At 53.0% G+C, this 274,991-nt stretch overlaps 2 protein-coding genes across 3 annotated transcripts; one reads left to right on the plus strand and one right to left on the minus strand.

Moving 5' to 3' along the window:
• Positions 1-46,284: 46,284 nt before the first annotated feature.
• On the plus strand, positions 46,285-59,349 carry CHGA (chromogranin A). 2 transcript variants are annotated; one of them, XM_081228574.1, is made up of 8 exons: positions 46,285-46,747; positions 47,565-47,611; positions 49,899-49,992; positions 50,844-50,912; positions 53,352-53,450; positions 54,995-55,429; positions 56,167-56,639; positions 58,881-59,349. In XM_081228574.1, exons 1-8 carry the CDS (start codon positions 46,453-46,455, stop codon positions 58,962-58,964), a joined length of 1,596 nt encoding a protein of 531 aa, XP_081084700.1. In that variant the 5' UTR covers positions 46,285-46,452; the 3' UTR covers positions 58,965-59,349. The 2 variants fall into 2 exon arrangements, with proteins under 2 accessions (XP_081084700.1, XP_081084701.1); XM_081228575.1 differs by having other exon boundaries at positions 54,995-55,423.
• Positions 59,350-62,935: 3,586 nt separating this feature from the next.
• On the minus strand, positions 62,936-228,663 carry ITPK1 (inositol-tetrakisphosphate 1-kinase). Its single transcript, XM_081228151.1, has 10 exons — positions 228,481-228,663; positions 188,107-188,131; positions 132,420-132,545; positions 109,584-109,701; positions 84,405-84,503; positions 84,044-84,084; positions 80,154-80,319; positions 74,290-74,357; positions 69,540-69,702; positions 62,936-65,186 (listed from the first exon to the last, which is right to left on the minus strand). Exons 1-10 carry the CDS (start codon positions 228,573-228,575, stop codon positions 64,828-64,830), a joined length of 1,260 nt encoding a protein of 419 aa, XP_081084277.1. The 5' UTR covers positions 228,576-228,663; the 3' UTR covers positions 62,936-64,827.
• Between the last annotated feature and the right edge of the window lie 46,328 nt (positions 228,664-274,991).

Consider the following 274,991-nt stretch of genomic DNA (forward strand, 5'->3'; position numbering starts at 1 on the left):
TTTATATTTATATTAGCATAAAATTGAAAACAACCCCAGTGTCTAGAAATGGAAACATAGTAAAGAACTATGGCATCCCCAGTCATAGAAAAATACTGAAGACATTTAAAAAATGCACAAGAAAAATTGCTTACAGAGAATTTATGAACACGGAGAAAGCAAAGTTATAATTAATGAGAAAAGAGGAATCAAAGTGTTATGTACTGGGCTTCCCTGGTGGCGCAGTGGTTGAGAGTCTGCCTGCCGATGCAGACTCGGGTGGACACGGGTTCGTGCCCTGGTATGGGAAGATCCCACATGCCGCGGAGCGGCTGGGCCCGTGAGCCATGGCCGCTGAGCCTGCGCGTCCGGAGCCTGTGCTCCGCAACGGGAGAGGCCACAACAGTGAGAGGCCCGCGTACCGCAAAAAAACAAAACAAAACAAACAAAAAAAAAGTTATGTACCATGCTACATCAAACCAAAAAAGATCTTTGTACACACACACACGTACACACACACACACACACACACACACGGAGGAAATGACAGCAAAGTGCTCACAGCATAATCTTCAGGCATAAGACTACAGGGGTTTGTTTTTCTTCCTTTCCTCTTAGTTTCTCTCAGTTTCCAAAAGTTAGCATACAGTTTTTTATCATGAAAAATACCCCACTTGTGGATAAACAAACTATGGTGCCTCCAGACAGTGGAATATCATTCAGCTCTACCCATTATGCCCTCAAATGACAGGGAGGATTCTGAAAGGTGTATGCTGAGTGAAAGAACCCAGTCTGAAAAGGCCACACTTTTTTAGTTGTATGATTCCAACTACAGGACATTCTGGAAAAGGCAAAAAAAAAGATGGAGACAGTAAGACGATGAGCCGTTGCCAGAGGTTAGGAGGGAAGAGGAGAATGAATAGGTGGGATGTTCAGGGCAGTGAAACTACTCTGTATGACCCCGTGATGGAGGCTACACGTCAATGCATTTGTCCAAACCCACAGAATGTGCAGCACCTGTGAGCTCTAGGGGAGTTGCTGTTTAACGGGCACAGAGTTTCTGTTTGAGAGACGGATAGCGGTGATGGTTGCAGAAGAGGGTGAAAACACTTTATGTCACTGAGCTGTACACTTGAAAATGGTTAGAATAGTAAATTCTGTGTTATGTGTATTTTACTACGACTAAAAAAAAATCGTGAACCCTGTAAGCTCTAGACTTTAGGAATAATAATTCACTGATTGTGACAAACGTGCCACATGAATGCAAGGGGTTTGTAGGGGAAACTGAAGCAGGGGGAGGCAGGGGCTCTACGGGAACTCTGCACTTTCTGCTAAATTTTTCTGTAAACTTAAAATTGCTCTAAAAAAATAAAGTCTTCTCATTAAAAAACAAATCCTCACTTTGCTTTTCATTAAAATCACAGCCTGGACTGTGTCAACAGCTATCTTGCAGGCTGTATGTCTTCCTGGTGGATCTGGACGGGCTCTTGTGCCTGGAGAGAAGGATCAGCTATGAATCACTCCTTGGATTGGAGAGGTGACCAGTCTCAGCCTGGCCTTGAGAGCAGCCATTTGTCATCCTGGTGGGACACTGTTCTCTCCAGGGACGCTCATGGGACGGGGGACACTTGTGAGTGTCGCCTCCCCTGGGGAGGTCAGTTCTCAGGCAGTGTCAGAGCAGGGGTGGGGGGGTGAGGGTGAGGGGATGTTCCCAGCCAACAGGTGCAGGGGTGGAGAGAGAGAGACCATGAAGCCACCCTTCCCCCTGCACTGGGGTTCCAATTCCAGCCTCCAGACCTCAGTCACCTCATCTGCAAATGGGACAATAACCTTCCTTTGCTCCCCACTCCTGCCAAATCTCCTGGATCTCTGGGGCACCAAGAGGGGTACAGCCCTGTGCTGGATGCTACATACAGCCTTGCCCCAATCCACAGGGGAGAAGGCAGAGGCCATGGAGAGGGCCAGTGATCTGCTTCAGGGCACAGCCTCCATCCGCTTTGGTGGGACTGGGCTTTGGGCATACTCTGTACTCTGACAATTGCCTGGAGTGATTTCTGGGGGCTTAAGGTAAACTTGAACTTTTTTCCAGAAAGATCCTGTACCCAAGGGCCCTGAGGCAAAGGCTGCTCTTTTCCTGCTTTGTATTTGTTGTTTTTAAATAATTTACCATTGTTTTTAAGTAATTGCATTTGTTGTAAATAATTTACCAGAAAAAGAATCAGTGTTCTGTGTGGAACATTTAGACCATGGAGATAGAAAGAAGAAAATTAAGATTACCTCTATTCACACCACCCAGAAATACGGCTCTGGACATTGTGAAGGACACCCTTTTGGTCCCTTTTCCCAGGGCTCTTTACTCATTCATTATACAAACTCTTATTACCACTTCCTGGTTGTCAGGCACTGTCCTAGGCTCTGGGAACACAGTATGACAAATAAGATTTGGTTTCTGACCTCAAGGAGATTTAAATGGAGACACACATGCGTGCAACATGCACACACGCGCACACACACACACTCTCTCTCTCTCACTGGGTTTGGCTTCCATACTCAACATAATGATCATCAGGAACAAGACGTCTTGGGACCATTTTTCCCCACTTAATGTACTTTGAACACTTTCCCAAGTGATTAAACATGGTTTCACAGAACCATCTAAATGGCTACATAGTGTTCCATTCTGTGGATGTGCCATCATTTATTTAACCAGTCTATTGTTGAACATTCAATGCTTCAGTGAAGAGCTTTTATAGCTGCATCTTTGTGCACAGCAATGGTTCTTTCTTTAGGCTAACTACCTAGAAGAGGAACTGCTGGGTCAAGTCATGTTGCTATTTATTGCCTAACTCTCCTCCAGAACAGGGAACTGGCTTTCTCTCCCTTTGGCAAGACAAGAGTTCTCATGTCCTCCTGCCAGCACTGAGCATTGTCAAGCGTTCTAAGCTTTTGTTTTTCACTTTTTGATATAATTTCAGATTTACAGAAAGATTGTAAGAATAGTGCAAAGAACTTCCCCCTTACCCAGGTTTACCAAGTGCTAACATTTCCCCCATTTGTGCGTCTTCTCCCTTTTTTCTGAACAATTTGAGACTGCGTTGCAGGTATCATGACTCTTTACCCCAAGTATTTCACTGTGTTTCCTAACAACCTCTTACATAACCACTGGACAATGATAAAAAGAATCAGTAATTTAGCCTTGATACAATAATACTATTTTCTAATCCATAGTCCATATTCAAAATTTACCAATTATTCTAATAATGCCCCTCCTGTCCAGGATCCAAATGCAGGATTGATTATACAAGGGGTTTAGTTGTCACTTCTCTATGGTCACCTATAACCTGGAACATTATACATTTTTAATACCTTTGCCAACATGACAGGTCCAAATAGTATCCTGTTGTAATGTTCATGTCCTTGATTTCTGGTGAATTGTTCATTTGTCTATCTCCTTTTATGCACTGCCTACTGGTGTCTCTGTGTCCCCTCGGAGGGGAGGATGTCCTCTTTCTCTCATGTATTTATACCAGTACGTTAGGAATCAGACGTGGTTCCTGGAAAAAGGGCTGACCAGTCATCGCCCCCCCACAACCCGGATCCTCCCGGTGTCCTGTCTCCAGATCGGCCTTTGGCCAGGGTTTTGAAAGAGTGCAGTTGTCTGATCGGAGCAAGGACACCCCATCCTTCCTTCTAAACTCTGGGGAGGATGAATGTGATTCCTGTTGGGTTTGACGTTTCCTGTGGGATCTGACCCTCTGCCAAGTTGGGCTCTGTTTCCGAGAGGCCACCTGCTGAGTGTCAGCGGCCCCCAAGGTCGCTACTAATCGATGGTTCCTGGCAACCAAGGCCGGTCTGTGTCCTGGGAGGAGGGATTGTGCGCAATGGAAAGCCCCCCAGGGCGCACCGCAGGGCTGCACCTGGGCCAGCACGGGCCTGGACCTGCCTAAGATGGACAAGCGCTTAACCCATCTGAGCCCTTCGTCTTCCAGGAAGACGGAAAATGCCAAGGTTCACAGATTCTGAGACACCAGCCGGGATACAACGGTCAATGCCGGCACCACTCCGCATTATCTTATCACTTGTAAGTGTTATTTTGTATATAGATTTTATTAAATCAGTTATCACTCTTTTGTGCAGTCATAAAAAGCAAACTAGAAAAAAAAGAAATGTCAGTAGTCACAATCTGACTCTTCTGAATCACATCTTTTTCCTTCTCTCATGTCTTAATTTTTTTCTAATAAGGGAAAATTTAAATACACAAAAGTTTGTGGAAATAGGGTAATGAATTCCCAGGTAATTGTCATCATCTCTGGTCTTATCCCCACCCCCGTCCTGGATTAGTATACAGTAGACTTCAAGACATCATATAATTTCCCCTGTGAACAGTTCAGGTTTTGTCTGCAACACATAAGGTCCTTTTATTTTCAACATCATCCTAATATCACATCACACCTAAAAAATAACATGGGTTTCCCTGGTGGCGCAGTGGTTAAGAATCCGCCTGCTGATGCAGGGAACACGGGTTCGAGCCCTGATCTGGGAAGATCCCACATGCTGCGGAGCAACTAAGCCCATGTGCCACAACTACTGAGCCACTGAGCCTGTGCTCTAGAGCCCATGAGCCACCACTACTGAGCCCATGTGCCACAACTACTGAGTCTGTGCTCTAGAGCCCGTGCTCCATAACAAGAGAAGCCACCACAATGAGAAGCCTGCACACCACAACCAAGAGTTGCCGCTGCTGGCCACAACTAGAGAAAGCCCACGTGCAGCAACGAAGACCCAACGCAGAAAGAGAGAAAGAGAAAGGAAGAAAGAAAGGAAGAAAGAAAGAAAAAGGTAGACGTTTAAAGAAAGAAATCATGTTTTTTTAAAAAATTTATTTTATTTATTTATTTTTGGCTGTGTTGGGTCTCTGTTGCTGTGCGTGGGCTTTTTCTAGTTGCGGTGAGCGGGGGCTACTCTTCGTTACGGTGTATGGGCTTCTCTTTGCTGTGGCTTCTCTTGTTGTGGAGCACGGGATCTAGGCGTGCAGGCTTCAGTAGCTGTAGCACACGGGCTCAGTAGTTGTGGCTCACGGGCTTTAGAGCACAGGCTCAGTAATTGTGGCACACAGGCTTAGTTGCTCTGTGGCTTGTGGGATCTTCCCGGACCAGGGCTCGAACCCGTGTTCCCTGCATTGGCAGGCAGATTCTTAACCACTGCGCCACCAGGGAAGACCCTATAATGTGATTTCTTACTACCATGAAAATATCAAGTCCATGTTAAATGTTCTCATTTTTCTAGAGTCGGTTTGTAATGGCCTTCGTGTAAGTCTATTTTGTTGATACGCCTCTTAAGTCTCTCTGTTATCCCTCCCTCATCTTTCTCCCCTTACAATTTGTTTGTGGAAGAAACTGGGTCATTTATTCGGCAGAGATTTTCCATTTTGGATTTTTCTGATTGCATTTTACAGTGTCGTTTAGCATTCCTCTGTCCCCTGTATTTCCTGCAAACTGGCAGTTAGAGGGTTTTTTAGACAATCAAGAGGAGAAAGTATCCCAGGTGCCTCTCTTGGTCAATGTGAATTTCCCTTAAAGGGGGTTTGGAAAAGCGTTAGAAATTATGGAGATATTGGGACGGGGGGGATTGGGACCCGCTGGGTAAGCAGTTTGGGGTGGGACACGTCCCCCTCTGTGTCTCATCTCAGCCAAGGAGCTGAGCGTTGCCTCACTGCCCCTCCCTGGTGCTGAATTTCTGGAATCATTTGGGTAAGAAGGCCTCCGGGGTGCATCACTGATTGGCAGCAATGAGCTTGGCCCCAGTTTCTCCAGCCTGAGAACTGAAGGCAGCTGGTTCACCTGGTACCAGGCGACCTCAGCTTCCTGTGCAGGCACCGTCAGACCCTTGAACGTGGTGCCCAGGAGTTGGGGCTGGGAAGCCGGCCTGTTTGCAGACGTCCCAGTGGTGTCTGAACCACGTTCCTCCTGGTCACATTTACTGGAACATTTATTTCCAAGGTCCCCTGAGTGCTGCTCTTTCCTTAAATAACCCAGAGAGGGCACCAGTGGGTCTCCTCGTGCACAAGTCCCAGTTCCTAGAAACAGTTCCAAAGGTTTCTTCCCTTCCGTTTTCTTTTCTTTTTTTTTTCCTTTTCTTCCTTCCTTCTCTCCCCCTACCTCCTTCCTACTCTCTCTGTTTTTTTTCCCTCCTCTTTTTTTAAAATTAATTGTTATTGGACTATAGTTGATTTACCATGTTGTGTTAGTTTCTGCTGTACAGCAAAGTGGATCAGTTATACACGTATACACATTCTTTTTTAGATTCTATTCCCATAGAAGCCATTAGAGTATTGAGTACAGTTCCCTGTGCTATACGGTAGGTCCTTATCAGTTATCTATCTTATATACAGCAGTGTGTACGTCAATCCCAACCTCCCAATTTATCCCTCCCCCCACCTTTTCCCCTCTTTAATGACCAACTCAGCCATTTTTCAGTGCATTAAGGGGAGCTGCTACTTAACAAAACCTGCAGCAGGTGGGGGATTGCGTGGAGCTGAGTTGCATGAAGCAGGGCTGGCTCCGTGGAATTGGGCTTAGTACCCACAAAACACAGATGAGGGGTCGGGAGGTCCGGGTTCAAGTCCTGCTTCTGCCGTCAGCTGTGGAAGACCTCCCTCCCCTCCTCCTCTAATGGTCCTACATCCTGACCCTGCCACTTAGCTGCTGTGTGAACTTGGGCAAGTTGCCTGACCTCTCTGAGCTTTCCTCACAAGTAATATAAGGCAGGTAGTGGATCCCTACGTCACGGGATTAAATAAGGTGACGGTCTGAACACAGAGCCTGGTGCACAGTAAGCGCTCCATAGCATTATTACTTATAAAGACAAGGTCGGGCTCAGGAACTGCTTTCCCTCTCAGGTCTGAGAAATGCTAGTCTATTAATGATTACAACCTGTGAGGCTACATGGTTGGGGGATGTCGTTTCATTGTGGGTTGAAGTTTTACTTTCCCCCATAAAGTGGCCTCCTCCTCCCCAGGTGATGCAGACCCAACTGGCCCCTGCGAGGTGGCTCTGATCTTCTGCTAGGGCAGGATTATCCCGGGGCCTGCTCCCCACGTGGCTCCATGGGCCACACTGGGTCCCTGGATGGTCCTTTCAGCAGTGGAGGGAGGCAGTGAGCAGACTAAGTGATGGCCTCTAAGTCGAGGCCCAACCCCAAGTGTCTGATGGAAACAGGGTCTGGTTTCCAGGCAGGCTCGGAGTGCCTGGATGTAGGAGTCCCTGTGGGCTCCTGTGGGTGGGGCCCTAGGCCACGAGTTTCGGGGAACAGCAGTGACAGAAAACAGGCCTGAGTGCCCGGCCCTAACTTGAGTAAACCAAGAGGAACCGGTCTGTGTGGCAGGGCCTGTGCTTCCCTCGGCGTCACGCCAATGGCTTCTGATGTTTCCATCAGCGTAGGAAGAATGGGGCTCAGGTGGCCTTTGTCACACCTCCAGAGGAACATTTTGCCTCAGTCTCCCTTGGGGCTGGGACCTTCTGAGTCCACCCCATAGGCCAGGTTTGAGGCAGCTTGGAAGAAAAGGTCTCATCTCTTGCTTCTGGAGTCTTCCCTTGAACCCAGAGCAGGATCCGGGCTTCTCAGGAGCTGCTGGTATATCAGGGCTGGGCTTGGAGACCTCCCCCTGCCTGAGGGGAGTGACTGGGGAAGGCAGTTGGTGGGCAGGGAGGATGCTCATCTTCATGCAATGGGAATATCTTCTCCATCAGGAAAAGATGATGATGGGGGAGACATAATGGTGGAAGAAATAATGGGCTGAGAATTTGCCATCATAGATGATAGCTATAAATCCTTAAGTTGAAGAAGTACAAGGAGTCTTGAGCAGCATTAAAATAAATGACTCCACAAATGGACACACTACAGATAAACTTCAGGACCCTAAAGTAGAAGAAAAGACCTTAGAAGCTCAGGGAGAAAAGACAAACTGCTTACAAAGGGACAACAGACTGCTAGCCACAGCAATGGAATCTAGAAGATAATGGCATGCTATTTTAATAATAGTTTGAAGTGCTGGGGGAAATATAAGCATCAATTTAAGAATGAGGGAGATACAGAGACTGAGGGAGTTATCACTACCATGTGTTGAAGGCTCCTAAAGAAAGAATAAAACCCAGTCCCAGAGGACGAACGCATTATAAGAAGGAATCTTGATCAAATCAGTTCAGAAACACAGATACATTTAAACAAATATTCACTGCAGGAAACAACAGTCATAAAAATGACTAATTTGAGGAAGCTAAACAATAGAAATACTTATCAATAAAGACATGTAAGACAACATGTAGGGCAGAATTGGAGGAAAATACTTGAAGTTTTTTTATTATTTGGGATAAAAGAGAGATCCTGACAAACCTTAGACTTTATTATATCAAGCGGGTTAAAAATGTAAGAGTAACCTCTAAAGGAAGGAAAATAGAATGTATGACTTCATACCACTAGAAGAGCGAAAATTTCATCAATCCAATGAAAGACACCAAAGAAGGAAAAAAGATGAAATAGACAGGTAAATAGAAAACTGGAAATAAAGGGTTATATATAAGTCTAAACCATCACTATTTGCAATAAATGTAAATGAACAAAATTGCCATTTAAAAGGTAAGGATTTTCAGACTGTGTTTCAGAGAAATCCACTGCCTGCTGGTAATAAGAACTCAGACTCTTCTTAATTTCACAGACTCAGACCCCAACTCCAAGATATTTGTCATTTATTATGAGCACTTTTTTCTTTTCCAACATTTAAAATGCTTTTGTCATCTTCCAACAACCAGATATGATTATACCATTTATACAGATGAGGAATCAAGGCTGTGATAAATTTCATAACATCCCAGGTTCCTCAGCTAGTGTGTTGTAGGATTTCAACCCAGGTCAAGAGGACTCCAAGTTTAATGCCCTTTAAAGCCCTAAATCTGCACTTCCTTCTTCTTCCCCTGTTCAAGTGTCTCCCTTGGCTCCCTTATAGCTACAGATCATCCATTAGAGTCACTTGATCTGTTTGACTGATCTGTTTACTCCCATGCAGTGGTACAACATTGTCTTAATTCTTGTCCTTTTATATTTTCATACTAGGTAAGGCTCATTTCTCTTTCAACTTTTTTAAACTGTATTTTTACATTCATTTTCCTATGTTAACTTTAAAATAATTATGCCAAAATTTAAAGACACAGAACTTTACTGGTATTTCATTCAATTTGTTCCATATTCACCTTTTCTTGTATTTCCCTCATTCATCAATCTTAAATGACATTTATTCTCCAGAGGTTCTGCAATAATTTTCTAAGGAGGTCCCACCCTCACAGATATTCACTGAACTTGGGTTTTCTAAGTAGTTAAATTATACCTTCTTCAGATAATGTTACTGTGTTTATTCCTTTCTGGGAGTTATAACCCTTATTCCTGTTTTCTGCCTTTTTGCATTGGTTAGAACCTCCAAAGGACTATCAAATAATATTGGTGACTGTGGCAGACCTTGTGAATTGTCTAGCCCAACCTCCATTCTCTCTTTCCTATTTAATTACAGAATCCTGATTTTTAGCTGGGTACATTGCTACTCAGCATTCTTTGCAGCTACATGGGGCTACGTGTCTAAATTCTGATCAATGAGATATAAGTGTTAGTGTTATGTGAGACTTCTTCAAAGTTCCTGTCCTCTGCTTCCTTCTACCTCCTGCTGGCTGGAAAAGTTGATATGATGGCTGGGACTTTAGCTGCCATCTTGGATCACTTGTTAGACAGAATATTGACCCTCAAAGATGTCCATGTCCTAATCCTTAGAACTTATGAATTTGTTAGTTACTTGGCAAAAAGAACTTTTGCTTGTGTGATTAATTTAAAGATCTTGAGATGGGAAGATTATCCTGGTTTATCAAGATGGACTCAATCGTAATCACCAGGGTGCTTATAAAGAAAAGAGGAAGGTCACTTCCCTGGTGGTCCAGTGGTTAAGACTCTACGCTTCCACTGCAGGGGGCTCCAGTTCGATCACTGGTCAGGGAACTGAGATCCCACATCCTGTGTGGCATGGCCAAAAAAGAAAAAAAAGAAAAAGAAAAGAGGAAGGCAGGAGAGTCAGAGGAGAGAAAGCAATGTGAAAAAGGCAAGTTGGAACGATGCAGCCACAATCAAAATGCCTCTAGAAACTGGAAAAGTCAAGGAAATGGATTCTCCCCTAAAGCCTCCAGAGGGAACACAGCTCTGCCGACACATCGATTTGTGCCCAGTGAGACTCTTTAGGACTTCTGACCTCCAGAACCACAAGATCATAAATTTGTGTTGATTTAAGCCTCTGAGTTTGTGGCAATTTGTTAAAGCAGCAATAAGAGACTCATATAGACCTAAGGGTGGAAGGCAAGCACTAGGATAGTGGGGAAATATAGCAGAAATTTTGTTCCACAATGACAAGGGAGTTGCCCTGGATTTCCTACCTCCAGTTTTCTTTTGCCTGACAGAAAATTTTTTTTCTTGTATAAGACATTATTTTTCAGATCTTTGTTAATTCATAAGATTAATATTTGATACAGGGATAGAGACCACCTCATTTTAATCTTGATTTTAATGAGAATTAGTCTAGGCTTCCATCATAAAATGTGATACAAACACATAAGTTGAGATACTTATTCTTTATTGTGTTGACAATCTCCTTATACTTTTAATTTTTAGTTTCTAAAATAGAGATGAATTTTTACTGAATGCTTTTGGAGAATCTACTGGATAATTGTATGCTTTTTCTTGTATGAATTTAATACTTATACACTTTATTTGTAGCTTTCCATTCTTGAAATAAATCCTACTTGGTTATGTCATAGTATTCTTTTAATATATAATTGAATCCTAACTACTGAGAAACGTAGACATTTATTCCAGACATCAATGTGATCAACTCGAAATCTGTTATTAAGAGGGGAGGAAAAATGAATATAGTTTTCTCTGTATTCATGACCAGTCTATAGGGTTTGCTCTGTCTACTTCAGATATCATCTAGGGTTATGTTAGCTTTGTAAAATAAATTGGGTAGCTCTCTCTATTTTTCTATGTCTCCAACAAGTGTAAATATTCCTTGGGATTATTTGTTCCTTGAAAGTTTGAAAGAATTCATCCATAAAAACATCTGAGTTGAAAGCATTTTTTAAAAATAATAACTTTTGCCCAGTTTCTTTCATGGCCATTACTCCACTCAAATTTCCTATTTCTTTTCTTTTTTTTTTTTTTTTTTTTTTTTTGTGGTACGCGGGCCTCTCACTGTTGTGGCCTTTCCCATTGCGGAGCACAAGCTCCGGACACGCAGGCTCAGCGGCCATGGCTCACGGGCCCAGCTGCTCCGCGGCATGTGGGATCTTCCCGGACCAAGGCACAAACCCGTGTCCCCTGCATCGGCAGGTGGACTCTCAACCACTGCGCCACCAGGGAAGCCCAAATTTTCTATTTCTTGAGTGGAAAATGTTGGGCTTGGAGTCCTGAATTTGGGTACGGGCTTTACCACTTACTGGCTGTCTCTGTTCATTCATTCATTCATTCATTCCATTATTGCCTTTTAACACTAATGCCAAGAGCTGTGCTGAGCACTGGAGATAACAGTGGTAGACAAAATAGTTAGGGTCTCTGCCCTCAAGGCCCTCAAGGTCTTCAGGGGGAGAGAGGCCACAAATAGGCAAAGAAAAAAGAAAAGAAAATGCAAGTGGTTATAAGAAAGAAAGAAAGAAAGAAGGAAGGAAGGAAGGAAGGAAAGAAGGAAGGAAGAAAGAAAGAAAGAAAGGGAGAGAGAGAGGGAGGCAGGGAGGAAGGGAGGAAAAAAAGGGGCTGAGACTATGAATAAGGGGAAAGCCTCTGAGTGGATGGGTGGTTGAAGATGACGTCTTGGGCAGACACTGTGCCCAGATGCCCTCAGATCCCATCAGCTTGCTCTGTGGCCCATCCCCCTGCATCAGCTCTGCTTCTCAGGGCTCACACCTGCTTCCTTTAGGGAACTGCTCTTGGGATATTGGAGTGGGAATTGCCTGAGGTTTAGGTTCCTCCCCCCGGGGACCGGTAGCCACAACTGACCAATGCAGGAGTACAAAGCCCAGGCAGGCCCCTTGCCTGGAGTCAAGGAAAACTCCAAGCAATAATTTACTCTCCAGGGCTCCCCGTGGGGTCATGCCTGAGATCACACACTTGCTCAGTGTCTCCCCTTTGCCTGTCCTGCATCCCAGCTCCCTTCAGTCTCCCTTCCCCACTCCAGCATTGCTTAATCACTCACTCATGCCTCCCCGTCTCAGGGTTTGCTTTATGTGAACCTGACCTATGACAACCTCTGTGAGGAGATGATCCTAAAGCTGAGACGCAAAGTATGAAAAGTAGCCAGTTAGGGGAAGAGCCAGAGAGGGTCAGGGCGAGAGAAGCTGGATTTGGTGGAAAAGAGAATAACATGTTCAAAGGCCCTGAGGTAGGAAGAGGCTCGCTAAATTTGAGGCTTGAAAGTGAGTGTTTTGTTTGGGAAATGGTGAGTAGGTGGGAGGGAAGACAGGGCAGCATCCTGCACCAACGTCCTTAGATTTTATCCTTCAGATAGTGGGGGTCAAGGAAATATTCTGAGCCAGGGAGAGGCAGGATGAGGGCTATGTGTTACGCTGTGAAACTGGGAGCTGAGTAATGCAGCAGAAACGTAGAGGACATCAAGACTGGGGACAGAGAGATCATAGGGGCGGGTGGGGGGTGGCAATGATTTTGGCACAAAGTTATGTGGGCCTGAACTTGGTGGCTGGGGGCGGGGGGAGGGGAGCAAATTGTGGAGAGAGATTAGGAGATAAAATGGAAGAAACTCAGTAGGCTGAGTAGTATAATGGAAAAAATTTCAATTACAAAAGTAATACGTGAAGATATAGTTATAAGAAATGATTCCAATAAATAGGAAGCGAAGGCTTGGGAATAAAGCATTCTTGGATTTGAACTCCAGTGAGAAAGTTCACCTCTCTGGGAGGCAGTTTCAGCATCTGGGAGATGAAGGTGTGTCTAGGCCCCAAGGATTGTTGGGAGGAATAGATGAGAAACATAGAATTCCCCCTCTCTCATCCCTTCAAAATGAAAGGGCTGAACCAGAAAGACATTCCCAGAGCTGTCTTTCAGCTCTGACATTCTGTAGTTTTTAACATCCTACAAACCAGGAGCTGAGGGTACAAAAGCCCTGTGTTTGAAGAAGTGTGCTTCCCAAGTAAGCAGAGCACGACTGCAGTCAAAGGCGTTAAGTGTCTTCTGAACGGGCTTCAGTGTGATTAAATTCACCACTTAACCAAATTGCTTTCTATTGCCTTGATGGATGCAATTGCAAGGAGGTGAAGGGGCTTAATGTACAAAGCTCGGCTTGCCTGCCTGACTAATGAATTAACTGTTCCCTCCCCCTGCAGCCTCCTGCCTGCTGGCACCCAGCTTGCTTGCCTGCCCCTAGCCGTTCCCCTGGGCAGAGGTCTCTGGTGTCATAGATCACCACGAGGATGGCCAGCATGGTGTCCTCACTGTGTGAAGTCCTGGCCCTGGCATTCCCCCCCATTAGCATTTTCTCCCCAGAGCTGACAATGGTCGCAGTAGTCTTTCAGAACAGACAGCATGGTAGGGTAAGAAGACTACTTACTCAAAGTTAGGCTCTGGGACCAGCTCCCCTACTTACTAGTGTGGGACCTCCAGCAAGCTACCTAATCACAGAGAGAGCTCCAGGTCCTAAGCACTTACATGCAACAAGAGCCTTGCTGGGTGCTTTCCCACACTATCCCTTTACACTTCCCCTTCCTCAAGGCTATCAGCAGCTCCAAGGGTGGATGTTCTGTTGATCTCTGTAACCCCAGCTCCAAGTCCAGGGTCTGGTGTACAGAAGAGTCTCAGGAAATGATCTGTGTAAAGTGATGAATATAAGAAAGAATGAATAATGGGGGAAATGATTGGATGAATGAAGGGATGGAGGATAAATGAGTGGAAAGATGGATGGATTGACAGATGGAAAGACGAAAGGATAGATGGATAGAGAGTGAAAAGATGGGTGGATAATTGATAGAAGGATGCATGATGGTTGGTTGGAAGGATGGATGGATGGAAGGAAGAATAAAAAGATAGATGGATGGAAGGAAGAATGAAAGGATGGATGAATGGATGGAAGAATTAAAGGGTGGGTGGAAGGATGGCAGGGTTGAAAGATGGATGGGTGCCTGCAGACTGTTCCTCAGAGGGAGGTACCAGTCTGAGAGGTCAGCCCCCAATTTTGCTGTCCAAGCCATTCAACATGTGCCTAGAAGTGACCAGGAGTCTTGAACTTAAGTATCTCTCATCCCCACCTATAAAATAATGGGTTAGACTAGCTGATCTCTAAGGTCTTCATTTTAGTTCCTGCCCTTGGGAACTTAATTCTTAAGAGAAGAGGGAAAATGATAATATTCAACATTTACAGCTTGAAAGAACATTCACTCACAAACATCGTTTCGTGATGATGCCTCAAACAACCTGTGAGAACAGCAGGGCGGCTACATTATAATATTATCTTCCCCATTTGACAGACGGAGACACTGAGGTTCAGAAGAGTGGCACCTGGTACTTAGAACACATACTCCGAAGTCAGACAGCCTAGATTCAAATCTAGGACCGGAGTGACCAGGACTGACTTAATTAACCTCTCTGTGCTTCTGCTACTTCATCCAAAAAATAATGGGGAGGGCATGGCAAGGATTAATAAAATCATTCATTCATTTATACACACTTATAAGGACACACGTGCTGTGTCCTGTTCTAGGCACTGAAGATGCAGCAGGGAACAAAAGTTCCCGACCTCTACCCTTATGGAGCTAATATGCTAACGGAAGGAGAAAACAACAAACAAACACGTGAGTAAGTTATAAAGTGGGGCAGCTGCTGTAAGTGCTGTGGAGAAGAGTGGTGCAGGGAAGCGGGGGCGAGTGCTGTCAGTGGGGCCGGGGCTGCCCTTTTAAGTTGGGTGACCAGGGAAGGCCTCACTAAGAAGGTGACATTTGGGTGCTTCCCTGGTGGCGCAGTGGTTGAGAATCTGCCTGCTAATGCAGGGGACACGGGTTCGAGCCCTGGTCTGGGAGGATCTCACATGCCGCGGAGCAACTAAGCCCGTGCGCCTCAACTACTGAGCCTGCGCGTCTGGAGCCTGTGCTCAGCAACAAGAGAGGCTGCGATAGTGAGAGGCCCGCGCACCGCGATGAAGAGTGGCCCCCGCTTGCCACAACTAGAGAAAGCCCTCGCACAGAAACGAAAACCCAACACAGCAAAAATAAAATAAATAATCAATAATAAGAAGAAAAGAATAAGGTCTTTGAATGCAGAGAATGTGCTTTAAAAAAAAAAAAAAGAAGAAGGTGACATTTGGGTGCAGACATAGGAGGCGAAGGAATGAGCCAGGTGGTACCTGGGAGCCCTGCATTCCAGGCAGAAGGAGCCGTACACGCAAATCCTGTGATCAGGAGTGGACCTGGCATGTTTGAGGAGTAGCATGGAGGCAACAAGGGAGGACTAGTTGGGATGAGGTCAGAGAAGTAAGCGGGGAAGGCACACAGATCCCACAGAGCCTTGAGGCCATTGTGGAGACCTCAACCCTCAGAAGCCACTGGGATTTTCTGCACAGAGAAGTGACATGATCTGAAGTAAGTTTTCAATGGATCACTCTGGCTGCTGGGTCAAGAGTAGACAGAAGGGGATTAAGGGCGATAGTGGGAGGAATTGTTAGAGGGCAAGGGCTGGGAGGGGGGCTTGAGTCAGAGGGGTAGCTGTGGAGGAGGTGAGAAGTGGCTGGAGGGATGCTGAACACGTGTTGAAGGCAGAGCCAGCAGGGTACTGACAAGCTGGGTGTGGGTGTAAAAGGAGTCACGGGGATGGACCTAGAGAAGATTCTGCTTAGTGAAATAAGTCAGAGAGACAAATGCTATATGATATCACATATGTGGAATCTAAAAAATAATACAAATGAGTGTATATGCAAAACAGAAACAGACTCATAGATATGGTGGTTACCAAAGGGGAGGGGGACAAATTAGGGGTATGGGATTAAGAGATACAAACTCCTATGCATAAAATAGATAAGCAACAAGGAAATACGTATAGCGGAGAGAATTATAGCCATTATCCTGTAATAATCCATAATGGAGTATAATCTGCAAAAACACTGAAACGTTGCTGTTTCAGCTGTACAACTGTACAGCTGAAACTAACACAATATTGAAAATCAGCTATACTTCAATTAAAAAAAAAGATCTTTGGCCTGAGCACCTGGAAGGAGGTCATTGCCATTTCTTCAGATGGGGAGGTTGCAAATGGATCACATGTGGTCAGGGCATTTGCCTCGAAAACAATGAGGTCATCAAGGGAGTTATACTAGATGGAGAGAGTCCAAGGCCTAAGGTTGGGGGGGATAGAGGAGTCAGCAGTGGAGACTGGGAAGGAGAAGTCAGTGGAGTAAGAGGAAAACCAGGAGAGTAAGGTCCCTGGAAGCCAAGAGAAGAACGTGTTTAAAAGAAAGAAGGGGTGGGGCTTCCCTGGTGACGCAGTGGTTGAGAGTCCGCCTGCCGATGCAGGGGACACGGGTTCGTGCCCCGGTCCGGGAAGATGCCACATGCCGCGGAACGGCTGGGCCCGTGAGCCATGGCCGCTGAGCCTGCGCGTCCAGAGCCTGTGCTCCGTAATGGGAGAGGCCGCAACGGTGAGAGGCCCGCGTACCGCAAAAAAAATAAATAAATAAAAAGAAAGAAGCAGTGTCGAATGTTGTGAAAGGTCAATAAGCTGATGACTGAGAACTGACCACTAGATTTAGCAACGTGGAGGTCATCGGCGACTGTGTCCAACAATAGAGCAGTGAAAGCCTGCTTGAGTCGGTATATGAGAGCATGAGAGGTGAAGAAACGGAGGATGGTGTGGTGGACAAGTCTAAAGGAACTTTGATATAAAAGGAAGGAGGGGTGTGGGATTGAGGGAGGTTTTTGTTCTGTTCTTAAGAGGGAGAAATTACATGTTCATATATTGAAAGGAACAATCCTTCATCCATCATCCACTCCCATCCACCCACCCACCCAGTCATCCATCCATCCATCCATCCATCCACCCATCCATCCATCCATCCACTCATCCATCCACTCATCCATCCATCCACCTTCCACCCACCCATCCATCCCACCAGCACTTCCTGAGTGCCTCCATGTGCTGGCCCTGAGCTGGGAGCTGGGATGCATAAGCCATCTGCCCTCAAGAGCTCACAAGCTGAGAACGGGGGACACAGTCAAAATTGGTAACTGTGGAGTGTAACAAATGCTGTGATCAGGAATATAAAAAAGATTATGGGAGGGCCTCCCTGGTGGCGCAGTGGTTGAGAGTCCGCCTGCCGATGCAGGGGATACGGGTTCGTGCCCCGGTCTGGGAGGATCCCATATGCCGCGGAGCGGCTGGGCCCGTGAGCCATGGCCGCTGGGCCTGCGCATCCGGAGCCTGTGCTCCGCAACGGGAGAGGCCACAACAGTGAGAGGCCCGCATACCGCAAAAAGAAAAAAAAAAAAAGAAAAAAAAAAAAAAAGATTATGGGAGCAAAAAAGTATGGAATGCCTGGAGTATTTAGAAGGCTTCACAGTGGAGATTGATCTTTGGGCTGGATCTTAAAGGAAACATAGGAGTTTGTCATGTAGACAAAGGAAGGGTAGCTTTGTAGACACACAGAGAGAGAGGAACCCCGTGCAAGGAAGTGGGGAGGGCTTGGGTTGGAGCCAGGTTTGAAGGGCTTTGCATCTTCTTTGCAGACACAAGGGAGCCCATGAAAGATCTTGGGCAAGGGAGTGACATGTTGAAGCATAGCTTTTAGGAACGGGGGGCAGCCTGGAGGGTGGGCTCGTGTGTGGACAGGACGGCAAGGTCCGTGTCCAGGAGGGGTCAAAGGCACGGGTGTGAATGAGACCACCAAGAAGGGCGTAGAGTGCAAAGCTAAGAGGGCCCCAAGGCGATGCCAGCCTGGAGAGAGGATGAGGGAGAGGAGTGGTTAAAGGAGGCTGGGCCCTCTGCTGCCCTCGACCCTGGTCCAGCTGGTCTTAGTTTGATGTCCACACCCTGCCTGTCCCTCCCTCTCAGTGAATTGCTTCTATCTCCCCACTTCCTGGAACCCAGGAAGTATCTGGCTCACCCTCCATCACTGCAGGGACACCCCCGCCCCCAGCATCCAACTTCAGCCTGGACCATCTCCCCCCACCCCCAAACCCCACCAGGAGACCAGAAAGGGGAACTGACTACCGCCGAGGGTCTCAGTGCCCTGGGGGGAGTGTGGGTCTCCTTTCCCCTCCTGCTTCCCTGCTCCGCCCCGGCCTCACCCTTGCTGACCAAGGATTCTCTACCTCCTTGGGCCTTCGAGGGCCCCTGGGCCCCAGAGTCGGAATTCTCCATTTGCAAAAAGAAATGACATTCATCATTTTTGTTTTTCAGATTGAAAAAGGAACAAATGCTTGTTTTATTTTTTAAATCAGATAATCCAGGAAGATAGAAAGGAAATTTAAATTATTTACGATCCTATTTCCCAGAGAAAATCACTGTTACCATTTTGCTGGGTATCCTACCAGAATGTTTTCTTTGATAGGCCCAAGTGGGTGTCCACACACACCTTTTTGTTAAACAATAACAGCAGCGCACTATACACTGTTCTGTGACCTGCTTGTAATTTTTCACTTACGTGGTGAGACCAGTTGGCACACCTAGATCTCCAACATTGTTTTTTCTTAGCTGAAGAATACTCTGTGGTGAGAAAGGGCCTTGACTGAATCCCATCCCTCTGCATTTAGGGTCACCTCCTCCAAAACACGTTTCCGGTATAAACAGTCCACTGTGTACATCTTTGTCCATAAAGCTTTGAGCAAGAAAACAGGGCTGTTCAAACTTGGGGGTTAATATGGCCCCTCCTACTCACATCATGGAGGAAATTGATTTTTATTTTCAAAGCCTGTGGCGATTAAATGAACAATGGTTGCCAGGCAACCCGTGAGTGGGGCCTCAGAGTGGAGGCCAGAGCAAACAGCAGCCTCCACCCCGCCCGGGGACTCAGAGCATCTCAGGCTCGCTTCTAGGTAATAAGCCCCCTCCCACCCTGTCCGGAGCCCCCAGCCCCAGCCATGGCCCCCATCCCATCCTTTCCCCTCCCAAACCGACTGCAGTGGGTCACCAAACATTTGCTGAAAACAACCCCTGTGTGGGGCGGTGTTGGGTGAGGCTGCTGGGATGCACGTAATACCCCATGTCCTGGTCAGAGGTAAACCTCACGCACTCTTGAGAGGCTTAGGAATTTGGGGGTGTCATCCTACAGAGCCTACAGTGTACATCAGGCATTTTCAAGGTATTTCTTTTTTCTTCTTCTGCCTCGGATTACCCGGTGGGTAGGACCCACTCCCATCAGTAATAAGGTATCCAAAGGGCAGGGGTGGGGTGGGAATATCAGTCTCTGAGGAACCAAGTGGAGTCTGAAAAAGGCCCCTCTGCCACGCACACAGCTGGGGGATCTGGTGTAGCTTCCCAGGGCAGGGGGCACGCCTTTGACCAGGAGGAGCCATTGAAGGATTCTGTGTTGGGGGTGGGGATCAGAAAATAATCAATAATGCTGTACTTCTCCCTCCATGAAGTAGGATGGTTGGTGGGTCTGGAGGCCCAGCCTCCATCACGAAGAGGGCCCGCAGGGCCCGCCTGGGCTCTGGGAGTGGCGTGGAAAAGAGCAGAGAGAGCCAGGAGGCCACAGGATCGGCACCCAGGGAAGGGGCTGGGGTGCCAAGGGAGGAGGGAAGGACCCCCCCCTGCAGCCCCAGGGGACAGTGTGGGAGAGGGAAGGAAGCGGGTCAGCAGACGGGAGTTCCAGTCCTGTCCCTCTTACTGCGTCCCTCCCTGCTGGGTAGGAATCCCTGCCGTTCCTCACCCAGGCAGAAGCTTAACAGCCATAGGTACAGGGAGGCACCTTCAGTGTCAGTGTGTGGTAGGACTTTACCCACGTTTTCTTCTTCAGCACTAGCGTTGGGCATCTTATTTCCTCCATTTCACAGATGCAGAGATTGAGGATCAGAGCATTCGCTTGTCTTGGCCAAGAGAGAAGAGCCAGTATCACAACCTGTCTGGTCCACAGCTCCCTCCTACACCACTTTCTTTAAATATGATTTTTTTAAAACAGCTCTTGTTCCTGCACATTTGCTGTTAGAAGTCGCTTTGTGCTAGAAAGAGTAGCTTTGGCCCATGTCCCGTCACATGTGACTCCAGCCCTGCCCCTCTGGTCCAACACCTGTCGTGGCTCATGACACCCATGACAGAGAAGAAAACCAAAGGATCCACCACAGTTATAACCATACCCTCAGGTGGGCCATCACTGTGCCTTCTGTGCTCAAGGGGAAGGGAGTAGCAGATGAGCCCACGGCCATGGTGTTACGTGGGGCCTGAGGCTGTTCTCAGGGTCCTCCTGGCCATGGTTCTGTGGCGGGGGGTGGGGGGAGCCACCTACAGCGGTGAGAGAGATGGTGCTACTTTCCTTCTGGATGCGATTCACTCATGCAGGGTTTCTCTCCGGAATGGCAGGGGTGCTTAGGGAGGTGCCCTAGTCGCAGCCACTAGGTGGCCCAGTTCTGCACCCCAGCAAAGTGGCCCCCAATAATCCTCACCTGCGTGTGTAGACCTGAATAGGGCTGACCTACGTGAACCACAGGACATTGCAGAAGGGACAGTGAATGGCTTCTGAGGCCAGGTCATAATGGGAAGCCAGCTGTGTGTCATGAGCACACTCAAGCAGTCCTATGAGAAGCCCATGGAGTGAGGAATGGAGGCCTCCTACCAACAGCCAGCACCAATTTTCCATGCGTGTGAAGGAGCCACCTTGGAAGCAGATCCTTCAACTCCCGTAAGACTGCTGCCCTGGTTGCCATCTTGTCTGCAACTTCACAAGACCCTGAGCCAGAACCATTCTGGGATTCCTAACCCTCAGACACTGTGGGACAATAAATGTTTATTGTTATTTTAAGCCAGCTACATGTTGAGGTGATTAGTTACACAGTAATAGATGACTAATACTAACAGAATACCTTAGGGAAACTGGTGAAGCCTGAGGACTGTGTCTGGGGGATTCTGGAAAAATCTTTATTTATTTATTTGTTAAAGATTATTTATTTGTTTGTTTTTAATTTTTTGGCCGTGCCAGGTGGAATGTGGGATCCTAATTCCCTGACCAGGAATCGTACCTGCACCCCTTGCACTGGAAGCGTGGAGTCTCAACCACTGGACCACAAAGGAAGTCCCTGGAAAAATCTTTGAAACAAAGTTTTCACAGCAGGATTCAAGAATGGCACCCAAGAGACATTAGCCATGTAGGGTGTATTAGTGAGTATTAATGAGATGTATTAGTAAGAATTGTTTCTGTTACAAAAGACAGAAACTTAACTCATGAGCTTAAGCAAATTAAAAAAATGTAAGGGAGGACTTATCCTATCATTAGACTGTGTAACTTGGAAGGAGGGGTGGAGTTAGCTGTAGGCATGGTGGGACTTGGGTTTACATAATTCCAGGCTCCCAAAAGTGCAAGGGCCTGAGTTGGGAGTGGACTAAGGAGAGGGCTGAGGGTCAGCAGGACTGGACTCTCCAGCATCCTCTGGGCTCTGAATAGGATGGAACGCTGGTGTCAGAGGCTCATCTCCAAGGTCAGGAGAGCAGAGGGTTCCAACATACCTGTGGGCCGTTCCCCACCTGTTCCTTATATCTCAGTGTCCTCAAGCTTCCGCTCTCCACCCTCCCAGGCCTCACTCCACCCTCCCAGGCCTCACTCCACCCTCCCAGACCTCACTCCACCCCTCCCCCTTCAGCATCAATACCTCCTGGGTCCGGTACCTCTGGACATTGCCACCTGGCCCAGGGCCACTGGCCCTTACCCTCGCCACGGCCAAGACTGCCCTCCGTTACCCCAGGCCTTCTGGATTGCAGCAACAGGCTGCGCCATCCACCTGCCCACCTGAGTCTGAATCTTCACTTCCTCCCCACTCCTCCCTCTCCCCCATCCCCACCCCCACTGCCCTCTAACAAGCCCCCAGATCCGTCCACAACTGTCTGTCCCACCACCTCCATCCTGCTCCAAGCCATCACCACTTCTCCCCCGGATTACAGTAACCGTCTCCCAACTGGTCTCCCTGCTGCCTGTCTTACCTCCCCGCCTCCCCCCTCTCCCCGCCACCCACCACTCTGCCGCCTCTTACTTCTACCTCGGCATCACTTGGCCAAGGCTGTGCACTCCACCTGAAGTTTCATTTCCCAGTCTCATCTGCCAACTGAACTCCCCTTTATCCTTTAGATCTCCGCTCTGGTGTCCCCTCCTCCAAGAAGTCCTCCTGGATGCCCCAGAGCTCATCATTCCCTCCTCGGTGCTGTTGTTGAACCTACCACACTCTGGTTTGTAGAGTGGTTATAAATATGGTGGCCTGAGTCTGAAATGGGATGTTAGCGTTGCCACTCACCAGCTGTAAGACAGCCTGGGCAGGAACAGAGTGGGGCCAGCAGCCAGGGGACGTTCTGGCAAAATAGGAAAAAGAAGGAGTTCCCCACTTTAGGCAACAGAGAGGGAGAGAAGTGCAGGCTGGCCCAGAGTGGAGGGCTGGGGCAGGGATCGGACACTCGTGTGGCACCTGCCTGTGCCTCTCTACATCACCTCGCTTAATCTTTGTTAACAAGAGGTGAGTATTATTGTGCACGTTTTTACACATTTAGAAAGTGAAGCTCAGGGAGTTTGTGACTTGCTCAGTGTCACGTAGCTATGAAGGACAGAGACAGAATCTGAACTCCAGGTCTGTTGGACTCCAAAGCCTTTCAGCTCTGACACAGAGTCTGTGTAGACCCGGTTGGAGGGTCCTGGGCTTCTCAAGAGGGGAGCAAAATGAGAGCTTAGTCAGCCTGGCCCATGGTGGAATATCCCCTCCATTATGTTGGGTGATAGACTTCTAGTAATACACTCCAAGATGGCCTTGGCTTTGAGGTTTCCTCTTCCCAGTTGTTGAATCAGTACAATCCTGCTTACCTCTAGGTCAAAAGAGGACACCTTCCCTCATCCAGAGCCTACTCTCCATATCATACCTTGAAATCATCTTGTAATTGCAACGTAAGTCCCAATTTATCCCACCACCCCCCCTCCACTTGCGCTGGTGCAACATGAGGATGGCCATGGCCAACAGCTCACAGCTCCTGGTGTTGGGTGAAGGGTGTGAAATGGGATGGGGGTACTCTTCCCTTTCTGGGGATGATTTCGTTTTGTTTCTCTGCTCAGCTCATCTCAGCAGCCAGCCACCTTCAGCCTCCCCAGCTAATTAATCCTTCACTTTCCATCAGCTCTGATTAGATTTTTCTGAGCTGCCAGTCTGAGCAACAGGAAGTCTGGCTTGGACTCCACCTAGGAGGGGAAGTGTCTGACTCAAGGAGGTGGAAGAGGTGCAGAGCTATTGGCAGTGGGGCAGGCAGAGAGAAATCGATGGGCTCTCTGGAACTTTCATCCCTTGGAAGCCACACAGGACAAGTTTAATCATTCAATAAATATTTAGTGAGCACCTACCATGTACCACCTCTGTTCTCAACATGGCAGTCAACAAGACAGATGAGGTCACCACCTGTCCTCATGGAGCTGATGTTCTAGATAAACAAATAGAGGGCTTCCCTGGTGGCACAGTGGTTGAGAGTCCGCCTGCCGATGCAGGTGACACAGGTTCGTGCCCCGGTCCAGGAATGTCCCACATGCCGTGGAGCGGCTAGGCCCGTGAGCCATGGCCGCTGAGCCTGCGCATCCGGAGCCTGTGCTCCGCAACAGGAGAGGCCACACAGTGAGAGGCCTGCGTACCGTGAAAAAAAAAAAAAAAAAAAAAAATAGAAAACATTATTTGCTGTGATAAGTGCAATGATGGAAAATCATGTCTGATCCATCTCTTTGTTAGAGTCTCACGGAGTCTTGAAGCCAGCTCTCATCCCCACTCTGAATTTCTCCTGCAGGCAAAAGCCCCCACCCTTCCCTCTTCCACTCCTCACGTGGCACATTTTTTATTATGGCCTGTCACCTGCTTAGCACAGTGCTGGCCTGGCTCTCAACTGTTTGCTATTATTCTTTTACAGAAAAAGAAGCTGAGCCACATAGTGAGAGAGCGATGGAGCTGAGATTAGAGGCCATGTTCTTCACCCTGCCTGTGGAGAGGGGATGAAACTGACAGCTAAAGGGGAGGCTCTGTGTTTCACTGACCCATCAGGAGCCACGTGGGGATCTGGTGGCTCACACACCCTGGGCACAAAGGCCATGTCCACAGAAAGTGTCCTCTTTGTACCGTTCTCACTGGAGATCTGAGGATGGCTGGGAGTCAGGAATGTGGGCCCTGGAATTTTACATTTGGACAGAGTTGGGTGGGGTTAGATTAATTAAGGTGTCTGCAGGTAAAATGCCCTCATCCTGAAGTCACAGATTATCCAGCCTGCACTTATCAAACTGCTATCAATGGATCCTCTCTAATGTGAAAACCTCCAAAAGCAAAACAGACACCAGAGGAGCTGCTTTGTTTGAAGCAGGAAGACAGAGCATGGCCAGTGTCCACCAGCCCCAACCCATGACACGTCTGTGCAGCCAGGGCCTCTGCAGAGTACAGTTTCAGAACCACTGAGCTCGTCCAACCTCTTCTTTGGAGAAATGGGTGACCCGAGGCCAGATGGGGGATTAGGGACAGAACCTTTAAGGAGCTCACTTGAGATTGGCCAAGTGGAATATAATGGAAATGGCCACCCTTTTGGCCACACTGCCCTGCTTTCAAACATAGGGAGGTGAGTAGAGGCCTCTATCAGGGACAAGAGTTACCTGGACTGAGAAGAAATGCCTGGACTCCAGGCTTCCAGCCCAGTTCTGGGCTTGGTTTGTGTATCAGTCAGGATGACTGCAGGTTATGGTGCAGTAATGAGCATCCCCCCAAATCTCTGCTTGAAACAACAAAAGTTTCTCTCTCTCTCTCTCTCTCTCTCTCTCTCTCACACACACACACACACACACACACACACATTCACTGCCAGTCTGGGCAACTCCAGGGTCACCGTCCCCTGTGAGCTGACCCAGCAACCAAGCTAACCAAACTGCTTTAATCTTCTGGCACTTACTTCTCAACACTCAGCTTCAGGGTTGGCCAGAGCGGGGAAGGGAACAGGGAGTATCTGGCCCCATACTGCTTTCATCCAGAAGTAAAACACATCACTTCTGCTCACATTTCCCTGGCCAAAGAAAGTCACATGGTCACACAATTCAAGAAGGGGGGGCTGGGATCATCGGAAGATGACAGTGCATGTCCAGAAATGGTTGGAAAGCCCTAAACCTGCCAACCACTGTTTCCAAATCAGCAAAATAGGCAAAGTAATATCTACCATATGCCTTCACTCATTCAAACATTTATGTATTCAACACACTAATTTTTACTGGGGAAGGTGCTGGCGAAACAGTGATGTAGGGTTGGAACTCGGGTCTCCTGGTTTCTAAGCCAGGGCTTCACCCTCCTCCTACTCATGCTGTCTGCCAGCCTGGCTCACATTTTGGTCTTAGTTTGGCTTCTCCCTAAGGCAGACAAGGATTTGTCTCCCTGAGACAAGGATTTGGGGGCAGGGAGTTTACTTGGGAGGCGAGCCTGGGAGGCTACAGTGAGGGAACGAGAAAGAGAGAGACAGGGCAGGAGGGATGCCAACCACGTGCGCATGAGTGAGCTGGTCACTGACATGGGCAACTGGGGCTCCATCCCACCAGGGATCCTCTAAGGTACTGTGTAAAACACACCTCAGAACCGTCCTGAGTGAGGGGAGCCTTGGGCTTAGAGACCCACTGACCACCACCGCCCCGCTGACTGAGGGAGGGCTGTTCCTGCGGAAGTGAATCCCCCAGTTCACTGGGGAGTGCTGCTGCTGAGGTCCAATGGGGGCTGTGGGATGAGGTGCAGGGCACCAATAGCATCCACTATAGATGCTGACGGAAAAGCCATGTCCATCACGAAGCCATATGGAAACCCAACACAAACAGCCCTGCATTGGCCAAACAATGTGGGCGAGCATGTCTCATGGGCCAGCTGCTGAGATATTTTCTTCTAACCTCCTTTCCCCATTTGGAAGGAGGTAACTCCTCCACATGACAACAACGAGGGGAAACAGCAGCACTGTGGTGCCAACTGACTCGGGCGCGGGGACAGGATGGCGGGCAGCCACAGGTGCCCCAGGGAAAGGTTTCATGCCGGCCTGGACACAGCCTGTCCAGAGGTCAGAAAAATGTGAATGGGACACAGCAAGGACACAGAAACAGGTCTATCAGGGCACCTCCTGCGGTCAGCATGTCCGGGAGTTGGAAGACACCACCCCTGTGTTTGGAGCCTCCAGCCTCTTCGAGAACCTTCCACGGTAAGAGGCAGCACGGTGCAGATGGAAGAGTTCCAGCCTTGGAAGCAGTTGCTCTGGGTTCAAGTCTTGACACCGCCACTAACTGTACACCCACCAAGGCTGATAGATCAGAAGATTGTGTGTGAAGCACACAGTTGAGAGCAGCAGTGGGAGGGGTCACTGATCCTCACGGCCAGAGCAGGGCTCAGTCCCCACTGTACAGAAGAGGCAACTGAAATCAGAAAGCTCCAGATCTTGTCCTTCAGAGCATCAGAGCAGGCCCCCCTGAGTCCCTCTGAATCCAAAGCTCCTCTGATCCCACGTTTCTGGAATGAACCCAAAGTCAGCTCTCCAGGTGGGGACACCACAGGAAGACCCTCTGCACTGGCGATATGACCCCAGGACGAGGTGAGGCAGGAGGGATGATCACATGACTTGGCCATGTTCCTGGAAAAGTGCAGGAGACTCATAGGGTCTCAGAAGGAGCCAGGGAGTGAGTTGGGGCCACAAAGGGCACGAGGAATCTTGTTCTTGGGCTGGTCTTGATTTTTCCATCAAGGTGGGCTTTAGGGCCCTTTTGGAGTCAATGATCTTATTGTCAACAAGTTCTGACATGTCAGTGAGGGAGAGTCAGGGGAGGTTCCAAGTGGAGCTGACATGTGGGGTTGGACGGGTCGGGGGGAGGGAAGGCATCCTTGTCCCCTGGGCTCTCACAAATCTAGAACAAGTGAATAGAGTCCAGGCTTATTTCAGCAGCGAGGACCCACCAGCTCTTTCCTCTCACTTCCACCACATCTGGATGAGAAGTAGGATTTCCTGGCACCCCATCCTGCTCACATCCTGTGACCAACTCAGCATCTACCTTCCATACGATGTGTAGGAGGGAAGGGGTGTGGTGGGTGATGGGACAAGGTTGGAGGGGAAAGGAGTCGCATGTCCACCCTGAATGTTTCTCAGAGACCTCCTCCCATCCTGGGGCTGCTGGGCGGTCCCACAGTCCCATGTACCTTGATCCTGAGTATTTAGTCCAGCTAGGCCTATGCCTTGGAGCCAACCTGTGAGCCCTGGGCCAAGGGGCCCATGCTTGTTCTCATGGAACCTTATATAAAGCACACAAGGATGTGAACGATTGATGCTGGAGCCTGGGACCAGGGAGAGCAAGAGGTGACCTGCCCTGGGGGAGGGTCTTACCTCTCAGATCAGGTCATATTTGGATCACCCAGAGATCCAGTGATGACTGATAGCTGTCCAATACCATCTTTAGTGCACAAAATCCTCATCCTTCCTCTGTCTCCGTTTCCTCATCCTATACGGGGAACAATAACAGAAGCTTCCTCACCAGGCTGTTGTGGGGTGAATGAATGAATAATGTGACGTGCTTAGAACAGTGCCTAGCACATAATAAATTCTCAGTGAATGTTAGCTATGTTTTGGTGGTTGTTGTTATGATGATGATGATTCATACATTCATTCAAGTCCAGAGCCTTATAGGTAAGGGTTTGTGTTGGCTGAATGATTGAAATAAATGCAAGTGGATAAAATATTGGCAGCAAATGACATCAAAGATTGAAATAGACACTTGATTTGCATTTGATTTGGTCTGATTAGTTATCATGATGTGGTATCCTGGGAAACTGCTGAATAGGGAGGCTCAGAATAGACAGTTTTCCTCTGTACTGAGTACACCAAGGTACACATGGGGCTTCTGCACTTTGCAACCCACAAAGTGGGCAGGTTCCCTACCCATTTTGCTCATCTCTCTCCTTACCAGACAGTAAACTCTTCCAAGGCAAGGACCATGACTTACGGGCACTCCACAACCAAGTGTCAACATGGCTGCGGGGACAGAGCATGTGCTTACAAATTTGTATTGAATGAATGAATGAATGAATGAATATTGTCTGATGACTCAGAAAATGACAGGACTAAACCTTCGAAAAAGGACCTCAGAGCCTTGGCCTGTGAGGGGCTGGGGAATCAGGGGTTAATTATTACCCCTTGAATTGGATTAGATTAGATGTTCACCATTCACTGAAATCAGATTAGGCTGTGTCCAGTTCCAAAGTGGTGAAGAGGTTGGACTTTGGGGTCCATCAGATCTGGGAGGAAATATTGTCTCAGCCATGCCCCAGCTTTGTAAACTTAGTCAAGTTATTTCATTTCTCTGGGCCTCAGTTTCAGCATCTATAAACTAGACTTGATGATATTTGCTTCTCAGGGATGCTGTGCAAACAAAATTGTCCAAGGTGTGTAAAGCCATTTGCCCCCCAGGGAGGGAGCCATACCTTTTTTTCCCCCTTTAAAATTGTTTTATTCAATACAAATTATGTCAGTAGTGTAAACTGTTAAAAGAAACAAGTTTTGAGTGAATTGGTCAATTTGCCAAATTGGCTATTGGGCAAAATGATTCTTAGCAAGTTGATTTTTGGCAAAGTAGACCTAGTGTTACCTTGCCCCCATCACCACCTCTGCCAGGGGTGGAGGCAATGAAACTTCATTATAGATGCTATGAAGTGGGGATGATACCAGCCCTGTCCTCTCTCAAGGGATTTGGAACCACTATGGTGGTGTAAGTGATGGAAGAGTTCTTTGTAAACTGTAGAGTGAGGTGCACATGTGAGGATCATGAGCACGCCTGGAGTAGCAGAGAGAACTTGAACCTGGAGCCCAGCTGGAGTAAACCTCTCAGCCGGGGGGATAGGACTCAGAAAAGACCCAGAAACCCAGTGACGAGCTTCCTCCACAAGGCCGTGGACTCAGGAGTCAGACTGCCTGGGTTCAAGGCCCGCCTCTGCCTCTCTCCACTGTGTGTGACCCTGGGCAGTGACTTAATTTCACAAGGCCTGAATGCCCTTGCTGGTGAGGTAGCGTTACAGTAAGTACTTTGTGGGGCTGGGGGTTGGGACGAGGCTGTGAAGTGCTCAGTCCAGCTCCTGGGACACAGTAGCACCCAGTAAATGCGTTTGCTGCCGGTTCTCCACAGCCTCACCTCCCACCCACTCTCCAGGGGCAGCAAGACCTCCTGCCTCAGCTGGTCCAGTCTTGGGTTTGCACAGGATGAGGAGAAAATAAACCAGAAGGACAGCCAGGGAAGAGGAAGCAGAGTGACCCAGCTTACAGGGGAGGTCATTATCGTAGGAGGCAGGGACCATCGTGACCCCCATTTCACAGGTGGGGTCACTGAGGCGCTGCTGGCACCAGGCTTCACATCCAGGCCTGTTCGTGCTCAAGGCCGGTGCTCATTCAGCTCAACCAGGATCCCTCCGTGGTGCTGACTCCAGACACCGGGTGGGTCCCCGGGGCTGGAGGAGAACACACGGACAGAAACCAAGTGGGTGCTTGGCCCAGCCCAGCGCCCCATCCCCACCCCGACTCCTACTCCTTCCCCATTCCTTCCACCCCCTAACTATGACCTCGTGCCCTGGGGTGCTCTCCTGGGCTGGTGTCCCTGTCCACCTCTCCAGGATGCTGGGACAGGGACGGGAATCACCAGCTTGGCCTGTGTCCTTCTCTGCCATGGATAACAAGTAATTGCTTTTGTCCCTTATCTCACTCTCACTCTTTATTACTTCCCTGGGGAGATGTTATAACCACGGCCTCTGCAAATTAGGTCCTGGCAAGCACGGACCGAGGGGCCACTGTCGGGGAGGAGTGAGCTGTGGAGGGGAGATTATATCTTCAGGCGGCAGGGACACACTGTCCCTTGGCTCAGGACGTGCCGACAGGCCACGGATGACGCCTGGGAGTATAGCCAGTGCCCTGCCGAAGAAGTGCTGGATCCAGAGGTAGAAGTGTGAATCTTGTCGTGGGCTCTGCCCTAGGCTTGCTGTATGACCTCAGGCCCAGCACTTAACCTCTCTGGGTTCTAGGTTTTTCTTGGGTCAGATGGGGACAATAACTCTTCCCCCCATGATAATCAAGCCAGCTTGGAACTGGGAGACATCAATTCCATGTATTCTCAGCGTGTTCTAGATTCTTGTGGTAGCTTCTTTCTTTAAAATAGCTTTACTGACATACATTTGCACATATTTAAAATGTACAATTTGGTAAGTTTTGACATATGTGTACCCCTGGAATGCCATCACCACAATCAAGATAGTGAACACAGGGCTTCCCTGGTGGCGCAGTGCTTAAGAATCCGCCTGCCAACGCAGGGGACGCGGGTTCCAGCCCTGGTCTGGGAAGATCCCACATGCCGCGGAGCAACTAAGCCCGTGCGCCACAACTACTGAGCCTGTGCTCTAGAACCCGTGCCCTACAACAAGAGAAGCCACCGCAATGAGAAGCCCGTGCACCGCAATGAAGAGTAGCTCCCTCTCTCCACAACTAGAGAAAGCCCGCACGCAGCAGCGAAGACCCAATGCAGCCAAAAATAAATAAATAAAATTAATTAATTTTTTTAAAAAAAGATAGTGAACACATCCATCCCCTCCCCACATTTCCTCTCAGCCCTTTGTGACCCCTCCTTCCCCTCCCCACGTCCACATTCCAGCCAACCCACCAGCTCATCTGCCTCCTGTCACTATAGATTCATTTGCACCTCCTAGAATTTTATACAAACGGAATTATACACTATGTATTTTTTTTGTCTGGCTTCTATTTTGAGATCCATCCATATTGTGTATTTCAACAGTACATTTCTCTTTATTGCTAAGTCATCACCCATTAACGGATATGCTACAACATTTTTATTCATTTATCTGTTGATAGATATTTGAGTTGTTTGCAGTTTGGGGTGATTACAAATAAAGCTGCTATGAATATTCATGTACAAGTATTGAATGCTTTCATTTCTCTTGGGTAAATACCTAGGAGTGGAATGGCTAGTCATATGGTATAGGTGTTTGTTTAATTTTTCAAGAAATGAAAACTTGTTTTCCAAAATAGTTGTACCATTTTACATTCCCACCAACAGTGTATGAGTTCAAGTTCCTCCACATCTTCACAAACACTTGACACAATCAGTCTTTTTAATTTTAGATGTTCCAATAGGCGTGTGGCAGTATCTCATTGCCGTGCTTCTTCCAGAGAAGCACGTGGGTGTCCACACCCCCTGCCCAAGGCCAGGTTGTCTTTCTTAATTAGGAGTTGAGGCAGGGTGTGGGGACCCCTGGAGTTCTCTGTGTGCATCTTTCATTCTTCCCTTCTGCTACTGGAGAGGCCGCTGGGGACACAAGGTGACCTCCCAGGTACCTTTCCTGCCTTGGAATTCTGGGACAAATGTACTTGAGACCAAGCTCTCACCTTTGGTCAAAATTCTCTGGCCTCTCAATATCATTGTCCTCTGTCCACTTGGGCCTTGAATATTTATTGGCATTCAATGCCTTGGGAATAAGATCTCTCTCCCTGGGAGATCCTGGGATCCCAGGATGAGGTGGTAGAGTAGCCTGAACCACCTGGCCTGGAGCTGGGAGCCAAGAGGACTGGGTCTGGGGTGGGACCCATGGCTTCTTCAGAGCACCATCATCAGGGAAATGACGGGAGCTCAAGGGCTCAGAGGCCCTCCAAGCTGGGAGGCTCCCTGGTTCTGAGGCCAACCCAAACCTTCTGTCCAGGCACAGCTCTTCTCCAGAAGAGCTGGCACGCACGGAACAAGATTCGTTGTTTACATTTAGGACCAAATGCTTCTCACCACGTGTCTTCCACCAGAGAAAGCTGAGATATGGTTGAAGTCACTTGGAAGTAAGAGTGGAAGAATGGGCGTTTCAAATGTCCCTCTAAGATGCAGTGGGTACCACAGGCTGAGCCCTTCCATGATTCTTATCAATCGGAAGTGAGGCCACCCACAAAAAAACTGTCTTGCGTTTCATGTGGGAAATGTCCTAGATTTTTGTGTTTATCTTAAAGAGCTTGGGAGGAAGGATGCATGGAGATGTGGGAGACATGGCCAGTGACTCAGGAGGCATGATTTCAGCAAAGAAAGGGGCCGCTCAGAAAATCAAGTCCAAAGCCCTCGCTCCATCATTTCAACCATTTCTAAAGGAAAAAATTGAGGTCCAGAAAGGTGAACAGACCTGCCCCAGGTCATCCAGTCATTATGACGTAGAGCTGGGACAATGTCTCTAAAATGAGGCGAGACATGGGGCTGCACTAGTTCCCATGAAGTCAGGAGGGTCCTTAACCACAGAAATACCATTGTGAGGAGGCACACGACTCCCCTAGAACCCAGTTTCTCAGAGGTGGAAAACGTCTAACCCTTCTGAAATAAGATGCCATGAAATAAGACAACTACATCAACTGAGAAACAAAACCACAATTCTAATTATTCTATAATTATCTAAAAATTTCAAAAGTTTGAACAAGCTTGGGGAAAAAAAAAACGATCTTAAAAACTATGGCCCCTGGGACCTGTCAGACAAAAATCATTAACGAGTGTCCTGGGTTCCCTGGAGGAAAGTGACGGTTCAGAAGCACAGACAGTGGCCCACGAAGCCGCCCTTAATCTTGTTTCATCTGTGCCTCTAAGAGAGCACTGCCTTCCCCTACAGCCACAGAGTAAGTCAGAGAGTTTGTGGAGCATCATTTGAACTCAATTGCCTCTACCTGAAGAGCCAGGGTGAGTGTGTTCACAGGGTGACATAACATCTGTAACGTTCTGAAAGCACCCAGGTCCCCAGACATCTCCCCGACCAGCATCCCACCTTGTGAGAAATTCCACCATCGTACTTGTATTGGGGTTAAGCTATTTTCATCTCCATGGAAAAACACAGGTCATGTTCCTATGATTGTAGGGTTGAGGATGATGTGAAGCAATGTCCTTCTCCTCCAAAGGCTTGAAATCTAGTTGAGCAGATAGAATATTTACATATGAGGTTAATGCCCAGGCTAATACAGTAGCTGATGATGGTCAAATAGTAAGGGCTAAAAGATCTCTGAGGCTAGTGAGATCTGAGTGGTTGGGGCTGGTCAGAAACCCTTTCTGGAGTGGAAGGTGTCGAGAGGAGTTGATGTGAGCCTTAAAGTTTGAGGAAAACAGGCAAGAGGAGAAGGCGTTCTTGGCAGGGGAGCACATGAAAAAGGTACGGGGGCAGGAGTGTGTGTGACAGTACGTATGACACAGGGGAGGTGGGGAGGGGTGAGGACAGTAATTAGTATGGTATGGCTGATGGGGGAGGGGAGGGGAATAATAAGAGAGGAGGCCAAAGGAATACGAGGGGACCATGCTGAGGGGGCGAACTCCTCCCTTTGCTGGAAGGCGAGCCTGTGGCACACCCTCGTACTCCAGCTCCTCTTACCCTTGGGTAATACTTCCTCACCTCCCTGTGCTTGGTGCCTCATCACCCCACTTCCGTGGGTCCCCCATACTGTAGAGTAAACGCCTGACAGACCCGAGACTGTGGCACCTGCTCTTGGGGGCGCGGGTGGGAGAGCAGAGCTTTGACCTCAGCAAAGAAGCGCGGAAGCACAGTCCAGTCTGAGAAGGAAGAGGGGCGTCCTGGGGCAGGTGGACAAGGCTGAGGACTCCAGGGTGGCACCGGGACTGAGGTGTCGGTAGGAGGGACCCCACCCAGTCCAGGCCTTTCTGCCGGCTCCTGCAGGGCGGGGACACAGGGGGAGAAGGGGAACCCACATTGCTCGTGGTCTCTGCGCCCGGGGGCTGGGAGAGGAGGGGAGGGAACAGCCTGTTCTTCGGGGGAGAAGGCTGCCCAGCTAACTGGCTGTGAAAGCATTGGGCAGGAGAGAAGATGCTCGAGTGGCCTGCAGGCCCCTGCCGGCTAGGAGCTCCCCGTGCATCCATCCAGGCCGGCGCTACCCAGCTGGGCTGCCTGCGGAGGGGCAGGGCCTGACACCGGAGGTATTGCTCCACCTGCCCATGTGTGGAGAGCAGAATCAGCACCACTCGGGGCTCCAGCACCCCACCCCTAACACCCCTTTTTTGGGCCCCCACTTTGCAGGGCACTAGATGCAGCTGTGAGGGGCTTGAACATCAGAGATACTCAGTCACCTGAAGGAAAACCACATACTAAAGTTACTACAATGACAGGTGCAGTGACGTGGCACTCACTGTGGGCAGGCCCTGTGTCAAAGCATCCAGCTGTACAGCAACTCCTTTCTTTTTTAAATTAATTTATTTATTTGTGGGACTGTGTTGTGTCTTCGTTGCTGTGCATGGGCTTTCTCTAGTTGTGGCGAGCAGGGGCTACTTTTTGTTGCGGTGCGCAGGCTTCTCCTTGCGGTGGCTTCTCTTGTTGTGGAGCACGGGCTCTAGGAGCGCGGGCTCAGTAGTTGTGGCTCACGGGCTCTAGAGCACAGGCTCAGTAGTTGTGGCTTGCAGGCTCAGTAGTTGTGGCTCATGGGCTCTAGAGCACAGGCTCAGTAGTTGTGGCTCACGGGCTCTAGAGCGCAGACTCAGTAGCTGTGGCGCACGGGCTTAGTTGCTCCACGGCCTGTGGGATCTTCCCGGACCAGGGCTTGAACCTGTGTCCCCTGCATTGGCAGGCCGATTCTTAACCACTACGCCACCAGGGAAGCAGCTCCAGGAGGTAAGTAGTATCATCAACAGCCCCCATTTTACAGATGAGAAAACGGAGGCACTCCCAGACATTGAGCTGCCCAGCCCTGCTGATGCTGAAGAGTGAAGGACGTGGCTCGTTAGTCAGTCCAATACAAAATGGACCACACGAACCAAGTGCTCCACCAGGGGACAGAGCCTGAGGGAGAGAGGGCAGGGAGAGAGCTACGACAGCCACCTGGGACACCCAGGAACCGTGCTGGAGCTTTCCCTCCTGTTATCAGCTCCCGAGACGCCCCAGACATAGTTGGCACTGACAGATGTTGGCAATGGAATTCTCTCGGTTCAATTCATAGAAATCACGCAAGAAATTATTTTGGCCATTTTGTAGAATAGGAACAGAGGCTCAGGAAGGTTCAGTGACTTTTGCAAAGTGACACAGTAGTACCAGGAAGAACCAGGATTCAAACCCAGACCAGACTCCAAAGTGCAGCCCTTTTCACCATCCTAAGTGGCTTCTGCCAGCTGGTCAGGGGCTCTGGGGTCCAGGATCACCCTGAAATCACCTGAAGACTCTTCCCTGGGAGGCTCTGGAGGCCAGCCTTTTGGGGCCTGTAGAACTAAGAGGTTGGGCTTTGAGGTCCCGTCTCCCTCGGAGTCCTGGCCGCGGGGCCCCATCCCAGGAGCCCCCTGCGTTGCTTTGACCCTGTTGGGAGGGCAGGGGTGCCTCCCGCCTCTCTCCCTACCGCAGTGCCTCGGCCGAGCAGTCAGGCCAGCTCCTCTACTGTCCTCTGCCCTGAGCCTGCCTCTCACCCATCCTCTCTCCCCCAGACCCCTGGTTTCCCGCGTCTGGTCTCCTCGGCATGACTCTGGGTTTGCACGCCACAGAGCAGTTCTTCCACAGCATTGTCTCTATGGAACCTCTGCAGATCCACCTCCCAGGTGATCTCCCCCTTGGATCCAGAAGTTTCTGACCCAGAGGTGTCTCCCTAGAAAAGACATCCTGCTTGGGAGTGAAGTGCCGCTGTGGCCCCTGTGGGAACCTGGCTGCAGGAAGGAGGAAGAGAGGTGGGTTACGGGGAAGACCTCTCGTGTCGCAGTTTGGCCCAGGCCGGGGCCTTCTTTCCAGTCTGCTGTGCCTCGAGCCCCCGTGAGCTCGCCTCTGCGTCCAGGGCTTGGCGCCCATGGCAACCTCCCCCTACCTCTCCCACCACCCTCCTGGGCTGGGGCCCACGGAGGCCCTCGTCCACCCACTGAGGCCTGTAAACCGCTTTATTAGATTAAAGCAAACATCTGCGAAAGAAGAAAAGCAAAACCTTAATTGGAGGCCCCTGGGGACGTTTGCAGAGACAGATGGGAGAGGATCTAATGAAATCACCTCGTACAACCTCTGTGCAGAGCTCGCAGATAAAACACCATTGCCCAGCAACGGAGCTTTGCTACCTGGAGGCCCGATAAGGGGCTTAGAGGAGCTGTGTGTTTGGAAAACGTGATTTCGCAGGCAGGGCCAAGGGTATGTTGACTCTGCCCAATGCCCTGGTCTCCCCCAACACATGAGCAGCTGCCACTTTCTCTGGGGTCCAGGCAGAAAGCTGCTCCGAAGGACCCCCCCACTGGCAGGGACTCCCCACGTGGAGGTGTCCTGAGCTCTACAGCCAGAGGAGCAGCAGTTCACTCCCTGGGATCTGGTGCTCCCCCAAGGGGACATTTCAGGGCACCTGGGGCAGTGGTGGCAACGGCTTCCTCTTCTCTCCCTGACTCCTGGTTCAGAAGCGTCTCTGCAGGCCCTCTGGAGTGAAGTGGGGTGCTCGGGCTGCTGGGAGCTAGCCAGGCCTGGTGGGCACATCTACACAACACCTTGGGGCCTCTGGGCTCCTCCCACCTTCTGCTGCCCGTCTCCTCCCAGTGATTCCTGTTTTCTTCAAAGTAAAAGCCAAAGTCCTCACCAAGGCCCACGAGGCCCTACCTGATCTGGCCCAATATTGTCTCATCCCCGACTAATCTCTGCCTCACTCACTCCCTTCCAGCCACCTTGGCCTTTTTAATCTGCCTCAAATCTGCCAGGTGTGGTCCTGTCCCACGGCCTTTGCACTGACTGTTCATTCTGCCTGGAATGTTCTCCCAGATGCCCACATGGCTCTCTCCCTTGACCCTTCTCAATGGGGTCCTACCCTGACCACCTGTTGGATGAGGCCACAGCTTCCCACCCAGCTGTTCTCAGGCCCCCGACTCTGTTCTGCTCCTTCTTTTTTCCCAACATCACCACCTTCTGACCTACTGTATAATGTGCTTATTTATTAGGTTTTATTGGGTTTTTTTAACCATTTTTAAAATTGAAGTATAGTTAATTTACAGTGTGTTAGTTTCAGGTGTACAGCAAAGTGATTCAACGATCTATCTACCTATCTGTCATCTATTTTTCAGATTCTTTTCCATTATAGGTTATTATAAGATATTGAATAGAGATCCCTGTGCTATACAGTAGTTCCTTGTTGTTTATCTATTTTACACATAGTAGCGTGTATAATCTCTCTCTCTCCCTGTCCTCACTACCTGCTTTGGTAACCATAAATTTGTTTTCTATGTCTGTGAGTCTATTTCTGTTTTGTAAATAAGTTCATTTGTATCATTTTCTTAGATTCCACATATAAGTGATACCATATGATATTTGTCTTTCTCTGTCTTATGTTTTATTGTTTATTGCCTGTCTCCTCAGCCTCCAAGAAGGCAGGGGTCTTGCTTCTTTTCTTCACCAGCATACTCCAAGCCTTGAGAACAAAGCCTGGAACACAGTAGGTGCTCAATAAATGTTTGTTGAATGAAGGTCTCCCCTTCCCTGTCCCCTAACAGCTTTGGTAGAACTGGGGAGAAAGAGGCTGGGTCCAGAGAGGCCAGAGTGCACCTCCCGAGGTAACTGTGCACCCCTGGGGAAGGCCCCGCATAGCCCCACCACTTGCAACCTCGGGGGGAGGGGAAGGCGGTCTTGTCCAGGAAGGAAAACCCAAGGCTGGGCCCCAGGAGCACTTGGCTCCCATGACAGCCCTGTGTGACTTGGGACAAGGCACTGCCCATCTCTGAGTCTCAATTTACTGTCAGCTGATATTAACATTTACCTTCTTTATCTAAAAGCAGTGAACTTCCACATTACAGCTTTCCACACGACAGCCTGAGGTTGACTCCTGCCTCTGCCGCTCACCAGGCTGTGGCGTTAGGCAGGTCTGGGACCTCTCTGCACCTCCACCTCCTGATATTAATGAGGATAACGACAGGGTTTCATCACAGGTGTGTGAAGCAGTCACCATGTGCTCAAGGGTCAGGAGCTGCGTTCAGATCTCATTCACACTCAGCACAATTATGTGCCTTGCATCGTCACAGCCATGTTTCAGGTGGGGACACTGAGGCAGAGAGTAGGAAACGAACCAGGGTCACTTGGCGGCTCGCTGGTAGCTCCTGGGTAGACTCTGCATCTGGCTCCAGGGCTCTCTCCACCCCCTCATTCCAGCGCTGTAGCTCGCCTGATGCAATGTCCGCTCCCCAACCCAGAGGATTCTGGCCTTGGCCCTTCCTCACCCTCGGGACCTCACCTTGGTCAGAGGCCTGGAAGTGGTCTAGAGCTGACAAGATACTTCCTGGGTAGGACAGGAGTCTAAAGAGCCACCCTCCAAATTAATGCGAAGAACAATCAAGCTCCAGAGTCAGGGATGGAGGGAAATTGATCAGGGTCCAGAAGGGCTGGAGTCTTAGGGGCACTGAGCTTCACGTGGCTCAGGATGGAGGACCATCAAAGGATGGAGAGATGGATGCTGTCAGACGACCCACACCCCAGACAGAGCACAGGGGAGCGGGGGAAGGGGCACTCAGCATCCTGGCATGGGTTCTGCAAGTCAAGGGTCAAGGATTCGAGGAATCGTGGTGGAGGGGTGGGAAGGAAGCGGGGGTGGAGGGTAGGGGGCGAGTACGGGAAAGGAAATCAATAAAGAGTGTGCTAGCAATAGTGTGTGCGGGCAAGCCCGACCCCAGGGTGAGGAACCAGCTGAATTCCTCAGGGAGCCAATGAGAAGCTGTACAACAAAACCCCTCCTTGGAATAGCGCCCAGGGGTGAGGAAGGTGGGGTGCTTCTAAATGAACCTCTGACACTTGTCTTCCATTGGCTTCCCCCCAAATATTTACCTTCCCATATTTTGACACCCCTGGGAGCCTAAAATCCTTTTCCTTTCTCTTGTCACTTCTCTACAAATTTATTTGTTAAGATGCTATATAAGCCCAAGTTCTAACCATCCCTTTGAGTTACTCATCACCGAGATTTCTCCTGTGTGAGGTGCACCACATGCATTAACAAACTATTTTTCTCTTGTTGAAAAAACAAATAAATGAACATCTGAGGGCAAGTCCCTGAGCTTTCAGCTTCCGGTGAATGCGAGCAGAGCAGACTTCTGGGTTTCTGTGAAAACCCTTTGGGCACCAAGGGGTAGATCCTGGCAGTGGGCAGTGGCCCAGGACCCTGAGAGGCCCAAGAGACATGGGCAGGGCTTGGATTGCGTCTGCTAGAGTTAGGTTCACTGGCTTGAGGGGAGCAACTGGGGCTGCAGCCAGCCCTGAGCCTGCCGCTCCCCATGGGCACAGACAGGCTGCCTCTGGGGTCTCCCTTGGTGGTGTATTCTGGGGGACTGCACTTCTGTGAGAACCACTTCTGAAGTCCTGGGAGACCAGCTCTGGTGGGGGCTGTGGTGCCCCTCCCCAGTGGGCGCCCCCAGCAGGACTCCCACTCCCCAGCTTAGAGCCCGGAGCGCTCCCAGGGATGCTAGCTGGGGGGCAGCGTCTGCCCCACAGAGAGACTAGACTAGCTGATTCTGTCCCCCTGCCCTCACTCCTCAGACTAGAAGGCAGCCACTTTCATGCAGCCAATATCCTCACACAGCAGTGGCCATAGAGAGTGCTTTCAAATTTTTTATCGTGGTAAAATACACAGAACATAAAATTTACCATTTTAGCCATTTTTAGGTGTACAGCTCAGTGGCATTAAGTACCTTCACATTGTTGCACAACCATCACCATCTATCCCCATAATTTTTTATCTTCTCCAACAGAAATGCTGTTCCCATAATGCAAACCCCCCATCCCCCCTCCCCAGCCCTGCTCCTGGCAACCTCCATTCTATTTTCTGTCTCTGAATTTGACTGAAGAGTGAGTCCTTAAAAAGCATTTCAGTGTCGTTCTCACTGCCCAAATCTGCTTTCTGTTCTCTCCTCCTCCCCACCAACCCCAGGTTGGCCCTTGGACTCTGGAGTTAGGGGGTAGCATTTTGGCTGCCAGTCCCATACCTCTTTCATCCATTTCTTCACTCTTTTCATTCACTGAAGCAGTGGAACAATTGAGGGCCAGGAGAACCAGTTCTGGCTCTTACAACTTGCTGTGTGATCTTAGGTAAGTGCCTTTCCATCTCTGAACCTCAGGAACGGGACTAGAATCTTGGCAGTACCAGTGTCACTCACTGAGTTTCTTACAGACCTGGAAACTGATCGTTTTAAGGCATTAATTCAGACAACTGCCCATTAACCAGGAGATTTCTATGCCCGTGATCAAACCCTGAAGCGCTGACAACCTTCATAAAGCCTGCACGGTTTGAATGAATTTGAATGGTGTTGTCTGTGATACGGAAATAAATAGTGCCTGGCATTGAGTAGTCCTTTTCCTTTGACATAGTGACAAGGGGTCTATAAACACTCCCACCATCAGCACCCGATTCACCTGGACACCCTCCACCCCAGTGTTGCTGTTTGTTGTCAGAACTGTTCACTGTCCTTACTGGCTATTTCCTTGTTTCAGTTGGGGTTCAGGTGCAGAAAGCAGGATAGTAAACGACTTACAGAATCACTGGGAGGACTGAAGAAGTTGACTGTAGTGTGTTTCCAGAAACAGCTCACAAAGCCACACCCCAGAACTGAGCTGCCACGGGAGCTGCCCATGCCAGGATCAGGAAACTTCTTGCCAAGTCAGAACGCTGCCACCACAGCCGCTGACCCCAGAGCCACCCACCTCTGCCATGTCCACAGGAGCAACATATTGGCTCTGCACCCTGTCTCTCTCCACACAGTTCCTGAGAAAGTACCTCTGATTGGTGGAACCTAAATCAGATCCAAGTCTTCAGCTGCAAGGGATTCTGGGAAATGTAGTTTTTAGTTTTCCTACTTCTGCCCACCTGGAGAGGGTTGGAATGGAGGTTGAACAATCTAATCCACAGTGTCCTCCATATACTCACAAGGTAAAGAGCTCCTGACTTTGCTTTGCCCCCTGCCTCCTGCTCTCAGTGAGCTATGCTATAGCTCCCACCACCTACTCAGCTCAATGCTTCATCTAACATACAAAACCAAGGCAGTATATATACTTAGCTATAATCATAACACATTCTATGCGTGGATCAAAATTTGGCAGTAGATCTGGGAAACTGTCAGGGGGAGCCAGGAGCAGTGGGTAGACTGAGAAATACTGGTTCTCTAGTACTCTAACATGATCCTAAGGCCCACCTTCAGAGCAGACTGTCCTTCTCTCTGATTCCTCTTACTGCATAATTGATGGAGAGTTAACCACATCGTGGCTTTCGGTTTTTGCATTTCAGCAGGAGTGATTCACAGAAAGAACATTTGTCTGGGGGGAAAAAAAACAACAACCAAACAACCAAAAAAAAACAACAACAACAACAACAAGGACCTGACCATGGGCACCAGATGAGAGGTATTTGCTTTAAGCAGAAGTGGCTCCAGAATGTCAAGACAAGAGGAGCTTAGGGGCAGCGACCTGATTAGAAATGGGGGTTAGAGAACTTGTTCAAAACTTTATATATAAAGCCAGGACATGGTTTTTAATGGAGATTGCCTGTATAGACTTGGAGCAATAAATAGAGCCTCTCACCATGTTTCATCCACCTAAAGCTGGAAAAACATCAATTGTCTTTCTCAGAGATGAGAAACCTTAGAAAGCCTGAAGGCAGTAGTTTTGGATGGGGGTTGATGATGAAGATCAGTTAAACATAAGGCTGGTAGAGGGCATAAGGCATGGGAAATGGAGGGGGGTGACACAGACAGATGACTGGTCCCCACACTCCACTGTTTCCTAGCTGTGTGACCTTGGAAGAGTTCCTCCATCTCTCTGAGCTTTGGCTTCTGCATATGAGAAACAGAGACGTTGATATCTTAGGCACAGGTTTATTGTAAAGACGAAATAAAATAACACGTATAAAGCCCTGTAGCAGATGTCAGTGTTCCACCTATGTCCCCTTGCACCACCTCGGAGGTTACCTGTAGACAGTTCCCATACATGCCAACAGCTTCCAGTGTTTCTCTGTCTGAGGGTATTCTCTGGCAGTGGGGGTTTGCTTGGCCCTTTCACAGAGCAGACAGGAAGTGCCGGGAAATCAACGTCTTCAGGTGAGACCCTCAATGAGGGAAAGGAATCGACAGGTAAGTATCCCAGCGTCCTCGCCCCAGTGGAAAAATCCCGAGGTGTGTCCTACACAGTTTCTCAGTAAGTCCCAGCTAGACTGTCTCCACTGCCCTCAGTGGTAACTTGCTTATCAATACACATTTCATTGGTTCTTTACTTTTCCTTATCTCACTTTCCTACTCCCTTGCTCATGGAATAACTTCCAAATGAAGCACTCCCAAATCCCTGCTTAGGATCTGCTTTTGGGGAAACCCAATCAAAGACAAGCATCTGGGGCTTCCCTGGTGGCGCAGTGGTTAAGAATCCGCCTGCCAATCCAGGGGACACGGGTTTGAGCCCTGGTCCAGGAAGATCCCACCGCGGAGCAACTAAGCCCGTGCGCCACAACTACTGAGCCTGCGCTCTAGAGCCTGCGAGCCACAACTACTGAAGTCCGTGCGCCTAGAACCCGTGCTCTGCAACGAGGGACGCCACCGCAATGAGAAGCCCGCGCACCACAACAAAGAGTAGCCCCCGCTCGCCGCAACTAGAGAAAGCCCGTGCACAGCAACGAAGACCCAATGCAGCTAAAAATAAATAAATAAAATAAATAAATTTATTAAAAACAAAGACAAGCATCTAACTCAATGCCTGGCTCCTTAAAAGGGACCCATCAACAGCACCATACAGTGTTCCTCATCAGAACCATAACACAGAAATTATTTGAGTGGCTATTTTTTCAGTTCTCCCAAGAATGGTGCATAATTCATACCATTCTAGATGCATGCAAGAGACACGAATTCATGATGAATGCCTTAGGGTATTGGGCTTCATTCTCTTGTAAAACTGCATCCGTAAACAAGTATAATAATTGTGTCTACCTCATAGGGCTGTATTGTAACTCTTAGAACAGTGCCTGGTTCCTAGCAAGTTTTCCATGAGGGTTAGTTGTTGGCATCACCCCCATGGATTGTGTGGTACAGAATGCACAACATCCTCCAGTATCCCGTCTTCCTTTAGTAATCAGAACCTCCCCGTGGCTGCCCAGTCTCCCTTACAACTAGGTGTGTCCACGTGCCTAAGTCCTAGCCAGTGGGCTGTGAGAAGTGTTGCAGGCAAGGTCTGCATCAGAACCTTACAGAGAAGCTGCTTGGTCTCCATCTACCCTTTGCCCCCTTTGAGATGGTTGAGAAATGGTGGCAACCAGAATAGCTGCCTTGATATCAAAGGTGGAAAATGTTTGTTGAGGCTGACAGAGCCACCCCATGAATCCAAACTGTTCCCTCTGGGACTGTTGTGGAAGAGACAATAAGACCCCATCTTATTTCACTGTATTTTAGGGTCTTTCGTTCCAGTGGCTTATCCTTACCTAACCAATCCAGCCCAAAGCCAAAGATGGGATCAATGGATGTGAGTTTTCCCCTTCTTTCAATTTTCCATTGTGCCGACCATGTGCCCAGCACTATGCCAGAAACTGAAGTCGAAAGATGAGCAGGATGCTCATCAAATCCCAAGGAGCTCAAAGTGTAACGAGATAGAAGGATCTAGAGGCAAAAAATGCCGACCACGTGTGATAAACACCACACAAATGTGGAGGCAGAGAGGAGGGAGCAATTACCTCAGGTCCTAAAAAGGATGGAAGCATTTGCCAGGCTATAGGGGAGGGAGTGGGATGGTAAGGAGAGGCGTTCCAGGGGGCGGTAACAGCATGTGAGAAATCATGAGATGGGGGGAAACATGGACCCTTGAGCAAAACAAGCTCTAGGTCCAACTTTACCATTCACTGGCCATGTGGCATCTGGGAAGCTCATGTTAACATCCTGGGTCTCAGTTTCCAAATCTGCAAAGTAGAATAAAAACAATCCTGCTCTAACTTAGGCTGAGGATTACCATAAGGGCTCAGGGATGGAACATTCTGAAGAGCTATACAACATGGTGTAAGTGCTGGTTACTGGCATCATCACTTGTAAAGCCTAGTTTGGGAGACTTTTGCTGGTTGGTTAAGCTCAGCTTCATGGGGCAAACAGGATCAGGCTTCTGGAGAACTAGTGCTCCTGGGAAGGTGGCAGGCGCTCTGAAACTTCCCAGGAGAAAAATCCACTCAGCTTGGAAAGTGGTTCAACTTTCTCCACGGCAGTTGTGCAAGGCACATCAAGTGTCTTAAAATGTCCATTTTCTTCAACTGAGGAGTTCACCTACTGTTATATGAAATGACATGAAAGAATTGCAAATGCTACAGAGGTTTGTGTACGAGGTTGTGTGTTGCAAACCTTTGCACCATGTTCAGGATGACCCACATCAGAAGGGAGCTTACGTTTTCAGTGTTTGGCTGAAGTTTTTTACTGGGAACTGTACTTTACCAAGGGAGCCACCTCCACAAAGACCATAGAACATACCCTTTAAAATGACCAGTACTTCTTGGGCTTCCCTGGTGGCACAGTGGTTGAGAGTCCGCCTGCCGGTGCAGGGGATGTGGGTTCGTGCCCCGGTTCGGGAAGATCCCACATGCCGCGGAGCGGCTGGGCCCATGAGCCATGGCTGCTGAGCCTGCGTGTCCGGAGCCTGTGCTCCGCAACGGGAGAGACCACAACAGTGAGAGGCCCGTGTACCGCAAAAAAAAAAAAAAAAAAAAAGATCAGTACTTCTCTCTGGGTTGTGTGAGTACACGTGATGTTCTGTATTTCTGTGCATTTCCAAGTTTTTGAGACAGACTCCATGTTGCTGTTCAGCTCTATTCCCCAGGCCGTTTTCCCTCTACCTCCTTACTATTCCTTGAACACTCCAGGCACGTTCCTCCCTCTGGGCATTTGCACTTGCCGTCCCTCTGCCCCTGGACACATGCAACCCCCTCCCCCAGCAACTTCAGGTGACTTGCTAAAATGTCACTTCCTTGGTGAGGTCTCCTTAGATCCACCCTCTTTAAAATATAACCCAACCCCTTCCCCCAGCACACCCATCCCCCATCCCTGCTTCATTTTTGTCCATAGCACTTGTCCCCACCTGACATACCGTGCATACCTACAGCAGCTAAGTGCTGTCCTAAGCACATGGTAGGTGATTAACAAACAGTGGTTAAACGAATGAATACCTGCATGAACAGGACCCTTTTAGTCTCTTCTGAACTTCTGCCAGCTTTTCCTTTAGGGGCGGGAGGTGGGAAGTAGCAGCAGCAGATGGGAGGGGACGGTTACAGGAAGAAGGAGGGGCTCTTGGACGATGCCAGCTGATGCCAAACTGTTGCCCAGATACCCGCTTCACTATGACAGTGGGGTCAGGTGGCAAAGGGTGAGAGCAGTAATGTGGCCGGAGCATAAGGGCCTCAGGGCAGAGAGAAACAAACCCGGAAACCAGCCTTACACACAAACCATCCAGGTTTTGAGAACACTCAAGAGGAGGTGACAACCGTTCTCAAACGCACAAATGGGTTATCAGCCGCAAGAAGGTGATGCTAAGGGGCTGAACGAGGTCTAATGAGTACAAGTTACAAGGACCTCTATTTCGGTTTGATATCAAGAACTGTCCCCTACCCCTCCCTCCCCACCCCCCATGAGTGCCGTCCAACAATGGCCAAGGCCCAGGATTCACTCATCTGTGGGTTGAACTTTCAATCAGTACATTCAACAGTTATCAGTTAAGGGCATTTCCTCTGTCAGGTGCCCTGCTCAGGACTGTGAAAGCAACGAAGACTAAACGTTATTCAGATAAATAAATGGATATTAGAAATCGTGAAAGCACAAAACTGGGCTGCCAGAGAGAGATGCCTGATTCAGACAAGGAGTCAGGGACCTCTAGACGGCCTCCTAGATATTTGAGGGAGCCCTGAATGGTGAGTATGCCTCCAGCCAGTGGGATCGAGGAAGCAAGACCCCCTCAAGAGGGGCCCTCAGGAGCAAGGAGTGGTGCGCTAGAATTGACAGGGACCTCAGCGCACTTCGGCGGCCCACGAGGTCCAGAGACTGGAGGTGACTTGCCCACGGACACACAGCAAGTCGGTGGAGCCGTCGAGGGGTGGACGATCCGCTGAGTCCCCCGTGCCGCCTCCTGGAAGCCAGATATCCGCCTCGCTGCCTCACCCAAGAGCTGTGTGAGGCGGTGGCCATCGGCAACAGCCGTGAGGCTGGGGGTGGAGTGAACTGCGACCAGACCCCCGGAGGGATGGGAAAAGGGGGTAGGGGCGGGTCCGATGACGTCATTTCCGGGGTCCGGGGGTGTATATAAGTGGGGCGCGAGGGTGCCACTGCTGCAGTGCCCGAGCCCAGAGGGGAAAGGCGGTGGGCAGATCGACAGGCGGACGCACACAGAGACCTTGCGACCCCCATCCCCGCGCCTGTGTCGCCGAGGCCGCCCGGAGCGACCAGTCCAGCCACCCCTCGCCCCAGTGCGCGCCGCGCCCGGCCCCAGACCGCCAGCTGCTCGGCGCCCCGGGTTCGCCATGCGCTCCGCCGCGGTCCTGGCGCTTCTGCTCTGCGCCGGGCAAGGTGAGCGAGCGCGGGGCCTTGGGGGAGAGGGTCCCGGGCGCCCCTGCCTGCTCTTGCCCTGCCTGCCCTGAGGTCCGGGCACCGCTCAGCGCCGCGCGCTCCTCCATGCCTTCCCTCCGGCGCGGCGAGTTTTCAGCGCCACGGACAGCGCCTCGCCTCCCATCCGACCCCGCAAAGGGGCCCGGGAGCTAATCCCTAAGGCCTGACTCTTTGACTCGGACTCTCGACCCCGCGGGGCAGGGTCCCCTGACGTCCCCCACCCCACCCCACCCCGTGTCTGGGCTGCTTCAGGTCCGGCGCCGGCTCTGCGTCGTGGCTGGCCAAGGTCATCGGGGGAGGTGGGAGGACCGCTGCGGGCTCCCCACTCGCCTGCCTCCCCCTGCATCCTCCCTCTGCGCCCGTCTGTCTGCCCTTGGCTTCTACCTCTCCCATCCCCTGCCACAGTCCTCCTGTTCCATCCCTTCCGCTCCCCTCACCCTCTTTTCTGTTACCTCCGGGGTCTCTCTGCCTCTCCCTCATCCTCCCCCACCCCGATCCCACTCAGCCATTGGCCTGTTTGCACATTTCTTGCTTTCAGCTCACACACCCCGTCCAGAGCACGAGCTTTCCCAAGGGGAAGGGTTAGGGTTCTCAGTGCAGCCTCTGGGAGCCACCTCCGGGGGGTCAGCAGCTGGGGAAGGGAAATAAAATCAGCTCAGCGTCTCAATTGGGCGGAGGTGGTCTTAAGAGGGGCCGCGGCTGATGGAACCAGCCTGGAAGGACCGCGTTCCCCCCTCGGGGCAGAGGAGTGACCCCAGCTCTCTCTGTTTCTTCCTAGTCATTGCCCTCCCTGTGAACAGCCCTATGAATAAAGGGGACACTGAGGTAAGAAGGGGTGCGGGGATGCCCCGGCATGGGGGGCAGGAGCATAAAGCCAAGAGCCAGCACTGCGGCTGCTGAGCCTGGGGACAGCTTCGCCAGAAGAAGACATCAAAGTCTGCTAGATTTCCCTGCTCTCCTCCTGTGGGGCCTTCCCCGGCCTCCTCTGAGTTGGGTGTGCAGCCCGATGGGGCCTGTGTCTTACACGCGGGGCCCAGGTGCCAGGCCCCCTGTCTTGAACACTCCGAATCTCACAGGCCCACCACGGGCTGGCGGGGGTGACTTCTCTGAGGCTGTGGCTGTCCACCGACCTGCGGGAACAGTCTTCGTCTGCCTGGCTCTGGCCTCCCGCTTTGCTCTTCCCCAGAGCCCTGCCAGCAACACACCCGCCCCGTCCCCCAGTCACTAAAGCCCTGGCTGGCTCTCCCAAAGGGCCACAGTGAAAACACTCTTGATCATGGCTCCTGCACCCAGGGTCCCAGCCACTTGGGGCTGCTGGTGGAGGTCACCCAGGAAAGGGCCTTCGAAGACACTAGTGGGGGCTTCTGTGGCCACCAAAAGACACTCTGTGTTGGGTGTATACTCGAAATTCATTCATGTCTGAGTTGGGGCTGTTTTTCCAGTCTCTGATGTTCACAGATACCTCCACTTGGGAGTCAGAGAAATGTCTACTCCCTGCCTTTTCAGGAGCTGATTTCTTCTATTGCAGAGAGGCTGTAGTTGAAACCCAAAACATCAGAGATTTCAACCTCAGTTTGCTCATTTATATTTCCTATTCATTAGTTACAGACAGGCCTACATTTAAACCTATACCACTCATTGTAGCTGTGTGATGTTGGGCAGATTCCTTAACTTTTCTGAGCTTCCCCTTTTCCTGTCTATAATAATATTTCCTTTGAGGGGAGTTGTAAGGAATTGGAATCATGTGAAGTACCTGGCACGTAGTTGGTCCTCAGTAAATAAGCATTTTTATTCCTAGAGCTTCCTTTCATGACCTCCCCATCACTCTTGGAACTCATACCCAATTCCTCTCTCCCAGAATCTGTCCTCATGGACTGGTGGTTATCTGATTCCCCCAGTGCAAGACTTTTGGTTGCAGGGAGATATAGGGTGCAGGCTATAAGCTCCTCCCTGCCAGGTCCCTTATAGGAGACACTTTGTATTCAGCAGCCTGGGGTCAGAGACACCGGAGCAGCTGGTGAAGACCTGCATGTTTTAACCTAGGATGCCATGACTACCGTAGAGCCTGCTTGCCGGTTTGCCCTCCTGGATCTTTGGATGGGCTGCCTTGGCATCCCGTAGACACAGCCTTCCACTCCCCACCAGTGTTGCCTGTTGCGTGTCTGATACCTCCTGCTCCTCTGCCTAACTCTAGGCAGCTGAAGCAGGTCGGGAGTCGGGAATCCCTCTCTGGGTGTGTGTGGCACTTCATGCGTTACAGAGTATTTTCCCATCTGTGCCTCATCACCCTGGGAGGGGAGTTGGGAAGGTCTTCTCACTCCCATTTTACAAATGAGGAAGTTGAGGCTCAGAGAGGTCAAGTCGCTTGCCCAAGATCACACAGCTAGGATATCACACTACAGCTGGCACCATCTTCAGATAGCATTCTCTTATTGGCTGCCTGATTATCCGTAGCACCTTGCTGGGCACTAGATAAGACTTTCAGAGATACGGCTGCTGTCGGCCTGGGATGGACACCCAGATGTAGCAGATAGATGTGTGCCCACATCCAGCCAGGGGATTCACCTGGTGGGTGACTATGGAGCCAGACTGTGAGGCTGTCACTCCCTGCATGTGACAACACCATGGATATCTAGAGAGAGTTTTCCAAGTCTTGTTTCCAGACAGGGTAGAGCCAGGAAAGGTCTTTGTTCTCCACTGGGTGGTCCAGAAAGGCTTCCTGGAGATAGCTTGGGCATCTGCAAGACTAAAGTACTTTTGCAAGACACACCTCTAATGCCCAGGAGCAGCTTCCCCATCTTCAGAGAAACCCTTGGGATGAGAGGGTACAGGGTACCCACCCTCACCTTAGAGGGGCTCCTGCCGGCCTGGTGATTGGAGTGCCTGGCACTTGGTAAGCACTGTGTAAGGTTTTTTGGTTTTGTTTTTAATTATTACTATTGCTGTTACTATGTAGCTAAGAAAGCAGAGCTGTGCCCCTGAGCTAGGCGTCCATGGACTCCTAAAGACACAAGAGAATGTCCTTATGTCCTCCGTAGAAATTTACCCTGGAACTTCAGGGAACTGAGCCCCATGCCCAAACCAGCCCCAACCTGCCCCACTCTCTTCCCAGGTGATGAAGTGCATCGTGGAGGTCATTTCTGACACGCTCTCCAAGCCCAGCCCCATGCCTGTCAGCCAGGAGTGTTTCGAGATACTCCGAGGAGGTATGGGCCAGGCTTGGGGTGAGGGACTGGTGCCTGCTGGGCTGGGGGGCAAGGACATGGGTGTGTGGTTTTTGATGGAATTCAGTGATTTAACTCAGTAGTCACTGACCAAGTGCCTGCCTTAGCCAGGCCTGTGCTGGGTGGTATAGAGAGATGAAGGGCTTACAGCCGCTGTGAGCCCAGAGCTTACAGCCTAGCAGAAGGGACAGATATGAACACAATTAACCAGAATTCTGGGCAGAAGGAAACCAGGGTTGGAACAGCAAGCCACCAGAATGTGAGCTCCCTGTGGACAAAGACTTTGTGTGCTATATTCCCAGGGCCGAGAACCACCACTGGTACCTGGTAGATACCCTCTCGATGTATGATGAATAAAAGAACACTGTGGGTGGGTGGGCATGAGAAGGACAAAGCTTTCCAAGCAGGCAGTCAGTGTTGGATAGATCCCACATTAGCACTGGGGCTGGGCTTTAAGATAAAAGTTGAGAATCAGTAAGTAGAAAAATGAAAAAAGAGTACCCCAGGTGGTGTGGACAACACGGGCAAAGGCATGGAGATGAGAAAACATGTTGTGTTTAGAGACACCCCTGCATCACCTCAGGGGCTGCCATCTCTTGGCGAAGGTCTGGGGGCAGGGACTGTGGCTGACCTTTCTGATATAATAACAGGTGGAGAGATACCTTGGAAAGGAGGTCATTTCAGAAGTGTTATCTCAAGACCCAGTCTTGCAGCTACCACCCAGGTGTTGAGTTTCCAGAATAAATTTCTTGTGCTCAGCTGAAAATATTGATGGCAATCTCTTTCTGGGCTGTTCTCTGGAAACCACCCGTAACGACTCTTTTTCATTGCAGATGAACGGATCCTCTCAATCCTGCGACATCAGAATTTGCTGAAAGAGCTCCAAGACCTCGCTCTCCAAGGTATTTTCCAACTGCTGCACGCGAATCTGAGTAAATTCCAGTAACTGAGGGTCAGAAAATCATGGTGGAAGGTGGAGCAAGGTCTTGTTTCTGATACTCAGTTATTGCCTTTCAATTATAGGGTGGCAAGGTGGGGTCTATACTTAATGTAATTAAAGCGATCAAGGCCCAGAGAGGTTGAGTGACTTGTCCAAGGTCACACAGTAAGTTAAGGACATCCCAAGACCAGATGCAGCTCTTCTAATACCCCATGGTCTCTGGAGTTCAGCTCTTTTAGAGGGGACACTTTCAAGACTAGGTTGCAGAGAGGATCCCTTTTCTCTGTTAACGGAAAAGAAAATTGGTCTCCAGGAGAGAGGAGGGGCCCCTTTGCCCTTGTGAGCTTCTGCTCAAGGGGGAGATGGGAGAAGCAGGGTCTTGCTTGCCCCAAAACACAGACCAGACTTTCAGGGTGCTTTCAGAGCGAGACATGGCTTTCTCCAAGAGGTTAGGAAAATCTACTGATGCTCTTGGGAATGGAGTGATTTTGTGAGGTAGTGAGCTCCTTGTCACTGAGGATGTTCAAGCAGAGCCTGGATAGGATGCTGGGAAGGAGGGTTAGGCTGACGTCATCCCACAGAGTTAGCTGCTCTGCCCAGCCCCAGACTCCATCTTGGGTTCACGTGAGGCACAGAGGCCTCCCTGGCAAATTGGAAACAATGGGTTCTGGCCCTGCATCTGCCCCAGGCTGACTCCCTGCGGGAAGTGGCTTTTATTTGGGGCAGGGCCGTAGGCACCCTTTGCCTCTCCCTGAGAATGGCCCTCAAGCATGAATCTTGCGTCTCTCTCCAAAGAAAGTGAGGGCCCATCTTTAGGGCTGGGCTTGTGTCTTGGATGGGGTAGGGTGGAGGGCATGAAGGCTGCTGGGGCTCAGGGAAGGCCCCCACTCTGAGGCTTCTGGGGCAGGCTGGGCCAGGTGTGAGAACGGATAGGGATTTGGGGAGGTGGCACGTGAAAATAACCACAGCAGGAGGGCTCCCTGAGATCCTCCCCAAGTTAGCGCGCCATTCTTTCTCTCATTCGCTCGTCCTCCTGGAAGACAAACATCCACCGCATATCGTTGCTAGGAGTGCAGTATGATAATTTTTAAATTAAATATTGAATGACTGACTTACTGCATTTAAATAATTAAATATAATGTCAATGGAGGCTACTATAGGGGATGTGTCCTGAAACGTCTGTTTACACACATATGTGTGTGTGTATCTAATATAAACAGTGTCCAATATACAGGTACATTATTATTTTCTACTAAAAGAGTATGGGATAGGGCTTCCCTGGTGGTGCAGTGGTTGAGAGTCCGCCTGCCGATGCAGGGGACGTGCGTTTGTGTCCCAGTCCGGGAAGATCCCACATGCCGCAGAGCGGCTGGGCCCGTGAGCCATGGCTGCTGAGCCTGCGCGTCCGGAGCCTGTGCTCCACAACGGGAGAGGTCACAGCAGTGAGAGGCCCGCGTACCGCAAAAAAAAAAAAAAAAAAAAAAAAAAAGAGATGGGATAGATCTATATGTCTGTCTGTCCATCCATCCATCCATCCATCCAATCCATCTATCCATCCATCCACTCATCCACCCACTCCCTCTTCTGTACTCTCATGTCTTCTGCACACCTCCATCCTAGCATTTACCATGCAGCAACCCTGTTTTATAGATGAGCAACCAGGTCCTGGATTGCCCAAGTCACCCAAGGTCACACAGCAAGGAATTAACCAGGAAGTGTGAACCCCAGTCGGCCGGGGGCCAGATCTGGACGTATCCCCGGCCCACAGCCCCCATGTCAGCCTGCTCTGGCCACCCCAGAAATTCTCATCATGGGAAAAATCACCACCAGCTGCAGAGTTGGCCCGGCCCGGGCCACCATCAAGAAGCAGGGATGGGTGGAGACAGAGTAGAGACAGCATAGCCTGGGGCCGATGCAGGGAGAAGGGTCTCTGGTGCTGACCCTGGGCTTGGATGCAGACAAGAGCTCAGCCTGGGCTTATGGGGTCCAGGGGGAACAGGGGTTGCCTGAATCAAGAGCCCCCATGAGGGGACAAGCAGTCACTATCACCTCTTGCTGCAGGGTCCCCTAGCTACCAGCCAGGTCCTGAGGGCCCTCCACTCTCTGCTTCTGCCCCTGGGACCATCTGCTCCATCTGTGCCTTAATTGCTCCATGAGCCAGCAGGCAGGGCTTGTTCTTATTTTCTAGGTGAGAAATGGAGTCTGGAGAGGTGATGGGGCCTGGAGGGGGCAGCCAGCCCTTACCACCCCCCACCAGCTCCTGCCCGCTCAAGTCTCTCACTGGGCAAGCCCAGAACATGATGTGCCCACTTTACAGATGAGGAAACAGAGGCCTTCCCTCTCATAGACAAACATGCGGAGCTCAGACCAAATGGGACTTTTTTCTCCATTTTTCATACAGGAGCCAAGGAGAGGGCACGTCAACAGAAGAAACACAGCAGTTATGAGGATGAACTCTCAGAGGTTCTTGAGAAGCAGAATGACCAGGCCGAGCTGAAGGGTCAGTGCCGACCAGTCTGGCCAGGGACCAGGGGAGGGAGGATGAACATAACAGAGGTTATGATAGATCGAGGGTTCCTGGGAGTCAGAAGCCCCTCCTTTAGGCCCTGTAAGGTAGCTCATATTTCCTTCTCTTTACAAATGGGGAAACTGAGTCCCAGGGAGGTTGAAGTACCCTCCCAAGGCATAATTGGAGATGTGACTCTGGGTCCGTCTCACTCCAAAGCCCTTGATCGGTCCCATCTGCCCACTGCAGGGACTGACACTCTCGGGCAGGAAGTCTCTGGCCTGGCAGATAGGCAGCTTCGACTCTTCCCAGTGGCCACCGCATCAGGGTCCCCACCCCCAGCGCCTGCCCTCCTGGGAATTAGTGGTGCCTTAGCATAGCCTAGTGGCAGCAGGATCCCAGAGGGGTAGGTTTGAAACACTAAATGAACCTGGATCATCTTTCTTGAAACCAGAGAGCTTTTAGGGGTCACGGATCATGGCTTAGGTCAAGGGGATGCTCTGTTACTCACCTTTCTGCCTAGAAACAGCCACACACTTGCCCCTGCAGCCCTGCTCTTTGCATGTGGAAGGTGAGTGAATAGGGCCAGTTCCTAAGAGCGGGGATCTCAGTGGTCTTCCGTCGGCGCTGAGAGGGGAAGCCTGCTGGTGTGGCCGAGGTGCCCTCGCATTGGCCAGGGCCGTCACCCTAGTGGCTGCTTGGGGCACAGCAGGGACTCCCACATTTTGGCTCCATGGAAATGAGTGTCTGGTTGACTCTAGATGTCTGCCATGGGCTGTAGGAGGGGAATAGTGTAGCATTAATGGGGGTGGCAGCCACATGTCAGTGCAAAGAGCACCCGGTACTTGGCATTTGGAAGCTTGGGTTCGAGGCTCAGCACTGCTGACTGTGAGCACAGACAGGCCACCTTACCTTTCTGAGGATCGGTTTGAGTTTCTGTCAAATGGGCATGGGAGGGCTTCCACCTGGAGTCCTGGAGTCAAATGATGGAATGTACTTGGTAGTGTCTTGTTCAACAGTGATCATTCTAGCAGTGGCAGGGATTTTTACTAGTTAGAAGCCTGCCTTCAAAGCAGCTACAAGAAAATACCTTTTAGTGAAACCTGACAAACATTGAGGAATTGAGCACTTTCACAGGATGCTCAAGACAGTACCTGTACAGAGGGGAGAATGAAGTTGCAGTAATGGTGCCTCTTACACAGAGAGGTTAAGGAACTTGCCCAAGATCACACAGCAGTTCAACTGCTGTCTTAATTTTAAATTCAAGGCTCTGTCTTCTGGGGTCATTTCAAGGTCTTTTTAGAAAAAAAAAATCACATCTTGCTTCGAGAGGTAGAATTACAGAGAAAAACATAATCCAGTTGTGCTCAGGTCAAACCCAGACATGGAGAGGGCAACCCTAATTCTCTCATGGGTGTCTTGGGCTGGGCTTACTGGAAGCCAAGAGACACAGTGACTAAGGTATGAAATTGGGCTCTGGGGAGATCCCATGTGCAGCCTGGTCCTCAGGGCCTGACTTTGCTCTGTTGTTTCTGTAGAGGGGACAGAAGAGGTGTCCTCCAAGGATGCTACGGAAAAGAGAGATTCTAAAGAGGCGGAGAGGAATGGTGAAGATGCGGATGGAGCCAGGCCTCAGGCCGCCCCGGAGCTCGGGCAGGGGTCCAAGGTTGAGGAGGACAGCCAGGCCCTAGGGGAGGAGGAGGCCTCCTCCAATACCCACCCCCTAGCCAGCCTCCCCACCCAGAAACACCCAGGCCCACAGGCCGAGGAGGACAGCGAGGGCCCCTCCCAGGGTCCAGTGGGCAGAGAGAAGGGCCTGAGTGCCGAGCAAGGGCAGCAGGCAAAGAGAGAAGAGGAGGAGGAGGAGGAGGCAGAGGCTGGAGAGGAGGCTGTCCCGGAGGAAGAAAGCGCCCCCACCGCAGCATTTAACCCCGACCCGAGCCTCGGCTACAAGGAGATGCAGAGGGGTGAGAGTATGTATGATGTCTGAGACATCAACAAATGTGTCGGGGAGAGGGGGAGGGGACGGAGGGGGGGGCCTCACCCATAATCTCATTCCACCTTCACAACAACCCTGAAAGGTAGGTATTATCTCCATTTGCCTGATGGGAAACCAAGGCTCAGAGAGGTTAAGTAATTTGCCCATGGTCACACAGCTAATTTGTGTAAAAGCTGAGATTCCAACCCAGGCTCGTCTGACTCCAAAACCCTGCATCTCCCACTGTTCCACATAGCCCCTCCCCAGCACCCCACCCCAACCCCCGGAGGGGAGAGGGACTTTGCAGCGTGGGTGGGTGGGCTTTGGGAACAGAGGGACAGCATGACAGGTGGGAACAGCCTGGTCTGGGGACACTGTTAGCTTCACCCAGGGTTTAGGAAAGCCCCTGGCTCCTCGTGAGGCCCTGGTCAGGGTCTTTCCTCCCGCCCCAGCTGGGTGACCCCCGGGTCAGGGCTTCTGGGGTGAGAGGGCCGAAGGAACAGGCAGGCTCTGGCCGACCCACCCCTCGGAGCTTTAGTGGGTCTCGTAAAGCATGGTGTCAAGATGGTTTTTCCCTCCCAATGGAATCCGTTGTGAGGGGCTGAGCTGGACCCCGCCTACGGGGTCTGTGGTCCCAACTGTGGCCACAGAGAGGCCCCGGGGAGTGGCAGGGACCGGGGAAAGTGGCGGTGCCTCCCTCATTCCCCTGCTCTTGTCCACCGCCTGCTCCAGGTTGGCCCGAGGCTCTGGCTGTGGATGGAGCCGGGAAGACTGGGGCTGAGGAGGCTCCGTCCCCCAAGGGGAAGGGGGAGCAGGAGTACTGCCTGCAGGAGGAGGCGACGGCAGGGGCCCCGCAAGGCCTCTTCCGGGGCGGGAAGAGCGGGGAGCCGGAGCAGGAGGGGGAGGGGCGGCTCTCCAAGGAGTGGGAGGATGCCAAGCGGCGGAGCACGATGGACCAGCTGGCCCAGGAGCTGACCGCCGAGAAGCGGCTGCAGGGGGAGGCAGCGGAGGAGGACCCGGACCGGGCCATGAAGCTCTCCTTCCGGGCCCGGGGCTACGACTTCAGCGGTCCTGGGCTGCAGCTGCCACGAGGCTGGAGGCCATCCTCCCGGGAGGACAGCGTCGAGGCGGGCCTGCCCCTCCCGGTGCGTGGCTACCCGGAGGAGAAGAAAGAGGAGGAGGGCAGCGCCAACCGCAGACCAGAGGTTGGTATGGGGGGCGGAGCCGGCCCTGGGCCAGGCCCCGGGAGCATGGGCCCAGCTGGGGGTCAGCTGCAACCAGACATGTGGCCCCTGCACCACTGAGGGGACACTGTCCCCCTTGGAGTCTGGGACTGGAGGGGCACTCAGACAGGGGGCTCTTGGGAAGCTGGGAAGGGACAGGGGAAAGGGTGTGTCAGGCAGGGGGACAAGTGAACCCCACCTCATGGAGGGGGGCACCCAGGAAAGCTGGCGGACAGGAGACAGGTCAGCGCGCAGAAGCCGGAGAGCTGGTGAGTCAAGCCCGTTCCCAGAGGTGCTGGGCGGGGATTTTGTCCTGAAGGCAGTAGGGAGCCGCTGCAGGCTTGGGAGCAGGACAAGGGAGTGACTGACTGGCGGAGCTTGGAGCTTTGGATGGAGAGAGCTTGGAAACTAAAAAGACCTGGCAGGGACTGGCCTGGGGAGGGCTACTTGCTGCCTAGGGGATCCAGGCTCAGGGCAGCATCGGCCTTGAGAGCTGGGAGGGCACGGCAGGAGGGGACCCTGAGGCATCCTGGGAAGGCCCTACTGTTGGTCCAGCCATGTCCTCTCCTGGCCCCGTGCAGCCCGACCACACCCTCCTCCCAGGTTCAGGCGCTGCCTCCCACCCCGATGGCGAAGGCAGCAGGGGCGGGGCCAGCTGGACCTCAGGGCCTGGTGGTGATGGGTGGGGAAGGCATGGACCTGTGCCAGGAGACCTGGGTCCTGCCTCCTAGCTGGGTGACCTTGGGCCAGTCACTCCCCTCCTCTGAGCCTCATCGGTTCCCCCATTTGTGAGATGGGGTAAGAAGTCCTTTCCGCTCACCTCATTATCATGATCAGAATGCATGCGAGCTTTGAAAACCTGGCCATGCCCAGGGCTACTTGGGAAGCTCAGTGGGGTGCAGGGACATGGTCCCATAGGAGGGGATGGGATGGGACTTTGGGGCAGGCTGGCGACACCACCTTGGGGCTGGAGGAGGCCTTGGGGGGTCTTCAGGCCTCAGTGCCCAGGTGGGAATCGGGGCCTTATGGGGGGCAGGACATGTTCAAGGCTCTGGTCCCAGTGATCTTCTCTGCCCACCCAGAAGAGGATGTGGTCCCTTCCTTGGGTCCCCCATTCTCTGGGCCTGGGACCAGGGTCCCAGCAGCCTGAGAGGAAGAAGCCTCCTTCTTGGGAGCTGGCGCTAAGGTCACCTGCCTATGTCTCCAAGGACTGAGGGGACGGGGCTCCAGGAAGCAGCAGCCTGCCCCCCCACCCCTCCCCAAGGCTGGGCACCTTTTGATCGTTGCCTTCCCCACCCACAGAAGCTGGACAGAGCCAGGTGCCCTGGGGCACCCTCCAGCTTCCCTTCTCCACAGGCAGAGGGAGCCTTGGACAGTAGGGCGGAGAAACGGGGACCCCTGAGTCCTGTGGACAGGATGGAGCAGGGCCCCGTCCACTCAGCCCAAAGATCTTAGAAAGGGCCCCAGAATCACAGAACTCCTGCCCGGGGGCTATTCCAAGATGGGGGCCTCTGGGGTCCGTTTCCATGGCAACCATCATCCGTCTGTTCTGACTGGGCCCCAGGTGGATGCCCTCTGCTTGGCATCAGGCAGGGACCCCAGGAAGACCACCCCTCTCAGGTCAAAGCTGGGCCGTGGCCTTCCCTGACCCCTGCTCTGAGTCTGAGGGCATGCTCTTGTGGGTGTCAGTCCCAGAGGGTCCCCTGCTGCCCTGGACCACCCTGGCAGCTGGAGCTTGGGGACCCAGTGACTGGGACTGAGGGTGCAAGCCCAGCCCTAGGCAGCTCTCACGTCCTGAAACCCAGGCCACAGACTGCTGACCCCTCAGGTAGGAAGGCCCGTGGCGGACAGGAAACCCAGGCACGGCCTCACCCAGGAAGCCATTGTCACAGTCTAGGCCTTGGGGTCGGGGCACTGGAAGGCGCTGTGAAGGGCACCGGAGGCTTCGTTTTCCATGTGCCTGCCCAGAGCCATTCAGGAGGCGGTGGGCCTGAGTGAGTCCACCAGGGCACATTTCTGTGTTCAGTGCTCCTCAGAGCAGCCCCGCAGGGTGGCATCACTGTCCCCATGGAACAGCTGAGGCCCTTGAGACTCAGAAAGGCAAAGCCACCTGCCCAAGGCCACACAGCTAACCCGGGCACAACCAGTCTGTCTGCACACCCCATGCTGCTGGCACAGGCTCCCTGGGCCAGTCCCCATGGGACTCTTCACATTCTCTCCTAGGACCAGGAGCTGGAGAGCCTGTCGGCCATCGAGGCGGAGCTGGAGAAGGTGGCCCACGAGCTGCAGGGGCTGCGGCGGGGCTGAGGCGCCGGCTGGCCCCACCAGCCAGGGCCCTGAGGCACCCTGTGGTCCTGGCTCTGTTGTCCCCTTTGCAGGTCTTGGCCAGATGGCCCGGGCACTGCTTCCGGTAGGGAGGCCGCCCCCAGCCTGCCCAAGCCCAAGCCACCCTGTTGCCCCTATGCTCCTTTCCTCCTGCTCTTGACCCCGGCCCCAGCGCAGCCCCCGCAGGGCAGACCCCTGACTTTAAACAGTTTTCCTCTCTCTGAACACGGGCAGCTTTCTCGAAGTTCCCCTTCCACCATTAGAGCCATTGGGCACAACTGCAATAACTTCTGACTTTTTGGTGAAAGCTGAGAACTCCTGACTCTAACATACTCTGTACAAAATTTATCTAAGGATAAATAAATCTGCTCTGGGCTCTCTCCTGTTTCTTTGAACCTTCCCCCGCCTTGACTCCAAGTGGGGTAGGATGGACTGGATTTCAGGCAAAAGGACAAGGGGAGGTTCACTTCCCCTGGGGTGACTCTGGGCCACTTTCCAGCCAGGGGATCGTGGGCAAGTGACATTGCTGCTTGAAGCATCAGTTTCCTCATCTGTAAAATGGTGCTGACACCTGCCCCAAAGCATGTGTGGGATTAAATAACAGTCTTCCCCTATCTCCCAGCCACACATGAACTGGGCCATGCAGGGGCGGGGCCAGTTTGGGAAACAGCCTCTGTTCTCTCTCTGCTGGGTGGCAGCCCTGACAAGCCCCGGTTTAGTGCCTGTCACCAAGGCCACAGGCCCCAGCCAGCTTTGGACTTCCTGACCTGGGCCTCTGAGCTGCAGGCCCCCCTCGGCATAAATCTGTCATCCCCTCTGACCTGATACGTGCACAGGACTCTGGGGCGTCTGAAGTTGTTGAACTTAATGGTTCACTATAGCATGGCAGTCTTAGTCGGTTTTGAGAACGAGGAAACTGAGGCTCACAGGGTGAGATGACTCATAGAAGTCACAGGCAGGAGTGATGCCCCAAACAGTTAACCACGGGGGCTGCAGGATTATGCAACCAGAACAGACAGGCTGGTGTGCTGGACCGGTGTGGACCAGCTGAATATCAGGGCCGATCATTCAGTCATTCAACAAACACCCGTGAGCAGCTGCTATGGGCCCGGCAGGTCTGGGCACACAGAAATGGCCCGGACAAGCCCTGACTTCAAGAAACACACTGCCCAGAGAACGTGGGCCTGGACTCCCCAGCCTAGCTGTAGAGCTTGGACAAGCATTCCTGGTGCTCTTGGAGCCTCATCTATAAAATGGGGACAATACTTAGGACCTCCTCACCAGATCATGGTGAGGATTCGAGGGTCTAGACAGCCTGGGCCAGCAAACCATTACAATGGCGATACAAGTCGCTTGAGGGGTCTTGGCAAGTCTGGGCCTCTCCTGAGTCTGGCGAGGGGGCCGCTGCTGCTGCTCATCCCCTGAAGCACAGAGGGACACCCTCCAAAAAGCTGGCACCATAAGGTGTCATTCACATGTTCCAAAGGGACAGGTTTACACCCCGTCCCCAGCAATTACCGAAATAACAAACACAGCACGGACTGTATCCCACTAGTCAGCTATCAGGACACCCGCCACCAAGACCGCTTAGCAAATAAAGAGAACATGGGACACCTTGTCGCTGAGATACCCCATCGCAGAGACGGGCCACCTGTGTTGTCATAAACACACGGGGCAGAGGTGCTACCAAGTCAAAAGAGCCAGGGGTTCTTGGTTTTTACAGAGGCCGTGCTTTTACAGATAGTACATACAGATTCATATAAACAGTATATACACGTATGCACACAAATTAAGTACAAGCCAGCTTGGGGTTCTGGCAAACGTGGCTCGTGAACAGGATTGAAACAAACATTTGTCACAAAGCACAGGTGTCAGCGCCGAAACTGGAACTGCCAACGTCTTGGTGGAATCATTGTGGGAGCAGCTTTTCGAAAGAGGAAGCAAGCTTCAAAGAAGCGGGATCCACACCCAGCCCCGGAAGCCGAGGTTGGTCTGGCTGTGGGAAAGGGACAGTCCCTCCAAGTCGCCAGGTCATGGGCAACTCTGGAAGTAGAGGGGAAATGCAACCATTTCTGGAAAAGGCCCCAGGTGGTCTGGGTGGGGCCTGGTGGTCGGAACCAGAAGGAAAAGGGCCCGGGTGCTTCCATGCCAGCAGTCGGCTCTCCAGTAAACAGCATGTGGGTGGAGGGCCATTCCAAGATCACACTGGCGAGGCTGTGCAGAGAAGCAGAGGCACAGAGCCTTGCTCACGGAGGGTAGGACCGACAGGAGAACCGCCTGTCTGGAGGCCTCGGCCGCAGCATCTCACGCTCAGGCTCTGGCACGGGCGGGGCGGTGTGTGCGGCATCAGGGCATGGCCAGGCTCACCGAGGAGTCCAGAACCTTCGTCAAGGGTGGATGCACTCCTCTACCTTGTGGTAAGCCACGTGCAGGGGCCGTGCTCCTTCAGGACAGCCAGCACGCTGCTCAAGGTCTCTGGAGCTCAGGGGCCCTTGAGCCATGGCCCAGGAAGGGAGCCGAGCTGTCGGGGATCCCGCTGGGTGAAGGGTCAGTTTCTAGGGGGAAGAGGGGAGGGCAAATGCAAACCCCAGGGACACCAGTGAAGCCATTCAATGGTTCTGTGTGGCCAGCGGCCTGCGAGTCCCTGAGCTGAGGACCAGTCTTCCAGCAAGGACAGGGCGCCGCAGTGTCCCTCGGTCCTAGAGGGGCCGCAGGGCAGACAACAGCTGCTCTTCCCAGTTGGCTTAAAGGACGGCTTCCCGCCAGGGTCCTTCAACCTTCCATACAGCGCCCTTGGCAGTCCTCTGGGTGAAGAGGAATCCTTTCTCAAGGCTGTTTTCTCCCTCACTGATGGCAGTAACTCAGACAATGCCCCATATAAACTCCCCGGGGACTCCAGCTGCGTCCGTCTCCCGCAGGTGATGCTGCAGGATCTCTGGTCCAGCCCGACCCACCCCGCGCTGCAAACCCATGCTGCCAGGGACAACCCCCCCGCCCCCAGGCTCTCGTGGGGAGGAGACATCCAGCTCCTAGACTCAGCTGGGGCTTAGTGCTTGTGGAAACACATCATGACGTAACCCGCAAGCAGAACCCGGCCCGCAGCCTCTGCTCCAGGCTGCCCAGGGCAGAGACCTTGCAAGTGACCCTCGGAACCTACCCAAGGCCTCAGGCAAAACGTGGCCCCGCCCCTTGCTCCTGGAGCCCTTCGGCAGCCCCAGCCGCTGACCACCACCCAGATGCCGCAGGGCACGGCCCCCAACAGGCCCACCAACCGGCAAAACAGCTTGGGGAGGAGAGTCCCAACTGCCCCCGGGATGCCAGCAGGGCCGGCTCCAGGCACCACACGTGTACACCACAGCAGGCCCTCCCCAGGGGCCCTCGAAGGTGCTGAGAGTGACCAGGGGCAGCAGCGCCAAGCCCTGGGGAAGGAGAGACCGCAAAGGCTGAGGGCCTTGAGGGGGTCTGTCTTCCCCTGATGCGGAAGCCCCAGGGCCAGGGACACGGAGACCTAAGAGGAGACCGACTCCATGGCCGGTGTCCTAGGACCCGGTCAGCGTGCACCAGGTGACACTGAGGGTGGGGGTCGCTCGGTGAGGCCTCATTGCTGCTCACAACCCCTTCCCCGTCTACGCTCCCCGACACGGCTCCCTCCGCCCCTGCAGAGACGGCCGCTGTCTGCTGGGCCCGGGGAGAGGCCCGCACATGCCCTTGCGTCCCTTCCCCACCACCGCGCAGCTCCTGGGCCTTTATGAAGCCTAACCCTGCCCCTCGGTTTCCCCACCCTGCTGGCCACCCGCATCGAGGCTGGTGGAAAGCGCCACATCACTGCAAAACAGTTACTTGATATCTGGGCCCTGGGCGCTAACGTGCGAGACCTGGAGGGGAGGCATCGATTAAACAGGACACGACGTGGCCAGGGGCCCCGCCTGGCACCAGGTCACCCTGCACTCCCGACCTGTCCTGATTCGGATCGGGACTGGAATTTTACTCAAAAAGGTAAAGCTGTTTGATTAAAAGACTGGAGGAGGGCATAAGCTTTTAGCAACATTTTGTAAACACGTGTGAAATGCAGTTTGATTTCAGTAGTTTATTTTGGAGACAAAGCAGTGCAAGAGGCCGGCCACGCTTTCCTGCTCCCCCGGCGCTTGGGGTTAGGCTAGGAAAGGCGACGTACAGACATTATAATCAGGGTTCAACACTCAAGTCGTGTAAACACGGTGGTTGGAGGGCCCATGGTTTCCAGGACAGTTGGGCGGTTCTGACGGCAGCCGCCCCCGACCCCAGCCCTTCCTTTCCCAAAGTGGGCGAGCGCCACGTCCCTGCTGACCAGGCCTGAAGGTGTCTGAGCGCCCAGCTCAGCGGCCACACTCAGGCCATTCTCCCTGGACCATGCAGGATGGCCCAGAGACCTGTTCCTCTTCCTCAAGAGGGACTGATAGCTGAAGACACGAGGCCATGCTCAGGGGGTCCTATGCATCCCGCCGGATGGTCACACGGCCCGAGGACTGACAAAGCCCCTCACTGACCCCTTCTCTGCAAAGGGGGCTGCCGGCCTGCCTGGACCTCGGCATTGGACTGGTCTGCTCCCACCAGGGGCTGGGGTGACTCTAATAGGAGAAGCGGGTAACGTGCTTTCTCACCTCTGGGGCCGCAAGCCCCCTCGCACCTGGCTGGCTTAGTGCTTGGGGCTGGCAGTGAGCACGAAAGGGGTGGATCAGGCCTTCTGGGCAGGTGTGGAGCAACGTGCAGCCTCCTCCTGCCTGGGGGGAGAGCCCCAAATCGCCTCGATGCCAAGGAGACGCTCATCTGGGTTGACGTCACGGAGACACAGGCTGCACTGTAGGGGCTAGGGCGTCAAGCCTGCCCTTGAGTCCCCTGGTCATGACTGCCCGGCGACTCTTGGAATGATTGGCCCAAAGTCACAGCACAAATCCTTGGCACGAGCAGGATCAGCCCAGAGGCTCCCAACCAGGCAGGCTCCTCCCGGGTCCAGGGAGCAGCGGCGCTCGGTCAGGGAAGGAGGCCCGGTTGCAGGGCTGCGTGGGACACGTGCTGACGGGCCTAGTGGACTCCAGGGAGCTGGACGTGGAGAGAGGCAGCCGACCCAGGGCTGTGGGCTTCCCAGGGAAGCCTCCTCCTCCTCCTCTGCTTTCGTGAGCAGGCAGCAGGTGGACCACAGCCCAGACTCCCTGCGTGGAATCCCCAAGGAAATGGTAGCTGGGGCCTCCTGCTTCCCGTGGCTCCTGCTTTCGGGAGGGGGGCAGCTGCACACCGGATGGGGCTTTAAGCCAGCGGTAAGAGAAACGGGGCCGGGCCGGGCGTGGCGGCTTGGAGAGAAGAGAGACGGGCAACCGTTTGCTGGCTCTGCTCAGCCGCCGACAGCCTGACCAGGGATGGCCTCCTCCAGGGTCCCCAAGGCCTGGGCCACAGCAGCCATCGAGAAGAACAGACGTGGACATGCTCGGGCACCCACACACGCACGGCGACCATGCACACGCACGCACACCCACACACACGCACGCATGCACACCCCACCTCACATTCAGACCTAGTGTTGAAAACACAAGCGTGTGTAAACTCAGTGGAGAGATCTGCACAGCAGGAATCAGGCGGCATTGTCCCTCTTCCGCGAGGCTGGACCACTTGGGGTTCTCTTCCGTCCCCACCCCCACCCCTCATGTAGATCATGACTTCAGAGAATCAGGTTAAAAATTAAAAAAAAAAAAAAAAGGAGAAGGAGAATCAGATCCTTGGGAATTCTTAGTAGTAGCGTCACCGCCGGGAGCTGCTCGCCCAGCGTGTGTTCTGCAGCCCGCGCCGCCCCTCAGGGTCCCGGGCCCCGTGGCTACTGGGAGGAGGCCTTGGTGGCCAGCGAGGCCACGCAGTGCTGCTGGAAGCTGGGCGACACGGCGGCGGTGCAGCCGAGTCTCTGGTGCGGCAGCTTGGAGGTGCTGCCCGCGCCCACGCCGCCCACGTCGGCCTCGGCCGTCCAGGGCGGCTCCTGGCCCATCATGCTGCTGCAGCAGCCGGGGCTGGCGCTGCACGTCCGCTCGGCCGCCAGGCCGCCCGCCTGCTCCGCCAGGAGCCTGCTGTGCCTCAGCGGGGCCACGTCCCCCGTGCCTGCCGCGGCTGCGCTCTGGCCCTGCAGCACGGTGGTGATGTGGTTCAGGAGGTCCGTGAAGAACTCGCTCACGCCCTCGTAGCCTGGGGGTGGGAGAGAGACGGCACGCTGAGCCAGGTGGGTGCGGGGGGCGCGAAAGGGCTCCCGGACCCACGAGGGCTGGTCGAGTGCACACAGCCTGGACTCCAAGACCGGTGCGTGCGGCCCCGAGGGGCCAGTCCTTGAATTCGGCTGCCCCCGGAGGGTGAGAAGCCGCTGAGAAAGCGCCCAGTCCCTGCTGAGCACAGCTTCGGCACCTCATCTAATCACCTCCCTCCCCACGTGGTCTGATGCCATCATGGGGGAGGTGGAGTGGCCAGAGGTGGCACGACAGAAGGCCCGCTCCTCCAGCTCTGAATCAGAAACACCCCTCCCCCCTCCACGTGGCCCAGCTCCAGCTTCCCTGTGTGTAAACTGAGGACGGGGGAAGGGGGGCTCCTGCGGGAGGGCTGGAACGTAGGTGAGGCCTGATCAACAGCAGCTGCTCCTGGAACTGAGTCCATTTCCCTCTCACCCCCGAAGTATCAATACCTGCAAGGAGGCCCGCCATGCTGCATCCTCCGTGCAGCAAAGCCAAGGGATAAAGACTGCGCACCCCCCAACAAGGCCACCACGCTAACACCGCTTCCCTAACGAGCGGGCCCAGATCTCCTGAACAGAAACTGCCGGTACCCACCTGGGGCCTGCGTTTCCCATCACAGATGCAATTGCGAATGTCAGCAAACAGTCCTCGGAGCCACCCATCGAGCAAATTTCGGATCTAGCTCGAGGATTTTGCTGACTTCTGAAAGCTGCTTCGAAAGAAATTCGACACGGGGTGGGTGCCCCCGCCCCCGCCTGCCTGAACCAATTTGCAGCGATGAGAACCGGGCACACAGCTGCAAGAACAGTGATCGGGACAGGAAGCAGGTCCCCCAAAAGGGACAGTGTGCCTGCATCGGGAGGGGGCCCAGGTACCACCCCCTGCCCCGGGATGTGACCTCATCGCTGACACCAGGCCTGGTGCTGAGAGGTACCGACCCCTTGCACGTCCTCTGGGATGGTCTTCACAGCCGTTGGCACGAGCTGCAGGAGAATGAAGGTTCGGACTTGGGCAGGTGCGTTAGCTCGTACAGAAAAGGCTGCCCAGGGGCCAGGTAGATGGGGCTGCCTCACTGTCCACGCTCTTATGTGTCCAGCAAACAGTGCTGTGGTTTTGAGGGAGCCCGAGGCTGAGAGGGGCAAGCAGAGGTGCCCAGGGTAAAAACAAAACTGGGTGTATACTGGCACGCGCAGCACTTGCCCTGCTCAACACTCCCTCACTTGATCATCACAACCCTCTGTCCCCATTTTCCAGATGAGGAAATGGAGGCAACAGAGTTAAGGAACCAGCCCCAAACACCAAAAGAGCCACCAGCAGGTGGACACGTGTTCACTGTGAGGGTGGGTATGGTGACAATGTCCACGGCTAGAGTTCATCCAGGCTCACCAAGTGCTGGCCCCCGGCTACATGCTTCACATTCCTTGCTTGTGGCATCCTTATAGCCCCCGGGGAGTGGGACCTGAGGGTTATCTCCATTTTACAGATGAGGACACGAAGCTCTAAGCAGCAGCACTGGGATCTGAACCAGGCCCTTGGGTGCCACCCGTGCCTTGGATACATGTGGTGCTGGGTGCCCCGCTCTAGGACTGGGGGCTTCCTCGGCCCTGGGGCTGGGGGTGGAGGGCAGGGCAGTCACGGGCCATCGGCAGACGTGCTGCTGGGTTTCCAGGGCAGAGACGCAAGCAGGGGAGAAGAGCTGAGATCCGCTGACAGGCCACCAAGGAACATAAGCTGTTCCCTCAGCAACAGCTCTGCCGTCCCCAGACGAGGCCTGGGGCAGCCTGGGGAGGGTGGACTGAGGCGTGAAGGAGCACTGCAGGGCAGGCACTGTGCACACGCCATCTCCTCTGCTGGGGGGGGAGAAGTGCTCCCACTGTGCACAGGCGAACACTGAGGCTGCCCCATCAGGAGGTTCGCCTCAGCAGAGGGTGAGGGCAGCCAGAATCTGAACCCACGACTCAAGCTAAGAAGCAGGCAGCCTCAGGTCAGAGGCTCGGGGCCCAGGCCCAGCCCCACTACCTGGTAGCCATGTGACCTTGGACGTGTCACCCAGCCCCCTGGCTCCATGTGCCCGGCAGTACATGGAGATCCTGATGGTCCCTTGCACGCTGTTGTGGTTGTGAGGATGAAATGGAACCCTGGGGGTAAAGGTCCCCAGGCAGGCTGGGCACCACTGGCGGCCACTGCTGTCAGCACTGCCCAGAGCCCAGCACAAAGGCTGTCTGCCGGGGCTGCTACCGGACACCCACGACCCGAGGCACAGGGTGAGGGGGCCCAGAACCATGAGCACTCCAGATCCAGGCCCGTAAATCAAGCAGGGAGAGAGCGGGGCCCCAGGCGGTCTGTCTCCTGGACACCGCCTCCTCTGGGGCCCCAAGCCCCACGCGCTCCCGGGGCCTAACTCAGCACCGGGCTCCCTCACGGTCTCCTCGGGGCTCAGCTCCATCACTCAGGCTTGGCCCACCGGGGGCCTCCTCTTGGCTTCCCCCGTCCACGCCGGCTCACAGTGGCCGTCCCTTCTCTGAACACCCGGGACGCCCTCAGAATGTCCGGCCCGAGTCGCGCAGGTGCTGGCTGGGCGGGGCCAACTCAGGACCCAGCACAAATCCGCAGCTCAGTTGCAGAGTTCCTCCCCCCCCGCAATCCTTCTAGAACCTCCACCCCACCAGCCGGGCACTGCCCTGCCCGGTCCCCCCAACCCACTGACTCAGCCACCTTTTGGCTGTAGTTCCCTCCACGTCCTCCCTGATTTAGATCCTCTGATTTATTATAATTGTTCCCCCGATGCAGCCCCAGTTTCCCTGGGCTCTCTCATTCCGTCACCCTCATTCATCAAAAACCCACCTCTCCGTCCAGGCCGCACCCACGGTGACTACAGAAAACTAGGCCATTGTCCCAAAGGGTCTCAATTTCTATTCACGAACACAGACCTCAGATGGCCGCGCCACCTTGCTCAGAGTGAAAGGCCACACGGTGGGCTCCCCTCTGACCTCTGACTTCCCTGCTGCACGAGGCCTCGGGCCACAGGCCCCCCCTCCGCAGGCCCTGCCCGGGATCCTTAGGGGTGGCTCCCTCCCTTCTTGCCAGGCCCTGCTCCCACTCACGCTTCACAGCAGAGCCCCTGGCACCCCCGTCCCCCGAGGGCAGGGCCCCCGCCACCCCGCGCTGTCTGCAGCAGCTGGGGAATGCAGTGGGCCTTCGACAAACTGCATAACAGAGACAGGAGGGGCCTCCCTCGAAACCTGGGTTTCCTTGGCTGTGAACCGTGGTGCCGGCCGGGCCTGGCCTGCATGTTCTCAGTGCAGGGGACACGCGTCAAGCACCCAGCCTGGTGCCCCATGGTGCTCCCCAAGCACGGGGGCTTCCTGCTCCCTGCGGACGCCCACTGCACGGTGCCCTCCTGCTAGCAGGGCTCTCACGTGAGATGCTAGCCTCCCCGAGGGTGGGAATCGCTTCCTCTCTTCATATCCACTGAGCACTGACGATGGCTCTACCTCTGGGACAGGTGCTTAATAAAGGCAAGAGCCACGGCCTTGAGACAGAGACGCCCACCGAGAGGGTAAGCGCCCAGGCTCCTCTGGGCCAGAGGGAGCGAAGCAGCACTCTGTCCCTGACCTGCCGCGAGATGGGGAGTCGCTTGGCCTCAGCACGTGTCTCTGTGACGTAGCTCAGCCCAGGGCCACCACCACCATCACTGCTGAAGCTAACGGTCCCCTTGAGGGCTCTTGGGTGATGTCTCCCGCTGAGCCCCTCCCTGAGTTGGGATCTGAGGGGTGCAGGGCAGAGCCTGGCAGGGCAGCAGGCCCAGCAGTGCTTCCCGCCTCAGGGCTGCCGCAGACAGCATGGAGCAGACGCCCCAGCCGCGGGGCGCTGGCCGGATCCGAGCGTGCCGCCAGCATGGTGGCTCGGGGTGGGGGGAGGAGCACGGCCTGGCCACTACCCTGCAGTGTGACCTGGGACAACTTCTCCCTCCCTCCCTGCGTGTAAACTGGGCTTTAAATGCCCTCCAGTGTCCTTTCAGCCCTTTAAACCTACAAGGGCCCAAGAGGTCAGCTGAGATTTGGCCCAGAAAGGCCACTGCTGGTGGCACCGGGCCAGGAGAGGCAGGTGAAAGAACACGCGTTTAGCTGCAGGCCCACTATGCGCCCTGTAAGCCCACTGGCAGGTGGGGCTGAGGCTGAGCGGGGGCTGCTCTGACCCCGGGCCCCAGACAGTGAGGGAGGGAGCTGGTCAGCCCGACTCTCCGGCCCCCGCCACCCGCCCAAGGCCGCCAGTGTACAGACCGGTGCAGGCGGCGCCTGGCCCCACGGCTCACCTGGGAAGGCGTTGACGTCGATGACGGCGTGCTGCCCCGTCTGGTTGTTGATGATGATGTCGATCCCGAAGAGCGACACGCCCAGCGCCTGCCGCAGGGCCCGGGACAGCTCCCGGATGACCTCGTCACTCGGTTGCTCGAAGACACCCTCGATCTTGTCCAGCTGCCAACACACACACACACACACACACACACACACACACACGAGTCAGGCCTCAGGTGGGGAGGCTCCACGCCTCGCCACACAGAGAGACCCCCCAGGGAGATGGCACAGGCCGGGCCTTACCCGCAGGCAAGAGGCAGGAACCCACCAGAGTCGGCACGAGGATGGCCATTTCCAAGTCCTGCCACGGGCTGGGCAGCTGCTAGGTATACAGCGTACGTGACCTCTAGTCCTCATAACCAGCAGGGAGAGCATTTTATACACAGGGGAGCTGAAGCTCAGAGAGGGTCAGGGGCCGCTCCAGGGCCACACAGCTCAGGGCTGGATTTGGACCCAGGCATTTAAGCCTGTAAAACCCAAGCCTCTCAGCAAGGAGGAAGGGGATGGAGAGTCTGTTGTGAACCCAGGAAGACTGTGTGGCTCAGGGGGCCTGTGAGCTGGACCTTGAAGATGGGGAGGATTGAGGGGGGTGTGGGGAAGGGACCCAGGTGAGAGCACAGTGGAAGCAAAGGTGCAGGGGCGAGAACCCACAGGAGAGAGCTGGGGGCAGCTGGAACGGTTAGGGCAGAGGTGGGCAGCGGGGGGAATTTCTGTCAGCATCACCGCACTGGCCCACCATTGCCGGAGCCTCAAGGCTGTGAGATGATAGGTTCCGTGGACCGGCCTTCATTTACTGGCCGGAAGTGGGCAGGGGTGGGTGGCGGTCACAGGGCTCCTGGGTGGGGCTTACATTCTCCCCTTCCAGATGAGTCGCTAACTCTGGTGTGGCCACACTGACTCGTGCTCAGCGGGCTTTTCCCCAAAGAGTCTACTCTGGTGCTGCCGCTCAACTCCTGGGTCCAAGTTCAGCTTTTAGCGAAGCTTCCACAGGGCTCGTGGGGCTGTCCCCTGGACACCCGCTGACACCGCTCACTTTCTGCTCTAATCACAGCTGGCCTGGGACAGGCACACAGGTCCTCACGGGCTCAAGCGTGGCCCCTGGCCCGGGCCTCCAAGGAAGTAGAACACCGCCCTGGGAAGGACTGAAGTCCGACGGATCCGGATTTGAATCCTGACCGTGACTTCCTAGCTCTGCGGTCTTAGAGGAAAGTACTTGGCCTCTGTGTACCTCAGCCTGCTCATCTGCAAAACAGGGCCAACGAGGCCTCCATCTCAGACAGCTGGGAGGAATCACAAGGTCACTGATGTGATGGGGACAGCACACGCCTGGCTGGAGGAGCCGCTCCACTTGCATTTCAGGGCATGGATGGCAGCGTGTCGGCCAGAATAGGGCTCACGTGTGGTGCTCAGGAGATACCAGAGTCCTATGGACTGTGGGTTCGGGGCCAAAGGGGAAGCACATGAGCTCACCCATCAGAAATAAAAAAGAAGCTGGGTCCAAAAGCTAAATGGAGAATTACCATGTTGACCCAGCAATTCCACCCCAGGTGTGTAACTTGTATGCCACTGTTCATAGCTGCATTATTCACAATAGGCAAAAGGTAGAAACGACCCAAATGTCCATCAACAGATGACTGGATAAACAAAATGGGTTACCCGCACAATGGAATATTGTTCTCACAATGCTACCACATGGATGAACCTTGAAAATATCAGGCTATGTGAGAAAAGCCAGACACAATAGGTCACATGCTATATGGTTCCATTAATATGAAAGGTCCAGAACAGGTAAATCCATAGAGACGAAAAAGCAGATTAGTGGTTGCCAGGGGCTGGGAGGAGGGGGAATGAGTGACACTTAATGGGTACAGGCTTCTCTTCTGGGTGATGCAAACGCTCTGGAACTAGACAGAGATGGCAGCTGCACGGCTGTGAAGGTACTTAACGCCACCGAACGGTTCACGTTAAAACGACTCATGTTAACAAGAAGTGAGGCTGGGTCAGGTGGGCTGGGGACAGGGCCCTGGGTGCCCAGGACACATGGTGCTCACCCCCAGCTCAGGAAGCCGCATGGCTGATGGGGAACTCCCAGACACGTGCAGGGCAGGGACCCCACAACTGGGCACCGTCGTGAGCTACTGTGAAAGCCACATCCACCGGCTCTGCATAGCAGGCGGCGACCCCCAACAGCACCCTCGGCGTCTCGTCCAGGGGAGACGCTTTCTAAGCGTCTGCATTAGCTTCGCCGTGACAGGCACCTGCCTGAGTGAGCCCAGGTCAGCAGCCTGGCCACTGGTCCTGCGGCCCGGGTCCCTCACCAAGTCAGAGCCCTGGGAGGACGCCTGGCATTGCCCAGTCCCCGCTGTGTGCCCTCAGCCATAACGAGCCCTGCCGCGTCTTGTTTTCTCGTCCCAGGAAACGGGTTAATAAAAACACCCCCGCCGCCATGGGACTGTGGTGAGGATCCATGAAGCTCACCCGTAAGGCCTGTGGCTCAGGCCTGGCAGCAAGGGGACCAGTGGCTGCTGCTTTGTTACAAAGCCTCGTGACCCTGCTGTTTATAAAAGCACCTTCTCAGCTCAGCTAAGGAATCTCAGAAGTCCTTCTGGAGCCCTCTGATTGTCTGAAACAAAGAGGCGATGGAGGTGGTAACAGGTGCTCAGGTGGACCCCCGGGTCCCCCGTCACCAGTCACAGCTGACACTGACTGAGCACCTACTGCACACCCAGCACCGCCATGGTGCTTTTCATCTAGGGACTCCCTGAACACCACCATCACCCTACAGGGTGGGACGGGGAACTCGAGGCTCAGAGAGGCAATGTGACTTGCCCGAGGCCACACAGCTGGAAGGTTGTGGAGCTTCGGTCTGACCCCAGGCAGTCTTGTCAGTGCCACACTCTTAACCAATACCCTGTACCCGTGTCTGGGGGTGCTGCTAGTTGGGTGTGGGAGCTGCGTCCACCCTTGGGAGCATCCGGCCAGGGAGGGAGGAGGGGCTTCAAGGCCAGGGCAGGGCTCCCGGCACCTGCACAAGGCCGAGATGGGGACTGGAGGGACCCCAGCGAGCAGGAGGATGCTAAGGGGCTTGTTTGGACACCCAGGTCTGGGAATGGACTTGTCTGTGCACGTGGGCCGGACATCCCGAGTGGAAAAGGGACGGCTGACTGCATTTCCCTTTTCTCTTTTCCACGTTGCCAGCCCTGGGGGAATCCCCACACAGCAGTCGTGAGCTGAGGGGAAGGGGGAGTTGGCAACGGGGCCTAAAGGTGGAGAGATGGCCCCGCAGTGTCTGCAGGCTGATCTTTCCCACGTGGCAGATGGAGACGCAGGCTGAACGGTAGGTGGGTGATTAGCCAGAAGGTGACTTTGCTTCTGGCCCTCACAGTGACCCTCTGGCATCAGTTAACAGCCCAGTGGTGACTAGAGCTCCTCTGTGCCAGGGGAGTGGCAGGGACAGCCTCTTGGCAAGTCCGCGGAATGCCAACCCCCTCCAAGAGTCACAGGCCGAATAAGGTCTGAGAGCCTCGCAGGGAAGAGGCCCTGCGGAGCTGGGCCAGCCTGAAGTTTCTGCAGCTTTTATGAGACCAGAACGTTTTCTTGCACAGAACACCTATTTATGTCTTATAGTGTGCACAGCCAGGCGCTGAGGGGTTCTGTTTAAAATCTGGTTGTTCTCCAAGCACCCTTGACCACAAAACTTGTTCCCGGGGAACGTCTATTAACACCTTGAGGGACGCTGGTGTTCCTTCCAGGTCCCTTCCACGCCTGTGCTCTGTCGAACCCTCAGCACACAGCTGGCTCCTCAAAGGAACCAGAAACAAACAAGAAAAGCACAGGCAGCCTCGGTCGGGGGACCGGAGGCCCTAACCTGGAACGAGGGGGCGTGAGGCCTAGAGGTGGGGGTCTGCGGTGGAGGGGACACTGGCAAACCCTCCGAGCGTGGCCAGGAGGGGAGCGGGGAGCCGGCAGAGGGCTCATTCCAGCGGCAGTGGCGGCAGAGACCCCTGGCTCTCAGGACGCACAGAGGAACAGCAGACGGCGGCCCAGCGCTGACTTCTAACTGCTCAGCAATTGCCAGGAAGATAAGAAACCCTACATTCCCAGCTTCGGCATCAGACTAATCTGGGGTCAAATCTCATCTCTGTCCCTGAGTGAGGAGCCCTGTGAATCTGGCTGAGCACAGCCCTCCCGCCTCAGGAAAGTGGGGATGTCTGTCCACCCCTGCAAGGCTGTTTTGGGCCGCAGGGCATCGGGGGTGGAGCCTGACACGCAGAGACGTTCGCTGAACAGCAACCCCGGGCCCATTACCCACTGTGACCTACCCCAGCGGCCCCAGGTGTACACGGCAGGCTCTTAAACGCTCACTGGACTCACGTGGGCAAGGAAAGCAAGAGGAAAACTGAGGTGGCGTTCTGCTCCCGTTTCTTAAATCAGGCAAAAGGCAGATTAGAAAGCAGGACTTCAAAGTCCTCACGGTTGGGGGGATTTCCTCATGTAGGAGGAGAGTTAGAAAATCACCCACTTGGAGTAGCCTAGCGACGAGCGGGCGTGACTGCCATGACCACTGTCACGAAGGCCCGAAGCAAGCAAGGAAGAGGGTCTCTGGAACTTCCCTGGGTCCCTGGCCTGGGAGGGAAGGTCCTGCCACCCTGCCCCGCTGGAGAGCCCAAAGCACCCCACACCCAGGGCCCGGCGGGAGGGACATACCGCGGTCAGGACCGATGACGATTCTGGCTTGGACACGTTGTGGCTGTTGAAGAAGATGGACTCACGGTCTGAAAAAAGCAAAGACAGGAAGAAGCCGGAGTTAGAAGCTCGAGGCAGGGACGGTGATTCCAGCACCCGACACCAGGGGACAGCATCACCCCAGCCATAGGCCACAGTGGCCTTCAGGCTCAGTGACCAGCGGCAGCCACCTGGGCCTCTCTACCCACTCCAAGAAGACATGATGCCAGGGAGGGACGCACGCCCAGGCAGGGCTCCTGTTTCCATTTTTCTTCCCGTATAAAAATGAACGGCTTGATGAGCGCACCTCTGCCTCTGCTAGCGTCTTACAGAACCGTACCTGATTTTCCCCAATACCCGAGGCGCCCCCCTCCCCAAAGTGTGTCTAGAGTGTCTTACGGACATGGCACCAGAAAGGGGGCTAAGTGAGTGGGAAATGCTGCATATGTGAATAGCAAAGGCCCAGAGTAAAGAGGTCAACTGATGCCATTTAATCCAGCATTCCCCTCCCGGTTCTGCCCACGGAATGCCTTTGCAGGGTAGCAGCTGAGAAATGGCTAGGCTGCCACTTGGCACGTGAGTGTTTAAAATACAAAGGGTTTTGCTGTTTCCCCACTATTTAAGGAAAAAATAGGAAATCAGAGCAGGGGCTTCTGTAGGACCCATCCAAGAAAGCATACAGAATAATGTCTGTTTGGCTTTGGAAGTTAGCACAGCCCCATGAAATACCCTCCACACCTCCCACCCCCTCCCTCCCTGGTCCCATGGGGGCACCCGAGAGGTAGATCAATCCCAAGGTTACTGAGAGTGATAAGCAGTTGGTTTGTTCATTCACCCCCTGGAGAGTAAAGGCAGGTCAGTCGGTCAGAAACATGTTCTCCAGCAGCTGGAAGTGTGGCACACAAATGCACGAATCACAAAACCATGAGCCTCAGGGTTGAGATCTGGTAAAGGCCATCATCCCACTATGATCCCCCCACCCCAAGAATGGCACGGACCACGAGCCCCGACGTGGCCCCAGCAGCCTCTGCTTTAGTCTTTCCTGGTAGGGCGTTATGGCTCCCGTCCCCCAGGACACATTGCTCATCCCTGGGACCCAGGCCCCTAAGCGCAGGCCAGGAAAGGCCCTGGCTGAGCACCGCTGTGTGCCAGGGGCCAGACCGAGGAGGCACCTGCTCTGGCTGCCAAGGCCTGCCCCCCGCCACCTCCAGGATTACAGCGCCGCAACAATCATGCATGAGGAAGTGATTCGGGCGGAGGCTGAGCAGGCAGGCGCTGAGATGTACCTGGCATCTTTCCCGCTAGCGGGTCATGCAGGCCCCTTGCTGCCCTGGTGTGCCCGACAGTCCTCCTACCGCTCCGACCAGAGCCAGTCCAGACGGGGGGCATGAGAGACGGTCCTGGGGAGGAGCCTGGGGAAAATAAACACCCTGCAGGACTGGTGCCAAGCAGCCCCACCGACCTCGACGCCTGGGCGCCGACAGCCAAGAAGAGTGAGCCTTCAGAGGGTGGCAAGCCCCACGGGCCAGAGCCCGGAGCAGGGCTCGAGCAGCTGGGATGGGCGTTCTGGCCTTCTGTAGGCACTGCCCACCTTCTCAGCCTGCAGCCCAGCCTGGCCCAGTCCTACTGAGCTCAGGGCACCTCCCACCCACTCTGTGGGACCCAAGGGCAATCGCCAGGATGGCAGAGCAGGCCTGGGGAGAGAAAGGCCACCCAGAGCAGGTGGACACAGCCAAGTTCAGGGAGGCTGGGAAGCCTGCAAGAGCCACAGGGAACACCATGGGTGCTGAGCTCTGCCAGGAAGGGAAGGAAGTGGGTGCTCGGAGGGGTGTACCCAGCGTCCATTGAACAGGACAGACCATGTCACCCAACAGCTTCTCGTGGCAAGATCAAAAGTGTGGACCATTTCAAAGGAGACTCATTTCTCCTCCTGGCTAACGCCGACCTGGGAGCCCTGGCCAGAGGACTGTTTAACAGGGAGGGGAGAGCTGCCCTTTACTCAGATCCTCCCCATGTGCGGCCTGAGCAGGGGCCGGACACAGTGGGAGCGGCTTCCGGCCATCTGATGAACCAGGAGACTGTGGAAGCCGAGACGGGTCAGAAAGGGTCAGAGCATCCCTTGGTGCCAGTTTCCTTGGGCAGCTTCAGGATACCGAGTTCCCTAAAGATAAGCCTGGCTGGACCCTTGCACCTTGATCACAGGTGCACCCTGGATTGGGGGGCCCATCCCCTCTCTGCTCCTGGACTAGTCCCGAGTCACACGGAGCCCCGTGAAGAACCACCAAGAACGCCCACAGGAGAGGGGAGGCAATAAGAGTTATATGGGTATTTTTGTCCCCAATTTACAGACAAGAAAAAGAGGTTCAAGAGAAGCAGAGTCAGTGACAAGTTTAGCACCCAAATGTCCCAGAGGGTCTGAGGTGCAGCTGTGAGCTGTGGCCACACCTTCTTCAGCTTCATTTGCTTAATCTTCACATCTCTGGCGGGGGAAGCATGTCATGGCGCTGCAGACGGTGGCCCAGGCCTCCTCCCAGATCCCATGCAAGCATCAGCTCTGCAGAGGGGCCAGCCCTGGCTGCCCTGCCCGAGTGGCTCCCCTCACCCAGCAGTGTCCCTGGACCCACTGTTTCCTCTGGGGTCCCTCATCTGTGCTGCCACAATTCGTCCTTTCATTACTTCTTCCCTGGTGTGTAGTTTCTCCCGCTAGAAGATGAGCACACGAGGGCAGGACACTTGGATGATTATCTAGTTCCCTGCTGGATCCCAGGGCTGAGCGCCTGGCAGGTTCAAGGAAACAGGGCATTTGTTACACCTGAGGGCCTCTCGATGCAAGATCACCAAATCTGGCCCGCCGCCTGTGTTTGTAAATAAAGGTTTATTGGAACGCAGCCACGCCCATTCGCTTACATGTTGTCTACAGAGGCTCTAAGGCAACAACAGCAGCATTAAATAATTATGACAGAGCTGGAAACACTTACTCTGGACTTTTGCAGAAAAAGCCTGCTGACCCTTGCTCTATGTGGCAATCGGTGTCGTTCCTCTATATACATACCCTAAGGGAAAAAAGGCCCACGTGCAGAGTATAACAAAGGCGTTGTGCCCACAGAGGAAAAGAAACAGAAATAAACCCACTGCACAGAAAGGGGAGCAGAGAAACATGCCCACTGCGACTCTGGAACTAGTGGAGAGAGGGGAGCAGTCTCCCCAAGACCGTGGACCAAGGGCAGAGAACATGTGTTCCTGGGGCTGGTGCAGGCCAACCTCAACCCTCTCTGTAAAAACGTGTCTTCAGTTCCAGCAGAGGCAACTGCCAAGAGGCCTGTGGCTGTAAGACACACCTGACTTCAGAGATGCTAACAGGTGAAAACCAAAAGTACATCTGAGAATCAAAAGAACACAGTAGTCGTGGAGGGAAAGCCGGTGTCCTCACCGCCACTGCAGGTCAAAAGAATCCCACTCAAGGAGCCTCCATCTCCCTGCATGGACAGGGGAGGCTGGGGAGCCCGCCACGCAGGGCCATGGGAACCAGAAAGCTGGGAGGGGGCTGGAAAGAAGCCAGAGCCCTAAAGCCCCCTGCTCAACTGGTCCAGCTTAAAGAGCCGCCGTCACACTGTGCTTCTCATCCAGAAAGAGAACACACGTGTGAAAAGAACAACGAGCTGGTGTGATGCCCTGAAGACAGTGGACACAGCATCAGTTTGGGGGATGGAGGGACGGACACAGTGAAAATCACTCAGCTCGCCTGGGCATAATGAACACTTCTCCGCTAGCTCTGTGTTTCTCCACTGATTTACTCGGCCCCAGCCTGCATATTATGGTAAACGGGCAACCTGGAATGGCCATGAGAAGACACAGATGCGGAGCCCTTGTCCTCAGACACAGGACACAGAGCTGACGCCCAGCCACTAGTGGTTCCCAGATGGAAACTGGCCCAGGCCTTTGCAACCAGGAGAAAAAGGGAAGGAAAAGAGGGACACTTTTCATGTGGAAAGGGAGGAAACCAGGTGGTGTATTTCTTTTAGAGATGGAGTGATTTTGGGTAAAATAAATAAAAAGGTATACCTACTCTTCCCTTAATACATTTTGCGTAGACTTAAAGAACATATTTTTAAAAATCAGGAAACAATATAAACAGGTTTAAAAAAATATCAGCCTCATCCTGCCCACAATCGGTAAGAACGCCTCTTGCCAGTACACAGTCACATACAAAAAGGCCCCTCCTGACATCGGTCCCCCACCCCCCGATCATTCCATCAGCCCAGTAGGTAGAGGGAAGGACAAGTGTGAGGACCGGGATGCCCTGAAAGCCCTGCCAGCACTCAGGTGGGCAGTGGAAAGAGACACACATTTCCGAAGTGTCTGCTCTCTGGGTTGTGTTAATGGGAAGAACGGCTGAGAGAGGACGCGAACAGCTGGACTTCATTCAAGAGGCGTGGCCTGAGGCTTCCCTGGTGGCGCAGTGGTTAAGAATCCGCCTGCCAATGCAAGGGACACGGGTTCCAGCCCTGGTCCAGGAAGATCCCACATGCCGCGGAACAACTAAGCCCGTGTGCCACAACTAGTGAGCCTGCGCTCTAGAGCCCACGAGCCACAACTACTGAGCCCATGTGCCACAGCTACTGAAGCCCGTGCTCCACTACAAGAGAAGCCCGCGCACCGCGACAAAGAGTAGCCCCCGCTTGCCGCAACTAGAGAAAGCCCGCGCACAGCAACGAAGACCCAATACAGCCATAAATAAATAAATAAACTTATTTAAAAAAAAAAGTGGAGTGGCTTGAAGCCATGAGGAGCGGATGGTGACAGGCAGTCCCAGCAGAGGGATATTAGGAAGACACATCTGTTTGCTCAGAGGGAAATAACGCAGCCTGGGCATTTCATCTGGTGATGGCAGGTTTCCCGTCCAGAGAGAAACACACAGTGAGTGAGAGCAAAGCACACCAGGGCAACCAGACACCCTCCGAGGGGTCCTCTTGGAAAACCATGCTTATTCCAGAGATACTGCCACTGTTCCAAAGGTTTCCGGAACTTGCCTTAGAGATGCCTCCAGAACCACTAGAACAGTCCTTTAAGCAGCCCCAATACCAGCAAATCTTTATCTTAGGGTCAGTTTTTGAAACGGCCAAGGGTCACCTGGAGCTGGTGAGCAGCTGAAGAAAAGCTGAGCACGTGGAGCCCCTCAGCCTCCCTAGAGGACCCCCTCAGATGCCCCAATGCTGGCAGAACCCTGCAAATGCCACCACTGTGTGACATCTGAGGGACACGGAGGACCATCATCCACTGATCCAAAACACGCTCACCGATGCATTCCTCAGCCCTGTGGGGGACCTGGCAGGCTGACTGTGCCCACTCCTGACCTGCCCAGGGTCCCACAGCTGGGAAGTCCTGTGCCCTATGTGCTAACTCCGAAGAGAGCATGCGTCCACCTCAGCAGCTGCAGAAGCAACAGGTAACTCAGTGTTTCCCAGCTGGAAAAAGGAGATGTGATAAAGCAGCCAGCGCTCTGGTCCTCAAAATATGAGGGGCCCCTCCCTCCCTCTCCCTCCCTGGCTTCGCTGAAGGGACCATCATCCATTCCAGCGTGTTCCCTGTGGGCCTCATCATCGCATGCGGCCCTGGGAGGCGGCCTGGGTGCAGAAAGCTTTCAGGTTCTTCCTGGAATTTATGGTAGTTGAGACAGACGGAGCCCCTACAATGACCTGGCGTGCCCCAAGACCTCTTTACCTCCTGGACACAACTCTTCCAAGCTTCAGATCACCTCTCCCCACTCCAGAAACTGGCAGCTGGTGCTGTGCTCCAGCCATGCCCCTAAGCTCAGGGCATCCAGAGATGGCGCGAGGCTCAGTTACCTGATGTGCCCGCGGAGAAGTTCTTCAGTGAGGGCCTCTGGACCACGGTATAGGACTCGCCGACCACAAACACCTTGTACAGGACGGCGTTGTGGTTGATGAAATTCTGGACCACGCAGGGCGGCTGGATGGCGCTCAGACCCTCCTGGTTGAACACGATGGCCATCTGGGGAGACAGGGGGCCAAGGGCTTGGTCAGAGTCCACTACCTCCTCAGCCTCAGGCATGGGGTGTGTCACCTGCCCAGAGCACTGCCACCAAGGCCCACCCCTGGTCCTGTAGCACAAGGGCTCCCCAAGAAGAGTCTCAAGCCAGGGTGAGTGGAGTGGGACTTGAGAAGAACACCTGGGGATCAATCCACTCCTGCTATGGGGGTTTGGAAATCCTGTACCATCAGGCCCGCCATGTAAGGCTGAGCTGGCTGTGCACTGCACAATTCCACTACTCACACTGCACCCAGGGAATGGGACCCCTGGGTTGTGTACTACTTAACCCTTATGACCTCCTAGAGGTTCCTCCACAAAGTCTTTGGTCGGGTGGGGGGGGCGGGGGGGGCAGGTGGCACAGCCAGGAAGCGGAAGACAATGGATCAGGGTTTGGGAGGCCTTGGGTCCAAGCCTGCATAATGACAAGCACTGCCTTTTGAGCACTCATGACACACCTGGCCCTGTCCTAACCACTTTGCATGAATCACCTGGTGTTTCCCTCACAATGTACCTCCGAGGTGGGCACTGACACCACGCCCCTTGTACAGATGAGGAAACTGAGGCCCTGAGGCACTTAGTGGCTGCTGGAAAGTGACAGAGCCTAGAATGGGCTGGGGTCCAACAGCCCCCAGCCTTGCCGTCTTACACACTGAGTGAGCCACACGAGCACTTGAGGAATGGCAACATGCCGCTCCCCGTCCCTGAATCCCCTGGGGACAAAGGCCTCCAACAGGAGGGTCTGGCAGGGGACTGAGGTCGAGATGGGAAGAGGGGCGGCTGGAGAAAGCCTGCCCGCCTTGGCTGAGGCAGGGCCCCCTGCAGCCAGCTGCCAGCGCCGGGGCCACGGCTAGTGCTTCGTTCAAGTCCACGGGGCCCCAGGAAGGAGCCACCAGATGCCCAGAGCTGCTGGGAGGGGTAACGGTGCTGGCCAGCTGCCAGCACACTGGCTGTTGCCTGTCACACCACCACGATGTGCCTGGTGCTCAGCTGGGTGGGGCAGGAGTCGAGATCCAGGCCACACGGGGAAACGAAAAGTGTGTGTGTGTGTGTGTGTGTGTGCGCGCGCACGTGCGCCGCAGTGAATTATCTCCTTAGTCATCTGATGAAAGGAAGAGAGCCGTACACGGGTTCAAGACCCAGCCCCGGCACTTGCTGCATAAGCCCTGTTTAAGCTCCATTTTCCTCACCTGTAAAATAGCATCAGTAACCACCATGGTGGGGCTTCCCTGGCGGTCCAGTGGTTAAGACTCCGCACTTCCACTGCAGGGGGCACGGGTTCGATCCCTGGTCAGGGAACTAAGATCCCGCGTGTCGCGCAGTGTGGCCAAAAAAATTAAAAATAAATAAATAAATAAAATAACCACCATGGGGTCGCTTTGGGGTCCTCCGAGCTTTTGGCTCAGTGGGGTTTTTTTTGTTTTGTTTTGTTTTTTTTAAGGAGGGGACGTGGCATTCCACTGTAGAGCAAACTTGTGTGCTTATACCAGCTTAAAGCCAAGACAAGAGCCCAAACCATCGTGTGAACATAAGATGAAAACAAACTAGTCCCGATTTCAGTTCAGCGAGGGACCAGAGAATCAGAGGTAGGGCTCGGGTGGACGGGGGTACAGGTGGGGACCCCGGTCAGAAGGCCCCCTTTCCTGTGTGAAGCTCATCACGTGCACAGAGGTGTCCTCCATCCTTGCTGCGCTCAGCATCCCCGGGCACCCCTGAGGTGGGTGACGAGCCTCGGCGTCCCACCCCCAGGCTCACGCCACAGAGGGCGCCCCACCAGAGGGGGCGTCCCTCTGATGCTAACAGCCTCCCAGGAGGCAGACGGCCCGCGGCACACAAGCCCCCTGGGAATCTGCAACATCCCAGATCCCAATCTTAGGGCTCTGTCCCGGACCCCCACCCAGCAGAGGAGCCCCTCCTGGAAACAGCGCACGGCGGGCTGGGGGAGGCCCAGGGGTGGGGCAGTGCGGGGGGGACGTGGCACACACCTTGGAGCCAGACTTGGATAACTGGACTGAGGGGTGAAATAGCCTCCCCTGAAGGCGCCTGAGCCCATGGAGTCAAGACTCCCCTGGAGGAGGGCGGCCACCTCGATCCGGAACCCCCGCCCCATCAGCAATGACCCAGCGGGCTCCAGGGCAACTGGTTTCACGACAGCATATCAAACACACCCTGGGCCAGGCCCCATGGCAGCACACGCAGCAACGCCCTTATCTTTCACAACAGCCACCATACCCCCAGTTACAAGTGAGGGACGGAAACTCAGAGAGGCTGGGTAATCTGCCCGAAGTCACACAGCCGGTGGTGCTCAGAACCAGACCTGGTCCCAGGTTGGTGTGATTCCGAAGTTCTTACGTCAACAGCAGAAGTGGTTCCTTCCTGGCAGGCTGACCTATTCTGCATTAGGCTGGTCTAATCACACTAATGACTGCAGTCGCCTTTCTGTCCTGAAAACCCCGAGGCACTGACCAACAGAGGAACCGTTTGGTGGTGAAAAGGGCCAGGTGGAAGGTTGGGGAGCCGGTGCTGGTGCCAGCGAGGGGAGTGTGGGTTCCAGGGATACGATTCTGGCTGCTTTGAAGCCTTCCTGCTCCCTCCCGGGGCCCGGCCCAGGCGCACACCCCTGGCCCAGAGCCCAGGCAGGCCTGGAGAGGGAAGGCTCCACGAGGGCTCCTGACCTTAGGAGACAGCTGACCTTTGCTACAGGCCAGGATTTCCTGCCCTCACGTTCCCCCCCACAAGCAAAGGGACCTCTTGGCCTTGCAGCCCCATCACGGCATGTACCACACCATAGGGACACATCTGTTTACAGACATTTCCCCAAAAATACATGCCAGGGATAAAGACACTGCACACATCTTCTCCAGGGCGCACTGCCGGGGCTGTCCACGTTTAGTCACAGGTCTTGGGGGAGCGTTTCTGACGGCGGGGCTGCCCGGGACAGACTCTCCTACAGGGCCTTCTGGGTGGGTCAAATGTCTACAGCCCAGGGTGTCCTCCCATGCACCTAATGAGGGGGCCCCCAGGCTGGGCTGTGCCCCTGAAGACAATGGCCCAGGCATGGTTCTTAAGGATGGCAACAGACCCAGCAGAGCCCCTGCCTGGCCATTAGCTCCCAAAAGTCTTCCTCCGCTGTCTCCCAACCACACCCCGCTGGTGCCCTCCACCTCCGGGACTCTGTGCTCCCCACCAGCGCAGGACTCACATCTTACGCATCCTTCCCGGGGCACCCAAGGCTGGGAATGACTATTGGGTGGACACAGGACTGAATGAGAGGGCGGGGCAATCACGTACACGGCAGGTAGGGTGCTCCTTTCTCCTCTCACCCCCTTCCCCAATTCAGCAGGCCTGGCAGATCCCTGTGGGCGGTGATGGCATGTTTTCAGTGGGGCCCAGGCCAGTGCCCGGCACGGAGCAGGAAGTGACCGGCACCGACGGGCCAAAGGACTGGTCAGATGGAGGCCTGGCTCGCACGGGCACAAAGTGGGCAGGCACAGCCATCGTGGCCTCGGGGACAGGACAGGCACAGGGTGTGGGTGGAGAGAGCGTACAAAGCCACGACCTCAGGAGCAGCAGCAGGCTTGGCGGGCTCCCAGAGAGACACCGCGAGCCGAAAGGATCGGGGGCAGGGGGACGGCCAGGGTGGGGAGGCGGCGGGCAGGGCAGTCAAGTCGTCACATCCTCCACTCACCTCGTGAGAGCTGGTGCCATGAGCCACTCTGGTTTTGCAAACTGTGGGTGGGGAGAGAAAAACAGAGGGGTGAGCGAGGTTATTCACCCACAAAGCCCAGCCCTTCAGGTACAGGGAGAAACTCTCAACAACTCCCGCAGCCCCTCAGGGGAGGGGCAGGTGGGAGCTGGAGGGCGGCGCGGACTCGACCAGGGCCAGCACCTGCCCACGGGTGAGCTGGACGGACGCTGCCAGGCCAGGCCCTCACCACCCAGGAACCCAGGGACCCGGGGCCATGCCCTGCCCAGCGGCCGAGGCCTGACTGCACCCTCGGGAAGTTTAAGGCCCACCCGGCCCCCACGCGGCACGCCCAGGTACACACTGAACGGGAAGGCCAGGCCATTCTCCTCCAGGAGCCGCATGGTGTCGTCTCCGCCCAGGCTTGTGAGCTCCATGAAGGGTGGTGAGCAGATCCTGTCATCTGGGGGTGGAGGAGAAGCCCAAGTCAGCACCGCCCTCTCCCCAGGGGCCCCCTCAGAGCCCCTGCCCACCCCATCTGATGGGCCGCAGTCACCCACATGCCCCGGGAATGAGAGCATAGACTTTCATTACATTTTCTAAGAGCGTTTCTGTAATGACGGAACCAATACATGATAACGGCAAAGGCTGAAGATCAACTAAAAGTGAAAACCAGACAGTCACAGATACGACTGCGATTACCTCCTAGCCCGCACTTGGGCATGTGACACACACACACAGCTCCACAACGAGGTACTGTTTTGTAATGCAAATTTTCACTCAATCAACTATGACCACTGTTCTGGGGCAATGAAGACTTCCCCCTCCAAAGGGTAGTCTGGGATGAAGTGAGAGAGAGGCATGGACATATATACACGACCAAATGTAAAATAGAGAGCTAGTGGGAAGCAGCCACATAGCACAGGGAGATCAGCTCAGTGCCTTGTGACCACCTAGAGGGGTGGGGTAGGGAGGGTGGGAGGGAGACGCAAGAGGGAGGTGATATGGGGATATATGTATATGTACAGTTGATTCGCTTTGTTACACAGCAGAAACTAACACACCCTTGTAAAGCAATTATACTCCAGTAAGGATGTTAAAAAAAAAAAAAAGACTTCCCCCTCCATAGGCAGTATCAGCTTAAGGATAAGCACAGGAATGACACCAGCCCTTCAGCTCTTATCCCAGGTCTAGCACTGCCAAGGGCTTTATGTATATCGCCTCTGAAGTCTGCAAATAATCCCGTGGGGAGGACGCTGAGGGGGGTGGGTGGGGGGATTAAAGAGCGGCTCGCGGTCACACAGGGACCCCTGGCACGCAGCCTCTCACCACCTAACAGAGGCGGCTCCTGACCCCTCTGTCACCCCGACGGGCCACACGCGAGCACAGGCACCGCCCTCCTGCCGCCACCACACTCCAGCTCCGGCTGCTGCTTTCCTGAGTCCCCGCTCCTGGAGGGGTGCTCACTCGCCCTATGGGTTCCAGGCGTGTTTGGTTTCCTGAGAAGCTCTGGGAGCTGGGTGTGTTCTGCTCGTCAGTACGCCCCTGGTGCCAGACACCGAGTGAGGGCAAAACAGATGATTCGTGGGAAAACCAAGTGTATTCTGAATCTCTCTACTGATTGTTAAATTGCATGGCTGGTCTGTTATTACTACTCAGTCTACCTCCATCCCCGCTCAGGGCGCCAGTTCCCAGGAGGTAAGACCACCCTGTATTTCTGGGCACAGGAGCTGGGAAAGGCTGAGCATTAGTGGGATGGGGGTGACAGCCCCATCCCCGCCACAAACTTGGAAACCAAACCGAAAGCAAACAGTAAAGCAGCTTGTCTCCAACAGCTTCTAGCTACTTGGCTGGCTAGGAGGTCAGTACATTAAAACATTGAAACCAAGGTAAGATCCAGCTTCACCTATCTCATAAAAGCCAGTGCCAAGAATTACACAGGGAACATTAAAAGTGTTTTAATTTCCCTCCCCGCCCCCCGCCAGCAAAGTTCAAACTCCAAACAGGCGCAGAGTCATGGCAGGTTCTCGGGGACCCAGGGAGGGTGGAGGAGCCCTGGCGGACGGCGAGGCAGGCCCTGTGCACGGAGCACTCATATTCCTCAGGGACAGATGCTGAAACACAGGCCCCAAGAGGCAGTCTTTGCCCAAGGTCACTTGACAGCCACATACAGAGCCAGGACAAGGAGCCAGGCTCACATGGCAGGCCAGGAGAAGAGAAGCCAGGGACATCAGAGCAGGGAGGTGGGGCTGGCGGGGGGAGGGTGTTCTGGCTCTCAGCTGTAAGCCATTATCTAAACAGGCCCCATTTCTGCACCCCCTGCCCAGAGTCAGAGCTGGGTGGAAACACTGGTGAGGGGCTGGCAGGCTGTGGAAGGAGGAAGCGCTCTGCGCAAAGGCTCCCTGCTGCAGCCCCTCCAGCCCAGCCCTAACAGGGCGTGACACCCCAGGCCAAACAAACTGGAGTGTGCAACAGCAGGCCGGCCTGCATCAGTTGCCCACCTGGCCTGGCAGGGGCTCCACCCTGGACCCAGCCCTCCCATGGGAAGACTCGGAGATCCCTGGAGTCAAACAGACCACCTCCGGTCAGAGCTTCCGGAGTTTTCGGAGCAGGTGAATCTGCCTGGCTTTTAGATCCGCCTTCAGTGCCCTTCCCACCCCAGCCCAAAGCTTTCAAGTAACGTCACGGCTAACGGCCAGCAGTCAATAAACCCCACTTGTTATGTGCCAGACACGACACCACACGGTCTGCAAAGCCATCACCTACCCTCACAAGAACCCCACAAAGAGGTGCTGTAACCCCCAGTTTACAGATAAAGAAAATGGGGCACAGAGAGGTGAAGCTCCTTGTCCAGCGTTACACAGTGAGTAAGGGGTGCAGCTGGGGGCTCATCCCCGGGCAGCTGGTTCCCAAGTCCATGCTACTGACCACGGCCTCCCTAGTAGAAAAAGTGCCCGCTCCATATCGACAGGATAAAGGATGAAACCCACACGATCCTATCAATAGGTGCAGAAAGGGCTTTCCTGGTGGCGCAGTGGTTGAGAATCTGCGTGCCAATGCAGGGGACACAGGTTCGAGCCCTGGTCTGGGAAGATCCCACATGCCGCAGAGCAACTAGGCCCGTGAGCCACAAATACTGAGCCTGCGCGTTTGGAGCCTGTGCTCCGTAACAAGAGAGGCCGCAATAGTGAGAGGCCCGCGCACCGTGATGAAGAGTGGCCCCTGCTTGCCACAACTAGAGAAAGCCCTCGCACAGAAGCGAAGACCCAACACAGCCAAAAATAAATAAATAAATATTTAAAACAAAAACAAAAAACAGTTATTCCTTAAAAAAAAAAAGGTGCAGAAAAAGCATTTGAGCTAAAACTATAAAACGTTTAGAAGAAAGAACACACAGGTATAAATCCTTATGACCTTCGATTAGACATGGTTTCTTAGACACCAAAAGCACAAGCAACCAAAGTAAAAATAGACACACATTTGATGTCATCAAAATTTAAAACTTGTGTGCTTCAAAGGACACTATCAAGAAAGTGAAAAGACAACTCACAGAATGGGGGGAAATATTTGCAAATCATATATCTGATAAGGGTCTAGTATCCAAAATAAATGAGGAACTATTAACAACCAAACAATTAAAAGACCAATAACCCAATTTAAAAAATGGGCAAAGGATCTGAAATGGGCAGTTCTCAAAAGAGGACATACGAATGGCCAATGAGCATGGGAAAGGATGCTCAACATCATTAGCCATCAGAGGAATGAAGATCAAAACCACACCTATTAGGCTGGCTACATCCAAAAAGGCAGACAATAACAAGAGTCCTGACATTGCTGATGGGAATGTAAAATGGCCCAGCTGCTTTGAGAAACAGTCTGACAGTTCTTCAAACAGTTAAACATAGTTCCAGTGCGACCCAGCAGACCCAGTGTGATCCTAGCTATACAACCAAGAGGATGGAAACATATGTCCACAAAAAACCTGTCCAGGAATGTTCATAACAGCGTTTTTCATCACAGCCAAAGAGTGACAACAACCGAATGTCAATCAACTGATGAGTGGGTCAACAAACGTGACATATCCAGGCGATGGAATAGATCCAGCCATAAAAAGCACTGATTCATGCTACAACATAGCTAAACCCTGAAAACAGTCTGCTAAGTGAAGGAAGCCAGTTAGAAAAGCCACAGAATACATGACTTCATTTAGCCCAAATGTCCAGAACAGGCCAATCCATAGAGACAGAAAGGAGACTGGTGGTTGCCAGGGCCTGGGGGGCAGGTGGAATGGGAAGTGACTACAAATGGGAACATTCCTTTTTGAGGTGATGAAATGTTCTGGGATTAGATAATTGTGATGGCTGTACAACTCTGTGAATATATTCAAACCTACTGAACTGTATCTACACTTTAGAAAGGTGGATTTTGGGCTTCCCTGGTGGCGCAGTGGTTGAGAGTCTGCCTGCCGATGCAGGGGATGCAGGTTTGTGCCCCGGTCCGGGAAGATCCCACATGCCACGGAGCGGCTGGGCCCATGAGCCGTGGTCACTGGGCCTGCGCGTCCGGAGCCTGTGCTCTGCAACGGGAGAGGCCACAAGAGTGAGAGGCCCGCGTATCGCCAAAAAAAAAAAAAAAAGTGGATTTTATGGTATGTGGCTTATACCAATTGAAAAAGAAAAAATAAGGAAAAAACCCCAGCGGTAGCAGCTGCCATCCAGTGAGCACTCGCTCCCTGCGGGAAACTGGGCTAAATAAATGCTTCGGGTACAGTGTCTCCTTCGATCCTCCAGAAAACCTGCAGAGACCCATCCCCCAGCCCCGCCCCTGCCAAGGCCAGGGTGAATCAGAGAAGGATGAGGAGAAAGCTCTCCCGGAGATATCTGGGGTCCAGATGAAATGCAGAGACGAGACACTTCCAACGAACAGGCCGCATCCAGCGTTAGGCCAGACATCCACATCTTTCCAAAATCTCAGGCTCTGGGGTCTGAGGCGGTAGCCTGGGTGATGGCAGGACCCAGCAGAGGTGGCCAAGGACCGAGTGTGACAAGAAAGAGGGGCCCAGGCACAGCGTCATGCTCTTCCTCCTTTATCCTAACTTGGAGCTTGTTGACCACACCCTGAGCAACAGGCACTACCAGCTGCAAACCCGGCGCACCCTCTCCAGAGTGGGCCCGGGACCGAGACCTCCCTGATCACGCGGCCTGAAAGGCCCACAGACCAAGCTCAGTCTGTGGGGGTCCGCCTTGGGGGAAGGCAGTCCTGTGCCCGCAGGGCAGAGGCTGGAAAGGAACCTGTGTCCCTCACTGGGCTGCAGGCTGCCCCACACCAGGGGCGTGTCCCAATGTTGGACTTGGGTATAGCAGACCACGATGACTCTACTGCTTGACCCAATTTCTGGCTGCTTGTAGCCAAAATCATCCTGCCACGCCTGCGAAATTACAGTAAATTAGAAACTACTACTGTTTCTATTTTGGTTTCAACAATCGGTCACCAACAAAACAATGTGTTGTATCGCTGGAGCTAGAGACCCAGCAATGAAGGAACACAGGCAACGCTGCCTCGTGGAGCTGACATTCCAGGTGCAGGGATCGGAGTGTAAGCCCGATGGATGAGTAAAATGGACAGCTAGATGGTGCTGGCAGGTGACACGGGGAGCGCGAGGGGGCTGCCAGTGGAGGTGGAGGTGTGATCGGGATGTGCCTCGCTGAGCAAAGGCACAGGAAGGCGAGAGATCAGCCTGGGCATCTGGGGGCAACGTGCTCCTGGCAGATGGGACAGCCAGGTCAAAGGCCCTGCTTGAGGACACGCTGCCGTGTGGTCATACAAACGGACCCAGCCTTTGAGATGAAGACGGTGACATCAGTCTAGCTCGTGGACACAGAGGTCACCTGAGTGGGAACGTTGAAGAAGCAGACGGGCCCTGCAGCGGTGGAGCCAGCGCCTTGGTGGCAGCAGACACGCTGGCCCCGCCCCATGTGAGGGACAGGGACAGCGACAGCGACAGAGCTCCCTCCAGCTCCGCCCTGGGAAAACCACAACAGTGCCAACAGCTCTTCTCCCCCAGAGAGAATAAGACGCTTTCTCTCAGTCAGCACTGGGCGCTATTTCTGGTTCCCCGAAAAAGGCGACTGCCGCTTATTTATCTGTCGTCTTTATTTCTGGATGGGAGTTGGAATGAGGCTTTTTTTTAGTCAGATGGTGGGCTGTGTGCTGTTAAGAGCTGAAACATTAGCCCCTGGGAACCTGAAACACCCGCTCTTCCCTCTGTGCTACCCTCATCAGAGAACGTGAAGCCAGAGGTCCTCGGAGATGGCAAGTCCTATCATGTCCAGGGAGGGGAAGAGAATAGTTCAAGACCACACACAAGTCACAGGCAGGCCCGGGGTGAGAATCCAGGTGTCTGAGTCACATCACTGCCCTGTCCACTCTGGCAGGTGGCAACGCTCCCATGCAACTGGTGGCAGGTGATACAGAGCTAGCAAGAGGACAAAAGACAAGGACAGGGCTTCCCTGGTGGCGCAGTGGTTGAGAGTCTGCCTGCCGATGCAGGGGACACGGGTTCGTGCCCCGGTCCGGGAAGATCCCACGTGCCGCGGAGCGGCTCGGCCCGTGAGCCATGGCCGCTGAGCCTGCGCGTCCGGAGCCTGTGCTCCGCAATGGGAGAGGCCCACGTACCGCAAAAAAAAAAAAAAAAAGACAATGACAAACAGGTGCTACAAGAGGACAACTAGGGAAAGGGAGAGGGGGAGACAGCACCTTGAAGGCGCAGCTTTGAAGCCTGACTGAACCTGGGGTAAAGTAGCTATAACCGTTGGCAAATGACTGAACAATGCTGGGCCTTGCGCTTTTCATCTGTAAAATGGGAGCGATGCCTCCCTAGAGGGTTGTTGGGAGGCCTTGGCACCTAACAGGCACATAGCAGTGGCTGCTATTTCTATTACTACACTGGGCAAGGCCACCTGGGCTGCCCACAGGAGAGTGCGTAGGTTCTGAATCGTGGCCACCGGTCTATGTCCAGCTACCGGGGATGTTGGGCCCCGGGCCTCACCCTCCTTGGCTCCCTGGCTGTGCCCAGCATGGTGCCCGCAGAGCAGGCCCTCTGCACACAGATGCGAAGGAAGCCTTGGTGGGGCCCCGGCGATGCAGGGCCTGGGGACAGCTGTGACAAGACTCTGCTTCAGTTTTTTTCTCCCAGACGGGTATAACTTCTTCACCCAGATGATACCCAGTGGAAACAAAACCTAGGGGCAGGGACAGTCCCCAAGGACATGCAGAGTGGGAATCCTTTGCAGGGCGGGGCCCCAGAGAATGACACCCACGAGTGAGGGCTGTGCTGAGGCGAGAGGAGCTGCAGACAGACCAGAGAAGCGGCTCCGAGGGCCTGGAGCCCGCTGCGCGCTCCTAGGCAGCGGGGAGGACTCACCTGGGACGTGCCAGGGGGAGGAGTTACTACATTCGAGGGCTCTGTCTCCCCCTCTGGAACATTGGTTCCATGAGGGCAGGGGCTGGTGGGTTTATTCACTGCTGTGGGCCCAGTGCCTAGAACACTGAGGTACACAGTAGGTGCTCAATAAGTGCTTGTTGTGTGAAGGGACTGATCGTTGACAGCGCCCTACGCACAAGGCCGGCTCCTCGGGCATCTATAGGCCACATCTGGACAGACGCAGAGCCTCTGGTCAGTGTGCCTGGGCGCCAATGTCCCACAGTCCAGGCCGCCTGCCTGCTACCTGGGCCCTCGGGCCACCGTTGCGTCCTCACACTCCGCTCCCTCGAGGTCTGCCCACCCAGGTTTGTTCCATCTGAAAAGACGACAGCTGTCACAGCTGTCCCCTCTCAGCCTGGCCACTGGCTTCTCTGGAGGACTTCCCCTGCAGAAGCATCTTGTTTATCTACTTTGCTATGACTGTGACTGGACTTCCCTTTTTAATTGTTTTTACTGAATGCTGTTGCCACCAGTATTTTCCCGTGGTTTTGCATTTCCTGGTCACCCGACTGGCGACATTTCCCCTCAGGTCAGACATTCATGTTTGTGCCAATCTTCCTCCGCCGTGGACTGAACACCTCTCATGCATGATAAGGCTCTGGGCTTGTGATGAGTCATCTCCACAGGCCGCGTTCCCAGGAGGGGGTCCGCGCTCCACTGGCATTAACGTTTCTGTTTCTTGCCACGGGGTCATGCTGCTTCCCAAAGGGACGGCGGCAGTTTCCTGGGGCACCAGCAATGCAGGGTCTTGACCGTGCCTTCCCAGCCCCAGGCAGTCCCTTTTTCAGAAATCTGGGCAGTACTTTCATGAGGGAGGACGACGGGTGACATAGTGAATGGTCCCACCCCCGCACACCCGGTCACTCAGGGTCGAGCAGGCCCCGCGGCAGAGGGAGGGAGGCCCGGAGACACCGGCTGGCGTGGGGGGCTGGGGGCGAGGCCCGTGTATGACTCAGTGAGTGAAAGCCCTGGACGGGGGCCCAGAGACGTGCATGCAAGTTCCGGCAGCTCCCCTGGGCCCAGGCGAGCCACGTGGCCTTTCAGGTCTTGGGCTCCTATCAGTAGACCGGGGGTCATAATTAATCACTCCTGTATACTTGCTGGAGTTGAAAGGATGAGGAAAAAGTGCTGCGAAATGCCAGCTAAAGAAGCCAGCTCCCCCTTGGCGGGGATGGGGGTACAGGGAGTGCGGTGGGCAAGGGCCTGGAATTGCCATCTGTTCACACCCCCACCCCCAAACGACATGAGAGGGGAGCCTCTGGGCTCACAGGTACCTCCGGGAGCCGGGTGATGGCGAAGGGCCCCTCATCCGGCTCCCAGTAGGTGCACCCCAAGCCCTGCATGCTGAAGGCAGCGCCGAGGGAGCGTGTGACTCAGCTACGAGCCAGCAGACCGGCCCCCGGGAGAGCAGGGCTTCGCTAGGGATCGCGTGCAGACTTCTAACTGCATCCTGGAGAGACCAGGGACGGCTCCCTGGGGGGAGGCGACATCCCGGTGGGCCTCGGTGAAGGCCAGAAACTTCAGTCCACACAAACCCTCCCTCCTCAGTCAGAGAGCTGCTGCCTGGACTTGGGGCTCCACCTTTCAGGCAGAATGGGGGCTCCGTGAAGGCAGGGGCCTTGTCTACCGCGTTCATGGCTGCATCCCCAACAAACAAGTGCACGAGTCAATGAACGAAGTGCTGGCCTGGGCTCCCACCTCTCCTGGCCGGAGGGAGGTGGCCCTTATCAAAAGGCAGGTTCGGGCTTCCCTGGTGGCGCAGTGTTTGAGAGTCCGTCTGCTGATGCAGGGGACACGGGTTCGTGCCCCGGTCCGGGAAGATCCCACATGCCGCGGAGCGGCTGGGCCCGTGAGCCATGGCCGCTGAGCCTGCACATCCGGAGCCTGTGCTCCGCACGGGAGAGGCCACAGCAGTGAGAGGCCTGCGTACCGCAAAAAAAAAAAAAAAAAAGACAGTTTCCCTCACATCTCAGCCCAGGACCCCCCAGCTCGGGGCACCAAATGCTGCCTCTCAGAGCTGGGCTCGGCCCTGCTTCCCTGGGCCACTCCCCATTCCCCGGGGCCTGTGTTGTACGGCAGGAAAGAGCCTTATTCAGGAGGGGACAGTGAGGAAACCCACTGTGTCACTGACAGCAGGCACGCGAGCAGGCAGGCGTGGGCAGGGTCCGGGCTCTCACTCAATCTTCTGAGAGCTGAGAAAACTGACACCCTGATTTCACAGGCCCTGGAGCCTCTGCACATGCTCTTCCCTCAGCCCTGCAAGCCCCTTCTTCCAGCTCCTGCCTGGCCTGGGAAGCTCCTGCTCGTGCTCCAAGCCCTGGGTCAGGCCACCTCCCTCACTCCTCTGAGCACCCTCTTCTCCCACACCTCGGAGGAGGCCTCTCCTGTGGGCTCACCAGGGCCCGGTGTGCCTGGGTTTGAATCCTGGCTCCAGCTCACATCAGCTGTGCCACGCTGGTCAAGTAACTTTACTTCGGCCTCAGCTGCCTCGCGGGAAAGAGGGCAACAAAAATAGTACCGGGCTTCCCTGGTGGCACAGTGGTTGAGAGTCCGCCTGCCGATGCAGGGGACACGGGTTCGTGCCCCGGTCCGGGAAGATCCCACATGCTGTGGAGCGGCTGGGCCCGTGAGCCATGGCCGTTGAGCCTGCGCGTCCGGAGTCTGTGCTCCGCAACGGGAGAGGCCACAACAGTGAGAGGCCCACATACCGCAAAAAAAAAAAAAAAAAAAAAAATAGTACCGACTTCACAGGGTTGTCTCCCACTGCCCCACGTTTACAAAATGTATTTTAAAATTATGTAACAGTTCCCTCCAGGAAGGGCGGCTGCGCCCCAGCGTCTGGGTAGCTGTAGTGGCCCCAGCCTGCCCAGCACGACCCATCCCAGGTTCAACCCTTGGATGATCTGCTGGGACAGACAGAACAAGTGCGGTGGCCCAGGGATCGGGCTTCCTCCCAGCGGCTGGCGTTTGTTAACCAAGGAACCCCCTTCTTGGTACCCTCACCCCAGAACCATCTTCTCCCCACTGTGGCTGCAATACCCACAAACCACTGGATTCCTGGCATCCTGCCCACCTCACCTACCATCCAGCCCAAACTACACATAGCGGCTGGATCCTGGATCATCTTCCTAAAGCTCCGACCTATATATTGAAGCAGCTCTCAGCTCAATAATTGTCTAAGGCTGACGTGAGTGAACAGCCTTTCCAGGCTCCTGCAACATGATTCTGTTTGCCTTCCCATTATGGGCTGCACTGTGTCCCCCCAAATTCATATGCTGAAGGTCCAACCCTCAGGACCTCAGAATGTGGTTATTATTTGGAGATAGGGCCTTTAAAGAGGGGATTAAGTTAAAACGAGGTCACATGGGGGCCCTAATCCAACTGACTCATGTCCTTAAGAAGAGGAGACAGGAGACAGAGGGAAGACCATGACAAGACACAGGGAGAAGACAGCCACCTACAAGCCAAGGAGAGAGGAAACCAGCCCTGCCAGCACCTTGATCTTGGACTTCCAGTCTCCAGAAATGTGAGAAAATTAACTTCTGTGATTTAAGCCACCCAGTCTGTGGCGCTTTGTTGTAGCAGCCCTGGCAATCTAACTCACTTCCCAGCTCCTCTCAGACACAGAACCAAGATCATTCCCAGCCAAAACCCAGCTCCACGCACAGTGGTCTCCTCATCACTCTCCACACACGCCTCTGGGATGCCCCTCCTCCCACCAGTCGGCAACAACCCGCTCAGCCGGTGTCACTCAGTTTCCCCTAAGCCCCTGGGAACAAGCTGTCTCATAACAATGACACCACCCCAGCATCTTCTGGCAGTCTCACCTGTTCCACTACCATCTCTCTCCTGCATCGCTACCTTGTTTGCTTGCTCATCTCTGGTCCCCTAGTAAATTTCCACACATTTGGGTTCTGACTGTGCAACCGGGCGGTACGTTCCTTGGGGTCAGGACCTGGCCTGACCCCTAGCCCAGTGCTGCTCAGAGACGGCAGCCGTCAGTGAAAACTCTCTGACAAGTGTACATGTGTGAGATGAACTGAATAAGTGTGAGCTGTGAGCCCGGAAACAAAAGGAGAAAGGGGGGCAATGGAGGAACACAACTGACCAGCACAGGGAAAGAAAGGAGGTGGCCTGCAACGCCTCAACTGGCCACCACGCAGCGCTGTTGGTCTGGCACAGCCCTAGTGACTGTGGCCGTGGGGCTTGAGTGCTGGCCTGGCCCGCCAACCTACAGACTCCAGTGTTCATGACTCGTCTGGTGCCTGACTGTCCAAAGTCACCTGCCCCCTGCTGTCATCCTGTTAGGGGCAGGAGCCACGTGTTCTCGAATCCTAGACAGGGAAAGACGTCTGTGCATCCCGGGCGAGCCGAGTCTTAGCCTGACAGCCCCTCTGAAAACAACCGAGTGGCTTTCTGGCTCGTGGTGATGGTAGCCACCCAGTAATGCAGAACAGACAAGTGGGGGAGGGAAAGCAGCCGCAGGCCCGGATCAGGAGGCAGCGGCCAGGAAGGGCCCGGATGGCTGGCCCACGGACGAGAAGAGATGGAAGTGGGAAGTGGTCTCTGAAGTGGAGCCGGGCCTGGGTGTGAGGAGGGCGCTTCGCGTCCTTACCTTGACTCTCCTGCCCCACCCCTGGTCCACAGTATAATGTCCCATCCGCCAGCCTGGCCACGGAAGGGCTCCCCAAGGCAGTGCTCCACCCTCGCCTCCCAGCTCTCCTCAAGAGGAATCTTCCTGGGATGCCCCCAAGCCGCCCTGCCCCACCTCGATAAGTCAGAACCTCTGCTGATTCCCCCCAGCGACACTCAGGAACTGTCCCCTGCTCTGACCCCGCACGTCCCCTAGCACCTACTTCTAGTTCACTCTGCATTCCCTTTATTGAAGGGCACTCATCTCTCCCTATAGCCCGAGCCGCCCTTGAGGCACAGAGGCTGGATCTGTGGGGGGATTTGTGTCGGGCTTCAAAAGGGTGGAAATGATTGGACAACGGTGACATCATCCTGTCTCTTAAGACCCATTCACAGCCCCAAATGACATGAAGTTGAAATAATATGTTTTAAGTCATTAAAGTTCCAGCCCTTGAAGCCGCATGCCCTGGAGATGTGGGGACTGGGGAGCCTGACTCATGGGAACCACCTGGAAATCTGCCAGGGCTTTGGGTTGATCCCGGGAGAGGCCGATCCTCATCCTCGTAGCCCCTCGTAGGCCACGGGTGTACGTAGTGGTGGGCTGGGTGCCTGGGTTCCGATCCCAGGTCCACTGTCTCAACCTGGGCGGGCCGCCTCTCTGTGCCTCTATTTCCACATCTGCAAGATGGGGGTAACACCGGCTCCTACACCCTAGGCTCCTTGTGAGGATGTGAGGACTAGATGAGTCACCGTGAGTGGCCGTGCAGGGGGAAGCACCACGTAAGGCTTGGCTGCCTTCAGCTGGCAGTGGGTCTGCTCCTCCTGGCGCACTGAGGCCCCGTCAACAACCTGGGCATCCATTCTGAACCCACGATGGGGTGGAGGGCTCCCCAGGAGCTAGGACTGTCTCAGGAGTACCAGGCTTAGGACACAGGTGGCCCTTGAGGTACCCCATCTGGGAAAAGGGAGGAGAGAAGGCCCTGCCCGCTGCTCAGGCACCAAGGGGCTCAGACGGGGTCGGAGGCTGAGCGAGGTCGAAAGTGAAGGGTGTACGGGAGCTGGGTGCTGAGGGAACCTGGGGCGAGCCTTCCCCAGGCACGACTGGGCACTCACTCACTGCTCACCGTCCAGTTCACCCACGGCGTCTGAGGGGAAGAAGGGCCTGACACCTCAGAAGGTCACATGAGGACAGTGGATGTGAGGAGAGGCCAGGGCTCCATCCACCCAGGCCCACGGCCACACAGACCAGGCGGTGAACCTGGAGGCCTCAGGGCCCAGGAGCCAGGCTGGATGGTGCTCCTCCCCAGGGCCCCCTGAGGGGAGGCAGAGAGAAGTGGCACTTCCTGAGGGCCGACAGGCTCGTGCTGTGTCCCTGCCGCTCACATGGTGAGGGAGGGCTCAGCAGGTGGGCCGTGCAGAGGCCCAGCCTGGTGCTGCCGGAGGCACAGGGAGGGCCGGACAGCCTTTGCTGGCTTGAAGATGGAGGGGCCCATGAGAAGGAATATGGGGGCTGTAAGAGCAGAGGGTGGCCCCTTGCTGACAGCCAGCAGGGAAACTGGGACCTCAGTCCTACAGCCACAAGGAAGTGATTCCTGCCAATAAGCATGAGCCTGGGAGCGGGTTCTTCCTCGGGGACTTTGGATGAGAACTCAGCCCAGCTGACACCTTGATTCCCATCTGAGACACCCTGAGACCAGAAACCAGCCACGCCAGGTAGACTTCTGACCTACTGAACTGTGACATAACAAAGGGGGGATGTTGAAAGCCACTCAGTTTGTAGTTACCTGTTATGGAGCAACAGGAAACTAATAGGCTTGGTTATTTTGAGTTTTCAAAGGGGAACCTTGACTGTGTTATTTGGAGACACTGGGTAGGGGGATGGGGGCATTTCAGCAGTGGCTGAAGCCCCTACCCTGCTCCCTGGAGGCTTCTGAGGGGCTCTCCCCTAAGGCCCTGCTGCAGCTGCTACCTCCCTGCTACCAGCCTGATCCTCAGCTCCCCAGCTACAGGCGTGCTGTTGGGGAAAATACTGGAAGGTGGGGAACCAGCCTGAAATTGGGGGAGGGGGTGGCTTCTGGGCAGGAACAGAGGGGAACAAAGGCCACAGGTCTGACAGTCCCCAGTCTGACATGGCCCTGGTCAGCTCGACCAGTTTCCATCCCGTCTGACTCAGCTAAGGACCTGTTTCTTCTCGAGGGAACAGAGTGCTATCTGCACCCAGTGTGCTCGAGGCCAGGAGTGTGGAAGTTAGACACTGGCCCCGGTGGAGACAGGGACATTCCTGAGTCCCACTCCAGCTTATGGAAACGGCTGCTGGAAACGCGGATTAACTCTGTGGCAGCTGTTTGCACTGATTTATGGCCCCTTTCGGACCCAAAGGCTCACTGCCCCACTCGGCTCCAACTCCCAAAACGCAGCAGCCTTTGCTGTTTCCAAGACGTTTTAAAAAATAATATTTGAAGTGCTCTCTCTGGCCATACATATTCTAAAAGCAGAATAGAAAACGTTAGCTTGGTCCAGTGCAAAGATGAAGCTTCCAGCAACGAAACAGTCCATATTTTTAAACAATAAGACAATCTCCTTAACCCCCAAAGGGGGTCTAACCAATCAATAAGAAAAAGACCAACAACCCAAGAGAAAAATGGGCAACTAACATGAAAAAATTCATACACAAGAAATGCAAAGGGGCAACAGACACAAGAAGAAATGAGTAATCTTGTCAATCCTGGAAGAAATGCAATTGAAGGTAAGACAGTTATCATTTCTCCAGCAGCCACGCATTGTAAGGAGTAAAGGTTGTTCAAACCTTTTGAAGAACAATCCAGCAATATCTGCAAAGTGAGAAACGTTTATAATGGTCTTCGGGAAATTCCACTTCTAGGGATTAATTTTACAGACCTATGCAAAGACCTGTGTTTACTGCAGCTCAGTTAAAAGAAAAAATCCAAATCAAACTGGAATGACTTTATGAGCCCAGTATAATTGAGTAAATTATGGGTTTTTTTCATTCACATGCTGAAATTTTATGTTATCATCAAAAAGGGCATATCAGACCTAGTCTTCCTCATCTTCGTGGGCTGACAAGGAAAGAAGCCAAGACACATGTTCAGTGGAGAAAAAGCAAGTTATAGGAGAACACAAGTAGTAGGACACTGTTTCTTTTCTTTCTTTTTTTTTTTAAGCACACATGTATTTGTACATGTATGAGAAGAGCCTGGAAGGATGGATTCCATACTTAAGAGCGGTTGCCTCTGGGAAGAGAGGTGCGGGCCAAACAGATTTGAGCCACTGGCAATCAGGGCCCTGCCTGCTGACAGAGGGACTTCAGGACCAGATCTGAGCAGGGCTGGGGGTGAGCAGCCCTCAGGAGGCATCCAGTCCAGCAATTCCTGAGGTGTGCTGGGTGGACCAGGCCTCTTACCATAAGCGCAACAAAAACGAGAAGCGGGGGGCTTCCCTGGTGGCACAGTGGTTGAGAGTCTGCCTGCCGATGCAGGGGACACGGGTTCGTGCCCCGGTCCGGGAAGATCCCACATGCCGCCGAGCGGCTGGGCCCGTAAGCCATGGCCGCTGAGCCTGCGCGTCCGGAGCCTGTGCTCCGCAACGGGAGAGGCCACAACAGTGAGAGGCCCGCTTACCAGAAAAAAAAAAAAAAAAAACGAGAGGGGGGACCCATAACTAATTAAGTGGAAAAGGCTAAATATTGCTGTATTTCATCGATTCTAGGGCGTGGGTTTTGTTTCCTTTTGTTTTCTTCATTTTCCATCTCTGAAGTTGAGACGTGGCTCATCATTTATGGTGTGTCACAATTTAATTAGCTTCTTTTTCGCTATTTGTAAATATAAGCTATCAGCGCAACTTCCACCAGTGGTAAAATTCAGTTTGCCTGCCTCTGAGAGACTGAAGATTCATATTAGCACATAAAGGCTCTGAAAAGTCCTGCAGCAAAGAAACGTGTCTACTCCCGATTTCTCCACCATATCTGACAACCCCCAACTTTTCCTTTTCCTTCTTAATTCTCATCTTTGCCTTTCCCTTTGTTTACAAATGAGATCATGCTGGGGCTCCATGGATGCCCCTCCCCACCATGGATGTCTGAGAAGGCAGAGAAGTCCCTGTCACTTTCCAGTGCAACTGGGGTGAAGGGAGGCACACTCACTCTTTAAAACTCTGTATAGGGACTTCCCTGGTGGCGCAGTGGTTAAGAATCTGCCTGCCAATGCAGGGGACATGGGTTCAAGCCCTAGTCTGGGAAGATCCCACATGCCACGGAGCAACTAAGCCCGTGCGCCACAACTACTGAGCCTGCGCTCTAGAGCCTGAGAGCCACAACTACTGAGCCCGCGTGCCACAACTACTGAAGCCCGCGCGCCTAGAGCCCGTGCTCCACAACAAGAGAGGCCACTGCAATGAGAAGCCTGCGCACTGCAACGAAGAGTAGCCCCCGCTTGCCGCAACTAGAGAAAGCCCGTGTGCAGCAACAAAGACCCAACACAGCCAAAAATAAATAAATTAATTAATTAATTAAAAAAAAAACTCTGTATAAAGACCATTTGGCAAAAACCGCAATAGCAACAATTGTCATCAAGAACCATCAATGGATGCTTTAAAAAAAAAAAAGTGGGTAAAAGTCTGACAAGATACAGGATGACTGCAAAGTGTCTCCTTATGAGATAACTGCCAACACAAACAGAAAAACAGAAATTTGCAGAGGAGAACCATGGCAGACACAACTCTGACCAAATAATCTATTAGCCAGAGGGAAGACACATTGATGCCATGTCCTCCTGATCGGAGGGGGGGACAGTATTGCTGGTGTGGCACTCCTGACCCAAATGCAGGATCTCCACCTACTCGGGGAAAACATCAGATACATCCAAATTGAGGGACACGCAGCAAAATAAACAGTCAAGCCTCCTCCAAAGTGTCAAGGTCATTAAAGACAAACAACCTGTGGCCCCGCTCTAGGTGGACGGAGTCCACAGATGGAAAACCAGACTGGATCCTGAGCCAGGAACAGGGTAGCAGTGGGACAGCTGTGAAATTGTTTAATAACTGTATTGCTACTGATGTGAATTTCCTGGCTTAGAGAACTATAAACTGTCACACAAGATGTTGACACTGGACACAGCTGTGCAAAGGTATACAGACGGGCACTTTGTGTAGCATTTTTTGCACCTTTTTTGGGTAAGTTTAAAATTACTTAAAAATAGAAATTATACTAAAAAAATTGTATATAGTCAGCCCTCTGTATCCATGGAGTTCAACCAACCACGAATAGAAAATATTCAGGAAAAAAAATTCCATTAAATTCCAAAAAGCAAAACTTGCATTTGCCATGTGCCAGCAAATATTTACACAGCATTTTATTGTATTTACAACTATTTACATAGAATTTGCATTGCATTGGGTATTAGAAGTAATCTAGAGATGATTTAAAGTATATAGGATGGGACTTCCCTGGTGGCGCAGTGGTTAAGAATCTGCCTGCCAATGCAGGGGACGCAGGTTCTAGCCCTGGTCTGGGAAGATCCCACATGCCGTGGAGCAACTAAGCCCGTGCGCCACAACTACTGAGCCTGCGCTCTAGAGCCCGCGAGCCACAACTACTGAGCCTGCGCTCTAGAGTACCCATGCCAAACTACTGAAACCCGCGCGCCTAGAGCCTGTGCTGTGCAACAAGAGAAGCCACCGCAATGAGAAGCCCGCGCACCGCAACGAAGAATAGCCCCCGCTCGCTGCAACTAGAGAAAGCCCATGTGCAGCAACAAAGACCCAACACAGCCATAAATAAATACATACATAAATACATACATACATACATACATTTATAAAATGCTATAAAAAAATAAAGTATACAGGAGGATGTGCGTAGATTCTGTGCAAACACTACACCGTCTTATGTAAGGGACTCCAGCATCCTCTGAGTTTGGTATCTGTGGGGGGTCCTGGAACCAATCCCTCACAGATATGAGGAATGCTAATGTGAACTTTACAATAAATCCATAAAACTGATATAATTAAAAATAAACACACATGGTGCATTTCAAACATGGGTGTGGGTGCTCAGGAAGGATGGATGGAGAGGGCAGTGCTGTCCAAGGGGCCTGGTCACAGGGCCACAGAGGTCACGATCAAGGACGCCAGCATGGATTTGGTGCTAAAAAGAATCTCAGGAACCCAGGACTCATAGGGCCACAACACACCGCGTGTGGTCTGAAACACCACAACCCAGTGTCACCCAGGAGAATTACCATCTATTGAGTATTTATGCCTTAAATGCATAACCACGTTTAATCCTTACAACAACCCTGTGAGGAAGGGGCTGCTATCATTATTCCCATTTTACAGATAGGAAAGCTGAGGCTGGTGCAGTTAAATAACTTGCCTAAATGCACACAGCCAGGCCATCTGAGTCCAGATTCACCACAGCACTGCTTCTGAAAAGGCTACTGCAGAGGCGTGCGTCCCCTGGACTGAGCTGGAGGCACAGAGTGGCCCATGGTCAGTCCTCCTACCTCTCTGGGCCTCTCTCCTCATCTTTAAGATACGGAGAACAGTTTGGGGGCATCAAGAGCTCAAGATCTCTTTCAGGGGCTTCCCTGGTGGCGCAGTGGTTGAGAGTCCACCTGCCGATGCAGGGGATGTGGGTTCGTGCCCTGGTTCGGGAAGATCCCACATGCCGCGGAGTGGCTGGGCCCGTGAGCCATGGCCACTGAGCCTGCGCGTCCGGAGTCTGTGCTCCGCAACGGGAGAGGCCACAACAGTGAGAGGCCCGCGTAACGCCAAAAAAAAAAAAAAAATCTCTTTCGGCTGGAAAGACACTAGGTGGGTCTTACATTCACACTGAAGTGTAAATGACTGGTGTCTAGTACCTTCTGATCAACCTTGACCAACAGGTGTGTTTGAGCATCCGTCTGCCCTACCATGTCCCGGGGAAGAGATGTTGAGATTTCTCACCTGGACACTGGGAGACTGAGTGTGAAGGGGGAAGAAGGCTCTGGGGATCTTGAGTCTGCAGGGGTCAGTCATCTCAACAAGGGGAAAGGGAGCCAGAGGTCCCAAAGACAGCATCTGGCTCACCTACTGGCCCAGGGCAGCCTCGCATAGGCAGGGGCTGCAGGGACAGGCCTGGAGGAGCCATCAGGGCCTGGGGAAGGCGGGGAGGGAGCCATCAGGGCCGGGGTTGGTGCGGGGGGTCACTCGGGAGTGCCTCCTGAGAGGGCGGGTCTTTGGGTCAGGAGGAAACAGGGGTTTCCAGTAGGGTCTGTGTAAGGCGCCGGACAGGCCCGAGCATCTCCGTGTGCCAGCAGATGAGCAGGAAGCCTGGCATCTCGTCCAGAGCCTCTCTTTTCTCAACTGAAAAAGGGGATCATTACAGCCCCCTCGGGAGGCTTAGCAACAAGGGGAGGAGAAGCCACCCACCCAGGGCCAGGCCGGCCTTACTTGCTCTCCTAACAACTCCCTGGGTGAGGGTGTTTACCTCCTCCGGGCAGGTGACAGATGGGAGACTCGCCAGGGCTCAGGACTGACTCGGGCCCCGGGGCAGGGCCAGGTTCAGGACTAGCTGCCTCCTAACGCTGACACGGGGCCCACCTCGGCCTGGCCGACAGGCGGTGCTCCACTACCACCCTGCTCTGCAGACCCCGCACCTCTATCCGGACGCGGGGTCTCTGCCTGCATGGCTGGAAGTGGCTGACGTGGGAACGAGGACAATGTTTCTCCCAAATGCCCCAAAGTCCTGGAGTGGAATCAGGCCCGAGCACCCACGCAAAGGCCCCCGCCTCCCTGTCAGCCCATGGGGCCCGAGCCTCTTCTGTGGCCACCCGCTCCGGCAGTGTGTCCAGGCCTGGCCTGGCGCTGGTCCTCCCTCACACCAGACCCCTCGGCCCCGTGACGTGGGCAGGCTGACACCCGGGGAGCCCCGGGCAAGTAGGTGCCACAGGGGCCAACTCCTCACAGGCCCACCCAACAGGTGTGCGAAGCATCGTCCTGGTGGGTTAATCCAAAACTCCAGCCTCCTGCACAAAATCGGGGCTGGAAGCTAATCCTGACTCGGGAGTAACAGTCCTCGGGGGGCTACACCCCTCTCCTCTTTGTCCTCCGAGACTCCAGGCCCTGCTACTAACTACCAGCTTCTGCCACGTGCCTCCCACCCAAACCCCGGGCGCCCTGTGGGACCAAGGAGAGGAGCTGAGAGCACCTGGGCGCCCAACTCTGGGCCACACCTGCTGCAGTGGACAGGGCCACACCTTCCCCACACCTCCGCCCGAGGTGATGACAACCGCGCATCGCAGATGAGCAAACGACTCTGAGAGGGCCGGTGACTGCCCAGGCCGCACCAGTGGGGCTGAGATTGCAGCCCAGGCTTGTCAGTGCCGAAGCCTGTTGTCTTCCATTACAACGTATCGCTGTTTTCAAAAGGGACAGGACTTTTGTTTCCTCAGTAACCACACGGGGCAGAGACTCCATGACTGAAGCAGGGATCTTGTCTGGACAATGCCATTGCCTGGACACCAGAGGGCACCCGGGGGCAGTGCCAGCTGGCGGTGCAAGAGCAGCAGGGCCAGAGCCCACACTGCATCCATCGTGGCCTCGACCCCTCCTCGTCAGGCCGGGAGCCGGATTCGGGAACCACTGGCTAAGAATCCACCCAGATGGCATGGGTTCAAACCCCAGCTCTGCCCCTAGTAGCTCTGCGGCCTTAACCAACTAGATTCAATGGATATCAGTATCCTCACCGCTACGGGGTGGTAACAGTAGTGCTTTTCTCACAGGGTCATCGTGAGGATTAAACCAGCTAATACAGTGCTTGGCATGCAGCTAGTGCTGTTGGGGTGCCACCTGAGCGCTGACAAAGCGGCCCTAGAGGAACGGTGACCTGCAGGCGCCACAACCCTGGCGACACAGGCGGACCTGGAGCCCAGGCCTTGACTCCAAGGCCCCTCCCGCTCTCTCCTCTCCCACCCACGGCCCTCCGCAGCTCACCAAGGGCGGACAGCCGGCCCCCACCTCTGAGTGAGACCCCCCGACTCAACCACGCCCCCCACCCCGAGGCGGCTGCTCTGAGAGGATCGTGTCTCCCAGGCTCTACGGAATGTCATTTTCTCTTTGCTTGGTGTCTAGATTACTCCATTTCAATCCAGCCTCCAAACAGCCTGCAAGATGAGCCCTGATTAAATTCCCATAAAACCACAGGCAGAGACGCTCGATCTGCGGTGTGCACCCCCCGTCCCCAAGGAGGCCCGGCCTCCAGACGGCCATCTGTCACCCCCAGAGTGCATGTGTGGGAGCTGCCGGGGCAGCCACACCTCATCAGCAGCCGTCTCGGAAGGGCCTCGGAGCCCTTTGCCCTGTGGCCTGAGACCCTCCACCACCTGCTGCTCCCAGGGCCAAGGACACAAACCCACAATCTCCAATCACAGCCCAGCTTTCTCGCCCATTGCTCCGGCCAGTTCAGGAGCCAGCTAGAGCCTTGCCCAGGATCACCTGGCCTAGGGCGGCAGAGCCAGGCCTTGGTCTCGGGGCTTCCACCTCAAAACCCCAGCCCTATGCGGCAAAGCAGGTGCCCACGAGAGAAGAGGCCTGCAGATGCGTGTCCAGCAATCTTGGCTGGCGACGCAGCCTCCCACTCCCCGCAAGCCGGCAGCAGGCAGTGGTCAACTTCTGGGAGGCTCCTGTACTTGGTTTGAATTGGATCCAGGTTCAGTGCCATTTCTGCCTCTGGCTAAAGGGTGTGGGTGCAGCCCCGCCCAGAAGCAATCACCTGTTAGGGAAACCTGTGGCCCAGGCACTCTGGGGCGGATCACTCCGTCAGCCTACTGACCTCATGTTGTGTAAGCTTTTATGTGGAAGGAACGTGCTGCTAGCAGAGGCCACCCACCCTGGCCAGCTGGAAGGGGAAAGGTCATTCCAAGAGCCATTCACCCATGGATGCCGCAGGCAGGAACCCACTCCCCGGAGGGGAAGGCGGACAGCTACTTGTGCCCCAAACTCATCCCCCCCATTCTGCCATGGTGACGGGGCTCCCAAATGTTGGCTGGCCACATGGTTGCCCAGAATAAAGACCACTTTCCCCGATTCCCTTGCAGCTCAGTTTGTAACTCGGTTCTGACCACTGAGGTATGAAAGAGCATCACTGTAGCTTCCAGAATTTTTCCTTAAAAGATACCCAGGGCTGTTTCCCTTTGCTTCCTTTTTCTTAGTCCCCTTTCTATCCTAATGTCTAGACTGTAGATGTGGTGGTTGGAGTTTCAGCACCACCTTGGACCAGGAGGGCCACGCCAGAAGAACAACGAGCTGGGGGAAGCCTAGGTCCCCGCCATCTCTCGCCAGCACTGGCCAGCCTTCCTCTGGGCTTTCACGTGAGAGAGAAATGAAGTCCATCTCATTTAATCCACCCTCCAGGTCTCTGCTACGGCAGCAACTTTGTCAGGGGGTTTCAGACTGACAACGTCTGCAGCCCGAAGGACCCTGCCTCCCCTCCAGGCTCTGAATTAGGAAAAGACAAGCTCTGGGAGCGTGGAACTGAGATGGCACCAACCACACAGAGCCGCCCAGGTCCTCAGACAGGTGAGGCTGGGAGCTCCGGGCAGCAGGCCTCACCTATCCCCCACAGCTGATGCTCTGTGCGGCGATGGATGGCCCGAGCGTGGACCCTCGGTTCAAGGGCTCTGCCTGTTAGCCCTGGGAGACCCTCCCCATGTGTCACAGCCCACCAGCCCACCCCCAGTGCAGAGCAGGGAGCCCTGGCACCTCCCTGCAGCAGCCTCACCCACTGCCCTGTCTTCTGTGCAGCCACCAAGGCTCTCTGAGGACAGGGAGAGCCACGTTGGCACAGGGGTGGCGACGACTCCAGGAGTTTCTGCCAAGCCCCTTCTCCCAACCCAAAAGCGGTGTCACCTGGACTGCTGTACCCGAGGAACTGAAAGGGTAATTAAGGCCCTTTACAGCAGGTCTAACAGGGCTGCGAGCCTCCAGGAATCGCAGGAGTGCGGCAGGGGAGCGCCAGGGATGCGCTTCCCAGAGCAGGTTCTCTGCATCCGCGCCAGGAGCAGCCTCGCCTCTGGGAGGGTGGGAGGTGGGAGCCAGCAGTGCTTCCGCACGTACCGCCCCGGGTGGGCAGGAAAGGGCTCCAGGAAGTCCCAGCCTCTGCCTGCCCTCCTGGAAGAATACCAGCCCGGCTCGGCGTGCACGATAAGGAAAACCCAGGGTGCAGCGGTCACGGCCCACCCACACAATTCCTGCTGGCCCAGGACCAAGCCGGTCTTGAGAGTTTGGTCAACAAGTTCTCACTGGGCCCCCTAGCAGGCAGCCCCTGAGCTGACCTCAGCTGGGCTGGAGCTGAGTGGGGTCTGTCTGTGTCCCCGCCTGGGGGCCAGTCACCAGCCCCTCACACCTGTGGCTGGGTGGGAGGTCACCCTCACAACAGTAACGACCATCAAAACCTACCTCTTCCCAACTGCCCAAGGTGTTCGAAGTCCCCGCTCTGACCGATGGTCTGCAAGTCCACACAAGCACCCCACTTCAGCTCCCTCCCTGCTTCGCTCACACCCCCGCCCTGTCTGGGAGGCTTTCTCCCCCTCAGTACTCACCCCCCAGGGACAACCCTGCTGCCTGTGCGCCCTGCAGTCCAGCCCGCTGAACACGCATGCTCACACTCTAGGCCTGGGCTCACCCTTGACCCCAGCCCTGATTCTCTACCCATGAAAATGGAGACAGACTCCAAGATCCAATCCAGATGCCTCAGCGCTTTCCAGTGTAAAGCGCCGAGCGGGAACAGTGGCTCCCATTCCTGGGTGACCCCATACCATCATCTCCTGTCCCTTCACAAATGGCTGGCATCTAACACACACACTTCCTGGGAAAAGGTGGATTTCCTTTCCAGAACCAACGTTAGCCAAAACATCACTATAGACCTTCCTTCTCATCTGGGGGTTCTGGTTCAACCCAGGGAAGGAATGCAAAGGGAACGGAAGTTGACGCGGTCACTGACCACTCCAGACCCAAGGATGGGAGGATGCTAGCATGTTGAAAAACCCTGCGTGCTTTGGGGCCCCCCAGGATGTCATGTCCATGTTTCTCCTGGTGACGGCCAGGCACCCAGGGCAAAATGCCTCAAGACCTCTTCCAGGACAGCCAGGTCCACCAGCCAGCTCTTGCACAGAGCAGGTTCCTTAGAGAACCCAGCACTCACCAATTCTCCTGACCAGGGTCCATGACTGCATCCACGCCAGGTGCTTGCTAGATCCAGGGCCCTCTGACTATGGACATGAAAGTCAAGCTTAGGGATTAGGAGCTGGGGAGCCTGAGTCAGAGAGACGTGGCTAGATTCTAGCTCTGCAGCTTACAGGCTTGTGTCATGCTGGCACACACCTATTAACCTCCCAGAGCCTCCTCTGCAAAACAGGGAGGATGGATGATCTGGCCCACCTTTAGAAGCACCAGAAGGGAGAGTGTAAGAAGAAGGCTTAGCCCAGTGCTGGGCACACAGCACGTACCCAATAAATCCTGCTCTTATTATTCCCATGCTGGTCCTGTGAGCCAAAGCACCCACTGGTCCAACCATCACATGAACAACTCCTGGGGCCAAGTCACCATCCAGGTCAGGGTTCAAGGCAGCCCCTTTAGGTCACACACATGTGGCCTGGATGGCAGGAAAAAGGGCTGCCTCTCCTGCCTCTAAGATGGATTCTCACGCAGCCCCAAGGCCCAGCCAAAGCACTTTCTCTTAAAGTTAAACAAGAACTCTCAGCAGGGAACGCCTGGACGGGGGTGGGGGGGTGAGGGGGGGACTAGGAGGTTACTGTTAATGTGAATCTTTCCAAAAAGCCCTTCTCACATAAACAAACACCTTGGAAAGGCAGTCTGACTTCTCTGGAGCTGCCCTGCCCTGGGACGTGGGGAGGATGAGTCCTCAGGGGCAGGGGCCCGCAGCTGGCAGGAGACGCTCCCGCAGCTGAGACGGAGGCTCCCGCCTGCGAGAACAGAGCGTACCCCGCAAGGTCCAGCCACCACGTTACATATCTCCATGTCTTTGATGAAAGGCCCTTCAATTTCTCTGTTTGTCTCTTTTGCCCGGTTACGTAACTCCACCCGCCCACCCGCCGCTGAGCTATTCTACACACACTTCTGCTCTCTAACCACTGTGTTATCTGGATACTTCATCACCACTCGTGGGTTTAAGACAACAAAACTTGACGTGTTTGGAGCCAGTCTCCCAAAGAGAGCACCCTAGGGCTTTTACTTCCGAACCCTGCTGGTCACAGAGCGGGATGGAAAGGCCCTCCCCAGAACGTACAGCTGCTTCCTGTGTCAAAGCGTTTAAAAAGACCGGACCCCCGTCCCTCCTCCCACCCCACGCAACGACCACCTTGTGTCCACGAGGTGGGCCGACTGCCACCGATGCTGAGCCACTCACGCCCGTACCTTTCATGTAGGCCTCGATCTTCCGGATGAGCTCGTAGGACTTGGACCGGTCAAGCAGGGTTCGGATGGCGGGAAGGGGGTCCAGGACAATGGTCTCAGGGTGGGCATCAATGTATTCCTGAGAAGAAAGAACACTCCTTCCGGTTAGAGAGGGAAGACTGACGCTGAAACGAGGGGGACACGCCAGATTTCAGCCCGCGTGCCACCCCCACATCCATCTCTCTGCTCTCCATCCCCCCACCAGCCCTGACTTCTGGTTGAGGCAACACCTGGTCTCAGGAAACTGCCTCTACCCGCTCAGCCCCACTGGGATCACATGACTTTGGTCAGACCAATCAGCATGTTCCACCTCCTGGGGCCGCTGGCTCAGGAGAGGACATGTGACCCGCGTCCATTCAATCAGAGGCAGGCTCAGCGCTGTTGTTGGAAATGCTGGGACAGGAGCACTCTCCCTCCCTGAGGACAAGAGGAAGCTGGGAGACCGGGCAGCTGGGAGCAGTCATCCTGGGATCTGACGGAGAGAGAGCGGATGGAGCCCAAACTCAAAATGGAGCCCAAAGTGAGAAAACAGGGCCGAGAAAAGGAGAACAACTCGGTTCTGGTCAGCTTGTTCAACTCCTGGGTAAAGCCTCACCTGAAACCCGGTCTGCTCCACGGGTGGATTATGCTCAGCGAGTGGCCAGCACCCTGCACTGATAAGGGCTCTGAGGCAGGGCTGGGGAGAGTGGGATGCCAGGACGCAGTAGGTCTGTGGGAAGGTGAGGAGACACTCGCCATGGGGCAGCCGCCCGGCCCGCAGGTGCTCACTCCAGTTAAGTGCTTATTAATACCCATTAGCCTCATGGTAGACCATGGAAATGCAAGCAGAACTATGATAAGGTTAGTCTTTAAGGAAGTTACAGTCTTCTTGGGGACATAACATTAAGGCACATGAGGAACAAGAAACCATTATCCGCAATGTAATTCAACAGAAGACAGAGCAAGATGTGTCCAGGAAAAGAACTCAGGGATCTTGGGCCGCCGTGAGACACCTCTGTGACTCCAAGAGCTCCAAGTCACAACAGGGGGCTAGAGCAGCTTGTCAGGAAGACAAAGTAAATGAGGCCATCCCTCTGGCTCTAAAACTCCATGATTCTATGGACACAAATGGGGGATGCTGGAGTAACAGGAGAGGGGCTCAGAGACAAGGCTGGGTGTAAGGAAGGCCATTCACTAGCTGTTGTTGTTACTGCGGGTTGAACTGTGCACACCCACCCCCGGATCTGTTCAAAGTCCTAACCCCCGTCCCTGTGACTTGGCCTTATTTGGAAATGTCTTTACAGATGGAATCGAGTTAACATGCGGTTATTCAGGATTAGGATGGACCCTCATCCATTGACTGGTATCTTCAAGATGAGGAAAATCTGGACACAGAGACACACAGGGAGAAGGCTGTGGGAAGGTGAAGACAGTGACCGAGCTCAGCTACAAGGCAAGGATGGCCAAGGACCAACGGCCACCAGCAGATTCCCCCTCAGTCTCCAAGGAACCAATCCTGCAGACACCTTGATTTTAGACTTCCAGCCTCCTTAACTGTGAGAGAATGAATGTCTGTTGTTTTAGGCCACTTAGTTTGTGGTACTTTGTTACGGGAGCCCCAGGGAATAAATACACCAGCTTAATTCACCCCTCCCCGCCCATTCCACAAGAGCTGTCAGTGAGGTCAGCAGAGGCCAGGAGGAAAAGCCATAATGCTTCTCTCCTAGTAAACCTCATCAGAAAAAAGAACGCTCCATTTGGGACTTTTTTTTCCCCTGGTGAACCTATTTTGGTTCCTAGTAATCATTTTTAAGAGCTCTCAACACAAAAGCCAGAGATTCCTATCTACCTCTCTGAAATCTGTTCCCGCCTTGTGTTTCATACCAAAGCAGTAGCTGGTCATGAGCTCACTGGTGTCTTTTTCTCTGGATCTTTAAGAGAAGTCTCCGTCCCTGAGGGGTGGCCAGTGCACGCATCTGGGGAGGCCTTCTTCCCGTCCTTCACACCTGTGAGCCACAGGGCCTACACCCCCTCGCCGCAGAAGGTCCTCTCCCAGCACGTGCATCTGCAGACCCAAGTGCAGAACAGAAGCTGCCTTCGCGGCTTCCTCCTCCTCCTGAGAGCCTGGCCCGCTGCCCTGCTCATACAGAACAAGCAGGCAGCTGATGCAGGAGGGCCCACGTCTGGCACCCCCAGGGGACGTGGGAACGAGGTGAGAGATGTCTGTAAGGAAAGTCTATCCAAGGATATAACTTGGAAAGGTTCTCTCTCCTACAGCCTCACTTCAGGGTACCGAACCTCTCTGCTGCGGGCTCCCCAGAGGCAACTCTCCCCATCGGCGCTGTTCCTTTACTGGAGCTTGTTCCTCTGAACCAGATCTACGCTGCCACAAGAGCATGTCATTCGTGAGACACAAGATCGACATGTACGACCAAACTCATGTTCATGTCCTCATGTTAAAAGGTCATCCACTCAACAAACTTCACAGCATCCAAAGAGCTCAGGGCATCGTGCAGGGTGCAAGCAACACTGGATGAATGACAGCCTTCTAGGTTCTCCCCTACCGGGTCCGGCCAATGAATTCACGTTCTGGGCTATGAATTGAACGTACTGCAATGCCCTCACCACCCCTGCCAGGAGGCAGTGCAGTACAGAGGGAAGAACACGGGACCGCGAGTCAAGAAACCCAGTCTCAGGGCTTCCCTGGTGGCGCCGTGGTTGAGAGTCCGCCTGCCGATGCAGGGGACGCGGGTTCGTGCCCCGGTCCGGGAAGATCCCACATGCCGCGGAGCGGCTGGCCCGTGAGCCATGGCCGCTGGGCCTGCACGTCCGGAGCCTGTGCTCCACAACGGGAGAGGCCACAGCAGTGAGAGGCCCGCGAACCGCAAAAAAAAAAAAAAAGAAACCCAGTCTCCCAATGTGATCACCTTCCGCTGCCACCTTGGGCGAGCCATTTGGTTTCTCTCGTCTCGGTTTCCTTGTCTGTGAGTTGCGATTATAAGTTGGAGAAACCAAGGAGTCATGTTTAGGAGGCACACTTCAAGGCCACACACGGGGCTGTTCTAGAACAGGACGGGCAGCCACTGGTAGAGGCATTACAGGTAATGGCAGGGACACACACAAGCTCACTGCTTTCCTTCAAAAGGAAGGCGACATCAGAGACGTTGCTTCGATGGGCTGGCCCAATTCTCCCCCAGCCACCGAGGTTCAGTAAACCATGACCCGCCCTCAAATGTCCCCACCACAGTACCGAGAAGAATGTCCACATGGTTGCCAGATAGCACAAAGCTGGTTCTGGTTCCACTTTTGTGCATTAGGGCAGCGGCCTTTACAGAGAGAACTCAGACTCATTAAGACGTGAATTGAAGCCAAAGTAGCTAGAAGAAACCAAAGGAGGGAAGATGTGACAAGCAGGCACCAACAAGCTTTTGACCCGGGATGAAAGCATCAGAATTAACAGAAGAATTATTCCTAAACATGATCTCTTTTGGGACAAGGACAGAGAGGACAAAGAAAGAGTTTTTCCAATCACCCCATTATCCACAAGCGGATTTTCTTCCAAGCCTTTCAGCTTATCTATTGTATCGCAGGCTTCATGCATTTTTCACAGGTCTCTTAGAATTACCAAACAAATTGCTGGAAGGGCGAGCGCCCTGTTACCATTTTATCACCACTCGAGGAAGAAAGGCCCAAATCGTCTCCATGGCAAATGGTAAACACATGTTCTGTTAGACAGCCTGCCTCGAAACACCTAGAAAGGGATCCTGGAAGTTAACAAGGAAGAGTCTGGCTTTAAGCAGCTAAAGCAAGGGAAACGCAGAGATATATAGCTCGGGGTCAGCAGGGCCAGGAAGAAGTCTAGAGAATACTGACAAAGGGGCACAGATGGGCCCCCCAAGGCCCATGGGGTGATGATGCCAAGAGGGGTACCGGGCCCTCTGCTGGGCTGGGGAGGATGGGCAGGGGTCAAGTTTTCCCCACTGAGAATCTGAGCCGAATGAGAGATGAACCGAGATAAACCTGAGAGATACCATTTCCTCTGCAGTTCCATGTGTGGCCAGGAAAGGAGCAGGAGTGGGACACAAGGATTTGCTCTCAGCTAATAGAAAATGCAGGTGGGAGTCCCAAGTTCAAATCCTGCCTCTGCCACCTTATGTCTGTGAAGGAGAAACTGGAATTAATCTCTGACATTCCATTTCCTGTGTGTAAACGTACATTTTGAATAAAACCTATCTCAGGGAGCTGCCCTGGACAACAAGGAGATGACAGTGACAGACATGAAAAGAGTTGGTAGGGGGAGTTCCCTGGTGGTCTAATGGTTAGGACTCAGCTCTTTCAATGCCGTGGCCCAGGTTCAATCCCTGGTTGGGGAACTGAGATCCTGAAAACTGCACGGTGCAGCCAAAATAAATTTGTATTTATTTATTTGTTTATTTATTATTATTAATTTTTTGCAGTACGCGGGCCTCTCACTGCTGCGGCCTCTCCCCTTGCGGAGCACAGGCTCCGGACGTGCAGGCTCAGTGGCCATGGCTCACGGGCCCAGCCGCTCCGCGGTATGTGGGATCTTCCCGGACCGGGGCACGAACCTGGTGTCCCCTGCATCGGCAGGCGGGCTCTCAACCACTGCGCCACCACGGAAGCCCCAAAATAAATTTTTAAAAAAGAAAGAAAGAAGAAAAGAGTTGGTAGATACAAAAACAAAAAGGATTCTCATGGTTCTGCAGCACATGGGCTCTTAGGGCCCAACCTGACCTAAGATCTCTGAGCCTGTTGTACCCTGCCCTGCCTGGCAGACAGGGGGGCAGGCCACCTCTGCACTTGGGGTGAGCAACCAGAGCATGACACGATCCCCGGCCCAGGGCAGCCCTCTGCAGACAGCTCAGGTCCTGACAGAGCCCAGCTGCAGTTGGCCAGCCCGCTCCTCATAGGGAGGCAGGAAAGGCACCCAGTATCCACCCCCTGGGTCCTCAGGAGGTAATAGGGCTCTGGCCCACTCCCCCAAAACACTGCAGGTCTCTTTCTAGGAAGTGGTGGCATAGGGAACTATATTCAATACCCTGTGAGAGACCATAATGGAAAAGAACACTAAAGAATGCATATATACGTGCAACTGAATCACTTTGCTGTACAGCAGAGATCAACACAACATTGTGTATCAACTTATACTTCAATAAAAAAAAAAGTGGTGACTCATTTTTCAAAGATGTGTACTAAAACAATTTACAGATTAAATAGGACGTCTAGGGCTTCCCTGGTGGCGCAGTGGTTGAGAGTCTGCCTGCCGATGTAGGGGACACGGGTTTGAGCCCTGGTCTGGGAGGATCCCACATACTGTGGAGCAACTGGGCCCGTGAGCCACAACTACTGAGCCTGCGCGTCTGGAGCCTGTGCTCCGCAACAAGAGAGGCCCGCACACCGCGATGAAGAGTGGCCCCCACTTGCCACAACTAGAGAAAGCCCTCACACAGAAACGAAGACCCAACACAGCCAAAAATAAATAAATAAACAAATGTGGGTTTAAAAAAAAAACGATGTCTAGCATCTGCTTCACAATAAGCAGGCACAGGGAAAGAAGTAGGTGAGGCACAGGTGAAAGCACAGCGGCCACAAGCTGCTGACTCGTGAAGCTGGGTGATGTACAGGGGAGTGCATCGCAGCATCCTCTCAAGCATTTTTAAATTTTCCGAAACAAAAAGTTTGGGGGGAAATGGAGGGAGTGGGGAAAGTAACGAGGTCCTCCCTTTCTTCAACTCCCTGCACCCACAACTGTGCCAGAAATGAATCTGAACAGCAACACTATCTTTCAGGAGGAGCAGGAGGCTGCCACCCAGATGGGAAACACAATGAGAGCTACTCATGGTAAAGATGATAATAAATAATCATAGTTGATAATAATTTAGAATAACAGCAGCTACCATTTACCCAGGACTGGCTATATGCACGCCACTGGGTAAAGTGGTTTGCAAGTACTATTTCTTTTAACATAAAAATCCTAGGAGGTAAGAGTTAAAACTATAAATCTCTTAGGAAAAGCACACTGGTGTCAGTCTTTGTGACCTTGGATTAGACAATGGTTTCTCAGGTATGATACCAAAAGTACAAGCAGGAAAAAATAGATAAACCGGGCATCATCAACAGCAGGAGCTTATGTGGGTCCAGGAGGCCACCTGCCTTGGACCTGTTGCTCTGGAGTGAGGGAGTGCCCAGGCACGGCCTCACCTCATCATGCTTGGGACCCAGCAGCTGGAAGGCTGCCTGCTGGGCTGTGTGCCCCTGAGAGCCCAGCCGGGCACAGCCTAGCCTCTAACCCCGACGGCAGGACTGGGAATTCAGGTTTGATGGACGGCTCTGGAAGTCTACATACACCTCGGGGGAAAGGCGAGCTAGGATGGAGGAAGGGCCACCACACAGCCCCGTCTCCTCTCTGGGCCTCAGCTTCCTCTTCTGTCAAGTGAAGGCCAATGCTGGGAAGAGGTCTCACGCACAGGAAGGAGCTGGAGGCCGCCAGACCCGCGTAAATTCCCGCTCTCCCCACTTGCTGTGTACGGCCTCTGTAAGCCTCAGTCCTCATCTGTCCACAACTCAGTAGGGCAAGTCTAGAATAGGAAACAGAGGACCGAAGCCTGGGGCCAGCGGTGGGAGGAGAATGGAGAGGCTGGGAGCTGCCTGGACCTCCCAAGAACGAGCAGAGTCTCTTACTGGGTCTCTGTGTGGCCAGCTGTTTGAAAGCTGGCTTCGTGGGTTCACATCCAGCAGGCGCTTATACAAGCCCCACAGCGGGAGCGAGCCTGATGCCCTGTTCATGGGGTCCTGTCAATCTCCGGCGAAGGCAGGGCAGGGAACAGCACGGCGAATGCTAGCTAACAAGGAGCACGTGCAGGGCTGGGTGAGCTAAGCACCGGCTCCCGGCCAGGCATTCTGCACGTTAACCTGCAGTCTGGAGGGAGAATTTCACCAAAATCCTGCTGGCCAGGACCAGTGGCGGGGGGTGGGGACCAGGTTAGAAGCCATTCATGGAATAGGGAATTGAAAGCCCCCAGTTGGTTGGAGAAAGTCCATCTCTTGGTTTGGTAACTGGCTTCCTTCCCTCCAGTGGCCCTGTTCCACACCCCGGGAAGAGAATGTCACGGGGCAGGACAGGAGCTCTGCACTGGGAGTAGGAAGGGAGCCCACTGCCCAAGGCTGAGGAAGGAGAGGAAACGGGCAGGGCAGAGCCAGGCAGGACTGTGCTGGGCCGGGCTCAGGGCAGCGGCACTGCTCTACTGCTTCATCGGGTGCTCGGTACACGGCGTATCTGTGTGCAGCAAAAATTCATCAAGCTATTCACAATATGCACACTTTTCTCTGTGTATATTATACTTCAATTTAAAAAAAAAAAAAAAAAAAAAAGGTGGGCACGGAGAGAAAGCAAGCACCGGACTGAACAGCAAGGCCCTGGGCTGCAGTCCCTGCTCTGCAGTGTGGCCTGCCTTGTGCTTACCTGGTCCGGGACTCCAGCCTCCTATGTGGAGCGGATCAAAAGTGGAAAACGGGGGCTTCCCTGGTGGCGCAGTGGTTGAGAGTCCGCCTGCCGATGCAGGGGACGCGGGTTTGTGCCCCGGTCCGGGAGGATCCCACATGCCGCAGAGCAGCTGGGCCCGTGGGCCATGGCCGCTGGGCCTGCGCATCCGGTCCGCAACGGGAGAGGCCACAACAGTGAGAGGCCCGCGTACCGCAAAAAAAAAAAGTGGAAAACTGGGCCCAGTTCCACCATGACCACCTCCACGGCCCTGGGAGCCATCACCACCGATTACGGCAGCAATCACTTGGGAATTACAACCAGCTTTTGTGCTAAATACCCCAATGGGACTTCAGAATCCTGATCATCACTTGGTTCTAGAAGTAGAGAAGCATCAGCACTCAAGACGAACCCCACACACCACGCACAGAAGAAACTCTCCAAGAAGATTCCCAGAAGCCCACGAATCAGGGTGTTTCGGTTAACACTCAGCCACCAAACGCGTGCTGAGCAAGAACTCAAATGACTTCCTTGTAGCTGTTAAAAATTACTCATGAGGGCTTTTACAGGGAAGGGGGTGACCTTGGGCTTACTCAGCATAATCTCACTCCTTCTGGCTCTTCCTGAGAGCATGACCGGCACCCAAACAGTTCAGCTGATGGCACAAAGGCTGGCCTTTTAACGAGCTCCTTCCACACCAAGTGGTAAGTGAAAGCCAGGAAGCTTCTAGTTCCTCAAGTCTTGACACCATGATGGAGGTCCTGGCAAGATGCTAGGATGCGTTACTATTATTGATAATTACAACAGTGATAATGATAGCAGCTAACTTTTCCTAAACGCTCACCAAGTGCAGGACAATGGCCTACACCTTGCAGCAACTGACATTTTATTCCTCACAACAACCCTATATAGTAAGTCTTATTAGCAGCCCCATTTGATAAACAGAGAAACTCAGGCTCAGAGAACCTCAGTACCTTGCCCAGGCTCCCCCAGCTAGGAGGTAGCCAAGATGGGACCTGAACCCACACCATTTGGGTCCAGAGCCCTCTAGTTTCTAGTCAGTGAACAGGCATAGCAAACCTGGGTAAAGGAAAGCATCTCAGTTCTAGCTATAGCCAGGATCACTCAGGTTCATTCTTTAAAAAAAATTTTTTTTTAAATTTTCCATTATCTATTTATTTACATAAAACAAAAAAGACTGGGTACGTGGGCACACAGTTACCATGTGGTGATGTTGAACCTTTCCTTAAGCACCAAGTCATGGAGGTTTAGTGGAATGAAAACTATACTGGGAATCAGAAGCCTTAGAATCTTAGAATCTTGGTGTCACTAAATAATTTTGTGACGTCAAAAAAAATTACATTTTCTCAGATCTAAAAACCTAAAAACCTTCTTTTAAAACTTATGTTAAAAGGAAAAAAAGTAAGCCTTTCTCATGTTCTGCCAGGCCAAGACTTTAGCCTAGAGGCCTTTAGCCTGGTGGTTCAGCCCGTGAGGCCAGGCACACTGCGTCTGGTGGCAGGACAAGGAAAAGCAAAAAAAAGGAAAGGCTGCAGGCCCATCTGCTTCTCCCATCACCCCAGGGTCTGCATCCTGCTTCACTCCTCACTCAAAGGCCCCCAGGGACCACCACACTGGGCCAGAGTCTGCATCTGTCCCCAACCCTGGATCAAGACAAACTAACACAACTGAAGACAGACACCTCTTAGGAGAGCAAACAAATGGCACGGCCGGACGCCGGAGTCCACAGCGGCCTCTGGGAGGAGGATCCGCATGGCACCAAGGGAAGGACGCATGCCCGACGCACAGAAGGGCCGCTGTGGACACTGCTGGGTGAAGGGATGGGCCCCGTGGAGGGAGGATTAACACTGCAGCAGTGTCGCCAGCAATCCCACCTTCAGAGGCACAGTATATGCTTCTGCAGAGAGCGAGACCAGTCGCTGGGAGGGCAGCTGCAGGTGAGGATGAGGTCATGAGCCGGGCTGAGCAGAGTTTTCTGAGAGGACAACTAACAAATCCTCTGGGCAGACCACCGAAGCCTGTAATCAACTGAGGCCAGGACCCAATGTCTCTGAGTCAAAGCCTTCCTGGCACCACTCAGGATACCTGCCTGTTCATTAGAGCTTACAGAAAACCACACACCATGGATAGTCCTGAGGAATCCAAACTAGGCCCCAGTGCCTTGATGTAACAGTGTGCCAGGCAGCCACGGCCCTAGCTAAACCCTGGCACACGTGGCTGTGCAAGAATCATAGGCTGAGGGTCTAAAGAGGCAGCCGGATCTGGCACAGGGCTGCGCCTGGAGATTCCTGCAGCTAAACCTTGAGAGTAGGTTCCCAGGAGCCAAGAGGAGGTTGTGGCACCATCCAGTACATACTAGGGGCAGGACTGCGGAGTCCAGCCACACAGGGAGCCATCGGCAGCCTACTGAGCTGTTCAGTGTGCAACCTGTGTAACTGTCCCTGACAGCCAGCCAGCCAAGGCTTCTGCCTTCCAATCACTGGCAGACCACCCCTTTCAGGCCAGCTGCGGCACCAGGGCAGTCCAGACCCCAGCACCAGGACCCTGAGGCACTGTGAAAGTTAAGGCAAAGGCAGAGTCTAGAAATGTGGGTTCGAGTCCTGGAATCACCATTAACTTTATGTGTGCTTCTGAAGGTCACAAGTTATTTGTATCTCAGTTTTCTCGTCTATAAACAAGAGAGTCAGAATAATGTATTTTTAACGTCCTTTCTGACTTTTAAGTTCTAGGATTCTTTGATTCTGTGACATGATAAACAAAGAAAGCAAGCTCTTTGGGCCTGATGGAGCCAGGCTGCTACCTGGGAGCCCAGGGCCTGCTGCCCTCGAGCAGGCGCACAGCACTGTGGCTGCACAGGACAACGTTGGCAGGGTGGCAGGACACAGCCAAGGGAAGAAGGCCAGCAGGACGGGTGCACGAGTGACAGATAATGGCTCCATGTCGGGGACAGACGCCCACTCACTAGCTCAACCAAGCCCATACACACCCGGAGACTGTCCTTTGCAGTCACCAGATGACTCTCCAGCCCACATAGACTCAGCCTGGCATGTTAGACGGCTTGTCCTCACCTACTACCGCTTCTCTAACTCTCCTCAAATGGCTCCCAGCGAGAGCTGGGCTTCCCCACCCAGCAGATGCCTTGGTCTTAATCAACCCTCGTTTGTATTCCAGAGAGATCTCAGGTGTCTGTGTGCCCAGCCTGAGGCCTCCCAGACAGCATGAGACCAGGGAGGGTGAGAGCCCCTGATGGGTGTGTATGTGTGTTTGGGAGGGAGGAGGTCACCTCTTCAACCTCAGAGTGGCCACATCCCACCCACCCTCCCTGGGGGCTCGTAAGTGGACAGAGATGCGGGGGTGACTGATGATAACAGAGTAGGGCAGGGTTGCCATATGGGGGAGTGGGTGGGAGAGCGGTGAAGAGGAGGGGAGAGAGGGTTTCTGGAAGCCAATGACGTTGAGCCACAAAGGGTCACAGGCATGGGACACACGAAAAGACATTCCGAAAGCAGAGGCATGGGGTGAGGGGCCTGCGTGGCTAGGTGGACGTAGGTGAAGACAGGCGGGAGAGGCAGCTGGAGACAGACCAGCCAAGGGGCTTGGACTTGATCCTAAAGCAATAGGGTCCTGAGGCGGGGAGTGACGAGCCAGCTCTGAGTTTGGCGGTGACCTGTCTAGAGGTATGGGCTAAGGCCAAGGGGCTGAGCTCGGAAGGGACGAGGCCTGGGCAGCGTGTCAGGCACAGTGCTGGCCTTGGGGGCACGTGCGCCGGGCTTCGCAGTCCAGGAAGGACTGAGATGCTGCCTGACCTTCGGCACGATACTGCCTCTGATCTGGCAGCGCTGCTGAAAGGAAAATGACGATGCAATCTGCCCCTCAGCCTAGTTTGCTCTTCAGACCCGTTATTTAAACCCACGAGCTCAGGCGCGGGTGGTCAGGCCCTTGCCCCATAGGGAGTACAGAGGAGAAAGGCAGGGTGTGCGCGAGCACCAGACAGGAGCAAGGTGGCCCAGACCCTGCCCCTCCCAGGGCCCTGAGTGCCCCACGGAAGAAAACAACAGGATGAGGAGGTGACTGCTAGGGTCCCGGCACTCTCCGATTCTCTGCAACTTGGCCAATTTCAACTGATTAGAAACACCTCCCAAAGTGGTGGGACATGGGCCAGCACTTGCTTGGAGGGAGTGTTATTGGCCCAACTCCTATGGAGAGAAAGTGGGCAACAGCCAAAATTAAGACTACATAAATTCAGCATTTCTATTCCTAGAGATTTATCCCACATAATTCCATACATGTGCACACAAAGATATATGTACAAAGATATTTAATCGCTGCAGCATGTTTCCGAAACATGATCAGAAATGTCCTAAGTGTCTATCAGTAGAGAAATGGTTAAGAAAAGGATTTAAGGCCATTTAATGGAATACTATGCAGCCATTAAAAAGAGTAAGACAGCCTGAAGGGAGGACTGATATGAAATCATTTCCAAGAAAGATCACACAGAATAATGGCTTTGTGTGAGGACGGGAAGACCGTCTTTGCTCATGTACACGGAACTCCCCTAAAAAGGCTCCAGGCTGCTGCAACCATGGCTGCCCCCAAGACGGGGATGCGCTGGCTGGGCAGCAGGGGTGGGAAAAGACTCCTTGAATTTGCTGCATGTGCACGTGTTACCTATGTCAGATGGCAGAGAGCCAGATGGAGGGGACATAGGCAAGGCCATGCCTACGGAATCCACCAGAACCACAGTGCATGAATAGGCTGGTAAAACTCACTGTCCCAGGGGCAGAAGGTGGGAGAAACACTGGAGTGTTTGGGAAGCTTCCCGGGAGCAGAACGCCGGCAATAACCCCCCACTGTCCCTGCTGGTGAACAAAAGTCACAGAACCAGGGGTTCAGAAAAGACAAGAAGAGGTTGGAGCACCCAGGCGCCAGGCTCTAGCATGAACTGGATGTGACCTGCGCCACTGACGGAGCAGAGGGCAACCCCTTCCAGATGGGGGGTGGGGGGAGGGAAGCAAAGCACCTGTGGAGGCGGGGCTGGGCCCCAGCATCCTGGGTGTGTGACTTGCACACCTGCCCCAGTGTGCCCGCCAGTGGCATCCAGGTCACAGGCACCCCCATCCCATCCCCAGGCCGGTGGATGCCACCCACGACTGTCCATCCGCCTGAGTCATCTTCCCAGACGACCTGCGGTGACACGTGCCTCGCTCAGCCATCTGGGAGAGAAAACCGGGGTCCCCGTGGGGAGACACACTGTTGTTGACAGAGCTCAGAGAAAGTCCATGAAGAAAAGCAATCCCATCAAAGTGTAACCCCGAACGCTGAGGAAGAGGGGGCGGGGAGGAAACAGAACACTTTACCATCTGAGACAACAAACACCTTCTCCCCCGCTTCCAGGCCCCCGACTAGAACAATACCGCCCTTTCTGTCCCCAGACCTCAGCACCTAACTTACGTGTTCTCCACCTCCCGTCAGCGGGAGGCTGGCAAGCTGCCCGGCCAGGCTGCACACCTGACAAATGTCACATGCCCTGTCACAGTGCCAGGGCACTACTCAGGTCCTCAGGCAAACAGAGAGAGACCTCGGCCACACACCACCTCCGGGACTGGGGAGGGATCTGCAGGGCTGGGTGCCAGCCAGGAGAAGGCATCTGCTCACGGGCTGACACTAAACCAGGACAGGCTGGCCTTTCCACTCAGGGGTCACTGTCGGGACCGGAGGGGGTCCCAGTGGTTATGTGACCAGGTGTCAGAGCCGACAGCTGAGCGAAGTGAGAAGCGGACGGGGATGCCTGGTCCCAGCAGCTCGGCTCCGCCCCAGCTCAGCAGCGGCCCCTCACTCCTTAAGCACCTGTCTTAACGCTGAGCGCCTTCTCCACACACCTGTCCAGGTGAGCCTGGGGAGCGGCCCCTGCCTTCAGGCCGCTTCCCAGGACCCCGGCCACAGGCCGGCTCTGCCTGCCCAGCCGGGGCCGCAGCCCTCCAGCCGGAGTCGGACTCCCAGTTCCCAGAGCAAGCGCAGGTCTCCCCGAGGCCTGCAGGTGCCCGCTCCTGCTCTGCTGGGTGAGCAAGGTTACAGCCAGGACTCGGGGCACTGCAGCGCTGTTGGTGGGGAGAGAGGATCGTCTGGAGCCACAGCAGAGCTCGCAGTGTGCCGCTGAACTCTGGGACCCGGGGCCACTTGGGCCAGGGGAGGCCTGGGTGCCTCTCCCCTGCACGAGGCCACCCCGCCTTCCCAGCCTCTGGCTGCAGGAGAACAGAGAACAGAGACAGCTACCGCTGCCGGCCGTGACCCTGGCAATGACCCCTAGTGCTGCGACAACTGTCCCACTTCCTGCTCCACATCTCAGCCCTCTTCTAAGCGGCAGCCAGTGCACCCTCGGTCCGCGCATTCTCCCGCCGCTGCTGCACTCAGCTGCACCAGCCCATTCCAGGTCCGCAGGCCTCTGCGCCCGTCTTGCCAAGGGGCCTGGCAGACGTAGCCCCCTCGCCTGCTCCACGCCCTCCCCTTGCTCACTAGGCCTTTTAGGCCTCGGCTCAAGTGTCACCTCCTCAGAGAGGTGATAAGACCCTCCCTGTTATCACACGTCTTGATTTTTCTTCTTCCTAGAACTTACCATAAATGGAGACAATGGTGCTTTTCCTCCATTTACTTGTGTTTTCTTAGCATCAACCCTGCCTCCCCTATAGCAACACACACACTCATACACTCACACTCACACCCTCACTCACACACACACACTCACACACACTCACACATCTGTGGGAAAAGGGGCTGCATCCACCTGATCTGTCTTACTTTTTGTATCTGCGATGTCTTTTAGGATTCCTGGCACACAGCAAGTGCTCAATTAAGACTTATGGAATGAATGACACAGTGGTTATTTGATGCATGATCTCATGGATCAATGGAGAGACTGAGAGATACCGGCCAGGTCAGGGGCTGGAAGCCAGGGAGTCTGTGAGGCCTGAGGCAGGGGGCACGGACCCCAGCCAGCGTGGGAGGGGCTCACAGAAGGTCCTCGTGGCTCACTCTGTCTGTCTCCAGAGGATGGAGGTCAGCGGAGGCCCAGCCTGAGGCCCACCAGAGCAGCTTTACTCTTGGCTGGTGAGAGACTTTGTGATTTATTTACACGAGGTCAAAAGAAACCACATGGGCCTTTATTGTGGGCACACAGACCACATGGGTGGCACAGAAGCAAGTCAGGAAGTCATGGTCCCAAAGAGGCCAGGAGGAGAGTGGAAGAGACCTTCCTGCCGTAGATGTTCCTGAAATAAAGAACCCACAGGACTACAGACCTCTTGGTGGGAGTTCCCAATCTCCAAAACCCAGATACTGGTACTCGAGGAGCCTAACACGTCCACAGGGCCGAACTAAGGAACCCTGAAATGATGTGTATGCACAAGTTTTCCCTATGACTTTGGGAAAATGTATTATTAGCAAATATTAGTATTTCTAAAACCCAGAAGACCTCCAACCCTGAGCTGTGAAATGGTGACTGTCCACGCACACACAGAAGGACCACGGCCAGTGCACTGGGTGAGCTCAGGCTTCCGAGTGGCCGTCCCTCCCACCGCCCCACCCAGTGCTGTACAAAGTCCATCTCTGCTCTGGGCAGGTAACAGGCAGGGTCATAAAGTTGTGCGTCTTCCTGGGGGGCTGGCCTCCCCCGCCACAGGGAAAGGCCCTGCAGACACTCAATGGCCCTAAATGGCCCCAAGCTCCCTGGGGCAGAATGAGAGATTCACAGCCACTGCCCGCTGCCCTGGCCTGGACGCACAATGGGCAGATTGTGCCGCCACTTCCGCCATGGGAGGAGGGGCCTCGTGACCCAGGGCAGCAGTCATGGGGAGGCTGACCTCACAGCCTCCCCAGGACAGGATCTGTCCTTGGGCCAGGGCCACCAGGTCTGCCCAGCTGTGCCTCCCCTGGCCTCTGCCAGCCAACATTTTATCATCGTGTGGCACCAACGATATCAGAGCAATGCTAGACAGTGACCGGGAATCACTGGCTCTCAGCCCTCCAGGGGTCCGTCCGCTGCCGGCCAAAGCCCCTCTGAAGCATATCTGAAAAGAGCACAAGCCGCCTTCTTACTGATTGGCTGTAGGCAAGTGATTTAACTTCCTTGGGCCTCAGTTTTGTCACCTAAAAAAATGGGGAAGTAATTCCATTTTTTCCATGGATTGATATATAAGTACCAAATGAGACAGATACAAGATGTGGAGTGCCCAAGACAGAGAGGGCCACTTGGGATGTGCTTGGGAAACGGTGGCCTCTCCTGTGGCTCCACGGTGACGGCCTGAATCATTCCCTGGTGCTCAGGGCTCTGACCCCCGTCCAGGAGGCCCATATGCCACCAGGCACTGCCCCCCAGACAGAAACTCACTTAACTTTTGATAGGTTTAGACGTCATCTTCTTAATCAGATTAGAAAGCCTCCAACAACAAAAACTGTTGTTTCTTCTACTTCCCCTCTGTGCCTACAGCACACAGTACAGAGCCCCGTGCTGGCAGCTGCTCAATAAACATCTGAGGTCGACAGGGTTTGAGTCAACACAGCTGTGAAATCATTTCGGAGCCAGAGGGGTCTCGGAGTAAAACGGAGCTGTGGTCTTGGAGGTGATCACCGCTGTTCACGGCAATGGCCTTTTGGATTGGGTACCACTGCTCTCAACGCCACCGTCTTCTGCTGGCATCCTGGCATGTGCCTGGCATGGCAGGCGGGGAAACCGAGGCCCAGGTGGGTGAGCTTGTGAGGGGTGGAGCCAGGCACAATATCCAAAGTCCCCCTGCAGGCCACCCGGCCCTGCCTCTAAGGACAGTCCATATTTCCATCCCCCTGTCACAGAGCACAACTGTCACTTGGGGACACTTTCATAATCACTGTCTCACTGACTTCTCTAAGCACTCTCAAGTTGGCTGCAACCGACAGTCACAGATAAGGCTGCTAGACTATCATCACGGTATGATAACAGCCGACACAACTGAGTGGTCACTAAGTGCTCCAGCTGGGCAGGGTGTTTCACACGTGGTCTCACACGCCAGGCTCTAACAGTAAGAGTGGTGGACGCTTACACGCACTTGGGGCCGAGGGCATCATGCATGTTAACTTGTTGAAGCGTCTTTTTTATTTTTTAGAAGAAAAGGGCCCTGTGTATTGCTGTTCCCCGTGTTCGGCTCCCCGGCCTGCAGGCGGCTCCTACTTCCCTGATCCCTGCCTGGAGGACCCGTGTGGCCGCTGAAATGTTAGGTGTCCCCAGCTTGTGTCACTTTGGGGCGGAAACTAAGAGCCAGGACGAGCTTCACTGAGGTCTCTTCCCTCGGCCACCAGGACCCGTCAGCAGCTGCCCGTCATCCGGGTCCCAGACGTGCAGCAGAGCTCAGCTAGCCTGCGGAGGGTGTGCGGTACAGAGTAGAAGGAGGCCTGGGCCGGGTCCCGGGAGCTGCTCGTTACTGCGGCGCGGCCGAGCCAATCCCCACAGGATGGAGAGGGAGGGGTCTTGAAAGTCACCCCCTCCGATGTCCTCCAGCATCTCAGGAGGGCACTGGAGCCTGCAGCTACACCACCAGGGAGCGGCGGGCCACATGCGGGCCCGCTTCCTGCCCCGGGGCCGGGCCCCAGCAGCTTCTCAACTCACGCCTCGAGGATCATCAGGGCTCTGAGGGCTGGACACGTGTTAACATACTCAGTCCCCCCCACAGTCCCGGGAGGTGTGGACGACGGCTGTCCACTTTTTATAGATGAGGGAACTGAGCACATGCCAAAGGCCAGCCAGCAAGCAGTGGGGAGGCCAGCTCTGAATCCAGGCAAGGGCTCCAGTTATCAGCGCTCCTAACCACCCTGCTGTGGGCGCCCAGCAGTCTGGAGGAGGAAAAAGGTAAATCTGAGGGCTCTAGACATTTGCACACAGAGTATAAGGAGGGTTCCAAGGAAGATGTACAAGTGTTCAACAGACACGCAGAAAGATGCCTGACATCATTAGCTGCCAGGGAAATTTTAAACCAATTCAAAACTACAAGATACCATTGCACGCCCACTAGGATGGCTAAAATCAAAGTCAGATAAGTGTTGGCAAGGATGCAGAGAGACTGGAACCGTTATATGCGGTGGGGATCTAAAATGGTACAGCCACCAGGGAAAATAGGCTGGCGGTTCCTCAACCGACCACCTGCCCCAGCAATTCCACTCCTGGGTGTATACCCTAGAGAAATGAAAACACATGTACGCATAAAAACATGCACGTGAATGTTTCCGACAGTGTTCTTCATAACAGGCAAAAGATGGAAACCACCGAATGTCCACCAGCTGATGACTGGACAGACACGATGTGGTCTAGCCATACACTGGAATATTATTCAGCCGTGAAAAGGAAAGCAGCACAGATTCACGGTACAACATGGATGAACCTTAAAAACATTATGCTGTGGGAAAGAAACCAGTCACAGAAGATGGTATTGTCTTTTTTTTTTTGGCCTCTACACGTGGCCTGTGGGATCTTAGTGCCCCACCCAAGGATTGAACCCGCACCCTCGGCAGTGCAAGCGTGGAGTCCTAACCACTAGACCACCAGGGAATTCCGAAAGATGGTGTATTATATGATTCCATGCATATTAAAGTCCAGAACAGGGAAATCTATAGAGACAGAAAGCGGTGGTTGTCTACAGCTGGGGTGGGCGGGGGGTGACAGTTAAAGGGCACAGCGTTTCTTTTTGAGGTGATGAAAATGTTCTAAAACCGACTGTAGTGATGGTTGTACACATCTGTGGATACATTAAAAAACACGGATGGTACACTTTGAAAGAGTGAATTGTATGGTATGTGCATCTCAATAAACTTGTTTTTTAAAAGGATAAGGGGTAGGGGGTAGGGAGCTGGGCTACTGAAATGCTACTTCCTTTCAGGTAATGATGACGAAGAACCAACGTGCAAAGTATGCGTTCTCTGCCGACATCCCCGCGGCGAGGGGAGAGCACCCTCCCAGATCCACTTCATACAACCAAACAGCTGACGGGGGACCCGAGAGGTGAGGGGGGCGGGGCATCGTCCTGCACGGGCCCAGGAGGGCCGAGCTGGACCGCTCAGAGGCTGGCCTGTCACGGCTGAGCAAGGAACGCTCAGGACCACAGGGGCCCTGGAGAGAGGACGGGGCACTGCTGAGCCTCCAATGGCATGAGTCCCTCTCCACCTCAGAAAACTGCCAGGTTCCAATGATCACAGTGTCCCCACTGCTCGGAGTTCATCCTGCGCTGGCAATTCCCCCTCCTAAGCAGGGCCTCTCGTTCCAGTTAAATCTGATCTTATCGCTCCCACCCTGAGCCTTCAGGATAAAGTCCAAGCCCCACAGCCTGGTGTGAAAAGCAGTCTCTCCACTCTTATGGTCCTGCAGGTCCCCACATCCGAAGGGAGGTCCACATGCACCCAAAAGGTGGCGCTGTCTGCCTCGTGAGCCCTCCCTGCCTCCTCCCAGCTACCCACTGGAGCCACTTTCTCCCTCCCCTAACCCACCTGGGCGCCCTGCACCAGCCCCGCACCCACGATGCTCTTCCACTTCACAGACACGTAGACATGTCTCCTACGTACCAGGCACTGTGTGCGGCAAAGGGGATACCCGGGGAGCTTGAAGCAGACGTGATCCCTGCCCCTGCGGAGCTAACCCCCAAATGGAGAGACTGGCAGAAGCAAGCAGTAGAGAATGACAAACTTCCAAACGGAGGGAAGGAAAGGTGCAAAGTTTTAAGGGCCCGGGACAGGGGATGTGTCCTAAGTCAGGTTATCAGAGAGACATCCCTGAGGAAGGGACACCTGAGCTGAGAGCTGGGGGTGAGGACAAATTCCAATTAAGGGAACGTCCTGTGCAAAGGCACTGAGGTGGAAAAGAGCTCAGAGCTTGAGCAGCTGCTGCAGGAGGGCCAGCAAGGCAAGGAAGGGGCGGGTGGGACAAGATGAGGCTGGGGAGGTGGGGAGGGAGGCCGCGGCCAGACTGCAGGCCTCACGGGCCATGTCAGAGGCTACAGTCTTCACTATCATCGCAATGAAAAGGTGTGAAAGAGTTTTTAGTCAGGATGAGCGGGGATCAGGTCTGCGTGTCTCCTAGTCCATCACTCTGGGGTCTGCGAGTGCGGTTCCTGGCTTCCCGAGGCCTTCTCTCCGGGCTGGGAGCTCCTGTGGACGGTGCTCAGCAAGCAGTGTGCCACTGCAGAGGAAGCTGTCCCTGTGGTCACACAGGGGGGCCAGGGGCCATTTGGGGGACACTTAACATCCTTCCAGCTAATGAAGATGGGGAGAAGAGGTGACTGTTTAGACTCAAACCTCCTCCTTCCGAGCTCATTCAGGGAAACCCCAGGAAGATCCACCTAGATGGCACCACCTAACTCAGGAATACAGTCACCGTAACACTTCTAGCAATTCTGGGGCAGCAGCAAAAGGGCCCCCCCTCAGCCCCTGGGCCACACCTGACAGCTGGCTCTGGATGCCACAGTGAGAAGGTTCTCGTCGCTCCCCTGCAGAAGCAGCCCTAGAGGCCAGGAGACCCTCCCGCCACCCCAGGGGACCTCTGTCCAGGTCTGTTCCCTGATAACTGAATCTCGGGCAGAGTCTCGGTGGCACCAGGCTGTCGGCTCCACGAGAACCTTGGCTCAGAAAAACAACTGAATCACCCTGATGATTCTCCAAGCCAAGCCCTCTTGAGGCCAATATTCCTTTTTCTGTGGGGGGAGGTGGCAGCTCGGGAGTTGATTTCTATGGCAACCAGCTTTAGTGATCTGCATAAGCTCCAGACACACAACCCCCAACCTGTCCACAAGGGCAGCCAGAAAAAAAGCATAACCTCTCAGCTCTGAGAATTCCTGTCCATCCCTGGGTCCTGGAGGTTTAATGGAAGCATCCCATGGGCGGAATGCTCTAAGGCTGTCAGAAACATCTCAGAAACTCATCTATCTTGACCCACACAGCCCCAAGCCACTTCCCCAGGGACCCAAGTATTGCCTTTGGTGAAGGCCCTTCGAGCTGAGCCCCTTCTGGGGCCAACCACCTTTCCCCGTTTTCTTACAACAAAATGCAGAAAGGCCAGCTTTGCAAACCCAAGCCCGAGGCCCTGCTTCCCGGCCTCTGAAATCTGAACGTCCCTCTGCGTCTCCTGACCCTGGGCCCCACCCCGCACCTAAGCCCGTGCCTCCCTGCTCATGTCCCGAGAATAAATATTAAAACAGGAATCTGAAAACAACGGCACGGTCAAGGTCAAGTGTCAGTCTATGGCCTGGCTCTGAACCTGAATCTCGTCTCTCGCACAGGGTGGGAAGACCAGGTCAGCGCCGACAGCCTGGGGCCCCGTGGCGGGAGGATGGCCTGCGTGCTGCTGAGCAGGCCTCACCTGGCACCTCTCAGTCCCTCTCTCCACCGGCCCCTGCCCTCCTCCTCTCTTCTCGGGGCCTGTGCAAAGTGCAGCCTGTCATCCTTCTCCCCAAAGGATCGTGCTCTTCGCAAAAGAGGAAACGTCCCGGCCTTAGCAGATATCCGCTTCATGCTCAAGCACAGACGGCAGTGAAAATTTATCCCGGAGATACTGAGGCTGGAAGGTTATCCTGAGGTCACCTCAGGCATCTGAGGGCCGGCTGCTGTGTGTGCCCTGGGTGGGACAACTCCTGGGACCCAGCCAAGACTTCCCTGGGAAACGCAGCCGGTGGCTGAAACCCTTGAAGCTGCACGTCCCCACATCCCGCCTGACACGTTCTCCAACCTTCTCTGCACAAGAACAGGAACACAGGGGACCAAGTTCCCCTTTAGTGCTCAGCCACCACCTGTCCTGCGCCGTGGGCTGTGGGTGTGCTTGCGGGGAGCAGGGGATGGGAGGCCCCCAGGGTTGGTTGTTCCCTAACTCCCAGTCCTTTATCTAAGAAAGTAATGACACAGGCAGTAGTGGGAGCAGCTGTAAGAACTCAGCAAACATTAGACACTTCTGCATACTCAGACATTTACTTCTCACAGCAACCTGCCCACCTTAAGAAGCAGGACCTCGCAGCAACCCCATTTTACAGAAGAGGAAACTAAGGCTCGAGGGGGTCATGTGATCACACTGGTATCGACCACCAACTAAGCACTGGCTGGGGCTTGAGCACCGGGTGAAGCACTTCATACGCATCGTGTTGTTTACTCTTCCCAGCACGGTATGAGGTTTTCCTGGTACTAACGCCATTTTACAAATAAGAAAACTGAGGCTTGGCAAGCTCACAGAGGAGCCCAAACACGCCTTTCCCCACGGCCCCCCAGCCCCATGGAAGCGGAAGAGACTTCAGGCTGCTGGCCAGGCAAAGGCCCTGCAGGGCACCACGTGTGGACAGCACACCTCCCCACTTGCGTGGGGGAGTGGGACGGGACACCAGCAGGGCCACAAACGGGCCACCAGGGCTCATGGGAAGCGGGAATCTGCCAGAGTCGGTCAAGAAGGGGGCGAGAGCCACAGGGAAGTGAGGGAGGCCGAGGCCACCGACCCTGGACACACGGGGGAAAGAAATGCTATCAGCAGGAGGGCTACTATGTGTCGATGAGAGTCCCCTTTGTCCTGATAAAGAAACACAGGACGTCAACCCTCCAGTTATCACACACTGCAAAGTGCTGGCCCGAGCATCCCTCCCACAGGGAGGCCCTCTCTCTCGGCTGCATTTTCACTGATAACGTGACCTTGTTTTTCATGACCCCTGAGCCGCTTTCCTGAGGAATGAATCACGCTCTTGTCCACAACACAGAAAACACAGGCCAAGTCAGCGGCGGCAATGGCAGCAACCCCCAAGGTGGCGGGCGCGTTACCGTGGGGTCAGGACCCAGGCTACTGGGGAAACGGGGAAGGGAGAAGGGAAAAGCCAAGAAGACTTGGTCCCAGCTCAGAGATGGGTACACAGGGTCAAAGCCGTGAGCTCGGAGAGGGGCTCTCCACCAAGGCAGGACTCAGGGGCCAAGGGCAGCCGCTCCAGTTCAAAGGCCCTTGGGGGTCCCTTTCTCCAGGGGTGGCAAGAGGGTTCCGCCCCTGTGCCAACTCAACACCTGTGGCTGCGGCTGTGTGTCGCTGAGGACGCAAAGGCACATGCGGACTCTGCAGTGCTCAGATCGGTAAATCAGGTCTCTAAGCGTAGAGGGCAGAGGGGGTTCCAACCGTGCCCTGGTTCAATCAGGGAAGTGCCCGGCCACAAGCCCATGTCTTCTTGGCAGTGGCAGAGCCGTGTGTACACAGTACACGGCAAGACAGCTCCACGGCTTTAGAAACGCACAGAACCACTCCCGGCCTTCCGCCTCACCCCTCCACGCACCTGGAACCTGTGCACCAGCTCCAGGGACTGGCTGTCGTTCTGGTCGGCTTCGAGGATGACATCGGTCAGTTTGTGGATGATGACGTCCAGGGGGCCCTGCTCCTCGATTGGCCGGCTAAGGTTCAGCTACAAGCGGGAGACACAGAGAAAAAGAACAACTTCAGCTCCTGAGCCCGCTGCCCCGTCTATCCCGTCTCCTCTGCATGTCCCTGCGGCACGGAGAGGGGGCAGGAGGAGGGCTGGCACTCGTGGGACAGGACGGGACGAATGGGATGAACTCGCTGAGGGCCTGGAGCCCTTCTGGGGCAGACCCTGTGTTTACACTTCTGGCCCTGAGCCCCAAGCGGCCCGGGGACACAGAAAATACACACGTGGGATCAGGGTGACGAAGTTTCTGTGGATCAAGGGAGAGTCACTGTGAAAGCATTTACCGGCCACACTGCAGCTGCCCTACCACCCAGGTCTTTCAGGTGGGGACACCAGGGTTCAGGGAGGTCAAGTCCAACGACTGAAGTCACACGGCCAGACCTGGACTGAGATCCAAGCGGACACTCTCTCCACAAAACTACACACAGTCTCGGCAAAGCTGTGATCTGCGCGAATCTAAGAGCTGCTGCTTTGAGAGACCAGAAGCTGGCACTTCACACTGAGATCAGGGCCTATGATGACAAAGTGAGGGGGCACTGGGCTGCCTGGGATCCCTGAGGCCCGGCTCCATTGGGGGGGGCGTGTTTATTTTTTCAAGAGCGTGGGGTTAGGAAGATCGGGCCCCGGGGGAGCCAGAGCTGCTGGCTGACAGACAGTTGGCATCACCTGACCCCCAAGACAGGAGCACCTGCCAACAGCCGGGGCCGCCTGACACCGAGCTTCCTGACTGGCCAGATGTCTGCCGCCCGGCACGCGGCCGCCACCAGCTGCATGGCCCGCTCCCTTGGAGGTGACGGCGCCAGCCCGGCACCTGGCTGACCCCCTGGGTGGCCTCAGCAGAGCCCGGAGATGGCCACCAGCCCCATCCCTGCCCTCAGCCCCACCCCCAGGGGGGCCTCCCTCCGGGATTCCTGGCTATTTGTTTCTAAGTCATTCATAAAGAGATCACGGTGACAGCTCTAGGCAGACACTGTGCTAAAAACGTACGTCCGTTCGTTTCTTTTCATTTTCAAACCACACAGTGAGAAGGAATCCCACAAACACTGACTTCTGAGACCCGCCTGGGACCTCGCGGTGAGAGGGCAAAGCCAGAGCTGAAGCCGGGCCTGTCAATCAGCGCCTGTCCCATGCCCCATGCCTGCTCTGGGCCACGGGAGGCTGTCCTCTACAGCCACAACCACCCGGCTGCCTTGTCCTCTGGCTGCTGGCCGAGCCCGGCCATTTGGAGGCACCAGCAGAAGATGGGAGGGGGGAGGGGAGGGGAGTCTGGGTGTTTGCTCCCGCCGTCCCCACTGCACAGGGCAGCCCCTCTCCCAAGACCACCACTGTCTCTAAGCTCTTCCTTCCCCTGGTCCCCTGAGGCCTGGGGTGGTGACAGCCCGCCATTCTTGGGGTGCCTCACCACCTCCCGCTGGCTCCTTGGACCCTGCCCACACCTTGCCATCCTCCCTTATTTAGAGTCTTTTTCCGTTAAGGCTTCGGAATGTGCCAGCTCTTTTTGGCTGATATCCTTAACTCCTCTTTTTTATTGTCTGCCAGGAAAGATGTTAAGGGATTTTACCTATTTGAAAAAAAAAAAAAATTCCATGGACTTCACCAAAAGAAAACACTGAAGAACACTGATCCTCCCCCATGGTGACTAGCCTGTGTACAAAGCAGCCAAAATGAGACCAGCTGAGAAGCTGCCCATCTTCTGGGACTCGTGGATGGGGAAGGGAAACGGCGTTTGTCCTCACAGCACACCCAGGAGCTGGGGGTGATGGTCCCCCTTCACAGACCAGGACACCAAGTGCCCAGGAGGAAAAATGACCGGGCAAGGCCTCGCGGGTGGGAGGTGGCCCGGCTGGGGCCTGGACACACAGTGACACCAATGGGCTCAGCCCGCAGCCTAGCTGCTAGGTGTCCTGGGGCCTGTGCAAAAGCCTAGCAGCGTCCCTGGGCCTCAGTTTCCCCTTGGATAAAAAACAGGAAACTCCAAGGACCTTTCTGGTTCTGTCCGCAGATTCATTATTACATTCCCATCCAACTCCACTTCCCAGAATAAAACAGAATTGGAAGGCAGGCAGAGCAGCCAGTGGGAAGTGGGAACACGGGCAAAGAACAGCTCATTCTCAGAGGTGCCACAGACACAAGCCCATTTGTGTTGTAACCGCGGCTCCACTGTGACAGGCACCAAAACAAGAGGCCAATATTTTCAGACCAAGACAGCCACGGATGGAAGAGAACTGGGTCACATGGTGATGCTGGGCAGGGCGCCCCGGGCCTCAGAAACGCCATCCCAGAGAGAACATTTCCCATGCAGCAAGAGGGCAGTCAGCCCCTGAGAGGAACCTGGGGTCCCAGTGCGACTGGAGAAGGAGGTGGGCAGGAAATGCCCTCAGCTCATGCTCGCCTGGCATCACCCAAGGCCTGTAGGCCTGACAACCGTGGGCTGTTTGGAAAATAAGCTCCCCGCATTCCCGGCCGCCCCAATGAAGGTAAACAGTCGAGTTTTGGAAGCCGGCCACCTTCCTTTGTGTATTTTCCAAGCATTTTTGTGCCAGTGAAACCCTTTCACGAGAACAGCAATCAGGACACACGTCAGGTCTGGATGGTCTCCGCTCAGCATCGCTGCAGCATCCTTGCTGGGGCCCAAGCAGAGCTGGGCTAGAGTGGCTCTAGAAGGCCCTCCAGGGCTTCCCTGGTGGCGCAGTGGTTGAGAGTCTGCCTGCCGATGCAGGGGACACGGGTTCGTGCCCCGGTCTGGGAAGATCCCACATGCAGTGGAGCGGCTGGGCCCGTGAGCCATGGCCGCTGAGCCTGTGCGTCCGGAGCCTGTGCTCCGCAACGGGAGAGGCCGCAGCAGTGAGGGGCCCGCGTACCGCATAAATAAATAAATAAATAAATAAAAGGCCCTCCAGCACCGCCTTTCCTCAAGGGACCAGACAAGCCTTGGTCATCCTGAGGGGGTCTACCCCAAGGAGCCGGCAGTCTCTCCCCACTGGCTGGGAATGGGGAGAACGCCCTCTGGGGCTGCATCCTCAGGAGTGGTCCTCAGCAGACTGTGGGCGCACGTGGGAGAGAACCCAGGACCCTGCAGAGGAGGAGACCCTCAGAGGGGGGAGGACACAGGAGGGACCCTCAGGAGGGAGAGGCAGTGCCACAGAGGAGGGGACACTGCAGAGAAGGGGGACCGCAGAAGACAGGACTCTCAGGAGGGGGATACTGCAGAAGATGGGACCATCAGAGAGGCAGGGTGTCAGAGACGAGGGACCCTCAGATGGAGGATGCTGCACAGAAGGGAACCCTGGGACCAGGGGAGGCAACTCAGAGGCTTCGTTTCCCAGATGCAGTGGGGATGGGGGCTGGGGTGGAAGTGAACTCAGTTCAGTTGTGTCATTTTGTTTTTCTGACCACACTCTGTTCGCAGAAAAGGGAACTTTCCCAGGGACCTGTTCTCTTCCTCAGAAAGGGTTCCTCTCAGCCAGTCACAAGGTGTCCCGATGAAAGGGACGGCTGCCGTGGCCAGAGGTCTGCAGGCGCCACATTTCTAATTCACGCCATCCTGTGAGGCCAACGCTGGATGCTGTTCTGTGAGCACTCAGAACTCGGAGAAAACAAGGGCCCCCTGTTTCCTCAGCAAAGAAGGCAGTGAGGCAGACTAGGGTGGAGGGAGGGCTGGGAGGAGATGGGACAAAGGCCCGCGGACACTGGTGGCCCAACAGTCACCTCTGACCTCCGAAACAAGCAACCCCATCATGCCCAGGCCCGGACCCAAGGTGAGCTGGGCTCCGCCTACCCCTGCCTTCCCCACGACCTGGTCGAGGAACACAGGATGGGATAATGGGCACAGCAGACGCCTGGAAACCCCTCCCGGCTCAGATGCTTCTGGGCTGGAGCAGGTCACTTAACTGCTCTGTGCCTTGGTTTCCCTATTCATAAAATGAGGATGTCGTAACTACACCTCCCAGGGCTGGATGAGAACATTCCATTTAGAGATGTGGCACACGAGCCCTCCAGACAAGTTCCTGCTTCTGCTTGGTCACTTGTTAATTCGACCGGTATTTTCTGGACCCCACCTGTGCACCGGGCACAGACAACGACCCCTGCCCCCTCAACTCAGGGCCTCAGGCGGCCGGAGGAGCATCTCTGTTCACTTTGGATGCAGCCCCAGCTGCCCCAGTCCTTGCACAGGGCAGGGCTGTGCTCCTCTGCCAGAGCGAGCCCTCTGCCTGGGATGTCCCCCACCCCGCATCCCCCTGTCCACGTGTGAGCTCTTACTCATCGTCCAAGTCCCAGCTCAAAAGTTCAACCCTTTTCCAGACCTCTGAACTCACCCCTCCCCAAACAGGAAGAATTAATGGCCCCCTCGTCTCACCCGTGTCCCCAGGACCCTCTTGCACATCCCTCCAGGACTGCACTGTAACTTCCAAGTATAAAGGCATTTCTTTAACCCTCTGTCTCCTCCACGAGACCGTGAGATCCCCAAAGACCAGGGCTGGGGCTTGGCGTCCCCAGGACCTAGAACCGGGGCTCCAGACAAGAGCTCGGTAAACGTCTGCTAAATGCGCTGGCAGCTTTAAAGAACAGAATGAACAACGCAGACCAAGGAGGAGGGACCTTCCGTAGAGCAGGGGGACTCTTTTCTGCTAAGAGGGTTGAAATAGCCTCCCAGAGGAGGAGGTGTCCAGATCAAGCCATGGAGGGGAGAAGGAAGAACGGGACCTCCGGAGACGGGTGGCGGCAGGGAGCTGTAATCCAGGTAGAGGGGGCAGCTACAAAGATGCAGGACTCGCCTGCATTAAATCCTCTCCCGTATCTGTCAATTCCAAATGCCTCCGGTGCCCTAAGCTACCACCTCAGCAGAAAGAGCTTTTCCTACAGCACTGGCCCCTGAATGGCACCTTGGGTGGGGGGGGGAGGGTGAGGGGTGGCCCATAACCGCCCCTTTCTCAGGCCTGATCTGCAGGCTGGAAGCCGAGGACCCAGCGGAAGACCCCAATGCCTAGGGGACCCGAATTCGGCTGTGGTATGAACAACGAATACAGCATTAAGCTGCTAAGAATTTGGGGTGGCCGGTTTGGGCGGTTAGTCTACCCTCATAGAGTCCCCAGAGGGGAGAGTGTGGATGGGGGAAGGGTGGGGGGTGCCGAGATGAGATCAGAGGCAGAGGGTTTCAGCTCTCCGGAGGGTTCTCTGGGCTGTGCTTCCAGCTCTCCCTTCGCTCCCAAACTCCTGCACGTGCTTCCTTGGCATGATCAATAACCAGCTAGATACAAAAGAAGCAGGTCCATGGGTGAGGCTGGGGATTCGGGAAAACTGGCTCCACACCTGCTCCCGATGCAACATGCAAGGTGTTCTACCCAGAGGCCTGGGCTGCTAAAAAAAAGTCTATACTTCTCTGAACACCCAGACAGGCTGTTAACTGACCTCTCAACTGCAAAGGCTGCAAGGGAAGCCAGTGAGGACGTCAGGCAGGTGTGGTTACCATTTCACAATCACACTCGGCAGCCGGGTCTTGTGAGGAGTGGCTGTGAAGCTGTGAGGCCTGGCACATTATTTAAGCTCGGTGTCGCTCTCACGGGTCCCCAGCTCAGGCTATTGTGAGAACTGAACAAGTTCACGTGTGTAAGTTACTTAGGACGGAGCCCAACACAGTGTGCAAGAGCCGTGCACCGGTGCCAGGACTACGAGGCTTCTGGCCTGAAAACTCAGGTTCCGAGGAGGGTGACCACACAGGCCTGTCCTCAGATGGGGTTTCCTGGATGATAGGAGAGTGTCTTTTATTCTGATGGGGCAACACTTGGTGGGCTGGATAGGGGCAGGTCACCAGAAAGATCAAGGCATGATTAGATCAAGCCATGACTGCAACTTTCAGCCCCACTCCCTGTCCTTTGGCTGGGGTGGCTGGAAAATGAGATCGTGACAAATCATGCCTTTGTGATGACGCTTTCATAGAAAATTCCACAGGTACAGGGTTCAGGGAGCGTCCTGGATGGTGAGCACGTGGAGGCGCTGGGCGACTGGGTCGCTCAGAAGGCACGGGAGCCTCTTCCCACGCACCTTGCCTGACGCACCTCTTCCATCTGGATGTTCAACCATATCCTTTCCCATAACCCTTTTGTAATAAGCTGGCAAATAGTAAGTCCACTGTTTTCCTGAATTCTGGAAGCCACTCCAGCAAATGAATCAAACTAGAGGAGGGGGTCATGGGAACCTGTGAGGGGTCAGGAGCACAGGTAACAACCTAAACTTGCAATCGGCATCTGATAAGTCCGCAAGGATTCATCTAGTGGGACTGAGGCCTTACCCTGTGGCATCTGACACTCATCTCCAGGTGGTCAGGGTCGAAACTGAGTTAAACCGTGGGACACCCAGCTGGTGTCGCAGGATTGCGTGGTGTGGGAAAAGCCCCCCGACACCTGCTATCAGGCGTGGTGAGTGTGTAAAATTGTGACAGTAAAGGAGAAGGGCAGGAGGTATGCTTTTCCTATTCAGTTGTGTACTCAAAAAGGTCAGCGAGGGCTTCCCTGGTGGCGCAGTGGTTGGGAGTCCGCCTGCCGATGCAGGGGACGCAGGTTCGTGCCCCAGTCCGGGAAGATCCCACATGCCGCAGAGCGGCTGGGCCCGTGAGCCATGGCCGCTGGGCCTGCGCGTCCAGAGCCTGTGCTCCGGAACGGGAGAGGCCACAGCAGTGAGAGGCCTGCGTACCGCAAAAAAAAAAAAAAAGATCAACTATTCCATTTCCCTATTCTTAGTCTTCACCTTACTACTGACCAGTGGAAATTTCCCCCACGTACTGTTAACAAGAGCTCAGGTGCAGACGAGAATTTGAATTCTGCAAAGCTAGGTCACTTGTCCTATAGCTCATATCAGACTCCTCAACACTTTCACGCTGCCACATTAAAATGGACCATCAATGTTAATGACGATAAGTAACACAGAGTCCTGACTTGGGCCACAGACTAGCTAATGAGCACTGACCGCAGGAGGTGCAGATGAGGACACTGGGTCACGGACAGGTTAAGTAGCCTGCCCAAGGTCATCCCATGACAGCTGCATGGGATGAGCTGGTCTCTCTCCTGCCAAAGCCAGACAATCAGCCACTAAGCCAAAGGGTGCCCCGGGCACCTGGGGCTTTCCTTCCATCCCTTTTCTGCCCCTCAATTCACCCCTGCGGAGGGCGTGTTTTCAGCTGTGACTTCCAATGCAAGTCGCTAGATGAAAAGTTTTTGACTCAGCCAAGGTCCAGACTCAATGGCCCAGATGAACGGCAAGTGGGCAGGAGGCTGATTTATTCCTCTGGACTCTCCACAGGTCTGAGGGGCGGGGACGGAACTGCCATATGCAACATGGAAAGGCCTCGCCGGGCAGAAGCAGTGCTCTCCTGAGAGAAAAGTCAGGCCTGGTGCCTCGGGGACGGACTGCAGAAGGGTGCCTGGCCTCGGAGGATGCAGCCCCAGTCCCGTGTTTCTTGGCAGCGTTGGTTCCAAAAGATGACAGGGGACAGAGCCCGAAGGCCCTTCCCGCCAAGAGCGACTCTCCCTCCCAAAGGAGCTCCAAGAGGCCCTCAGAGAGACCTCAAGAGCTGGGGGTCACGAGGGACTGGCCACCAAGACCTGCAGGCTGGGCCAAGCACGACGTTGGTCACCCCGGCAGCCTCTGCCCCAAACACTCCCGGACCCAATGCCCCAATCTCTGAGCAACTGGTCTCCAATGACTAGCATAACAAACAACAATCTGGTTAAGGCAGACGCGTGGGTAACCCTTCTCCCCCAGAAGAGGAAGGGCCAACTCCTTCAACGGCCTAAGGATGAAGGTCCCTTGCGTGCAGCTCCAAAGTTCTGGGAATCTGCAAGCCAACTTTATCTCAAAGAGCCGGAGAAGTCATTGCCTCTAGCATTTAAGACAGTGCTGGCAAAGCCTCAGTGCCGGGCTGAGCCCTCAGCAGGCCCTCCGGCAGGCACGGTGCCGAGGAGCAGTGTCAGCTCCCCCTTCCTGGAGACTTCTCTGCTCCCGGGCCCTCCAAAGCCTCATCAGTCACAGTGCTTGCTGGATCCGCTTCCTCCGAGACCAACCAGTAACTGCCCTTGGGGTTCAGATCGGACTTTTCTGGGCCCCAGGCATGATATTTACACCACTGGTGAGTTTCAGAAAAAGAGTTCTCCTTGGCCTGTGTGCCCTCGCTGAGGTCCAGGACTGTGTCCTGTTCCTCCCTGTGACCCCTGCATAGCCTGGCACAGTGCCCGGCTGCGCCAGAGACCAGCTAACATGTACTGAAGTGCTTCCCTGAGGCTAGAGACTCAGACCATCCACCCATCAACCTACCCATCCATTCACACAATGTTTATTGAGCACTTATACAGCCACCCCTCCAAGTAAATGTTATCCCCGTTGTGCACTGATAAAATGAAGACAGAAGGACAAGGTAACTTGCCCGAGGGCACTGCCGGTGGGGGGCAGGCCCGAGGGATTTCCGACCCCAGTCTCTTACCTGCTCCTTTCCCCACAGCCATCACCCTCATTCTGTTTTCAGCACGCTGTCCCAGCTCCCAGGGGCCAGGACCCCCAAGGTCCCCTAGCTTAGTATGCCTACACTGTGCTCAGGGAGCGGGGCTCCACAGGGCCCATTGGAACCCCCAATCAAAGTCTTCTGCAGAAGTCCAAGTGGCCCCAGGAACAAGCTGCGGACACCCTGAGCCTGGCAGGGTGAGAAAGTCGAGGGTGCCTTGGGGCCACGGAGCAAACAAGGATACATGCCCAGGGGACAAGCAGGGTGACGTGGACGCCCCAGTTCCAGCACTAGGTCGTGCACCCTGCAGAGAGGAGGCCTGGCCTCCACAGGGAGCTCGAGAGGCCCAAGGCCTTACAGTAGCTGCGTTCTCAGCCAAGCTAGCAGGCCATGAACTTCCGGGGGCTAGAAAGGCCGGGCTCCAACCACAGCACACAAGAGCAAAGGAGGAGCCGCCCCTCGGTCACCCGCGTGGCTTCCTGGGCTTGAGCCTTGCCCTCCCAAGCAGACCATGAGCGTCTTGAGGTCCCCTGCCTCTGGGTGCCTGTCTACAACCAAGTATAATGCAGGATCGGAGAGGCACCAGACACTGACCCTCAAGGACCCAAGAGGGTGGATGAGGAAAAGAGGCAAAGGGACAACAGTCCTCCTGTCCACCTCATCTGACCACCCCAAAGCTAAAAGCCTGGGCTGAGACGGGGTGAGGCTCTCCATCTGAGCTCTCCGCCAGCTCAATTCAAATGCCACCATCCCTCTTCCAGAGCCCCCCCGACCCCAACCCTGAACTGGCTCTCACCTTTCTCTCTGCACTTCCTACCGAGGATTTCAGATCAAGCACTGACTGACCTGGATGCCAACTTCCCTCCCTTGAAGTTTACCTTCAAGATGGTAAACTTGAAGTTGGTACCCAACGCATGCTGCATCCTCCACCCGAGCGACACGTGAGGCCAACGAGGTGATGGAGGTGTGAGAGAACGGCACTCCGCGGGCCACAGGGGTGAGGGTCCGCAGGCAGCAGAACGTGACTGCAGGATGTGCAAAAGCACATGGGGTGAGACGTGTCTCCTTTGACAAACTCTCAAAACATCAAGAACGCAATAACAGCAATCCTTGCTTCTGCTCTTTAAGATTTAAATAAAAGAGAAACCGCTACTGCTTCACGAATCAGACACAAAAGACTGTTCTTCAATCTGGCCTTGTTTTCTCGGAATCTCAGTGTGGGGGGATGATGAGAGTACCTGCTTTGTAGGGCCGCTCTTTCAGCCGTTCGCTCAGCCTTTCACCCACCCGTGCATCCAGCCATGCATTCGTTCACTCACTCAGCAGTTCCTGTGAGTGAACCCTTTGTGCCTGGCTTTGCTTGAGTGCTGAAGATACAATAGTGGACAGGACGGCCAAGGTCCCTGTCTCAGGACCTCATACTCTAGTGGAGGAAGATGAACAATAAACAAATAAATAAAATAATTTCAGGTGGCCATCAAGCATCACAACATGAATAAAATCAGTGTAGAGAGCATACTGGGGCGGTGGTGGGGTGGAACAGACTCATCAGAGAAGGCCTGTTAGGAGTTGAATTCTGTCCCCCCACAAAAAGGTTAGATTGAAGTCCTAACCATCAGTACCGTAGAAGGTGACCTTATTTAGGAACTGGCGCATTGCAGATGTAATTCGTTAAGCTGAGGTCATACTGGAGTAGGGTGGGCCCCTAACTCCATATGACTGGTGGCCTATATTATAAAAAGGAGAAATTTGGGTGCTGACACACATCAGGGAGAATGTCACGTGAAGATGAAGGTGGAGATCAGGGTGATGCATCTACAAGCCAAGGACACCAAAGATCACCAGTAACACCAGAAGTTAGGAGAGAGGCCTGGCACAGGTCCTCACTCACAGCCTCAGAAGGAACCCACCAGCTGACACCCTGATCTCGACTTCCAGCCTCTGGAGCTGTGAGACAATACATTTGTAGTTTAAGCCGCACAATCTTGAATTCGTTACAGGGCAGCCCAGGGAACTAACGCGAGGCCTCCCCAAGGACCCATCGTCTCAGCTGAGACCTGAACAAGGAGAAGGACCCAGGAATGATGGAGGAGGAACGGGGAAAGCCGGGTGGGGCCCCGAGCACAGGCTGCACTGCGGGGGGGGGGGTCCTCAGGGGGAGGGGGACAAGGGCACGAGGCAGGTTGTATAGAGCTGCCAAGGACGGGACTGGGAGTTGGGAAGGTGTCCCCAGTGGGAGGGGAAGCCCCCGGAGGGCGCTGGGCAGGGAGTTACCTCTCAGTTCTCTCTGAAGAGACCACTCTGGAAGTTAACACCTGTGAGGTGTCGGCAACCAGCCTCGAAGACACTGGAAGCACTTAACAGGCACAGTTGTCAATTTTATGGCCTCACAGAACAGAGGGCTTAAGAAGGAACTTCAAAAACCAGGATACTCTGAAGAGGGCAGGTCAAGAGCCTGCACTGACCGGCCGAGTAACGGGGGGCCATCACTTTCCTTGTCTGTAATACGAGGGCCCCGGGGCTGGTACCCAGAGCTGGTGGGATGAGAATAGCTGACCACCCCCAGCTGGGATTCCCAAACCATGCCCCCTTGCTCCCTGCCCAGCCCTGGCTGCCAGCCCAGGGTGGTTTTTTTTCCTGCTGACAACGGAAAACACATCTCAATGTTGCCTTTATCTCCACGATCTTTGCAGAACGGCAACTGGCAGCTCGGTCACAAGCGGCTAAGAATTCTCCAGGCCAAAAATACTCTTTGTGCCTCCTCTTTAACAATGAGAAAGGAAAACTTTGAGTCAAACTTCTACAAAGCCTGCAAAGATTATTTTTCAAGCCCCAAAGCAGTATCCTTTCTATAGTCATTTATTTCCAGTCCAAAGAGAGCATCCCTTGAGGCAGTTTCCAAATGGGTATTTGATATAATGTTAATGAAAGCATTTAAAAAAAATTAAACACATCCCATGGAAAAGAGAAGTTCAGTGTTCTCCAAATCGCTTGAAAAGGTGCTGGGTGGTATCCAGTCAAACTGGCATCTTTAGCGCAGGGCTCAAGTATTTTAAAACGCTTGTGTGCCCTGGCCACTGACAGAGGGAGAAAGTTGGCGCTAGAACCCTTCCCGAACTCACTTGGGAGAATTCTAGAGAATGCCAGGTCACAGAAATGTAGAAACTTCACCAAACCACCACGGAAAATCCTATAGACAATGTATCTGCCCACCCCTGCCCTGCAATGGGAGGAAGGCCCCAAGGATCACCACACACCACACAGGAGGGGGCAGCTTGGTGCACTTCCGATCAGCAACTTCCCGGAGTGGCACGTGGTGACCCTGACAGGTTGCTAAGACTTGTGACGCGGAGACTGCAATGCACTCGATGGCTCTGAGCAGCTGTCTTTAAGCTCAGGTCAACGGGTGACAGTGGTGACAGGGCAGCTCACGCACCCTGCGAGGCCAGCCCTTCTGGCCGGGGGCGGGCCTGCATCCGGGCCTTCCGCAAAGGGCCTGGCAGTTCCATCTCACTGCGGCAACAGCTGCTCAGAGGCGCTTAGGAGGCCTCGACAAGGAGACGCCCGGAAGAGACTCAGAGTGAAAGCAGAGAGCTGAGAAAGCCCGCGAGTGCAGCAAAGGCTCCACTTCCTAAAGCAGGCGGAGGAATGAAATCGGTCGCAGGTTTTTCCCAGGGTCTACAAATTAAATCAGCAAGTCCATTCTCTAGTCTGCATCTTTACTCCTGTCCTGCCCCTAGGTCCTTCATAACCATTTTTTTTTTAAGATTCCATATATATGTGTTAGCATACAGTATTTGTTTTTCTCTTTCTGACTTACTTCACTCTGTATGACAGTCTCTAGGTCCATCCACCTCACTACAAATAACTTAATTTCATTTCTTTTTATGGCTGAGTAATATTCCATTGTACACATGTGCCACCTCTTCTTTATCCATTCATCCGATGATGGACAATTAGGTTGTTTCCATCTCCTGGCTATTGTAAATAGAGCTGCAATGAACACTGTGGTACATGACTTTTTGAATTATGGTTTTCTCAGGGTATATACCCAGTAGTGGGATTGCTGGGTCGTATGGTAGTTTTATTTTTAGTTTTGTAAGGAACCTCCATACTGTTCTCCATAGTGGCTGTATCAATTTACATTCCCACCAATAGTGCAAGAGGGTTCCCTTTTCTCCACACCCTCTCCAGCATTTATTGTTTGTAGATTTTTTGATGATGGCCATTCTGACTGGTGTGAAGTGATACCTCACTGTAGTTTTGAGGACACGGGGAGGGGGAAGGGGAAGCTGGGACGAAGTGAGAGAGTGGCATGGATTTATACACACTATCAAATGTAAAATAGATAGCTAGTGGGAAGCAGCCGCATAGCACAGGGAGATCAGCTCAGCGCTTTGTGACCACGTAGAGGGGTGGGATAGAGCGGGTGGGAGGGAGACGCAAGAGGGAGGAGATATGGGGATGTATGTATATGCATAGCTGATTCCCTTTGTTATAAACCAGAAACTAACACACCATTGTAAAGCAATTATGCTCCAATAAAGATGTTAAAAAAAATTAAATCAGGGCTTTCCTGGTGGCACAGTGATTGAGAGTCCGCCTGCCAATGCGGGGGACACGGGTTCGTGCCCCAGTCCGGGAAGATCCCACATGCTGTGGAGCGGCTAGGCCCGTGAGCCATGGCTGCTGAGCCTGTGCGTCTGGAGCCTGTGCTCTGCCACGGGAAAGGCCACAACAGTGAGAGGCCTGTGCACCACAAAAAAAAAAAAAAAAAAAAAAAAAAAAAAAAAATTAAATCAGCAAATGCAAAAGTGTTGTCATAGATTCTGCTCAGAGGCCTGTGACTAAGTGGAATTTGGTATTAACTGCAGTCCTACAGGTGAGAGGAAGACCCGAGGGTCACCCAAACTAAGCCTGGGGGGTGGGGGGACCAGGTTCAGGAAGGTCCTGGAGGGCGTGACATCAAGTTTAAACTAACTGCACTAGCACAGCTGCACCTCAGAGGAACTCGAAGAAACAGCCACTGTATCAACGCACAGGGTTGCCAAGCCTAGCGCGTAGTTAGCTTTTCTCATCTTAGCAGGAGCCTTTATCAATGTTGCACATAGGGGACAGTCTTCCCATCAAACATCCCCCAGCACCTCCTCTGGGCCTGGACCCTTGCTAGGCACAGGCATAAGGACCAGGGCCGAAGGCAGAGAGAAAACCAACCAGGAATCAGTACACAGTGACCACAGGGGTGGCCCGAGCAGGAGTGGAGGACCGTGCAAGGGGTGAGGACAGCCAGGGTCGGGGGTGAGGGGTGTAACCGAAAGAGTGTGAGCTTCGTCAGGGAAGACGCCACACTGGAACTGATCCTGAGCAGCGGGCGATGGGGCCAGCGCGTGTGAAGGGGCTCAGGTCAGAGAAGAGGTGGGAGTCTGGGGACAGAGGAGAAGCCAGAAAGAGGGTCACACAGATCCCTCGGGGTCTCAGGAGCCAGGGAGGGTTTGTAATGGGAGAGAATGGCCGTGTGTGCGTGTGTAGCAGGATAAGACCAGGGCACAGGGGGGCTCCTGGGCAGCACGGGGGCGAAGAGAAAGGTGTGGAACCAGGGCAGGAATGGGGGTAGGGAGGGAAGAAGCAGAAGTATACAGGGACCGAGTGGCTGGGGACCGAGGATGGGGTGGGGTGTGCACACAGGACAGATGCCTGTCAAGCGGTAGGGGTACGGGGTGCTGGCCACAGCCTTTCTCCAAAGCCAGGAGTGGAAGAAAAGAGTGGGCTCTCACAGCTACTGAAGCCCGCGCGCCTAGAGCCCGTGCTCCGCAACAAGAGAAGCCATCGCAGTGAGAAGCCCGCGCACCGCAACGAAGAGTAGCCCCCGCTCGCCGCAACTAGAGAAAGCCCTCGCACAGCAACAAAGACCCAACACAGCCATAAATAAACAAATAAATTAAAAAAAAAAACACAACAGGGCTTCCCTGGTGGCGCAGTGGTTGAGTCCGCCTGCTGATGCAGGGGACACGGGTTCGTGCCCCGGTCCGGGAGGATCCCACATGCTGCGGAGCGGTTGGGCCCGTGAGCCATGGCCGCTGAGCCTGCGCGTTCAGAGCCTGTGCTGTGCAACAGGAGAGGCCACAACAGTGAGAGGCACGCATACCGCAAAAAAAAAAAAAAAAAAAACAACCCAGCAGCCAAAAAAAAAGAGTGAGCTCTGACACCGCCGTCCCAGACCCCCAAAGTGTGAGCCCCCAAAAGCGATCTAATGTTTTCCCCATAGGTCCCTCCTAACCTCTGATCCAACACCCTAGTCACGGGGCCCTCCCTCAGCATCCTGCCCCAGCCAGTCCCTCAGAGGCTGGCTGATTTAGGAGGGAGATCCCGCAGCACCCAGCAGTTCCTATGGCAACCACCCCTTCCTGTCTCTGCAGGAGGGGGAGGCTCTGGAAAACCCAAAGGTAAAGCAGCGGGATTTGCTGGAAGGCAAGGAGACCCTTGAGTTCCTTGATCCTGACCCAGAAAACTCTCCTTCTCTCTGGGGAGCCTACAAGTGTCCTCAGAAGGTGACTCCAGTCCCTCTGCCCGGTTATGCCTATACTCATTTATTTGTGTGCATTTCCAGAACCTTCTGCCAGGAATGGACATGGGAGGTGGGCTCTGCCATAGCACTGACCGTCCGGGGTTGAGATGATCTGTCTGCTCTGCTTCCCCTCCTCAGAGGGCGGGGCGTGTCCTAGTCACCCGTGTGAGGTGGGGACTCAGCAAATGTCCCTGCTGGCTGAATGGATGCACGCCGACACGCCCAGCAAGGTCAAGTCAGAAACTGAGATGAGAGCCGCGGCAGTGAACTCACCGGGTGGAGAGGACAAGTCACAGCTGCAGCAGAGCAGGCTGCACAGCTCCAGCACACGGGGCAGCGGGCCCTTACCGCTGGGCCCAGGCTTCGGTGGGCCCCTGCGCCTGGACGTCCCCACCCTCCTGCAAACCCCTCACCTCTCAGGCCTGGCAGCTCCTCCGCAGGCCTTTCCCTCCCCGCCCCACCCCAGGCAGCACTGAGGGGCTGGTTCTCTGGGCACCCGTGGCCTACATGCCGGCCTGCTGGTGAGCACACGCCTCTCTCCCCTGGAATCTCCCAGGACAATGCACTGCTCACCCCTGTGCACCGTCCCTTGTCTCATCCCCTCGCTGATCCCGGGGACCTGGTCAGGCTACTTCACAGTCATTCATTCAACACACAGGAACCAAGCTGTCCCTGTGTATGCACCTGACCCCAGGCCAGGGTGGCAGGGAAGCTCTCGGGGGCAGACGCAGGCACTGTGGGAAAGTGAGGCATAAGAGAACAGCAGCTCTTCCAGAATGACAAAGAGTGCGGCAGGGACACACGTGAAGGTGCAGTTATTCAAGCAGGCGGTCAGGAAGTCCACTCAGAGGAGGTGGCCGGTGGGCTGAGCCGTGAAGGTATGTCTGGGGGCGCACATCTGCACCCATCTACCAGGGAGTCCCAAATCACCAGTGCAGACCAAAGCGCCAGGGAAATCCTGCATCTGGAATCCAGGGAGAATGGGAGGTCAGCAGATGGCCAAAGAGGCAGCGTTGCCTCGGACACAGGGCTTGGAGAGCAGGGTTGCTGGAAGGGGCAGCAGAAACCGGCATGGCTGATCCTGACACCAGGAATGGGAAGCAGCGGTCCACCAGGCACCACCGAGGCCGTCCAGGACAGCAATAACCATAGGCTGAGCAGTGACTAGTGTCCTGCAGCGCCGCGCCCGTCTAACCCTCCTTGGTACTAGAAGACGGCAAAGCCAGGGTTCAACCAAACTTGAGTCAGCCTGGGACCTGAAGGCCGGGACCCTGAGCGTGGCCCGGCCAGGGGTCCATAACGTTCTGGGGCCCGTGGAGTTGAACCGTGGGCCTGGATGTCCCAGACAAAACTTGGTGGGAAGAAGTGTGTGGTGCCAGGTGGCTACCCGCTTCCCAGACTTGACCTGAGCACTTTGATCACTAGTTCATGGTCCTCTAATTCCCAAAGAGCATCCTAAGAGAGGATGGAAGCAGGTGGGAGGGCGTGTTCGCCAAGGCCACCCCTTCCCCAAGCCTCAATTACGAAATCAGTGAAATCTGCCCCCTTGCCGAGGAGCTCACCATCGGCAGCCTGGGGGGCCCCAGAGAGCAGACGAGGACACGAGACAGACACTGTCCCCTCCTGCTGGCAGCCCTGCCCCAGGATGCCTGCAGGGTGCGAGGACTGCAATGTCCGAAGGGCATATGGTCAAGGTCACAATGAGAAAAACTGCAAACATCTCGTGGAGGTTTAAGATAGACTCAAAGACAGGGAGAGGACACACAGAGATGGGACTTAGGCTCCTCTTATAAGCAGCTGATTACACATTCTTCTGACGTCACCAATGGTTAATAAACACAGCTTTCTCCAAGACGCTGCCAGGGGCACACAGCCCATCTGACCCTCCAGACTTGTTCCGTTGGCTGGTGGCCCCTCCCCACTGCTCCCCCCACAGGTCCCAAATCAGCAGCGCAGGTCCCTGGGGCCGAGGGCTCCCCTGTCCGGCGCCATATTTTCTCCCCCCTGCCCCCACCCTCCAAGCTCAGACCCATCGCCTGGGAACACTGACCCTATTCTCTCTGCTCTGGGATCATGACCCAGAACACGAGCTGCCTTCCCTCCCACTCATCTCAGTACCAGGGGGCAGGGAGGGGATGGCCCTCAGAGCCGGGAAATGCTAAGAAAAATCTCCCTGAAGCAGAGCCAGGAGGGGCTGGAAGAGATGGACAGCTACCAAAGCAAGGCTACCTCGAAGGAAGAAAAAGGCTGTACCTGCCAGGGGTGCAGCCCAGACCACAGTGGGGATCGCTGGGGAGCTGGGAAAACCCCAGAACAGAGCCTCTGGCTAGTGAAAACCCCGATATTCTCCCCACCCTCATCCACTCAACAATGCTCCTTTTTTCTTGGTCAGTGACCCCACTTGTCAGGGCTGTTCTTGCACAAGGCTGGCCCCGAGGGCTGTCCCCTGCTCTCTGGGTGGCCCCCTGCTCTGGGGCAGAGCCTGGCTGAGTCAGTCCCAATCCCTGGGGGCCACAAAGCAACCCCCCAACCACAGCACACCTCCCTGCCAAGCCGCTGGCCCCAGGACAAAGCCACCTCCATGTCCCTCACATGGTCAGCAGGGCAAGAAAGATAGGAAAAGAGATGGACGGCACTTCTTCACCCAGGAGGTCAGACCCACCTGCTTGCAAGGGCGGGGAGGGGGCATTTGCCTTTATTTCAGACAGGCCCGGGGGTCAAACTCACACTGACTCTTAACAAAACTTCAAAACTTAGCAAGGATTCTTTAAGGTATTTCAAGAAGCATGAAGGTTGGGTCTCACTGTTGGAATGAAATGGCAACCACAGATGAAGGCCCAGCTCAGGCTTTGATCTAACTCCAGGATGGAGCAGCCTGACCTTTGCAGCCACCTGCAGGCTAGGTCCCTTCACACAGAGGAGCCAGCCCGGGGCTCAAGAACAGCAGCTAGAAATGGCAGGGCTGGAACACAAACACAGCTTCCAGAAGGGTGCGGTCTGAAAGCCCAAGACAGTAATGCCACTTGGCGCCCCACGAAGCCCAAATGGGACTCGGGCCCCTCTGCTTGCCAGGAGCTCAGATTCTAGAGTGTTCCACAGAGGAGACAAAGAAAATCAGGCTGACTGGAAAGATATCAGATGTGGCTATGAAGTAATGCGACTTCCTGATCAAATTAATAGTTGCTCCTTGTAAGAGATGTTTAAATTCCAAGTTACTTATTCACACCAGATAATTCTTCCTTGATTTCACAGGTAACCTTGGTATACATCCCTCCACTTTTTAGATATATTTTCCCCAAATCGGAGTCATACTACATGACTACGGATCCTACTTTTTAAGTAAGTGTGCTATAATGGACATTTTCCTATGGCATTGCATGTTCTTCTAAATCACTGCCATTTAAAGACCAATAAAGCATTATTTATTTCACCAACGCCCTACCATTTAACATTTGGTTGTTTCTAATTGTACAATAACGTAAGAAAAAGAATTAAATTGTATCCCATATACTCTTTTTTTAAAAGGGAAAAGAGGAGTGGGATATATATGGTGAAACCTGTAAAACCACTTTTCAGAAGACAAAGAGGTAAGCTCCAAGCAACTACCCAAAGCAATGCGTTTAGTGGAAAACCTCACTTCTTGATCCTGCCAGAAAATAAGATGCTCGACAACTACTCCTAATACCTGTGCCCTGTTTCTTGCTCAATTCTTCTCTGAACTGAGCCCCCAAAGATGTTTCCCAAGTTCTGCAGTAAGTCCCCTGTGCTATTGCCACTGACTGCCCCCCTCGGCTGCTAGGGCATCCTCCTGCACCCAGTTCCCGAGGGGGCCCAGCCACGACAAAAGCCCACCCAGGACTCCCCTTATGCTACCAAACGAAGCCCAAGCCCGGAGTTCCTGAGTGCCTGGGGTCCGGCTCCAATCTGCCCTCCCCAGGCTCCTGTCGGCCAAGCAAGACTCCTGCTCACTGCTTCCCAGGAACACCCTGCATCTCCACCTCCTTGCTTGGAATAGGATTTCCTCAATTAATCGGCCCATCAACTTCTCTAAGAATCCTCCTTCGCTCTGTGTCTACTTCTTTATAAACCTAAGACCCACAGCCCCTGCCTGGGTGGCCACTCAACCCCCCTGTGCTTCAGCTACCACTGAAGGGGGGAAAGGAGGCACCAGCCCCGGAAAGGGTCACTTGAAGTGGCTCCTGACACCTGGTGGCCTCTCAGGATCAGCATGACCTGCCCACTGGGCACCTCCAGCAGGCCGGTAGTGCCTGGGCCGGTGCATGGCCTCCATACCACTGGATGGGCTGACCCCAGCCCCTGGCTGGCACTGTTGCCGTCCACCAAGCCGAGGTGGGAGGGAAAGGGGCGTTTTCACTTCTCCTCCAGGACCTTCTCTGCCCTCAGCAACTCCTGCAGAGGGGGCCCTGCTCTGCAGACCCACTGCCTCTGCATCCAGCTCCCCAGACCCCCAAAGGACCATTCTCTTCTGGATGGGGTGACACCACACACTGGGGTCCCCCCACCTCCAACACAGGCTACCCAAGGAACGCCCAGCGCATCTTCCATGGTTTCAGGAAACGTTTTGTTCCTTTTGGGTAAAACTGCCTTTATTTTAAAACCTACCTGTTCACACATCTGGCAGGCTCTTCAATCTTACCATTCCCCTGGGAGGAGAGAACGGTCAGGTGATTCCACACCCATTTTACAGACCAGAGAACTGAGCACTCTGAGGGTCTGTGTGAGGGCAGATGTCAAGCCTGGGGCCCATCCTTGGGGCTTCACGAACCAAGGTTTGCTTCCTGCTAGAACAGGGCCTGGGCCCAGGGTCCTGGGCATGGCCCTAAGGTACAAGGACAGAGCAGGGGGAGGGGAAGAGACAGGTCTCCGCCCAGCATGCCACCCCCACCTGCACCAGCTCCCACCAAGGAAAGAGTGGGGTCCAAGCCCCTGGTCAGAGCACACAGGGTCCCCTGTCACACTGCCCCTGCCCGTTCCCCACCCCCGACCATGAACACGGTATGGGTCAAAGGCCAGCGCTGGGTCAGCTCTCGGGGGCCCGTTCCTCCCCCTCCTCTAGCTGGTGAGCTCCCAGCCTTCCCCAAAGGGGATGTTCACACACTCCCTCCTCAGGGGGCCACCCTGAGGCCCGGGCAGGCCGTGGCTCTGTGGCCACTCTGGCGTGCTGCCCTTGTCCCCCGCCAAGCCTGCCTCCCCCCACCCCCGGCGCGGGGGGCACATGGGGTTGTGGAAACAGCCCAGCTTGCGAGGCAGAGGGAGCCGGTGCCAGGTCCTGGCCCACCTGCTGGATGGCCTTGGGGCGGAGCGAGGCACTTAACCTCACCTGCTAGAAAGGAAGGAGGGTACCTGCTTCACAAGGTGTCGAGTGGCTGGAAGGAGAAAGGACGTGAGCCGCACCGAGCGCAGCGCAGCCGCTCCGCGTGTACTTCTCCTCCCCGTCAACACAGAGTCGGGGCAGCAGGCGTCGGCTGATCCTGCACAGCTGCCATGGACTAACCCTGGGCAGGAGTCTGAGGGGCACAGTGTTCTGTGCCTGCCCTGGCCTTTCTTACCACTGCCGATGGCCGGCCTGAGGTCAGGGTTATCTGCTTACCCACGGTCCTGGCTTCCAGCACGACTCACTCCCTCACGAGGCACTGTCCTCGACCCTTTACTCCTCAGAGACCTCAGCAGGTGAACAGTACTGTCACTTACATCTCACTGATGAGGAAAGAGATTCTAAGAGGCCGTGAGGCCAGGGCCAGGCTGTACTGGCAAGTGGCAGAGCTGGGCTTTGAATGAGGCAGGCTGACCAGAAGGAAGGGAGGAAGGGGAAGGGGAGGGGGAGGGGGAGGGGGAGAGGAGAGGGAGGGAGAGGGGGAGAGGAGAGGGAGAGGGAGGGGGAGAGGGAGAGGGGAGGGAGAGGGAGAAGGAAGGGAGAGGGAGAGGGAAGGGAGAGGGAGAGGGAGAGGGGAGGGAGAGGGAGAGGGAAGGGAGAGGGAGAGAGGAGGGGGAGGGGGAGAGGGAGAGGGAAGGGAGAGGGAGAGGGAGAGGGAAGGGAGAGGGAGAGGGAGAGGGAGAGGGAGAGGAAAGGGAGAGGGAGAGGGAGAGAGGAGAGGGAGAGGAGAGGGAGAGGGAGAGAGGAGAGGGAGAGGGAGAGGGAGAGGGAGGGGAGGGGAGGGGGAGGGGGAGAGGGAGAGGGAAGGGAGAGGGAAGGGAGAGGGAGAGGGAGAGGGAAGGGAGAGGAAGAGGGAAGGGAGAGGGAGAGGGAGAGGGAGAGGGATAGAGGAGAGGGAGAGAGGAAGGAACCCCCTGCATAACTGAATTCTATGTTCCCTCCTCATGGTCACACTTGTCCAAACCTCACCCACAACCTCCTCCCTGCAGGCCTTTTATCCCACAAAGTGCCCTCTGAATGCCCCCTCCTCCAAGAAGTCTTCCTTGACCCTCCCCACAGGTAAGCATGGCAATCCTTCTCCCCCTCCCTGCTCTCAGCATGTGTTACTCTGAGTCCCAGAGACCTGAGCGCAGAACTGTCCCAGGGCTGCCATGAACAGGGCCCCACTAAAAAGGCCAGCATGCAGCCCAGAGTCGGCAGAAAGCCAGGAGAGCCACGCCCGGAAACCGGACCCCAGCAAGGGAGGCTGCACCCTGAAGCGCAAGCAAAGTGGGCCCTGCAGCCGTGAGAAGAGGACGCACTGCGCGGCCCAAACCCAGGCACGTGCCCTCCCCGTCCGGCGGGCACCTGCCTCCGCGGCCATGAATGCTCCCCGTCCCTGCTTCCTGGACAGCAGGGCCAGGAGGTGGTCTGGCATGTGCCCACACCCAGCACGTGTCCACGTCCAAGGGCAGGATGGCCTGGCCTCCGCGATCCATGGGAAGACATGTAAATTGAGAAGTTCAGATGCTGGAAACCCCCGAAACACAGCAAAGCCCTACTATGGCCGACCCTCTCTGACCATGAGCTCCAGTAGCAAGGACCCCACCTCACCCGGCCTGTGGCCCCCACGGTGTCTAATACTGCACACCATCTACAAAAGGACAACAGCGGGGGTGGCGTACCGCGCACCTGCCATGGGCGGGCACCTTCACGCCCATCTCAACCCTCAGGACGCCCCCCCGCAGTGGGGGCAGCTCAAGTCATTTAAGTTAAGGACATTAAACGTCTAGAGTACAAATAGCACAAATGTCCCAGGTCTCAGCGGAACAGAGCCAGGACTGAAACACAGATCTAACACATGGGAAACGTGGTTTTCCTAATGCTGCCCTGATATTCTAATAAACGTCCACTGAGTGAGTGACAGCCACAAATGAACAGAAAGTATAGCTAAGAGCGAAACAGTCCCTCTCGCCTCAGCCAGGTACCTTCAATGCCAGTCCCTGGGTGGGCCTTGATGCTGGAGGTTTTGGAAAACGCTTGTGACTTTTTCAGGTCACCAACCCCCTGCAACATGTAAAAGGATTTGGCAAAAGGATTTGTTTGAGGCTGCGATCTCCCTGTTTTGAGGTTGTTGATCAAATACCCTTTCCACGGACGTGGCTGGAACTGGGCCAGGTAGAGCTGGGCCCTAACAGGGCTCTGAAGAAAAGTCCCTTTTCTGTCTGCCTTGTCTTCATTTCAGGGGGAACTGGGGCTGGTGGGGTGACCCAGGTCCTGGCTTCAGGATGTTGGGGGGCTCAGGAACACAGGGAGATGCTAGTGGGCAGAGAAAGGGAAAGGAGCCTCAGACAAGGAGAAGAAAATTAAAGTTTCAGCCCTATCCCTAAAACCTTGCTCACCCAGCTACTCCCAGGATAAGAAAGCCAGGCTGCCCATCGAGGCCCACAGTTTGAGAAAAGTCTTAAAAACAGCTTGGTATTGGCACAAAGTACTGACCCAGGTCAGCCACCTGGGCCACGGGTGGCTTCAGGGCACACACAGCTGTAAAGCTGGGGCTCAGAGAGGTAAAATGACTTGCCCAAGATCACACAGCTAAGAGAGGCCAGGATTCAAATCCACCCCAGTGTGTGCAGAGAGGCGAGAGGCAAGGGGAGAGGTAAGGAAGGGTTCCCTGGGGGAGGCAGGTAACAGACAGGCCAGGGGGGCTTCTGAAGGCAGGAATACCAGCGGGAAAGCACAAGTGGGGACAGAGGTGACAAAAGCCCACATGCTCTCTGGGGTCACTGCACGAAACATTTAACACATGCGTGGGTCAACCCACTGACCGTTCTTCCCTTTGGGGCTGTTACCAACAGGAAACCTGCGACCCTGTCAAGCAGGGGCAATGCCATCTTGAGTCCACACCAACAGGCAGTTCCACCTGCCCAGCCCTACCCGCCTGGAAGAGCAAAGTACACAATACACCGGTGGGGACTGTGCACCCCGGCCTGGGCGGGCCCCAGCTGGGCTGGGAGGAGGCTGGTTCTTATCTGTAGCCTGATTAAAGCCTGACTGGATTTCCAAGATCTTTAAGCCCTCAGGCCAGGAGCGCTATAATCAGGTGCCCCTTCCTGGAGTGTATCAGGGTTCTGGGGACCACGCTCAAACCACAATCTCTCCATGACCTGTCAGGGGCAGGCCTGGCACCTGCCCAGCATCCTGCAGGGAGTCGCCCACGGCCATTCCCACACCACACCCCCGACCCCTGACAGCCCAACCACACCTTCCTGCAGCTCTGGTCTCGACTGCGGTCCCTGCCACAGCTGCTGCCTGAGAGACCAGCATGCAGACCCCATCCCCACCCTGGGTTCTGAGCCCACGGAGAACCTTCTCCCCTCCCCCCAAGCTGTCTGCTCCCATCATTCTGGAATCTGGCTTGTAAAAGCCCAGCCTCTCGTCGCTCTCCCCTTTGGCCCCATCACCCAGGAAGGCCAGAGCCAGCAGCCGCAGGGGAATTCCGTGGGGACAAGCCTATGAGCAAATGGAGGAGCACAGAAGAAAGGCCCAACAGAAGAAATGTAAACAACGAGGCAGCCGGTGCAGGATAACGGGGAGCAGCGGGGACTGCGGGCAAGTGGCAACGAATTCAAAGAGAAAAATGTAAATGTCCTGTGTGGGCCCAGTGTGTCACTTGCAGGCCAGGTACTGTCCAAGTCCCCAGGTCCACCCCCTCTACACAGATGGGGAGGCTGAGGCCCAGCCGCAAGGCGGGGGGAAGGTCAGGCAGTAATTACTGAGAGTCCAGGCAGGATAACACTGAGCTTGAAGCCTAGGCCAGTGCTCATTAACCACCTTCCCCCACCTGCTGAGCTATGGCCCTGGCGAGTGATGCTGCACGAGGCTGGCAGCAGGTGGAAACTCTGGGACGTGGATAACCCACAGGGCCTCCAGATAAAGGACGGAAAGCTGCCCACATAGGGCCTGGGGTTCATTATATGCGATAACAGATCAATGCTGACCATCCCCCAACTCCATGGGGATCTCAGATTCTGGAGGAGGAAAAGCGGGGGTGTGGGGTCGGTGCGGGGGGGTGGGGGGGGACCAGCACTGGGGGGTGGGAAGAGGGGCGTTGTCTCACACCAGCTGGAAGGGCCGCCTCAGGTACCCAGGCTGGTTAGGAAGGAAGGAGGAAGAAAATCCACACTGTGCCAACTGGGTCCAGCCCCGGGGACCCCAGCCAGGCTCCAGGGCCAGAACCAGTCCAGCTATGGAGTCAGAGAGGTGGGGGGAAGGCACATTTAAGGGCCCCATCCCTGTAAGTTGTCCCCTAAAGAACCCTGACTTCACAGCCCAAGCCACATGGCCTTTCAGCCTGAGATGAAAGTCTGTGTCTGAAGTTCCAGGTCTGATGACGATGACTCACCAGGCACCGGGTCCTCACCACTGCAGGCACAGCGTTTAGAGATCAGATCAAATCTTCAAGCCTCACCTCTCAGACATAAGCAGATGGGCCAGGTATGTCTCTGGGCAAACCCGCAGGCTCCTCTGGCAGCCTTTGAATTCAACTCCTCTAATGCGTGTGTGTGTGGGGGGGCTGGGGGGCGGATTTCAGTGCAGCCTTTGAATCCAACTCTTTTAATGACCCCAAAGAGCCCTGCTGCAGAGCACAAGGCCTGAAGTATGCTGTGCAGCCTCGTAACAAAGGCTCTTCAACAAATCACCAGGATGGGGGCAAAGGTTAGAGGAAGGGAGATGGTGTGTCTTCTTGAAAGGTATTACAGCACTCAAGAGCCAGTTAGAGACCCTGGTTACAGGCAAATCAGGGAACTGATTAACAAGAACCAGTCATTAAAATTAAGTTATGTTTTCACTACTTTTCACTGAACTCTCTAATTCAGACTTTTCACTGTTTCGGAGCTCATTTCTGAGTCCAGTCTCTAGCCTGGGAGAAACGCAGTCCACCCTGGGCCAGAACTGCCAGGGCATCCTTCCTGAACTGCTCTCCTCCCCCATTCAGAAACCTTCCATGGCTCCCCAGTGCCCCTACGCGAAGACCCACACTGCCCCCGCCTTCCTTCCCCACGCCCAGCTCACTGCCTCCCAAAGCGGCTCCCTATTCTGGCCCCTCCTGGTCCTTGAACCTGGCCCCATGCCCTGTGGCCTGCACATCCCCAGCTTCCCTGCCACTCCCTCCCCGACCAGGCTCTTTCCTGCCTGTGTGTGGTCTGAGCACAACTCAAATCTTAACTCTCAGGCCATCTTGATCTCGCCTCCCAGGCCCGAGACCTTTTTGTGGGCTGTGCTCAGGGTCCCAGACACGCACAAACTTGCTTACAGGAAGTCACTTACAGGAAAGTCACAACCACTGAGCAAGCCTCGGGCTAGTTCCTTTCCTATTTTGTAGAGGAGGAATTATGCTAACCCAGGACCCTCCGCCTGGCCCGAATTTCCTCCCCCACGTGTCCCCCACCGGGTGCTCTTGATAAAAGGAAACCATGAACCATGTCCGTCATAAAAGAGATAAGATCTGCCTACAGGAAGCGGTGCAACGGCTGGACACGACTTAGTGCCCAGAGGCTCCCGGGTGCTCTGAAGCTTCAGGCCCCGCGGGGAAGGGCCAGGTAGGGGGGGACGGCCCAAAAGACTAGGGGAAAAGAGCACAAAACAAAATACGTCCAAGTGAGGGTCACCAGGAAAGCAAGGGGCAGAATCAGGGAATCAGCACTTTTCCATTTCTCCGTGGACGGAACACTCCAACCACCTTCTCCTGCGCCACGACACTGCCTCTCACGGCAGCTGAGAAACTCTCCAGCAAACAAAAACGGCCAACGGATCGTTCGTTATCATCAAAGCTCGACTGCTGAGGAACCTACGCAGATGGGTCCCCACAGCAGTAGCGGTCAACGGAACCACCCAAAGGGTGGACGGGCGAGCAGTGTACACGACCTGGCGTCCAGCCATCCGCCGCCATCGGATGCCCAGCATACGCCTTTGTCCAGGGTGAACAGCGAGTAGGGAAATCACTACGGCCTCTGCCTTCTCTCTCCATCCTCCTCCCAACTCAACTGACCAAAGTCAGAAAATGGAAGGGCAGGGGCGGGCACTGAAGTGGGCGAGAAGACACAAACGAAAAGGTCTGCGTCCTCGCGCGAGGCAGGTTGCTGGTGAACCACCGACTGTTTTTGCCAGCCGTGCATCCACGGCCCACCCTCCATACAGTCCCAGGGGAGAACCTTTCTCACCTACTTTTAAGCCACATAATTCCCAGGGGGTTACCCCTTCCTCACGGTCAGGATGGGCATGGGACTCAGGCCTGGCCAATTAGAACATCGCATCATCCAGACCTGTGTCTGATTCAAGAACAGGTGTTACAGGTTGGACTGTGTCCCTCAACAAAATAGGTAAAGTTCTAACTCCCGCAGCTGTGAATGTGGCCTTACTTGGAAACAGGGTCTTTGTAGACAGTCAAGTTGGAATGAGGCCATTAGGGTGGGCCCTGATCCAATACAATGGCATTCTGATAAGAAGAGGAAAAGTGCCATGCGAAGACAGAGGCACACAGGGAGAGGAAGGCCAGGTGGAGACGGAGGCAGAGATTGGAGTGGTGCAGCCGTATGTCAGGGGCCGCCAGAATCTGGAAGAGTCAAGGAGGAGCCAGAGGGAGTGTGGCCCTACCAAGGCCTTGATTTCCAACTCCTTGCCTCCAGAACTGAGAATAAATGTCTGCTGTCTGAATTTGTAATGGTAGCCCCGGGTAGCTAATATAATAGGTCTGTAACCCAAGTCAGACCAATCAGAACCAGCAAGCATCCGCCAGCCAAGGGACTTTTGCTGGAACTCAGGGCAAAAGGAAGGTCATACTTGCTTCCTATGAAGTTGTTAAACTTATGGGATGGATTTGCTGGCGACCTTTTTCACACGACCTGGCAAAGCCTGCCCCAACGGAACCCACACAAGGAGACTGAAAAGTGAAGAAATACTTCCGATGACATAAATTCGAGTCCTTGATGGCCTAAAACCCATCAACCTAGACTTTTTCAGACATACGTGCTAATCAATTCTATTTATTCACATTTCCTTAAGTCTCCTTTCAAGTTGAAAATCTGTCACTTAAACTACCTAAAGAGCTTTTAAGTTTTATCAGACACGAAGTACAATTTGTTTTTTTTTTTTAACATAACGTAGGTCCAAATAAACATGAGCCCTAAGAGTCAACCCCTTGGGCATCTAAACTTTCAACACTAACAGCACTGGTGTCCTTCTCCTTGGCACATGCCTTCCACCTTCAAAGTTTTGTTTCCATGATGGCCAGGACTTATCCCAAAGGTACACTTGATCTTTGATAACAAAAAACAGCTCAGCCAAGTTCAGAATAGACAGTGAAGATGTGTTTGATTTTAAGAAATGTTGACTGAAAATGGCTTGAACCTGAGAACAGAAAGTTTAGAGGGAGGTGGGTCTCTAGAGGGTTTCAACAGCTTGATGTCAGCAAGAACCCAGACTCTTTTCAGGTTTTTATTTTGCCATGCTTCCTATGATAGATTTCTGTCCTCATGCCTTTCGCCTCCTGGTCACAAAACAGCTGCCATAGCTCCAGGTACCCTGTCCCCAGAGGGTATCTGGAAGGCAAGAAAAGGGGGACAAAGGTCAAACTGCTACCTTTTTGTAACACAGGAAATACTCTTCCCCCTTACATCTTACTGGTCAGAACAGCAAGACATGGGTGTCTCTAGCTGTAAGGGAGGCTTGAGATGCAAGTCTTGGACAAAGAGAACTATGTTGTCATGACAGGCCTAGGTCAATCACCAATGCCACCTGGAGCAAAAGAGAAATGGTGGAAGACAGAGAGTGAAGATGTGCCAGGAAGGCAACTTCCCAGATGCTAAAGAAAAATGGAGTCCACGTGCCCCTTACAAATCCTAAGAAACCACTTCTGTGGCTTCTACGTGACCTTAGGGTGAAGTCAACAAATAGGAAGAATCAATTATCAAGCCCCCCCACCCCCGCGCGTGCCGGGTTCTTTGCTAAGTACTTAGATGAATGCCCTCAAGGACCTCACGGGTAAGGGGGAGTGGAGGGCAGGAGCTGGTCAACCGTAAACGGCAGAGCGTCGGGAGGGAGACCCGGGATCCTGGGCCAGGCCCGCGGCAGCCCCCAGGAGTGAGCGGTCTCCTGGGGGTGGGGGGCGCATATGGGAAGTCAGGGAAGGCTGCCCCTAGGAAGTGACACTTGACCTGCATCTTTAGGATGAAAACGGTGTGCCAAGGTGGGTCACGACAGGCATGTGCAGGCACAGAGACGGGGCAGTTAAGGGTTCGCTGTGTCTGACTTGGGGAGTGGCAGAGCCACAACTGGGAGGAGCGTGGCCAGCGGTTCTCGGGGGCTAGACTTTCACCTGAAGACAAGGAAAGCAGGGGAGTGACTCAGGTAGTCTCGAGGAGAGACGATGCCACAAGGTGGGAGCTGGGCCAAGAGGCGGGGATGCCAGTCAGAGGTGTGGCCGTGCTAGGTAAGGGGTGACGGGGGACCTATGACCGAAGGATGGAGGGAGGGACTGGCAAGGAAACATCCAAAGGGAGAACCACCAGGGCCCGAAACTGATGAGCTGTGGCTGTGGAGGGACAGGGGGACGTGGGCTGGCTGCCTGGGTGGGAGACGGGAGGCACTGCGTCTTTATGACCCAAGAAAACAGGAGAGGAAGCAAGTCTGGAGAGGATGGAGGTGAGTCAAGATACAGAACACGGTGCCTCCAGGCAGAGATGCTTCCCAGACATTCGAGGTCTGACGAGGCTAGGGGCAGACAAGTACAGCTCCACTCAGCTTCACCTGGCTGCGAAAGACCATGTGAAGGGGCTTCCCTGGTGGCGCAGTGGTTGAGAGTCCGCCTGCCGATGCAGGGGACATGGGTTCGTGCCCCGGTCCGGGAAGATCCCACATGCCGTGGAGCGGCTGGGCCTGTGAGCCATGGCCGCTGAGCCTCCGCTGAGCCTGCGCGTGCGGAGCCTGTGCTCCGCAACAGGAGAGGCCACAGCAGTGAGAGGCCCGCGTACCGCAAAAAAAAACAAAAAAAAAAAACCATGTGAGGATCAGACTTCCTGGGGGAAACCAAAAGCCAGGGGAACAGCAGGCTTCAGGAGAGCTTCTCGTTGCCTTAAAGAGAAGCAAACTGCTCTGGCGGATCTGCAAGTTGACACAAGGAGGGCTGGGTTGCCCTGGGGGACCCCCACAAAGCACATTTTAAAGAAAGCCCAGTGGTTATGCTAGTTCTCTCGTCCATGTTGCCAGTGTGTAAAATCAAAACTGAATTGCGTTTATAAAAGGCTCGTCTTCCAAGAGCCTCGAGCGGGCAGGATACAGCCCCTCTTATCTTGTCCACGTCTGTGCAGTGGAGAGGTAGGTCCTTCCACTCCAGCCTGCCCTGTGATCCACCAGGTCCCTGTCCTGCACATAGAGCCCTGCACTCTTGAGCATCACTTGTTCCAGATGGTTCTCCAAGATTCCCGATTAGCTACTTCTGCCAAGTCCACAGCAAGAGAGGAAGGAACGAAGGCTGACACCAGGAGTCAGGGGTCTCAAGGGGGCGCCTCTTGCAGCTGGTCTCTGAGAGCATCCCCTCCGTCCATGCTGCGAGGTCCTTCTTGGCTCCCGCTCCTCTCCTCGCATGACTAAAGCTTCCTCCTCTTATTCCCTCACCCACTCAGAAAGGTGGCAAATCACAGTCTTGGAAAGGTCTGGCAAGCGTAATTCTTGAAAGATGGGGTCAGGTGGGGACAGGTTAGATAGACCTCACAGCCGACCCACTGCAGAGCCCGCCATGACCAGCAGTGTCCAGTAGGTGGCGCCACCGTTGGTCTTGGGAGGAAGTGAGTGATGCCGACGAGTCAGCAGACACGCAGACGTGCCCAGTACCTGCGCAGGAGATTAAAATGCCACGCTCTCCAATGATGGTGACCAGAGGGTACTGAAAGAGATTCGAAGTCTCCCCAAAGCCAGGTTCTGTCTTCCCGCTGATGGGAAGCTCCTGGGAGACTGGGGCAGTTCTGCCCTCAACTATATCCCAGTGCTCAGCACAGAGCCCAGCTGGCCCGGCACACAGATGAATGAATGCCTGATGAATGAATCAAACCAATGATGGCCAGACCCCACTCCCAGGGCTTCGCCACCCTGGCCATCCCACTCACCTCACTGCTCAACAGCACTCTGCACACACAGTACCTCGAATGACTGAGGCCTGGGGGGAGGAGGCTGCCGGGGTCCAGGGCCCTGGCTCTGTTGGACCCCGACCTCCATCTCCCGACTCTGGTCCCTGTACCAGTGCTTTCCAAACCTTCTCTGACCTGTGACGTCTTGCTTGAAAGGAAATCCCCCACAAATCAAACGTAGATAAAAGAGTCGCAGGGCTTCCCTGGTGGCGCAGTGGTTGAGAGTCCACCTGCCGATGCAGGGGACACGGGTTCGTGCCCCGGTCCGGGAAGATCCCACATGCCGCGGAGCGGCTGGGCCCGTGAGCCATGGCCGCTGAGCCTGCGCGTCCGGAGCCTGTGCTCCGCAGTGGGAGAGGCCACAACGGTGAGAGGCCCACGTACCGCAAAAAAAAAAAAAAAAAAAAGAGTTGCAGCTACGGTTGAAGGGAGCCTGTTGGACGTGGGGATCAGCAAGGCCACCCTCAGAAAGCAGGTGCTCCTCCCTCGAGGAGCCCTCAGGTTCTTGAGGGTTCTGCTCAAACTGTGCTAACCCCTCTTGCCAGCCCTAATCCAATGAGCTTGGGAAACCACCCTGCGCCTCGTGATTCCTTAGCGAGGGAAATGGAAAACACGAAAACAGCAGATGTAGCAGAAGTCTTCCAGTCTGAAAGCTGAGTAACCTGCCAATCCCTGCCACTGTAGCACACATGGGGGGCGGGGGTTTCTATACCTTTTGAGTGAGGACTGTCAAGAACAACTCTTGTCATGAGAAATTCCAGCACATTCCACTCCTGAGAGCGCCAGTATCTTCAGTTCACTCTTTTGGTCACCAGGGCTTGCTTGGGAGGAGCCTTAATCTCTGCCTGAGGGTTCCCATGGGGGTAGGGGAGAACTGAGAGAACAGAAAGCACCATGGGTTCAGATCCCAGCTCTGCCGGTTAGTAGCTCTGTGACCCTAAAATTTACACATCTAAAAGACAGGGTAATTAATCATCTCTACAGCTCACAGGACTGTCTTGGGGTTTACATGGGGATTTTTTTCAAGTGCTTTATAAACCACTCCCAAATGTGAGCTATATTTACATTGATTTTATTGCTGGGTTTCTAAAGGCCAAGCAGAGCAGACTGAGTTTCTCCTGAAGGTCTTTTATTACAGATGCCAGGCAGATTTATGGCAGCCTGCTTCTCCCACCAGGATCCCAGGATCCTGGACTCTGTACAAAGTCTATGTCTTGGTGTCAGACACTGGCTAACACGCCCCACCCAGGGAGGCTTAGTCTGGGCTGTCTTTATCCTGGGGGTCCCATCTGTCCCGGTGGGAGTGCAAAAAGAAACGCCCAGAACTTGCCTGAGAGTGATCCAGGGGGCTGGATGTCACCAGCCTCCCAGCTTGTGAGCAACCCACCCCTTGCCCTGGTCCACCCTGCACTCACGTAGTACCTGCCTGCCTCACCACCCTCCTCCCAAACCCAGGATCCCCAGAGGCCGATGACCGGAGCACATGAGCTCAGGCACAGAGGAAAGGTGCCGCATCTCCCCTCCCAGGTTCAGTCCCACACTCTGGACAGCAGGCAGTGTAATCTAGGGAAGGGTCCCTGGGCACAATCCCCCGGATGCCCCCAAAGGACTCAGAAGGAGCCTCCATGGCCCCGCCACATTCTTCACCACCACTGCTTAAAACCAGTGGTCCTCAGACGGGGGTCCTCGACCAGCAGCGTCAACATTACCCAGAAGCTTATCAGAGATGCAAATTCTCAGCCCCCTCAGACCTGCTGGTTCAGAGACTCTGGAGTGCGGCTGGCCACCCGGTGGAAGACACTCTCCTGTGGATTCTAGTGACACTCAAGTTTGAGAACCACGGCTTTGATCCGGGGAGCCTCACCCTGGCTGCCTATTAGAATCGCCTGGGGAACTTTAACATAAACCAATGCTCAGGACCCAACCCCCGAGGTTTTGATTTAATTAATGCTGCCCCCAACAGTACGTGTGCGAATTTTTTTCCTCAAATACTTTAAAAAGAATACAAGGAACACAGAGGGCTCTTAGGGCAGTGAAACGACATGATACTATATGGTGTCTGATACTATGATACAACACTATAATGGTGGACACGTGTCATTATACTGTTGTCAAAACCCACAGAACGTGCCACATCAAGAGCAGACCCCAGTGTAAACTATGGACTTTGGGAGATGATGACCCGTCCGTGTAAGTTCATCAGCTGTAACAAATGCAGCACTCTGGTGGGAGATGGTAATGGGGGAGGGTGTGTGTGTGTGTGTGTGTGTGTGGTGTGTGTGTGTGTGTGTGTGTGTGTGTGGACAGAGAGTACACGGGAACTCTGTACCCTCGCCTTAATTGTGCTGTGAACCTAAAACCACTCTAAATAAAAAAATCTTGGGAATTCCCTGGCGGTCCAGTGGTTAGGACTCCGCATTCTCACTGCTGAGGGTCCAGGTTCAATCCCAGGTTGGGGAACTAAGATCCCACAGCTGCACGGCAGAAAAAAAAAAAAAAATGTAGTCCATAAAATAAATACAATACAAAAAAAAAAAGAAGAAGAAGAAGGTGGTTGTGATTCAGGTGGTCTGTGGAGCCTGGGGTGATGCTCGGGAGGAGGGCAGGACAGCCAGGTTTCAGAGTTGGCAGGTCAAGACCACACAGCTCTGGCGCTCAGGGAAGACACCGAAAGGAGGGAATTAACAGTCACAGCTGACGGAGGGAAAGCTGGGGTGGGGACAGGCGGGCTTTCTTGAAAGCACTTTCCTGTAGCCCATCCAATGGCTCATTCATTCCAACTGAGCTTTCACCACCTTCCCTCCCCATATCCGCCTTAACCCCTCCCTCTGGTGTAGTCAGTACATCAAGCGCTGGCCTGAGTCACTCCCCTTGGAGTCAACCACAGTCCCCGCTTTCTAGGTGGGGAACTGGGGCAAGTCACCTCGTGTACCTGCTTTGACCTCCGTTTCCTCATCTGCATATGGAGGGTACTGAGAGGCTGGAGTGGGATACGGCGCAGGGCACAGGGTAAGCACGCAGCACAGTGAATGCAGGTTGTAATACGCAGCTGCTACAGCCCGGAGCCCACGTCCGAACACCCTTCACTCCGTAAATGCTCACTAGTGCCTGCTCCGGGCCAGAGGCTGGGGGTACAGAATTTGCACCCCTTTGACTCCAGGGAGGCTCGAGTCCCTCCATGAAGGGCAAGGAGGACGTCCCCGAGGCTGCTGGCTTCCCACCAGGTGGTCTCTCCTTGGAGCCTGTCACCCGAGGCGAGGGGAGCCTCTTCCACAGAGGGAGCCTCTGGAGGGATGCCCGTGTCCCGACAGGCACTGCTGCTTAAGAACCCATGTTCTAGAGAGAGCCCAAGGGTATGTGTTACAGAAAACAGCACACGCTTTGCTTCCCATTGCTTTTTTTTTTGCCTTTTATGTTTTATAAGCCTTTGACTGAAGTATAACATACGATAACAGAAAAAGCATGTATCACAAGTGAGCAGTGTGATGGAGATTCACAGAAGGATGCCCAAGATCAAGACGGAGAAGAGAACATTTGCAGGACCCCAGCAAGCCCCGTCAGGTCCCCCGGGTCCCTGTCCCCAGAGGTAACCACTAGCCTGCCTTCCAGCTCCCCCTCCCCCCGCCCCAGAGTACTTTCACCTGTTCAGGAACTTTACTATCAGTGCTCTTCCAGGTCTGAGCTGCATGTCAACGGGACATCCGTGTTTTGCACGTGGTGGTCTTTGGTTCGCTGTCATCGCTGCTTATGTGACTATGACACCCTGATGTACCCACTCTCCAGCAGATGGACATCTGGGCTGTTTCCACGCTGAGGCTATTATGACTGCTCCTGCTCTGAACATTCTATGCCTGTCTTTTGGTAGACACAGCGCTCCTTTCTCTTGGGTAGATACCTGGGGTGGAACAGTGGGGTCAAAGGGCAGGGATAGCTCAGCTTTAATCAAGCCATGTTCCCCACCAATCCCCAGTGCTTTACCTGCTTTATTTCTCTCCCTATGGCTCTGCACCGTCTCGCTCACTTCAGACGTTTATCTCTTTTTAGTCTCCTGCCCTTCTAGATGTCGACGCTCCATGAGGGCAGGGATTTTTGTTCACTGCTAAGTCCCCAGAGCCTCTGGGGACACTGCCTGGCCCAGAGAAGATACTCAACAAACACCTGTAGGCCAGCCTCTGAGCTTTTCTGCATTCTCACCTGCACACAAGAGTCGGGACACCTCTCAGCTGTCCCTTTGTCCTTCCTCCTGCAGCTGCCTTTCTATTCATCCAGTCCCCAGTCCCAGATGCCGATCAGGACTCGACTGAAGGCCGAGAGCTCCCTGCAATTCATGCCACGCCACACCCCTTCCCCAGGACGGAGTGTCCAGCCTCCTGGGAAAAGTCCAGCCTCAAGTCTCGGTCCTGTGAAGGCCGGCTGACTGCAGTGCATTCCTGAGTGCCGGCTGCAGGCCAAGTCCGCAGGAGTCAGGAGGGGCAGCCAGAGCACCCAGTAGCGAGGGGAGAGAGCCGCGAAGGTGGGTCAAGCAGCCCCATGGGGCTGAGGCAGGTGAGGCCTTTGGATCACAGGGGCGCTCCGGAGAAGCTGGACCTGACCCAGTCCAGGGAAAGCAGAGAGTGCTTCAAGGAGGAGGTTTCTCAGGAGCTGCCTGTTCCGAGATGCCTATAATTCCCCAGAGAGAGAAGGCTGGGGCAGGCATGGCAAGCGGAGATGGGCATGTGCAGAGCTGGGGGGGGGGGCGGGGGGTGGAGGGATAGATGCAGCAGGGCCGAGGGGAATGGGGGAGAAGGAGTTGGAAAGATATCAGGGTAAGATGGAGGTGGAGACAAAGAACTGCCAGGCCAAGGCCGCTGGGCACTGTCCTAAGGACCGGGAGCCCCAGGGGCATCCTGAAGAGGTCACCCGATGGCAGTGTGTCGGGCACAGGCAAGAGGGCACCTGCCACCTTGCTGAACCGCAAGCTGCGAGCCGGTAAGTCTGGGGAGTGTGTGCATTTCCCACAGGTGCCCCGCGGTGCAGGCGCTGCCCGTCCCCAGACCCACTCGGAGCTGCCAGGGCTTGGAGGGGCAGAGCTAGGAGGCTGGGGCAGTGCACCCCCCATGGGAAGGCGGGGGCCAGAAGGAAGGAGGTGAAGTTGGCACGGAATCCACAGTCTTGAACACCTTGCCTGACCCAAGGCTGGCCCTCCGTGCAACAGCCGTGGCTCTCTCTACCTCACACTGCCAGCCCTTCCAGAACCTTCCACGCCACCTTGGGGCAGGGCCTCCACTCCAGAGTCTCAGACCCTGGCGTCACCAGGGCAACAGCCCACAAACACGGGAGCCCAGGCCTCAGCACCATAAACAACCCTGACAGATTCAATAAATAGAGATGTACTACAGCAATTTGTGGGGAATTTATAAGAAATTAAAAATCCAATGTGGACAATAAACAACCCATTGCAGAATCTGCCCCCACTTAAAGCTGAATAAACCACGTGCGAGCATTTTTCGAGCGTGACATTGCGAGGCTGAAAACTGGGCTTTGCCAGGAATGCTTCCTGAGCCTCTGAAGCCTCTGGGTGCTGCTGGGGAGAGGGCATCCGCACGTCTGCTCACCTCACAGGGTGCTTTACAGTCTATACAGCGCCTGCACCTGCGGTTGCCCATCCGGTCCTCCCAAAGCGGTGAGTTTGATTAACACCATTACGATGATGAGCCTTGCAGTCAGCACAGAGCCTGAAGCACAGTGACTTGCCCAAGGTCACACAGCTGGTCAAAGTCAGAGAGGATGCAAATCCCCGTCAGCTGACCCCAAACCACTGTGCGCACAGAGGCAGCCACGTGTGCATTTGCCACACCCACAGCAAGTGCACCCAAGTGAGGTCTGATGTGGGGAGCTGGCTGAATTCTCTAGAAATTTGCCCTATTTAAAGAGCATCAAAGGGGCCTGTTTCAAACGGATCAACGCATTCTCACTCACACTCCTGCGCCACCCAGAAGGGCGGGCAGGAGGGCTCAGATCTCCAACTCTGCAGTGCAAGCGTGGCAACCTCACCAGGCTGTCTTCAAGATGAAAGGCTAAGAAATAAGGAGGCACAGATGGAGAGAATGACTGGGAGGTTTTCTACCCCGCTTTCTGAAGCGTCAGAGATTCACAGGAGGGGAGGGTGAGATGGAACCCCAGAGATCGCATCAGGGCCCAGCAGCCTGTTCCACAGAGAAGGAACCAAAGCCGGCCCGGCTGCACGAGGGCAATGAGCCCAGGGAACACAACTTGGGGACACCCGCGGGTGCCCCCTGGTCAGACTCTCCAGGTCACCGAACATTACAGGATTAGAACAACGGGAACAAACTTGGGTGGGAGAGATGAGTGCAGAACCACCAAGCAGGGCGGGCAGGTGCGGGCCTTCTCCCAACAAGGGGTCACAGGCTAGAACAGGCGAGCATCAGTGGTGGGGGTGGGGACAGTGGACTGAGCTCAGGAATGAGGGTGGCTCTGCTCTGCTGCAAAGGCCCATGCAAGACAACAGGGCTGGGTGTGTGGCATCCTCAGAAAAGTCTCAAAGGGCACGATAGGTTTTTATGGGAAACCAGGGAGGTCCAGTTAGCACTGGGGCAGGCGGGGAGTATGGTAAGAGTAGCAAGAGTCAGGCCTATGGGAGTCAGGTCTCTCTGGTTCAAAGACCCCAGTGGTTGGTACTTGCTAGCTCTGTGGCCTTAGATATGTCCTTAAGCAAGTGACGTATCTGAGTCTCAGATTCCTCATCTGCACACTAGGGAGAATGATAGAGTCCCACCTCCCAGAACTACCAAGATAAAAGTATAAATGTCCAAGAAAGATGGGGACCCAGGCTCAGCAATGACAAGGAACTGGTTCGACGTCATGTGGTCAGGATTCCGTAGGACAGTGACCCATATCCACACTGGAAATTCTCCTCCAAACTCTGGGCTGGGCCCTTTCCACCACAGAAGCACTGCAGGGTTTGACTCCGGGCTGTACCCAACTCTCCCACCCTGAAGGGAACCTGACTTGCAAGCTGGTGTTTGATGCTCTTTTTCAAAAAGTAACTTTCCAGTCCTCAGTTCCCCGAAAACAAACTGGCAGCGAAGGCCAGGGGTGAATCCTGACACACCACCACCAGCCACAGATTTCTGAACACGGTTTTCGTGCCAGGCCTTGTAGTAGATGTCCTGACTCTATCTCAGTGAATCTTCTCAACCTCAGAGGTAGGTGCCATGAAAATCCCCTTCCACGTGAGGAGGCTGGGACCAGAAGGCAAATGACTCGCCCACCGGCACTTGTGAGGATAAGGCTGGTCCCCGGACGGAGATGCTCGCCGCCTCTGCCGGGGTGGGGGGCGGGTTGGTGTTAGGGAGATGGGAGCACTCCACTCTCAGAAGTGGTCTGAAGTTCAGCTTGGCTAGCGAACCGCAGGTATGTGCAAAGACGAGCAAAGCACCTGGAAGCAGGAGGGTTCGCAGAAACAGCGGGAAGACCACGGTGCAGATGGTGGACTGGCCCAGGGAAGCAGCCTGCAGCCCGGCGGTGCTGGAGACCACCCACCCAGGGGCCAACACCTCAGCATGGGTCCACACTCTCCGTCCCTTTCCCCAGGTCGGGAACACACATGGGCAACAGCCTCCAGCCATGAAGGACAGAGAGGGGGGCTCCGGGGCGTGGGTGAGAACTGAAGGAGGGGCGAGAGGACGCGTGAGAGAGAAACAGAACCTGGGTGCATCCAAAAGTCCAGCAGGACAAACTCCAAAACCAACGTCCCTTTCTACAATTCCCTATAATGTTTGGCTTTTTTTTTTTCCCCAAGGAGTACATACTACTTTTCATAAACTGTGAAAACAACAAATACGATTTATTATTCATATAGCCCACAGAAATAATCACCAACTTGCCCCAACAATATCAGAACCAGATGTTCGTCACAGCACTATTTACAAGTGACAAACCAGAACCACAGCCGACATCCACCAAGAGAATTCAGTAACTTTGCTGACAGAGAGAACATTATGCAGCCATTAAGAAAACAAGTCTGTGGGACTTCCCTGGCGGTCCAGCGGCTAAGACTCCGCATGCTCCCAGTGCAGGGGGGGCCCGGGTTCGATCCCTGTTCAGGGATCCCGCATGCATGCCGCAACCAAGAGTCTGCATGCTGCAATGAAGATCCCGTGTGCCGCAACTAAGACTCGGTGCAGCCAAATAAATAAATAAAATATAAAAAAAAAAAAAGAAGAAGAAGAAAGAAAGAAAAAGAAAACAAGCCTGAGTGGAGCCTTTAACGAAAGGGGAAACTTGATCAACAACATGTTAAGTGTGTTTGAGGGAAGCAGGTACAAACAGAAAACAATTTTGTTTAAAATATATAAACAGGTTCCATCTCTAAACAGAGAGGAAAAACTCAAAGGACATTCGTGACGGGTGACTGCTGGTGATCTCTGGGCCACAGGTAAACACATTTTGCTCTTACCAGCCACAAAGGAGGCTCTCCTGGACCACTTTGAAAGACATTTTCAAACTGCTTCTGGAGGGTCAGAGAATCAAGCGGGACGGAGGTGCCACCCTGGCAGGTGGCCCGGGTCCCACGGCAGCACCATACCATTTGAGGCAGCAAACGGGTCCAGAACGACCTGGCTAGAGAGTCCCCGGGTTCTGTGGACAGACGGGCCTGGACTCAACACACCTCAGGGTGTTTCATCTTCTCCCCATCAGAGGTCCTTGTCCCCATCAGGCAAATGATGGCACTGAGGCCTCAGACAGCAAAGTAAGAAGGCCGAGGCCCAAAGCTGGCTTGGGGACACCCTTGTCCTTATTGAAGTGGGAGCCGGGAATGGTCAACCTGGGATATTCACTCGGTACATACTGTTATTAAGCCCTGGGCTTAGGGGAGGGCTGGGCCTCCCATTTATCAAGTTCAATAAATGGATACTCCCAGCCCCCACCACTGTGTATCTCCCCCTCCTCTTGTGCCAGGCTCCCTTCCCCTCAGGCCACACTCCTAGGCCATTAGCTCAGTCCCAAAGGCATCCTTTCTCATCCAGGCTTTTGATACTCCTGTCAAAACACTGTACATAACGTATTTCCACTTGGCAGGGCCTGCAGCAAAAATACTGCCCAGGCAGGGAGAAGGGAATGAGGCAAGGGCTGCTTCCACGCCAGGAAACCCACACCCTGCCTACCCAGGGATCCAGGGGCCCCACCCACCAGAGATGGGAGAGACTCCAAGTCGAGGCCAAATTTCTGCCCCATCAGACAAAGGGATGGGCTTCAAAAGACCCTTCAAGTGATCTCAGGAGCAAGAAAACCAGTGAGCTGCTGGAAGATCCTTACCAGCCCCAACCTGACCTCAGGCTACTCACGGCTCTCCTTTAGGAAGGCCTTCCCACCTGCCCTGGTCTCATCACATTCATCAGTCTTGTCACTATCTGGTAGATGAGCCTCAGAGAGGTTTTGCCACTTGCCTGGGGTTGCACAGCTACGAAGGGGAGAAGCCGGACCAGGGGCCAGTCCCTGAATTCTCAGTCCAGGGGAAGGTGGGAAGGAGCAGAACCAGCGCTGGCTTTGCCGCTGCACAGCCTGGAATCCAAGCCCAGCTCTGCCGCTCACCTTCTGGGCGGCACAGGGCAAAGCCACTCCACCCGCCTGAACCTCAGTGCTCTGGCCTGGAAAGTGGGAATGTGGGCAAGGCCCAGACTATCACTGCTGCCACCTGGGCTGGTTCACAGAAGCGCAGCCCAAAGACATCACAGCACTGTGGAATCATTACGTGGGCATTTCAGAGCTCTGAAGCAATATCACTAGGGGATCGTTGCCCAGGTGCCCAGGCTGGTCACCTTCTTTTGAGAACCGGGGATCCCTAAATGTTCCCCCAGGACACCTGATGAAAGCCCCCCCCCATTCCCATCGGACCTCTGAGCGCCTCCCAAGTGGCTTCTGTGGAAGTGATGAGTGAGCCCTGCTCCACGCCAAGTTCTCGGGACACAGCGTGAGCCGGGATCTCCTTATAGGGTATGCTCTGAGGGCACTGCATAATGTTCAAAAGGAGAGAGGCTACTCAGACTGCTGGTCCGTCTGGAAAACTGGCCTGCGGGGAAGGGGGACAAGGCAGCCAGGCCGACTGGGTCCCTGAAAGGTCTGCCCCTGCCTGTCACTCATACAGGACATCAGAGAAAGGCGGGGGTGGGGGGGAACTGCGGGGGTTCCCGGGGGAGTTCTCAAGGGTGGGGATGGCTGAAGGAGAGCCAAGCTGCAGCTCTGGGTTCACAAGCCTTTGGAAAAGCCATGAAATCGCAGCTGTGCACATGCCTCCTGGGGCTTCCCCCAGCCAAGGGGAAGCCAGCATGCCGGGTTGGGGAGGAGGGCTTATGTGGCCAGGGTCAGGGGTCAGCACCCCTCAGAGGTGATGCCTTGGCTGGGCACAGGGAGATCTCGAACCAGGAGGTGAATCAGCCTGCCCCCAGCCAGGGCAAACTCAGCTCCAATCCCAGAGGGCACCACAAACCAGGCTGCCCACGTCCCAGTCTAGGAAGGGCCTCGGGCTGCCACGTCCAGGAGGGCACCCCCGAGTGGGGACCCCATGGGACCACCGCAGGAGCATCGTCCCTGTCAGCCCTGCTCTTAGCAAACCAGACAGGTGTAACTGACACTGTAGACATTTCTGGCTTCTTTTCTTTTTCTTTACTTGTGATAACAAATGAAACGAGAGAGATCCTTTCACTTTGGCTCAGCTAACAACCCAGTCGTTCACCCGCACAACACTTTAGATTCACATAAACTTCCACGGGCCGCAAGGACGACGAGGATAATGGCTCCAGTAAATAATAACAAACGGCTGCTTCTGAGCACGGCTACATACCAGGCTCTGCGCCGTTCCTTCGCTGCACCGGCTCAATCTCATGACAACTCTGCAAGGCCGGTTCCAGTAGTATTGCCTTTTCGTCAATGGCTCTTTGGGGGTAACTTGTCCATTTGTAAGTCCAGAGCCCGAGTGCGCTGGCGGAGTTAGCTGCAGCCCAACACCCACGCCCACTCTCTTCTCCAAGTTCATGTGAGGTGACGGCATGCCCAGCAAAAAGACCGCACTTCTCGCCTGCTGGCCGCCAGGACCGAGCGCCGGTTAGAACACTCGAGACCAAGGCTAGGTAGGCAACAGTGTAACGTGGGACTTCTGGGGAGGCCACCTAGGGGGAACAGACGCAGGTGCGAGGCGGGGCGCCCTACTCCCTGACCACTTCCCTATGGCCTGGAATGTCAACACGATGGCTGAAGCCCCAGCAGCCGTCTTCGGCAAGGAGGTGATCTGGAGCCTAGAAGCCAGAGCGGAGGATGGCGTGGCACAGAGAGAAAAGGGTTCTGTGCAACTTTATGGAGCACACACACCAGCTCTAAGTTCCTGCGTTCAGCTTCTTTCACAGGGAGAGAAATAAACATGGTATTTCTTTCTTTTTTGTTTTTTTTGCAGTACGCGGGCCTCTCACTCTTGTGGCCTCTCCCGTTGCGGAGCACAGGCTCCGGACGTGCAGGCTCAGCGGCCATGGCTCACGGGCCCAGCCGCTCCGCGGCACGTGGGGTCTTCCCGGACCGGGGCACGAACCCGTGTCCCCTGCATCGGCAGGCGGACCCTCAACCACTGCACCACCGGGGAAGCCCGGTATTTCTTTTAAGCCACCATTATTTCCAATCTGCCGCTGGCAGATGAATGCAAATCCCGATGGCTCCAGAGCGAGGCTGCAGACGGACGGGGTGTTGGAGGACGAGAGCTGCCAGGCAGAGGGGCTGGGGGTGGGGGTGGTCCAGGAGAGCTCCCCCTCCCCCCGCCAAAAGGACAATGTCCCTGCACCCCAGACTCATGGAGGATGTACTCAGGCCACCATACTTCTGCTTCTCTTGGAATTCTCCCTCTTTGTCCAGGTCAAGAGAATAATTTCCTATGTGTGACACTGACGAGGTTCTTCAACATTTGAGGAAGGAAGGTTCAATCTTCTCCATGGTTTCTACTCCCCCTCCTGGGAACTTAGAGTTCTTCTTTTCCATGGCAGCTAATCTCACTTCCCTGAATGCTTTGGCTACCAAGAAGCTCAGAACTACCCTGCTGTACCCTCACAGCAGCGGGCCTGACAGGTAATATTAATCCTCCTCCGTTCCTCAGCCTCGACTTAATCCTATCTTACTAACCTTGCCTTCAGGGAAAGAGATAAGAGTGTAAACACTAGAGTTTAGAGCAGAACATTGAAAGGCAGGAATATCCCTAGACTATGAAAGTAACAGTTTTCTCTTTCTGGGAAGAGCTAGAATGACAAACTAACAAGTTAGCACTTCATAAGTACAAGGGAAATTCTCCGGTTTACGTATACTTTCTGACCTTTCAAAGTGGTGCTACGTGACGTATCACCCTAGTGCTGGGAGAAAAAAAAAAAGAAATTCCAAGACCCCTCACCCGGCCTCAGCCTTCGCACACCATCAAGCACAGGTTAAGAACCCTCCACAATACACAAATATGTTATTCCTCTACTTCCTCCACTCAAAGGCTCATTAGATCTTCACATACCAGTTTTGAAAGTATTAAAAGATTTTTAAATAGGTGTTAGAAAACCAAAAGAGAAAAAAAAAAAAAGGGTATATTAGCACAGGCATAGGAAAACAAAAATGGAGGGCTTCCCTGGTGGCGCAGTGGTTGAGGGTCCGCCTGCCGATGCAGGGGACACGGGTTCGTGCCCCAGTCCAGGAAGATCCCAAATGCCGTGGAGCAGCTGGGCCCGTGAGCCATGGCTGCTGAGCCTGCGCGTCCGGAGCCTGTGCTCTGCAAGGGGAGAGGCCACAACAGTGAGAGGCCTGTGTACCGCAAAAAAAAAAAAAAAAAAAAAAAAAAGGAAAACTTAGCAGTGGTTATTTCTGGAGAATAAAATGATAGGGAACTTTTCTAATTCATATATTTCTACAATATCTAATTATTTTCCACTGATTTCCAAAGATTCAGCGGTAAGATGCGCCTATAAGCCAGAAGGCACGCCAGGCTGACACAGCCCCCAGAAGAAGACATGGTCCACAGCCTTAAGGAGCTCCCAGAGAAGAGGAGAAGCTGCCAGAATATGTGATTATGCCATGGAATGGGAGCTTCTGTGCCTAGGGGGTTGGGGGCACAGGGTGGAGGGGTCCAGATGAGGGAGAGGCTCTCTGGGCCTGGGGGGCCCAGGAAGGCTTTGAGGAGCTAGTGGCAGTGAGCTGGGCCACACAGATAAATAAGTGTCCACCAGATGGAACAGGAGGAAGGCCACGGCGGGTTGCTGGGACAGGATACATGGAGAAACAGGCTGAGGCTCTGCAGAGGGTGCTCTGGGGTGCACGTGAGGGCGTGGCCCGGGCTGGGCTCCCCAGAGTGAGAACCAACGGCTAAAGGCTTTGTGGATCCCTCCAAGGGAAGGGTCTTCGCCCTGTACGCTGGGCCATGCAGCCACGCTGTGACAAGACGGAGCCTGTCTGGGAAAGAGCCCTTGGGCAGCAGATGGGCCAGTCCAGGAGAGAGGTCAAAGACACGCGGGCAAAGGAACGGCAAGGAAGCGCTGGTTTCAGAGATGATGCACAAGCGGCAGTGGGGTGTAGAGGTTATGAGATGGACCAGAGCCTGCATGCTGGGCTCGGCTCCGCCTCATGCCGGCTCAGAGGCTGGGGCGAGCTCTCTCTGACTCAGTTTCCTCATCCGTAAAGCAGGGATAATAGAAGTTTATCCACTGGGACCTCCCTGGCGGTCCAGTGGTTAGGACTCAGCGCTCTCACTGCCGAGGGCCCAGGTTCAATCCCTGGTCAGGGAACTAAGATCCCGCAAGCCACGCGGCACAGCCAAAAACAAAAACCAAACAAACAGAAAGTTTATCCATCAAATAGAGCTAAGAATTGCACTAAATGATAGTCCTTCTCTGGATTGTTGTGGGGATTAAATTAGTTCACGTACGTAAGCGCTTAGAGAAGTTCCCAGAACACAGTAAGGCCACGTCCACACTGCTTTGATCATCTCCCCGACACCGTTACAATGACCACTCCTAGGGAAGGACCAATAGGAACCCAAGCAATTCACGCATATCCCGGGTTTCTAACAGCCACCGGCGGCCCTGAAGTCAGCAGGAAGATAGCAGGGCCCCAAGGACCTGCCCCAGCGCTGCCTCTCATTCGCCTCCCAGGGGCTGGGAACTGCTACAGCGCAGGGGCCAGACCCAGAAGCTGGGCCCATCCCCTAGCAGCACCCCAACCCACCTCTGAATGGCCCACTGAGAGGTTAAGAACAAGGGCTAGTCCTTACTTTACAGAGACATGTAGTGACACATTCATGCATGAAGTGACAGGATGGTGAGACTGGCCTCAAACTGTCCAAGTGGGGAACGAGCTCTCCAGGAAGTGATACTGGCCAGGTGGTCACGGACACCAAGCTGAGCGATGGGCACACAGGGTGCCCCATACCACCCTCCCGAATCTGCTATGTCACGTGAGTCTTCCATAATAGAAAGTTCTCGGCTCAGTCCTTCATTCACTCACCCAGCAAACACAGAGCACACACAGGGCCAGGTGCTGCCCTCATCAGAGACAGGAGGGTTCACCGCAGCATTATTTACAATAGCCAGGACATGGAAGCAACCTAAATGTCCATCGGCAGATGCATGGATAAAGAAGATGTGGTACATATATACAACAGAATATTACTCAGCCATGAAAAGGAACAAAACTGGGTCATTTGTAGAGATGTGGATGGACCTAGAGACTGTCATACAGAGTGAAGTAAGTCAGAAAGAGAAAAACAAGTATCGTATATTAATGCATATATGTGGAATTTAGAAAAATGGTACAGATGAACCTATTTGTAGGGCAGGAATAGAGACACAGACGTAGAGGACGGACGTGTGGACACAGTGGGGAAGGGGGGTGGGATGAATTGGGAGATTGGGATTGACATATATACACTACCATGTGTGAAATAGATAGCTAGTGGGAACCTGCTATATAGCGTAGGGAGCTCAGCTGGGTGCTCTGTGATGACCTAGAGGGGTGGGATGGGGGGGGCTAGGTTCAAGAGGAAGGGGATATATACATACATATAGCTGATTCACTTCGTTGTACAGCAGAAACTAACACAACATTGTAAAGAAACTATACCCAAATAAATAAATAAATACAATGAGATATACCATGAAGAAAAAAAAAAAAAAGACAGAGGAGGGTTCTGGCCCAGGAGCACGCGCCCACAGGCAGCTCCAGTTTGGGGGGAGGGCGTCTGCTGGGGGAGCAGGGAAGCTGTCACTGGCAAGGTGACATCTGAACAGGTCTAACAGCACAAACAGAAACATGAGAGTGGGGAGGGGGCTGGAGAGGGAGATGCCAGCTTCTTAGCCACCGAAAGATTTAAGGACGTTTCGTGATCCGCGAAACAGCAGAAGGCAACGCCCGTCTCCACTCCTGCTTTCCCAGTGCCAGCTGCGCAGCCGGGGTCCTCAAGTCAATTCACCATTTCACACAGAGTCTCAGCCCCAGGAGGTGCACCCTCCCCAACTCAAATGGGCACCAACTATTTGCAGTGGAGCCTCTGCAACTGGGGACGTGGATTCGGCAGCTCTGGGCTGGCCCTGTAACAGGCTCCCAGGCAATGGCTGGCGCACCACACTTTGAGTAACACTCTAGACAACTTCGCCCCAGAACAACCTCAAAACAGGTGGCTACTTTCAAAGCGGAACCTTTGCTTCTGGCTCTTTCTATCCCTTTTAAGCCCTTCCTATTTCGCCACGCTCCTTCTTCCTTTTGCTTTTACCTGCTTACGTGTTGTACCCCCCGAGGTGGCCAGTGAAATCGGAAGGCCCACCAACGGCAGAGGGACGAGGAGGTGGAACCCTGACTCGGTGTGGACCAGTGTTGCAGCCGGGGTGGGGTGGGCTGGGAGTGGGTGCCTGGCCCCCGCAGAGCCCACCCCGGCACCCGGATTCCAGCTTCCCTGGCCGGAGTGCTTTCTGTTTAAGGACTTACTCAAGTTGACTCAGCGAGTCAAAGGCCAGGAAAGAACACCCCAGAACTGAGGTTCACAGCCCTCTGAAGCCACGCAGGACTGCACTGACGCCGGAGATGGTTGCTATTTGTAACAGCAAGCCTAAAAAGCTCAAGAATAAAAATAAAACTGGCAGAACTGAAACCATTCAGCAGACGTCGACAGCACTTACATCGTCATTTTCCCACGCTGCCCTCCAAAACATGACCTCTTATGAACAGCTACTGTGAACAGCTGGTGCGCTCCCCAACATGTAATACTTCCCCAGCCCCATGTATCATTATAATAAAAATACTTTGATGATCATGCTTACAGATAAATGTGACTAACTCCATTCATTAAATATATGTTAAGTAGATAAGAATAAAAACAACTTTCAAAGTTTTGAAAATGATACAAATATCTGTGTTTCAAATTTAAAAAAATAAAATCTATCTTTTTTTTTAGCTTTGGAAAAAAAATTTTTTTTACAACTTTATTGGAGTATAATTGCTTTACAATGGTATGTTAGTTTCTGCTTTATAACAAAGTGAATCAGTTATACATATACATCTGTTCCCATATCGCTTGCCTCTTGCGTCTCCCTCCCTCCCACCCTCCCTAGCCCACCCAAATCTATCTTTTAAAAAGGAATTCAGTTAAAATCCACAACAGTTGGAAACCTAAAAGTGTTACTTTGGCAGGGGGACAGAAAGATCACATTCTTTGCGCAACATATTTTTCTAAGCAGCAGTTTCACCTGTAGCTGTATCCCCCACCCTACGCACATATAAACCACACCGTTCATAACAAAGGATCAGGGAAAATTAGCCCACAACCCTTGCACTTCTATTAGCCGTCTTAGGTCCTGTGTGCTAAGTGTCATCCCAATTTAAAGATGAGGAAAGTGAGATCACACACAGTCAGAAAACAGACTAAAGGAAACTCAAACCCAGACCTCTGGATTCCACGTGGAGGCTGAACTCAGCCAAGAACAATCTATATCCCAATTATGGTCCCAAACGGCCACGTGGAAACATTCTGTGCAGAGCCAACTCCCAGTCCCATGGCCACCCTTCCTGGAGGTACTGGGGTCTGCTGCCAGAGGTCAGCATCAGAGTCATACTCAGGTGGCCTTCAGAAAGCCCCTGCCCATAAGGAAGTGGCCAGCTGGCTGCCCTGGGCTCTTCCAGCTGCAAGGATGTCAGGAGCCCAAGAAACACCAAGGCAACCGATATTCCCCAAGCCCCTTACACTGGGCTCCAGAGCACCCAGCAGAGGGAGCAGATGGAAGGAAGAATGTTCACAGGTGTCCAGCCCTACCTGGGCCCCAGCTACCTGGAAATAAAATCCAGGAGGCACCAAGGTCAGCCAGCTGGGCCACCCTGGAGACAGAGTGGGTGGCAGAGGGAACCCAGCTGGGGATTAATCATTTGACACCTTGAACAACGTACTTCTTAAAACAATTTTTGAACCATGGAAATATTAACTAAATAACATACATTTTTTAAAGGTGAATGGAGAACCCAGCACCTATAATCCCTGGAGGAAGGCGGACCGCTCACTCAGCCATGTGACTCTCCTTCCCGCTCTCAGCACGGAAGCCGCTACTGAACTTAGCTGCCCGCCTTCAACACACCTGTCTGAACCAGCGTTCGCTCCCTGCTGCTGCTCCTGAGCCCCCCAGTCTGAGGACTGACTCTGCACTCTCTGTCACCCCCCCAACCCAGGCACCACACCCCGCCCTCTGTGTCCCCTGCCATCCACTACTGCGTCCATTCCAGCCGGACCCAGGGTCCCCGTTAGGCTCCAGCCCCAGCCTCCAACCAGAAGACCCAGCTTTTCACCCTCCAGTCCGGCTTGTCTAATCCCCCACCGTGTGCCCTCCCAGTGGGACCCTCTCCCCCATCGCCTCTAACTGGCGCGCACACCTCTCCCACCGAGAAGCCCTTTGATGCCCCCAGCATCCCACGGTCAGCTCACCCGGCCCTCCTGTGGGCCAGCCCTGCCGCCCTCTTGACCTGGCTGCTTCCTGACTCCCTCATGGCCGAGGCCTCGGCACTGCCAAACCATTCCACTGGCAGTCAAAAGACCCCCTTTCCCAGCCCCTGGGTCCTCGTACAGGCTGTGCTCCCTGCCCGAAATGACATTCAAATGCCTCACCTCCCCACCCACACGTACGCCTCGTTATTCCTGTATCAAGGGGCATCAACTTCCCCGTAAGGCCTCCCCCCCACCGCCTGCCCACTCCCCGCTTTCATGCCTGCTGCCCCTGTGTCCTCGCAGGGCCCACAAAGGCACAGACAAGCCCTCCCACCCTCCAGGCTTGCCCGCGTGCTCGGGGCCCCTGTCACTGCACCCCTCCCACTCCAGATGCCCAGCACCCAGTCCTCTATAAGCCCTGGGCATGTGGCCTGCTCTTGGCGTCTTTCTGTCTGTCTCTCTTAGTCTTTCCTCTTCTGCTTTATCCTCTGCCACCCAACCCCCTGCCCTGAATGCTTTGTGCAGACAGGGGCAGACGAACACACAAAGAACTCCAACATCTCAAGCAGGCAACAACGCTGCAGGAACCCCCAGGAAAAGCCTGCAGACCCCCCTTTACTCTTTTGCAAGCTGGGGAAATGTATTTACTTCCTCACCGGCTTGAGAAACAGTGGCTGCTCCAGAGACTGGGGTTTCGTAATGTCTGAATTCTCAAGGAATTTGTAAGGAGGACAATGAATCTCGAACCAGCAACTGTACTTCTCCCACTTACAGCTTGCTCCTTTGCATTTTAAACTAAGACTCCAATCCCTCTCTGCTAACAGCCATCTCCCTCTCCCCTGGCGCTTTGAAGATAACTGGGGAAAGACAGCCCTGGGAACCTGGCGGGCAGGGGGTGGGATGCGATGTACATGTTCCTGAGGATGCCAAGGCTGGAGGTGGGCAGGGCAGTAGGCACGTTGTTCTCTCTGGATCTTCTTCCACTAAATTCAGCGTTGCCCTAGAAAGGGGCGACGGGGTCCAGGGACGGAGAACCCACAGGCTTCCCTACCAGGCCTTCCCCACAGATCAGGTCAGAGTGGAAAATGCTCCCCAGGGAAGGCGTCCTACAAGGCTGATGCAAGCCTCCTGCCCAGCCCTCAGCAGAGCCCCAGGCCACAGATGACCCAAGTGGCCAAGGAATGTTTTCTCCCAACAAAGGTTCACTGGGTGGAAGGGCCGTGATGGCTGTGCCGTGCTCAACACTTGGTCACTTTAGCACCTAGTTGTTTCGGGAGCAGAAGGGCCTCGGGAGCAGGTCCAGCCCTGACCGGGGCTGTGGGCTTGAACCTACCTCTCAGCCGGGCTCTGTCAGGTGGACAAGGTTCATCGCCACTAGCCAGGCTCACCCTTCCCTCCTCCAGGAAGGAAGCCTTCCTGACTTACCAAGTGGGGTAAGGACCCTCCTCCGTGCCTGTGCCCATGATCCCCACCACTTTGGCCCCTGGCTGCCAACGGCAGACTTCAGAGGGCTGCAGGGATGTGGCCTGGGCCCCTGTGAGTCCCCGGCACCTGCAGCCTGGTACACAGCAGGCACCCAGTAAAGGTCTGCTGAATCCTGCTGCAAGGGGGGGCCCAGTCTTCCCAATCGGTACCTGCCGGCTATGAGGGGCCCTCACCTCATTGGCTCAGCAAGGCCAATTGTTAACGCCTGAAATGGAGGAGTCAAGGGGTCCTGTGCGTCCAGCACCCTCATCACAAGAGTACAGAAGAGACAACTGAGGCAAACAGGTACCTGCGACCGTCACTGTCATGACAGGTAGCCCCTGAGGACACAGGGGTGGAGGGCATCTTGTCCCACTCTCCCCCTGTGCTCTAGTCGAGTCCCAGCGCCGATCACAGAGCAGAACCTCCATTCCTCCCAGCCCTGCTGGACTCGGGCTCAGCTGGGGCTTCTCACGCTACCTGAGCAGGTAACGGCAGGTGTTTATTATTATCAAGCATCACTTGGCCCAACAGACCCACGTTAGGAGAGGTCAGCTGGCCTGCAGACAAGCTCACCGCCAAAGCCCTTCTGAGTCTCAGCAGACACACAGGCCCCAGAGCCCGAGTGGCCCAGTCCCAGCGGGGCCTCTGATGGCCTGAGAGCCAGGCTGCTGCTGTCCCCCGCCTCCGAGGCGGTGTCTGCCTCAGAGCCTGGTTCTTGGAAACAAACGGGGTAACGCTCTAAAGCAGTGGCCTTCAAACCAAAGCCCCCAAAATAAATGTTTAAAACTTTATATCAATTTGCACATTTTCAAGTTGACATCTAAAATTTCTCATCGTAAGTTTAAATACTTGTAGAGGATGTAATTTCCAACATATTGTAAATATTAACATTTCAGAATGAAACTGTTACTGTTTCTCTTTTAAATGGATCTAGTGGAATCTAAATACCATAGCGATTTGAGATCCACCATCATCCATTTAAAGTTACAGAATCGGACGCTTCTTAAACACGTGGAAAGATAGCAAGGCCCCTTCTGCCTCCTCAAACTCCAATTTCCAATCCACATCCCTCGAGATGTTTCCACTATCAGTGTATTTCATGTTGGAAGGCCTTTCATTGATTAGTCTATCGTAGTATGAGGCCAAAAAAAAAGAATATAAATGTCTTAATTTTTTAATTTCATGTGACCATAAAGCTCTAAGTGTCAAAATTTTTCTTCTGGATTGAATTATTATTACAATTACTATTAGTACATAATTGATCAATATAACAGAAATATATTATAAATTTGTATAAGTAATAATCATAAAAATTAAACCTTATTAGAAATACATCTCAGAAGAGGTGAATGGTAATTTAAAAAAATTATTTCACATATCCAGAGATGACTATTACCGACTGCTAGAATAAAGCAGTGTTTATTATCAATTCTACCTCCATTTTTCAATTTTTATAGTGCTGAAACCACCTATTCAAATAAATTTTAGAAATGGAAAGGAAAGAGATTTACCATAGCAAATTCTCTGAATTCCTTTAGAATTATATGGCAAGAATTACAGTAATTTATTATCAAAACTCATTTTGAATGTTCTATCATCTGACAACTCAATCAGGCCCTCTTTCAATTCTGTTGCAAGCAAAGAACTGGAACTACCTCACCTGCCCAGGATCCTAACAACCAGTCACATGGCGCCCAAGAAGGATGTATGCCCTGGGGTCACACATCACGTTCAGATCTGCCTGTGGGTAATGAGAGTGTGTGCTTCTCCTGTAGACAACCAGCTTCCAGTAGGCCAGGCACAGTGCCAACTGCTTTACCCAAATTAATGCAATTTGTCCTCACAACAATCCCAGGGGACAGGCACCACTATTATCCCCATTTTACAGACAGGGAGCCTGAGGCACCTGGGGGTTAGGAAACTGGCCCGAGGTCAGACGGTCAGAAACATGAACCCAGGCCGTCTGGCTCCCACTCCCACTACACGCACTGCCTCCGTAGAGATGGATGGAGGGCCGACGGGAGAGTTTACGAGCTCCTTCCCAAGCAGATCAGCTGTGGGAACTAACACATGCGGAGGCTGAGGATCTGCAAGAGTTCCTTTCTTAAATGTGCTCCCACCCCCTCCTTGGAGAGGTTACATACAAATGCTTCCTTCCAGTACATGGCATCATTGCCTGGTACACAGCAGTGCCCAATAGATGGTGGCACCCAGAGTGTTGCTACTGCCGTTCAGTGGCTGGAAGAACAACTCTTGTGACCAAGACAAACACTGCAGGCCTTACCATCGTTTTACAGTCTTGGTTCCTGACCCTAGGTCCCAGAATGCTTTGTTTTAAAATAGTAGCCAGGGGCTTCCCTGGTGGTGCAGTGGTTGAGAGTCCACCTGCCGGTGCAGGGGACACGGGTTCGTGCCCCGGTCTGGGAAGATCCCACATGCCGCGGAGCGGCTGGGCCCGTGAGCCACGGCCGCTGAGCCTGCGCGTCCGGAGCCTGTGCTCCGCAACGGGAGAGGCCACAGCAGTGAGAGGCCCGCGTACCACAAAAAAAAAAAAAAAAAAAAAAAAAAAAAAAAAAGTAGCCAAAGCCCAGGTGATAACAGGTATGGAAGCATGTAGTAAACCGAGCCATCTATTAACAGGCAGGGCAGACCCAGTTATCAGAAAAACCATGGGCTTTACAGACAAACCAGCCGCACTCAAATCCAACTGGACTGCTTACCAGCTGAGTTCCCTGAGGGAATTCACAACATTCTGAGCCTGTTTCCTAATCTCTAAAATGGACGTGAAAACACCACTCACATTACCAGGTGGCTGCACAAAATGGGACAATGTCCTTCACAGCACCTGACACAGGAAACACCGGGTGGAGGCTGGTGGCATGCTTACTCTCACCCTCTTCAGTCACTGCCGCCCAGTGACTGGCAAATGCCCATCTCCAGCAGCCAGTGGCCCACCAGCCTGGGGTCTGGTGCACAGAGGCTCGGCCGATTTTGAAAAAAAAACAGCCAAGTGGCTTGGTTTCCAGTTTTTGCAAAGAGCCTTTTCTCTATGTCTTGAAATTTCAAGTTCTCCAAACACTCAGGGATGCTAGGAGGAGGTGAAGAGAGAGGTGTCGTGGTGGGTTTTATTTTTAGATGTCGGCATGGAAAGCTTCCAGCCTGCCTTCGCGCTGGTCCCCAGCCACCACTTCCTCCCTCAAGTCATCATCAAAAAGAACAGTAGACCCATCAAAAAAGATTTCATAACTCTTCTTCTGCCTGGTACATTCTAAAACAATGGCTTCAGTTTCTCATCCCACCCACAAAGTGGATTAAAGGTTTTCATCTTCCCAGGAAGCCATGTAAAGCGAACACACTGACCCCTCGGTTGTCCCTCACATCCTGAAGCTCCAAGGCACCGCCCCCCGCCCCCCTCCTCTCCCCTCCCGTGGGAGGGGTGGCATCCCACTGTGCTAGAGTCTGGGATCTGGTGTGAACAGAAATCAGGTATTGGGGGTAGAGCATATTTCTTCACCTTTTAAGCAGCAGTTGTTCGTGAGCACGTGAATTCATTTCCTCTAAAAACAGCTCCCAACAGAAATTTCCCCATGGACCCTGATGGGAGGCTGTAGCTAACCTCAGGGAAGCACTTAGCCCTTCACACGGTAACCTCCATCGATCGCTCCAACTATGGGTCTAGGCCCTGGTGGTGGGTATAGGAGCATCTACAAAGGATCTGGGGGCTTCCAAGGTAACCGTCAAAAAGGACTGAGAGACAAAACTAAGCCAAAGCATCCTGGAGCAGGAATCACCTAAGCTCCAGAATGACACCTAGCTAGGAGACACCTAGCTCCAGAATGACACAAATACAACTGCACCTCCTCCGCCCACTGTTGGACCCCTAGCAGGCATTACCAATCAATCCCTGTCCTCAACCATTCACGGATTTTAGAATCCTCCAGGCACCCACTACTAATCAATCAGAAATGATGCTGAAAGCATACTTTTTAGTAGGCTTCAGACCTCCCCCTTTTGATGGATGGAGAAACTGAGGTCCACAGAAAAGCTCGGTGCAGATCATGAAACTGCAGAGCCAAGATGAGGCATGAGGCAGGATGAAAACTGCACAGCTGCTCAGAGGCTTCTAGAAACGACCTCCGCTCCCAAAACAAACCTCAGCCTTGGGGTGACAAGTTCAACCCACAAGCTACGAAGAGTGAGGCCAGGAGGAAGAACTCAGCAGCCGGCCACTCTGGCAGCCAGACGGAGGCCCCGCCCAGCCTCACACCACCAACCAGGCCGCCCGTGGCCCCAGAAGCAGAGCAGCTTGAGACCAACACCCACGGGACCTGCTAGGTGTGGGGAGGGGGCTGGGGCCGGAGTTAACACGGAGGGCTCCGAGAGCTTCTCAGCAGGCGTTATGAAAACCTACCGCAGACGCTGTATCAGAGGGCCAGGCTCCCCATCGGCCCTGAGGTCGCCCCGGCCTGGGTTACCCTCTCTGCAGCTACAGCTGGAAGGAGGGCTGCCAGCCGAGCTGCACAGACAGGCAGACTCACCCCGGACAGGGACAGAGAGGGCGACAGCAAGCACAACCGGGCCACCCTCGGGTCTCACCAAGGCCCACTGCTACCTGCTGGGGAGCAGGCAAAAGCTCCGGGGCAAACGTCACAGCCTGCCCCTGACGAAGAGCTGAGGGAATTGTCCTGTCGACACAGAGAGCAGTGGCCCCCTTCCCATCCCCGTGAGTCATCACTGCCAGGACAAATGCAGCTGGCCAGAGGGATCCCCTGGCGTGACCCCCCCGTCCATCCCACTCTCAGGCAGATCCAACCTCCCGGCATTACTGCTGCGGTCTGAGCTTGTCATCTATTTTGGGCCCACAGGGCAAGCCCCACCCCCCGCCGGAGAGCTCTCTCTCCAACCATCCTCCCTTCCCCAGTGAGCTCCTGACCCAAGTCCAACCCAGGGTGAGGCGACACAGGGGTCAGGAGCCCCCACGGACTCAGTCCACACTCCAGGGGCCAGGGGCACATCGGGAAGATCAGATGTGGCCACTGAGAGCGGAAAAGGGGTGACGAGGGGGAGGAGCATCGGTGGAGAAGACGATACCACGTCAGCCGTAATACAAGAATGGTCCAGTGTAGGAGAAGGCTCGTCCCCAGAGCTCTAACAGCCGAAGCAGAGGCTCTGGGGGCTGGAGCTCCCGCAGCGGAGCCTGAGGACAGGCAAGGGTCCGGAAGCCGGACAAGTGGCTGGGTGGTCACCCTGCCCATCCCCACCCCCACCAAGGGCGCCACCACTCCCGCACCAGCAAAGCAGAGCAGTTCCTCGACCCCGACACACCGCCAGCTCCAGCTCGGCCCCTCCGGGACGGCAATCACGTCGATTGCACAGGGAGACAAGTGAAAAACGAGAGCGTGTAAGGAGAGGCCAAGCGCCCAGACTCTTCAGTGAGCGCTGAAGGCCCCCCCAGCTGAACAACGGCGAGGGTGTGGTCTGTACTCACCTGCACGACTTCTATCCCTCGCTTCCTGTGGAGAAAAACAAAGAAAACACAGGTTACTCCAGCAGGCAGGAAACATGCTTCCAGAAACGTCACTACGGCCAGCTGGAGGCAGACCAGCGAGGAGACTGCAGCGGCACCTCTCAGGCCATGGTCCCCAGAACGGCCGTGTTTTCAAGGGGGAGGTTTATGAACTCCTAGCCAGCCCTCAAAGCCACCTCGCGGCTGAAAGAGAGGGCTGGGTGCCCAGAGGAAGCCGGCTGGAGGCCGCCCACGGCCAGCCGTCCCGCACGCCAATCCCGGGGCCAAGGCTTCGTGGGCACAGCTCCAGCCTGGACCACCCCAAGACCCTCCCACCACTGATGGCCTTAACCCAACCCCCCAACCCCACTCCCTCCCGGGTCAGGTCAGACACCCTGGCCCAGTCCCTCAGGAGGCCTCAGCCCATCCACACTCCCACGTGCAAGAGGCCCCAGGCCCTTGAGTCCTGCCCGGCTGCTTGTCCACTGCTGGCCATCTCTGCCCCACTGACACCCTGCCCGCCCTCTGAGCCTGGTTCAACCACCACGGTCCTCACCAATATCCTTCCAGGCCTGGACCTCGCCTTCCCCGTGTCTCCCCACACAGTCCCAGGGCCGCCGTGCTCCCACATGCGTGCCCTCACTCACCCTACCCCGTGGAGCCGGGGTTGGGGTCCGTGTCTCCAGAGGAGCACACAGAGGCTCCCTGCCGACTCCCCCACCCACAGCCCTTACTGCAAGCGGTTCAGGACACACAGGGCCGCGTGGCATCTCCAAGCCTCGGTCTCCACCCTCCATCCCAAGCCTTCAGGATTCGGCTCCGACAGACGCCCTCCCAGGAAGCCGTCCCGGACTCATGATGTCCTCTCCCGGCCCGCACACGCCGGGTCAACTTGGGGCACCGCTTCCCAGCCCACGGTTCCGGAGCGCCGACGGGCTGTCCCCTGGGGGCGGAGCGCGTGTGGACCGCAGACAGCACGCCGACAGCCCGGGCCGTGCGCGCTTTCCTGAGAACAGAAGCTGAGCCCCCACAGACGCTCAGAGGAGGCTGTGATCAGGCGAGGGCAAGGCCTGGGGCACTCTCGCCCTCACTCCCTCCTTGGACCAGGGTCTGGGGCAAGTTCGCTGTGTGCCCACCTGGCATCCAGACGCCCCTGAGCATAGATACAGGAGCCTCAGCTCGGTTCCTGTGCCCGGCTTGGCCCCTGGGGGACAATACAGATGAAACACCATGGCTCGGGCCCCCGAGAGGCTCACAGCCTGAGGGGGGAGACGCCACAAAGCCCCAGGGGAAACTCCAGGCCACGGTGAGCAGGCGCAGCACCTCACACGGCACAGCGGGGGTGACACCCGCCAACCTGCACGTCTGTCACTGAGCTCCTGCAACAAGCCTTTCCCAGCACCTTCCGAGCACCGGGGCACAGAGCGGAAACTCACAAGGAGGCCACCACATAAGACAGCAAGACACAGCAGGAGGTGACCAGGTCACACTGCAGGACGTGCCCAGCTGCCCGCCCCTCCACACCCAACACCTCCCAGGACGCCGGGCCCCGAGGAACCCCATCTGGAAACCACAGTAGCTGATGCTTTCAGGGTCCTCGCCGTCACTCAGCTTTCTCTGCAGTTCTGGAAGGAATGGCAGCCGATATGCATCTGCCTCCACGATCTCATGAGGGGACGGGCTGGACACGACAGCACGGCCCTGGGCCACCAGAGCCCACGGCAGGGGGACAGACGGCGCCACTTGGAACCCATGTCACATCCAGGCATCGGCTCACAACCCACACCGTTCGTTTCTGAGCCCTGTGGACACCCCAGAGCCCCTGCCTCACTCCCAGACCGTCCTGGCCCTAAGGGAGCATTGGTGATGGGAACCCGCCATGATCACGTGGCCTGTGACTGTGACCGGCTAGGTTAGGCGCAGCGTGCCTCCTCACCCTGCCCGCCCCCCCTGGCTGGGGACCTTCAAGAGCTGAGGGGGGAGCCTCAGGGGACGAGTCTCGGGGACAGACAGACGGCCTGCAGGAGACAGGCCCGTGTGTACGTGACCCACACCAGGTGGAGAGGCCTTCTGCCAGGCGCCGGGCCCGGTCTGGCTTCTCCCTCCAAGTTAATTCTCTTGGCATCCAGATTATCCCGGCGTGTGGCTCTCATGTCCTTAGGAAGGCAGCTGCGGTCACTTCCGACCCATCCACATCAGACATCAGCCCAGACAGTTCCCACCCTCCTTACCCCTGTCCTAAAAAACAAACTGGACTCTAACTTTGAAAACAGATGGAACACGTACAATAAAAGAAACAAAAAAAGTGGTCTCGAGGATGGACTGACAACCTCAAGTGGGGCTGACCTCCCAGGAGCCAGTGCAGTGTCTCTGCAGCTCAGAGCACCAAGAACAGGATAAACTGCACCTCTGGCAGAAAAGACAGGGCTCGGGTCCCCTTTCCACACACGTCCGGCCACACGTACACCAGACACCCTCGTGGTGAGAGGAGCTAAGGCCCACCGAGCGCTCGCGGCACCTTCCACGGTGACTGCCCATTACTCTGACCGGCAAGCTGAGGCCCGGCTGCCTCAGGAGAGCGGGCACTGGCTCTGCAGCTGGGCTCCCCACACCACACAGTCATGGCGCAGCTGGCTCAGGAGGTGCCAAGAGGGCAAGCCTGGTCTCCATGCCCCAGGGCCTCGGTGTAATGGGGAGCCTAGGGACGCAAGCAGTCAACCACGTTCCCTAGGGTGGTGGGATGCCACGCACCCCATCACCGCCCACTCAGGAAAATAAGGTATAACCTGCTGGGGCTCCCTTCTGCGCCTCAAACCTCTGCAGAACAAAGGTACCAAGAATGTTCATTTCCCGAGCAGCGGGCTCCTGAAACCCGGCCCTAACCAGAAAGTTCAGAAATTGAATCATGACACCAAAGGAGAAGCGGGAGGAGGGGGCGAAGAAGGGAGGGAGACGGGACGGGGAGAAGGGAAGAGAAACCAAACCTGTGGCCAACTGAGTAAAGTCCTCCTGCTGAAAACCCCAGCTCCCTGACCTCACCCCACAGACACACTTGAACGGGCAAAGCGTTTCAGGCTGCGGATGTTAACTGCCCCACTGCCCGAGACAGCAAAAGCCTGGCAGCGCCTAAACCCCCAAAGAGGGGCCACTAACAAACTACATGCAGTCAGAGGAATACTATGCAGCAGTTAAAAGAACAAGGAAGTGCTCCAGGTCCCATAATGCATTCGTTATCTCCAAGACACTGCTACGGGAAAGCAACATGCAAAGCCTGGGGGCCGTAGACAGTTATTTGGGTTAAGCACAACGTCCAGGACAAAAAAGGCATGCTTGCATATATGCAGAACGAATCTGAAAGTACCACCAGAAAATAGCTGTGGCCCGGCCTCTAGTCAAGGGCAAGGGCAAAGGTGGCTGGGAGGTGATGTGAGGAGACTTCCTTTTCACGGTGCCGCCTCGTGCACTTCTTGAATTTTGTGCCAGGTGCCTCTAACGCATGCCCCCAAACTAGGGAAGTTTATATTTTTTAATTTTTTACGAAATAACAGGTGCCAGCATTCCCAGGGTCTGGCATAAAGTAGATGCCTGATGAGGGCATGGGGCAATCGACCAGCTGATGAAGTGAAGAAAGGGAGCTCAGGATTTATCTAGAAAAGCTCCCCTGGGCTGCTCAAAGAGGAGCCGCCATGACACCCCTTCCGGGGCCACTGGACTGTCACGCATCAGAGCATCCCGTTTGGATTCTAAGCCCTTTTAAATACTCGGGCACCGGGGAAACAGATCGGGAGGGAACACACTGCAGTGTTAACTTGGCTGCAGCAGTAAAGTGATGTGTGGTTCCTTTCGTTTTCTGGTAGTTTCTAAGTTTTCGACAATGACATAGGTACTACCTCTAAAATTATAGAAAAAGTAACAATAAAAGTTAAATAATTAAAGAATTTTACTTAAAACCTGCACCTCAAGAAAATGCAGGCTCTGAATTGTCATTTCCTTGATAAATGTTGGATTAATAAGTTTTGGACAGAGGTGTACCTCACAACTCATAATACAAACCTGCTTTTCCAAAAGCTGGATATCCCATAAGGGGGGATCCATTTTGCAAAAGGGACCTCCCTCTCCAGACGAGCAAGGAGAGCATACTCTTGGGGAATTTAAAATAGTTACTTACAAAACGGAGTATCTTTTCAAGGCAGAAGACAGAGCAATCAGAGAAGGCTTCAAGGAGGAGGCGGCATTTGCCATTCGAACAAAAACTGAAGGGCAACTACAGACAGACACTGGGGAGAAGAAGTTAAAGAGGAATAACACGAGGAGTGTCCCCCCTTCCCAAAAGTCATCTGGGAGTGTGGAAGCATAAGCCCCACCGAGAGGGCAGGCGGGGGCGATGAGAAGTGGAGAGAAGATGCAGGCTGGGCACAGCCCAGGGGCCCAGAATGTCACCCCATGGGCCAGTGGGTTCCAAATGCCAGGACAGATGACTAAGAATCACCCCTGGAACTTGTCAAAAATACTAAATTCAAGGTCCGGTCCCAAAGACTCTGATCCAGGAGGCGGAAGGCAGGGTCTGAGAGGAGCTCGGGGCTCGTGCAGCTCCCAGGTGTCCTCTGGAGCTGCCACGTGTGGAACAGCTGCTCGTCCCCAAGCAGCAACTCCTGCCGCTTGAGGAGCAGCGGGACCAGATATGCCCGGGAGGGGGCGGGGGCCTGTTCGTTCAGGGGCAGCCCCTCCAGGTCTTGGGGACAGGAGTAAAGGTCATGAAAGAACCAGAGCTAGCTGTGATGCTCACAGTCTGGGCGCAGCAGGCTGAGAACACACGCCAGCACCAGGGACGGAGCGTAGCAGGGAGACGGTGACTTCTCCATTTTTTGACCGCGGTGGTGCCAGGAGGTGGTCAGAAGCCCCCACTGAGCTGAGCAAACAGTTCAGGCCTGTCTGGGCGGCAGGCAGACGTGGAAGAGGTGGGGGGCGTCCCCACGAGGAGAACGCGGAACCAGACACAACTGTACCTCGTGCCTCCCTTTCCTCACCTGTCAAGCGAGGAGAATCCTGGACCCCACTGCACAGGACGGCCGGGCCCACGCCGGGGCTGGGGGCCTGTTACTTCTGTTCTGCCCTGCCGGCCTGCCCTCTCAGAACTGCCCCTCCTCTATCCATGTGATTCTGACGGGCAAACAGAAAACGGAGGCGCTGCAGCCCCTCCAGGGGTGGGCACGTGGCCTGGCACCTCACTTAGCTGCAGGGTGAGCGCGGGACCCAAGCCAGACCAGCCCGGGGCCTTTCCAGGACGGGTCCTGGGGCACTGTCAGCAGCACGAAGAGCACGTCCCGGAAACGTCAGAGGACAGCGTGGGCAGACTCTGCAGAAGGAGGCTACACCAGGAGAAAAGGCCAGCACTCCTTTGCCAGAGGTCAAGGCCCCAATCCAGCCGGCCTAGAGCCTGCCCTCTCTAGACTTTCAGTTGTGGATTTTGAGTTTCTGTCACTGGCCACTGTCTTGCTTAATATAGCAGAGCTTAGTAAGTGAGAGCAGCACCCACTTCCTGAAGACAAAAATTACCCCAAAGGACACGGTGTAGAGAGAGGGGGGATAATATAGGACAGGAGTCCAGCGAAGAGGGCCAAAAGCAAGAGGACTAGAAAAGAGCAAGGTCCCAGAAGCCAGGGAGGCAGGACCATCCGGAGGCGCCAGCCCAAACCACTCAGAGGCCACCATAAGGCCTGAGACTCAGCTGCTGGGTGTCGCATCAGGAAGGGTAACAAGGTACACCTTGGGACACCAGCAGGCCTGCCTCACAGCAGAGCGGGGCCCGCGAAAACCAGCAGCAAGAACAGGACGCAGGGCTTCCCTAGTGGCGCAGTGGTTGAAGAGTCTGCCTGCCGATGCAGGGAACGCGGGTTCGAGCCCCGGTCTGGGAGAATCCCACATACCGCGGAGCAGCTGGGCCCGTAAGCCATGGCCGCTGAGCCTGCGCGTCCGGAGCCTGTGCTCCGCAACGGGAGAGGCCGCAACAGTGAGAGGCCCACGTACCGCAAAAAAAAAAAAAAAAAAAAAGAACAGGACGTGTTGCTGAGCAGCCCCGGGTCTCAGCTTTCACATCTGTTAAATGGGTCTGACCCTTCCAGACCTTCCAGGGCAAGTATGAGAACCGAGGGCTGCGGGCAAGCGAAGCACAGGCAATGGTGAGTCAGCAGGGAAGAGGGGATTAGGCCGAGACAGCGGTACCCTCTGACCAACAAGGACAGAAAAGTCCCCTGACAGCTGGGAGAACTCCAGGTGCCCTGAGAGCAGAGCAGTGACCAAAGAAGAGTAAAGTCTGCCACCAAGCGGGCCCTTGGGCTCATCCAGAATCGCTTTCTTGGGACTTCCCTAGTGGTCCAGTGGTTAAGAGTTCGCCTTCCAATGCAGGGGGTAGGGGTTCGATCCCTGGTCGGGGAGCTAAGATCCCACACGCCTCGCGGTCAGAAAAACAAAACATAAAAAGACCCAGAAGCAATATTGTAACAAATTCAATAAAAGACTTTAAAAATGGTCCACGTCAAAAAAATAAATAAACTTTAGGGACTCCCCTGGTAGTGCAGTGGTTAAGAATCCGCCTGCCAATGCAGGGGACACGGGTTCAAGCCCTGGTCCGGGAAGATCCCACATGCCGCGGAGCAACTAAGCCCGTGCATCACAACTACTGAGCCTGCGCTCTATAGAGCCCGCGAGCCACAGCTAGTGAGCCCGCGTGCCACAACTACTGAAGCCCACGCGCCTAGAGCCCATGCTCAGCAACAAGAGAAGCCACCACAATGAGAAGCCCGCGCACTGCAATGAGGAGTAGCCTCCGCTCTCCGCAACTAGGGAAAGCCCCCGCGCAGCGACAAAGACGAAACACAGCCAAAAATAAATAAATTAAATAAATTTAAAAAAAGAATTGCTTTCTCACGATATGCAAAGCCACAGCCACCTGCCTCCCACCCAGGCACAGCAGAGGGCTGGCCAAAGTGGACAGCAGAGGAAGGATAATCCCGCTGGGGAGGGAGGCTTGCCAGGCTGCCTAGGAGCAATTTCACAGCAGAGGGCATCAGCCCGGAAACACAGGTTTCCCCCACGCCAACGGGCAGGGAGAAAGAAGCTGCACCTGCACCAGAGCTAAAAACCACTTAGAGACGGGAAGTGTGTAATTATATAAGTGGAAAGCCAGGCACATTCACATCCCAGCCATTTGTAGCACAGGTTGGTAATCGCCAGATTTCAGGAGCCCCGAATAACAGGCCCTTTAGCACCACGAGGCCTGCAGGCAAATCCCCTGCCCCCGCCTCTCCCCAGCCTGCAGAAGGCAGGGCCTCGAAATGTCTCCCAAGGACTCAGGGTTCCCCGAATAGGCGGCTGGGCCTTCTCTTTCACCCAAGTTTGCAGAGGGACACGCTGATCCCCACCGCCCCAAATGCCACACCGGCATCACCACCTAACCCACGCTCGAGGACAGCTCCTTAGGAGCCCTTCTTGGCTCCCGTCCTCCTCAGAGACCCCACACCCCAGCACAGAGTATGGATGTGAAGGATGCCCGGCTCCGTGCCGCTGACCCCTGCTAGACTAAGAGCTAGTAAAGTGGACATTAATGGTGACCACCAATATGACAGTTCTCCTCCTCCTGGGCACTCCCCGGATATACACACACACACATACACGCACACACACACTCACTCAGCAGGCTAGGCACAGCCATGTGGCTTGCTTTGGCCAAGGAAATGTACACAGCAGTGACCCATGTCACTCCTGAGCAGAAGCATTCGATGGCCAGTGGTCGGCTCTCCGGCCAGTCCTCCTGGTCCTCAGCAGCTGTGGGGGCACGGGGGCACAGACGGCCCCCAAAGCCATCCCAGACCCACTCCTGGAAAGAAACCTGGCTGGGTGACTATGAAGCCAGGCTGGGAACCAGAAAAAACTCTATTAAGAGGACCTTCAGCTTAACAGTGGTTCTCAACCGGGGCAATTTTGCCCCAAGGGGACATTTAGCAACGTCCGAAGACATATTTGATGGTCACACCTGGGGGAAGTGTTCCTGACATCCAGAGGGTAGAGGCCGTACAACACACAGAACAGCCCTTAAACAGAGAATGATCTGCAACACAGTGCCGAGAATGAGAAACACCAAGATGCAGAGGACCAGCACTGAGCCACCCCAGGGAGGCCGCCAGCCCTGGAGAGTCACGCAGGCCCAGAGGGGACTCTGAATGAGCTATAAAGAAGCCTGTTGTTGCAAACCTCTCAGGGATGCCTGTTATTGTAGCCTAACCGGGCCTAACCTGACTGATAAACGCTCCTTGAGGAAACAGGGCTTGTGCCCTCTGCCTACACCCCAAATTCCTGGCACAATACCTAGCACAAGGCATTTGGAGGTGCAGCACACAGGCATCGGGGGTGGAGGGAGTAGCACAAGTCCCTCCTTTCATCAAACTCCCTCAAGAGAGACCCTAGGCTACAAACACCTAACTGCCAATGCAGTCAGGCCTGACCTGACTCTGTGCATCAGCGCAAGCTGTGCCCTCTGCTGGAATGCCCCTCCTCCTCTGGCAAAGTCCTGCTCATCCGTCAGGGGAAGCTTAAACATCACACTTGCCGAGAGGCTGTTCCCTGCCCCTTCCCCAGGCAGAAATAATGGCTCTTTAGCCACACAGCCATGGACACTTAAAAGACTGCTCTGTGCTCAGTCTGGGGCCGTGAGCCCCCGAGGTCTGAGTGTTTGTTCTTTATTCCAGTGCCCCGTGCCCACCACCGACACCCCCCACCTGGCAGGTACTCTGCAAGCACTTCCTGAATGAGGCTGACAGCCTCCAGTCCATCCCTGAGGGCCCCGGCCCGTCTGCGTCCTCGGCAGCCTGGTCCACTTGTCGATGGTTTCGTAATTTGGATTTGTCTTCTCTTAGCAGTGCCAGAAACTGAAATGGCCCAATACAAAGGCAACATACGAAGAGAATTTTAAAGCCAGTGCAAACATTTGAATTGTTTGGACAGCTCCAAGAAAGAACCAGATAAATTGGAAGCTAGCATATGTCTTTTTTTCTTGGGGCGGAGGGGGGGTGGGCAGGTGGGAGGTCAAGGGAAATGTAAAACCCTTCCCCTGATTGGACAGTCACCACCTCTGTAACTGAAGACCTTCCCCCATACTAGGTGCCCCACGTGCAGGAGGTGGGCCAGAAGGTCCCCGCAGTGGCATGAGTCAGCGTGTCCCTTCCGACCTAGAACGAGCCCATGGGATGCCTAGAAGTGGCTTTTCCTCGTGAACCCAGGATGTGGGCAAGAGGCAGAGTTAGTGACTCACCTTCCCGGCATCGCCAGGAAGAAAACAGAACCACCAGGGCCAAAAGGCCTCTGCTATGGAGGCACATGGCAGCACAGGGGCCGAGGCACTTTAAAACCCCACCCCCTCAACTTTCAGGGTGGGGAAACTGAGGCAGGGGTGGAGATTACCCAAGAATGTGTTCTGCTGCATCCAAAGTGTCACGTTTCAGATTAGAAATCGCCCTGACTTTTCATCCGAAAATAAATGTTGAAATTCCCTTAACGCCTCCACTTTTCAATATAAAATTCTCTCCTTGAAATTCTTTTAGGTCTTTCACTACCCCCTTGCAGGTGCTAACATTTCTCCTTCTCATAATTAAGGATGGGCCTTAGGAGCGGGAGACCCACAGGGGCATCAGGAAGGGTTGGTTCCAGCGCTTTCCCCCACCCCCAGCCGGGCAGTCAGTAGACCTGCCTCAGGGCTAATGACTCAGTCGGTTCTCTTCAGAGCAGTTTCTTATTCCCAGGAATGCGAAGTCTCTTTAACATCAGCCCAATGAACAAGGTAAGCTCCAGCAGGAAGGGAGGCAGGAATCCCTGTGCTGATATTTCTGCCCTTTGGACCCAATGTGGGAGGGAGAAGCCTGCCCGAGAAGTTCTGAATTGTCTTTAGCGCCTATCCTCAAGGTACCACATGCTCTCAAAATAACTGCACAAGTGTGTGTCCCAGGACTGCTTCTGGGATGCTGACACTCTTTTACAGGCTGCATTCCAAGCAGATTAAATATCTCCATCCACCCAGATCCTGCTGCTATAGCACTCGCTTACAACTGAAAGCTCCCTCCTGCCCGAGGGCTGGAATCCAAGACCAAGAGAAGGGTTCTTTGAGCCACCAGGGTTGGGGCGGGGGGAATCTCGGCCCTGCCGCTGTGCTGGAACTCCAAGCACAGAAGCACAGAGTTCCCTGTCTGACTGTCATCAAACATTTGCTGGCCACGGGGCCCTTGCACACAGCAAGCCCCTGGGGGATGGCGGTGAGCGCGGGAAGGTTTCTGAAGCCTGCTGCTTGAGCTGAGCCCCAGGGGTGGCCGGGAGGGGGCTGCCAAGCACCAGCTACAGCTGGGGCAATGCCAGGGCCCCTGGGCACTGGGGTTCCCTGGGCCCCTCTGCCATAAGCACCAAGGCTGCCGCCGCATCAAAGCAAAGGTGAGGTTAGCCCGATCCCCAATCTCTGAAGACTTAAACCACAAGCACCTTATTCAAATACTTCCCCAACCCCCAACTACTTGCAGGATGCGGGGTGGGAAGACAGGCCCAGGGAGTCAAGTAACAACCTTACCCACTTGGTCTGTGACTAAGGGCAGGGAGTCAGAGCCTGGCTCTGACCTTCACCTAGTCCCTCCTGACAGGTTCCGAAAAAGGCGGTGCATCAGAACAGTATATTCATTTTCCTATTGCTGTTGTAACAAATTACTACAAAGTAGGGCTGAAAATAACACAAATGTATTCTCTTGCAGCTCTGGGGGTCAGGAGTCTAAAATGCAGTCAGCAGGGCCGCGCTCCTTCTGGAGGCTCTGGGGAGAAATCATGCCTTTGCCGTTTCCAGTTCTAGAAGCTGCCTGCATTCCTTGGCTTGTGGCCACATCATCGTGACCTCTGCTTCCACTGTCCCATCTCCCTCTGACCTCCCTCTTATAAGGACCGCTGTGATGACACTGGGCCCTCCCAGATAATCCAGGATAGTCTCCCATCTCAAGATCCTTGACCTTTATCACATCTGCAAAGTCCCTTTGCTACGGAAGGGACCATATTCACAGGTTCTGAGGACGACTAGGCGGAGGGGGACATTATTCTGTCTATCCCAACAACAAGGCTCTGGCAGCTCTGCCGCCCCGGAATCTCAGACACTCTCTCAAAGTGCCCACGTGTGGGCTGGTGGCAGATTAAGATTTGTCCAGAGGTTCGTTGGGGGTCTCGACAGTCACCAAGGAGGAGGCTGGGGCTCAGCCCGCACAGTGCCCGCAGGACTCCAAGGGGGCAATGGATATAACCAAACACTGACATGGGTCCCTGATGGGAAGAGGCACCCGGGGCCTGGGTGGCAAAGACCTAAGGCCCCAGGCCTGGAAGGCTTGGTTGTAAATTGGGGGAAGGGGTGATATTCCTGACCCTTGGGTCCACCTCAAGGTCTATGAGAAATGCTCAGACCACCTAGGCCTCCCCACCCTCCGCTCCAAGGCCACCTGGCTCCAGCAAAGGCCACAGCTCCAAGCTGCCAAGTGGATGCAAGAGACACTCCCCAAACTGAGGCGTTTGGAGCCTGAGCCCAGCACCTAGGCACACTGGGGCCAGAGAGGGCCTGCAGAGCCCCCTTTTACAGGCCCTGGGTATCAGGCCCTGGCCCCTGCCAACTTCAGATGCACTGAGCAGCAAACTCTAGAAACAGGCAGTGGCTTCATCTGGTGCCTCTGAGACCCTCAAGTTTCAGGGAAGGTTCCAAAGGCCTGGATACAACCCAAACAAATGATTGGAAACACCTGTAATTCCTGAGCCCCTCACTCCCCACTCAAGAAGGGGATAGAGGAAGAGGCAGGGGTAGGAGGCGGGGCCCGGGGGGGCTATGAGATGTGCAACAATGGCCACTTAGCATTCATTTCAAAGGCTGCATTAGGGGGTGTGACTGTCCTATTTTTTCAAGTGAGGACATTTAGAGAGGTTAAGAAACTCACCCAAACATTATGCTAAGTGAAAAAAGCCAGAGAGAGAAGGACAAATACTGCATGGTATCACTCCTAAGTAGAATGTTAAAAAAAAAAAAAAAAAAAATATCAAACTCAAAGAAACAGAGAACAGGGCTTCCCTGGTGGCACAGTGGTTGAGAGTCCGCCTGCCGGTGCAGGGGACACGGGTTCGTGCCCTGGTCCGGGAGGATCCCACGTGCCACAGAGTGGCTAGACCCCGTGAGCCATGGCCGCTGAGCCTGCGCGTCCGGAGCCTGTGCTCCGCAACGGGAGAGGCCACAGCAGTGAGGGGCCCGCGTACCGCGGAAAAAAAAAAAAAAAAGAAACAGAGAACAGAATGGTGGTTTCCAGGGGCTGGGGGCAGGAGGAAACAGGGAGAGCTTGGTAAAGAGACAAACTTGCAGTTATCAGAAGAATATAGTCTGAGGATCTAATGAATAATACGGTGACTATAGCTGACAATACTGTATTATATAACTGAAATTTGCTGAGAGTGGAACTTAACTGTTTTCACCAAGAAAAGGAAGGGGAATAAATATGTGAGGGGATAGATGTGTTAATTAACTCCATTAACCCTTCCACAATGTGGAATATCGAATCATCACACCGTATACTCTAAATATATTACAATTTTGTCAACTATACCTCAATAAAGATGGAAAAAATACATATGTATTGCAAAAAGAAAAAGAAAGAAAGAAAAGAAAAGGAACTCACCCCAAAGACTCACAGCAAACAAGCCACAGCAGAACCACAGTCTAAGGTCTGGTCTGTCAGCGAAGACCATCCTTGTCCAGTGATCTATGAGGGTGCGGGTCCAGCCAGGTCTGCTAGGGGTGAAGCTTCTGGGATTTCCGGAGGAGGAACTGCTCTGGACAGACCTGCCACTCCTCCCCCACCCAGCCCAGCCACTGCCCCAAGTCTGGGCTGAAATCCTTCCTCAGACCCCTGACCCCCAGGAGCCTGGAGGAGGGGTGTCATGGCCCCTGGGAGGCCTGAGGGTCAACAGCCCCGAAGGGGCTTCCTGAGGAGCTGTGACTGGCCACAGGCATCCCGAGACCACTGTGCAGTGGGGACAGGACACGCCTGGGTCACCCAAGGCCCAGAAGCAAGGGGAGCCGGCATGCCTGTTTTCCCCTCTCCAAGGGGCTGACAGCTCCTTCTGGCCACTGTGTCACCTGAAATCCACACTTTCCAAGCAGGAGGAGCCCTTCCTACAAAGCAGAGGGACAAGGAAGCAGATTTTGGCTCAACTGTAGAAGAGGCTGCCGGCTCCCCAAGGAAGGCTGTCCAGGCAGGTGGTGACTGCCCCGTGGTGGGATGGACTCAAGCCAAGGCTGGCTGCCCGTGTCACAGAGGGGAGACAGGTACATGGGGAAGGGGATGGGGCTAACGTCTTAGGAGGCCTTCCCCATCTCTAAAGGTTTCTGACCCCCCAAGGAGAAGGAGCAATTGGCCCTCTGGGCCCCTGAGGAGGAGAGAATGAGTCCGGGGCCTCAGAGGGCCCCACCACCAAAAGCTGAAGCCCAGAGCCTCCTCCCTGCAGGCAGGCACGTGCCCCACCTCCTTCCAGCCCGGCCTCCCACCCTGCCAGGCTCTGCAGCTGGGAGCCATGGCAACAGGCCCCAAACAGCCTGAGAAATCCCTCCGGAGAGCCCCACGCAGGGTGTCACAGCAGCCGCCAACCCGAAGCCAAGAGCCAGGGTTGGTTTCTCCCAGAAGTGAGAAACACCAAAAAGAGGAAGCCCCGAGTCCAGCCAGAGGAGAAGAACGCTTCAGTGCCAGCAAAGGGCAGCCTCCCCGCCCCAAGAGACACAGGCCTCCGTCCCGAGGGCCACCAGGACCATAGGCCACCAACCTGCCGACCCTGCCCACCCCCCGGGGGTCCAGCCTGTGACCCTCTACATCTAAGATGTGACACATCCCCTCCCTGCCCCCCACTCCTTCAGCTGCCCTCGCCACACCCCCAGCATTCAAGACCTCTGCAGCAGGTGCCCACCTCCTCATGCACCCCGTCTGCTCCCAGCACACCTGACTCTGTGCCCTCCCCCACCTGCCCACGCTGGAACATCCCCACCCCTGCCCACCATCCACAGCACTGGAAGCCTCTTCCTCACACAGAGGGCAGCCCAAGAAGAAGGTGGCCAAGGAGCCCAAGGAGATAAACCCCAACTGGAAGGGCCAATAAAGAGTGCCTTCTCCTGACCTGGGTGCCCCCTTACCTAAGGACAATGCACACAGCCCACTCCGTTCCAGTCCTTGTTGGGGAGTGGGGGGCCCACTTCCCCGAGTCAGGACGTTAACCTGCTGGACAGTTCTCCAGGAATGACCTTAATTGCCAGGATAAGAACTGAAGATAGAGAAGAACGGGTCCAATTTGCAGGAGGTGGGGAGAGGAGGCTATCTTTTTTCTTTTTTTTTTTGGCCAAGGTTTTCTTAAACCAGATTCCTCCTGATGGCTTGCTTTCCAGCCAAGGCATTCTTTTACTCATTCATTTATTTCATGCCTATTTCTTGAGCACCTACCACATGCCCAGCATGGTGGACACACACAGTCCTCAAGGAGCTTACAGCATAGAGAGGAGGGTGAACAAGCAAACAACTGAAGTAAGTACAACAAGCTGTGACATGTTCTGAAAGGAACACTCGAGGGGCTGACAGAGAAGGGGGTACTGTGCTCAGATCAAAAGGCTGAGGAGCAGCCAGATGTGTGGTGGGGGCAAGAGCCTGCAAAGCAGCAGGAACAGCATGTGCAAACGTCCTGAGGTAGAGGAGTTTAGAGCAGCTGAAGAACTCAGAAAAGATCATGGAGGCTGATCCATGGTGAGGATCGAGAGGGGCAGGAAGTATGTCTGGGGCCCTGAGGGGCTGTTTTTGTACCATTTGCTTCCCTGAGCCACAAAATTTTCTTTTCGCTTAAGCTCATCTGAATTGGGTTTTCTGTCACTTGCATCCACAGAATGCTACAACATCCAAACCAACGCATCATATTCTATCACCTTCTCCACCAACCTGGGCCTCAGTCTTGAAAGCAAACACTCCCACCCATCCAGTCGCCCAAGCCAGAGCCTGCACCACCCTCCACTTCTCTCCCGCTGCCCCATCAGTCACCAAAGAAAGGTTTCATTTGGGCCTCTAGACAGCCAAGGGCTGGTGGTCCCTCTCCCAGGGAGGTGGCCTACTGCATGCTGGGAGGAGGGGCAGGAAGAGAAAAGCAGATGGTCTCTTGGCTGAGGGAAAAAGAGAACCCCCAATAACACTGGCTGGCTGATTGCATATAATTATGAAAGAAAAACGTTATTTAAAATTAGCTTCCCAAATGCGAATATAATTTCAAGCGTCCCTTGCAGTGTGATTACAATGTCAGCCCAAGGAATGTTTTACCACCAGCACAGATCATTCAGGCCCCTGCAGGCAAAAAATAACGAAGCCAACAGGGGCACCAGTGCTCCCCGAGAAGCACTCCCAGCTGCCCAGGGGAAGCACCAGCCCAGGAAACCCAGCCCAGAACCAGCCCGGCTCCCCTCCACATCTGGCTCAGGGCCTTCCCCAGGAAGGCACGTCTTTCTTCTTTTTTCCTCTATCTTTAGGGTCTTTGATGTTCAGACTCAAATCCCAAGAGCAGCCAGTTAATAATAACAAGGACAGCTTCAGTCTCTGTATGCCTCCTACACCCAGGTGCTCTAAACTGTGCCTCAGTTTTCCCATCTGTAAACTGGGTGTGACAATGGGGTGTAACTCACAGCGTGCTGAGGACTGAATGACGCCCGGGCAGCCAGTCAACAAGCCTCCCTCTCCCACTGAAGCCTCAGAACAGTGCTGCCGGCTTTACAGATGTGGATCCTGACCCTCAGAAAGGCTACACGAGCTCTTCGGCTAGTGGCTGAGGAGCAGGGATGCAAACCCAGTTCGGCCTGAGTCCAAACTCCTCAGTGTGCCCCTCCTGGCAGAGTTGCCAGGCCAGCGTGCACTGTGACCTCAGCCCGCAGCCCGGCCCTCCCCAACCTTGGCACACAACCCTCTTCGGGACTCTGGGTTTTAAAACGCCACGGGGTCTGGCTGGGCGGCTGACTTCCACTATTCCTCTCTCTCCCCAGGGGATGCCTTTTAGCTCTGGGCCCTCTGCCTCCTAGGGTCCCCCCATTTTCTACACAAGAACCAAGGCCCAGAACTGAGAGGGACTTGAGGTCACAGGGAGGTCACACCCAGGATGAGCCTGGAACTCAGGAGGTGGGGGGCACCACACTGGCATCCCCAGTCTGCACCAGCACCCAAGGAAGGGAAAGGCTATAAGAGCCCCATTTCAAAGATGAGAAAATCGAGGTTTGGAGAAGTATAAAGGGATAGGTTCAGGGTCTCCAGCAAGGGAACAGGAGAGCCATGACCCCCAGGCCAGAGAACCAGCCACACGGAGTGCCCACAAGCACACTGCCACGTGGGCCTCGACGGATGGGTGAGGACAGTGAGCCACCAGAGCGGCCACCAGAGCAGGCCAGACCCACACCTGGTGGCTGGGTGGCAACAAAGCCAGCCTAGCAGTGGTTCTCACTGGAAGCGGTTTTGTCTCAGGGGACATATGGCAATGCCTGGAGACACTTTTGGTTGTCACGATGGGGCGAAGGGGTGGCACCCAGTGGCTGGAGGCCAGGGATGCTGCTACATCCCACAATCCACAGGACAGCCCCTAACAAGCAGAACGATCCAGCCCGAAATGCCAGTCATACGAAGGCTGAGGAACCCTAAGCTACAGAAATCTGTGAACAAGGATTTGGATCTTCCTGGACATGGGGTTGGTTCAAAACAATAAATATGCATATGTGTGTGTGTGTATTTATGTAAATATGGATATAGGTATGCACACGTTTGCTTGCATTTGCTAGAATATCCTGGAGGCATAAAAAACTAGGAACAATTCCAAGGGGGAAGCTAGGGGTGAAGGAGCACAGCTAGGACGGGACCCTTTGCACTCTAAGTCCTTTCTTGCCTTTTGATTTGAATCGTGTGACTATACTGTCTATTTCAATACATTTATATTCTCTGAAAATAAAAAAATTACACTTCCCTGCATGTAGAGTCTCTTTCAACTACCCAGCCTCTGGTTTGAAAGCCTCTGGAGCAAGACGACCTGAGGTCAGCCTTCCCACATGTCTTCCTGACAACGCCGTGATTAGATCCTGGATTCAGATGCCCACAGAGGCACAAGGACAAACGCCAGAGAGTTCCACACACCCCCTGACCTGCCCCTCCGAGCCTGTCCCCACCCCCAGCTCTCTCCTCTTCACACTTGCCACCATCTGTTGCCCCCAAAATGACGCTCATAAAAGCAGGACTCTCTTTATTTCTTTTTTTTAATTCATTCATTCATTCATTTATCTATTTATGGCTTCACTGAGTCTTCGTTGCTGTGCGTGGGCTTTCTCTAATTGTGGTGAGCGGGGGCTACTCTTCGTTGCGGTGCGCGGGCTTCTCATTGCGGTGGCTTCTCTTGTTGCAGAGCACGGGCTCTAGGCACGCGGGCTTCAGTAGTTGTGGCATGCGGGCTTCAGTAGCTGTGGCTCGCAGGCTCTGGAGCGCAGGCTCAGTAGTTGTGGCGCACGGGCTTAGCTGCTCCGCGGCATGTGGGATCCTCCCGGACCGGGGCACGAACCCGTGTCCCTGCATCGGCAGGCGGACTCTCAACCACTGCGCCACCAGGGAAGTCCCAGGACTCTCTACTTCCACGACCCCCAGCGGTGCACCTATGGACTCAATGCCCCCTTCCTGACCGGGTAGGCAGATGAACAAGCACCCAAATCTGGGGGGCAGGCCCGACCTCGTTCACAGGGGACAGGCCCCCCGGTTCTGGAACCCCAAGAGCAGAGCTGCGGGCTGCTGTCAGCCCTTCGCAGAAACTCCTCTGGACCTTCAACCACCCCAGTGAGGAACCCGAGGGCAATGAACGCCCCAAATCCTACACCACTTCCTCCCCCGCTGCCCCGACATGGTCGGGCCTTGGCGTCATTCCCCCTTCCCTCCCCCAGCCCCACACCCAGGGGTCAGCAGGTTTCCACCCAGTGCTTCTCAGACGTGAGTGTGTAACGTGCACAGGCACCTCCCGAGGACCCCGCCACAACGCAGATTCTGCTCAGCGGGCCTGGGGCAGGCGGGCTCCTGCCACACCCTGAGCGTGAGGTCCTCACGCGTCCCCAGCCACCAGCCCAGGTCACCTCCACCTGCCACCGCACCCTCTGGACCCCCGTCACCTCTCGCCTGGACAACCATGGGTGCCTCCCCCTCCCCCCACCCAGAGCCCACCTCTGATCTGTCCTCCATGGGAGCTGGCCAGTGGCCCAGCTCACAGGCCCGCTGGGGCTCCCACAACCTTCAGGACAGGCCCAGACTCCCGCAGGGATGGCTCACGGGGTCCTGTGCCACCTGACCTTGACTCAAGCCTGCCCCAAATGCCAAGGTCCAGACGGACTGGACTGCACTGGACTCCTGGGACGCTCCCTCCAGCGTCCATGGCCTCGCTCCAGCCCTCCCAGCAGGGAGGCTCTGGGGGTCACCCAGCTCTAACACTGAGGGGTCCAATAGAGGTCACTTAGCCTCGGCAAGAGCCTCCAGCCTCCGTTTCCTCCTTGGTTCAGGCCTGAGGGCCTGTGGGGTCTCCTCCTCCCCACCTCCCGGAGGCCGGGGTGGGGGGAGGGGGAGAGGGGGAGGGGGGCAGGGGGCGGGGTTGCCAGGCAGGGGACGAGGAAGGTAGCTGCTCTGCGCTGCTTCGCAATGAGAAAGAAAGGAAACAAGCAGCAGGGCTGTATCTGTCGGTCTGCTCTGGAAACTCATCTGTGCCCACAGCTCAGAGGAGGCTAAGAGGGACGTCCCCCCACCCCTGCACACCACCCCTCGCCTAAACCAACAAGAGGCTGTCAGACGGGCTCGCCCTCCAGGACCCCGTTTAAAAGCCACCATTTCATCATCAAGTGCTTGCCATGTGCTAAGTGCCAGCGGTGGACCTCTCATCCACCCACTGGCCCTGCAAGGGCGGGGGACTGTCACCATCCCCAAGAGAAGCTTAGAGACTGGCAAGGACCTCCCAGCAGGGCAGCCAGAATCTGAGCCGGGGGCGGGGCGGGGGCGGGGGGAACCTCCAGGCTCCAGGGTCCTCACCACACCTGTTCACCTGCACAGCCATACCTGCCTCTCACAGAGTGGGGATGAGCATCAGAGGTGCTCCTTCCCTTGTACCCTACCTCACTGCTCTCTAGATGCTCATCAGCCCAGGCTTCCAGGGGCTCTCTGCAGCCCCCATCTGCCCCTGACCCGACACGTCCAGAGTCCCTGTCTGAGGACCCCTGACCTCACAGATCACACCTTCCCACATGCCGGCTCGCTACGTGGACTTCCTTAAATCTACACTCCTCTGTCCAGTGAGCTCCTCCAGACCCTCAAAGACCCAGCGGAAGCCTCCCTGGATCCTCCTAGATGGAGAAAACTGCCCCCGCCCCCAACTACTACCACTGTTCCTAACCTGAGCACAACTAGCCTAACTCTTCAGCGCTTCTATCTCCCACACCCAACTGAGCTCCCGGGTGCTCCCAGCTTAGTACCGGCTCTAACCCAGACCCACAGCACCACCCGATAACACCACCTCCGCAACTTTAATACCATCCGCCTCCCGTTTACCAAGGAACCTGGGGTGGGGTCCTTCTAACATTTATAAATAAATAAATGTGGCAGGCTGTGAACGACAGGACTTTACATTCGTTATTCCAACTGACACATCAACCGTGAATGTTAGAAAGTGCTTTGCTTATCCTACAGATGTAGGAACTGAGTGAGGCTCAAGAGAAGTTCAACAACTTGCCCCAAACGACAGAGCTAGAAAGTGGCAGAAGCAAGGATGAACCCCAGGCCCCTCCGTCCAAAGCTGGCTCGGGGCACTTCGTTATCCAGGTGGAGGGAGGGGAGCCCAGGCTGCCCCAAGCGTACAGAAGTGTCCCTGTGACCGCCCAGCCAGGAGGACGGCCTGCTCCGGGACACAGTCACACACACACCACACACCACACACACACACACACACACACACACACACACACACGGGTCCTCACCCACCTGAGGGCTGAGCACGGGCCCTGGGGCCGCAAGGAGCCAATGCCTTTCATCTGACATTTAACATCCTCAAGGATAATACGCACTGGACAGCCAAAACACCTTGCCCTGGAGCTCTGAACACTGCCCAAAGCTTTTAAAGCGGTCATCGATGTTCAAGGGCTATCTTGTGGGGTGATCTGATGGGGGACATGGGGTGATCTGATGGGAGTCTTTGCCGTCCCCTCTCACATAAATAAACCTCAAGCTGCACGCCACGGCATGGGCAGCCCTGAAGAATCTGGCTCCACCTCCCTCTCTACCTGCTCCCTCCCTCACACCTCACAAGCCTGGCTCCAGCCAAGCCCTCCTCCCTGCTGCTCCACAAACACACCAAGCTCCTTGACCCTGCGGCACCCCAGGGACTTTGCACTTGCTCCTCCCCCTGCCTGAGATGCTCCAGACTCTCCACAGCTTGCTTCTTTCTGGCCAGTCAGATCACAGAAGGAGTCTCTCCTTTAGAAAGGCCTTCACGGGCTTCCCTGGTGGCGCAGTGGTTGAGAGTCCGCCTGCCGATGCAGGGGACGCGGGTTCGTGCCCCGGTCCGGGAAGATCCCGCGTGCCGCGGAGCGGCTGGGCCCGTGAGCCATGGCCGCTGAGCCTGCGTGTCCGGAGCCTGTGCTCCGCAACGGGAGAGGCCACAACAGCGAGAGGCCCGCGTACCGCGAAAAAAAAAAAAACACAAAAAAAACCAAGAAAGGCCTTTGCTCACCACCCTGGGGATCACTGCTATCATTTCATTCCCTGTTCCCTCCTGAAATCACCCCTTTACCTCACGGGTTGACGTGTCTGTTACCCACACACACCTGCCCCCATGGCCCAGAGCTCCAAAGGACGGGGCCTTTTCCATTGTGGCCATCCGCACCCTTTGCAATGACTCTGCCGCTGCGACCAAGCCAACAGAGTGGCATTAGTATCACTGTCCCAATTTCACAGACGAGAAAACCGAGGTTCACACAGTTAAGCTCTTTGCCGAAGGTCACAAAGCTAATGAGTCATGGAGTGAATACCAGACCAAGCTGTGGCTCCCAAAATGTCTTCTCTGAGATGCAAAACGCTAAGTCAAAAACAATAAGGTTTCTTTCTGGCAAGATGTCTTAGGATTTCTAATATGCTACTGTGTGTTTTAAATCTCCAGGTATGCACTGCTCCCCAAACTTATGTGACCGTGGAATTGCTCGTCGCTGGATTATCTTGTAGAAATCTTCCAAGATAATTGTTCTAAAGAATGCTTACACGTCATCCTTCCTGAAAATCTAGGCCAAGTGTGTCAAACAAGCAGCTTTCGCCTGGGATCCATAGAACCTTTGCTTCAGAGAGCCTGTGGCATTCTCTGTGTTTTGGTATATGTGTATTATCACATGTCATTTCTTCAGAATAGGATCTATAGCTTCTAAGAAAGGTTAAGAAGCAACTGTTCTACAGAAACAGGTGATTTATGTGACAGCCTCAATATTTCCCTGAGTAAATTCTTTTTATGTACTAAAAAAAAAAAAAAAAGAAAAGAAAAGAAAGAGGTGAAGTTCATTTTTCTCACCCCCTGAATCCGGGTGGGCCTTGAACCTTGTTTGGCCAACAGACTGTGGTGGAGAGACCAGGCATCCAGAGGCCTTGGAAACACCCACTGTCTTGGACCCCTGCCCCCTGGATAAGAGCACACACCCAGGAAGCCTGCTGGGTGATGAGACACCCATGGCCGGGTCACCCCCATCACCCTGGCTGAGCAGAGGCCAAGCCACAGAAGCAGAGATCCTGACCAACCGGCCACTGACCGCAGATACACAAGGGAGCCCAGCCCGAGCCGCCGCGCCGCAGAGCAGTGAGCTCACAAGTGGTTACTGTTTAAAGGCGCTACGCTGGGGATGGTTTGTTATTCAACAATAACTGATAAAACTCTTACTTACGCGTAATGGAATCAGAAAGGGAAGGAAGGCAATTATATTCACAATGATATCCAATGCAGCATTATCCACACCAGCAAGAAAACTGGAAATAATCTAAATATTCAATCATAAGATTATAGCTCAATATATCACAGCGTAGACACCCAACAGAGCTATTGCGTAGCAATGAAAAAGGACCATCCTCTATTGTACTTTATTTTCAGGTGGGATGACATCATTGGGATTATGTTTTAAGTCCTTAGCATTTCTGCCGGCAGGCAGGGGACGGGGGAGGGAATGATGACACTTTTATTATCTTTTAAGATATTTGGTTTATGAAAAGGAAAATTAAACTATAAATACATGATCATATTGATTATGTAAGTCCTTAGCTTTTAAGGATCATACTAAATTATTTACGTATGAACTATGGCCGAGATTTTCTTCAAAATAATACGAGGGAAATAAATAAAACAAGATGAGCCATAAGTTAGTAATGATTAATACTTGGCATGGGGGGAGGGAGTTCATTTTATTATTCCTTCTTTTATACATGTTGGAAATGTTCATGATAAAAGTTCATAAAAATTTTTAAAAGATCACTCTAAAGACTGTAGCGGGACTTCTCTGGTGGTGCAGTGGTTAAGAATCCACCTGCCAATGCAGGGGACACGGGTTTGAGCCCTGGTCCGGGAAGATCCCACATGCCACGGAGCAACTACGCCCGTGCGCCACAACTACTGAGCCTGCGCTCTAGAGCCCACGAGCCACAACTACTGAGCCTGCGCTCTAGAGTCAGCAGACCACAACTACTGAGCCCATGTGCCACAACTACTGAAGCCCACGTGCCTGGAGCCCGTGCTCCACAACAAGAGAAGCCACCGGAATGAGAAGCCCGTGCACCGCAACAAAGAGTAGCCCCCGCTCGCTGCAACTAGAGAAAGCCCGTGCGCAGCAACAGAGACCCAATGCAGCCAAAAATAAATAAATGAGTTTATTTATTTATTTATTTATTTAAAAAGACTGTAGCAACATGGAACTAGTTTACACTACAAGGCTGTGTGCAGAAAGCAAAAATCAAAAAGCTACCCATACAATGTTTTCAACTGTGCAACTTTAGATACAAAAAAGGAACTAGACGTGGTGGGGTGAGCAGTAGGGGAATGATTTGTCTCTTCAAATTCTGCTTTCATGATGTTACACTGTCTTTACAGAGGACCAAAACTGCCAAGAGAGAAGATGACGTTCTTTCATTTCCTTCAGCTGGGGCTCAGCATGAGTGAGGGGCTGGCTGGTGGGGGACCCTACCCAGAAGCACGTGGGGCTGGGAAGGAGGAAGACTCTGACGGAAGCAGCTGAGGAAATCCAGACTTGGCGGAGCTAGAGAGGACCCCCTCCCCGCCCCAACCGGCCCCAGCAAGAGTGCTGGGTTAGGAGGTTATCAACCAAAAGATTGGTCCTTCCTAGTTTACCAGCTACCCTTCCTGTGACCAGTTTTGAGATCACAGATGATATTCAGCTCTCTAAATATTCATCTCTAGGCAGAAAAAAAAAGTATTTGGGGAAGAGCGTAAATTATAATCAGATCCCCCATCATGTGTCAGAGACCACCTCCACCAATTCAGCCATCACCTCCTGTGATCCCCCGAACTTCCCAACTGGGTGCTAATGTGCCCATTTTACAGACAAGGAAAAGGAGGCCCATCACCTGCCCCAGGTCAGTCATGTCCTGGGCACTGGGGCTGGGTTCAGGAGCCAGTGGCAGGCCTGGACCAGCACACCTGTTGGCTTCCTTCCAGTCAGCACCTCCACTAAGGGCCACATGCATGTGGGGCAGGAGGTAGAGACCCACACACACTGAGGACCCCCAGCCTTAGATGGAAGGCAACCCCTGTACAACCCCTGCCAGGTGAGATGTTACTGACTGAATGTTTGTGTCCCCCCAAAATTCATGTTAAAGCCCTAACCCCCAATGTGATGGTATTGGGATCGGCGGCGGCGGGGGGGGGCTTTTGGGAGGTACTTAATGTTAGATGAGGTCATGAAGGCAGAGACCCCACAATGGGATTACTGTCCTTACAAGATGAAAAGACCAGAGCTCTCTCCCCACCACGTGTGGACACAGAGAGAAGGTGGCCATCTATGAACCAGGAAGTGGACCCTCATTGGGAACCAAACTGGCAGGCACCTGGATCTCGGACTTCCCAGCCTCCAGAACTGTGAGAAATAAACGCCTGTTGTTTACGGTGCCCAGCCTATGACATTTGTTACGGCAGCCCAGGCAGACTAAGGGAGAAGGTAACCATGAGCCCCGGGGCAAGCCTAGAACCCCCAAGAGAAACTGACAAGGGGTCTTCTTCAAGCCTGAGGTTGTACTAAAGCAGAAGAGTAAAGCTATGTTCATATATTATTTCCCAGGCAATGACAGTTCAACATCTGTACAAGTATAGAATCACCCATAAGCTATATTAAACGAAAAATAAAGGTAATTGTATGAGAACATGGATAATGGCCATCACTGTTTCAGAAACAAAAAAGGGGGCTGTGCATGTGCATGTATGTGTGTACACAAGGGCTTACACAGACACAACACGTGTCTGAGAGAACAGGCGAGAACGTGGTAACACGGCGGCCTCCAGGGCCTGGGGTGAAGTGTAAGGGAGACCGACTTTTCACTGCACGCTCTTAGGTGTGGTTTAAATTTTGATCACGTACATTATTCGTTTTTAACAAAAGTTTTTCAGTGTTATTCACAAGTCAGATGTAAACCTGCCCACAAGAAACTATGGAATTTTCGCGCAGACAAGTCACTAACCTTCTCCAGCTTGGTTTCTGTTCTCAAGTGCTGTTTTTAATCAGCTGATAAACTGAAATGACCCCCCCTCGCAGCCTCACATAACAGACCTGATGAGCTGACAACTCGGGCCCAAACGGCAGTCCGAGCAGCTAAACCAGAAGTATTCGCTCCCCAGGACCTCTGAGTTGGGGGCGCTCAAATAGGGACTCTGATGACGGCCACACAGCTCGACAGTGCGAATGAATGAGACAGACGTGAGCTTCCTGACCCGGCTGCTTCATCATACAGCCCCAGGAAGCTACCGGGGGGCTGACAGATGTCAGGCCAGGCCTGCAGTCCACGGTGGCCACAGCAAAGGGGAGGGCCCGGGACAGCCTTCCCTTCCACTGTTTTCCCACCACCACTACCTCTATCTACCTGCCACCAAAGGCCACGCCACTAAGAAGAACCGCTGGCCTATGAGAATTCGGGAACACCCAAGTAGAGGCACCCAGCAGGCAGGGCAAGGGCACTGAGCAGGGCAGCCACCGGCTTCTCAAGGGGTCCTTGATCCCCCACTGGTTCCGAAAGGAACCATCAGGGACCGAAACCCCTCACCAGGCCCCACCACCCTGAGCCTTCTCCCGGCCTCCAGCCCTGCCTTCGCCAGGGGCCCTCCGGACTGGGGCCCTGAGGTGTGCAGGGCCCGGGTGTGTGGCCACCAGTCACTTCCTCCCCTTCCAGGGGGAACCACTCCCAGCAGGCCTGCTCGGATGCAGGCAGCAGAGCCCGCGTCCCGCACTAATGCTCCCCTCTGCAGGAGGACTGAGCCCCCAAGCCAAAGTTCACAGCTGCAAAATCCCGCAGGCTCCCGGGGGAAAGGCACCTAAACATTCCCCGGCGTGCACGGGGCAGGGCCAGACGGCAACAGGGCGACGACGTGTTTACGTAACGCAAGACTGTTTCACCCCAAACACTCGGTGTCAAAACCCCACCGTTCCACACGGCAGGGCCGGGAAGACATTGGCTTTCACCCTGGACTCCAGGCAGCCTCTGCCCAAGGCCCCAGACCCCATCCCTCAAGGCAGGGTTACCTAAGCCCTTCCTCCAGGATGTCCCTGCATGACCACTGGGCTCGGCGTCCGACCGGCCGTGGGAATGAACCAGCTCGGGTTTGTTTGAGGGGAAAGAGGAAGCCAGGGGCCCAGCCTCAGGCTCTCACTTGTGGAGTTGGCTGTCACCCCACCCCGGGAACAGCGCCCTGGCCCCGGAGCCCAGAACAAGGGAGTATCCCCACCTCTCCTGGCTGCCCAGCGGCCAATCCCACTGTCTTCAGGGAAGTCCCCAGCTTCCTGCATGGGGTCCATCCGGCCCACACGCAGATCACGTGGTAGGGAACGGGGCACTCCCCGGCCCCAGCACCTAGCTGAGGGACAGCTATGTGGCCCAGGCTGACCTACGTCCCAGGGGGAGGGAGGCCCCGAAGCCACCCGCCCGGGTCTGCATCCCAGTCCTGCCACCGACCAGCTGTGACCCTGGGCTAGTTATTTAACCTCTCTGTGCCTTCATTCCTCTGTTAGGAAACAGGGGTACCAAAAGCCCACACCCTCATGGGGTGTAACGCAGATCAAAGGAGATGACACACAAGGAACTCGGCACTCGGAATAAAGGTCAGTTGTGAGGACTCACCTTGTATCACGTGGGCCTGAGAATGAAGCCACACGAGGGAGGCCAGGGACCCAGAGAGACTGGGTCCCGAGGACACCATGAGAGCCCCTGAATCCACCTATACCTGAAGCCAGACCTCCGCATGGAGTTACCACTTACAGGAGCCCCTTTATTACTGAGCCCAGTTGGCACTGAGGCTTCTACCGAAACCAAGACACTGCTGCCGCTTGTAGAAATCAGTCAGACAACCGCTCTTCTGCTCAGATCCTTAACTTCATCCCAGCAACTCTCCACGTCTGTTGGTTGATTGAGAGAGAGAAGCCTGGAGGACACAGCTGCCCCGGCTGCCCCACTGTGTCCTCCAGCAGTGAAGACAGATTGGCAGGCACCTGGCCAGTCCTCAGGTCTCACTCCCAGGGGAGTCCCCATTCCCCCTACCCCAGAACTGTCCATGTCCCATACGGCTACCCGCCCACTCCCCCGCCCTTCCAGGGAGCATCCCAAATCCAAAGAGCTTGCCCCTTCGGCATTCCTGGCAAAGTTGGAGGAAAGACAGGAAAGACCACCAGGCTGGGGGTCCTACCCCCAACTGCCTGGGCCCATGAACCAAAAGAACTCATCCTGGACGAGGCGGGCTCTGCCAACAATGGCTCAGAACGGAACAGAAAAGAGTAGACCCTGGCCTCACATCCGACCTGCGGTTCCCCGGAAGCCAAGGGAGGAGATCTGTGGGCTCCAGGGCTCAGGCCCAGCACATCGGGCTGATTCCCTGTGTGCACGAATCATCACGGCTGGACACTCTGAGCTGCAAATCCTCACCTGCAAGGACCCCTTCTGGCTCCGAGGTTTTGGGAAATTCCTCCTCTCAGATGGCGAACCTCCGCATCTCACCAGCAGGGTAAGCTGACTCTCCATCACCCGTGGACACAGAGGGCGTGACTACAGGCCTGGGGGGGTGAAGGGCAACCCTCCCCTGCTTCCGTCAGAGACGGCCTCTGGCCTGGACAAGAAAGGAGCAAGTTGGTGTGCTGAGCCCCTCCTGTGTGCACGCTCGAGGCTGACTCTTATCAAGGAGGAAATTAAGGCCCAGAGAGGGGCCAAAACACACCCGGGTCACCCATCCAGTAAGAGGCTGGGTCAGCCTTCACATCCCACCACTGACCAAGATACACACTGTCCCTGGGACATCACAAGGAATCCAGCACAGCCCTACCTAAGAGGCTTCCGAAACTCAGCTTGCCCATCTTCTTCCCAGATATGAGGGCTGCTCAAACATAAGCTCCTGGTCAACAGCTCCATCACCCTTTTTTTTTTTTTTTTTTTTTGCGGTACGCGGGCCTCTCACTGTTGTGGCCTCTCCCGTTGCACAGCACAGGCTCTGAACGCGCAGGCTCAGCGGCCATGGCTCACGGGCCCAGCCACTCCGTGGCATGTGGGATCTTCCCGGACCGGGGCACGAACCCGTGTCCCCTGCATCGGCAGGTGGACTCTCAACCACTGCGCCACCAGGGAAGCCCCTCCATCACCCTTTAATGGCTGACTCTGAATAACAGAGTTACCATTTGCCCACCAAGAGCCAGGCTCTGCGCTAAAAAAGACTCAAGCTGCCTCAGCTCACCCAATCTGCAGAACTATTCTGCTGCAGGTTGGTAGAAAACTCCCATTTCAGGTATAGAAACGAAAGCCTCAGAGAGGTGAGGTGGCTTGGCCCAAAGTCACACAGCCAGAACCCAGCATCCCAGCCTGCAAGTTCCTGCTCCTGATCTCGGAGCTCTTTCACAAGCATCCCCCCACTTCTGAAGCCGAGGAATGGCTCCAATGAGAATGGTCCCAAGAGCCTTCCAGGTTTTTGGGGCCTTTCCAAGGTGCTTCCAAAACCCTCTACCTTCAGTAGAAAAAGCACCAAGGTTCCCCAAGGTGACCCCAAAAAGGGACACGCATGGCAATTTAAGCAGAAGAGTAGGCCATGGGGCCTCATCCACATAGGCTCAGAGGATTTCAAGGCAGGAGCGTGCGAGGCGGGAATGGGCAGCTCCTGGGAATCTGAATGACGCTATCTGGACAGAGCACGCCACAAACTGGGCGGTCCAAACTCGGCATCCACAGGACGGATGGCAACGCTGCTGAAAGGTGACTCAGCTGATACCCAGCCGGACTGGACACCAACAGAGCCAGCACCTAAACTTCCTGACTCCAGGCAAGCCATACATCCAACTGACATTGAAAATGAAAAGGAGAAAAGTTAAACACTAAAGGGCACAGAGGACGGGTCATTAGAAAAGAGCTCAGGCAAAAGGAAAGCCACCCTCTCATCCTCTGCCTTCATTTACAAAGAAAGGAACTCTTAATGGTCAAGGGTCGGAGCTTCAGATTCACAGAAAGCGCTGTTCAAATCGCACCCCCAGGAATGACCAGCTGTGAAACCCAGGGAAGGTCCCTTACCCTCTCTGAGCCTGTTTCCGCGTGTGGACTGGGAGCCTTAAAGCACAGGGTCAGGCCCGTGGCTGGAGCTCCAGAATCAGGAGCTACTGTTATTCCCAGGGCTCAGCTGTTCTCGTGACACTGGAAATGAGGCCACGACATCCACGGCCTCAAGCCACGGACCCCACTGCCCCCTCCATGCCAGAGCAGCCACAGCAGCTCCCCCAAGGGAATAAGCACATTCCTCACCAGCAGGGGCACGGAGGCCCAGAGGCTCAGGCAGCGAGGCTCTGAGCAACCAAACCTCCTTAGGCACAGGCCACGACTTGCTGCGCCGGGTTCAAAGTGCAGGCGGGGAGCTTGGGGGCTGATTCCGCAACAAGCAGAACTCCTTCCCGACAGGACCCTGGAGCCCCTGCTCAGACCTGCCCACAGGGAGGCGGGAACAGATCTCTGACAGAATGGCCGGAATTCCTTTGCTTCTTTTCAAGGATCCCACAATGAATGTTCGGACTTTTAGAATAAAATCTTAAAGAATATAAGCTTTAGTGTCAGCAAGGCCAGGTTCAAATCCAAGCTGCCCCACCTACCAGCTCTGCAACTTGGGGCTACCTCTGCATCTGCCTTCTGGGCCTCTGTAACACGGGCTGGGGAACAAAGAGGAAACCCCATCCAGAGAGAAAGCAAGAGTCCCACAGCACTGAACATTCCTCAGAAAGACGCCCAGGATCCCGGGAGGATGGGAAACAGCACAACAGCCCCTGGGGACTCACAAATAACGCCCCCACACATGGCCCCTTCTCTCCTCTCCAAGGGCCCCCCCATCCCCCCTAGAGAACAGAAAGAGGGCCACACACAACCTGCAGCCCCCTCCTACCACCCTCCCCTCCATGGGACCCAGCCCAATGCACTGCGAGGAAGAGCCTTCCGCGGCCCCAGGCCACCCCGGGGTGCTCACTGCTGCACGGGTCCACTGCACCCAAACTCATCCACCGGGAAGGGGGGTGCCTAGCAACCTGCACTGGGACGAGGGCCCCAGGCAGGGCTCCAGAGGTTTCCACACCCCAGCCCTCGACTGTTGGATGGATAAAGGGTGTGAGGCAGAAATGAAAGCAAAACTGCCACAGGGGCCTCCACTCTGCAGCCACCTACCACGCACAGCCCCTCCCAGGAAGCAGTGAGCTGAGAGGCTGGGGGCATGTCCTGGGCACAGGCGCTGCAGGTCCCCCACACCAGAAAACGATAGGAGAGCCGGACAGGGAGGCTCTCTGCCTGCCCTGGGCTGGAGGCTCCCACCAGAGATATGTCAAAGGCCCCAGACCCTGGCCTGGCCGGGTAGGAGGGTGTGGGAGGTGGCCCACGGGGAGGGGGAGTCCTGTCACACCCGAAGCACCTGTCGTGCTCAGCTGCCCTAGAGGTGGGTGTACTATGCCCACTTTACAGATGGAGGAGCAGAGGCCTGGGGAGGCAGAATGGCTTGTCAGTCGTCTACAGCCAATCAGGCCAGTCTTGTGCTCCGAGGTTACAGACGTCTCACCACCCACCACCCCTCTGGGCCCCATAACTGCACACAGAGGATGCTCAGAAAAGAATGCCTGGATTTTCTTCTGAAACTGGATATCAGTCCAATGGTACCAAGATGTCACATTCAAGATGGAGATAAAAGCCACCTAGAAGGGTAGAAACAGCAGGGCTCCGAGAGTCAGTGAGCCCCGAGGGTGAATCCAAGCTCCGCCACTCACAGCTGAGTGAGCAGGCAAGTCATCCCGCCGCTCCCCAAGGCTCGGTGTTCTCGTCTAGCAAATGGAGACGTGCCGTCTTGGAGAGTAGGTTCCCGACCTACAACAGTGCCCGGCCCGTGGTTAAGTTCTCCCTGTGCTCTGAAATCTGGTATGAGCCACTGATCCAGGAGGGAACAGGAGGGAACTTCAACACAGCCCTTCTGAAGCATGGAGGGCCTCCTGGACAAGCCCCCGGTTCTGGTTTCATGGCTCAGAGGCTCTAAGACCCGAGCAGGCCGAAGCCTGATGAGGAGCCCATGGGTTTGCAGGCTAAGGCACCGCAGGCTGTGCCCCGGCCTCTGCTCCCGGCCCTGGCCTGATAATCAGCGTGCACCTGGCTGAGCCAGTCCCCAGGAATGTCTCCGGTGCAAAAACTAGCTCCGCCCCAGCCTCAGGACCCACCTCTAAGTAACTTCAGTGCAAACCAGCAGCCAGAGGCGAGACATTTTTAAAAGGGGAAACAGGACTGCCCAAAAGGTAGCAACCAGCAGGCAGGGAAGCTGGGTAGGCAGCCTGGGGCCCCTGCCTTGCCCCCCTCCCGTGTGATGAGGTTCAAACAAGGCAGCAGGTGGCGAGTGCCTCACCAGAGTTTCCCAGGGTGGGCTCCGGGGAACACAAGTCCCGCACAGGGACTCCGGGAACAGACCAGCCTGGGAACCTTTACATCCTAGGTGCCCTCCTGGAAAGCCCCTGTCCCAGAGAAGCCCCACAGTAAAGAAGCTGCTTTTGCCTGTTTAACTCAGCGTCAAACGTGCCTGATGGTTCGGGGGTGAGGCCTAGTAACACTGTTTGGGAAATGACAGTGTCCATTTCCCAGAAGAATCAGCAGGGCACTTGTTAAGAGGAGGCTCCCAGACCCTTTCCCTGGAGAATTTTAAGGGGGAGGGGGTGGACTCAAGGATACGTTTTTCACTGGTGCCCCCAGTGCTGCTTTTGTTGGGCGAGTTCAGCAAACACTGGCCTGGAGGAAGGTAAATGAGTGTAAAAGAGAGAAAGCATCCTTTCCCCCGCTCCCTGGGCACCTGAGGCCTAACCTGAGTTTTAGGAAAGGTCAGTTGGCCTAGGGCCTACCAGGGCCATAGGGTCCCCCACCCATCCCCGCGCCAGCCCCCCAAAGCCCAGAACTGCTCATTCCTGAACACAAAGTCTGCACTGAACGAGGCCAGAGGGGAGCATCTGTCCGCCTGTCTGGCCCCCAGAGCACAGCTGCAGCCTCAGGTGCAGGAAGGTTCCAGGGCCACCCCCCTGGTCCCCTGTCACACTGTCAGGGAACAACGCTACTGCAGGACACCCTGCTGCTCCTTTGACCACCGCCTGTCTAATGTGGAAACTGGCCTGCTCTTCCCTAGACACTGCCCTCGGTCCTCAGGGAACCCGGGGCCACGGCAGAGGCAGGCCAGGGCGTGTGACCTCCGGGCAGCAGACCCCACCCGCCCTGTAGCTCCTTAGCTCCTAGAGGAACAGGCATTCGCCCCTCATTAAACGTCACCTCCTCAGAGAGGCCTTCTCTGACCACACAGTGCTGAAGTGGCTGCAGCGGCTCCTGTCATGGCTTTCCCATCGGCAGGCTTCCTGGCTCTAGTTCTACCTTGCAGCGTTTTAAATGTATCTGTGTGCTGGTTTCCCTTCATCTCCTTACCAGGCGCAGGGGGGCAGGGACCAGCACCAGCACAAGGAAAGCCAGGGTGGATGCTCGGGACTCGCTGAGTGAATGAAGGAATGAAGCAATGAAGCCAACGGTCTCCTCCCTGACCTCGGACCTACCACCTTCACCGTGGGTCTTCCTTCCTGGCCCAGAGCACTCCAGAGTCACAAGTAGCTTTAGCTGAGTCACAGGGACACAGAAAAGGCTTCCAAAACCCGCCAGTCAGTTCCTTCAGCCACTAACAGATGCTCTCTTGAGCCCCTACTGTGTGCCCTGGTACAAGCACTGGGGCTTCAGCAGGGAACAGAACTGTCAAAGTCTCGACCTTTATGGAACCAACTTTCCACAGGAGAGACAGACAATGAGCAGAGACAGACAAGGGCAGCCAGGGGCACTAAGGGTTTAGGATCCTGAGCAAAAGGGAAGAAAACAAGGCATCTCCCAGAAGCTCTCTTCGGGAGGGACTTTGGCCTGTGTGTCCTGCTTCTCCCTCCGGGGCAGCTGGCGGCTTAGCAGAGTCTACCCAGCGGGCTCTGATGGCAGGGCTGCTGGGAACACCAAGGGCAGTCAACGGGGTGGGCACCCCGCACCCACGGGCCTGGGAGGGGAGGGGGCAGGAGTCCGGGGATCCTTCACGGAATGATTCTCAACTCTGCATGGCCAGTGACAGATCCACCCCCCTGAGCCCTAAAACTGGGGCACCCCCAGGAGCTGTCAGCCCGACAGGCCGACGCAATCCTGCCCATGAGGCCCAGCTGGGGAGGCACAGGCCACAAGGGCAGCTGCTTTCTGAGGGCAGCTGGGAGCAGGCAAGACAAAGCAGCAGGCGGAATTCAAACAGCCCAAAGGGAACGGCCTCATTCACAGCTCCAGAGGAAGCTCAGTTTGAAAAGAGGCTTCAGCAGGCAGTGGGGAGGGCGCACTGGTCTTGGAGTGGAGAGAGGGCCCCCTCCCCCGACCCCTACCACATCCCGCTGCGTCGCCTTGGACCAGCCACCGCACCCTGCCTGGGCTTCCCTGGGGAGCACGGCACTCTCTCCCCTAAGCAGGCCACACACCCAGGCCGGGTCCCTGAGGGCCAGCGGAGGGGGAAAGGTCGGGATGGGCCCGATTCATGCACCAAGAGGGAAGGGGTTTAAGACCACGGCTTTGCCAGGGAGGGAGTAGGTGCCCAGCTCCTGAATGATGATTTGCTTTCTAAATGAATCTTACTTTCTATAAAGGAGGTACCAGAACATGCCCTCAAAAAGCTAGCTTACCAGCTGAATTCAAAATACAAGTAGGAACAGAAACCCTATTTACACCCAACTGTTCAGGAACTGCACTCATGCGGCACTTCACTAAGCATTTACTGAATGCCCCAAACCTGCTAAATCACGAGGGAGAAATAACCCGTGGAGGCAGGAGGGCCCAGGGGTTAGGATGGGAGGCCCCAGCCTGAGGCACAAGTGGGCCCAGCTCTGCCCCACGCCTGCCCAAGCACAGCCAGCGCCGCCTACATGAACTCCATCTCACCGTCATAAGAGAAATGCAAACCAAAAGCGCCATTTCTCACCCATGTGTGTGGCCAAGATCAGAAATATCTGTCCACGAGCTGTGCTGGGGAGGGTGTGCGGGACAGGCCCTCCCATGCGCTGTCATCTGTGAGCAGTGCCCTGTCCTGGTGAGTGGTTTCAGAACTGCTACGAAAAAGTAAAATGCCTATGCCCTTTGACCCAGGGCTCACTCATCTAGCAATGAGCACTTAGGCGATGGGGCACAGCACTCCCTGCCCCACTGTCCACACCGGCAGAAGCCAACCACAGGGCAAGAAATAGGGTCCACTGGTCTAATAGCTGGACCCCAGAGCCGTTAAAGAAACGAGGCAAGTGAAACAGAACTGTCTCCAAAGAAGCAGTGATGTTCAATTTCTCTAAGACACGGTGTTCCGCAAAGGGAGCCGAGGGCAGAACGATATGGGCGGAAGAGACCCCCACACACGCACCCTGTGTTTTGCACAAAACACCTCGAGAGAAGGGGGGAGGGGCAATATAGGAGTAGGGGATTTTTTTTAAAAAAGGTTATTATGGGATTATATAAAATCATGTGTGAAACTTGTGAAAGTTGTAAAGCACTACAGAATTTCAAGAATCTTTCATTCAATTAAAAAAAAAAAAGTTAAAAAGGAAAAAAAAAAACACCTCCAGAGAAAGAGACTGCCAACAGCACATGTCCCCGAGTGACCGGAACTCAAGAACAAGAAGGAAACGGACTGACTTTTCATTGTGTATTTTGAGTCCTTTTCATTGTGTATCTTGAATCCTCTGGGTTTCATTTTAACATATGCATGTATTTAATATTCAAAAAGATAAAACAATAAATGTTAGTGAATAACAGCATCATGATTGCTCGTGGAGACGCCTGGCATTTTCAGGAAACCCAGCACAAACTCCTCTTGAATCTCAGAACTTGAAAAAATGAAAGTATCATCTGGCATTAATGTAATTTTCTCAGGCTCCCCATCCATAAAATAGGTGAGGACAGCAGCCCCGCCCCCCAAGGGGCTGTAAGAGGCCCACAGGCCGGGTGTGAAGGGACATGCTGGGGGGCACCAGGCAGGGTAGCCCCTCCTTAGCCATGCCCGCCAGCCCCACACACACCTCACACGCAGGCAGGATGAGCAGTTAGCATCCCTCCCGGACTTCAGGGTCACTCAAAAATGGCCCAGGCCGGGGACACTCAATCTGCAAATGCCAAAGATCTGGGAATAAAAAGGCATTCGTGGGCAGAAGCCCACTCCCCCCTCACCAAGGACAGCAACCACTGTTCACAGAGCTCCAGGCACGGTATGCATCTGCATACTGACATTTTTAAGGCTCATAACCCTGAGCTAATACTGTCATTATCCTCACTTTTGTTTTTGTTTTTTGGTTTTTTGCGGTACGCGGGCCTCTCACTGTTGTGGCCTCCCCGTTGCGGAGCACAGGCTCCGGACGTGCAGGCTCAGTGGCCATGGCTCACGGGCCCAGCCGCTCCGCGGCATGTGTGATCCTCCCGGACCGGGGCACGAACCCGTGTCCCCTGCATCGGCAGGCGGACTCTCAACCACTGCACCACCAGGGAAGCCCTCATTATCCTCACTTTAAAGATGAGGACACTGAGGCACATGCCCAGGGTCACATGGGTGGCCTGTTGTAGACCCAGGCCTGGGACCCAGGCAGGCTCATCAACATACAGCAGCGCCCAGATGGCCGTCTTCTCCTGTGGGAAGCCCAGTTTGCTCCCTCGGAAGCTGTTGGAAAGTGTCTACTTGCAAGGCTGGGTATGGACAGTCCTGGTGCACAGCTGCAAAGAAAACCTAAGTCAGCACCTCTTCCCACCTCCACGCCCCTAAAACGGTGCCAGATCCAGACACTAAGACAAACAGAAAAATACCCACTCACAGAGCAGCAGCGCTTAATCTAGGAAGAGATTCTCCTTCCTCCCCACTAAGAAGCTCCCAAAAGAATCCCAGCACAGAAAAATGCTAAACCATCCCAGCAAAAACGAACCTTCTGGATTCCTTCATTTAAAGAAAGGAATGGGGACTTCCCTGGCAGTCCAATGGTTAAGACTCCGCACTTCCACTGCAGGGGTTGCGGGTTCGATCCCTGGTCGGGGAACTAAGATCCCACATGCCTCACAGCAAAAAAGTAAAAAATAAAATAAATAAAAATAAAGACAGGAATGTAGGCCCTGAAGGGCCCTTAGGGGAAGGGACGGCCTGGGGGTACCCTGGAGGCCAGGGTACTGTTAACACCAAACTCCCAGCGCCCTCCTTCTGGAGCCTCCAAGAGCCCAGGCCTAAGCTGGGCAAAGAACTTCTTAATAAACAAGGCAGCCACATCCTCAGGTGTAGAGACCTGGGGTCTGGGCTCAGGGAAGCCCTCCACTCCGAATGCAAGTCCCTCATATGCTCCAAGCCTCAGTTTCCCCATTCTGCCACCCTGAGCTACAGGGAGGATGACGTGAGATGAGGTTCCAGCATTAAAAAGTCAGGTAGGGCTTCCCTGGTGGCGCAGTGGTTGAGAGTCCGCCTGCCGATGCAGGGGACACGGGTTCGTGCCCCGGTCCGGGAAGATCCCACATGCCGCGGAGCGGCTGGGCCCGTGAGCCATGGCCGCTGAGCCTGCGCGTCCGGAGCCTGTGCTCCGCAACGGGAGAGGCCACAACAGTGAGAGGCCTGTGTACCGCAAAAAAAAAAAAAAAGTCAGGTAACACGACAGTAAAGACAGACAGAGGTTCACCCACGTTCTACACCAAAATGTTTCATGATGTCTTGCGCCTTTCCACCACCTCCTGCAACACAAGTTCAGCCGCAGGAAAGAGGAGTGGGGGGGTGAGGCGCTGGAGGGCTGACACAGAAAACGCGGACAAAGGGAACCAGGTCAGCCAGACTTTCCACACAGGGCACTGTGGAGAACTAAGAAAACTAAAAATTAAAAAGTCACCCACCATGCACTTCCCTGGTGGCACGGTGGTTAAGAATCTGCCTGCCAATGCAGGAGACACGGGTTCGAGCCCTGGTCCGGGAAGATCCCATATGCCGCGGAGCAACTAAGCCTGTGCGCCACAACTGCTGAGCCCACGGGCCTAGAGCCCATGCTCCATAACAAGAGAAGCCACCGCAATGAGAAGCCTGTGCACCGCAACCAAGAGTAGCCCCCACTTGCCGCAGCTAGAGAATGCCCGCACACAGCAACGAAGACCCAACGCAGCCACAAAAAAAAAAAAAAATTACCAGATATTTCCAACTAACAGCTTTACTTCTTTGCTCCCTGCCTGAAGTTCCTTCTGGACTTCTCGAAAAGGCACAAAGGGAGGTGTGAGGGAGCTGCAAGGGTGCTCCAGTGTGAGGGGAAGGGGAAGGCAGGTAGGAGGGTAAGAGAACACCAGAGCCGTCCCCGTGGAGAAGGGAAGACACGCAGGAGAGGGCGGGAACAAACAGTGCCATGAAAAACAAGCTGAGTCAAGGCCCATCTGTCGAGGAGCCAGAAAGCCCATCCCATCGAGGTGCACCAGGGTCCGAAGGGTTGGCCCTCACGCCTGCTAAGGTGTCCCAGCGGGACCTGCTCCAATGGCCCACGGATGCCTGCAGCGGGTGATGCCCCTCAGAGAGCAGACATTACACCTGCTGAGGCCACAGCTCAGCCTTGCAAGGAAGTGTCTCCAAGACAAAACGGCAGCAGCTGGACCCCGTGAAGATAATGAGGGGGTCCGCCCAACTGTCGGAGATGCCCAAGGAGAAAGGACTTGCTTTCCGTGTGGGTCTCAAGGTGCCCAGGTTGGACCCATTCTAGAAATTGAACAAAAGGAACAAACGTATGGAGGCTGCTCCGTCTCATGCCATATCCCCGTCTGTAAAACAAAGGGGCTGGGGGGACTTCCCTGGCGGTCCAGTGGTTAAGACTCGGCACTTCCATTGCAGGGGGCACGGGTTTGATCCCTGATTGGGGAACTAAGATCCCGCAAGCCGGGTGGTGCGGCCAAAAAAAACCAGGGGCATGGGAGCGGTGGGGGTCAGGGTGGGGGTGCTGGTAAGATGATCTCCCACACCCCTTCCTGCTCTAAGATTTTTACAAGGCCTGACTGACGTTCGACTAAACAAACAACTCATCCCGATCCACTCAGGTCATCCTCTCTGCCACTGCCACTGCCCCAAACATTCGGAGCACAGCCTCAAGCCATTTTCAAACATCTCCGGACTTCTTAACTATGGGACTCACAGACAATTCATCACCCATCCATGGGAGCGCTGCGCCCCCGGACTGTGAAAGTCAAAAACATGACAATGTCCATCTACAGCCCCTTCTCGGCCACTGAGACTGCACCAGCATTCACATCAAACACCAGAGCAGCAAAGGACTCTGGCCACTCTCTCGAGGGTGGGAGTGTTTTGCACCCAGTACAAAAACGCGGCCACCAGGGGGCGCTGCCCTGAAAGTAATAAAGGAGAGAAGAAACAGAAAAATTCTTTTTGGTGTTTTCTTTTCCTTCCTAAGCTTAAGTGACTAAATATCTAAAGCACCCCTGAAAACACAAAGTGGGTTTCCTGAGGTTCTAGAATGACCCAGATGTTTCCCTTCCTCTCTTTGAAGCCCATTTGGCCAGAAGAACGCAACTAGACTTTGAACACAATAACCCCTTCAGAGAAATCAACACTCCGTGCTGGATTTCCCCCAGAACGGTTGACATCACGGCTTGCCCTGAAGCCCCCTCTTTACAGACAGGAGGGTCCACGGGGAGGGAAAGCCAATCCGCAAGTCCAGCCTGAGGACCCAGCCACGAGTCTCGGCTGGAACTGTTTTGCGAGAGCCTCCTAATTACCAAGCAAAACATACCAACCAGATGACAAGCCTCATGCTTTAGCTGCAGACACAGGATGACACAAATACAGAGAGACCTCAGGAAAAAGGGTGCAAGGTATCAGTGGGGATTTCCCAAGTCTTAGATGACTGCAGGGGGAGCTCGGGCACCTAACACCAGCACCAGACTTCGAGAACACGTCAAAGGGGCTTCTCCACATTTCTTCAGTTATCTAGGGCACATTTTCCACAAGTGTGCGTATCTGCGGTGCAATGTTCAAGTGCCCCTTTTTGACGCTGCAAAAGTCTTCAGACCCACTTTCAAAGCTCTGGCTGCAAGTTCCTCCTGGTTTCCTTGTGAATTCCCCGGCCACTCGGCATGCCCTACTGACCATGAAAAGCTTGCTTTCTCCTGGGGAAGCCAGCAGGAGAGAAGGCAGCCAACTCCATCCCCAGACCAAGGGATGCAGAGCCAGGAGCTGTTTTATACAAGGTGCGCCCCTCTGGCTGTGGGGAGAAGAGCTCCTGGGGGGCTGGAACAAGGCAAAGGAGCAACAGGCCCGGGGGACAGGCATGAGGGGCACAGAGGTACTGCGAGGCCAGCCTGCGCGGACCAGCTCAGACTGGCCACTTGCTCCGCACACCAGGAGATAAGGAAACCCAATTGTTCAATTCATCATTATGTTTGGTGACCCAATAGGGACAAAAATGCAAGTGGGACCCATTTTCGAGAATCAAATCTACCAAATGGAGACGCTGCATAACAAAAGGGTTTTCCCCCTAGAGTTTGCAAAGGGCTTGGGAGCTTGATTCTCTCAGGCTTTCACTGAGAACAGGATTTAACTAACAGCTTCTCAGAGGCAAAGCCACCGTGGTGGAACAAGGTGAGGCATACCTGACCCAAGACTGGATGCATCTGTAATGGACTAAGAATGCGATCTTATTAAAACACCCGGAGTCTCCCCCACTGAGGACCAGCATGGGGAGGTGGGGCGGGGGGGTGGAGCCCAGAGGGACGAAAGCCATTCTACACCGCAAGTATCTACCCAGCACCTCCTCTGCACCAGCCACTCCCTAGATGTGGGACCCGGGGCCAGGTACCCCATCTCTCTGCGGATGGATTACCCTTCTTAGACACGTGGCCCTGAATCACCAACCCAGCCAATTCCCAAGGCTGGTGCGAGGCTCTAATGAGACAGCAAATCACATACATGCCAAGTATTGCTACTCGCTTCAAAGAGGCTTAATCCAGTGACATGCAATGACAGCTTCTTGCAAAGAGAGCTGCACCGGCGGGGCACATAGTAGGTGGTCCGCAAACATACAAACATTGGTGCCCTTCTCCATGAAGGGAAGCGGACGAAGGAAGAAAAACACTCCAGTCCAAAAGTAACCTCCAGCCACAGGCAGACAGCGTGGATCCCCCGATTTCCCAGGTCCCTCTGCCACCTTTAGCAGCGCTCCCACCGTGCCCTGGGGAGGCAGGGGTCTCCCCACCCGGGGTCCCAGTGCACCTGAGAGCCCTGGTCCGTGCCACACCGCCCATACCGGCCACTGCTTCCCTCGAACACAGCCGGCGGCCACCACCGCCACCTGGCTACTCGGACTCAGTGTCCCCGCGCACCGCTCCTTTCCGTTTCGCTCTAACCTCCCAAAACAGCCGCTGAGGCTGAACTGGGCTCAGGCCGGGGGTCCCCGGACGCCGGAGCCCCGTCCCTCCATACCTGCACAGCTCGGCGAAGGCCTGGAAATTCAGCTTCTTGATTTTCTTCTCGCTCAGCCAGTAGCCAACTCTCTTCCCTTTCAGAAAGGTCTGCATCTTCCTTTTCGGGCGGGGAGCTGGGGTCCGGAGGAAATCGCCCACAGGCCGAGTCTGGCGGCCCGGCGCGCGCCGCGAGCTTGCGGGCACCTCCTCCCGGCGGCGGGGACGCGGAACGGGGCTCCGGGCGCGCAGTCCTGCCGGGAGGGGCGGGCCGGGGCGGGGCGGGCGCCCAGGCGGAGGGAGCGGCGCTCAGCGCGGCATTCCACTGGCTGCCGCCGCGTCGGGGCCGGCCGCGCCGCCGCCGCCCACGCCCCCGCCGCCCGCCGGGCTCCCGGCGCGCAAGTTCGCGAGCGCCAGGCCGGGCCGGGGAGGAGAGGAGGGAGGCCCTCCCTCGCTGGCGCCGCCCAGCCCACCGCCCTCCCGGCGCTCGGGACCGAGCAACACGCCCTCCAGCGGCGGCCACGGCGGATCGCCCCCGCGCTCGGGCTGCGCGCCGCCCCCGAGTTCCTTCTCCTCGCCCTCCCTCTCGCTCTCGCCCGCGGTCCCCACTCCGAGTCCCCGGCGGCGCGTTCGGCCGATCCAACCCGGGCGCGTGCCCTTCCCGGCGCGCTCGGACCCCGGCGTGGCGCACGCGGCCGCCCGCTCCCCCCGCCCAGCCGTCCTCACCCGCCGCCGCCGCCGCTTCCTCCTCGTCCCCGTCCTGGGCCTAGCCCGCAGCCCGCCACCGCCGCCGTGCTGACCCGGCCGGGCGGCCCGCTGGACCCCGCCGGGGCGGAGGAAGCGCGGCCGCGCCGGCCGCTAGGGGGCAGCACCGCCCGCCGCCTCTTAAAGGCGCCGCGCCTTCCCCCGCCTACTCCTTTCGTGCGTGTTTGTGTCGAGGCTCCGGCTGTTGAACTTGGGGACTGAGGGCGCGGGACTGAATTTAGGGCAGCCCTTGCCAAGTGCTTTTACTTTTTAAAGGAGCGAGAGGAGTCGTGGTGTGGGCATTTTCTGCTTGTCCTTTGGGAGTGATCGAGCCACTGAGTTTCATTCATCAAAAGCATCTCTGTACCCCCAGCACTATTCAGTCCCAACTGCTGCAGAGGGCGCGGGAGGAGGGGGGCGGGAGGAGGGGTGGCGCGGCGGATGCAGGCACTAAATGAGATCATCTGTCTTCCCCGGAGGAGACAGACCCAGGCCCAGGATGGGGGCCCCTAGGGTGGGGACATGAACACCCAGGGGCCTTCTCAGGCTTAGGAAGTTAACCACCAATCACACTCTGGGCCCCCTCCAACGGAGAGGGCGGGGGAGAGACTAGAAGTATCAGGGATCAGGGTGGGACACTCCCAGAAGACACTTTCCTTTCAGGGTGCAGGGTGGCCACAGCCTCAGCGCTCTTGATTCATTAACCCCACCCTGCCTGCCCAAGCCCTGTGGGGCGGTAGGGGAGCATCCTGCCTTCAAAGAGTCTCATCTCTCCCCAGGCCCCGTCAGAAAAAATGAATGGGGGGTGGAAGGGGTCTCAGATTTTCAGGGAAGACATTTAAGCTGACCTTGAAAAATAAGGAGGATGTTGACAGGCCTGAGAAGGGGGAACAGCTTGAATAGAAGCAGGGAGAAATGGAAAACAAAGCTGTTAGGGGTGACAGAGTCTCCTTGACCAAACTGGAGCTCATTCTTTAAGGCCCAGCCCTAGGCGCCTGCCTTCTTCCCCTAATCACAGCTTCCCCCATCCTTCCTCCTGCAGGGCTTCCCAGTTGCAACCAGGTGAAGCTTGTCCACCCACACCTGACTCGGAGTGAGCACACAGGTCCTCTGTGTCCACCTCTCAGCTAGCTCCACCCTTCACCCATCTCCCTCCCCTTGCACCCCTGCTGGGTGACCTTGCAGTCCACCCACCCTCTCTGGGCCTCAGGTCCTCCCTCTTACCTGAGGAGGTAAGCCCTGCCTCATGAGAGCACTTCAGGCTGCAAAAGACCAGTGGCGATGAGGTCTAAAATGTATGGTGTTATGAGGGGGTGTGGTGCAGAGTGGGGACAGGAGAGATGTCTCTCATTGAAATGGGAAGAACAGTCTTTGGCTTTAGAAAGACCTGGCTTTGGGCGGTGGGGTGGGGGGGTCCTAGTTCAGTTCCTCCCAGCTTGGACAAGTCACTTAAGTTCTGCCTCTGAGCTCTGGGTGGAGAAAGTAATGCTTGCCTTAAAGGATTGTGGTGAATCTGAGAAATATTTGGGGAGGATTAAGACAGGGTATTCGACTGGTCCTCAGCAGGTCATCAGAAATGGGGCTCCTTACTGTCTCACCCAAGGACTCTTCTTTTTAAACTGAAGTATAATTGACTTGCAATATTATATTAGCTTCAGGTGTACAACATAATGATTCAATACATTACGAATTGATCACCACGGTAAGTCTGGTTACCATCTGTCACCATACAAAGTGATTACAATATGATTATTGACTATATTCCCTGTGCTGTTATTTATCTTAGAGCTGGAAGTTTGTCCCTCTTAATCTCCGTCACCTATTTTGCCCATTCCCCGCCCCCTCCCTGCAACCACAACTTTGTTCCCTGTATCTATTAGTCTGTTTCCGTTTTATTATGTTTGTTCATTTGTTTTGTTTTCTTAGATTCAACATATAAGTAAAATCGTATGGTGTTTGCCTTTCTCTGTCTGACTTATTTCACTTACATAATAACCTCTAGGTTCATCCATGTTGTCACAAACAGTAAGATTCTTCTTTATGGCTGAGTAATATTCGTGTGTGTGTGTGTGTGTGTGTACCACATCTTTATCCATTCATCTATGAATGGACACTTAAGTTGCTTCTATACAAGGATTCTTTTTCTTAATTTTTATTTTATATTAGAGTATAATCGATTTATAATATTGTGTTAGTTTCAGGGGTACAGCAAAGTGATTCAGTTATACTATACATATATCCATTCTTTTTCAGATTCTTTTCCCATATAGGTTATTATAGAATATTGAGTAGAGTTCCCTGTGTTATACAGTAGGTCCTTGCTGATTATCTATTTTTATATATAGTAGTGTGTATATGTAAGGATTCTTAACTTGAGGCCCAATTAAGTCCCCTCCTTACCCCACCCCAGGACTCCAGGAACCCCTGCAGTTGCCAGAAGTTATATGTATAATGACCGTAGCTTTCAACAAACTCTCAGAGTCTGAGTCACTGATTACTCCAACTTCCTGTCTTAGCAATGAAGCGATGGACCCAGAGAGGGAAAAGGATTTGCCCAAGATCACAGAGCAGGTAAGAGGGAAAGCTAGAACCAGCACCCCAAGGTCAAGAGGTCCCTCATCCCCATGGCTCACCATCATTCTGGAGATGGGAGGGATGTGAGAGGAGAGGGACAGGTTCTGAGGGCCAGGACCCCTGCCCAGGGCAAATCAGGATCCTCCCATGCATTGATAAGACCAGGGACCTACCCACACTTCTCTGGAACCCTGGGCAGTTCATGGCCTCAAACCTCCTCTCCATTGAGAATGGGAAACTATACATTTTTACTTCTGTTTTAAGTTGTTGGTCATCCCCCAGGGAGCTCCAGGGCTAGAACCACCCTTCAGAGCTGTCCCACCTTGACCGAGGGAGTGGGCCTTTCTGCCTGCTCCATCCCTGCTCAATCAACCAGACTTTGAATATGGGCTGACCTAAGGAAGGGGCACAATCTCGGGCCAAATATTTCTCAGATTCACCACTTCCTCCTTTCTTTCAGTGCCACAGAGCCCATCAACCCTTCCCCACAACCCTTGCCCACTTCTCTGTGCCCACTAGTTCAGCTAGTCTGTTCTCCACCCTTCAGCCAGAGCAGTCTTCAGAATGCAAGTCAGATTTGATCAGTCCAGTCAGACTGCACCATTGCCCTCCCCCCACCCCACGCTGCTGAAGTGGCTTTCTACTGTACTTGGGATAAAACCAAACCTCCCTGATAAGGTCAAGGCCTCCCACCCTCATCTCCCACCACCTTCCTCTCACCCTGCCGCCTCCATCCTGGCCTCTTGTGATCCTTGCTGTCCCTAGAGCCTTTAGCTATGCAGCCCTTTTTTTTTTCTGGAAGGTTCTTCCCTCTCTTTGCTTATTAACTCATCCACCAGCTCCTAGCCCAGGTGTCCCTTCCTGGCATCAGCCATCTAGCTCTCTGCACCTCTAGTGAGGATGGTCATCCCACTTGCCCCTTTGAGTGGTGTACTTGACTAATGTTTGTCTCACCACTAGACTGTAAGCCCTTTGAGGGCAGGGACTGTGCTTTTCTCTGCTCACCATTGTTCCCATAACACAACAGTAGATAATACTTGGGACTTCCCTGGTGGCACAGTGGTTAAGAATCCACCTGCCAATGCAGGGGACACGGGTTCGATCCTTACTCCGGGAAGATCCTACAGGCCACGGAGCAACTAAGCCTGTGGGCCACAACTACTGAGCCCGTGTGCCACAACTACTGAAGCCCATGTGCCTAGAGCCCGTGCTCCGCAACAAGAGAAGCCACCACAGTGAGAAGCCCGCACACCGCAATGAAGAGTAGCCCCCACTCACCGCAACTAGAGAAAGCCCGCGCCCAGCAAGGAAGACCCAACGCAGCCAAAATTTTTTAATTAATTAATTAATAATTTTTTAAAAACAGTAGATAATACTGGCTGGGCGCTATGTGGATTCTAGAGGAAGCCAAACTGCCTCTAACAGTTCCCTACCTGCAGAAGTGCTCATTAAAAGTGACTGATTAAATGAACCTCAGGTAAGTCCCTTCAGGTGGTCCCTGACCTCTCTGAGGTGGGAAACTCCAGAAGGGAAGTCTGGAGACATCTACATTCCCTTTGGGAGGCAGATGAACCATTAAGGGATTAAATGGGGTAGTGTGTGTCCATGGCCTAGGGCCATCTGGGAGAGGATTCCGGAGAGGGGAGAGGAACAGTAGAGAGAGGACCTTGAGGAGGAAGGGCACCTCCTACTTGGGAAGCAGGGAAGACCTCCTAACCCCAATCCTTCCTCTGGGGGAGGAGGCTTTGGGAGGTGAGACAATGTAGTGATGGAGAATTTAGGGTTTAGCCGATAGACCAGAATTCTAGCTGTGTGACCTTATTATGCAAGCTTCTTAACCTCTCTGAGCCTTGCTTGCCTCATCTGGGAACCATAAGATGGTGTCCATTTGTAGGAGACTGGTTAAGTAAACCCATTCTTCAACAGTCTGACACAAAGTTAAATGTGCTAGCTCAAGATAGCTAGACTGTGTTATTATCTGTGTGACCGGGAGCAATTTAATACATCTGTCTAAACCTCAGTTTGATCATCTTTTTTTTTTGGTACGCAGGCCTCTCACTGTTGTGGCCTCTCCCGTTGCGGAGCACAGGCTCCGGACGCGCAGGCTCAGCAGCCATGGCTCACGGGCCCAGCCGCTCCGTGGCATGTGGCATCTTCCCGGACCGGGGCACGAACTCGCGTCCCCTGCATTGGCAGGCGGACTCTCAACCACTGCGCCACCAGGGAAGCCCTGATCATCTATTCTGTGGGAGTGATTATCAAATGTAGCTCACAAGGTTAGCGAGAAGTTTGAAAGAGTCTAAATTCATAAAGGACTGTATCAGACACGCCTTATTGAGTGTTAGCCACCATCATCCATAAGTGGACCACTATGGCCATTTAAACAATCAAATAGGATAATATCTGTTCATTCACTCAATCAGTAAATATTTATTAAGTATCGGCTATGTGCCAGGAACTATTCTAGTCACTAGAGCTACTGCGGTGATGAAAACAGTGCAAAAATAGGAGGCAGATGGACCTCCCCCCCAACCCCCTGTCCTTGTGGAGCTTACATTCTCATAAATGACCTACTACAATAGTAAGTGATACATGTTACAAAAAAATAATAAAGTGTACAAGGAAGATGGGAAATGGCGATCGCCATCTTAATCCAGTAGTCAGGGTAAATCCCACTGGAAGGTGACATTTAGCCAAAATGTGACAAAGGTAAGCAAGCAAGTCATGCAGATATCTGGGGTAAGAGCTCTCAGGCAGAGGAAGAGCAAATGCTCTAAGACAGCCTTGGTGTTGACAAGGGACAGTCAGGAGGCTAGACGGGCTGCAGCAGAATGAGCAACTGAGGAGGAAGAGGATGTGAGTCCGCAAAGAGACCACACGCGGCTCCTGGGCCACTGCAAGGACGCTGTCTTTTCCTCTGAGCAAGATAGGATTCCTTGGAGGAATATAGGACCTCATCTTGTTTAACCAGGATCACCCTGCTACTGTGTGGAGGAGAGACTGGGCGGGGGAGCAAGGATGGAGGAGAGAGGGACCAGTTAGGGTTCTCTTGCAGTAATCCAGGTAATGAATGATGGTGGCTCAGACCCAGGTAGCAGCAAAGATGGTGAGAATTGGTCAGATATTGAGTCAAAGGGATTTGTTGGTGGGTGGGTTATAGGGTTTGAGAGCAGGGGAGAACTCACGGATGTCTGAGGTTTAGCGTCCGAGCAATAGGAAAAATGGAGTTGAAATGGGGAAGACGGCAGGAGGTGAAGCGTTAGGGGCTTAAGTCAGGAGTTCTGTTTTAGACAGTTTCGGTTTGAGACATCGGTCAAACATCTGATGGAGATGTCATGCAAGCAATTTGATAAGAAATCTAGAGTTCAAGGGCATGACTCAGGCTAGAGATATAAAACCGGGAGTTGTCAGTATAGGGGTGGTATAAAGCCTGGATGAGATCACCGAGGGTGTGAGTGTAGACAGAGAAAAGTTCAAGGACAAGGCCAGGGACGTGACAATATTCAGAGGTCAGGGAGGAGAGGAGACAGCAAAAGAGCTGAAGAGATAGGAGGAAACCCAGGAGAGTACTAGCCCCGGAAGCCTCGTGCAGGATGCCTGCCTGGGGGACAGAGCCATCAGCTGGTGGCGTGAGGGGACTACTGACAGGTGGCCTTGGATCTGAACACAGGGAGATCATCGGTGGCCTTCATAAGAGCAAATATGGAAGACTGTCTCGTATATGTTAAACCAAAACACCCAGGTGTAATACACTGCGGATGGTAGGCTGCCACTGAGTAAAAAACATAGGGGACCACATATCCATGTATATATTTGCGTGGACAGAGAATGTCTGTTTTCTGAAAGGATACACAAAAAACAGTAGCTGCTTTTAGGGAGAGGAACTGGGAAAAGGAGGTTCCTACAGTGAGAGGAATCATATTTCATTGCATATTTGTTAAGTGATTAAAATATTTTTCATCAAATTTATATTGCTTTTTCAACTAAACATAGTTATAAAAAGGAAAAACACATGGATATTATGAAATGAGAAATATATATAAAGTGCTGACCTATAACAGAAGTCCAGTAAATGTCCACTTCCTGTTGAAAGGTTTGTTTACAGAAAGGGAAACTTCCAAGGTAGTCCTGTGGGTTGGCTTGTCTTCACCAAGATGAAAATGAATCTGAATTTTTTGCCAGTATGCATCTTTTGAAAATAACATTTTCCAATAATTAGCGTTATCATACTTTAAAACATGAAAAACAAAAAAATAAAACTAAACAAAAACAGGAAAAACAATTCCTTAATGACATCTAAAACTTGATCCATATTTAAATATCCCTATTTGCCTCTACGAGTTTTCTCTATGACTGGTTTGTTCAAACCAGGATCCAGACCAAGGCCTTGCGTTGCCTTTGGTTGTGATGTCTCTTGAGCTCTTCTGACCTCAACCAACTCCCCTCATGAAACACAGTGCGTTGATTGTCCTACAGAAGGACCCACCTTCTGGGATTGTTCGGCGTCTTCCTCGTGGTACCATTTAGCTTGTCCGTCTATCTCTCCATTTCTTGGAAACTAGAAGTTAGATCTAAAATCTTGATTAGATTCAAGTCAAAAGCTTTTGGCTGAAATACATTATAGATGGTGTTATGTTTACCAGAAAATGCATAAGGTCCTCTTGTGCTGAGATGCTTACATATGTTTCCACCCACATAACCACAGCCCAAATCAAGACTGAGAACATTCCTAGCTCCCCAACGGGCTCCCGCATGCCCCCTCCCAGATAACAGCCCACACACAAAGGAAACCTCTATGCTGACTTTCTTCACACAGATGAGTTTGGCCTGCTTCAGTACTCCATATAAGTAGCGTCTTATAATATGAACCCTTTCACTCAGCATTATCTGTGATATGCACACATATTTTTGTGGGTATCAAGGTTTTTCCCCCGTTATTGTCTTATTTCATTAGATGAATATGCCACAATTTTGTTGTCCATTCCCTTGCTGATAGACTTCCTAATAGCTTTAACACCGATAGATAATTTTGCCAGAATTGTTGATTTCCTTGAAGATTGCAGAACTGATCAGACTCTAAATCAGCTGTCATTGCCAGGAAAAAGTGGCATAGGAGAGATTTAAACTGACATTGCAGGTCTAGTGGGAGAGAGACGATTCAATTCAAGAGATATTCATTTAGAGTATACACAGCTACTGAGGCCATAAAACTGGTTTTCAAAGAACTCTTCAGTACATTGCTTTACAGACTTCTACAGCCACCTGCAAAGAAGGGTGTGTTCTCCCCGTCTTGATACTGAATGAGGACCCTGATGGGCAAAGTGCCCAGCTGCAGGCCACACAGTGATGGCAGAGTGGGACCGGCTGCCTCCTGCTGGGCTTTCCCCACCATTTCCTGTTGCTGTGGGAAGAAGCAGAGAGGTCTAGGACAGGAACTCTCTTCTCAAGACCGCCAGTGGAAAGAAGGAAGGAAACACTCAGAGAAACAAGGCAGTGCAATCGAGTTTTGCAGTGCGGCTGGCTGCAGCAACGTGCCCTTTGTACAGGCCAATAAACCGAGGCAGAGGGAGAAAGCCAGCAGCATCCAGCTCTGCCTGTGACCTGAGCAAGGCCAAGTTCCAAGGATTGCGAGGCCAAAGTCTCCTTGGGCGATGCCAGCTCTCTGCTCACACCACTATATTCATGCCCAAGGCCAAAGTGGTGAAAAAGCAGGGACCAGGCCTGTGCATGGGGATTTGTCTCCATGATGCCCCCCTTCTATGACATCTGTTCTCCTTCCAAGGCCTGGGAAACGTCCCTCTCAAAGCCATTAGTAACCTCCATGCCAAACATTAGCGACATTCCTTTAGTCCTCTGTGGCACTTAGAAAACACAGCTATTGACTAACTATATTAAGCAATGCCACCCGCAGCCCACCCCTGGCAGCCCCAGGAGCCCCAGTGACATCCACCCTCTGGGGTCATGGGGAAAGAGGCCCCTGGTGGCCTCTCGGGTCCTAAATTGCTTTTCCTGGCACAGTCCTGCCCTCTGCGCTCTGCCAGAGGCCTGCAAAGGGACCTCACTTTACAAGAACCCAAGATTTAAAAGGAAAAGTATAAACAAGCTCACAACCCATGTGTCTCAGCAGTTGACGCTTTCCCAGGCCAACCTTGGGTCTAGAACATGAGTCCATCTACAGCAGCGAGTCTCAAACACCACTTCCAAGCACACGTCGATTGCAGAAAGGGAAGCATACACACACGACCCAAGAGCTGTGTGCTTCTTCCACTCCAATGAGCACACGGTCACCTGGATCTTGTTCAAGTGCACGTTCTGATTCACTGGGCCTGGGGCAGGGCCTGAGACCCTCATTTCCAGCCAGCGATGCTGTTGCTGCTGGTCCACGTGCCACTCTGACAAGACACTAGAAACTGTAATGAAACACAGGTGGCTGTACTTAGAATCGCTGAAGAGATTTTAACAATAAATACCTCTGTCTGCGCCCTACCCCAGACCAATGGATCAGAATTCTTGATGAGGGGAAGGGAACATGGAGAGAGAGTGAGACTCAAAAATAAATGAGTGACACCTAGCATGGATCATGATGGTAATGTACAGTGAAACGAAGAGGATAATTTTAAAACCCTGTGCCTCTAAGACCAACATAAAGAAATGCCAGAAATTAGAGTCTGAGAGAGATAGAGAGAGAGAGAGAGAGAGAAGAGTCTTCCCCAAGATATTTGGATGCACGCGGGGATTGAGCACTATACCAAGATACAGAAAGGAATGAATCACAAAATTATCATCATCATTTATAATCAGGTACCCAATATTCTTTAGTTTAAAAGAATAATAGCTACTATGCATACATTTATGGCTCCTACAGTGTGCATGCAGGATCACTGTCAGTCCTCGTAACAGCCCTATGCTGTGTTCACACTTATTTCCTCCCATTTTACACCGGAGGAAGCTGAGGGGCAGAGAGATTAAGGAATTGCCCCAAGGTCGGTGTGACTGGTAAGGCTGGAGCTGAACTTGGCCTCATGCTGTAAACCCACCACTGGTTTTTGTACAGCCCATGAGCTGAGAATGGTTCTTCCATTTTTAAATGGTTGGGGAAAAAAAGTCCAAAGAAGAAGAATTCATGTCATGTGAAAATTACACAAAATTCAGATTTCAGTGTGTACAAATCAAGGTTTATTGGCATGCAGCCACACCCATTCTTTTCTGCCTTGTCCATGGCTGCTTTCCTGTAGCAACAGAGTTGAATGACTGTGACAGAGACCGTATGGCCAGCAAAGCTGAAAATGTTTACATCTGGCCTTTTCCAGAAAAGCTTTGCTGACCTCTGCTCTGAATGGTTGCCCCGTTTATAAATTCTCCGCTTTTCTTTTTTTATACTTAAATGAGTGCTGTTTTTATCCTAAAACTACTAAATTCGAGCACGTATAAAGTAGCTTTTATAGGGTCATATAACAATAAACTAACTGTCTGAGATTTCTGGAGGATGAATTCAAGCTCATGAATATAAACGTATTCAGTGTTCAGATGTGTGAGGCCATAAAAACGTTTACAACTAAAGGAAATCTTAACCTTTCTCATATATGGGTATGTAGAAACTGGAGGCTAGACCAGGCCTGGAAGAGGCTAGACCAGGCCTGGAAGAGGCAAGCAGCTGACTAAGAAAATCAAAATGACAAACTAAAGAGGGTGAAGTACCCGCCAAGTTATTTCCATGCATTTGTAGGATATATGAAACATTCATTTAGCAAATATCTCTTGAGGCCAATTACATACTCTGGGGAGTCAGAAGAAAGAAACACAGACTTTGGCCTCAAGAAGCTCACGATCTAGTGGGAAAATCAGGCGAGTATGTACAGAGCTGTATGAGACCATGAGAAGAGGATATCCTGGCAGGCATCCTGGAGGAGGTGAGTCTAGAATGGTGAATTAGCAGGTACTACATAGAAGTGTGGCTGTAAGACACTCAAGGGCAGGCTTTGTGTGTTTCTCAGCTCCGTATTCCAACTGCTCTGTTGCAGGGCTGTGCCTGGCACCTGAGAGGCATTTCTTAAATATTTTTAATTCATCAGAAGGTAGGGAAGGAAGATGAGAGAATCACAGTGTAGGCCTCTGGGAGATAACCTTGGGTAGATTCTGGATTCTGCCTGGCTGCCTGGGAAGACAGGGAGGATCCTGGAAGACTTTTCAGGTTTGTTTTGTTTTGTTTTAATGATAAAATGAATATACAGGGCTTCCCTGGTGGCACAGTGGTTGAGAGTCCGCCTGCCGATGCAGGGGACACGGGTTCGTGCCCCAATCCGGGAAGATCCCACATGCCACGGAGCGGCTGGGCCCGTGAGCCATGACCGCTGAGCCTGCGCGTCCGGAGCCTGTGCTCCGCAACGGGAGAGGCCACAACAGTGAGAGGCCCGTGTACGGCAAAACAAACAAACAAACAAACAAACATTTATTTTAAAACATTTGGAAAAAAGAAACTATGGAAGAAAAAATTACCTAACAATCAGGCTTAGCATTTATTTCCTTCCAGTGTCTTTTCTCTCAACAGGTAACAAGTTTTTATTTTAATGTCGTGTCCTGCTTTTGCCTCTCTCATCGTCAGACTTTAAGCATCCTCTATGTTGTAACAGCCTTAAGAATCATTGGTTTTAAAGACTGCCTAGTTGTCTGGTGACTAGACCATCAACTCACGTAACTAATCCCCTGATACTGGACCTGAGTTATTCTCTGGTTTTCAATCTTATTGTGAGGATTCAGCAATTCTCTTACGTACAGCACTGCCATGAATGTGTTAGCAATTATTATAGATAGTTCTGGATGAATGTCTTTATCCCTAAAGCTTACTTATGATTTTGTCCTTGGAAATGAGGGGAATAATGGGTTCAAACTCCTTGAGTATCAAAAAGTCTAAAGTATTTCCCAAAGGCTGAAACTGACTTCAAACTTCCTGAGCAGCTTTTAAAATGGTGATACCTACTCAGAAGCAGCCTTCTCAGTTTTTCAGCTGTTTTTAGTGCAAAGGGGCTGAGTTTTCATACGTAAATGACATCAGGTACTAAGTCTCTGAGTTACCTGGACGAAGTCCTTCTTTGACAGGTGCTGACTCCCTTTTAAGACACCAGTCAGACCCCAGTTGTTTACCGTATTTACGTGCAGCCCCCAAATGTTGCCGGATCAAGCAAATAAAAATATTGGAGGTCAGTTACATTGGAATCTCGGATAAACAATGAATAATTTTTTGGTATAAGTATGTCCCAAATGGGCTGTGAGGTATACTTATACTTTAAAAAAGTATTTGTTGTTAAGATTCAAATTTAACTTGGCCTCCTGTATTTCACCCAGGTGTATCTAACCCTACCCATGAAGAGCCCATCCAGCCTTTGAAGCCTCTTCATTGTGAATGTGACCTTCATCTGCCCCCTGGGGTTAGTTCCTTCTGTTCTCCTGGGAGTGGGACTATCCATGTTGATTGGATGCCAAGGGTCCTATCCCCCATTCGATGCCGTATTAAGAAAGCTGGGCATGGCCTAGAGGAGCTGGCTTTGTTTGTTTTGTTGGATAAAGATTTTGCCTGCTTATATTAGTGGGTAAATGTTTGTTTTCTTTTGGGAGAGCCAGAAATATCCAGGCAGGCCTGGCCCCAGAAGGCTTGATGGAATAGGTCAGAGCAGCTTCTTCCATGGTGTCCTTGAGGAAAGTCCCTCATGGATTTTCAAGGCCAGTGGAAAGAGAAAAGAGCATTTTAGCCTTAAGAAGCAGACAGCTGGGGGCCGAGGGATGGGGGGTGTTCAAGCTTAAAGAGACATCAGGGACCATCTCCCCAACATGTTGCTGTGAAAGGACTCTAAAAGCCTGCTGGAAGCTGAGGTCACCCTGAGGTGTCCTTCTCTTCCAACTTCTGCAGTGTGAACACTGACCTCCCTCCTGGACTCTGACCCTTGGTCAGGAGTACCAGGCATCACTGGGACACCCAACAAGACTCTCTGTCCTCTGATTGCCCTTCAGAGAGGAGCAGGTAGTCATCCCACCCTTACCCACTGGCTGGCCTTCTGTCTCCAGGCCAGAAGGGCCCCATTTCCTCCAGCTGGATGTTCTCTTCTGAGCCTGCTCCGGGCTCACCTGAGCCCACCTAGGTCTGCCTGGCTGCCTTAAGGCAGAGTCAGAATCTCTTCCCTTGAGATAGATATGTCTGTTTATGTGGCCTCGTATCAAATTAGCTTTCTGGACTGGTTCTACCACTTCCCTTCATAGATAAGGAGGCTGGGGCCAAGTACCCAGCCCAAAGTCACACAGCCAATGGGTGGCGGAACAACACCTTGAACCCGGGTCTCTGGCTCCTAAGCTGGACTTCTTTCTGCTGTCACACACAGTCCTGCCCAGAGTCTCTCGGGAGGGGTATATAGCCTGGAGGCTCTGCGTGTGGCTGATGAGTGCCTAGTATTCAAAACCCAGGCCTTACGCCTGGTGGTTGCATGACATTGAGAACCTTTCCCAGCCTCTCTACTGAGATGATTCTGCACACACTTTAGTGTTGAGTTCTAGGGATGGAAATTAGGGTGATCTTGGACACCACTCACGTAACCACTCCCTCACTGAGCGCCCTCCATGTACCAGGTGTTGTTTTGGGCACTGGAGATGTGGCATCGAAAAAAACAAAGCCCTGCCCTCCTGCAGCTCACATTCTAGTCTCAGACACAAGCAACACAAACAAAACATGTAGACCACTGTACAAGGTCAAGGAGTGGTGTGTGCGGAGAAGAAAAATCAAAACGGGGCCCACCTGTGGTTCTCACCTCGGACTCTCATGCCAGCTAGCGGACATTTTGACAATTTCCAGGGCTTTTTCTGCTTGTCACAATAAGGGCAGGCAGGAGCATACCAGGTGTTTAGCTGGCTGGTGCAGGCACACCAGACATCCTGCAATGCACAAGACACATGAAGCAATGAGGGGCTGGAAACTGTCCTCCTTCGTGAAACTCTGGAATATCCCAGCAGACATCTATGTAGGTGAAAAATCTGCTTATAATTATATGAACCTAGAACCTGACTTGGTTTTATAAATAAGCAGCAAGTATTTTATACACAGATTTATCACTCACTGCATCTTCAGGAATTCAAGAACTATGTATACAGAGGGAAGGTTACACTATGTTTTGTTTGGGATTCCACCAAGAGTTGTTCACTGTTTTGAGAAATCACATCTCTGTGGAATCTGAGTCAACACGTTGTATCTTTGTGGCTGTCACATTTATAAGAACTCTAGGTATAAGTGCAGAGGGCTGCCAGAACATCTATTTGTTAAAATACATATTAAATTATTAAACATTCATTTCCTTTTATTTTCCCCTTAAATTATTGTACATCCTATTGATTTTTTTAAAAGTATGTGCTTAGGTAGGTTTTATTTTATGCTTAGGTGAATTTATTTTATGCTTATAAAATGTGATAAAAGGGGGCAAATGTGTTAATGAGCAGGGGCCCTACAGGGGGAAGGAAGGATCCATGAGCATATCTGGGGAAGAGTGTTCCAGGCAGAACCAACAGGGTCTGTGAATGGGGGCGGGGGGTTGGTGGAGAGAAGACCCATGGAAGGGAGCCTTGTCAGCCATGGCAAAGACCATGGACTCTGTCCCTGGCCCGAGGTCAGCGCTGAGGATTCAGGGTTGAGCTGGCAGGACAAACATGTCCCAGGGGCCAGGACCAAGCAGGAAAGGGATATAATTTAACTCCTTTTTTTTTAAAGCTCACTGTGGTTGCCTGATGGACAGTGGCTAGGAGGCTACTGCAGGGGTCCAGCCTTGACAGCGGCTTGGATTAGGGGAGGAGGCCAGGGTGGTCAGATTTGTGATGTATTTTGAAGGTAAAACCCACAGAATTTGTTGATGGAAATGTGATTGAAAACACACACACACACAGTAGTCAAGGACTCACTCCTCAGAGAAAGGGTGACAAAAGGAGGGAGCTGGCTAATCTCTAGGGGATATTCAGCTTTACAGTTAGGAGATTAAATTGAGGGAGGTTTTGCACTTTGAAAATACAAAGGATCTCTAAAAATGTAAAAAATTAAGCCTAGGGCTTCCCTGGTGGCGCAGTGGTTGAGAGTCCGCCTGCCATTGCAGGAGACACGGGTTCGTGCCATGGTCTGGGAAGATCCCACATGCCGCGGAGTGGCTGGGCCCGTGAGCCATGGCCGCTGAGCCTGCGCGTCCGGAGCCTGTGCTCCACAACGGGAGAGGCCACAACAGTGAGAGGCCCGCGTATGGCAAAAAAAAAAAAAAAAAAAAAATTAAGCCTAATTAAAAAGCACTTGTTAGCATATGTTTAAGCTGGGCTGTAGGTCTGCGGGCTGGGGATTATTTTATTACTACGTCTTATCACTTACATATGTATGTTACTTTTTTTTTTTGGCACCTGTTAACTATCACACAGTGGTACTTTTTAAAAAGCTTGGCACTGACATCTTTTGTGCGCCCAGGACTCTATCTCCTGGACGAAGACAGAACTAGCCAGAGCATGGGTAGCGTCAGACCAACAGGTGGAGGTCAAGAGAACAGTGAAGTGAGAGGTCAAGGGCTCAGAGCAGAATAATGGAGCCAGTGGAGCTGGACTTCAAGGGCTCAAGTTCTGGCCTTGATGTTTGTCACGTGACCTTGGGCAGGTTCACTCACTTCTCTAAGATTATATGGGTTTTTTGGTTTATTTATTTATTTATTTTTGGCTGTGTTGGGCTGTGCGCGGGCTTTCTCTAGTTGCAGCAAGCGGGGGCTACTCTTCATTGCAGTGTGTGGGCTTCTCATTGCAGTGACTTCTCTTGTCGAGGAGCACGGGCTCTGGGCACGCAGGCTTCAGTAGTTGCAGCACGCAGGCTCAGCAGTTGTGGTTCACAGGCTTAGCTGCTCTGCGGCATGTGTGATCTTCCCAGACCAGGGCTCGAACCCGTGTCCCCTGCATTGGCAGGTGGATTCTTAACCACTGCACCACCAGGGAAGTCCTCACTCACGTCTCCAAAACTCAACATCCTCATCTGTAAAATAAGGACCATCACAGTGCCTCCCCCTAATATTACTGTAAGGACTAAAGAGAGAGAATACTTGCAAAGCCACCAGCACAATGCCTGGCAGGGATGCCGCTTTTGTGGTGGCTGCTGTACTTGAGGCTGGGATCAGAAGACGAGAAGGGTGTTAGCTGGATGCTCCTGAAGAACAGCTACCTGGGCACTGGGCTCCCCTATAAGTATAGGAGCCCCCACCCAGGGCCCTTGCTGGAGAAGCATCCAGTTTTCGTGCTTCCAGCATCCTCCTTCAAAGGCGTCCTGCAGTCCAGGCCCTTTGACTAGCACCTTCTTTCTTCAAGCAGAAGGCAAATCCAATCTCAGCTTCCCTGTGGCCCAGAGTTAAGGGGGAAATGTTTTCTCCAGAAGGTCACTTCATTCTGTACCTATAAGCAAGCTAAACGGGAGGCCAAATTATAATGAGGAGGCTATTTGACGAGCAGGGGGAAGTAAAGGGATTGATAATATCTTAAGATGTGCATCTGGTCTCTTCCCCCTTCCCTTGGTCAGGCTGGGGACATGGTAGGGCCAGGCTCGAGGAGGGACCTGAGTGGTCAGGGGATTGGTACATACAGGCGGACCAAGCAAACATGGAAATAGTGTGGAAATAATGGGATCCAGTTTCTCACCATCAGAGAAGAGAGTAACGTCTGATGGAAAAGAGGGAGTGCTTGCTTCGGCAGCACATACACTAAAATTGGAACAATACAGAGATTAGCGTGGCCTCTGCGCAAGTATGGTATGCAAATTCGTGAAGCGGTCCATATTAAAAAAAAAGGGGGGGGACACCCCTGGTGGTCCAGTGGTTAAAACTCCATGCTTCCAATGCTGGAGGTAGGGCTTCAATCCCTGGTTGGGGAACTAAGATCCCATATGCTGCATGGCGAAATAATTGAAGTATACAAAATGTAACATTTATCTGTGCAATACAATTATAAAAAAAAAAGAAAGAAAGAAAAAGAAAAGAAAAGAGGAAAAGACTAGAGTAAACCCTGAGTGTTGAATTGGAATTAGAAATGTTGGTGTAAACTCATGGTTTTTAAATGGATGTATAGACGCAGGAGTTTGTATTAGATGCATGTATTAACCTATACACATACACATATGTACATACACATGTATTTCCTACTCCTAATTGTCGGAAAGCCTGGAAGCAGTGTCAGCTCGGTATCAATAAGCATACATAGCACACAGGTCATGGTGTTTTTCTTTTTGTTTGTTTTTTTTTTGGCCTCGCCACATGGTATGCGGGATCTTAGTTCCCTGACCAGGGATCGAACCCTCACCCCCTGCATTGGAAGTGCGGAGTCTTAACCACTGGACAGCCAGGGAAGTCCCCAGGTCATGGTTTCTAATCACCATTCTCCACCCAAACCACTAAAACTCATTATTCAAATGATTGAGTCCAAGGCTGAGGCATGGAAATTACAAGATGAGCCTGGAACATCTTGTGCCAAATGTAAGGAAATATTCAAAAAAGCAAAATGATGTGTGTATATCAAAGTAACACAAGAGTCAAACGAATAGTCAAATAGATAATTGTCAAACTGACAATAGTCAAAGTCAAAACAATGTAAACATTTGTCTGGCTCTTTTTTGGATACCATGAGCACCTTAATGGTTTATTAAGTATCTTAGTCTATTTGGCTGCTATAACAAAAATACCATAGACTGGGTGTCCTATAAACAACAGAAATTTCTCTCTCACAGTTTTGGAGGTCAGGAAGTCCAAGATCAAGATTCTGGCAGATTCCGTTTCTGGCAGATTCTGCTTCAAGATCCTGCTTGCTGTCTTCTCCCTGTGTTCTCACATGATGGAAGGGACAAGGGAGCTCTCTGGGGTCTGTTTTATAAGGGCACTAATCCCATTCGTGAAAGCTCTGTCCTCTTGACCTCCCAGAGCCCCCACATCCAAATGCCATCATATGGGAGATAGGATTTAACATACAAATTTTAGCAGTATACTGTTTATAGCACTGAGTACTTGATAGAGTATACGTTTGGCTGCTATAACAAAACCCAAAGATTGACAATGGCTGAACAAATAGAAGTTTAATTCTCTTGCCCTTAAAAGTCTGAGCTGGTATGGTGCCTCTCCTCCACTAAGTCATTAGGAACCTAGGTTCCTTCTGTCTTCTTTCTCCACATCCTCAACACTCAGCTTCTACCTCATGGGTCAATGTGGCTGCTCCATCTCCTGCCAGCACATCCCTGTTCCAGGCAGAAGGACAGAAGAAACGAGAGAAGAGGTGAGTATGTGCTCTCTCTTTTCTTTTCTTTTTTTTTTTTTGAAGAAACGTAACAGGACCTGTTGCCTTTTGCCCTCTTTAAGGACATGACCTAGAAGTTGTACATATCACTTCTGGTTACATCACACTCTTCAGAACATTGTTACCAGGTTGTGCCAATCTGCAAGGGAAGCTGGCGGAAAAAAAATGTAGGATTTAGCTAAACAACTATGTACCTAGCTAAAAATTACTTTACCATGTTAGAAAGGGATAACAGGAACTGGGGGACAGTTAGCAGTCTCTGCCACTCTTACAAATAAATTCTTTGTTTTGCTTTAGTTAAACAGAGTTGATTTCTGTTGCATGTGACCAACATGAGAGGAGTACAGGAAAAGGGGACACTAACTTTTATTGACCAACTCCTGTGTCCCAGGCACATCACACAGATCATCTCTTTTAATCTTAGCAGTGACTCAATAAAGTAGGGTTTGACAGGTGAGGAAACTGAGGCTCAGAGAGACAAAGTAATGTGCTCGCAGTCACAAGCCATGAGTGACAGAACTAGAATCGGAAGCTAGATCTCTGAGACCCAGAGTTCAGGCTTTTCCCATGGTACCACACTTGGGGTGCTCTTCCTTTGCCCAAGACACCCCCCAGGCCCCTAACCACCCCTCGCCCCACTGGTGCTGGGAATAGACCAGCCATAGCAATGCCTGCTTCTCAGTTTCCGCGTGTGTCTCAGTCTGTCTATGGTTGGCATCTTCTCCCTTCAGCAATGTTGACGCCAGCCTCAGTGACGCACATTTGTGCTTAGACAGTAGGCTGTGTCTGTAGCTACACCCTGATCTCATGATTAGAACTTGGGTGTTAGGACACACCTCAGCCATCCCTTGGTCACTCATGTACTCTAAATAAGACAATGATAGATGTTACCCCAAGGAGCAGCCAGTGTGGCAAAAGACTCAAAAATAAACATAAGTTTAAGAGCACTGAAGGTGCTAAGAGAGAGGTATGAGGTATGTTTGGGGTAAAGCAGGGCACACAGGATGTAGGAGTCAGGAAGGGCTTCAGAGAAAAGAAGTTATTTGGTCCATGAATCCCCTGAAACTATATGCAAATCTTTGTGTGTCTGTATGTCTGTTTCCTCCAGGGTGAAGGTCCATGACCTTTATCATATTCTCCAAATGACTGACAACTCATGGGGTAGAGACTCTGGGCTAGAGATTGAGAAGGCTGAGGAGGCTAGGGTGTGGCGATGGGGTGGGGATGGTGTGGGCAGGAACGAGATGCGAGGAGAGCACAGGCCACTGCTCAGAGGAACAGCCTGTCATGATAAGGAGCCTGGACTTCACTCCAAGGGCAATAGGCAATTATTGCCTAGGAGGGGTGTCCGTCTTACGCATGGCCTATGTCACGTAGCCCTCAGAATTCTGGATTGTCTAATGGTGTCTCCTAAGTTATGTGAGTACACAGAGAATCAGCTTCCCACAAACACCAGATGAGGCTTCTCATGGGAGATGCACTGGGTCACGAAGCATGAGTAAGTGTTTGCCCCGATGTTATAGTCAGAAAGACGATTTGGGCTGTATGTTACAGAAACCCCCTGGAATTGTCTTAAAACCATCGATGTGCTTGTTAATGTTTCATAACCAGTTTTTAGTGGGGGACACTGATTTGTAGCATTTGCCAATTTCTGTGGTGTAAATACTGCAGCTGTGGCCTGTGTCAAGCTCCCAACGTGACATCATGGAGAAAGATGTACAATTAGCTTTCAGGAGCTAGTGTGAAGCAGCTCCAGGACACCATTGCTTAAACCCCATTTATTATAAGAATATACGTGAGGGGTAGGGGCAGTATAGGGGTGGGGAAGTGGGAGGTACGAACTATTAGGTGTAAGACAGGCTCAAGGATATATTTACAACACGGGGACTAGAGCCAATATTTTGTGATAACTGTAAATGGAAAGTAACCTTTAAAAATTGTATAAAAATTTAAAAATACATATACATATATGTGCATCTCACGGGGACCAAGCTGGAGCTGCAGCCAGGTTTCCGAGAGGATCGGAAGCAGGAACTGAGAGCTTCTGCAACCTCGGCTACCCTTCCCCTCTCTCCTCCTCACTTTTCTATTTTTACTCTTGTCTCCTGTTGAGGCAGATTGGCTTTCTCTGCTCCCCAGCCCATGGATCAAAGAACTGCTACTGCCAACAGTTTCCAGATTTTCCCTCTTGACAAGAAACCAGCCAGACTGAAGCTTGGCCTCTCTTAGTCCGACTTCAAATTCCTTGGAGTCCATTGGCCCAGCTTGGGTCAGGTGCTCGGCCCTGGTCCAATCAGCTGTGATGAGAGGGCAGGCCATCATTATACCAAGATGGCGAGCAAGCCCTCTGATGCTGCAAGTCTGGGGTGTGGGGGAAGGAGAAGTAACCAGAGGAAAAGGAAGCGAGCTCTGAGCCACTCCTTAGGTATCTTGAGGCAGGAAACAGGGGAAATTAATCATATAATAGTTCATGCTGTCTCCTCTAGTCTTGAACTGTCCACCTAGAGAATCACTAATTCATTCATTTATTTACTCATTTATTCAAGCGTTCAGCATTAATTTGAGGTTTATTGAATATATACTCTATATTAGAGGATATGTGGGGCTAAAAAGGAAGCGGAAGATGAATAAGATTTAGTAACCATCCTCCAGGAGTTTGCCATCTGGGAGAGAGACAAAACGTCCATGACACAAGCTTCACAGAAGTACATTCGAAGTGCCAATCCCCTGAGGACCGCATTGGGGAGTGGTGGCCGGCAGCCTCTGAGACAGCCCCAGTGAGCCCTGCCTGCTCGTATTCACATCCCCGTGTAGTTCCCTTCCACACTGCACTAGGGTTGGTCTGTGTGGCCAATAGAATAAAGTAGAAGTCATGATAGGAAACTTCTGAGCACAGGTTATGAAAGACTGTGGCTTCCATGTTGGGTCCCCTCTGTCTTGCTCTCTTGGGTCACTCACTCTGGAGGAAGCCAGCTGCCAGGTCATGAGCAGCCCTATGGAAAAAGCTCAGGGGGCCAGGAACTGAAGCCTTCTGCCAACAGCCAGGCGAGTGAGGTGGGTAGTCAAGCCTTCAGAGGAGACCGCAGCCCTGTCAACAGCTTGACTACAGTCTCATAAGAGACCCTGAGCGAGAACCACTCAGCTAAGCCACTCTCAGATCCCTGACCCTCACAAATGATGGGAGATAATAAATATTTGTTGATTTAAGCTGCAAAGTTTTGGGGTGATTTGTTACACAGCGATAGATGACTAACACAGGAGGCGAAATTTGAAGTGGATCTTAAAGGGTGAACTCACCAAGCAGAAACAAAGAAAGACAAACAAAGTCGTTCTAGCAAGGCCATGTGCATATCTGTAGACAAGAAAGTGCAGGACATGAATGGGGAACAGTAGCTTGGTGTGGCCAGAACTTGAGAATCCTGAAATTCTTAGATGGTTCCAGGTATGGTTAAGTGCTCTGTGAGTGTTGACACTTCTCATTAGGAATTGGGGGCTGAGAACTAACTCCATGGGGCCCCAGGACCCATGAAACTGCAGACACTCCATATCACAGTGGGAATAAGAATGTCAAGAGAAGCAGCACTGAGGCCCAGAAGGCCTGCAAAGTGTGGAGTGGTGACCCCATAACTGAGCAGGTGGCCCAGGGGGAGCCTCTGGCCCGGCCTCGGGGTAAGTCCTGGCTGACCTCTAGAAGGTGACTTCCCTAAGGTTGTGTCTCCCGGGGGGAGGGGGAGGATCTAGCTGGCTGAAAGCTTGTGGTGAATGAGGAACTTCCAGGCTGGGGTCCCCAGCTCTGTCTGAACCCAGTGCTTGGTAGTGGTGTGTCTGGGCCCCTGGGAAGGCTCTGGTCTGAGAGCTCTAGGGTAGACAGGCCCTGATGGTGCTGTGGAGTAGAGATGGCCAGTGCCACCTTGGGCATCAGGGTTGGAGGGGCCTGAGCTTTGCTCCTGGGCCTTGACTGCAGAGCCTGCTCTGGGGACAGCCCGTTGTGGAAGTGAGCCTGGCCAGCCCCAGCTCTGGCCTCCCACCCTGACTGCTTGGAGAGCTGGCCACGCAGAACTCTCCTCCTCCTGTCTGTACTGGACGGGGGGAGAGGGGGCCATAGACTCCCTGCCATCTGCATCTGTGTTGCTCCCCTACCCAACACCAAACCCAATTTGGCATTTCCTGGGCCTCATCTTACCTCTTTGCCCGCATCATCACTGCTCCTGAAATCTGAAAGACGAGAATACCTGGAGATGAAGCTTGGTCTTCATCCGCCCCCAGAGACTGGGTCAGAGGAAGACGTGTGACCCTACCTGGGCCGGTCAGAGACCGTGAGGGTCAGCTTCCGGACTCAAGGTGAAGCCAGGAGGTAAGAAGCATTCTTTTCATGAGAGCGAGCTGGAGTTGGGGGTAGCAACCTTGCCTGCATTCAGAGAAAGCTTGAATAAGAAGAAAACTAAGGAGTTCCCTGGCAATCCAGTGGTTACGACACTGAGCTTCCACTGCAGGGGGCATGGGTTGGATCCCTGGTTGGGGAACTAAGATCCCACAAGCAGTGCAGCATGGCCAAAAAAAAGACAACTAAAGTGGAGAAAAGCAGAGCCTAGCAAGAGTGGGATTTCTGGTCCATTGTTTCAGCACTGTGCTAAGCAGAAGCCAATACACTTAATTTTTCATGTAAGCCAGCTAGAGTTAGCAACTTGGCCTGCTTCCCCAGAAAGCAGAGCCTGAGGCAAAGGCTTTTGCTACTCCTTTATAAGGCTGTGCAATTCCAGAGAGCAGAAATCCTTGTCCCTCGACAAGAGAGGTGGGTGAGAAGGGGGCACTGGCAATGTGAGGGTGCTTCGTCTTCCAGGACTGTCCTCTCAAAAGCTCATATACTTCATCTCAGGACAGTCCACTGAGGGAAAAAGGGTAAGAATTTATCCCCTTCTCCCACCTCCCATTGGTCAAAGGTTTGCCTAGCGGGGCATTCACACCCCTGCTGCCCCACATCCAAGTTGTAGGGCTGCCCTTTGGGCCGGGAGCTACTGGGGCCCCTGGGAACACCAGAACTTAGAGTCTCTGGGGGGAGAGAGGCGGGGAGGCAGGAATTAAACAAGTAACTGCAAGGTGATGAGTGTTTTGAAGAAAGAGAGCAGGATATTCTGGGCGAGGTCAAGAAAGGCCATCTGATGAAGAGGTGGTGAATCCAAATGTAGATCCAGAGGAGGAGCTGGAGTTAGCCAGGCCACGGGGATGATGGCGAGGAAGAGCCATCCTGGAGCCTGAAGTCCGGAAAGAGCTCGGTGGGTTTGGGGAACTAAAGGAAGGCCAGTATTCTGCAGCTCGTAGAGCCAGGCAGGTCGGGAAGCATTCACAGAGCACTAAGTATATACGAAGACGAGGCCCCCTATAGTTTGAGCTGCACCGCCCTTTCACACTGCTTTCAGAGAACTGTGCTTTGTTCCTTCCTGCCCCACCGGGTGCCCTACCTTAGGAACAACCTGGGTCCCAGACTGAACCACACCCCTCCGGCCGCAGTTGATTGGGCTAGAGGTGAACACCTCACCGAGGCTGGACCAATCAGGGTCTTGACTCCCGGAGACTGGCGAGGTTGGGACAGAGAGAGTGAGAAGGCTCTTGGCTCAGGGCTGGACAAGTTACATCTCCCCTCAGGAGATGCTGGCAGCCAAGTTCTCAGCCGAGGCGACCAGAAAGGAGTGAAAGATACTTCTGCGGAGAGGAGGTGTTAATGAGGCAGATGCAAGAGATGAGGAATCGCCAGAGCCTGGTTCCTGTTCTGCCGAGCCGTGGCTGCACCCCTACCCTGGGGATCCTTGAAACAAAGCCCCCTTTTTTTGCTTAAATTGCATCCAGTGGGTTTCTATCTTTTGCAATGAAACAAACCCTAACTTTAGTGCTCGAGCTTTATAGATGCATAAATTCGGCAGGATTTCTGCCCTGAGGAAGGTCATAAACCAGCGGGAGAGATGGACATATACACTGAACATTAACTACAGGGTGATAAGTGCTATAATAAAAGTTTGTTCAAGGCAGGGAGGTTGTGCAGAGATAAAGTAAGATAACGGATGTAAAAGTATTTCGAAAAGAAAAACGTGTTATGTATGTCCCCTATTATCATACTTAGGCAATTCAATTGCATTTCTACTTCGATTTAATCAGGAACACAGCCACCCGACTTCCAGAATAATGCTGATTTTATAAGGCAGATGCTGCTATCTGGCAATGAGTAAATTATCCGGGGTCTCATGCTTTCTTTTTCCTCATCGGTGTTTGGTGAGTGGATGGAAAAAATAACATTACAATTTCCCAAAGAATTGGGAAGCACTTGCCGTTTCTGCCTTGCTGCTATGTCACAATTTTCGACCCTTTCTGCCCCACCTACGTCAACCTCTCCTTGACTCCAGGCAACTAAAAGGCTGCTGACTCAACTAAAATAAAATCTCTCAAGTGAATCACTGATTGAGAGGTTTGCTGATAGACATGCCATTGCTATGTGAACTACAGATAGTGACATTATGTCTGGAGAAAAGGAATGACTGCTTCCATCTAAACAATCTTCAAAATCAGCCTGTGCAAGAACGCTTTGAACATTGAAATATGTTACGACAGAGCAATTATATCTTATTGAGAAACACCTTCCCTCCACCTCCATCAAAGACAGACACCTGTTTATTCCTGCTGAATTTTTTTAAAATATTTATTTATTTATTTATTTGGCTGCACCGGGTCTTCGTTGCGGCATGCGGGATCTAGATCGAACCCAGGCCCCTGCATTGGGAGCGCGGAGCCTTAGCCACTGGACCACCAGGGAAGTCCCCTCCTGCTGAATTTTTGATGGTGGAGCACAAGCATAGCTTAGAGTCACCCTGTTGCACAGGAACAAAGCAGGCTTTGGTATCACCTGACCTAGGTTCAAATTCCAGCTCCACTGATGGTCAGCTGTGGGGTCTTGGGCAAATTACTTAACCTCTCTGAGCCTTGGTTTCCTCATTATTGAAGGAAGGAAAAGACACTGACAAAAGATCAGCCATCGGGGTGGATGGGTGGGTACTAGAACCAGGTAGAGTTATAAGGATTAAATAAGAGAAGGAGGATAAGCACAACCTAACACGAAATGGAGCAAAAAGTGTTTGTTTCTTCACTCGTGTCCTGGAGGGAATTGGGTTTTCTGGGCCAGGCTGGGAGGGCAGAACTTCCTTTCTAGCTGAGCTGATCTACTCCTAGGGATCAGAATCTGATCAATCACATTTCATGAGAATGATGGGTTTCTAGAGATTTGCATTATTTAAAACTCAGTAGTTGGGGCTTCCCTGGTGACGCAGTGGTTGAGAGCCCGCCTGCCGATGCAGGGGACACGGGTTCGTGCCCCGGTCCGGGAAGATTCCACATGCCGTGAGCGGCGAGGCCCGTGAGCCATGGCGGCTGAGCCTGCGCGTCCGGAGCCTGTGTTCCGCAACGGGAGAGGCCGCAGCAGTGAGAGGCCCGCGTACTGCAAAAAAACCCCAAAAAACTCAGTAGTCTAAGAATAATTTTCCCACACGAATAATTCTAAAGTTGGGGGCACGATCCTCAGAGCACAGATTTTACAGCCATTGTAGTCTTGTGCCTTCATTGGACCTTTGCTCTCTGCACCATCTCTAATATTTTGCAGAACTCTCACACATAAATTAATAGCAAGAGCTATCACAGTGACTGGCCTTCTTCACAGCACTTTATCTCAGCTAAACTTTCTGCAAAAGTGATCACAACATGAATGCATTGTTCAGCCTCAGACCTTCCAAGACCACTTGAACTCTAAGTCCCAATACACCTTCACACCACTGTGGTTCCCACACTGTTGACGCAGCCTATGTATTTGTTTACCTGTTGAAGTAGCGCCACCCTGTGGCAATGTCATGAACGGTGTACAATACCCAGTCTCACCACTTTTGAAATGAAGGGATTCTTGACTAATATTTTAATTGGGTGGGGTTCTGTATTTCAATTATGAGGCATAGTATCAGGCTTTCTTCATATTCTTCCATTATTTCGGATTTCCACAATTCAAATGAGCATCACATGGAACTACACTATAATCGATTTACTTAAATCTTTTAACTCCAGATTCAGGAGTTTCTATTAAAGTTTTCCCATCCAGAACATTTTTAGGAGGGCTACTAAATTTGGGGATTAAAATAACAGTGTGTGCGTGTGTGTGTGTGTGTGTGTGTGATACACTTGTCTTTCTGTGGGCATTGTGTCTATCTTACAGCAGCTCTAGGAGGAGGGCGCTGTGGGGGTCACTCCTATTTTATGATCAGGACCCTGAGACCAATAGAGATGTAAAAGATTTCCCCAACATCTTACTGGAACAATGCCTGGATCTCCTGGATACTAATCCTCAGACACTGTTTAAGTTTTCAATGTTTCAGCTGCGCCTTTAAAAACTTTTTGTCTCCCGATGCTCCTTCCACCCCTCAGAATAAGTGAGAAATATGCAGGCTTCATGAAATCAGACAGACCTAGGTTTATATGCCAGCTTCAGCAGCAGTGCAACTAGGGCAGAGGCTAAAGCAATCTGAGCCTTAGGTTTCTCTACCTTTACAAATAAAATTGAGGTTAAAAGCATGCACACAGGGACTTCCCTGGTGGTGCAGTGGATAAGAATCCACCTGCCAATGCAGGGGACACGGGTTCAATCCCTGGCCCAGGAAGATCCCACCTGCTGCAGAGCAGCTAAGCCCGTGCACCACAACTACTGAGCCTGTGCTGTAGAGCCCGCAAGCCACAACTATTGAAGCCCAAGTGCCACAACTAACTACTGAAGCCCGTGTGCCTAGAGCCCGTGCTCTGCAACAACAGAAGCCACCGCAATGAGAAGCCTGCGCACCTCAACACAGAGTAGCCCCTGCTCACCACAGCTAGAGAAAGCCCATTCACAGCAACAAAGACCCAACACAGCCAAAAAAAAAAATTAAAATTAAATCTTTACAAAATAAAAAAATAAAGAAAATAAAAACATGCGCACACACACGAGCGTGTGAGAAGGCTGGTGAAATCTGAATAAGTTCTGTAGATTGTACCAATGTCAAGTTCCTGGTTTGGGTATTGTACTGTAGTTGTGTAAGATGTCACCATTAGGGGAAGCGAGTTAAGAGTACATGGAACTCTCTGTACTATTTTTCAACTTCCTGTGAGACTATGATTATCTTTCAGTGCAAACTTTTTTTTAAATTTAGGCAATGAATTGATAAAGACAGAATCTCCAGAATATATTTTCAAATGTTAGTGATCTCCTGGTCTTTACTGAACCATGGGAGAAATGCTTATGTCATAATATTGCTTGGGGGAAAAAAAGTCTACTGAATTGCCCTCACGGTGTGATTACAATTATATTCAAGGAAAGAAAATTTTTACCACAAAGAAATAGAGGAAAATACTTTGAAAATTTAGTGGTATCCGTACACCTATGGTCAATTAATCTTTGACAGAGGAGGCAAGAATATACAATGGAGAAAAGACAGTCTCTTCAGCAAGTGCCATGGGGAAAGCTGGACAGCTACATGTAAATCAATGAAGTTAGAACACTCTCTCACACCATACACAAAAATAAACTCAAAATGGCTTAAAGACTTAAACATGACACCATAAAACTCCTAGAAGAGAACATGGGCAAAACGTTCTCTGACATAAACCATAGTAATGTTTTCTTAGGTCAGTTTCCCGAGGCAATAGAAATAAAAGCAAAAATAAACAAAATGGGAGCTAATCAAACATATAAACTTTTGCACAGCAAAGGAAACCGTAAACAAAATGAAAAGATGACCTACAGACTGGGAGAAAATATTTGCAAATGATGTGACCGACAAGGGCTTAATTACCAAAATATACAAACAGCTCATAGAGCTCAATAACAAAAAAGCAAACAACCCAATCGAAAAATGGGCAGAAGACCTAAGTAGAAATTTCTCTGAAGAAAACATACAGATGGCCAACAAGCACATGAAAACATGCTCAACATCACTAATTATTAGAGAAATGCCAATCAAAACTACAATGAGGTATCACATTAGAATGGTCAGAATGGTCATCATCAAAAAGTCTACAAATAATAGGGCTTCCTTGGTGGCGCAGTGGTTGAGAGTCCGCCTTCTGATGCAGGGGACACGGGTTCGTGCCCCGGTCCGGGAAGATCCCACATGCCGCGCAGCGGCTGGGCCCGTGAGCCATGGCCACTGGGCCTGTGCATCCAGAGCCTGTGCTCTGCAACGGGAGAGGCCACAACAGTGAGAGGCCCGCGTACCGCAAAAGGGAAAAAAAAAAAGTCTACAAATAATAAATGCTGAAGAGGATGAGGAGAAAAGGGAACCCTCCTACACTGTTGGTGGGAATGTAAATTGGTACAGTCACTATGGAAAACAGTCTGGAGATTCCTTAAAAAACTAAAAATAGAGCGACCATATGACCCAGCAATCCCACTCCTGGGCATATACCCAGAGAAAGCTCTAATTTGAAAAGATACATATGCCCCAATGTTCATTGCAGCACTATTTACAATAGCCAAGACATGGAAGCAACCTAAGTGTCCATCAACAGAGGAATGGATAAAGAAGATGTGGTACATATATACAATGGAATATTACTCAGCCATTAAAAGAGAATGAAATAATGCCATTTACAGCAACACGGATGGACCTAGAGATCATCATACTAAGTGAAGTAAGTCAGACAGAGAAAGACAAATATATGATAGCACATATGTGGAATCTAAAAAATGATACAAATGAACTTATTTAAAAAACAGAAACAGACTCACAGATTTCAAAAACAAACTTATGGTTACCAAATGGGAAAGAGGGACAGGGAGGGATAAATTTGGAGTTTGGGATTAGCAGACACAAAGTATTATATATAAAATAGATAAACAACAAGGGTCCTACTGTATAACATAGGGAACTATTAAATATCTTATAATAACCTGTAATGGAAAATAATCTGAAAAAGAATATATATATATATATAATATATATATATATATACACACACACATACATACATCTATCTGTATGTATGTATATATAACTGAATCACTTGACTGTGCACCAGAAACTAACACAACATTGTAAATCAACTGTATTTCAATTCAAAACAATTTTTTTAAGTTAGTAATGATTATCTCTGAGTAGTAAGAATTTGTTTGGTTCTTACCCACTTTACTGTATTTTCCAAATTTTCTACTATGAATCTGACTTGTATAATCAAGGAAAGTTACTTCATCGAAAGAACAGACTGGAGCTGAGTCAGAAAATCCAAGATATGTGGTTGCCTGTCACTCTGGACAGTATTGGTCTTGGAGAGTTGAGGCACTCTTTGTTATTTAATAAAATGAATTATAAAAAAAATTATACATGCTTATGTGAAAAATGCATAAAGTAGGGTGGAAAGGAAGTTCCTTAACTACTTCCTTCCTACTTTCCAGAGGTAAGCATTGTTAACTGTTTATTTTCCTTTTTTTTTTTCAGACCATACTCATGTCAGACTTCTTGGGGAAATTTGCAGCTCAAGTTTCAAAGAAGCACAGAGGAAAGGCAATCATATGTTGTTTACTTCCGGAAGGAACCTCACTCTGACCAGGATTGCATCAAGCCTCCTCCTTGAATGTATACTAGCTGTCTGCGTTTGTCGTTGGAAACTCACCCCCAGGCCCTTCCACCTATTGAAGGCTTCCCAAGCTGTTTCTGCAGGTCAGCAGAGGACGTCTCCAGGGCCCATGCTTGTGGCCACTGAGAAATCTCTTTTCTTCTCCCCATGAAACCCTGGGTGGTGCTTTTCTTTTCTTTTCTTTTTCCAACTCCATCTTATATTTTTATTTGTGAGATTTTGCAGAAGTGAATGAATGCCAGAAATATGTAAGGAAGTTTTGTTACTGTTTGACAGTTTTTTACAAGATGGCAAAATTTTCACTTTTATGAAAAGTATTTCTAATTTGCTCCTTCAAGCAAAGTTTTTTTTGTTTTGTTTTACTGTACTTTTTTTAAAAAACATCTTTATTGTAGTATAATTGCTTTACAGTGGTGTGTTAGTTTCTGCTTTATAACAAGGTGAAACCGCTATACATATACATATATCCCCATATCTCCTCCCTCTTGCGTCTCCCTCCCACCCTCCCTATCCCACCCCTCTAGGTGATCACAAAGCACTGAGCTGATCTCCCTCTGCTATGTGGCAGCTTCCCACTAACTATCTATTTTCGGGTGGTGCTTTTCATCTTGGGGTCTGTAGGCATATTACTGGGGGTCTATGGATTCTACCAAAAGTTTTAAAAGTTGTGGTTTCATTTTTGGACCACCTAGATGACCACCCCAGAACCAAGCGCCACTTCACCATTTTAAACTTGCTTTTCCGTTTGGATTAAGGTCACGTTCGTGGCAGATGAATCAGTGTGCTGTATCATTGAAGGCAAATATTTCACTAGAGTTCAAAGAGAGAAAGATGGCAAGAGAATTGGGTGGTCCTGCGAGATAATGGATTTTGCAGCTCTCATCTTTCCATTCAACTTGTGACGATATGCATTAGCAGTTAAGTGTGGTAGAAATAAACAATAAAAGAATTTCACTAAATGCTTTCAAAACATTTCCTGTATTATGTTTGGCAGGGTGCACAATTAAACTGATTGGCTCATTAAAATAATGGATAGGCGGTTAAAAGGAGTTTATTATTCACCCCCCCAAAAAAATCAACAGTGATACTGTCAGTAACTCAAATAATAGTCCATTACCTGCCCCCCACAAAAAAGTCAAGTTGAAAATACATCTTTCTCCCATTAAACCGCACACCAGTGATTCACAGTGACCCAATGTTGGTAAAGCATCATCCATCATGCTGATTTAATGTTAATTTGAAGTTCATGAGTTTTTGTTTGTATTTTTTTTAATTTATTTTATTTTTGGCTGCATTGGGTCTTCGTTGCTGTGCGCGGGCTTTCTCTAGTTGTGGCGAGCGGGGGCTACTCTTCGTTGCGGTGCGCGGGCTTCTCACTGTGGTGGCTTCTCTTGTTGCGGAGCACGGGCTCTAGGCACACGGGCTTCAGCAGTTGTGGCACGTGGGCTCAGTAGCTGTGGCTCACGGGCTCTAGAGCGCAGGCTCAGTAGTTGTGGCGCAGGGGCTTAGTTGCTTCGTGGCATGTGGGATCTTCCTGGACCAGGGCTTGAACCTGTGTCCCCTGCATTGGCAGGCGGATTCTTAACCACTGTGCCACCAGGGAAGCCCTGTTTGTATTTTTAAATTTTTTTTCATTTAAAAGCTGGGGAAGCACGTGAACTTTCTAAATATGAAAATTTAACAGTTTTGTTTTTCTTCCCTGCCTTGGAAGGATTCAACACAGTCTAGGAAGGGAGTCTCTCCCCACCCCCAGCCCCAAGCACATGCCCTGGGGGGCAAATATTTCTGAACATTTCCCTCCCCTTTCCCAGTAGTAAATGAAAAAATGAGTCCTTCCAGCCCTCAGGGCAAGGGAAACCAGTTTTTCAAATGGGTAATGATTTAGTGTCCAGTTTTATTGGCCCATCAGGCTCTACCAGGAAAGAGAGAGAGACTAAGGCTTTTGTGTGAAGGGATTAAGCAGGAAGGGCTGAGTGTGAAGTACTGTTGAGTCCCCACCCAGGGCCTTGCTGGAACTTCACCAGCTTCTCCTGGGAGGCTCTGGATACAGACACCTCTGTGGTCTGCACGCAGAATGGATCAGGTTCTGGCAGGGACAACACCCAGTGATGCCACAAGACTGTGTTCTGTCCTGAGTGACTATGCACTGCGGATGCCTCCTTGAAATGCTCCAGGGCCCCAGGGGCCCCAAGGGCACGCCTGGCCACCCAGAGAGAGGGATGGGAGGAGGCCCCATGGCTGTACTTAGTTGGGGAATGACAAACTCGAGCTGGAGGCCCCCAACCTGGGACAGTGATTGGAGACAATCCAGGCACCAATCAACCATGTCAAAAGACATCCCCGAGGAGGGGGCACTGCCCCACTGCTGCTGGTACACGGGAGAGGGCACAAGGCTAGCATCTGACGTTGCTGTCCTGGTGTGATAGATTCTGCTATTTTCCAGGACGGATTCATTCTCCTCTCTTCCGCCCCATGCCTCCCTGCCCTGCTGACTCTGGGCTTGTCTGTGTGACCTGCACTGATCCATGGAATGTGGGCCACTTGACTGTGTGCCCTTTCTGAGCAGCGTTTCTGCCCTGCTCTTGACTACTCCAGGGAGCTGCTGTTCCTCCAGCACGAGCTCGGGAAAGATGTGGAGCACTTCTGACCCCAGCTGACAGCCTAGAGCCCAGCCTGTGGGTGCCCAGGAGAAACCAGCCAAGGTGCAGTACACCAACAACCCATCCACAGAACCGTGAATGAGAAACACACATTTGCTGTTGGGAGATTTGGGGGGTATTTGTTAACACGGTAGAAGCTGACAAATACACGTGACCAGCTGGCAGAATCTCTCCTCCGCTACTTCTTTACAAAAGAGCTCCAGCTCCAGATACAAAATCCTCTGTGGAGGTGTCCACCGGCAAAGCCCAGGTCACACACCTGTGTGCACCTGACAGGAAGACTGGGAAAGTGCATATCAGGTGTTGCCTTTTTCTATAGAAGTAGGTGGGCTCCATATCTTTTGTATTCCAATCAGACTCAGCGTGGGGCCTCTGGGTCGAATAGTGTCCTCCAAGAATTCATGTCCACCTGGAACCTCAGAATGTGATCTTATTTGAAATAGGGATTTTGCAGATGTAAGTGGTTAGGATAAGGTCATACTGGGTTAGGGTGGGCCCTAATCCAATGACTGCTATCTTTATAAGAAGAGAAATCTGACACAGAGAGATACACAGGGAGAAGGCCATGTGATGAAAGAGGCAGAGATTTGGTGATGTGTCTACAAGCAAGGAACACGGAGGATGCTGGCCACCACCAGAAGCAAAAAGAGAGCATGGAACTGATCCTTCCCTAAGGCCTTCAGAGAGAGCAGGGCACTGCTGACACCTTGCTTTTCACTTTTAGCCTCCAGGATTGCGAGAGAATACATTTCTGTTGTTTAAAGCCACCCAGTTTGTGGTCCATTGTTACAGCAGCCCCAGGAAACTAATGCAGTGGGCAAACCCCCACGTATAAGAAGGAGGTATAAAAGCTCCCTGCCTTCCCACAACAAATTCCCTTTTCTCATACTTATTTCAGTAATATTCTGAAACAATAATTCAAGAGGAGGATTCTTCAGTGTTCTTTCTTTCTTTCTTTGGCTGCACCAGGTCTTAGTTGTGGCAGGCAGAATCTAGTTCCCTGACCAGGGATCAAACCCGGGCCCCCTGCATTGGGAGCACTGAGTCTTAACTGCTGGACCACCAGGGAAGTCCCGGCTTTTTCTTTAAAAGCAGTTTGCACATCAGCTCAAGGGAGTGTTGCAAGGGCATCTCCTGGGCACCATGGACCCTGAAGAAGGAATTTGGTGTTTTGGGTTCCTTCCTTCTCCTGGATCCCATTTGATTCAAAGATAACTTTGCCTGGATAGGGTTACTCCAGACTCTTGGAGGAAAACAGATGCCTCTTCAAAAAGTCTATTTCAGGGTACAGGGGCTGCTGTAGGGACAAAATGTGTAGGGCTGGAGTCTGATATCTGAGGATGACCTCAGCTGATTCTGCTAGACTCCAAGTCACATCCACAGCCTTTCTAGCAAAGACTAGCGCCACCTGTTAGACTCTCTCCAAGCCACTTTGAAATAGTGTGGGGAGTATAAAGGTGTTTCTTATGTGTCTTTTTAACATTAGAGATTCAACAAGGCCATGGCATGGAGAAAAGGGAGAGGAGCCGCTTTAATTAACAGAATTCAGAGGCGTAACAACCAAGGGTCATGTGTGGTCTTGTTTGGGTCCTGATTCCCATAAATCAACTGTAAGAAGATCTTTTTTGAGCTAATCAGGGAAATTTGAATATGAACTGGGTATTAGAGGATATCAGGTCATTAGCGACACTTTTGTCAGATGTGATATTGGCATGATAAGAAAAGGTCTATTTTTTCAGAGGTACATATTGAAGAATGTAGGGACCAAACGCCATCATGTTTGGGATATGCTTTGAAGACATTATAATGGTGGGCTCAAATTTTGACCATTGCTTTTAGGTAAGAGATGTGATTTCTAGCAGTCTATCTACTTGCCCTTAGTATGAGACCATTTTGAAAACAAACATATCATATTGTAACAGATGGAAGAAGCAATAAAGCTATTTGTAAAAATATTTAAAATCATCAGAGAAAGGGAACCCTCCTACACTGTTGGTGGGAATGTAAATTGGTACAGTCACTATGGAAAACAGTCTGGAGATTCCTTAAAAAACTAAAAATAGAGCGACCATATGACCCAGCAATCCCACTCCTGGGCATATACCCAGAGAAAGCTCTAATTTGAAAAGATACATATGCCCCAATGTTCATTGCAGCACTATTTACAATAGCCAAGACATGGAAGCAACCTAAGTGTCCATCAACAGAGGAATGGATAAAGAAGATGTGGTACATATATACAATGGAATATTACTCAGCCATAAAAAGGAATGAAACTGGGTCATTCGCAGAGACATGGATGTACGCAGACAGTGTCATACAGAGTGAAGTAAGTCAGAAAGAGAAAAGCAAATATCGTATAATAACATATATATGTGGAATCTAGGAAAATGGTATAGATGATCTTATCTGCAAAGCAGAAATAGAGACACAGATGTCGAGAACAAATGTATGGATACCAAGGGGGGAAGGGGTGGGGTGAGAGGACTTGGGAGACTGGGATGACATATACACATTATTGATACTATGTATAAAATAGACAACTTATGGGAACATACTGTATAGCACAGGGAACTCTACCTAATACACTGTGGTAACCTAAATGGGAGGGAAGTCCAAAAGGGAGGGGATATCTGTATGTGTATGGCTGATTCATTTTGTTGTGCAGTGGGGGCTAACACAACATTGTAAAACAATCATACGCCAATAAAAATTAATTAAAAAAGAAGATGTGGTATATATATATGCACTGGAATATTACTCAGCCATAAAAAAGAATGAAATAATGCCACTTGCAGCAACATGGATGGACCTAGAGATTATCATACTAAGTGAAGTAAGTTAGACAGAGAAAGGCAAATATCATATGATTATCACTCATATGTGAAATCTAATTTTAAAAAATGATATAAGTGAACTTATTTACAAAACAGAAACAGACACACAGATTTCAAAAACAAACTTCTGGTTACCAAAGGGGAAATGTGGGCGGAGGAGGGATAAATTAGGAGCTTGGGATTAACATACACACACTACTATATAGAAAATAGGTAATCAACAAGGACCTACTGTATAGCACAGGGAACTCTACTCAATATTCTGTGATAACCTATATGGGAAAAGAATCTGAAAAAGAATAAATATATGTATATGTATAACTGAATCACTATGTTGTACACCTGAAACTAACACAACATTTTAAATCAACTATACTCCAGTGAAACTTAAAAATAAATAAATAATTAATTAATTTAAGAAAAACATTGGAGAGATATTAGGTTAAACCCTGTATATTAAACACACGTGTTTATTTACGCCTGCAACTCATCCAAGGACTAAAACAAAGATGGACCTAGAGAACAAGGAGAAGGGGATGTGTCTGCTGCCAGGGAGAGCTGTGTCTCAGTCCACTCAGGCAGGATAACAATATAGCACAGACTGGGTGGCTTATAAACAGCAGACATTTATTCCTCAGAGTCTGGAGGCTGGAAGTCAGCAGCCAGGGGGCCAGCATGGTCAAGTGTGGGTTTTCTTCTGGGTTGAAGACTTCTCATTGTATCGTCACATGGTGAAGGGATGAGGGAGCTCTCTGGAGCCTCTTTTTACAAAGGGCACTAATCCCACTCATGAGGGCTCCATCTGCACTACCTAAGCATATCCCAATGTCCTATGTCCTAATAATATCATCTTTGGGGGTTAGGATATCAACAAATACATTTTGGAGGGACACAAACATTCAGACCACAGCAAGACATCAACACATTTTTTGGAATAAGGACAAATATTGAAGGAATGGTACTGACCTACAAGAGCAGAGGAAGGTTCAGAGGAAGAGGAAGTCCCTGCGGGGGGGGGCAATGCAAAGCAAATCTTCACCCCTCCCAGAAATTCCGAAGACATTAAAGGCACCAGGGACAGAAGCAGGCACTGTAAGGACATGGGACTGAAGACAGGGTGTAACAGGTTGAATAACGGCCCCCAAAGATACCAGGTCCTAATCGCTGGAACCTGTGAATGTTGCCTTACTTGGAAAAAAGGGTCTTTGCAGATGTGGCTAAATTAAGGATCTTGAGATGGAGAGATTATCCTGGATTATCCAGATGGCCTTAAAGGTAATCACAGATGTAATTATAAGAGGAAGCAGAGAGGGGTTTGACGCAGACACAGAGGAGAAGGCCATATGAAGACGGAGAGCTTTAAAGATGGTGTCCTTAAAGATTGGAATGATGTGACCGCAAGCCAAGGAACGCCAGCAACCAGCACACTTCAGGAGGCAAGGAATGGATTCTATCCTAGAGCCTCCGGAGGGAGGGTAGCCTGCTGACCCTTTGATTTTGGACCAGTGAAACTGATTTTGTACTTCTCGCCTCTAGGCTTGTGAGAGAATAAATTTCTGTTGTTTTAAGCCACAAGTCTGTGGTAATTTGCTAGAGAAGCCACAGGAAACATTCAGACAGTTTGGCTGAAAGTCAGATAAAGGAACAAAAGGACACCCGGAGCCTGACCCCAACCTGTGCTGCCCCATCTTGGCAGGACATGGAGGTTTATTCTCTGGACAAGTTGAACTTGAACCAGAGATGCTCCTGACTCAGGGATGCCAGACACAATGTAGGGTGAAGTGAGACTCTTGATGGAAAACCTGGAGAGTAATGAGGGTCCGCATTCCCAGCAGGAGATGCAGGGCCTCCGTATCCCATCTGACTCCTGCAATGTAAGTAGTCAGGCTCATCCCCCTTGGGCAGGAAATTTAAGGATCGTTCCCTGGAGAAACTGAACAGTCAGAGAGAAAAGACCTTTAGCTACTGACATTTGGGGGTTCCCCCAACCAAGAAGCTGGCCTGCTATCCCAGCACCCTGTGGTGAAGCCTCAAGTCCCACCCATGAAAACAGAGCTTAAAATCAGGTGTTCAGTGCCCCACTTTGAGATGAGACTTGACAGCTAAGGAGCATCGCACAATTGAGAACTCACCACACATTTTCTCAGACTCATTTGAGAAAAGCTTCCAACACAAAAGAGAATAAAACAAACAGAGGAAAAAAACTAGGATGCAGGGCTGCCCATAAACATCATAAGATGCAGCCCCTGGTGGCTTCCACCCATGTGAGGGGCTCAGGACAGCATTTTCCAGGTCCTTACACAAGGATGGATCTGACTGGGGGAAACAGGAATAAGGTAGGGAACAGTAGAAAACTAAAAATATAAACTCAAACTCAAACAAACCAAAAAAACTGGAATAAAAATCCTGAATGATAATGAAGGATAATGAGCCATTGAGACAGACTGCACTTTCCAATTATATATTTATCCCATTCCACATCCTATTTCACAAAGGAAATGGAGTGGGAGCTATGCCTTTTCCTTAAATCCTTCAATCTGGGTGGCGGAGGGGTCTTGACTGTCCAGCCAGTAACCGGTGAGTCCAGCAGAAGGGATGCTGTTGGACTTCTGGGGCTGGGTCATAAAAAGGATACAGCCTCTGCCTGACAGCTGGGTATATTTCCCCTGGGAACCCAACCACTATGTTTTGAGGAAGCCCAGGCCACATGGAAAAGCCTGGCAGACAAAATCCTGTCTTCTGGCAGACAACACCCACCCCTCCCCAGCTGGCCCTGAGCTGGCCCCAGCATCAATGGCCAGACAAGGGAGTGATAAGACTTCAGATGATTCTAGGTCCCCTGCCTCAGAGTCTTCTAGCTGAGGCCCCAGACATCATGTAACGGAGACAAGCCATCCCTGCTCAGCCCTGTCTGAATTCCTGACCCAAGAAAACTGTGAGAGATAATAAGTGATTTTTGTTGTCTAAGTTTTGAGGTAATTAGTTAGGCAGTAATAGATCATTGGTAGTAAAAGTAATACAGCCATGAAATTAGGACAGAAAATCAATAAAAATGGAATAATCACACAATATGGATGAGTGAGAAGTAACGCTGTAACTGAATTTAAAATTCAACAGACACCACATTGTAAACCAACTATAGGTCAATTTAAAATTTTAATTTTTAAAAGAAAAGAAAAGAAAAAGAAAAAGAAAAAAATTTCAACAGAAAGGCTGGCAGAGGGTGCTGAGGAGATGGAGTTCATCTTTCTGAGGCTTCGCTCGGGTCCCGTGCTCACCTTGCACGAATGTGACTCGCTGATTAGTTCAGGTCTGGGTCATGTATCCACCCCTAAACTATGGCTAAGCTACGGCGGAGAAAATCCCCAAACAAAACTGGGGCTACTGCTGGAAGTCGAGCACAGAGGTCCTGGGGAACCTGCACATTTCTTCAGTCGCTCTGCTCTCAACTAAACCCAAACCCAAGCCACTGAGAGAAAAAGCCTATCTTTTGAGCATCCCTTGCTTGGCCAGTCTCCCAGCACTAGAGGAATCCCCTCCAGCTGGCTGGGACTCGCACACCTGCTTGCTGCGGAGAAGTTGCTTAGCCTCTGCTTGGCTTAACACTTTATCAGTTACTATGAAAAATGAGAGAATAGGGTTGGCCTTTTGGAGTTTATCTCTTACGCTTTTTTGGGTTTTCTTTTACTTATTTAAGAATGTGTAAACATTACACCAATAGGAAGTATTCACTGGAAAAAAGCAGAAACTTCATTTTTTAAGAAAAGGATAAAATTGCACATAATTCCGCCACCCAAAGATAACTACTGTTAACATTCTGATGTATGCTTTGCCAGATTTTTTCTTTACAAATATGTTTATGTGCTTGTCAACACAGAAATAGATTGTTCCATAAATACTGTTATACTTGACTTTTTTCACTCAGTAGTAGGTTGTAAATCTATCTGTATACCAAATATCCTCTATTAGGCTGAACCATATGAAATTACCAAAATTCAGTTTTGAACTACAGAAACAGTGATTGCATATGGTTTCACCCAGCATAATTTTGCTTTAACCACTGCAGATTTTATAGCCGTTTGGGCATGGCATAATTTATTCAGCCTATCACTTATTATTGGGCACTTAGTTTCCAATTTTTTTTCAGAATGATTAAAAAATATTGCAATGGAAAACTCTTTTAGCCCATTCTTTGTGGCCTTATTTTTTTCTTTTGGCTGCGTCGGGTCTTAGTTGCGACACGCAGGATCTTCGTTGCAGCACGTGGGCTTCTCTCTAGTTGTGGTGCACTGGCTCCAGAGTGTGTGGGTTCAGTAGCTGCAGCTCCCGGGCTTAGTTGCCCTGCGGCATGTGGGATCTTAGTTCCCCGACCAGGGATTGAACCCCCGTCCCCTGCATTGGAAGTTGAATTCTTTACCACTGGACCACCAGGGAAGTCCCTCTGTGGCCATTCTTAGTATCTTGGGATACATTTCTATAAATGGAATACATTAGATTAAAGGAATGTACATTTTATTTATTATTTTTAAATTAATTTTTATTGGAGTATAATTAATTTACAATGTTGTATTAGTTTCAGGTGTACAGCAAAGCGAATCAGTTATACATATACATGTATCCATTCTTTTTTAGATTATTTTCCCATATGGGTCATTACAGAGTACTGAGTAGAGTTCCCTGTGCTATACAGCAGGTTCTTATTAGTTATCTATTTTATATATAGTAGTGTGTATATGTCAATCCCAATCTCCCAATTTATCCCCCCGCCCCACAAAGGAATGCACAGTTTAAAAGCTTTTGTTGCATACTGAAGGAATAGTCTCTGAGAAGCCAGAGCTTGTTGGGACAAGGTAAGTCTTCTCCCCACTCCCCGGAGGATGGGAGTGCCAGGGGCCCTGGGGGTTATTGCTTCTCCCTAAAGGGCAGTCAAAGGGAAGGAGTTGAAATCAGAAGGGAATCAGAAACTAGGAAGCAGCTGGACATTTACTCCTTGGAGTAGAGAGAGACTGAGGAGGTAATTATGCCTGTAACTCTAAAAAGCTGAACATATGCTGGTTGTAAAACCTGAGAAGGGAGCTTCCCTGGTGGCGCAGTGGTTGGGAGTCTGCCTGCCGATGCAGGGGACACGGGTTCATCCCCCGGTCCGGGAAGATCCCACATGCTGTGTAGCGGCTGGACCCGTGAGCCATGGCTGCTGGGCCTGTGCGTCTGGAGCCTGTGCTCCGCAATGGGAGAGGCCACAACAGTGAGAGGCCTTCGTATTGTGGAAAAAAAAAAAACCCAAAACCTGAGAGGGCCCATGGCAGCCTTTAGAAGAAACAATCTGTGTTTCTTACTCTGATCCATGAAAGAGTTAAATTAGAGAAAAGGAATGTAATGGAGGATTATTTTTCTTTTAACCTGGATCTAATAGAGGAATTTAATCATTTAGAGGGTAAATACAAAGTAGAAGTAACAAAAATATAGACTTTGTAAAACAAACAAACAAACAACCAGTAGCTGCCATAGCCTCTGCAATGGCCCCCAGTATTCTCACCTCCTGGAATTCACACTTTTGTGCAATCTCCTGTCCTTGAGAACGGCTAGATTTATTGCCTTGCTGCTAATGAGTAGAATATGGCAGAAGTAATGGGATGCCACTTTTGATAAGATTATAAAAGGACTGTGGCTTCCATCTTGGGTGTTCTCTCAATCTCTCTTGGATTGCTTGCTTCTGGTGGAAATGGTGGAAGTCAGCTGCCGTGTCACAATGCAGCCATGTGGCGAGGCCTCCGTGGGTGAGCTTGGAAGATTTCCTAAGCGACGGCCACAGCCCTGGCTGACACCTCTGTCAGAGAGCCAGAACCTCCCAGTTAAGTCGCTCCCAGATTTTTGATCCAGGGATCAGCTGTTGGTTTTCAGCCTCTAAATCTGGGGGCAATTAGTTGTGCAGGAACAGAGAACAAATACAGTAGCTGTTTGTTGAGAACTTACTGTGCAGCAGGTACAGTTCCCTGCACTTTACATTATGAATTCATTTGGTCTTCACCATGACCCTGTAAGTGCTGTTATTACTCCCATTTTCAGTTGAAGAAACTGAAGTCCAGAAAGGGTTAATAAACTTTCCCAAAGCCATAGAGTTAGAAAGTGGTGAAGCTGGAATCTTATTTGAGGTATTCTGGCACCAGAGTCATGCTCATATAAATAAAGATGAAAAAACAGCTGCTCATATTTCACTGGATAGAGTTGCATTATTTGCCCACGCCTAAAACAAGCAGTTTGGCAAAGGGACTGACTGAATCAGCTTAAACTGATCAACATTTACCACCCCTACTCCCTGCAGGGGCCAGGGAAAGGCTAGGTTCCACCTGAAATTCACAGTTCTGTGAAGTAGGTGAACAAATCTGGCTTTGGATACAAAGGAGGAAGGGTTAATGGTTGCGAGGTGGTAGCTAACTATTGTCTCTTCTGCAGCCTAAGCTGGGTTGTATTATTATTATTTATTTTGGAGGAAGAGAGAAGGGAGTGGTGATGGATAGGGTTTCAGGTTATATAGTCAGAACCTGGTTTACCAGTGATTATATTCATGTTCTCATACCCATTCTTGAAGTCGTGCTAGCTTGGTTCAGAGCCAAGATACTCTTGGAGGCTGTCTGGCACAGTGGTTAAGGTACTAGCTCTAGGATAGATGGATCTTGGTAGCTTCTAGCTGTGTGACTCTGGGCAAGCCACTTTACCTATCCAAAAGTCTGTTTGCTTCTTTGAAATTAGTGATAGAAATATACCGACAAAGGTTGTGGTCAGAATTAAATGAGGTAACATATGTAAAGCATTTGGCACCACACCTGGCACATAGGAAGAGCTTAACAAATGATAGCCATGATTATATATTACATATCATATAATATATAATAATTATATAGCATAATTATCATATATCATTATATATATCTATACATATAATTATCATTATATATTATTACATCACAGCACTACTGATTAATTAAGTGAGAAACACCATGTTGGGCTTATATAGGGATAAAATACACCTTGATATCAGGGAAAACACAGAATCTAGTTAGGGAGTTAGTACACTTATCAAAAGATATCCTGATAATATTTGGGAACACATGTTAAGTGACAAATATGAGGCATGTTAAGAATTTAGAGTCAGGGACATCCTGGGGGGTGCAGTGGTTAAGAATCCGCCTGCCAATGCAGGGGACACGGGTTTGAGCCCTGGTCCGGGAAGATCCCACATGCACGGAGCAACTAAGCCCGTGCGCCACAACTACTGAGCCTGCACTCTAGAGCCCGTGAGCCACAACTACTGAGCCTGCGCTCTAGAGCCTGCGAGCCACAGCTCCTGAGCCCCTGTGCCACAACTACTGAAGCCCGCTTGCCTAGAGCTGGTGCTCCACAACAAGAGAAGCCACCACAATGAGAAGTCCGTGCACCACAATGAAGAGTCAGTTTTTACATTAAGCATATTCAGATAAAGATAATTAGAAGGTCTTTTGAGTCACACAGTTTTAGAGTTATAAGGGATCATAGAGTTTGTAGGAAAGTAAACTGAAGTCCAAGAGGAATTAAGTGCCTTTACTTCAGGTCATAGTGCAAGCCAGAGGCAGGCTCAGATTTGGGTTCAAATTTGGGCTCTGCCACTGACTAGCTGTGTTCCTTGAGCAAACCAATCACCTCCTCTGAGCCTCATTTGCCTCATCGGCAATAATCTATCATTTTAGACCCCACCCCTGCGACTCCCAACCCACCCCTCAGGGTGGGGACTAAGAGACTTACAGCCCTACTTTACACTGAATTATTTAACATACTGATCCAGTTTATATGGTAACCCACATGCACATAAGAAAACTAACACCTCTGAAAGCGGAGTTAGGCTTGCTCACCAGCAGATGCAGGAGAGTGTATGGGAAACCTATGATAGCTAAAGATCAGTACTGTCAAGGGACTTCCCTGGTGGCACAGTGGTTAAGACTCCATGCTCCCAATGCAGGGGGCCTGGGTTTGATCCCTGGTCAGGGAACTAAATCCCACATGCATGCTGCAACTAAGAGTTCACATGCCACAACTAAGGAGCCCATGAACCGCAACTAAGGAGACTGCCTGCCACAACTAAGATGCGGCACAACCAAATAAATAAATTAAATAAATAATTTTTAAAAAGCAGGTTTTGGGGCTTCCCTGTTGGCACAGTGGTTGAGAATCCGCCTGCCAATGCAGGGAACACAGGTTCGAGCCCTGGTCTGGGAGGATCCCACATGCCGTGGAGCAACTAAGCCCGTGTGCCACAACCTCTGAGCCTGCACTCTAGAGCCCACGTGCCACAACTACTGAAGCCCACGTGCCTAGAGCCCGTGCTCCGCAACAAGAGAAACCACTGCAATGAGAAGCCCGCGCACCACAATGAAGAGCAGCCCCCGCTCACCGCAACTAGAGAAAGCCCACGCATAGCAATGAAGACCCAATGCAGTCAAAAATAAATAAATAAATAATTTTTTAAAAAAAAAGCAGGTTTGAAAAAGAAGCAAATAGTACTTTAAAAAAATTAGTACTGTCGATCTAAATGTTATTCTCTTTAATTTTTTTTTTTTTTTTTTTGCGGTAGGCGGGCCTCTCACTGTTGTGGCCTCTCCCCTTGCAGAGCACAGGCTCCGGATGCGCAGGCTCAGCAGCCATGGCTCACGGGCCCAGCCGCTCCGCGGCATGTGGGATCTTCCCAGACCGGGGCACGAACCCGTGTCCCCTGCATCGGCAGGCGGACTCTCAACCACTGCGCCACCAGGGAAGCCCTCTCTTTAATTTTTAAAAAATAGATTTATTTATTTATTTTTGGCTGCATTGGATCTTTTGCTGTGCGCGGGCTTTCTCTAGTTGCAGTGAGCAGGGGGCTACTCTTCGTTGCAGTGCACAGGCTTCTCATTGCTGTGGCTTTTCTTGTTGTGGAGCACGGGTTCTAGGCGCGCAGGCTTCAGTAGTTGAGGCTCACGGGCTCTAAAGCGCAGGCTCAGTAGTTGTGGTGCACGGGCTTCGTTGCTCCGCGGCATGTGGGATCTTCCCAGACCAGGGCTTGAACCTGTGTCTCCTGCACTGTCAGGCGGATTCTTGACCACTGCACCACCAGAGAAGTCCCTAAATATCATTGTCTTTCAAATAAGAGACTTCCAGTGACTTCTCTGGTGGTCCATAGGTTAAGACTCCATGCTCCCAATGCAGGGGGCCTGGGTTTGAACCCTGCTCAAGGAACTAGATCCCACATGCATGCCGCAACTAAGAGCCCACCTGCCACAACTAAGGATACCACCTGCCGCAACTAAGACCCGGCACAACCAAATAAATAAATAAATATTTAAAAAAATAAAATAAAATAGGAGACATCCAGAAGCTGATCTCTAAAACCATCTAGTATCCAATATTGTGAAATGCCCTGGGAGTGCGGTGGAATCGCTAAGGATGTTCTTCATTTGTACAGATGGATCAGTCCCTTTGTCATGGCCAGGCCTCTCTGCCAAGGTAGTTAGAAGATTCTATAAACAATAAGGTCTTACTGTATAGCACAGGGAACTATATTCAATATTCTGTGATAGGGGATTCCCTGGCGGTCCAGTGGTTAGACTTGGCAATTTCACTGCGGTGGCCCAGGTTCAATCCCTGGTCAAGGAACTGAGATCCTGCAAGACACACGGCATAGCCAAAAAAAAAAAAAAAAAAAAAATCCTGTGATAAACCATATGGAAAAGAATATTAAAAAAAGAATGTGTATATATATATATATGTATATATATATAGAACTGAATCACTTTGCTGTATAGCAGAAATTAACACAACATTGTAAATCAACTATACTTCAATTTAAAAATAAAAGATTCTAGAAGTGTCATGGACCTAGAGAGGAAGTCACTGTTTCATATTTAAATATTTTTCCACATAAAGGCTTGAGAGGACTTCCCTGGTGGCGCAGTGGTTAAGAATCCTCCTGCCAATGTAGGAGACACGGTGTTCGAGCCCTGGTCCGGGAAGATCCCACATGCCGTGGAGCAACTAAGCCCGTGCACCACAACTACTGAGCCTGTGCTTTAAAGCCCGCAAGCCACAACTACTGAAGCTCGCGCGCCTAGAGCCCATGCTCCACAACAAGAGAAGCCATTGCTTGGCGTGACAAGAGAAAGCCCACGCACAGCAATGAAGACCCAATGCAGCCAAAAATAAATAAATAAACTTTTAAAAATAAGTAAATTTAAAAAAAGACTTCAGAAATTTTCCAGTCCTTGAGGGGGGCAGGAATGACGACACTTACATAAGAAATAATCCCTTTCCCTGCTTCGTTCTGGCTAAGGCCTAACCTGAGTGCTTACCGCCACCTGGTGGTGTTTAGATGAATAACCATTTTAGGGAAGGGCCGGCACTCCAGTTACTCACTCCCTAGTGACTTAATTCCCAGGCCATTTGTTATCTGCTTGCGTATGTATGTATGTTTAAGTATCTATGTATAAATTTCAACTAACATCTTATTTTAGAATAGATGAATAGAATTTACAGAAAAGTTACAAAGATAGTGCAGAGAGTTTTTGTTTGTTCGTTTTTAGAATTTTATCATTGTTATTTGCATTTCTTTGATTACTAGAGCAGCCAAATAGCTGTTGATGTCTTTTGGCTATTGGTATTTTTTTCCTTGTACTGTACAGTAGGTCCTTGTTGGTTATCCATTTTACATACAGCAGTGTGTGCATATCAATCCCAAACTCCCTAACTATCCCTCCCCACCACCC

Source organism: Mesoplodon bidens (genome assembly GCF_964165515.1).
Source record: "Mesoplodon bidens genome assembly, chromosome: 3".
NCBI lineage: Eukaryota > Metazoa > Chordata > Mammalia > Artiodactyla > Ziphiidae > Mesoplodon > Mesoplodon bidens.

What these genes read in the sequence shown, in the direction of transcription:
- CHGA (XM_081228574.1), top strand. Translation starts at nt 46,453, where the DNA reads ATGACGTCATTTCCGGGGTCCGGGGGTGTATATAAGTGGGGCGCGAGG. An exon ending in TGACCAGGCCGAGCTGAAGG is followed by an intron (nt 53,451 to 54,994) that starts GTCAGTGCCGAC and finishes TTGTTTCTGTAG; the next exon opens with AGGGGACAGAAGAGGTGTCC. An exon ending in GGAGATGCAGAGGGGTGAGA is followed by an intron (nt 55,430 to 56,166) that starts GTATGTATGATG and finishes CGCCTGCTCCAG; the next exon opens with GTTGGCCCGAGGCTCTGGCT.
- ITPK1 (XM_081228151.1), bottom strand. Translation starts at nt 228,575, where the DNA reads ATGCAGACCTTTCTGAAAGGGAAGAGAGTTGGCTACTGGCTGAGCGAG. An exon ending in GCCTTCGCCGAGCTGTGCAG is followed by an intron (nt 188,132 to 228,480) that starts GTATGGAGGGAC and finishes TTTTCTCCACAG; the next exon opens with GAAGCGAGGGATAGAAGTCG. An exon ending in ATGGCACCAGCTCTCACGAG is followed by an intron (nt 80,320 to 84,043) that starts GTGAGTGGAGGA and finishes CTGTCTCCCCAG; the next exon opens with ATGGCCATCGTGTTCAACCA.